The sequence below is a fragment of the Peromyscus maniculatus genome, chromosome 5, assembly GCF_049852395.1.
Source record: "Peromyscus maniculatus bairdii isolate BWxNUB_F1_BW_parent chromosome 5, HU_Pman_BW_mat_3.1, whole genome shotgun sequence".
Classification (NCBI taxonomy): domain Eukaryota; kingdom Metazoa; phylum Chordata; class Mammalia; order Rodentia; family Cricetidae; genus Peromyscus; species Peromyscus maniculatus.
This window is the reverse complement of record NC_134856.1, coordinates 127,889,709-128,149,863: the sequence shown is the minus strand read 5'-3', so window position 1 is coordinate 128,149,863 and position 260,155 is coordinate 127,889,709. Positions and strand designations below refer to the sequence as shown.

Genomic DNA, 260,155 nt, shown 5'->3' with positions numbered 1-260,155 from the left:
ATCAGGGAGTGGCACTACTTGACAGTAATTAGGATGTGCGGGCTTGTTGGAGGAAGTGTATCACTGGGGTTGTCTTTGGGGCTTCAAAATCCCAAGCCTGTGATGATATTTTGTTGTACTCTAATAAAATTTGCCTGAATATCAGTGGACAGAGCCAGCCACTAGATTAAACATAGAGGCCAGGCAGTGGTGGCACACACCTTTAATCCTAGCACTCCAGAGGCAGAGATCCATCTGGATCTCTGTTAATTCAAAGCTACCCTGGGCTACATGGGATTGATGCAGTCTAGGAGAGAAAACAGAGCCAGGCAGTGGTGGCACACACCTTTAACCCCAGTACTTGGGAAGCACACACGGCGTTAATCCCAGTACTAGGAAGGTTGAGATAAGAAGTGAAATGGCTGGGCAGGAAAAGGCATAGAAGGCTGGAGGAGACAGGGACTAGAGGCCCTTTCTGCTGAGAACTCAGAGGCATTCATTCTCAGGATTCGTGGAGACAGCGTCGGCTGAGGAGCTGGTGAGGTGAGAAGTGGCTTGTTCCTTTATCTCTCTATTCTTTCAGGATTTACCTCAATATCTGGCTCTGGGTTTTTATAATAAGACCGTTTAGGATTCGTGAAACACAAGCCAGTCCCAGTGTCTTTCTTTTCCTTCTGCCTGTGGGTCTAAATGTGGAATTCTTAGCTACTGCTCCAGCACCATGTCTGCCTGTGTGCTGCCATGATGATAGTGGACTAAACCTCTGAAACTGTAAGCCAGCCCCAGTTAAATGCTTTCTTTTATAAAAGTTGCCATGGTCATGGCATCACTGGCTAAGACGATGTTAAATAAATAAACTAGGACCAGGGGTACAGTTCAATAGTAGAGTGTTTGCTTAGCATGTACAAGGCCATGGTTTCAATCCATGGTACAATCAAATGATGATGATGATGATGCTGGAGGAGGAGGAGGAAGAGGAGGAGGAGAAGAAGGAGGAGGAGGAGGAGAAGAAGAAGGGATGAAGGAATGGAGGAAGAGAGGAGGAAGGTTACGTAACTGGCTTGTACTTAGAATTTTTTAGCAAGATTGGAGAAGGTAAGAGAGAACTTCTGGGCAGAGAAACCAGATGTAAAGGCTCTATCAGGAGAATATAACTATGAAAAAAGGAGGGAGGGTTGTTGGGATGGCTGAAGACATGGGACATGAGAATGGATAAGTAGGGATGGCTGGGCAGAGTCCTCTGAAGCCCTTGTATTTCATGGAGAATACTTCAGGATCCTCAACAGATGGACTACTACCTTTTGCCTCACATGGAACAGTTATTGACTGCTGATGTTCTTAAGATGTCCACTGGATCACCTGCTCACTGTTCTTAAGGGAGCCAACTTCCCATAAGACAATGTGTCCCACTTAGGACATGATGAATTAGTAACCTCCAACCCAGCAAAAGGGAGAGGCACCACCCAGAGGTGGCCAAGCAAGGCTTCCTGGGACATTGGAATGAATCTAGAGGATAGCACAAGATGAAGGAAGCCCTTATACGGGTAAGCAGGCATGTAAGATGGGCCCAGACAAAGGCCAGCATCAACCCCAGAGTTGGTGATGGGTGGCAGAGGTGAGCCTGAGTTGGGAGGTCATTTGTGCTCCCTCCAGGAAGCTACACAATGTTCTCCTAAGGAGTTTGAGCCATATAGAAGGCACGGAACTCCTCAGGCTTTTTGAGCCCAGAATTTAGTCATTCTTTATTAAGTTAACCTGGACAATGAACTTCCACTTAGAATTTTTTCTTTTTTCATTTTTTAAAATAATTACTTTAACCTACAATGAAAACCCAAACAAAACCAGAAGCAAAATGCATTGACCATTTGTTAGTAAGTTTCAATCATTTCAGGGATGTTATCTATTTAAACTGCTGTGCCACAGATCTCCTGAACCTTATCCAGAAAACCCAGACTCCATCCCATTACACAGTCACAACTGGTAACCTGCCAATCACCATGCTGATTCCAGTCTCTACGGATTTGCATTTTCTAGATTCTTCATCTAGGTGGAGTCAAGAAGCATTTGTGTTTTGACTGGTATAGACAGACTTTTCTCTTGGGGCCATCAGCTCACAAAAAAATGACACAGAGACTTATTATTAATTATGAAAGCTCAGCCTTAGCTTAGGCTTGTTTCTAACTAATTCTTATAACTTAAATTAACCCATATTTTAAAATCTATGTTCTTCCACGTGATCATTAACTCATCTCCATTATGCCCATCCTAGTTATTCCATGTCTGCCTGGTGACTCTGCCTTTCTTCTTCCCAGAGCTCCCTCTGTCCAAAAGTCCCACCTATACCTCCTGCCTAGTTATTGATCTTTTAGCTTTTCACTAAACCAGACACAGTGACATATCTTCACACAGTGTAAAGCAATATTCCACAACAGACTGGCTTATTTTACTCAGCATAAGGCCATCAAGGGTTATCTGTTACAGCCCGTGAAGATGGCTTTCTGGTTAAGGCTGTATCATATGATAACTAGCACTGCCCTCTGCTTATTCAGTCATATAGTTATAGACACCTGAGCTGCTATGGTACTGTAATGAGCATGAATATCCAAATATCTCTGAGCACCGCCTCACCCCCGTAATCCTTCCCCATCTTCTTCCCTCCCTCCCTCCCTCCCTCCCTCCCTCCCTCCCTCCCTCCTTCCCTCCCACGCTGTCTCTCTCCCTCCCCCGTCTCTCTCCTTGCTACTCTGCCTGCCTGCTTTCCCCCTTTGTCTCTTTAGTCGGTTCAGGATGCCAGAGAGCAAACCCAAGGACTTACACATGCTTTTACACTCTCCATTCCTAAGGCATACCCAGCCCCCATGCTTTCATCCACATGCGGTCCTTCAGTCTGTGAAGGCTTGGCTTTTAGACTTGGCAATGGTGTGAATGGAACACATTCAGTAGACACTGTACTTTGAATTTTGACCTTTCACCAAGCCATTGATGTATATAATACAACACTGTTTCACAACACTGGGCAGCGACAGGAACCAGCAACTCTCAGAGAGCCCTGTGATCAAGATGAGGGACAGCCAATCCTCTGCAGTGTGCTGTGCAGCTAAGCCTGGGTGCTGGGCAGGTTAGGTGCATTGGATCGAATATAGTTTTGACTTACCCTGGGTTTAGCCGGGCACAATGGTGCATGCTTATAATTCCAGCACGGGGTAGAGGCAGGAAGATCAGGCATTCAAGGTCATCCTCTGCTACTCAATGAATTGGAAGTCAGCCTGGGCTACAGGAACTCTTATCTCAAAACAAACAAACCCAAGAGTAGTTAGAATTTGACTTTATCATTAGTCAGAGGATCTACATACTCCGAAATGGACTTTCTGGATCAGATGATAGGTACATTTTAAATTTTCTAGGGAACGGGATATTGTTTTCATAGTGGCTGTACATTTTACATTTCTACCAACAGTGTACAAGTGTCACAGTGTCTCCACCTCCTCTCAGGACTTGTTCTTGGGGGGAGCAGGGTTATTTGTTCTGTTTTTATAGTAACAATGTTAACAGATGTGAAATGTTCTTTGTTGTGTTTCCTATTTGTTTTTAAGTCAATAAACTTTTATTGAAGGGATTTTGTGTGTGATGCCTTCAGTATCCGTCAGGGTCACTGAAGTTCAAGACTTTTAAAGACAGCCCCTTCTCAAAGAGTTGATGCTTGTGTGGTTGTGCTAACAGCACAAAGATCTTCAGCATCAATTTCTTCAAACAATTCACTTTCAGAGACATTTTAGGGTAGATCTATCTCTCATGCCAATACCCCAAATGATTTCAGATCATATGTATTCCTACCATACTCAGAATGCTATGGATATGTATGTAGGGTATGCCAGGGTCAGAAGAAGGAAGGGGAAGAAGAGGAGAAAAATTCGTGAGTCTTTCATAGTTAATTGTCTCATAGTTCCCCACAGGCACAAGAAACAGTCCTAGGAGCAAACAAAACCACAAGTTACTGTATGAGGAGTATAGTTTTCTAGCAATGTGTGACCACTGCAGAAATCCTATCAGGATAGTCCTCCATCTTTGTTGTTTTTAAGTTGAGCAGTTAGTCCCTCCCAATTCCCTTCACTGCTTCTCCTTCCAACCATCCCAATCTGCACACCCGCCCACTTTCCCTGAATTCTCCAAATCAACTTTTTAGAACAAGCCGTGACCCATGGGAGTCCAAGCTGGTAAAAGCAAAGAATGACTAAAACCCTTCCTTTCCCAATGCATTCTTTTTTAAAAAAATATTTTACATTTTTATGTACTTATTTGCATGAGTGTGTGGGCATATGTGCACACGAGTGTATGGAGGTCAGAGAACAACTTGAAGGAGTTATCGGTCTCCTACTGTGTGGATCTGGGGGATGAACTCGGGTCCTCAGGCTTGGCTGCTGAGTACCCCTTCCCAACCCACGCCTACCCCTTCCCGGCCTAAACTCTTTCATTTGCCCTTCCTGTCAGGGAGGCTGAACATGAACTTAGCATCTTTGCTAATCTTTGTGACCAGCCTTAAGCACAGGACATGAACTCAGGAGAAGGCCCTCCCTTGTCCCCTTGAAACTGAAAGTGACATCCAGTTCCTCACAGGAGTGACTGCAGCCTGGCCAGCATATTGGTTTTGGCCTCTGTAAGGATCCGTTCTTACTGAGCACCCCATTTTTATAGTTTGGCCGTTAGGATTCAAGTCTCCAGTTGATTAGATAAGGAATTCCAAGCAGGGCCGTTGAAGGGTGGAGGAGGAAGGTGTTACATCAGAGCCCTCCCAGGCCTGCTCTGTGGCGCCCTCACCCTCATGGAGTGCCCCTCACCAAGCATGTCCTTCCTTGGCAAGCGCTGACTCTTGTTGGAAAGTTTTCTGTGTTGAATAAGAGGCCTTTGATTTTTTTTTTTTTCCTTCTGACCTTTTTTTCTTTTTTTAAATTGCTGTAGTTAAGAGCCGCGGGCCAGACCCTGCCCTTAGCTACTATTTCTATGGCATTTGGATTACACACATACGCAAACCCCGAGTGGAGTTCATCACAGACTTTTAATAACAACTTCCATCTGCATCTCTCTTTAGAGCGTAGAAGACGTTTGCAAATATAACTAACTGTTCAGGGGACCCACATATGTACAAACACCGTGATAGATAAAGCAGAAATTAGTCCTGTCTTACAGAAGAGTCGAGGCCCAGAGGAATCACATAGTTGGCCCTAGGCCACACAGGCATACACGGCACTCAAGCCCAGACCTTTTGATTTTTAAATCTGTACCGAGGAGGATTCTGTTTTGTAATGGCAATTATAAAAACACATGGAAAAGTGGGTTGGTAAATTATTTGAAAAGTATGGAAGAAAACATAATCAAATGAAAGTAACTAGATTTGTAAAGTTCAAGATGCAGGAAATAGTCTTATAGAAACTATGGGGAAAGAATATGAAAGATTGATGTATTCATTTATCTAGTCTTTGACAATACTCTCCAGGAAGGGCTAAATGAGGAATGAGAGGATAGGTGGATGGAGCTACCTGGAGTCCTAGATAAGGTCTCCCAAGAGGGTGAGCCCAGACTGCTTAACTGTAGCGTCTACAGGGAGAGAGGGTGGAGGCAGTAAGGAGATTGACTTCTGTAAGGAGCAGAGATCAGGCCTGTAGTCCCAGCACTCTGGAGGCTGAAGCAGGGGGATCACAAGTTCAGAGCCAGCTTGGGCTACAGAATAGTAAGACCTTGTGTCAAAAACAAAACAAAACAAAAAAGAAGGAAAAATCAAATAAACAAAAAAGAAAGGAAGAAAAGAGGGAAAACACGTGTGTATGGAAACCTGGACCCCTGCCTCAGAATCATGTGTTTGGTTAACAGCCAACACTGTGTGGGCGGCCTCTGCTTGGAGTTTACCATTTGTCCGTATTTTGATGTATTATTGATATTAGTCACCTCCACCAATTGGTGTGGAAATCTCAAGGTGCTCTAGGGGCTCCCTGGTTGACCCCCAGAGACTCTGGAAATGTCTTTGGGTTTTAAAACCCCAAGGAAGAGACAAGAGCCACCTGGCTGAGTAGAAAGCTGCTGAGAAGGGGCTGGGTTACGTTCTCCCTTCCCTAGGTTTGGAAGAGCAGCCCTCTGTGGTCTAGCACACATATGGAGGTAGAGGACAACTTGCAGGAGTCAGGTCTCTCCTTCTATCTACCCTGTGAGTTCTGGGAATTTAACTCAAGCCTGCAGGCCTGTGGCAGGCACCTATACCTGCTGATCCACCTCACAAGTATAGCTCGGTTTATATTTATCGATTTACTCTTAATCCTTTCAGTCTTAAGGTGAATTTCTCATAGACAACAGATAGTTGGGTCTTAGTTCTTTGTTGGCTCAGACAGTCTCTGTCGTGGTGATATTTTATTTGTGCTAAAATGTGATTTTATTTGTATGTTAATAAATAAAGTTTGCCTGGAGATCAGAGGTCACATAGCGAGTCACATAGCCATAAACAGGAGTCAGATGTTGGTAGCCCACGCTCTTAATCCGATCACATGGCAGGCAGAGTCTCTGTGTGGTCAAGGACACAGCCAAGTGTGGTGACATGAGCCTTTAATCCTAGTACCAACCACAGAGACCTGGAGGTCTGTATAGACAGGCAGTGACGAGAAAGTCATGTACAGCACCCACATCATACCTGCAAGTCAGCATTCCACAGGTATATAGGCGGGTTTTTCTGTCTCCTCCCCTGCCAGCTCTAAAATAACCACACAGAGACTTTTTATTAATTATGAAAGCTTAGTAAAGTGAAAAAAACAAAGGAAGAAAGAGAGAAAGAAAGAGAGAAAGAAAGAAAGAAAGAAAGAAAGAAAGAAAGAAAGAAAGAAAGAAAGAAAGAAAGAAAGAAAGATAGGTTGATAGCTTAGGCTTGTTCTTGACTAGCTCTTATAACTTAAATTAACAAATATTTTTATTAATCTATGTTTTACCATGTGATTTTTACCTCTATCTCATTCTGTGTGTCTGACTCATTCGGTATCTGTCTGGCTTCTCCACCCTTCTTCTTCCCAGCATTCTCTCTGCCCTGAAAAATTCTGCATAGCTATTGGCTGTTCAGCTTTTTATTAAACCAATCCAACTGACAAACCTTCACAGTGAACAAAAAGATTATTCCACAACACAGGTCCTCCCCAGTTTCTTCTACTCATACTTTTTTTTTTAACCACCCCTGCTTTTGGAATGTTTCCTGAGCCTCGGAGAGGATGAATAGCTGTCCTATTTATGGCTGGGCATTTATTTATTTTCAGTACTTTGACTAGTTATGAGCCTTTGCAGTGACCATTGCAAAAAGAAGTTTCTCTCTGGTCAAAGATGAGAGCAGCACTGATCTATGGGCATAAACATAGTCATTTAGAAGACCATTTTATGGGCACATCATGTCTATTTAGCAAAACATCAGTTTTCCCCACTCGGACCTATGACCTTCCTAACCACAGGCTCTATCTGTTTACAGCATCAGAGGTGAATTCCTCCCAATCAGAAGGCAGTTGGTTACCCTGTAGCTGGTTTTCAGCATCAGAGGTGAATTCCTCCCAATCAGAAGGCAATTGGTTACCCTGTAGCTGGTTTTCAGCATCAGAGGTGAATCCCTCCCAATCAGAAGGCAGTTGGTTACCCTGTAGCTGGTTTACAGCATCAGAGGTGAATTCCTCCCAGTCAGAAGGCAGTTGGTTACCCTGTAGCTGGTTTTCAGCATCAGAGGTGAATTCCTCCCAACCAGAAGGCAATTGGTTACCCTGTAGCATACTTATCCCTATTGCACTGGTGGACTCATGTTGCTTGACTGGTCAGTGTTGTTACAGGAAGAGTCCACAGCTGTGTAAGACTGCTGATGACAGTTATCCCCCAGCAGCCTGAGAATAGCATCTGCTGGCACTCCGAGGGCTCCAGAATGGAGGAAATTTCCAGTTCAGTTCCAGATTGATTTCTTTATGTCTGTGAACAAGGCATATGGCTTGCATGACTTTCTATGAGAAGTCTTGTGTAATTCTTATTTTTGTTCCTCTTACATGCCAACTGTTTCTCCTCCGCATGTCAAGATTTTGTTTGTATTCTATTTTCTGCACTTTGAATTTGTGTGTGTGTGAGTGTGTGTGTGTGTGTGTGTGTGTGTGTGTGTGTGTGTGTGTGTATGTGTGTATCTAAGCCTCTTGGATCTGTGGTGGTTTGGTGTGTCTCATTAATTCTGGAAACACTTCACCCATATTACTTCAATTGTTTCTTTGCCCTTTTTAAATTCTCCATCTGATATCCCAGGTATGTTACATTGTCTGCAACTTCTGCACAGTTAACGACATATGACATACCGTGTCCCTTGTTTGTTCTCACTTCTTTTCTCTTTACAGTTCAGTTTCAGAAACTTTCACTGATGTATCTTCCAGTCCACTGATCCTTTCTCTAGTCTCTCCTAAGTCCATCAAATGCTTTCTTTGCATCTGTTAGTGGTTTTGGTTGCTATTATTTCCTTTTGATTTTTACATAGAGTTTCTGTTTTTCAACTTATTCTTCATCTATTCTTGCATGTTGTCAAACTTTTTATAACATCATTAGCATATTAAGCATAGTTATTTTACATGCCTTATCTCTTAATTCCACAATCTGTGTCATATCTGATGTTTCTCTTTTCAGATTGCTCCTTTTAAGCATTTCTTGTCATATTTTTTGCATTATTTTAAAACCATGGTAATTGCTTTCTCACTCCTGCTACCAGAATGTTAGAGACTTTTCTTAGGTCTTCATCTTGAAGGAGAGTGGAGTTCCTGGAAAACAAAATCATCTAAAGGGATGCCAAAGGCAATTATTCAGAACACAAACCTTCACTGTCAAAGAGATTGAAAATTTTTTCACAGAAAAGAAAATTTTCTGAGGGAGTCACAAAAAGCCAACTTACCGAACTCAAAGTTTTTACCTGTTTTATTAGCAGATATTAATTATGCATGACAATGGACTTATAGCGCCTTCACACTTGTAAATAAAGCATTTTGACTGCAATCAATACCGTTACCCTCTCCTGACCTTCCTGCACTTCTGACTGTCCTGTCTTCACGGCCAGTCCTGTTTCCTCCCTCCCTCCCTTTCTCACTCCCTTCTTCCCTTCCTCCCTTTCTCCCTTCCTCCTTCCCTTCCTCCTTCCCTTCCTCCCTCCCTCCCTCCCTCCCTCCCTCCCTCCCTCCCTCTCTCCCTCCCTCCCTCCCTCTTTTCTTGGTATGTGGAGCCCAGTGAATTTAATTAGGGTTCATTTCCAGTAGCATAGACACCTCACCAGTGGCTGCACCACTAAAGAGAAGGTTTCTCCCAGGATGACAAGATGGCTGGAGGTAAAGGTGCTTGCCGCCAAGCCCCACAACCCGAGTTCAATCCCCAGACTCACAGGGTGGAAGGAGGGAACTAACTCCCACGAATTGTTCTCTGATTACTATGTGTGCCTACACACACACACATACACACACACACACACACACACACACTTAAAAAATAAGTGTTTTAAAAAAGAGAAGTCTTGCCGGGCGGTGGTGGCGCACGCCTTTAATCCCAGCACTCGGGAGGCAGAGGCAGGCGGATCTCTGTGAGTTCGAGGCCAGCCTGGTCTACCAAGTGAGTTCCAGGAAAGGCGCAAAGCTACACAAAGAAACCCTGTCTCGAAAAAACAAAAAAAACAAAAAACAAAAAAAGAGAAGTCTTAAAGATATTTTATTTTTAAAACTAAAATCTTCTAGATTTAAAGGGAAAAGCATTTAAACCTGGTTCACTCCTCTCTTCCACAGCCTTATTGCTGTGCCCCTCTGAAAGCCTTTCAAGTGGGACTTCTGAATGTCAATCCCAGACAACAGCTAACGCTGTAAGGACAAAGACATCTTTCTTCTTAACTAAAGACAGAATTCCAGGAGCTGTTCACCACTGAGAAGAGGAGAGCACCAAGACACTTGCTGTCTACACACCCAGAGGCCCATGCCTGACCAGAGTTTAAAGCCATGCAGATCTTTTCTAGAAAGACAGCAGAGGGTAATTCAAAGAGGAGTGAGTTCAGAGGCTGGTGTAAACAAAAAACATTAAGAGGCATTTTACACCAAAAACTAATTTTAATTAATTAGTTCATTATGGAAATAGCGTTGTGACTAATTAATATGTAAGGGACAAAATGACACGCTATTAGGAAGCTCCTTTAAACACTTTTGAAGGAAGCTGGATGTAGTAGCATGGGCCTGTGATTCCAGCACTTGGGAGGGGGTGTCAGGAATTCCTGCATGAGGGTCAGGAGTTCAAGGTTATCCTCAGCTACATAGTGAGTATTAGGGCAGCCTGGGCTACATGAGACCATATTTCAAAAATAAATACATGCATACATAAATACAAAAATTTATAAATATTTCAAAACAAGGAATGAAGGGAAGCAAAGAAGGGAGAAACAGGAAGAAAAGAGGAAAAAATAGGTGAAGATATGAAAACATTGTGATTTTTAATTTGGTGATGGACAAACACATATATAAATTATTTATTTCCCAAGACTGTGACAACAAATTACTCCAATTCTAATTGGTCATAATATTATAGATAGAGGGATGAATGCTGAAAGATCAGAGAGACAGAGAACTCAACCACTAGAGAGACTTGTTTTTTCTAAAGAGACTTCTTACCTCTACCAAATCCTCAGACCAAAGGGGGGCTGAGTGCCTGTCTCCTCAAGCCTTATATTACTGTCTCCTCCTCCTCCCTAGTGCTGAGATTAAAGGCATGAGCTTCCACTGCCTAGCTCTGTTTCTCTTTTAGACTGGATCAATCTCATGTAGCTCAGGGTGGCCTTGAACTCCTGATCTTCCTGCTTCCTCCTCCCCAGTGCTGGGATTAAAGGTGTGAACTATCACTGACTGGTCTCTATGGTTAATTAGTGGCTAGCTCTGCCCTCTGATCTCCAGGCAAGCTTTATTTGTCAGAACACAAGCAAAATATCACACAACGGAGTGAAACCCTGCCTCCAAAAAATGAAAAACACGCAAGTAAGCCAGCAAACAAGCAAACAAACACAAAATGGTTATCAATAGATTGCTCTCCAGATGATTCAGTATATTGCCTTAAGATGCTTAAGTTAGTTATATCTGTACAGATTGTTTTCCAAATTAGGGTCATATTCATGGATTCTTGGAGGTAGGAAATAGAAGGGCCTATTTGAAAACCCCATTCAATACACTTCTTGGCATATTACATATGTTATTCATATCCTTCCCCACACCCATGTTATTTCTTCTTTCTCTCGGACAGGGTTTTTCTATGTAGCCCTGGATGGCCTGGGACTTCAGAACTCACTATGTACACCAGGATAGCCTTGCCCATCCAGTGATCCTCCTGCCTCTGCCTCTTGAGTTCTGGGGTCAATGGAAGGAATGAAGAGGATTTAATTAATTATCTTTGACTTCCCACATTCTCCTATGGTTAGAAAAGTATGAATGGGCATGGTGGAGGGAGGGGACCTGAACACAGGGCTTTGTACATGCTAGGTGTATTAGTTACTTTTCTGCTACTGTGATAAAACACTCTGACCAAAGCAAGTTAAGGAAGAAAGGGTTTGTGTTGGCTTATGGTTCTAGAGGGACAGAGTTCATTGTGGCAGAGAAGGCATGGCATGGCGGCAGAAGCTGGATACACAAAACCCATATCCAGAGAAATACTTACTTCACAAGGCTGCACCTCCAAAAGATTCCAAAACTGCCTCCAAACAGCACCACCAACCAGGTGTTCAAATACACGAGCCCATAGGAGATATTTCTCATTTGGGCCACCACATTGGCCCCTGACCCTCAATGGCTCATGGCCATGTCATAATGAAAACTACATTTAATCCAACTTCAAAAATCCCCATAGTCTTTAACAGTCTCAACACTGTTCAATAATCCAGTCTCTTCTGAGACTTAAGGCAATCTCTTAACTGTGACCCCTCTAAAAGAAAATATAAAACAACAACAATAAATTAAATGTACCCAACATACAATGGCACACAATACACATTCCCATTTCCAAAAAGAGGAATGGGGCCACAATGGGGAAACACTGGACCAAAGCAAGACAAAACCAAAACAAAACAGGACAAACACCGAATCCTGTATACAGCTCCATGTCTAGTGTCTGAGGCTTCAATTTCAAAGGCTCCACCCTGCCCTCTTTGCTGCGTACAACATACACCTCTCTCCCTTGGACTGGTTCCATTTCCTGTATGTAGCTCTGCTGTGGGATGTTCTGTATGTTAAATGTGTTGCTCAGATTGGTTAATAAAACACTGATTGGCCAGTAGCTAGGCAGGAAGTATAGGCGGGACAAGCAGAGAGGAGAACGCTGGGAGGTGGAAGGCTGAAGCAGAGAGACACTGCCAGCCGCCGCCATGACAAGCGAGATGTAAGGTACTGGTAAGCCACAAGCCACGTGGCAACTTATAGACTAGTAGAAATGGGTTAATTTAAGATATAAGAACTAGATAGCAGGAAGCCTGCTGCGGCCATACAGTTTGTAAACAATGTAAGTCTCTGTGTGTTTACTTGGTTAGGGACTGGCGGGTGAGAGAGATTTGTCCTGACTGTGGGCCTGGCAGGAGCTGGAGAGGAAAACTTTAGCAACATAGCTCTCCTTGGCAGATGTCTCTTGGCTCTGGCATCACCAACATCTTGGGGTCTCTACTGCAGTCCAGGCCTTACCGTCTACTACTTCACCCAGTGACCTCTCGGGGCTTTCTCACAGGGACCCTGATCCTGTCATCTGTTGTCTGGCCTTGGTGGCTCTCTGAAACTGTGGAGAAAGAATCTATGCTCACCTCAATCTTTCATCTTTCTTGTCTCCAAAACCAGGATCATGGGGGTGACACTACCAAGTTCAGCTGCCAGCTTGGGATGGACCTTCATCCCCTTGACTCTGGCAGCAGCCGCTTCCGTCTGCTGACACAATTGCTTTCTAGGCACAAGCAACCCCTTAGGCTCTCTTGCACAAACTGAAGGCTTAGCTGGGTGGAGTCGTGTCCTGAGGGCATCTTCTCTATCTTTCCTGTTCAGCGCAGGAAGCCTCTCTTCACTGGTTTTGATCTTAACAACGACAGCCTCTTTTTCAGCACATGACCTGACTTAACCTTCTAGTGCTCTTCTCCAAACTGCACATTACATTTTTTTAAAATTTCTTCCTTACTTGCTGCTCTTTCTCATTGTAGACCTGGATACAAGTGATCAGTAATAACAGTGCCAGAGACTCAACATTATGCTGTCTTGGAAGTCCCCCCACCAGAGACATGAATCCATTACTTTCCGATTCCACCTCAGGCAAGTTCTGGAACATGGAAAGAAGGCAACTTAGTATGTTCTCTAAAATGTCACATGAATGGCCTCCAGCCCAGTTGCTACAGAGTCCTTCTTCCCCTTTGACACCTCACAGGCTGGGCCTCCACAGTACACATGACTCTGAGCCCGTATCTTCCAGGATTCCCCTAGAATCACCCATTAAGCTCTGCTTGCAGCATTTCATGGCTTTTCCATGCCACAGTTCTAAAGTCTTCCACAGTCCCTGAAAACACAGTATGGTGAACTTCTTCACAGCCCCAGCCCTGCCTCTGCTGGTCCCAAGTTCTTTATTTGTTTCCTCCTTCCTGCAGCCAAGGGCCCTCTCACCCCTCTGCCTCAAGCTGTGAGCCAAAGCAAAGCCTCTTCCTTCTTTAAATGGCTTCTTGTTAAGTGTTTGATTGTAACAATGAGAAAAGTAATGAATACAGAGCAGGGCAGGCACAGTCGACCAGAGCAGATGTGGCCTCCACATGGGCTGGGATATGACTTACTGAACTTGAACAAGGCCAGACATTTCCTTGGTCAGTAATTCAGGCTACAAAGTAAGAAGAAGAGAAGTTAAAGGAGGAAGGCAGTGAAAGGAGGAGGAGGAGGAGGAGAAAGAGGAAGAAGAGGAGGAGAAGAAGAGGAGGAGAAGGGAGAGGCACAGAGGGGGTTGATGCCAAGGTGGGATTGTGCCTGCGATTAAAGCTCCAGATGAAGAAGAGGGGAAACTAGGAACAATGAGAAGAAAACACCTAGTAGAGAGGAGAGCTACAGGGAGAGGGCGATCACGTGTCCCTAAGAGCTGCAAAGAGCAGCAGGCCCCTGGAGCCCATTCCAGGCTAGCACTTAGTATTATAATAATAACTCTGTGTGTGTGTGTGTGTGTGTGTGTGTGTGTGTGTGTGTGTGTGTGTGTGTGTTGTGTGTATGTTGTGTGTGTGTATGTCGTGTGTGTGTGTGTGTGTGTGTGTGTGTGTTGTGTGTGTTGTGTGTGTGTGTTGTATGTGTGTGTGTGTGTGTGTGTTGTGTGTGTGTGTTGTATGTGTGTGTGTGTGTGTGTGTGTTGTATGTGTGTGTGTGTGTGTGTGTGTATGTGTTGGGTTGTTGTTTTGCTGAGGCAGGGTCTCACACAGCCCAGGGGGTCCTTGAACTCACTATATAGCTGTCTCTTCCTGAACTCCTTTTCCTCTGCCTCCTCCTCCTAAGCACTGAGGTCACAGGCATGTACCCACCTTGGCTTCACCTCCACCTTTCTCAAGTCAGCTTTCCTGGGTCTTTCGGCACTGAAAGTATCCAAGCTCAAACAATCTCTCCTCCACTCCATGCCATGCTGAATTATGCTTTATTTGTTCAGCTTACGTTTCTGGCCAGAAAACACTTGAGATGTTAAATTATAACCAGAACAGGAAGTGTTCTAAATCCCACCCTTCTGGAGAAACTCCTGTGCTTATCACACTGGCAGGACACCTCTGCTGAAAACCTAGCCCGGAAGTCCAGAGTGGCGGTACAAGGCTGGGGAGGCAAAGATGAGGTGGAGTCACGAAGAAGGAACGTCTTGCCCACCTCCAGCGCTACCTCCTGATGTTTTTCTTTGCCTTGTTCCTCTGGTTTCGGAGCAGAACCTGGGGCCCCTGTGCTGTCTCCATTTCAGATCCTCTCGGACGACATTGCTTCCCAGTGGCTGTACAAGTCACGAAGAGAATTGAATTCTCTTGCAAACACTTTGTCTATACTGATGTTAGGGTGGATGTCTTTAGCACCAGTTTTCAAATAGGAGTGGAAGGAAGAAAGAGAAGAAAGAAGGCATCTGCTCTTTATTACAAGGCTAAAGAGATGGGCCAGCGAAATGGCTCAGTGGGTGAAGCATCCACCGCCAAGCCTGATGACCTGAGTTCAAACGCCAGGACTCAATGATAGGAGACAGCAGATTCCACAGGCACACACACACACACACATAAATAAATAAATTGAATATAAAAAAGAGAAACTGTTTGAAAACTTATCAAACATCATAGCACAAACTTTATAACTATTATCATTATTGTTACTATTATTGAGACAGGGTTTCCCTATGTAGACCTACCTGGCCTGGAACTCATATATAGACTAGGCTGACCTCATAGTTGTAGCAATCCTCCTGTCTCTGTGTGTCCCCACTCTGAGAACTGGGATTACTGACATGCACTATCATGCCTAGAACTTATTATACATATTACATATAATACATTATATACAAAACAATGGGTTTGATATGATGTCTTCATACGTACATATCATTCTACGTTACTGCTCGTTACCCACTCCCTTGTTTCCCCTCTTACTTGCTCCATTTTGCCATGGTTTGAATGTGACATGTCTCTCACTGGTCACCTGTTTGAACAATTGGTCCCCAGCTGGTGGCATTGTTTTGGAAGGCTGTGGAAGCTTTAGGAGGTGGAGCCTTGTTGAAGAAAGTGAATGGGGATGGGGAGGGCACAACATGACCCGCTGTCTCATACTCCTGCCACCATTCTTTCCTGACCAGGATGGGTTGTATCTCCTCCTCCTTTCCTCCCCCCCCCTTTTTTGTTTTGTTTTGTTTTTGTTTTTTTGAGACCAAGGCTCACTGTGTAGCCCTGGCTGTCCTGGGACTCACTGTGTAGACCAGGCTGGCCTTGAACTAAAAGAAATCCCCTGGCCTCTGCCTCCCAAGTGCTGGGATTAAAGGCGTGCACCACCACTGCCCCAGCTTAATTGTATCCCTTCTTAACTCTTAAGATGAAACAGAACCTCCCCCTTTAAAGCTGCTCCTTGTGAGATATTTGAGGACCGACTTTTGAGACGGTTTGCATACAGACCTCAGGCTGGCCCTCAGCTCACCAAATGTAGCCGAGGCTGGTCTTAAACTCACAATCTTGCATCTGTCCCCTCATGATGGGATTTCAGGTGTGAGCCACCATACACAGCAGAACTGTCTTAGTTACAGGAGTCCACTGTCATTTCATCGCTTAGTGTTAGTGGCTCTTTATATTCTGACTATGAAATCTCTTGCTATATAATCAAATCCCCAAATAGGGGAAATTAACCTTCATCATTTCAGGGGTAGTGCCACACATAGATCCTTCTTTAATCACGAGTTTCTAATGCCACTTCCCGTCTGAAAAGGGTGATGATGTAATCTGTAATTGTGTCTGCAAAGCTGGGAGTAATCTGGGAGATTGGGAGTTGCAGAGCAAGAACACGGATTCCTGCTTGGCCAAGTCTGTCATTGGTGGTGCTGGGCGGAGCCTTGTCCTGACTCAGCAGGGAAGAGATTTCATAGGTCAGCACCATCTGTCTTCCACATGGGCCTGATTTAGCCCAGCCTTGCTTTACACGTTAGAAATTAGAGCCCCTGCAGCTTACAAGGCCCTCCAAATGCCACACCAGTTGTCACTGGCAGAGCAAGGACTGTGCATTCAGCGGAAAGTTGGGCCTTTTTTTTTTTTTTTTTTTTTGATATAACATTCTCAAGGAGGAAAGGTTAATGTTTGGCTCACAGAGGATGACAGGACAACTGCTCGGGGGCCCGTTGGTGCAGCTAAGGCTGGTGCATGAAACGTGAAACTTGGCGCCGGAGAGGAGTTCAGCCATTAGGGGCCCTTGCAGGGGACCAGGGTTCAGTCCCCAGCACCTACATGGTGACTCACAACCATCTGAAGCTCCAGCCCCAGGGGATCCAGCTCTCACTTCTGGCCTCTGCAGGCACACAGGTGATATAAGTACATATATGCAGACAAACACACATACACATCAAATAAAAATAAAAAATCTTAAACAAACAAAAATGCTAACTTTTCTTTTTGTAGGCAGAGGGAGTATACTCAAATGTGATAAGAAGCATAGGAAACAGCCTGTTTACCTTTATCAGATGTTACATGCTGAGTATATTGCATGTGATATGATTTACACCATCATCACTATCAGTTCATGAGTGAGGCATTGTGCTTTGATAACAGCCACGAAGCTCCTAGGTGATAGGAATTCCCCAGCTCCATTGTAATCCCATGGGACCACTATTGTGCATATAGTCCACTGTTGACCAAAATATCGTTATATAGCACATGATGCGTAAGTGTTTTAATTCTACATCTTTTGTTTTCTTCATTGTATCTATCCCCTTTGGGGCAGAGGCTATTTATTTTGATCAAGTCCAGTTTCCAATACTGTCTTCTATGCTTTTTATAAGTCATCTGCAAACTGCTTTGTAGTTGGAGAGCTTCTCTCCAGGTCCCACCGAGCCCCGGCAGTCCGACAGTCCACTTATAAAATAAACACACAGACGCTTATATTATTTACAAACTGTATGGTTGTGGCAGGCTTCTTGCTAACTGTTCTTACATCTTAAATTAACCCATTTCTATAAATCTATACCTTGCCATGTGGCTTGTGGCTTACCAGCATCTTCACATGCTGCTTGTCATGGTGGTGGCTGGCAGTGTCTCCCTCCTCAGCCTTCCACTTCCCAGAATTCTCTCAATTCTCCTCTCTGTTAGTCCCACCTATATTTCCTGCCTGGCCACTGGCCAATCAGTGTTTTATTTATTGACCAATCAGAGCACATATAGAGCAACCCCCAGCATTGCTTCCTATCCTAAATTTTGCTTTGTCTTTTCTCCTACAATCTTTGGAGTGTTAGCTTTCATGTTTAGGATTGTGATCATTATTTAGTTTGTTGTACTGTGTGTTTTGAGGCAGGGTCTCATTCTATAGCTCAGGCTGGCCTTGAACTCTTGGCAATCCTTCTGCCTCAGCCTCCTAATGGTTGAGAATTGCAGGCATGACCCACCAAACCTGGATTGTTTATTTTCAAATCATAAGTAAAAAAACAATTTATTCTTATTAACCTAAGTATGAATGAAAGCAGGCAGGTAGCATGGGTGTATCCATTTCTCTTTGCTCTTGATTATGGACATGGTATGACCACCTGTCTCAAGCTCCTGCCTTGATTTCCCCCAAAATGATGTACTGTGACCTGGAACTGATCGTGCCTACAGGCTACGCAGAATGAAGGTCACAAACTCTCTGGCTAAGAGCATTCAACCAATGATCAACTAGAGAGAAAACAAAACAGAAACTCTTACTGGTCAGAAGGGGTCCAAGTGTGGAAAAAAAAACCACCCTGTGTCCAGGCCTAGGAGTTTTTAAGTTATTAAAGAAGAAGATGAAGGCATTAGTGTAAATGGCAGCTTTCTTTCCCAAGGGGACAGCTCTTCACAGTCAGTGCTGTGGACGGGCACCTTTGCCTCTTTTGGGAGATCCAAGCTCCAGTGCTGTGGGATGTTGTTATGTACAGGGTGAATATATGTTGCTCTGATTGGTTGATAAATAAAGCTGTTTGGCCAATGGCGAGGTGGAATAAGGTTAGGCAGGACATTCGAACTGAAGAGGAAGAAAGGAGAGTGGGAGGAGAGGCCAGCCCCAGGCCCAAGGAATAACAAGATTTGAGCAGACCGGTAATACCATGGCCAGGTGGCAACATAGAGATTATTAGAAGTGGCTTGAGTTAAGTTGTAAGAGCTAGCTAGCAAGAAGCCTTGTAAATAATAGAAGCCTCTGTGTGTTTATTTGGGACCAAGAGGCTGCAGGACATGGATGGGAGAGATTCATCCTGACTTCAGGGCTGGGCAGAACTGGAGAAACTTGCGGCTACTCTTCAGAGAGCCTCAGGAGACTTTGGTGGCTCCTGCAGGGTCTTATCCTTCTGTCTTCATTCCCTGACACATTTCCTTCTCAAGGTAATGTCTGATAAAGGACACCTCTGCAAACAATGCTGAGTCATAGGTCCTGAGGAGCGACCGACCAAAGCAAAATATGTTACCACCTGGATGGATCACCTACTTTTGGAGACTGAGCCTGGAAAATTCTTCAGAGTTTTTCTCAAAACAACTCTTGAGGACTAGGGAGATGGCACAGTGGGTGATGGGACCCTCTGCCACGCCTAACAACCTGAGTTCAGTTCCTCAGGGCTCCACAGGGTGGAAGGAGAGAATCAGCTCCGACAAGTCATCCTCTGAACACCACACACAAGCTGTGGCATGCTCACACCCACATCCACACCCAAGCAAATGTAACTGGGGAGAAAAAAAAGAAACAGCTCTTGAAGTAACTACATAAAAACAATGAGAGTGATAGGCACGTTAAACTCTTTTGTCACCCCTGCTCTGAGCTGTTATTTTCATACCAACCCACTAAGTCCTAGTGTTCAGCTGCAGGAACAGACAAGGAGAGACATGCCCAAAGACAAGCACACAAAGAACATTTTAAAAAATCGATTTAACCCAAAGACTTGAGCAAAGCTGATTTAAACTGTTTATCGATCCCAAGAGGCCACTAGGTAGGAAGAAACCCTGAGATATTGTTTATGAGGAGGAAACCAATGTAAAGTGAGGTCGCCAATGTAAAGGGGAGTCTATCCACGAAGATTTCTTCCCACCAGTAAATAAACAATCAACTCCGCAGCTACATGGAGAGGCCAGGAGGAAGCTGGACAGGTGGGCCCTGCCAGCTTTCTATTAGCAAAAAGGAAGTTCCCATAGAAACCCAAGAGAAGACGACGGGTCTGAGAGCTTGCAGATCGACCAAACTGTGGAGGTCCCTGGAGGCGAGCCAGAGAAGAAAGATAGGAACGATGCCGAGTTTGGCAAGGGAAAGAGGGTGAGTGAGTTCGAAGATGCAGACGAGGTGGGTGCAGAGAAAGTAGTCGTAATTGTAAAGGGAATAATAATGAAGGCATTAGTGTAAATGACAGCTTTCTTTCCCAAGGGGACAGCTCTTCACAGTCAATGCTGTGGACGGGCACCTTTGCCTCTTTTGGGAGATCCAAGCTCCAGTGCTGTGGGATGTCGTTATGTACAGGGTGAATATATGTACAGGGTGAATGTAATTGTAAAGGAAGGTGCACTGAGCGAGACCACACCCACTGAAGATTCCAACTCGGGGAAAATTCTTGTGAAAGGAGGCAGCCTGTATAGGGAACACCACTGGAGAATCCACCTGATCAAAAACGGCCGCCTAGAAAAGTGTTTTCGCAGGTTCAACCACCAAGGAACACAACAGCCCCCACAGATTTGACACACGGGGGCCATATTGCTTAATGGGCTGGCAGCAGATCCTGGCAATGTCATTCACGTGGTACTGGCTTTGCAAGCATGCAAACTGCAACAGTTATCAGGTCATAGAGCTTGCACCAAGATTATAGGAACTCACTGAGGGCAGGCAATATACAGCAGGTTCAGATTTCCCAAGAGTCCATTTGCATAAAGCTGTGAAAATCGAGCCTACATTGCAATGGGAAGTGAGGGTATGGGCTATGACAGGCCCTTGGGACATCTGCTGATGAAAACCGTAGGCACAGAATAGAGGTGGCCCAAGAGATAGGCCATGTGTGTTACAGGCAGCAGAGCTGGAAGGGTGGAGCCCAGCTGACGCTACCACCAGCCTAAAATGCCAGACTCGGAAGCTGCATGGCTTGCTATTTGCCCTGCTAGGTTTTGGTGTGGCTCCAGTATGAGCTTCCCTTGTTATTCTATTCTCCCCTTTTTGAATGACTCCGATTCCATTATATATATTTGGTTTTTTGAGGCAGGGTTTCTCCATGTAGCTTTGGTGTCTGTCCTGGATCTCGCTCTGTAGACCAGGCTGGCCTCGAACTCACAGAGATCCACCTGGCTCAGTCTCCTGAGTGCTGAAATCAAAGGTGTGTGCCACCACTGCCCAGCAATTCTATTATATGTTAAAAGTATGAAACTTATTTTTTCCTCCTCCTGGGACTCTTAATTAAGAGAGTGTCTTGAATCTCAGAAGAGATTTTGGACTTTGGGCTTTTGAGAACGTTAGAACTGTTAAGATCTGAGGGCCTCTTGAAGATGAACCAAATGAATTTTGCATTACAATATGTCCCAAGCCTTTGGCAACCAGGGGTGGAATGTTGTGATTCAAAAATGATGTCCTGGGGTGTCAAGTTGGCAAGGGGTAGATTTGTAATGATCAATCTTCCTTGTCAACATGACTAGATTTAGAATCATCTAGGAAGCACATGCGTAGGCATGCCCATGAGGATGCTTCCAGAGCAGTTTAACCGAGGACGGAAAACCTACCCTAAATATAAATGGCACCACCCCATGGGTTAGAGTCCAGATTGAACGAAGAGGAGAAAAGCATTCATCTCTCCCTGCTTCCTAATTCCAGCGCGATGTGATCAGCAGCCTCACATGGCTGACACTATGGCCAGTCACCAAGCCCATCCGACAGTGATGAGCTGTACCCTCAGTCCTTGAGCTACAATAAACCCTTTGTTCCCTAGATTGCTTTTGTCAAGAATTTCAACACAGAAATGAGAAAAGCAACTAACTCACCCTCTCTGGGCAGAGAAAATTGAGAGTTTCTATCACTCACCTTGGGGAAGGAGTTATAAGCCAGGAACAAATTACAACAAGCTAATATTATATATCATAATTTATATCTTAATATAATATCTTTCTTGGTCAAGCCCTTCATTATATCTTACTATTGTTTCTGAGGTAATAAAATGTATTTGTACATGTTTTAGTCATGCCAGAAACACAACAGAGAATAAATTACTTCATCCCAGGAATAAATTTATCCATTCATTCCTTTCCTCCTTTCCTCTTCTTTTCCTTTTTGGCAGTCTCATGTAGCCTAGAACGTCTAAATTCGCTGAGGATGACCTTGAACTCCTGATGCTCTTGCCGCTTCCTGCTCTGTGCTCAGATTTCAGGTGTGTGTTTCCTGGCAAGGAAATTTCATTCAGAAGAAAACTGACTAACTTTGTAGAAAATGGGGTGGGAGGGGAGTGGGTTGCACAACATGACCTGGTGCATAACACTTTCCTAGGAGACTGGAATATTCCATCCTGCAGCAGAAGCTCCTCAAGCGGGAAGATAAACAAAACAAAAAAGCTTCAGGAAGTCCCTGAAACTGACCAGATCACTAGGCCCCTCCCTGCCAGAATAAACAATGAAAGCTGAGAGTCTCAGTCAAGGAAGCTGAGCTCAAAGAAGACTCTGAGACCAGACCAGCTGCTTGGAAAAAGCAAAAACCAGCCAAGCTGCCCGGAAGACTGACTGAGTCACTTGGAAAGCACAATCTCCAGCCTGTTGAGATGCCTGCAGGCTGTGCAGTGTGCTCCAGGTTCCCACCTTTGTGAGCTGTCACCCATGTGGGCCTTGGTGATTCAGCTGTCTTTGAGTCATTTTTTTGAGTCTGCTTTTGTAAGTAACCCCAATAAAACTCCTTGCTTCACCACGTTGGACTTCGGCAGTGTCCACACTTGGATTTGTCATAGGTTCCCTATGGGGGTGAGAAGGCATGTAGAGAATTTTTGTCACACAACACTGCCATGGTCGGATGGGACTAGTAGAGGTAAGATCAACCTTGAGCATATTATTAAGGTGCAATAGCTGCCATAACTCTTAACCCCCCCAATTCTGCTGCATTACCCCATTTTGTTGACCTCTACCTAAGGCCTTACTGGCAATCTTAATTAGCAGAGGACTGACAAGGAGGAAGAGGAGGAAGAGGAAGAAGGCTGCAAGGATGCTACTTCAGTGGTTTGGTGCCATATGCCAGCACCAGGGCCTTCCGAGCTGCAGTCCTGCTCAGGGCTGGGCCTGGAGGAGATTGAAGAAGGTGCTTGTGGGTGGGCAGGTCCTCAAACAAGGTATCCAGTGTTCCTTTGATGTCAAAGTGAGGTTTCCAGAGAAAAGAATCTGCATCCAGGATTGGTAGTGGCTAATGATTTGGCCATAAAAGAGTCTCAAAACCCAAAATGACCTAGAACAAACTAAAACATTGAAAAGAACAGAAGGAACATTGTAAAAACAAAACTATACTTAATGACTTCAGACCCATAAGAGCAAGATAATAATAATAATAATAATAATAATAGAATAAAATTCAGGAAAAGGTTTCTGAAAATAACAAGAAAATTATTATTATTTTATTACTATTTAATAATAATTGTTATTTAATAATATTAAAATAACCATAACAATAAGAGTCTAGTGATTTGGCCCAGTGGGTAAAGATTCTTTCTTCCAAGCCTGGCCACCTGAGTTCAGTCATCAATACTTACTTGGTTGTTTGCTGATTCTACAAGTTGTTTGCTGATCTCTACACTGGTGCTGTGGCTATGCACACACACACACACACACACACACACACACACACACACACACACGCGCGCGCGCGCACACACACGTAAATACATAAATACACAAATAGAGCTCACAAAATGGAACAGGTCAACAAAACTTAGTTCTTAAATAGAAGTGTCAGATACTAATATTGATCGAAATCTCCCAGGCTGGAGAGCAGTGGTAGAAAATAAGACAATTAGAGAATCATTCTGGGAAGCTCAAAATCCAGCCAACAGATACCACATACGGGGGGCCAGAAGAAAGATGTGTCTACGAAATGATGAAGAAGTGCTCCCCAGAACGTGCACTTGATACGGGAGCACAAAAGCACAGTGTGAGGACGGAGGGCTGGGGACTTGGCTCACTGCACAATCGTGAGGCCCCGAGTTCCAGCCCCAGAACCTGCACCAAAAGCTGAGTGTGGTGGTCCACGTTTGTCAGCCGAGTGCTGGGAAGGTGAAGAGAGGCAGATCTCCAGGGCTGGCCAGCTAGCCTTAAGTCATGGGTGAGTTTCAGGTGTAATGAGAGACATTGTTTCAAATAAACAAGGTTGGTATCCTCTAAGGAAGGACACCATAAGTTTACCTCTGGCCTCCACATACATGTGCATAAGCACTTACACACACACACCTCAATATAGTAACAAAGAATCTGTTGGTGCTGTTGGTGATATTGATGGTGGTGGTGATAATCTCGCACACCAAAGAACATCACCCTGGATTTTTATAAAACTTAAAGGGTGGCTTCAAAATTAATTTTAGAAAGGCATCCTCAAAGACCATTCTTTCCACAGACAGACGAACACAGACAAATTTTCTGCAAATGTTGTCTTCTTTTATCTAAAGCCACGATATTTTTATGTCCCTTCCCCTTTAAATTCTACTCCCCATAAAATAAGTCAAACCTCCCCCCTCCCTTTCTTCCCCCATTTTTGGCATAAAAAATTACTAGATTCAGGAAATTCATTAAGAGAACAGAATTCTCAAAGGATAGGTCTGGAAGCTTGAGTAATGTGAAGAATAAATCACAGCTTCGTCACGCTCTGAGGTTCATAACTCAGTTGGAATATAAAGGTGTCTTTCATTTGAAAGGCTATTATTCTTCATACTCCAATGAAAACACTATGGTATATTACTCTCTAGTCTTCCTTCCCTCTTCAAACAAATCACATTCCCCTGACCTGAACAGATGGGGCTCCCCGTGATAAACAGCAGAGTGTTCCAAGGAGCTGGGGATGACACTGGCGGCCTGTCCCCAGGGTTCGTAGGCTGCTCTGTCCTCCCGCCTTGGACTAGACTGGAGCGGTGTTTAAGATCCAGATGATGACGTGGCAGGGGTCTCTTCCAGTTGTCCTGTCCTCTAGCCAGTCCTTATAACAATAAGGAGGTAGGCGAGCACTCAAGGAAAGATTCTGGAGAAAGTAAGGGAGAAAGGGATATAGCCCCTCCTTCCTGGTGGCTTCTGCATTAGGAGCTCAGACCATGATGGTGGCTGTTCATCATGATTTCCACAGGATCAGGCTGGTTTTCCCTGTGCTAATGCAACTGTAGTAAAGAGTGCATTGTGTACACACACACACACACACACACACACACACACACACACACACGCCATTCCTACCTCATGTGCCTCCTGATTGGCTTCTTTGGAAGTTCTCACCTTCCCCAGCACCACCAGAAAGACTGGTAGCCATCACTGACTGAGAAATTCTTCCTCTGAAGGATTGCCAGGCAGTGTTTGCTGTCTTGATGATTTTACCTGCAGTGGTGAGAACCCCGGCTGGGATGAACTTGCATCCGAGCTCCCTTTCTCATGCTCTTGCAGAAACAGCTCATGAAAAACCAGCGAATAAACCACAATAAACAGCTCACTTTGTTGCAGAGATGCTGAATATAATACCATTTTCCATAGGTACCGAGAATGGGTTCAAACCCAAGCCCCGCTGTGCATGCCTACATATAAACATCTGTGGACGGTGCTCTTCCCTTTCTGCCCATCTGCCTCCTCATTCATACAAATTTTGCTTAATAAGGACAGCTTGCCAAGTGCTTGCTGCACATACCTTTAAGCGCTCAACCCTCCACAAATGTTTACTGAGTTCCAGTGGCTAGGCAGCAAGGCTCTGGAAGCTAGGTGGATGTGGCAGGTTGGGTTCTTCATCTCATTAATCTTTTAGGTTGGTGACTTCCCATGCCAAAGAGTATGGGATCCAGTGGTCGCTCAAGCAAAAGAATTAGGGCCAGGAATGTAGCTCCCAGCTCACTGGTAAAGAACATTCTTAGCCTGTGAAGCCCTGAGTTTGAGATTTACCATGCTATTATATCAAATATTGATTTAGAAAGAGTATTGAAATTGTAAAACATTTTGCAGAAGGGGTTCACTTAAGTGAAGGACCCAAGGCAGAGAGAAGTAAGGCCCTGTCTCAGGTAAGAAAACAGACTTCTTCCAGCTGACTGGGGACCGGTATGACTTCAAGGCAAGCCTTCTTCAGCTTGTCAAGTCAGTGAGGCATGAAGAGTGAGCCAGGGCGCCTGATGGGAAGGTGCTTCCCCTCCTGCAGGGTGCAGCTCAGGTGTCAGAGGAAGGAGAAACACCAAGAGGCTCGCAAGCCCCCAAGACATCCAATAGAATCTTAGGCCTTGCTGGCCTGGGATTTAGGTCTTTGTCATTTGGACGCTTTCAAATGTTACTGTAGTCGGAGCTGCTTTAAAATTCCTTGTCTGGAGTAAGGAGAGTAGGTGGAGCAGGCTTAGCATTCTCCCAAACTTCTCTGCAGTGAAGGATGTGCCCAGGTGTCATGCATGCATGGAAGCTCTGTGGCCCTGAGGGATGGAGGATGCTCGCGAAAGAGGCTCGTGAAATTAACGAGAGACAAGCAAGACCCAGAAAGCTCACCAAACTTGACTCCTGAGTGCCCATCCTGGGGACGACCTAAGCAGTAGATGATTGGGAAGGAGAAGAGACGCTTCGGAGGCCCCGCTAGCAGCAAGTGGCACAGGGAGCTCCAGGGATGGAACTTCTGTGACTCGTCACTTGTGCTGAGGTGGGCCTTTCAGCGACACAGTTGTCTTTGAGTCCTCCATGCTCCTGTAAGCAACCCCAATAAACTCATTGCTTTGCCAAGCTGGAATCATTTGTATCTGGGGGTAATTAAAAAGAGACCCCGAGGAAAAGTAATGCAACGTGGAATGTGGTATCTAGGAAATGCTGACGAGTGGTGGGTGGTTCTAACTCAGTATGGTTTGAGTGTACCTGCCCCTCAAGACTCATGTGTTAAAGGTTTGGTCCCTTGCTTAAAAACTGGGAGATAGTGGAATATGTAGGAGTGGGGCCGAGTGGGAAGAAGTTAGACCACTTATCCCTTAAATAGGGTAACTGGTATCCCACCCTGCCATCTTCCTGTTTCTCGGCCACTTTGATGTGAACAGGATACTCTGTTATGTGTTACCACCATGGGGGGGTCTGTGCTGCCACAGGCCCCACATCAACAGGACAACTATCCATGGCCTGAAATCTCCAAAAGCTGTCAGCCACAATGGACCTTTCCTCTTAGAAGTTGGTCATTTCTAGTATTCTTTTTTTTTTTTTTTTTTTTTTTTTTTTTTTTTTTGATTTTTTCGAGACAGGGTTTCTCTGTGTAGCTTTGCGCCTTTCCTGGAGCTCACTTGGTAGCCCAGGCTGGCCTCGAACTCACAGAGATCCGCCTGCCTCTGCCTCCCGAGTGCTGGGATTAAAGGCGTGCGCCACCAACGCCCGGCCATTTCTAGTATTCTGTCACAGCGATGGAACGCTAAGTTAACACAGAGCTGGTTTCTTTCCTGTTAACAATTACAAGTCTTCCCCGGTACTGCTACTGGATCTGCAGTTCGACTAAGGACACACTGCCTTGAAAAAGATCTGGGTTTCACTCTTATCTTTCCGGATCCAAACCTCCAGCTTAGGCTTGGGTGTAGCTCAGGGGTAGAAGGTTCATCTCACATTCTTGAGGCCCTGGGTACTCACTCCAGGACTGTAAATGAAACAAACAAACTCAAAACCCACTCCATCTTACTACCTCATATTGATTCTCCTGATAGGAGTTCCTTTGTTACTAACCCTATAAATTTCTCTGAAATTCAGCTGGACTCCAGTTTTTCTCAAAAAGAACCTGCTGAAGGGCTGGAGAGGCGGCTCAGTGGTTAAGAGCCCTGGCTGCTCTTGCAGAGGACCAAGTCCCGAATGCCCATGCCAGGCAACCAACAACCATCTGGGACTCCAGCTCCAGGGTATCTGACGCCTTCTTCTGGCCTTCAGGGGCACCTGCACTCATGTGCACACACCACATCCCCCATAAACATAATTAAAAATAAATAAATCTAAAAGAGAGCCTGCTGAGCAGACCTTAAGAATGGCGTCCCCATCACGGCCCCCTGGGTCAGCGCAGACAATGCCTCTCTAAGCCTCTTGCTTCTTCCGGGCATGGTCCCTCCTGCTTCTTTCTCTTCCTCCTCCCATGCTTCTTTTCATGTAGCCCAGGCTAGCCTTACACCACCACACTTAGCTTGTTTCTCCTTCTTAAGTCGTGTTAATTTGAACTCTGTTATACCCTTGATATTGATACCTTTTGTATTTGAGAGTGACTCCCAATTGTGTGTGTGTGTGTGTGTGTGTGTGTGTGTGTATTCTTGTTTTGTTTTGTTTTGTTTTTTCGAGACAGGGTTTCTCTGCTTAGCTTTGCGCCTTTCCTGGAGCTTACTTGGTAGCCCAGGCTGGCCTCGAACTCACAGAGATCCGCCTGGCTCTGCCTCCCGAGTGCTGGGATTAAAGGCGTGTGCCACCACCGCCCGGATGTGTGTGTATTCTTACAAGTTATTTATTTCTAATGACCTTGTACATCTGCACTGTTTTGTTTGTTGGTTTGTTGGTTTTTGAGGACTACTTGACCACCTACTAAGATATCCATCTTCTTGCCAGGTGATAATGGCACATGTTTTTTTTTTTTTTTTTTTTTTTTTGGTTTTTCGAGACAGGGTTTCTCTGCATAGCTTTGTGCCTTTCCTGGAACTCACTTGGTAGCCCAGGCTGGCCTCGAACTCACAGAGATCCACCTGGCTCTGCCTCCCGAGTGCTGGGATTAAAGGCGTGCGCCACCACCGCCCGGCACGGCACATGTTTTTAATCCCAGCACTCAGGAGGCAGAGGCAGGAGGGCAGATCTATGAACTCAAGGCCAGTTTGGTCTACAGAGTGGGTTCCAGGACAGCCAGGGCTACACAGAGAACTCTATCTCAAAAACCAATATATATCTCCATCTTCTGAGACTGTTCCTATTCATTGATGTGAAATGCATTTCTAGTAAGCTGTGTACATGATAGTAGAACAGGGTTGGGAATGTGACTTAGAGGCAGGTAGAGTGGTTGTCCAGGAAGCACAAGGGCTTGGGTTTAATCCTCAGAACTACAAGTGGGAGGGAGGAAGCGATGGTGGTCACCAGATCCAAGGGAGGTAAGGGGTGAGCTGGATGGTTGGTACCAAAATATATTTAAACAGAAGGAATGGGTTCTAAAATGCTATACCATAGTAGGATGGTGTTAGTCCACAACAATTCATTATGTATTATGTATGTACCAAAATATATTTAAACAGAAGGAATGGGTTCTAAAATGCTATACGTAGGATGGTGTTAGTCCACAACAATTCATTATGTATTATGTATTTATATATTATGGAGAAACAAGAAGAGAGAGGAATTTGGAGTCTAAAAGGGGGCGGGGGAGGCAAATGACCTCTTTCTGGTCATTAATTAGTCAGCTTTCTATTGTTCTAACAAAGCACCTGGGGGAAACAGCTTAAAGGAAGGAAAGACCTGCTTTCACTTGCAGTCCATCAGCATTCGGCACCATTGCCGTGGGCCTTGGCAGCACTGATCACTGCAGGAGACATGGTCGCTACATCCTCGAGGGCCCACTGCAGTGTGCAGACCCAGCATGGCAAAGGACAGCGCTGGCTTGCTCAAGAATCCATCTACAAGTGGCATGCTGTGGACATTTGCCTGAAATAGGTCCATCTCACTGGCACTGGAGGAGAAGGCCAGAAGAAAATAGGACCACACTGCACATGATTTGAGCTCTCATATAACACTGGAATAGTCAATAAGCAGGCAGCGACTGCTGAGCAGACCAGTGCAAGACTCACAGGGGTTGATTCAGGCCTCCCCCTAAAAATGATTACAAATTATGTAATTTTCCCCTCCCTAAATTCTTTGTGGGATCAACTCCACCCATATGGCTCATAAATATCTTTCTCTATTCAGTGAATAAAGCAAGCACTTTTGAATGATCAGATTAAATGTCTGTAACACGTTGGGACCAGAATACTCAGTGTTAATCAGAGCTGTTAAATAAACGGTTCAAGAGTTCTTCTGCACACAGACGGCACATGAAATGGACATGACAGGTCTAGCCTGAAGACACTCAGGGAAAGCCTAAGTCATCTGTCATCCAAGAAACATTCCAAGAGGGTTGTGCATCCTACATGCCACAACGTGAAAAAATTGGTCCGACCAGACATCAACAGCTCTCTGAAGCACTGCAGGGTTGAATGAACGACATCACCCTGAACTATGAGAATGAACTCATAAACTGAATTTCAACTCTCAGATAACACCTGATTTCTCCAGACTATGAATTCCTGGGGGTGGGGAGAGGAACACTGACAGCTGAATTCCAGCATTGAAAACAATGAGACTCCAAGACAAGAGAGTGAATGTGTACCTAAACTCAAGGGTGTGTCTATTCATCAGTCATCAAATAATCCTGCTTCACCTACAGGTGAAGTAGACTGTCTGCCTAGGGGACCAGCCCTAATGTCTGGGTACACCCCTGTGGTGCTCAGGTTGAAACGACCTCTTTGAATTATTGGTCAGACACCATTGTTCTTAAGATGAATACTCCATTCATTTGTGCCATGTGACCAGTAAAGACAAGAAGTTCTAACTTACTGTCATACACTTAATCACCTTTGATTGCATCTCAGCAGTGAGGAGACAGAAGGCCTATTCAACCCAGGAAAAGCTCTTCCTTATAGAGTAAAGAGCCCAAGATCCAGCACACCACCAGTGCTGTTACAGATGGCTGTGGGGGTGGGGGCGGGAGTGTATTACCAAATGAATGCATTGCATGCCTGTAGGGACAGGTAGCTTGTGCTAGCTCAGATCCAAGAAACAGATGCCAAGTTGAGATTAACTGTGCATGGGTTGTGTTGGGGGAATGCACGTGTGAGAGATAAGGAGGGAAACCAGACAGAGGCTGGAAGACCCATCACGCCGCCATCATGAGACTATGACCCTGAGGAAAGAGGGGATGTTGGGCAGAAGTGTTCTGGTGTCATCAAAGGAAGGCCTGTGCCTCCTGTGGTCACAATCTGTAATCTAGCACTTGGGAGGCTGAGGCAGGAGCATTGATATAAGTTCGAGGCTAGGCTGGCCTACATAGTGAATTCTAAGCCGGCCTGGGCTTCATAGTGAGAGAGAAAGAAAGAGAAGGAAGGGAAGGGAAAGGGAAAGGGGAAGGGAAGGGAAAGGGAAAGGGAAGGGGAAGGGGAAGGGGAGGGGAGGGGAGGGGAGGGGAGGGGAGGGGAGGGGAGGGGAGGGGAGGGGAGGGGAGGGGAGGGGAGGGGAGGGGAGGGAAGGGAAGGGAAGGGAAGGGAAGGGAAGGGAAGGGAAGGGAAGGGAAGGGAAGGGAAGGGAAGGGGAGGTTCAGAACTGGCTTGCTGCCTGTCTGGCATTGACCAGGAGTTGCAGCCCAGGAGATGGCATCCTCTCAGCACAGATAACTAATGGATTTCAGAGCCTAGCTGCTGGAGCTGTTGGTCAGCCGCCATTCCCTAAGTTGGAGGTATGTGAGGCATAGTCTTATGGCCACCTCAAAGCAGCCTACAAGTCAAAACACCACCAATACTGAGGGCAGTGTGTGCTTACAACATAAACTAGGCATGCGTTGGTGATTGGTGAGAAGCAAGAGCCACAACCAGAGCTGTGTCGTGGCAATCCTTCCAGAAGGTGAGCAGATCTGGGGGTGGTGGCAAATCCCTGTAATTCTAGCACTCGGGGGACTGAGGCAGGAGGATCGTGAATTACAGGCTAGCTACAGGTAGACAGTTATAGGCCAGCCTGGGCTAAATAGCGAACACCATCTCAGGAAACCAAAGCTCCCTAAACAGCAGCAACAACAAAAGGAATGGGAATACAGCTCAGGGACAGGGCTCCTGCTTAGCACATGTGAAGCCCTGGATTTGATCCTAGCACTGGAAGGGGATGTTCATACCTTGTGTGTGTGTGTGGCGGGGGGGGGGGGGGGGGGTGGGGGGTGGGGGGGGGGTGGGGGGGGTGGGGGGGGGAGTGATTGATGGTTCATACCTTGTGTGTGTGTGTTGGGGGCGGGGGGTTGATTGATGGTTCATACCCTGTGTGGGGGGGGGGGCGGGGTGATGGTTCATACCCTGTGTTGGGGGAGGGGGCAATGATTGATGGTTTATACTCTAACTGTGAGCATAGCCCACCCTGTGCTAATTCAGCACACAAAACAAAGGAAGCAGAACCTTCTTTGGCCATCTTCCTTGGCCATCTCTCCCCAGTAGTCAAATCTGACTCAAAAGGCTGGTGGTCGTTATGGTCTTCAGCCTCAGCATAGGAGGAGGGAGGATCAGGTTTTAGCAGATGGGGGATTTTAGAATATTTTCCCCCAAAGAACAATTCACCTGTTGACTGTATTGCTCTGGGTAGAGCATGGGTAAATTTGTGTGAGCGTCTTGAATATCTGCCTATTAATTTTTACAACAAAATGCAGGCCAAACTCTGACTAAGATGGATCTGTAGAAGATCAAACACTAATGGAAATTCACTACTTGATAAAGGCAGCATTTTCCAATTAGTAGAGAAAAGGTCACTTCATAAATTGTGTTGAATCAACTGGTAGCCATCTGGGAAAGAAATCTTTTTTTGGATTTTTACCTCCGAAGTTACATCAGAATCCATTTACGATGGATTAAAGATTTGAATGTTAAAAAAATAAAAGAACTCGGGGTTAGGAGATGGATCAGTGGTTGAAAGCACTTGCACAAGACAAGGGTTCAGTTCTCAGGACCCACACTGTAGTTCACAACCATCTGAAACTCCAGTTCCGGGGATCCAGTGACCTCTTTTGACCTCTGTGGGCACCAGGCATGGACATGGTGTACATATATACATACATTCCAGCAAACACTCATAAATATACAAATAAAATAAATAGATTATAAAATATTTCAAGAGAGAAGGGGGTAAGGAGGAGAAGAACATGGTAGCTGGAGAGATGGCTCAGTGGTTAAGAGAACATTGATTTCCAGCACTCACATGGTGGCTCACAACCACTTATAACTCCAGTTCCAAGAGATCTGAAGCCCTCTTGTACCCTCTGAGGGTACGAAGCACAAACATGGTGTATACACATGCAGGCAAAACAATCATATACATAAAATAAATAAATACGTCTTTAAAACATAAATAAAAGAACTGATAGGAAATTGTAAGCACAAGATAAAGGACTTCTAAAATGTTAAGCAAAATCCAGATACCAGGAAAAGATAGAAAAAATAATTTGATTTTAAAAGGCCACTTATGCATGGGAAAATACCTTAATCAAAAGCATAAACATAAACTGTGAAAGACAGTTTGCAATTCCTGTTGCTAAAATCTGACTTCCCTGAAATAGAATGAAAACCTACAAATCAGTAAGAAAGGGCATTACTTAAATGGAGAAAAGGGTAAAGGAGACAGACAGATACGGGGGGAATACAAAAGCTTCCTACAGATAGAAATGCCTGACTCGGTGCCTAATTTTAAACGTGTGTTATGGAGCTGGGGATCCGAACTCGGGTCCTCATGCTTGTGTGGCAAGTGTTCTGCTGACTGAGCTACCCCAAACACCCCCAAACACCCCGTTCGGTTTTTATTTGTTTTGACACAGCGTCTCAGGTGGCCCATGCTGGCCTGAAAGTTCCTCTGTAGTCAAGGAATTCAATGACCTTGAATTTCAGGTCTAGCTCCTGAGTGCTGGAATATACAGTGTGCTAAGGTCTCCCTGGTCCAACTGCCCCCCAGGCTCCCCATGCACAGCTTTGGTAGAAGGCTCTCAAACTCTTCTCAAGTTACCTTAATTTCCTGGAGCCCCTTGCTTTGCCTTTGGGGTCACCAGACTGATGAAGAATGATATCAAAACCAACTTTAGTATGCTAAGAATGATCACCACCATTCCACAACTAATTCCTTTTTGTTGCTTGAGTCAGTGTTTTAGGAGATGCAGATGAGGTGAGCCTTCACTTGCCAGGGTGAGTGAATCTAGAATGGCAGCGGAAACATACCTGTGGGCGTGTTTGGAAGGGTGTTTCCAGAAAGGTCTAACGGAGGAGGGGGACTCAGCCTGAATGTAGGCAGAACCAGCCCATGGCTGGGGTCCCAAACTGAATAAAAAGAAGAAAGCAAGTTGAGCGCCAGCATTCACCTCTGTTTCCTGACTTCAGATGCACTGGGACCAGCTGCCCCCTGCTCCCACCGCCATGTCTTACCCACCATGATGGACTGCATACTCCAACTGTGAGTCAGAACGAGCCCCTCCTCCCTTACGTTGCTTCTGTCAGGTGTTACATCTCAGCAACGGGCAAAGTAACTAATAGAGCGGTAGCCCTGGCTGGTGTCAAACCCACATCCTCCTTCTAGGGGGATTCTGTCTCCTGAGTGCAGGGATAAAAAGTGTGTGTCCCAGCCGGGCGGTGGTGGCACACGCCTTTAATCCCAGCACTTGGGAGGCAGAGCCAGGTGGATCTCTGTGAGTTCCAGGCCAGCCTGGTCTACAGAGCGAGATCCAGGAAAGGCACAAAGCTACACAGAGAAACCCTGTCTCAAAAAACCAAAAAAAAAAAGTGTCTGTCCCAGCATCTGGATTAACAGTGGACTCTGGAGAAAAGGTTCTGGTGCAGGACGCTCTTCATCTTCCCTTCATGGGCACACCCTGCCCACCAGTCCATCTTGCAGCAAATGTGCTACCTGTGCCCATTCTAGCAGCCGTCACGGTAAGGCTGTGACCAGGCTGAAGCTGCACAACAGCTCTGTCTCTGCAGAGTTCATTGGGGCTGTGACCTCGTTCCATTAACAGCATCCTGAGAGGCAAGGTGGCCCTGTCACACACAGCTCTGTGGGGGTCTTCTGTCACTGTGTCAGACACTGATGAAACTACCTCACTCCTGATTGGTAGGGACTCTGAGATTCCTATAGCTTGGGGGGCCTGTTACTAATGTAAAGAAACTGCGCCTTTAATCACCTCTTTCTAAATTGCAGGAGAGGAGGATTATCCTATGTACTTACAGAAGAAGAACAATTTTTATTACAAATCACCAAAGACATACTAAGGCACAATTCTGACTCTCTTTCCTTGTACTTTCCAAAAGTACATTTGGGGGTTCATATAAGTGAAACATTTTTAGTTGAACCTTCTGAATTCTTTGCCATGGTCATGTATTAACTACCCACTTGTGTCTGGTCGTGAATTATTGACAACATTCTCTTTAAAACTTAATTTGCTCTGCACTGGGCTTACACATGACCTACTTCAGGCTCATTGGCTAGACTCAATTCACAAAAAGCATCTATTTCTTGTGCCCTTATTGGCTATTCAGTATTGGGGTTTCTCTTTTAAGATGTAGATTTGCATTTAGTTTTACAATATTTGTATTTGGTTTTTACAATATTTAAAAACATTTACAAATTTCTCTTTATCAAAAACTCCAAAAGAGCAATTTGCTACAAATTTTAATTGACACGTCACCCTTCCTGTCTCATTTTTATGCCTATTTGCTAAGGAGAAGGAGGCAAACCTTAGGTATTATGGCACTTTTAATTGCTTGAGTGGACGTCTTTCAAAAGTGGGACATTTAATTTCATAACCAAATGCTATTATTACATGTCATAAAATCAACAGCAATTCCTTAACCATGATCACATATTCAGTCTGTATTGAAATTTTTCTTACTGGTCCCCAAATACCTCCCCTCAGTAGGTGTGTTCGACCCAGGGTCCAGTGTTGTGCATGATGTGTTCTGTGAGCTTTGAACTACAAGGTCTTGCAAGGAACCTGTCACTCATCTCTCTTTTCTTAAAAAACTATGAAAGTGTTTGGACCTCTTATGTCAACAGTCTTGTAAAGCATGGAAGCAATTAATCTAAGTAGCTACAGCCTTTTGAAGATCAATAGTCGTTTGTACTTCATTTCGCTCACCGTGAGAAGCCCTTCACATAACCAAGGAGAGATTCCATAGCCTCACGCTTGCCTCCTTCCCATCTATTTTTAGAAACACGTCTGCAGGCTGCCTACCACACGTGTCTCCCTCCACAGCCGTGCGGGAATGCCATCTTCTGAAGAGAAAAGACATATTTTAGAGTTATATTCTTTTCACTCATCTCGGAATTTTGGCAAGGCCCCCCGCGGTGACACATTCTGAAATTACAAAGCCATACCTGTGGCACTCCTTGGAAGACAGAGAGCCAGGAAAGAAAGCCGCCCCAAGGGCCTGGTCCGGAAATCTGAACACCTCCCCTATCCTGGGAGGGAAACCTGGAGAAAGTGTTCGCAAATTACTGAGTTCCTTCCTCCTGAAAGACTAGGAACAGCAACAACTGTGCAGGTGAAGATGCGCAGGAGTATTTAACCAGGCCCTGGGGGCTCCAAGTGCCTAGTACAGAGGGGCAAGCACATCTGAGGGAAGCAAAGGGGTCTTTTCACCCTGAGAAAAGGGAATTCTGGTTAAGTTACAGCTGCTTTGAACCCAAACAAGATACATAGATCTCAGCACTTCACTGCCGAGATCCCTGTGATGGCTGAACGTCCTGGGGGACTAACTGGAGACAGGCGTGGCCTTTCTGAGTCCTGTTAGTGCTGCCTGTCTGAATGTTGGCTAACTTTGTTGACTAAAGATAGTGTGCAGGTAACCATGGCTAGTTGTGAATTGATGAGTGCTGTAGCCACATCATGTCTAGAAGACAGCCCTTCTCTGCCCGGCTCCCATCCTCCTGCTCCCCATCCTCCTGCTTCCCATCCTCCTGCTCCCCATCCTCCGGCTCTCACAGTCTCTCCACCCTCTGCTCCACGATGTTCCCTGAGCCTTGCTGTTGGTGGATTGATACAGATGTCCTATTTAGGGCTGACCACTCAGTAGTCACATTTTCAGCACTTTGACCAGTTATCATTCTGTTAGCCACTGCTGAAGAAGCGTCTCTGACCATGGCTGAGAGCAATACTGACCTATTAGACAAATAACATAAATATTTAGAAATCAGTTTAAGAGCTGGGTGGTGGTGGTGGTGGTGGTGCACACCTTTAACCTCAGCATTCAGGAGGCAGAGGCAGGTGGATCTCTGTGAGTTCAAGGCCAGCCTGGTCTACAAAGTGAGTTCCAGGACAGCCAGAGCTACACAGTGAAACCCTGTCTCAAAAAAACTAAAAACATTAAAGAGTCAGTTTAATATGTCCATTTTGTCAACCAACACTGGTAGGTTTTCCCTAGGGTCTATGATCTCCTGAGCCATGAGTTTTTGACGAGACTTACAGTACCAGGCATGAATAATTCCTTCCTGTCGAGCAGGCTTCCAACTGGTTATTTTCCAACACACACACACACACACACACACACACACACACACACACACACACACACAACATAATCTATGTGTGTGTGTGTGTGTGTGTGTGTGTGTGTGTGTGTAGAATATGACATACTTCTGTTCTTAGTTTTTGGAGGAAGAAACTCCATGCTGTTTCTCATAACGGGCTCTCACTTTACCTTCCCACCAACAGCGTGCCAGCTTCCCTTCAGGTTCTCACTAACTCATGCTAACCCTCATCCACCTGACAATAGTTGTCTTAGGGCTTCTGTGTGATGGCTCATTGTGGTTTTGACTATCTGATGTTTAGTGATGCCCAGCACTCTCCCAAATATCTGTTGGCCATTGGTCCTCAGGGAGTATCTATTCAAATATCCGGTCCTTTCTTTTCATTTTTTTTTTTTTTTTTTTTGGTTTGGAGGGGGCATACAATCAATCTTAATTTTTTTTGCAGCTTTTATCTTTACAAACTTGCCTACTCACTAAGACATGTCCCCCAAGTCAATATTTTCAGTGCTTTTGAACCCACTCACAATCAGGACTTCGACTCACCTGAAACACATTCCTAGTGAAATGCAAACAAAGGGCCATTTTCACAGTGGGTCCGGGATTGCAGTTTTGCTGCTGATTTTGCTATTTAGAACCCTTTGTGCATTCATTAGTCAGGTCATTTGGATTAAATCAGTTCATTTGGATTCTTTTTTCTGTTAAGTTGTACTGAACTCTAATTCCTTAAAGAGCTCAGAGTCCAGCCTGAGAAACAGACAATCAAGTCAGTTTATTACAGTGGGCCCTGATCAGTACAGCTGACAATCGCCAAACGCTCACCATAGGAACGCATGATGCTAGGCATGCTATATTGTGCGATAATTAATTTTTTGTGTGTCAACCTGACTGGGTCCCATAGAGCCTCATCATTTAAACAGACATTTCTGGCTGTATCTGCAGGTGTTTCTAAAGGGGATGAGTATCTGAACTGAGTAAAGCCAGCATCGTTCCCTATCACTGTGTGCAGGCACCGTCCAATCCACTGAGAGTCTAGATAGAGTGAAAGGCCAGGAGGTTGAATTTGCTATCCCTGCTGAGAGGTTGGGCCCTGGTCTTTCATCCTCTCACTGACACTAACAATGAGTTCTCAGAGCCTCACACTTGGAGAGGCTTCCTGCGTTTCCAGCTTGCATAGATCACATCATCAACATCTAAATTTCCATAACCATAGCAACCGATTTCTTAAAACAGACTTCTTTAATGCCATTGGTCTTGTTCTCTGGAGAGACTTTATCTCACCTCGTCTTTACAATAATTCTGTAAAGTAGTCCTATTACTAGTGACATTTTGTAGGTGAGGAATTGAGGCAGCAAAGTCATGCAACTCACTCAAGGTCACACAGCAGGTTCATATATAATGCTGACTCAGCAGGTTCATATATAATGCTGACTCAGCAGGTTCATATATGATGCTGACTCAGCAGGTTCATAGCTAATGCTAAAACCTGCTGTTCCTCGGGCCTGCAGTTGTAGTTCAATTCGTAGAATGCTTGCTTAGCATGCATAAGGCCCTGGGTTCCATCCCCAGCACCACATGAATGAAGCAGGGTGGGGCATACAAGTAATTCCAGCAATTGGGAGGTGGGGGTAAGAGGGTCACAACTTCAACGTCATCTTTGGCTGCACAGGAAGCTTGAGGCCAGGCTGGCATACATGAGCTCATGTCTCAAACACATGGAAGAAGGCTGATGAGATGGGTCAGCAGGAAAAGATGTTTACAACGAAGTCTAACGACCTGAGTTTGATCCCAGAATCCACGTGGTGGCAGAAGAGAACTGAAGCTCGTGGGCTGTTCCCTGACCTTCACACAAGCGCTACGGCACGCGTGTGCCCACCCACACCACCACACTAAATAGTTCAATATAAAACAAAAAGTACCTCGCAAACAATCTGGGATTTTCGTCATTTAAAGAGGGGTTCGGGGACTGGGGAACTAACTCAGTTGGGCAAATTTCTTGTCATACAGCCTTGAGGACCTGATTTTGATTCGTAACACCAATATAAAAGCCTGGCACATTATTGTGTGACTGTGACTGCAGCACCAAGGAGGTGCGGACTGGAGACTCCCTAGCACTCCTGGCCAGCCAGTCTAGCCAAGTCAGTGTGCTCCAGGTCCAGTGAGAGCATTGTCTCAAATATTAAGATGGAGAAAAAGATGGAGAAAGATTCCTGACATTGACCTCTGGACTTCATACACATACACACACACACACACACACACACACACACACACACACACACACACACACACACACGAGAAATTCAGTCATCCTTAACAGCATAGCAACTTTGACTATCTAGCCTGGGATACATGAAACCTTGCCACAAACATACAACCAATGAACAAGTGGTGGGTGTTTCTGAGCAACGACAGACAATTGCTAGATCTTTCTACACCCTCAGAGATTTGGACCATATGGGAGAGTTCATAGAACATGCTGCTGACTACAGGAGAAGTGAATAAGAATCCCTGAAGAAGGAAGCAAGGGCAGCTGGGTATCCAGAGTGGCCCAGGATCCCAGGAGCAGGAGTCCCTGGATGACTTCATTGCCTGAATATTGTGTGTGGATGTTGTATTTGTTTTTCTATCAAATGAATAAATTAACCTTTTGGAATGAATTTGGCAGTAGACTAATACGGCATGTCTACGGAAGTTAACTGCCCACTGCTACCACACACAGAGACTCAAATCCTCAGCTTTCATTCTCTGTCCTTCAGCACCCCAACTCCCTGCCCCTAGCCCTCTGGCTGCCTACCCAAGACACCTACCCACCTCCTTCATGCTCATCTATTTATTTATTTTTCTTTTGTGTTTGTTTGTTTTTCTGAGACAGAGTTTCTCTGTGTAGCTCTGGCTGTCCTGGAACTCACTCTGTAGACAAGGTTGTCCTGGAACTCACTCTGTAGACAAGGCTGTCCTTGAACTCAGAGATCCGCCTGTGGAAATAGATTCCCATGTGCTGGGAATAAAGGTATGTGCCACTACACCCAGTTGTATGCCCATTTCTTATGCCCAATAGACTCGGTGTTACCAACACTTTTGGTTCCTCTGTTTCTGCTGTCTTTATCACTAACCCCTTTCCCACATCCTCACCTGAACAACTGTGACTGTAACTGACCCAAATTCATTGAGAAGACAAGATACAACAGTTGACCTTTGTACTCATACGGTCTCCATCTGTGCATTCAATCAACAGTGTGTTAACATATTTTAAAACTGCATCTGTACTGAATACATACAGATGTTTTTCCTCTCATCATTATCTAAACAATGCTTAGCAATGCCTAGCAATGACTTAGATAGAATGTACATTATATTAGGCATTAGTAATCTATACTTTACAGTATAGAGGAAGGTATGGGAAGATGGGCTCAGTTCTTAAAGTGCTTGCCACACAAGCATCAGGACTGGAGTCTGGGTCCCTAGAACCCAGATATAAAAGCCAGGCAGATCTGTCAGGCACTGTGACCCCGGCCCTGGGGAAGCAGTGACGGATGCTCCGAGCAGGGGAGGTGGGGAATGGGGCGGGGTGACTAGCTGAACTAGCAGGGATTGGGCAGCTCTGGGTTCAACCAGAGATCTGCCTCAGGAAATAGAGAAGTGGAGAGCCATTGAGGCAGACATCCAATTGTCAACTTAGGGCCTCCACGCTCCCATGTGCACATACACCTCCCCACACACGTGTACCTACACACATACAAATTCACGTACGTACATGAGTACCACACACAGATACATAAAAATTGAAAGTGTGTGGGAGGATGTGTGAAGGTTATATGCAAATAATGTTATTTTAGATAAGCAATGCCAACATCTAGAGAATTTAGTGTCTTCAGGGCTTTGTGGAACCAGTTCCCCATGGAAACTAAGGGGTGACTGAGAAGGCCGGCATCAGCACAAGACACCCCAAGACCAAGGTCTCAGCACAAGGGGGATTTATTTGCCCCAGAGAGACAAAGGGCAGGGAATAAGAGACAAAGGGAAGAGGAATAGGGAGAGGAGAGAAAAGGGGCGGGGCGGGGGTGGGGGGTGCTATTTTTCCTGGAGGGACAAAGGACTGCCTCTGGATAGAGGGGAGACTGGCGTGACCCATAGGCAAATGGCTGTTTATAAAGGGAAAAAGGAAACCTTGTGTTGGGGTGAGGGGTTTAATTTTAATTGGGTGCGTTAGGGTAGCCACAAGGGGGCTTCTGATTGCTGGACTTCAGTACTTTGATAGCTGGATCCTGATAGTCAGCCTCAGGATGGGGGAGTGGCCAAATAAGGGACTAGACCTTGGTGGCCAGCTTTAGGAATGTAATCTAACAGTTTAGCAAGGCAGAGGAATGGGAGAGAAGTGTAAGACAGAAACTATAGGCGCCATGTTTGCCGCGCTCGGGCCTGCTAGAGCCCCTTCAGTGATATACAACTGTTATATCTTATATAACCCGGAAGTGGAGCAAGACAGTCCAATACAAAGCCCAAGGGTTTCGTTGAGATGTCCAAACCCATCTAGAGAGAGAAGGAATTAAACATACAGAGAATGGGATAAAAGCCCGGGTGGCTTAAAGAATCGAGGGCAGTAATTAAAATGTCCAGCTGCCCAGTTCCGGGCTGCAGTCCTCCACCAAAGAGATGCGTTTCCCAGCACCTGCCAGCTCGAGTGAACCTCTGTGACTCGTAATCCAGTGATTTCCCGAGGAGGATCAAGTCCTGCCTTTCCTTGCTTTGCCAACGCCCCTCAGCATCCCAGTATGGCCATTAGTAGATCCCATCTGCTGTGGGGCCGGGCGGCAGTACTAACGCAAGTGGGTAAGGGTGGGGTAATGGCATTAATTCCTTCATTTATTCAAATCTTTTCTGGGTTCCTGGCTGGTACCTTCCTATTTCGTGGGATGCCAGTGAACTTTTGGGTTGATGGGAGTGTTTCTAGAACATCAGAATGAAGAAAGACTAGAAACTCATTTCTAACCTTTCCTCTATGAGGGCTTAGAGAAGTTAATTCCTGAAACCATGAAGAAGAAAAAACACGTGTGACATTGCACACAAATGTGGGAGATATCAAAACAGAAGTTTGGGAGAGGATGCCCAGAATGCGTGAGAATTTGAGGGGCTTTTTAATGCCAGTAATTACTATAATAGCTTTATATTTCATAGAAGTATCAAGGGTTTCATGGATCAAACAAGCAACCCCTCAGGTAATGGAAGAGGAAGTGACGTCATCTGGGGTGAGAGGGCAAATGTTGTATCTCATATCTGAAGCGCCATGTTGTAAGTGTTGTATCTATGACTGATAACGGCCCCAATACCAATGTGTCTCAGCTATCTACTGCATGGCAAACATTGATATGTGGACATGAAATACACGGTCTTTGGAAAGGTAATAGACAGTCTGGAGGTTTCAGATGAACTGGAGGAGTCACCAGTGAGAAGACAGAACCTCGCAGGGGTGTGTGCATTAAGAACATAACTATCCGTGCCAAGCTCAGTAGCTTCAGTAGACCTGGACAAATACTTGGCAAATACCTGCTCGTTGTAACACAACCATTGTGGTTTACGCAGTTTTGATTCTGTCAGAGGTTGTAATCCTTTTGATGTTTACAGTAGTGTCATTTCCCTTTAAGCTCTTGATCCTCGGGGGAGCCCCATAGCCTCTACCCTCATTCTTAATCAGTTCTGTACCACTGTGATAGTCTTCTCTTTCCTCTGTCCTCTTCTCTCCCCAGAGTCTCACTATGGAGTCCAAGCAGGCTTCTAACTCTTGATCTTCCTGCCTCCATCTCCCCCAGTAGAATAAGAATCATGTACCACTATGCCTGGTTAGTAACTGAGTTCTCACTGGGGCAATTTCTAACCTGTAGTCTTCAGGTCAGAACAAACCCTGCAAGATAGGCTTGTCTTGTTTTGGCCTTTTTTCTTCTCACATTGGTTTTGTCGTGGCCAGTTCCAAAGCATTCCAAGAGTCCACATTCAAGAACTAAGACTGTTCTCTTTCACAGAGGTCTACAGTTAATGTGACAGGGTAGCCCAGTCAAGTTATCCCATCTACAGGCATGGGCTACCTCCACAGAGTGTCCCAAGCCTGGGAAACGTGTTTGAGCAAAGAATTCCTGTTTCCACAGCTCCAAAGGCTGCTCAGTGAGATCTGAGCTTCCTGGTGAGGTCTCTGGGTTTATGTGGCTGCTTAGGACCTCTGCACTGGGAGAAAGCATGGCCCTTACCTGGATAAGCTGCTGGTCCCTCTCAGAAGAGGGCAGGGCAAGAGACCTGTGGAATAGATGATCCCTAAGGGACCTGGGAGGTCCCCTAAACCTTCTCCTCACCTCCAGCTTAAACATCTGGTTCTCAGGTGATTTCCAAATCCTAACAGGGATGGAGGGCGGTGTCCTAGTGCCTGGGAAGGGAGCTCCTAGTGAACTGTATTAGTAATCTTTTTGTCACTGTGCTGAAACACCCAATAGAAGCAATTTAAGGAAGGACAAGCTCAGTTCTGCCCACAATCTGCAGGCTGTGCAGTGTGCTCTGGGTTCCCCATCATTTGTGAGCCGTCACCCATGATGGGGTGGGCCCTGGTGATGCAGCTGTTCCTGAGTCACTCCTGCTCCTGTATGTGACTCCAGTGAAACTCATCAACTCACGAGGTTGGACTTTGGTATCATCCATACTTTGGTCGGTTGTGGGTTCCCTAACTGGAGAAAGTAGATGAATGTGTTTCATCTCTCCAGAAAAGATTTTCACACTGCAGATCTACCTGAAGATCCAGTTATATCATCCTTGAGCATATACCCAAAGGACTCTACATCCTACTACAGAGACACTCGCTCAACTGTGTTCACAGCGAGAAATTGGAAACAGCCTAGATGTCCATCAATAGATGAATGGATCATGAAAATATGTACATTAATACAACGGAATATTAGTTAGCTATTAGAAAATGGAGTCATGAAATTCACAGGTAAATAGGTAGAACTAGGAAAAATCATCCCGAGTGAGGTAGCCTAGACCCCAAAAGACAAACTCTGTATGTTTTCTCTTATATGTGGATGTTAGCTTCTAAACCATCAATAGGCATGCTCTAATCCATATCACCACAGAGGTTAGGTATAGAGTCAGGGACTAGTGGGGAGAGAGAGAACTAGGAAGGAGAAATAGAACATACAGTTATGGGGAGACAGAATGGGAGAATTACATATAGATGGTGAGGGAAGAGGGCACTAAGGGGGGACATGGGAGGGACAACTAACACTAAGAACCATTTGAGGGGCCACACGGAGACCTAGGAGTAGTATGGGTACAGAAGCTTCTTAAAATATATGCATATAAGAAAGAAATCCAAATGGAGTCAATAAATAACAGGGGAGAGAATGCCCCAACTAGCCATGTTTACCACAAAGGGAAACCTCCAGGGCTAGGAATGGGTTACATCTAATTGAGTTGTTGGCCAATGGGGCCCCATGGAGAACCCTCCAACAGCCAAGGCTATTGGCTGCTCTCCACAGATTGATGGTAAGGCTCCATGCAATGCATTTAACATGGATAAGTTGAGCTGGTGCCTAACTAGAGTTTTCGTTCCTATTGACTGGTGTTCGTGGTGCTGGAAAGGATTCTGCACACCAGAGAGAAAGGTGACCACCAATGCAACCACAAAACCTGCAATCTGTAATGGTGACCTGTCTGCATGACTTGCTGGTATAATAGTGGCAAAAACATTGTAGGAGTAACCAACCACTAGCTGAGTGGATTTAAGCTCCATTTCATAAGATGAAACCTCTGCTTGACACTGCTCAGGTGGCCAAGAACATGGGCCTAGGGGAAAATAAAATGCTATTGTTCTGCTAAAGGACCATAGCAATGAAAGGACTTCTAATGACATTTTGCTATATCCATAGGTCAGTATCTCGATCAGCCTTGTCAAAGAAATTTCCTCCTGCAGAGTATGGGAATTAATACAGAGACCCACGACTGTACAATGTTCAGAGAGTGAGAAACTTTGGAACACTCAGTCCTAATGGGATGTCCCCATCAAACTCCTCCTCCTAGGGCTCAGGGAACTATGCCCAAGAGGAAGTAGAAAGTTCGTAAGAGCCAGAGGGGATGGATAACACCAAGGAAACAGTGTCTTCCAGACACAACAGGACTGACACTCATGAACTCACAGAGACTGTCAGCATGCACAGGGTCTGTGCAGGTCCACATCATACACAAGCTCCCATCTCTAACCAAGAAAGCAATCTGCAAATGACAACTTCTGGCAAAAAAAAAAAAATAGTTCTCTCTAATGGAGTTTCACTGCATATACAAACCATATGAAGGGCAGGCCCCAGGCCCAGCAGTAGATGGCCAACACAAAATGAACTAAATGGTATTTATGTAGATTTTTTGTTTCATATTGGTTTGTTTGGGCACTTTTTATCTTACTTGTCTTTTTTTTTAATATTATGGTTCCTGATTTTGAGTTTTTATAAGTTTTTTTCCTCTGTGTGTGTTTCTTGTGCTTTTTCTTTTTAAGTCTAATTTTTTTCCTACCTGTTTGTTTTCTAAAAAGAGAAGGAAACAAGGTGTGAGATTTGAGTGGATGAGGAAATGGGGAGAAACTTGGAGGACATGGAGGAGAGGAAACCATGATCAGAATATATTGTATGAAAAAATGTATTTTCAATTTAAAAAATTGTATGCCTAGTAAACAGATTTTCAAATCCTGCATAGAAACCATTGAGTAAAGTTTTGCGTGTTCAGGAACAGGTGAAGAGACCTCGCTGAGGACTTGCAGATGACAGGGCACTACCACATTTACCTCTGACGCCCTGAGGTGGACCTCAGCATGAGTGGGGAGACAATGGTCTCAGGAAGGTGAGTTTCAGTAATTCTCCTGATACAAATTCAATGTATACTGTTGGAAATGGCAACATTGGTTGAATAAAATCTGGAGGAAAATTGTCAAAAAAAAAGGAAAAAATGCTAAAGTCTTCAGCGTCTGTTGTCGGCACAAGGTGAAGAGCTGTTGGGTGATTTTTTTTTTTTTTTTTTTGGTTTTTCGAGACAGGGTTTCTCTGTAGCTTTGGAGCCTGTCCTGGACTAGCTCTGTCGAGACCAGGCTGGCCTGAACTCACAGAGATCCACCTGCCTCTGCCTCCCAAGTGCTGGGATTACAGGTGTGCCCCACCACCGCCCGGCAGGTGATCTTTTCCTTTCCTTCTGCACCAAAGGCAATACTGTCTCAGCTATGAGAGCAGAGCCACATCCTGCCGTGATGGACAGTCAATCAGCCCTGGATTCGGGTTGCAGATGGCCAGAGCCGAGCCACACCCTGAGGTGATGAATGATGAACAGTCAATCAACCTGGGACCGTAAGAGCAGAGTCACACCCTGCGGTGACAGACAGTCATGGAAAGGAGGTACTGAGCTTTGCTTTGGAAGCCACCAAGAGTGGGAAGTTGCTGGTCACCACAGAGAACTCAGCCTAGATGGATGGATACAGTTGCTTAAGCTAGATTTGTAGAAAGCCTCTTAGGAAGTATTTGCTTGCCCTGGGATTACCTTTTGATTCTCTGCTGATTTAAGCCATTAGCATTTTTTTTAGGTCATCCAGACAACCTACTACTGACTGAAATAACTTAGTCTCACAGAAATCAGGTGACCCGAGAGTCTCTGGATGCTTGCTGTCAAGTTGTCCTCAGAAACCACAGCTTCCCTGTTTCTGAAGTAAGCCTGTACCAGCTAGAACTTTCCAGCTAGTAAGTATGTAGAGCTGTAGGCAAAGGCCATCCCACGGGCCGGCTCACATCTGCTGCCGTGGTTGGTCATCGTGGCCTTTAGGAAATGCAGAGGTAGTTCTGAAGAATGTCGGGGCCAGGCTGTGTTGTGGGGAGCAGTCACTGTCTGTCTCATAGTGTACCCCCAATCTAGGGCTTCTTTTTGGGGAAGACTACCTCTCCTCTACCCAAGAGCCCCTGATTTTGGGCTTCCTTTCCTCAGACTGAGTCCAGCATAAGTTATTATCTCTCCAGCACCTCGGTCAGTGGTTCTCAACCTTCCTAATGCTTTGACCCTTCAATGCAGTTCCTCATGCTGTGGTGACCCCCAACCATAAAATTATTTCATGGCTACTTCACAACTGTAATTTTGTTGCTGTCATGAATTATAATGTAAATATCTGTGATTTCCGATGGTCTTAGGCGATCCCTGTGAAAGGGTCTCGACCCACACGTTGAGAACTGCTGCCCCGGAACCTCCCTTGCTTCTGTGATGATTATTTCAGCTAGCTAAGCAAGGTGAAGAAAAGAAAAACAAGAACACACCGAATTAGAGAGTTACAGGTTCTTTGTTGGAAGTCCGCCCAGTTAGACTCCGTGGCCTTCTTAGACAGATAACTTATTGAATTTATGCTTCTGGCTGTCTTTGAGGACTTTTGGGGGTGGGGAGGGGACACATACTTAGATCTTACAATCAAAGCATCTTAAAGAGCCCATTGGACAAGAGGCTTGTCTGTGGCCTCCAGTGGATACTTGGCTGTTCTGGGGGGGATCTAGGTATTATCCCCTCAGGGGTGGTTTTAAGGTCATAATGTGGCATACCATGGGAACTTCAGAAATGTGATAGGTGCCGTCTCCTGTGTGTAATCTAGGCTCACGGGAGGAAGAAATCTTAGATGAATAAATAATCGTTGATGTTAGAGCTGGTATGATGTCTCACACATTAGGAACACTCAAGCTCTTGCAGAGGACTGGGGTTTCATTCCCACACTCACATTTGTAACTTTTCTGGCCTCTGCAGGCATGGCACACATATGGAATAAAAAGAAATCTTTTAAAAAATAGTGGATGTGATGGTGTTGATGGTGGTGGTGATGATGATGATAATGTTGATGCTGATGATTGTGGTGATGCTGATGAAGATAATTATACTATTTTATATTTAACCCTTACCACATGCCAGATACTGCTCTAAGTGAATGTGGTTCAGCAACATAAGCACCATAATTATCACCGTTTTCAAGATCAGGAAATGGAGGGAGCGATATGGGGTAAGGATTCAAACAAGGTCACACAGTTTGCAAGTGGCCGAGCTGAAGTCTTCATCTGGACTGCAGAACCCCTCAGTGGGTTCTTTCTCTTCCTGATCTTGGTACCTGCCATGCCCCATCACGCTTATCATGTATTAATCCAATTCCACTAGCTCCTCTGTGAGAGGGGCTCAGTGAAATTGCTGAACTCCAGGTAGAAGGGCAGGGTCTGCACTGACTGTGAAATTTATCGACACCCTCCATGTAACACTCGCTGCCCCTGAGCATCTCACGTCTTCTCAGTTTCAGCCTACTTTCTCAGGTTAACGACATCCTCACCGTAAAGAATCTAGAGTCAGGGACACGGCTCATTCTTGGGGGCTTCTGTTAGTTCTGTTACTTTTCTTATTGCTGTGGAGAAGTACCCAGAAGATGTAGCTTGGGAGGGGATTTATTCTGGCTCATGGTTTGAAGTGATACAGTCCACCATGGCAGGGAAGGCGTGGCAGCTGGAAAGTGAGATCACATCGTGTCGGTACCCAGAAAACAGAAAATGGTGAATGCTGGTGCTATCTGGCCTATTCCAGTTCCCTTTAGTATTTGGTCTGGGTCCCCACACTTTGGGATGGTGTTGCTCAAATTACTTCATCCTCTCTGGAAATGTCCTCACAGACACACCAAAAAGTGTGCCTCTAATGCACCAGATATGTCTCAATCTCATCAAGCTGACAATTCAAATGAACCATCCCAGGGCTTGGATTTGAAGGCCGCATGGTTTGCAAAGGTCCAGAGAGTCCTCTTTCTACTAAATGTCCCTGGACAACCACTCCACTGTTCTCTTTCAGAGCAGTTTTCCTGGCCTACCTAGGACAATGACGATACAGCCATGCCACAGCCCTCAGGATGACTTTCCGGAGGGACCAGCTGTTCACAGTCTGTGATGGGAGCTTCGCAGGTGTCAGCTGGTCTTATATCCCCATGGGCCTGTGGAGGAGCTATTTCCACTACCATCCTCTCTCCATCCTCTTGTTTCAAATTAGGAAATCGGGGCTCAGAGGAGTTCATCTGGATTCGATTGTCCAAAAAGGGAGGTTTCCGGTTTCATACCTGACATTCTGTGCACAAGAGTGCCACCCTTACTGACCACTACCCTCTGACCCCCAGACTTGGATCCCCAAAGGGAAGAGTCCGACAGACTGTGTGAGGCAAGAATTATAGTCCTGAGCAGGTAGGTGGATGGGTGGAGGGCCACACATCACAAACACAGCCTGCAAGGAACCGATGGGTGGGGTGTGGAGGAGGAAGGAATGGCAGTTCTCAAGTGGAATCTTCTACTTCCATGTGTGGTCGGAGTCCAGATTCCCCACTTGTTACTCATGAGCCAGCTGAAGATTAATCTGTTTCAGGCTCCATGTTAGTGAGTGAGGCGAGATAATGCTTCTGAAGCCTTTCTTTTGCATTCCAAGCTGTCCAGGGAGAATGGCTGGAACAGTGGAAGAACATATGTGACGTGACATTTTCCAAAAAAAGGGGCTGTAACAAATAGTTCCTGTTGCACATGTTCCTCTTCAAGTATAACTTTTGACATTTCCACACAGAGATAAGGGGCTTCGGCCCTCTGCTTGAATCTAAGAGGTCCGGTGATGATGGCAGATGTGCTACCATAGGATTTCTGTGGTTAGGTCAGAAAAGATGAGAGAAATTCCACAGGCACCTGAAATGCTTGGAACGCGGCCTGCTGCATGGGTAGCGTTCTGTCACCGTTGAACAATATCTCAGACAAACAACATATAAGGAAGACTTACAGTGTGAGAGGTCTGCCGGCTTCATTGCTTGTAATCTGTGGTAAGGCAACCACCATGGTGGGACTTGTGTGGCAGAGCAAAGCTTTGCTCATCGGGTGGTGGCTGTGAAACCTTACGGAAGGGAAAGGGGCTGGCATCCTAATGTGATAACAACTCCACTGCTCTGACGTCTTCCCACTAGGCTCTAACACCTAAACATTCCCTCAGATCCCCATCTCACCACCATCAGTGACCAGGCCTTCAACACACGGGGTTTGGAAGTCATCCGAGATTGAAACTTTATACCCACCCGTGCAGAGAACCCACAGAGAAGAAGCTTGAGATGAGACATGTTTCCTCCGCTCTACGGCTCCTGTCACCGCTGTTTCAGCACCAGCTGTACCCACCGATGATCACACAGAACCAGACCTCCTCAAGTTCGTGACTCACTGGAACTGCCGGGGCTGTTATGGCCATCACTAAGAGTTACTAAAGTTTGGGCGGGGGCAGATCTCTCATACAACATACACGCTGAGTTCCAGAGGTCTCCAGAGGGACGTGAATGCCACTCGCAAATATCTGAAGATGTGATGTGTACAGGAGGTGTATGTAGCTGTGACAGGCAGCACTTAGAGCCCAAGGTGGGGGAGTTGTAGAGGGACAAATTTGGTGCTTCACAGAGGCCTTTTCTGAGGACAGAACTTTCAAATGAGTCCCCTGACAGTGTGCTTGAAACTGGAGTTTCAAGAGGAAGATGAATGGCAACCTCGGAGGACCTGAAGAAAAGCCTAGCAGATTTCCAGAGATACATGCAGTTCTTAAAAGTTGCATATTTTTTTTTTTTTTTTTTTAGTTTTTCGAGACAGGGTTTCTCTGCGTAGCTTTGCGCCTTTCCTGGAGCTCACTTGGTAGCCCAGGCTGGCCTCGAACTCACAGAGATCCGCCTGGCTCTGCCTCCCGAGTGCTGGGATTAAAGGCGTGCGCCACCACCGCCCGGCAAAAGTTGCATTTTTTAATTATGTTTATTTAGTGTGTGTGTGTGTGTGTGTGTGTGTGTGTGTGTGTGTGCGCGTGCGTGCGTGCGTGCGTGCGTGCGCGAGCACACATGAGCAGAGGTACATGTAACAGTCAGGGAACTGATTCTCTCCTTCCACTATGTAGTTCCTGGGGATTGTACCCAGGTTTTCAGGCTTGGCAGCAGGTATTTTTTCCTGCTGAGCCATTTCACTGACCAAGATATCATTTTTTTCTATATTTTTAAATTTTATTTTATACGCATGAATATTTCGCCTGCATGGATATAGGTGTACCACATGCATGCCTGGTGCCTGCAGAGTTCAGAAGAAAGCAACAAATCTCCTGGAACTGGAGTTAGAGATGGTTGTGAGTCATCGTGTGGGTGTTGGAAATCAAACCTAGGTCCTCTGCAAGAGCAGCAAGTGCTCTTAACCACTGAGCCAGCTCTCCAATCCCCAAGACATAATTCTTAATACGTAAAGATAAAGAGGCTCTGAAGAGCACATATTTAGCAAACTCTTTTTAGAAGAGATAAAGAGTAGATGAGGCCTTTCATGTCCAAGAAGGCTGGAGAAGCAGGGCGGGCCACTTACCTCGGAGCTGTTTAACCAGCGACACTTATGTCACACCCCTCTCACCTGAAGACCTCTTCTTTCCCACTTAAGGGCCTTTCCTGATTGTGAATTCCTTTGCTTCCTTCACAGCTCACATCCCATGGCTTGCTAGATCCCTCCACTTTCCTCTTCACAACAAGTGTCCTGCCTCTGCTGCTTCTGCTCCATTTGCAACACCATTGACTTGCTTCATACCGTTGCGGCCTCTCCTCTGGAGTCTGCAGCAGCCCTCTCAGTGGAGGGAAGGCTGTCCTCAAGAGACTGCCCCCGGTGTGGCAGTGCCTCTTTCCAAACTTATTGCACTTAGAACAGAGGCCATTTCTCAAGCACAAGAGCCGTTGACGGTGGGGTTAGTGTGCTTAAGGCCCTGGGTTCAGTTCCCAGCATCATTAAAAACTTTCAGGATCAAGTAGACAGTGAAAGAGAAGAAGAGAAAATGGAAAGGAGGATCCTCTCTCTCTCTCTCTCTCTCTCTCTCTCTCTCTCTCTCTCTCTCTCTCTTTCTCTCTCTCTCTGAGACATGGTCTCACTGTAACCCAGGCTGGCCTGGAACTCTTGTTGTTCCTCCTCCTGCCTTAATGTCTGGAATTCTGGGATTCATAGGTGTGCACTACCATGCCTGGCTTCTTGCACTTGTTTCTTAAGATTGTCATAATATGGCTGGCGGCGCTGGCCCACTGCTTTAATCGAGCAGTTGGGAGGCGGAGGCAGGTAGATCTCTGAGTTCAAGGCCAGCCTGGTCTACAGAGTGAGTTCCAGAGCAGAGAAACCCTGCCTCAAACACACACACACACACACACACACACACACACACACACACACACACTCTCACACACACAAAGATTGCCATAATATACCATGAACATTGTGATATAAAACAAATATCAATATACTGGTTCCCAGACCTCGGGAATAGACTTCCAATTTCAAGGTGCTGGCAAAGATCTATTTCTTCTGAAGGCTGCAGGAAGAATTCCTCCTTGTCTTTCCTAGCTTCTGGGAGCTCCTAGCAGTCCTCAGCATTTCTTGGCTTCTGGTTGCATCTGTCCAGTCTGTCTTCATCTGTCCCTGGCTTCCTTCCTGCATATGTGTATGCCTGGACTTCTTCTCCTTTCTTTCACAATGACACCAGTCATTGGATTTAGAATTAATTCTAAGTCAGTGTGACTGCATTTTAACTTATTTTTGCAAAGACCTTATTTCAAATGAGGTCCCATTCACAGGCTCTGGCAGATAGGACTTCAATGTATTTTTTAAACTAAGGACTTCTTTATTCTTATTTGTGTATGAGGATTTTCTTGCATGTATGTATATACATACATATGTATGCCTGAGGAGGCCAGAAAGGGGCATAGGATCCCCTGGAACTGGAGTTACAGAGGCTGAGTGCTGGTGTTCTGAGAGAACAGCAAGTGTTCTCAACCCCTGAACCACCTCTCAACCCACTGGATGTATGTTTTTTTTTTTTTTTTGTTGTTGTTGTTCTTTAAAGGTTTGATTTTTATTTTCTGTGTAGGAGTGTTATGCCTGAGTGTATGTCTGTGCACCGTGTGTGCAACTGCCTATAGAGGCCAGAAGAGGGAGCAGGATCCTTGGGAGCAGGTGTTACAGATGATTATATTATAAAGTGAGATGTTGTGAGATGCCAAGTCACCGAGGTGCTGGAAATTGAATGCAGGTCCTCTGGAAGAGTGGCCAGTGCCATCTTTCCGGCCCTGGATGTATCTTTTTTTTCCTTGATACTCAATACTTTACAACTACCACTGTTGGAAAGTGCCAGAACAACAATTTAGTATAGGGAAGGCATCTCGTTTATTAAATAGCTCTGGATGAAGTGACCAATTATGAGAATTACGGGAGATAATGTTCAATAGGGCCAGCCACAGGGATTTAAAAAATACAAAAGCATACATAATCAAAGAATAGAATTTTAATTTCCTGGCAGCTGGATGCAGGAGAGTATAGGAAGTAAAGCTAGGAGGTTTAGGGAAGAGGATATCTCAGTAATCCAAAGGTGAGATTCAAGACGCCGAGTTAGACTGTGAGCCCCAGAGGCTTGTGAATCCTGTTGCAGAAACAGCCCAGGGCCTTTAACCAACAGCCTACAAAACTGTTGTGTGTGTGCACGTGCGTGCGTGCGTGCGTGTGTGTGTGTTTGTGTGTGTTTGTGTTCAACACATATTTGTTAGTAGGCTTGTAGCACTAGGAATGGAGGGGGCAAACTGCAGTAAGATCTCCCCTCCCCCCATGGCCTGAGTTAGTTGGTTCTGAAATAAGGCGGAGGTGACTAGTAACAGCAGCGAAGCAGTGTTTCAAGTCAGGCTTCCTAGGAGCTGGAGGTGTGTGATTCAGTGGTACAGCGGTAGACCGCATCCGCAAGTCTGTCGCATCACAGGGCACCAGTTGGTGACAGACTGAATCCCTCATATTTAGACCACCTGCCACACGTGGTTTACCATAATAAGTATTTCTCTGCCCTCAGGAAACAGGGCGAACAAAGCTGTTCAGCTTTGTGTGGTCTCTAGAGCACCGCACAACAGGACGCGCTCAATAAAACTCCCCATAAAGCAGTCCGTGAATGAGTGAATTTGGATATTCACGCAAAATCGAGATTCTCCGGAGCTAAGCTCTGGCTTTTAGCGCGTTTCAAAAGGCCTGGCCCAAAGTAAGCCCCGCCCTCGAGCACTTGTTGAACCAAACAGTGAATCTGCTTCCCTCGGTTCCTCCCATGCAGGGAGGTCTGGCTTTGGCCAAAGCACCGACCGCGTTGCGGTTCCATTCTTACGTAAGAGTTAATGAAGCCTCCCCGCCCTCCGGACCCCTCCCATTGCAAGGACGCAAGGGAAAGAAAATAAGCGCAGTATTTACAAACACACGGTTTCGGTGGTCCATTTCAAATTCATCCCCAATCTCGGTTCACCACAAAGATCTTAAAATACCACTCGGTGTGGGGCGCCGAGGGGGCGGCGCGCTGTGGATTTCGGGGGAGGCGAATGGATGGCGTAGAATTAGGCCTGCGCGCCCGGCATCCGTTCCAAGCCCCTCATACCGCCCCAGTGCCCTGGCTGTGAGGGTGACAGCGGCCCCTGAAGGTGACTCGAGCTCCATGCGGTGCCCGTGAGGTCCCCGTAGGCTCTTGAGCAAGGAAAGCAACGGTACTCTTCTCCAGGCCCAGCTGCTCAGAGCCCAAGGCCGATCGCCTTTGCAGGGCGCCCCTTCCCGGGTCCCAGTTGCCCAGAGCCCGGGGCCGATCGCCTTTGTAAAACGCCCCTTCCCGGGTCCCAGGAGCCCGGGGCCGATCGCCTTTGTAAAACGCCCCTTTCCGGGTCCCAGGGGCCCGGAGCCCGGGGCCGATCGCCTGTGTAAATCGCCCCTGCCCGGCTCCCAGCTCGCGTTTGCAGCGGCCTTACATCCCGGGCGCGGCCCCCAGGGCTGAAGATGGCGACGCTGCCCGGCTCCCGGTGGCCGCGAGGGGCCGCGGTGCTGCGCGCACGGCCCGGCCCGAGCGGCTAGAGCGGCGCCTGGGCCCGCGGCCTCCTCCCGCTGCCGCGCCCCGCCCCGCGCCCGCCCCTCCCCGGGTCCGGCCGTGCCCCGCGTCGCGCTCCCCCGGGATGGCCCGCGCGCCTCGGCGCTGCGTCTCGGAGCTCTCGGCGGAGCGGCGGCGGCCGCGCTCGGGGGGCGCGCGGCTGCGGCTGCGGCGGCGGCGGCGCGGCGCTTGAAGGGGCCGCGTCGGGCGGAGCAGGGCGCCGCCAACATGTCGGATACGAAGGTAAAAGTTGCCGTCCGGGTCCGGCCCATGAACCGAAGAGGTGAGCGGCTTTCCCCAGCTCCTTTTGCATTTCTGCTCCGGCCGAGGGCGGGGGTGGGGGAATGCAACTTTGCAAACTGCTGGGCGGCGGGGGTCGGGGACACCGGGGTGGCCCGGCGTGGCCCCGGGTGGAGGCGGCGCCCAGGCTCCGGCCGCGGCCACTATGTGCCCGGGGCGCCGTCTCCTTGCCTGCCGGGACGGAGCCACGCGAGCCGGCTGCGGTCGCCGATGATCCACTTTGCAACGTCTCCCTGCCCCTGTGCTTTCAGAGCTGGAACTGAACACCAAGTGCGTGGTGGAGATGGAAGGGAACCAGACGGTCCTGCACCCTCCTCCTTCCAACACCAAGCAGGGAGAAAGGTAAATCCCACCCCGCCGGCTCCTGCCAAGTTTGAGCCAGGAAAACCCGAGTGCGCTCTCCCATTGTTAGCAAGGGTGGCTTCAAGTTTGTCCCACGCTCATATGAGAAGCGGTTGCAAGTGCAGGGTCCCCTCCTCTCTCTGTGTCCCTCTCTTCGTGTCCCTCTCTTCTTGTCCCCTCTCATCCCGAGCGGTGTCCCCTAGGCAGGGAACCCTGGCCAGAGTCAGCACTCCTGACTTCCAGGATCCCAGAACGTGAAGGGACCGAATGGAGCCCTGGAGATGTGTAGAACAGGCCACATTTTACAGATAGTAAAACCGATGTCTGAAGCATGCAAATGACCAACCCAAGGTCTTATTGATGGAGTCTAGCGCCTGCGATTCTTACGCTGGCTTATTTGCCCCCTTTAGCAGAACTGCTTAGGGATGTTGTATGTGAAATGGGGGGGGGGGACGGGATCCGATAAATTAAACACCCGGGTACAAGGAAGACTAGGTCTTTTAAAAATCTTTAGGTTGTTGGAGGCGGTGAGTTGAGATGGTGTCTGAAATTAATGCAAGGATTTTGATTTTCAAGGAAAACAAATAGAGCCCTGATCTGGAGCTATTTAGACGCAGGGATGGGGGATGTATAGAAGGGGACTGCATTTTCTAGATGGCAAGGCATTTGCATTTGAAAAGTCGTAACTGTGGGATCCTTATTAATTCTTCTGTGTTCCATGCAATGGTATGGGAAAATGCCCTAAAATAATGTGAATATTTGGCATTTTTCTGGTAAGCCCCTGAGAAGAAATAGGTTGGAATTTATTTAGTATGGCATTGTAGGAGCTTGTAAAAATAGAAAAGAAAACCGAGATTCAAATTCAGCTTAGAAATGAATATGAGTTTGTCTCTGAAAGTCACCTGTTGATTGATGCGCTACATAATGAGTGAATTTTGCTCTTCAGAGTTTCCTTCAGACAGACTGTGAAGTAGGGGTTGTTACTTTATTGCTAACCGAGGCAGCTGCTTCCTTCTATAATGGAGCTGCGTTACAGCCCAGCCTTGCTAAATTTGGGGTAAGACTGTTATGAGGGAGAAGATTGGGGATTCATTCTTTGCTTTTAGTGTTGAGCCTAGCGTGTTTCATTCACTTTGCAAACATTCTGCTTTTCCCTGGAGATTCTTATAGTGACATTTAATGGCTAAGTTATTTTTAAGATGTGTCAAATACTTTTATAGAAATGGATGTATCCTTGGACAGTATTTTTAGACACGTTAAAATATTTACAGTACATTTAGACATATGGATAGTAGTGTAGGTGGAATATTTTATGGTGGGCATAAATAAATTTGTTGAGTAAAGTATTTATAGGTTTAATAGATGCCTCTATCATATATCTTTTTTTTTTTTCAAAACTGGATCTTGTTATATTATTTCAGAAGACTATTCCTTTGGCTCTGATTCTTCAAGGCAGCCTGGGGAACAGGTGGACTATTTTATTTTCTTTTAGGAAGCTAAGGCTTCAATTTCACTTTATGGCTTGGTACCCAGTTATCACTCATCCCTATTCTTTAAATATTTTCAACCATGAATGTGTTTGTTTGTGTGTATATGTGTGTGAGTGAGTGAATGTGTTCGTTCATTCATTCGTCCGCTCATCCATTCATTCTGAGGTGCTGGGGATGGAGCCCAGATCCATGCTGGGCATGTACTGCCAACCGCTGTCATCGGCTCTTCTGGCCGCTCTTAAACCCTAAGGAATGCTACTGTCATCTACTGTTGAGTGAAACCAAGCCTCATCATTTGTGAATAGAAAAAGGCTTAGTTTTGTGGAATTTGAAGAGAATTGATAGCTCTGGGTACCTGGTGGTAAATGCTAAAATATCACTTGGTCATTCTTAGGGCCACTGTATTAGATCTTTGAAGTGAAGATTTGTAGAGTATGATCTGGGCATTTATCCATGGGCATGCTTACTTGGGTAGACCCTTATCTGGAGCTCTAAGAATTGCATGGAACTGTGAGGTGCTCTATTGTTCTGGACTGGCAGGTTCGATTTTTTTGTGTGGCAGATGGGCCATCTCTGAGTCTGCCCAGGTGCTTACTGAGATAACACAGCACAGCGGGGCTCTGTTCAGGTCAGGATGACTGTCTTTGCCGAATGAAGACACCAAGTGCATTTGGATGTCCACTCTGCAGCTGGTTTCGTATTTCTTCCAGGAACTTCCCCTTAAAGCAACAGTGCATTTAAAAATAGAAACCATTCCTCCCTTGGGCTGTGGCTTGGGAATCACATCTGTGCTTTATGGTATATTTGCAATTCACGTCTGTCGATCCTCCCCCCCCCCCCTTGGATAGAGCTCAGGCCAGGACAAGGGTGAGTGGGTAGAATACTGAGAATGTAATTAAATCTTCCGGGAATTCCCAGGTTTGAAGTGTAAGAAGTCCTTCCATAAATATTGGCAACTTGTTGTCAGGTTGAGAAGTAGCGTTTTTCTGAAGTTGCAAAAGATTACCCATGCATTCATAGAAGCTCCGAATGACCGGGTCAAAGTTTTCACTCTTACCAGTAAGGACAAGGGAGAATAAATACATTGACTTCTAGGAAAATGAACAGGCTTCACTTTCATACCTTTCTTTTAGGAGGGGATAGCATTAGGGGAGACCAAAAGATCAGAGGACTTCTCAGGCCAAAGATGTTTGGTTTGATGCTGAAATTCCAGCATTATAACTCTGCATGGGGGCAGGTCCTTAGCTGGCCTTTCAGACCATTCATCCTTCTGTAGTGCTAAGACTTATACAAAGTTCCTGCCCGTACCAGGCTTGGCGCAGGAGGCCTCACCATTGCGAGTTGTGGGAAAAAAAGAGGAAAATGTTTTCCATGCACTGTGGTGACTGCAGAGGTGTGTGTTTGTGTGTGTGTGTACACTGTATTATCTGTCAGTTCTCTGCTCCTGTCTTGCTGTGCACTCCCTGAGGACAGGGACTGTGCAACGGCTTCTCCTTGTGCCCAGGTCCCCACACAGCCCCGACACATAACAGCTGCCATGTGACAAGGGCTGTAGTTGCCACCCAAGGTAGGCAGCCTGCTGAGGTAGCTGCCATCAGGCTGCTCTGCTCTTATGCAGGTTCACTTTGCAAGATGAGGCCAAAGTCCTTCATGAAGGAAAAAGTATTCCTGCAGATTTCTTCTGGGCAGTTCTCTGTGTAGGATATAGGGTGAGGAGTGGGATGCCCTGGCAAGGGGATTTGCCTTGGGTGGGGATTGAATGAGAATCCCCAGTTTATCCATTGGGTGAAATATGCTAGGCAGAATCTTCTCAGCTCTGCTGGTACCATCCTTACCTTCCCACCCTCTTACGCTATTTATTTTATTTTATTCATTTTGGTTTTTATGAGACAGGGTCTCATGTAGCTCACGCTAGTCTTGACCATGCTAATTTGTGGAGGCTGTCCTTGAACGCTCAATCTTCTGCCTTTGTTTCCCACGTGCTGGATTACAGGCCTATGCTACCATGTCTGGCTCTTTTCTCACTTACTTATGATTCATTTTTCTGAAAGTATAGGACTATATCTGTACATACACACAGAAGCATGTAGCTTGCTTCTCTATATTTAAAGAAATGTTTTTAGGTCTTTTAATATCAGTATAGGAAGATTCATTTGTTTTTACATCTACCCTGGATGATAGTAGTAGTTTTAAAGATATAGGTCGTTGGGATAGGGATCTGATTCTTACAGCTATCAGCATTTAATATAATAAAACACATTTCTGAGATGTTGTTATAATTTTATGTCAGTAAATTGGAAGTGAAGCATCATAGTGATGTTCATGTCTATTCCTAGCTGAAAAGGAAAAAGGGCAGTCTGACTGGGACTTTGATCCCAGCTCTTGGAAAGCAGAGGCAGGGAGATCTTTGTGAGTTTGAGGCTAGCCTGGTTTATATAGTGAGTTCTAGGCTAGTAAGGGTTAATGATAAGATTCTGTCAAAAAAAAAAAAGGCAAACTGGGGAGAACATCGGCAGGCTCTTAGTAAGGGAGCGTCGACATTGTTCATTTCTTACCCAGTCTTCCATATTGCAAAGTGCACAGTGGACCGTGGAAAATGCATGAACGCTTCTTAGCCAACTACAGTGTGTTCCAGTTCACCCATCATATGATGCATGTTTCCAGAATGGTTCCTCTGTGAAGAAATTTTAAGTATTATTGACAGCCATACAAAATTAGCAAGACAGGTCCCTAAGAGTCAGTAGGGTTCCACATTATGAAGTCATTTTGAGGACCCGAGTTCTGGTCTATTTTGTGTTGTTTCTCTCTCTCTCTCTCTGGCTTTATTACGAGTTGGTTATATGAGTGCAAGGTGAATTTAGGTTTCGCTAGTCCAGGAGGGCACATTCTTCTTGCCTGATAGTGGAGTCTGGAGGAGAATGACAATGTAATATTTCCACCAGCTGTCAACATGTCTAATTTGTTTTAAAATAAGGTTCATTGAAATCAAAGAAGACTAAAAGCAATTATCATCTGGCTTAAAGTGATTTAAAAATTATTTGGGGGAACTCGGTCTGGTGGTTGTTAACTGTGATTCCAGCACCCAGGAGGCCAAGGTAGAGGGTCACCTTGAGTGGGAGGCGGTTGTGGATTACAGCGTGAGTTCCCTGCCAGCCAGGTCTAAGACTGCCTGCCTCAAAAATCATCAAAATAATGGCTGGGGATGTGGCCTCGGTGGTGGGGCCCTTGCTTAGCATTTGTGCAGCCCCACACTGGGTTCGATCCCCAATGCTGCCTCCCTCACACTTCACACTAGAATTTATATTATGAACCTGTGAGTATGTGTAATTGTCAGGGCTCATGGAAGGACACTCTTAATCATGTGCAGTGCCCATCTGATTTTCTGTTCTAATTCATTTAAAAATGGTGCTCAGGACTATTGAGCCTTTTTCACAACTCACTAGTAAGTCACAAACGTCCAGTCTGAGAAAGAAAACATAGTTTAGTAAGATTGTGGACTCTGATTTTTATTTGTTTAATTTTATACTGTTTCTCGACACCCCCTCTCTCCCCCCCCCTTTTTTTTTTGGTCTTGCTGTGTGGCTCAGGCTGGCTTAGAACTCATTGTAAAGACCAGTTGGCTTTGAACTCATGCTTCTCCTGCCTTCAGAGTGCTAAGACTTTTGCACTGCCTTCTGGGAAATTTCTTCTGCTTGTCTTCCAAAACTTAACGCTCATTTTTTTTTTTTCTTTTCTGCCATTACATATTTGATTTCCAAGATCAGCTTTTTGGGTCTATTTTTTAAAACATCGTCTTGTTTGCTTGTGGTCTTTTCCTGTCTGAGGATGCTAATGATCATTTGCTCCGTGCAGTCTGCCCCCTCCTCCACAGTGCGACATTTTGTTTGTTCTGGTCCCTTATGTCAAAGACATCTTAGCTACACAGCAGCTTTGCCTCATCTGGACTCTGGTGTCTGTGGGACAAGGACGTGGCCTTTGTCTTTGTTGTCAGTGCTCAGCTTCTTCATTCCTAGCACTCAGAAAGCATTTTGTAAATTCTCTCTGCTGGTGTGGTTATTCACTCTTCAGAGCTTTGCTTACCGCCCCCTCCCCCCTTCACTGAGAGCATAGGTAAAGGCTCCCGGGGAGCACGGCAGCTGCTTTGCAGAGCTTCCAGTCACTCCCATTCGTGAGGATCATTAGTTGTGCTTAGGACAAAATGCTAGGGAAGAAAACCCCCCTTTTAATCTTGTTTTTGTATTACTATTGCAAAAAATTTCACGAAGAAATTGTTTTATCCTTGTTAATTTAAGTGAGAGGTGTATGCCTATTGGGCTGTAAGGGGGGAAAAAAGACCCTAAGATAATCAGAGTGGCACCAAGCTGGCTAGTGTACTGTTCTACCTACCAGTCAGCCGCTTCTGGCAAAATGGAGAGATAAGCCGGGCGGTGGTGGCACACGCCTTTAATCCCAGTCTTCGGGAGGCAGAGGCAGGCGGATCTCTGAGTTCAAGGCCAGCCTGGGCTACAGAGTGAGTTCCAGGACAGGCTCCAAAGCTACACAGAAAAAACCCTGTCTCAAAAAAAATAAATAAATAAAAATGGAGAGATAAATCAGAAACTTGGATTGTTTTCAACTGTCAGTAAAAATTTCACATGCCATGCACTCACATAAATTAAAGAAAATTTACAGCAATAAATTAACCCTAATTGTAGGCATCTCAGAGACAACAACGTTTCTCAGAATTATAGAACCAAAGCTGCCTTTCCCCAGATCTTCCTGGGAGCCAGAGCAGAGGTGGTGTTTACGTGTTTAGAATTTAAAGCTGTTTCCAGAACATTTTCTGCAAAGGAAACAGACTAGTTGTTTCTCAATGGCCAAGACACACAGAAACACTCAGATCTCTTTGTATCTCAACAGTGTGAGAAATTAACTAGAACCGACCAGAGTGGTCAATAAGGAAACGGTGCTGAAGTTTGTATGCAAACATTTTCAAACAATCAAGAGTTGATTTAGCTAGGGGTGGTGATACATGCCTATAATTACCGGGCTCTGGAGGTGGAGGCCGGAGGATTAAGCGTTTAAAGCCATCCTTCCCTACACAGCCTGGGTTACACAAGAACCTCCCTAAAAATAAAATTAAAACTAATTTTAAATAAAGAAACAAACAGGGCTGACCTGTGAGATTCATCAATTGTCTTTTAAAGGAAGATCATACTATAAAATCTTTCAGGAAATCTACACTTGAGAAATATAAAAAGAAATTCCTCTTCGAAAATTAGTTTGAATGGCATTACCACTCAAGACAGCAGCAGACAGAGAGTCAGGTTTTCATATCTTTCTCCAAAATTTCCTTTGGAAAAAGAAGTAATTCTTGGACTTGTTGATTTAAGGTTCAGAAGGGAAAGTGGGATGGTCATGCAGACTCTCAGGACTGGTCTTTCTCCTTGGAGTCCTGAGAGTATTCTTCCGTTTGCCCTTCTTGGAAGCTGTCACCCTCCCTGATCCTTCTGCCCTCTTTGGCCTGGCACTCTCAATTCTAAATTCTAAATGGAAGCCCCACCTAAACGGTGAAAATGTTAACAGCTAACTTTGTCTTCAGATTCAGAGAACTCAGGGCAAGTTGGCCAGCCCCGGAAGAAGCCGGATTCCTTCGAACCCACCTAGCTTGTGCTAATCACTTTTGTGTGTTGCTATGAACAAAATACCTGGGGGGAACAACCCAAGTGAGAAAATGTTTATATTGTGTAACAGTTTCTGAAGGTTTCAGCTCATGTGGCGAGCAAGGCATGGCAGAGATCCCGACAGCAGGAATGTATGCCAGAGGGCAGCAGGCCGAGGGGGCGGGCTCTGACTTTCAAAGCCCCACCCCCAGCCACCTACTTCTACTGGCCAGGCACCACTTCCTAAATCTCCACTAGTAAATTGCAACATGTAGCCTTCCTTCCTGCCCTGCTTCTCATTTCTCTGGCCACACGAGCCCTCTTTGCCCCATCAGTCCCCCAAGATGGAGCTCTCACACTGAGCTCCTTTCTTCTCAAGATTGCCGGCTCTTCGGTAAACTGGATTCCTTCTTACCAACTCCCATGTCTCAGGTATTGGCCTTTTAGTGGCTGACTTACTCTAATAACATCAGAGTACAAGAATGAGAGTTGTAGTCCCATCCCCTTCGTGATTATATCCAGGGATGATACCATGTTACCATGAGACTGGTTGTTCAAAGTCGTGGATAAAGTAGAGTTATTTTCCAGACTATCCTTACCGTGGCTTTTCATATTAAAGCACATTCATGTGTTTCTACAGAATCGCTTCAGTACTCAAATATCTTTGGCTTTACATAGAGCATAATAGAAGAAAGAAAAAGTCACAACCTAACAAGTCAGCCATTCTGCCTTTATCCTTGCTTCTTCGACATGAATATTTTCAGTTACAATTTTGTGATGATTTCATTTCATTTTCCTGCTACATGGCTTTCACAGTTTTCAATTTGATAATTAAATAGCTTGTTGCATTTCACTCTTTTTAGCCATTTCCATATTTTTAGAACTTATGGTTGTTTCTCTTAGTGATTGTATAAATAGCAGTAACCTCTTAACTGAAAGGCATAGGATAGGGGCTGGTGAGGTGGCTCAGGTCTTAAGAGCGCTTACTGTCCCCCCCCCACTCTTGTGACACACACACACACACACACACACACACACACACGCACACGCACACGCACATGCACACGCACACACACACACAAATAATAAAGAAATTGGAGGGGATTTTTTTTTCAAGCTTGCTAACACAAATACCCATCTTAGAGACACGATATACCACATATTATCTTTTTCATTATAATGAAGCTAAAAGTCGATGATCTTTAGAGCCACAGATGAGTGAGTTTCCGACCAGTTCCCAGGTGACCCCATGCTTGCTGCCTGCTCTGAACCTTGCTTTAGGAGCTTCAGTTAAAGAAAAAAAAAAACCAAAAACCCCACAAAATCTATTAAAGCACTGCTTAGTGAAATTTCCTGGAGAACAGAAATGTTCTGTGTCCCACTATCCACTAGACTTACATGATTAGGAAGCCCTTGAGATGGGGTTAGTGTAACTGAGGAACTGAACTTTAAACTTGGTTTAATTTTTGTGAGCTTAAGCAGCTCTGTGTGGCACGTAGGGACTGTACTGGGTAATGTGGATTAATAGATTTTTAAAAAATATTTTATTGCTTTATGTATTTGGGAGTTTTGCCTGCACACATGTGTGCTGTGCACCATGTACATGCAGGATGCAAGAATGCCAGAAGAGGCTTTCAGATGCCCTGGAACTGGAGTTAGAGACGCTTGTGATCCACTGTGTGGATGCTGGGAATCAAACGCAGGTTGTCTAGAAGAGCAGCTGAGCCCTTTTAACAGCTGAGCCCTTTCTTTAGCTCCAAGACAATGGTTCTTAACCGTGACTGCACACTATACCCTGGGGTGCTTGCAAATACATGCCTGGTCCTACCTGCTGAGATTTTGGCTACATTGAGTGTCTTAGTTAGGGTTACTTTGGCTGTGATTAACCTCCATGACCAAAAGCAACTTGGGGAGGAAAGGGTTTATTTCATTTACTCTCCATCTTTGAAGGCAGTCAGGGCAGGAACCTGGAGGCAGGAGCTGATGCAGAGGCCATGGAGGAGTGCTGCTTACTGGCTTGCTCCTCATGGCTTGCTTACTCAGCTGGATTGCTTACAGAACCCAGGACCCACCAGCCCAGGGGTGGCCACCCACAAGGAGCTGAGCCCTCCCACATCAATCAGTAATTAAGAAAGTGCCCTACAGGCTTGCCTCCAGCCTGATTATAACGGGGGCTTTTTCTCAGTTGACCTCCCGCCTCTCAGATGACTCTAGCTTGTGTCAAGTTGGCAGAAAACAAGCCAGCACAGTGAGCAATAATTTACCTCGGACACTTCTTTTAACAAGGCTTCCCAGGTATTCCAGTGACCACCGTTTAACAAACCTTTTTCTAGCAGACTGAAACAGCCATGCTGTTGCATCCATGGATTCTGTAGTTACTGTGACTGGGGAGTAGCCATCCCAAGCTCAACTAGTTGAATGTCCAAGGGAGTTAGTAGCTGCAGCAACTACCTCTAATCACAAATGCCTAGTTAAATTGCACTTCTCTGAACTCACAAGCTTAAGGCTTGCTTCTCATGAGTAGCCACTGTTGTAAACGATTAGCCTAGTTTAACAAGCCACGCTTTAAGCCCGGTTTTACAACCCAAGGACTCTCCAGCCAGGTGTGTCTGACTGCACCCCTCAGTCGCTGTTTACCTTGAGTTGGGGAGAAAAGGGATGGATGGACTCAGTAAAGTCTCCTGGGTGCCGTGAACCTGCTGGATGATGACTTGTGGGAAGACACAGGTTCTTTTTCCAGGTTCAGACTCGTGGGCCCCAGTTCCCTGCTTCTCTGGCCTTCTCTGGTATTCCCAGTTGGGGACCACGGGTCAGATCTGCCCTGTGGTGAAGTGAGAATTCTGGGTGCTGCCTAGTACCGCTGCTGCTATGATCTGTATCTCTGAGCTAGCCACCGATGGGCCACTTTTGCCTCGAAGTTCCTTCATTGGTACCATTTAAGTCTGGACTAGATCATCTGTAAGGTCACGTTGGTTGTGGTTTTCCAACTTCTAACATCTGGATTTGTCCCTGTAAGGTATTTAAATAGAGAACCAAGTCAGATGGAGTAGGCAGCAGACATGGCGGCTGAAATGGGGCTGCCTTTGAATTTACGTCTTGTTAGCGTGTCCGGAGTCCTGAGGCGGACAGGGAGGCCACGGGCGGGAGGCTCAGCCGGTGAGCAGTAGCTGAGGCTTGAAGGTGTCAAGTGAAAGAAAACAGCACTGGCTGCAGACACCCAGGTTCTTATCGTCTGGCTGGCCGGGGGCCTGGGGCGCTTGCAGATGCTGCATCTGTCTCCTTTCTTGCTAGAGAGATGATGGCTTTCCCGTGTGCCTGTAGGACATTAGAAAAACCATTGGATCTGAACCTTCTAATGAGATGTGTAGGTGCGTGTGTATGTGTGTGGCTGTTTCGTAAGGTATAGAACATTATATAGGGTATACTAAATGATGTTCTCAGACTGTTAGCATAAAGCTTCCTTGGGCCGCTCACTTGCTCTGGCTGGATGGTGAGTCATCCTCCCCCTCCCCCCAGAACAAGGTCTTGTAGCTCTGGCTGGCCTGAAATTTACTGTATAGACCAGGCTGGTCTTGAACTCACAGAGATCTGTCTGCCTCTGCCTCCTAAGTGCTAAGATTAAAAGTTCAGGCCACCATGCCCAACTCCTGTTTTGTAAAAAGAAAAAAAAAAGTCACTTTCTGTTTGTTTTTAGTTTTTAATAGTATGTGTATGTGTGTGGTGGGTGGTCTGTGCACTTGGAGTGCAGGCACCTGAGGAGGCCAGAAGAGGACCTCAGATCCCCTGGATCTGGAGTTATAGGAGGTTGTGAGCCGATGGATGTGGGTGCTGGTAGTGAAACGGGGATCCTCTGCAAGAGCAGTCCATGCTTTCAACAACCCCGGCTTATTTTGTTTCTGAGGATTTTGTTATAACCCTATTAACCTCTAGTTTATCCCTAATATTTCTACACTGGATCTCAGCCAAAGAGCAGAGGAGTAACGCCCACAAGTACTTACTGTCTTCTCTTATGGGATAAACTCTGTGTGTGTGTGTGTGTGTGTGTGTGTGTGTGTGTGTGTGTGTGTGTGTGTCCGCGCTTCTACTCTGGTTTAAATACTTACTCCTTTTTTTGTTGTTTGTTTTGGACAGGGTCTCATGTAGCCAGAGCTAGCCTTGAGCTCTCTGTAGTCAAGGCTAGCTTGAACTCCAGAGCTTATTGCCTCTACTTCCTGTGAGCTGGAATTAGAAGCCTTTGTCCTCTTCTATGAGCAGGATGGAGGTTGTTTCCTGTGGCCCTTATGAGTCTGGTCTGTAGGTGTGAGGAGCATTCCTGCTGTCAGGCTCAAGGAAGGCATCTGTTTACCATTCTGTGAGGGAGGAAGCAAGTTCTGGGCCTTCCTTTCTTTCTTTTTTTTTTTTTGGAAGTGGAAGGAAGCTTTTGGGAAAAGGGAAGCTTTGCCCTTTGCAGCCGGCTTTTCGTGCTGGCTCTGAGAGACACTCCCTAGACTGCACACCCATAACCCGCAACCACAGACATGCACATCCCTCAAGCTGAGAGACTCAGAGGATAAGCAGGGTGGCTGACGGATGGTGAGCTATGCAGGCCTTCTGTTTTGAATACTTTTACAGATAGATTTATCCTGCGCTCTGGGTGCAGCCACGGAGCTCTCTGTAGTTTGTTGAAAAAGGTAAACAAGCCTTTAAAAACATTTTACATTCTAATCTGGAGTTTAATGAAATAGTTCACAATTGACGCTCTCTGTACCCACCCATCTTACTCGCTCAGCTCGATGGGGAATGTTTAAAGATCTGTAGCTGAGGGCTGCAGAGACAGCTCAGCGGTTATGAGCGCTTGCTAATCGTCCAGAGTACCTATGACTCCAGTTCCAAGGGATCAACGGATCCAAGTTTCCTCTTGGGGAAAATATATACAGGTGGCATATTCTCATATAGACATATGCACGTGTACATAAATAAAAACTAGGAGGAGCTGAAGTGGCGTCAGTGGTGAAGAACATGGACCCCTCTTCCAGATGATCCAAGTTTGGTTTTCCAAGACCCACTTTAGGCAGCTCACAACCACCTGGAACTCTGGCTTCAATGGAGTCTGATACTTCTGACTTCCTTGGGTACCTACACACATGTACATACTCCCGTACAGACGTGCACACGTACATAATGGAAGCAGATGCAGAGATCCACAGCTAAGCACTGGTTGGAGCTCCCGGAGTCCAGTTGAAGCAAAGGAGGAGAGATTATATGAGCAAAGGGGACAAGATCATGATGGGGAAACCCACAGAGACCTGAGCTAATGGGAGCTCACTGACTGTAGATGTAACCAACCATCTTATTAAATAAGAAACACAGAACCAATGTAAAAGAGAAAGCCAAGAGGTCAGAGCTCAGAGCTAAAATCTCACCCTTCCTCCTGCAGTGGTCCTAGCTCTCCGAAAGAGAGCTACTTCCTGTGTGTACGTCTTTTCATAGTCTTTTTGTTCTGCCTTCTCATTGGTTGCAAACCCAAACAGGTGACTGCCTCGTCACTGTCTGTATGTACAGCCCCCCCAGGTCTTAAAGGTGTATGTCTCCAATGCTGGCTGTATCCCTGAACACATAGAGATCTACCTAGCTCTTCTACCAATTGCTGGGATTAAAGGCGTGTGCCACCACCGCCACACTCTTGCTATGGCTCTAATAGCTCTGACCCCCGGGCAACTTTATTTATTAACATACAATCAAAATCACATTTCAGTACAATTAGAATACCACCACACACTGACTCTGGACTGATAGCTGGGGAACCTGCATGGGACCGAACTAGGCCCTCTGAATGTGGGTGACAGTTGTGTGACTTGGGCAATTTATGGGGCCACTGGCAGTGGGACCAGGATTTATCCTTTGTGTATGAACTGGCTTTTAGGATTCCCCCAGGGAGGGGGATGCCTTGCTCAGCCTTGATGCAGCAGAGAAAGGCTTGGTCCTGCCTCACCTTGATATGGTGGACTTCCTTGACTCCCCATGGGAGGCCTTACCCTCTCTGAAGACTGGATAGGAGGTTGGGTGGAGGAAAGATGGAGGGTGGGTGGGAGCAGCAGGGGGAGAGGGAACTGTGGTTGGTATCTAATGTGAAAAAAGAACTCTTAAATAAAAAAGATAAAAAAAAGTAAATCTTTGAAAAAATTAATAAAAATTAAAAAAAAATATTTGCTGTTCTTGCAAAAGACCAGAGTTCCATTCCCTGTATCTGCAGTGAATGGCTCACAACTACTTGTGACTCTGGCTCTAAGTAATTTGACTCCCTCTTCTGGCCTCTGCAGACACCTGCACACACATGCACATATACACACAGATACACAACAGCATATATACATACATTTAAAAATGCTGTCTTAAAAGATTTCTAGCTGAGGTGGTGGTGAGAGGCTTTAAATGGGCTCGGGCTTTGGTGTCGTCTTCCTTTTTCATTTTCTACCTTTAACCACCTCTATTTATGCCGTTACCTAGAGCGCGGGACTCACGGTGCCAGCCGGAATGGGATGGTAGAATGACTTCATGGTAATGTGTCGACACAGAGGAAGGTCCTCAGAAATTCCTCCACTTGAGGCCATCACTTTCAAAAGGGGGTGGGAGAGAAGAGTGGTGGTAGGGTGGGCTTATCAAGAAGGTGGTGTTCAATTAAGCAGCATGGATGGATCCAGTGTAAAGGTCTGAAGTCTTCCTATAGAGTTACAAAGAGAGAGCAAATAGGAAACTTTAGCATGGTAGTGCTTGTTTTCAAAGTTGTCTTGGCACCTTGAAGTATTGCTGGCTTTGATGGTCAGGTTAGTATTTACCAGTCTACATTTTTGTCATGAGTTACACAGTGGAGATGCATTTTCCAGAATTGTCGGTCTACTGTTATCCTAAACAATCCAAAAGGAGCCACTATGCCTGGCTCCTTTTTATTGAAAAATTTAACACGTTCATTTTCTCCCTTCCTGGATACTGAAGGGAACATTAGTATAGGTGGCCCTGGGCAGTGGTCTGCAGTTGGAGTTCCCTGATGTCTACTTTATTGACCAGCAAAAATTTGAGTTTCTTGGGTTCTGTGGGTCCTTCAGGCCATTGCAGGACACATTGTTATAGAATTTCACTCCCTTAAAACGTTGACCAGTAGGGTGTGGTAGCAAGTGTCTGTAGTCCTAGCTACTCAGGAGGCTGAGACAGGAGGATTGCTGGAATCCAGAAATTGGAGGCCAGCTTAGGTTAAAAAAAAAAAAAAAAAAGTAGACCATGGAGTGCCTTTATTCTGGTCTATGTTGAATTTTTTTCTAATATTTTACATTTGCTTGTTTATTTTTGTGTGTATGTGGCCATATCACTGCATGCATACAGAGGGCAGTCTGGGGGAGTCTGTTCTCTCTCCATTTGAGGGATTGAACCATGGGCATCAGGCCTGGCCGTGAGTACCTCTACCCACCTAGCCATCTCTCCAATCTGACTGTGGATTTTCTAAGTGGCAGGCTATGTCTTTCTATTTGTAATTCATTGTATTGAACTAATCCATCATTTGCAAAATTAGCCTAAGCAGATTTTTTAAATTTATTTTGATTTTATGTATATTGGTGTTTTGCCTGCATGTATGTCTATATGACAGGGTTGGATTCCCTCGACTGGAGTTATAAACAGTTGTGAGCTGCCCAGCAGGTGCTGGGAATTGAACTCGGGTCCTCTGGAAGAGCAGCCAGTGCTCTTAACTGCTGAGCCCTCTCTCCAGCCCCTAAGCAGAATTTTTTAAAAATTAAATTATTGTAAGCTACCCATGGACAGGTTGGACATCCCTTGATGAAAATGCTTGGGACTAGAATTATTTCAGCCTTCTGACTTTGCTGAACTGCAGAGTGTTTATGCCACATACTGAGGCATCACGGGGATGAGGCCCAGGTCTAAGCTCTATATTCATTTGTTTATGCTACACTTTATACACACAGCCTGCAGCTAACTTCATGCACTATTTTCAGTGCACATGTGATTTGCCTGTGACCTGTCACATGAGGTCAGGTGTGGAATTTTCTAGTTGGGACATCGCCGCTCAAGTTTTGTGTTTTGGAATATTTGGATTTCAGATGTTCAAATTAGAGCCACTTAATCCGCATCTGAGCCGCAGCTTTTACCCTGGATGAAGAGAAACTCCTTGTTCGTCTTTTAAGGTGTTTTTGTGTGGAGATCAGTGAGATGTAAGACCAGCATTATGCAGTGCCCTCAGGTGTGTGTTAGCCTAGACCCTAGAGGCAGGTCCGAGCTTTTGTCCTTGTGTGGCAAGGCTGTCACCTGCAGATTTAACCCTTGAGAACTGCACAATAGTTAGAGAAAATAGTCATACAGAAAAAGCAGCTTTACAGTTCTGAGTTGGACCACATTCAGTCATTCTTGCCACATGCCGCTGGAGGCATGTTGAACACATCTGGGTCCAGAAGTGTGGACTTGGGAGACAGGCTGCTTCTTTGAGTCTGATTGTGCCATGATCTAGCAGGAAAATCCAGGACGGAACCCTAACGTGACTCCCAGTGCCTCAGTTTCTACAGCTAAGCGGAGTAATGGAAGTATAGACAGTTGAGGGCTGTGAGGTGGGCTCGTGAGGCACAGAGTGTGGACGGTTTTATTTTTACTACCCGGGGACACGTGAGGGTCGCTAACCTGGCTTTGCTTCTCCGGTGGCTTCTTATTCATTTTAGGTTTAAGAAAAGAAGTTCTCTAGTACCTAAAAATAGCAATTAAAAAAAAGTGAGAGAAAGCCTCAGTGAAGTGTAGTGTGGCCTGCTCCTATAATCCTAGCACTTGGGAAACTAAGGCAGGGAAGTTGCTGCCAGTTCAGGGCAGTTTAGGCCACGCATCGACCTTGCCTCAAAATAAGGGTTAGGGTGAATAAAGAGAATCTCACAAGTTTATCCATAAGTCTTGTGGTTTTCTGATGACCTTTTATGTAAATAAAGCATGCATTAAAAAAAAAAATTTTTTTTTTCAGAGCTGAGGCCCGAACCCAGGGCCTTCTAGGCAAGCCCTCTACCACTGAGCTAAATCCCCAACCCCAAAAATGTTTTATTATTTTTAATTATATATATATATATATATATATGAATATATTGACTGAGTGCCGGTACGTTGGGTCCCCTTGGCTTAACCACTGAGCCTCTCTTTAGCCTACAGCATGCATTTTAAGGACTTCTATCTGGTCTGTGATCAGGCACATTGCCCTTCTCGTCTGATAAACACACTGCTTCCTCCAGACAGGGCACAGTGTGTTTGTGGAGAGGGACCCGCCTTATTTATGGGCACTCCTGTATCTTAGGCAGTTGGCAGTCGTTCACTTAGGTGAATTTGTAGCTAGAATCTGGGCATGAATACCTGCCAGAAGGAAGTGTTCTTGAGGAAATGTGGGTGCATCAAGAATGAAGCTGGGACATGGGGGTGCTGCACCCAAGCTGTGGAGGGAGGTGGAGGGGAAATTCGGGTGTCCCACAGCCTGGCTGGTGTGCGGAGTACTCAATCCATGCATGTTACGGCCTCCCTTCCCTCTGGGCCACGTGCGTTGTCTTGGCTGTTTTCAGACTGACTGGTTTTGTGAATGAAGAGCACAGGTGCACTGGCCTGTTTTGTTCGTTTTCGTCAACTTGACACAAGCTGGGGTCATCTGGGAGGAGGGAACCTCAGCTGAGAAGATGCCTCCATCAGATTGGCCTGAAGGCAAGACTATGGTGCATTTTCTTGATTAGTGATTGATGTGGGAGAGTCCAGCCCACTGGGGGAGGCGCCTCCTTTAGGCTTTATACACCATTTTATACACCCGGGTTGTATAAGAAAGCAGGCTGAGCAAGCCACGAGGAACAAGCCAATAAGCAGTCTTTCTCCATGGCCTCTGCCTCAGCTCCTGCCTCCAGGTTCCTGCCCTGACTTCCTTCATGATGAACTTAAAGCTGTAAACAGAAATAACCCCTTTCGTCCCCATGCTGCTTTTGGTCTTAGGTTTATCACAGCAGTAGAAGCCTAACTGATAGGACAGATGTCTGGCTCTTTAATTCACTTTGCCTCTCCTTTCTCTCACTGAGCCGCCCCTCCTCAGTCTCACCTTGAGAACAAAGAAATAGCATGATGGGGAACTGGGACAGAGGGTAGAAGGCAGACCACGGAATGAAGAATAATTAAGAGAGAGAAGAGGCCTGGGCCGTGATGCTGTAGACTTCCCAGCCTATCCTCAGAGTTGCCATCCAGAGGCAGCAGCAGGCTGGCCTCTGGGAGGTGAGGTTGAGTTGTGTCTGGTCCTGCAGCCGAACAGGGAAAGGCATCTGTGCTATACCTCAGGTCACCTTGGGTTTCCAATCAAAAAGAGAAAGCCTGGAACTTGTCCAATTATCCTTACTACTTAGCGGCTAAGCAGAGCCTGTCAGGAACCGTATCGAGCATGACACGGAGTGCATGCGTTTGTTTGCGTGGCCGGATTCTGAGAGGCGAGCCAGTGGTGGTCTGGAAATAAATGAGTTTGATAGCTTATGTCTGTCTGCTTCGATGATAGCAGTCTGTCTGCTTCGATGACTGGTTAAAAAAAAAAATCAATCGAACTGTAACCTCTGACTTACACATTTGGATCTTTGAAGGTTAGTGACAGGGAACCTGTCCCCCAAGCCTCTTTGCTGAATTCCTTCTAGTCAGATCAACAGTAGGTTGCGTCGGAGCCATGAACCGATAGGTAGAGCCACTAAAACTCCATGCACCCCTTCATTTGGGCATCACTGCGCCCCTCCTCCAGCCACATGGCCAAGCCCTGTTGCCTTTGAATAAAAGACAATAGCCCGCTCTGTGAGAGAAGAACCCCGGCCGGCCAGGGGCCTTCTGCTGTCCCTTCTCCTAGCCATAGGTACATGCCTGTGCATGGCAGGAGCCTTTCCTAGATGCTGTGAGATGGAGTGCCCAGGACCACAGGTCTGTGGTGGAGTGAGCCTCAGACTGCCTGTCATGTGACTTGTGGCAATGCACTCTAGGGTGGCCTTGGGAAGCCTCTGATTTCTGCGTTCCATTATTACATAATAACAGACTCTGCTCTTGTGTGGCTTTGGGGATCATAGCAGGATGGAAGGCTGGTAGCTTCCTTAAGCTGTCTGTGGTGCTGGGGATTGGCTGTGGTGCTGTGTGCCTGCTTGGCCAGCCCTCCACCACTGAGCTAGCTGGAACATGGCGGTACAAATGGAGCTCTAGAGTCTGATGCCGCTGACAGGCCCTGCTTTGGGCTGACAGGCAGAAGTTGACACTGCTTAGCACTCCGTGACATAAATGATGGTGATTCCAGCTAAAAGGTCACCCAGTGTTCGGCAAGAGTTCGCATTGTAAAGGTTTACCGATTTCAGAGCCTACATGGCAGCCCCAGCCTGAGGCTTATACAGGAACTAATGGGAGAGAATTGAGCTCTAGGCAAAGTCACGAAACTAGGAATTCATTTCCAGGAATGCCCACGTCGATGATGTCTTCTGACCTAGGGGTGGTATGTGGTCTCAGATTTGATGGGGCTGAGACTACATCTTTTTGGCTTGGGCATTCCTGTGAGCCTCCCTTGTGGGAAGAGAGAGAAAGAGAGGAAGGAGTTGAGAGGAAAGAAAGACTGTCAGCATGTTTAGTATGCTCCACCTGGAGTCATGGCCTGCGAATGTCATGCCTGCTACCATCCTCCTCCTGGGGGACGAGGGCATCCCTGGGCACCTCTCACCTTACAGTTCCTAAGTGGCATTTGGGTCTATGCTGCATATTGTGCTTGCAAAACAAGCTTGCCAAAGCTTTATGCTCCTGTCTGGAGCGTGCGTGCTAGTGATGTTCCTGGATTCATCGTCCCCCAGGGTATTCTCAGCATTGTGGGAAATTCTCAACATGTGGTCCAAAAGGGTACGCTGGCATGGAAGTCACATGAGAGTGGCATGCTGCAAGGAGAACTTAGAATCTGTTTGTATTTTTAAGGAAGCCATTGGTAGACGTTATCTAGCCTTCATTAGTACGTGACAGAGCTGATCCAGAGAAGTTTTACATTTATTTCACAAGCCCCTTGCCAGTAAGTTGCTGGTGATACATCCTGCAGTGGTTATGAAACATGAGCAGCATCCCATGGCTGGAGGTCACAGCAGGAGGGCAGAAGCCTGGCGCTGCCTGAGAGCAGGAAACCACACTGAGATCGAGCTCTGGGAGGTGGTGGCCAGGGCAGCCTGGATGCTGGGTGCCTCGCGCCCTGGGAGATGAGTAAGCAGGTGTCTTGGCTCCTGGCACCTGTAGCCTTTGTTAGGAAGTCTTTGATTGTTTCTCTCCACCTGAACAAATTTGGTTTCCCGTCTTTTCTGGGCAGTTCAGTGTGGGTTGAGGTCTCTCTGTCTCCCCTCATTCCCAGCACTTTTCAAATGACAGAGCAGTAGATGAAATGATTCTGGTTCTGTTGTTGTTGGGAAAGTTTTGAATTAAAGCGTGGCTTCACACATGCTAAGTATATTTTCCCTTTCTAAACTATATATAGAAGACTCCAGTCTATTATTATTTATTATTATTATTATTAATTATGCTTAAACCCGATGATGCCTGAATGGCTTTTCAGGAGCTCACAGCTAACATCTGCCTGTGCAAAGGAAATGAATGGCACCTATCCTTTTTTTTTTTAAATTTTTTTTTATAGCGTAAGTAACTTTGTTTTTAATGTCATTTGTTCTCATTATAATCATGACACCTTTGAAAACTTAGGAAATAAAGGTTGGAGACAAAATACAGTTTCATCAGCAGACTGTCAACACTTTAATGCCTTCCATGGTTGATGTGTAGTAATGTTTACCAGTGGGATGCATAACTCCTTTCCTAAGCTCTGGAAATGGCTGCTCTGTACAGCCTGGAGGTATTAACAGTGTGTAGGCCTTGAGCCTGAACCACAATTCCGGACCAAGTTTTCTCTCATGCTTCTGTTAGCATCTCCTTTTGACAAACCTTTCTCCTCAGACTAGTGTGCTTCTGAGAAAGTACTCATACCACAGGGAGCCCCGCCCCCGCCAAGCCGGACTGGGTCCTGCCGGACTGGGTCCTGCCGGACTGTTTGGGGTTTTCTGTTGCTTCTAGTGAAACAGTGTCGGAACGCTAGCCAGGACCGTGTTGCCCACCGAGGTGTGACTCTTGGAACTTGACCTTGCTAAAGCTGGGTGACCTTGGGTGCGCGGCTTCTGTTCACTGTGCCGGCACCTGCAACGTCCAGTCAGCTGAGGTGCTGGTGGCTTGTGTTAGCTGTTTTAGTGACATGAGAACCAGAGCCCTGAGGCAGAGGGATGACACAGAAGCAGCAATGATAGGAACAAAAATTCTTTGAAGTAACTTCTCACAGTTATCAGGTGAGAGGATCCCCCGGGTGACTCTGTGCCTGGCCCCTGTGGAAACCGCCGGGCATGGCATGTGTCTAGAGTGATGTCACGGATGCTTCTTTTATTAGTCATCCTCTCCTTTTTTGTTCATGCACAGATTGTCATGCTTGACCCCTTACAAGACTCTGTGTGTGTGTGTGTGTGTGTGTGTGTATGTGTGTGTGTGTGTTTGTGTGTGTATATGTGTGTGTGTATGTGTGTGTGTTTGTGTGTGTATGTATGCATGTGTGTATGTGTGTATATGTGTGTGTGTATGTGTGTGTGTATATGTGTGTGTTTGTGTGTGTATGTGTGTATATGTATGTGCGTGTGTGTGTATGTGTGTGTGTATATGTATGTGTGTGTATGTGTGTGTGTGTATGTGTGTGTGTATATGTATGTGTGTGTGTATATGTATGTGCGTGTGTGTGTGTCCCCATCTGTCCTGTGTTTTCTTCCCCATCTTCCCCACTCCTTACCTTTCCACCCGCTTTTCTTTCCTCTCTCTTCCCCTCTTCTCCTTCCTCTTCCTCTTCCCTTTCATTCCATCCTCTCCCTCCTCCTTCCTTACCCCTCCCTCCTCCTCCCACTCCTTTTTGAGACAGGGTCTCACATAGCCCAGGCTGGCCTTGAACTTACTATATAGCCAAGACCAACCTTGTACTCCTGGTCCTCCCCAATGCTGACGTACAGGTGTGCCCTACCGTGGCCAGCTTGAGTGCCTTCTTCATCCTGTTCCTGTAGCTAGTCCTCAGAACTTTGGGATTTGCTCACTGTCAAAACCATGCTCCACAATCTCGAATACTTACTTTGTCAAAATATATATCCGTTTAGTGAAAAAGAAAATCAGAAACCAACTCTGAACGGGCACACTAGTCTGTTTCCCAGGTATACTCAAGTTGCTATGTGGGGCCACCTTAGAGGAAATGAGAAAATACACATAATTTTCATGAGTTAACATTGATGGTTTACATTTTAGCTCCAATTCTGTTTTTCTACCTTTGTAGGTACAAAATTTTAACCTTGTGCCAAACTAGTACTTAAAAAAATTACCTTAATTGGCTGAGAGGTTGGTGGCACACACCTTTAATCCCAGTACTCGGGAGGCAGAGACAGGTGGATCTCTGTGAGTTCGAGGCCAGCCTGGCCTATAAAATGAGATCCAGGACAGGCACCAAAGCTACACAGAGAAAACTGGTCTCGAAAAACCAAACAAACAAACAAACAAACAAACAAACAAAAAAAACCAAAAAATTACATTAATTGATATGTGTGTGTGTGTGTGTGTGTGTGTGCGCGCCTGGAAGAAGGTGCACATGGCACACCTGTGGAGGTCAGAGGACAGCTTACACCATGTGGATTCTAGGGATTAAACATAGACGTCAGGCTTGGAAACAGGAGCCTTAACCTGCTGAGCCATTTCTCTGGGCCCAAATCAGTACCTTTTAATTTGTTGACTTTGTGGTTATTACATTAATTTAAAGTTAATACTAAAATGAATGTATCTGTTATTATACAGATGATTCTAAAATAAACGAACAAGGCCCAGCCCGATGCTGGGTCAGTCAGGAGGGTTAGCATCACAGGCATCTTGAGTTACCCTGGAAACGGCCGCTAACGAAGCACGGTTAGATTGCTTTGTTTTGAGTCACTTGTAATATTTTCCCCCTTTCCTGCTGCTAAAAAGAGAATGGAACTTTTGACTCAGTGAAAGCTATGTGAAATTTTGTAAAGACCAGAAACCAGTTTCTGCGTTTGAAGTCTGGGTTCTCTCAATAATTGCTGAAGCGCTGGCTATTGAAATGGCCTGTTGGAGACAGGACAAGAGACAAGAGCTCTATTCTTCCCACATTTAAGTTTCATATTTGAAATCTCTCTTCTTGGAGAGTCAACTTTCAGATGGTTTATATGCTTGTCTTTGGTGAAAACATTTCTTCTCCTTCTTCTTCTTCTTCTTCTTCTTCTTCTTCTTCTTCTTCTTCTTCTTCTTCTTCTTCTTCCTCCTCCTCCTCCTCCTCCTCCTCCTCCTCCTCCTCCTCCTCCTCTTCCTTTTCCTCCCTTCCTTTCCCCTCCCCTCCTCCTCTCCCCTCCCCTCCTCCCTTTCTTTTTCAGTACTAGAGACTGAATCTAGAGCTGGTGGGTACTATGCAAGCATTCTGCTTGTGAGTTCTTTTTAATTATTTATTTATTTATTTATTTTTAACTTCTGACAGAGTCTCACTAAATTGCCTACACTATCCTTAAATGTATAATCCTCCGTTGGCCTCCCAGGAACTGGGATCATCCTCAGAGCATACCACCATACATTCGGCACGTGACATTTCTTTATCACCAAGTTACATTTGTCTAAATAGCTAAAGCTTCAGCATGACTTAGATATATCCAAAACAACATTAAGAAGTATTAGGGGAAATACTTAATAACAAATTAAGTATTTAATTGCAAATTAAGAATTTAATTCATAATCCAGACTCCTTGGAAGCCTGTGGCCTTCCATTTAGGACACAAGCACTTTGGTGGCTGTCCCTCTGCTTTTTAGGATTCTAAAACACAATTGGATGGGATAAACTCAAGGCAGACCTGAAGCTGTGCCGACGTAGTGTCCCTGTCTGCATGCAGTGTTTACCTAAGTACCATCTCCGCTTGCTTCTGTTCACTTCTTCCCTTGAGAAAGCAGCATCGCCGTATCGCTATGGAGCAGCACCTCCCATATTTTATTTCTTAGAATAACTGACATTTTCCGTGGTTTTCATACATCTGTTTTCCTTGTACTTTACCCCAGTGGCTCACTCAGTAATGTACTATTTATTGTTTCCATTATTTTACCATTTTTCTGTAGTATAGAATAATGTACAGTGAACCACACCCTCAGCCGATGATGTCAACTTTCCAGAACCACAGAGAAGATTCATTAGGCCACCTTTTCGGGCCAGCAGATGATCACAGCTTGTGAAAACTAGAGAACTCGCCTTACCTCAACAACATTGGCATTTTTGTTCTTTTTTTTTTTTTTTCAAGTTTTATGTTCTGTATGAGGATTAATGGGCAGCTACAATGTAGGCAGTTTAAACAGAATTGAAAGGCGTTAATGGAACTGACTTGCCCTAACCTGAGTAATTAGGTCCTGATAACAGAGTTTAAACCCAACTTTTTAAAGGTATAATTTACCTAAGATAAAATGCACCCATTCAAGGGTGGCCTTCTTGAGTTTTTAGAGATGCACGTACCCTGTAGCCACCACCAGCATCAGGGTGCTGGACACGCCATACCCAGTTTCTGGGACCCATGTGAGTCGTTGGCGAATCAGCTGTCGTGTAAAAGCTTCTCCACTCATGGCCCTCAGTACGACACCCTCCTCTCTCGTCCTCTCTCGAGCATGCTCACTGTCTCTCGTGCTCGCTTACTCTGTCTTGCCGTCTTCTCTCTTGTGCCAGGGACTGAATCCGGTGGCTTGCACATCCGGGACACACTTTACCACTGCGCTTCAATCCCAGCACAGAGCAACTTTTTCTCCATTTCCCCTTCCCTTCCTCCCTCCCCTCTCCTCCCCTCCTCTTTTTTTTTTTGTGGTGTGTGTGCGTGTGTGTGTGTGTGTGTGTGTGTGTGTGTGCGCGCGCGTGCGTGCGTGCGTGCGTGCGTGTGTGTTTGGTTTTTGTTGTTGTTGTTGTTTGGACATGGTTTCATGTATCCCAAGCTGATCTAGAATTCATTTTGCATGTCAAGCCGGCCTGGAACTCACCTGACCCTCCTGCCTCTACCTCCCAAATGCTGAGATTCCGCTATCATACCCAGTGCTTGTCATGAGACGCAAGCTCGCTGTTATCTAGACTTCCTGGTTGTGGAGTTAAACTCTGTGGGATAAAGATCGTCTTTCTGCCTGTTGAGCAGAAAACAGGTAAAGGGACAGAGAGATCTGCAGTTTAAATAATCAAGTCAACTGCACCCGCATAAGAAGCTTTGGGCTGGCAGACAACCAGCCATTGATCACATTGTCATGAAGAAGCCAAAACTAATGGAGGAAATCAAATGTGAGTCAAGCCGGGGTGTGAGTCCAGTTGAGTGGACAGCTGTAAGGTTGGCTGTGTATTTCTTCTAATATATGGAAGCCCAGAGAAAAGTGAAAAGGGAGAGGAGAGGACCACAGGGGAATTTACTGGGCAGAATGGAGCAGTCGCCTTATGGTTCCCTGAAGAGCACATGCAGACCGAGGCAGGCATGCAGCCCACCCCTTCCCAAGCGTGATGTTCCAGGGCTGGGTGTCCACCCATCCGCAGACGCAGCCCTTTACTCCTCGTCCTGGCTTGCTCATCACATCAGGTAGAGTCACTGGTTCCCCCGCCCGCCACCCACCCCCCCAACCACCTGCTGCCTTTTCTGTCCCTAGACTTGCTGCTTCTTCTAAAGTCTCTATTTCTAGGGAAAACGTGACCTTTGGTGGCTATTTGAAACCTGTTCTCCAACTTACTACCTTATGTTCACCATCAGTGATAAGACACATCAGTGTCTAGGTCGCACAAGAGAAGGAAGAACCTGCCAGTGGACCCATTGAACTTTCTTAATTGTTAGGCGCATAGTTCCCACACTGTGACAGGGCAGAGAAAAAGATAATACCATCTGAGTCTCACCAATCTGGAATGCTTAGGACTGGAAGTGTTGCAGATTTTGGAATTTTTTTTTTTTTTTCAGATCTTTGGATGTTTGCTTGAATACAAAACAAATAGGAATGGGAGTCATGTCTAAATATGAAGCTCATGTATGTCTGTGTATATCTTATACAGATACCCACAAGGCAATTTTATACATTAAAAAAAAAAAAAGCAAAAAGACAGAGTCTCACTGTGTAGCAAGTATACAGAGTTGGAACTCTGTGTAGACCAGACCGGTCTCAAAGATCATACTGCTTCTACCTGTGCCCACCCCTTTCCCACCCCCAAGTGCTGGGATCAGAGGTGTGTGTACCACCACACCTGGGTGCCACCACACCTGGGCACCACCACACCTGGGCGCCACCACACCTGGGCGCCACCACACCTGGGCACCACCACACCTGGGCACCACCACACCTGGGCGCCACCACACCTGGGCTTACAGTGTATTTAGTGTGCCTGCATTTGGCAGCACTAGGGATTGAGCCCAGGGCTTCATCTGTGTGAGGCAGGCATTACACAGTCCTGAGCTCCCGCCCCAGCCACACGTGTGCATCACAACTGTGATTTATATCCCATAAGGCCAGGGGCCTGCAGTGGGAGATAGCGCTCAGTTGTGGAATGGGGGCTTTGTGCTCACAAGCCCTGGGGTGTTGATCTCTACTGTGAAAAAAAATAAAGTGAAAAAGTTTTGGGTTCTTGGAGTATTTCAGATTTTGGATTGTGAATGCGCCACCAGTACTCTGAGTTTATCACTTGATGATGACGTCAGCGAGGACCCCTCAGCTGCCATCACCTTCCCTTTGCTGTGTCTACTGCACTGTCCTAGGAAGGATGCACAACTCTGTGTTTCATTTACTTTCCTAGGCCTGTCTCTGAGAATGATAGTTGGAAATGCCTCTCAGGGCAGGGGGTAGCTCAGTGGTAGAGCCCAGAATCATGAGGCCGTGGCTTAATCCACACTGCTCTAACACAGTATTTTAAAGTCTTGTTTTACGGGTGGAAGTGTTTTGGCTCCATGTCTGTGAGTGCTCTGCACCAGTGTGCTTGGTGCTGATGGAGGCCAGAACAGGACCTGGATCCCCCAGAACTGGAGTTATAGAGGATTAGGAGCCAACATGTGGGTGTAGGAACCAAACCCAGATCCTCTGCAAGAGCGGTAAGTGCTCTTACCTGCTGAGCCCTCTCCAGCCCCTCTAAAGCAATCTATGCCCTGCTGAGAGATGCTAATCTAATATATCCATGGAGGAAAGGGAGGTGGCTTCCCTATACCCAGCCCAGCTGTAACTGATGCTCCTTCAGCTAATACCATTGAAGGTTATTTCTCTACAAAGGCTATTTATTTGTTGGCTAGCCTGATCACATTTATAAAGTTCATTTAGACTATAGGAGGAAGAAAAGTTGCCTATTAGGGGGAGGGTTTTGCTTAGCAAGACATAGTGATACTGATTTCAACACTTATTTTTAGTTAAGTTCTGTCTGCAGACATGTGGAACCAGAGGCAGATTCATCAGCGTTTCCCATCAAAGCAAAACCTGAAATTCTTTTTCACAGCTTCCTGTTCAAGAATGCTTTATTGGTTTTGTTGGTTTTTTTTTTTAACTTCTAAAGGCATATTTTGCCCTTGAGTATTCCCTTTTCCTCAAGACTCTACCTAGTCGGAGACTCTCACCCCCTGAAGGTTGAAAAGCCACAAATGCCACTGAAAACGAATGCACAACTCAGCTGCCTAATTGCCCTCTGACCCTCTTGGAGAGCGTGTTGGTTGGTGGCAGCCGAGAGCTTTTATCCAGTGGAGACACGGATGGCAGATGTCTCTGACTTTCACACCGAGCTTAGGCTAAGGCGGGGTTTTAATAAATTCAGTTAAAAGTGACTTTCCCCACTCGATGATGAGTCCTCTTTACTTAAACAGACCTTGTCGAGACCGGCTTGTTTGGGGTTGTTTACACTGCCTGCCTGTTTCTAGCCAGTTTATTTTTCTAAGACTACATTCTTTCCTCTCCTGCCTTCCAACCCCTGACTCTCATGTGCTCAGACAGAGAAACATCTGGTATTGGGAGAATTTTATTTTTGGTGGCAGTTGGATATTTCACGAAACCTTTTGTGTGGTATCTCCAGATATAATGCGGGACCATTGATGGAGTTCTCCAGATGTGCAGAAGGTGCCCGACTTCGTTAAGGGCGTGGCTGAGCTTTCTTGCAGCTGTGTGACTGCAAATGATAGTGTCAGAACCTCTGAGGAGGCCTCTGGCAATCTGAGTACCAAGGTGTCCAGTCAGCACTGGATGAATGATGAAGCACTTGTTCCTCCTTATACGGTGACAGGGTAAGGTGACACAAAGACCTAGTAAAATGTGCTGTTGTAGTAATTTTGTGTTTCATTTTCTCATTTATGTGCATGAGTATATATGTATGTGTGTGTGCGCGTGAGTGCAGTACCCATGGAGACCAGGAGAGGGCAGAGCTGGAGCCACCCGAGTGAGAGTGCTGGAAACTGAGCTCAGGTCCTCTGAGAGAGAGCGGCAAGGCCGAGAGCCATCTCTCTAGCTCCTTGTTTTGTTTATATAGTGACCTGCAAAAAGGTCTGGGGAAGCCTGCGCACAGACAGAAATTTTTATTTTTTATATTTTTTTTTAAATGGAGTAACATGAAGGTTAAGCTGACTTTCAAATTTTTATGTAGCTGATGATGACCTTCCATTCCTGAATCTCAAATTCTGGGACTACAGGCATATGCTACTGTGCCTGGGCATCATTTCTGAAATTTACATATAAGTGATACAAAAATGTTAGCATCGTTTACGTAATGTTATAACTGGATTTTTTTTATTATGTATTAAGTATATTGAAGAGTGTCAGTGATAGGTTAAAACCAGTTTAGTATTTGGGGGGGATTAGAGAAAAAACTTGACAATGATGAGAGGGAATAATTGAAATTAAAGTGTGAGAATAAGTTGCACAAGAGGAATTAATTGGGATCATCACATTATATATTCAAAGTAAAGCTGAAGGAATGGAATTAAATTCTCTGATTTGAAATACAGGAATAGTTGATTTCTTAAAAACAAGTATTATTAGAGTACCCAAATGTGGTCCTTGCCTTTCAAAATTCAAATAACAGCTGTTCTATATTTATAGAAAATACTTTACTATTTATAGCTTGTGAACTAATGTTATAAGCAACAACTATCTATGATGTGGATATTTATAGGTGTTTTATTTAACAATTTCAGATACCCAAAGCTCTCATAATATCTAGGTTTTTAGAAAGTAGATATATATATATATATATATATATATATATATATATATATATATATAGTTGGATGCATGCTTCCTTGGACACTGTACAAATATAGACATTCTGTTTTGTTTTGTTTTGTTTTGTTTTTGAGACAGGGTTTCTCTGTGTAGCTTTGGAGCCTGTCCTGGAACTCACTTTGTAGGCCAGGCTGGCCTTGAACTCACAGAGATCCACTTGCCTTTGCCTTCCAAGTGCTGGGAATAAAGGCGTGAGCCGCCAGTGCCCGGCTGACATTCTTCTTTTTAACATTAAATCTCTTTCTCTTTTCTTGGGGAGGTCAGAGGACAACTTGCAGGAATTAGCTCTCCACTTGCACCGTGTGAGAGACCTGGAGGAATCAACACAGGCTATTGGGCCGAGTAGCAAGCCTTTTAATGCACTGAGCCATCTTGCTAGCCCCCAATGTAGACATTCTTTAAACTAAATTAAGAGTATAGGGGGAGGCCTGGTGGTGGTGGTGGTGGCGGCGGCGGCGGCGGCGGCGGCGGCGGCGGCGCACGCCTTTAATCCCAGCACTCGGGAGGCAGAGGCAGCCAGATCTTTTTGAGTTTGAGGCCAGCCTGGTCTACAGAGCAAGATCCAGGAAAGGCACAAAGCTACACAGAGAAACCCTGTCTCGGAAAACCAAAAAAAAAAAAAGAGTGTAGGGGAGAGGTTATGTGCACATACCGGCAGTGGCCAGAAGAGGGTGTCAGATCCTCCTGGAACCGGAGTTACAGGCAGTTGTGAGCCACCCTTTGTGGGTGCTAGGAACTGAACCCCCAGTCCTCTGCAAGAGCAGTGAGTATGCTTGACTGGTGAGCCATCTCTCCCCAAATATGGACCTTCTTAAAAGGCTTTGGAACAAGTACTTCTGCTGAAAGGAACGCAAGAGCAGAGGGGAAAAAAAATTCAGAGAAGTTTTTGGAAACAAGCCCCAGGAGGACTTGGGTTGGCTTGATGATCCTGACGTGATAGCAGATGAAGTGACTGTCACCAGAGACAAATATCAGTGGATGAGCGTGCTTGGTGACTATGCCTTGGTTGGCTTTTGCCACGGGAGAGGTTGAAATGTAACTACAGAAGCCGCGGGCTCTGCAGAGGGCGGTGTCTGTTACAGGAAGAGCATCCTATGTCTTCTGGGTCTGCATTGGGTTACTGGACAGAGGGCTTCAGTAGCAGGGTTTGGTGACAGCTTTTAGACAATTAGCCATTGGAAATGTCTCCTGTAATGTTTTCTAGAGGGAGGCGGGCTCCTGACCTCAGGCTGTGCCCTTGAGGCTTTCTGAATGTGCGTGTGAAGCTACTGTGACATTGAACTTCATGACATTGAAGAGGGCAGGGATGTGTGGGGGCTGGGACCCTAAGTCACTGTCCCTTCTGTCCTAGTGACTGCTCTGCACACACGCTGGCTGCATCTGTTGTGATAAATACTACTTCCCCTATAATATAGAGGGTTAACTTGCCTTCCCCATTAAGATGCTATGGTTTTTGTATATTGGGACACTATAGATTTCTTATTTCCATCTCAGCTGCTCTTTCAAGGCTAGGGACAAGGTAGAAAATGGGTAACACTTTTTCCTACTTAATTTGTAAAGAGGTGGCCTCTTTGAGGCCCTCAACACAGGGGTGAGGCTCAGAAGCAGTGTGTATGTGCTTTTTTTTTTTAGTCTTCAGTAGCAAGGAGCAGCAATGTAAACAGAGACTCTGGGTCCGAATTGTGTGCACTCAGGATCGACTTTTCAGCTGTGTGACTCTGGGCAGGTTGCCTGTCCTCACCAAGCCTCAGTTTCCTCATTAGTAAGTGAAGATGTGCACATGGGTGCAAAGCTTAGATGAGCTTCAGGGCTTAAGTGCTTGGAGCAGAGCCTGGCACTGGCAACAACCTAAATTAGCTTGCCCTGTGTGTCCCCCCCCAGCCCTTAAGGGTTGCTAGGGTTTTTGAAGTATCTTTATATGTTTTGATGTTACATTTGGGTTTTTGTTGTTGTTGTTGTTGTCGTCTTTGTTTGTGTTTCTTTTTTTTTCTCATGATTAAAAGTGTATTTGAGCAGAAGATAGAAGTAGGAGGATTGCCATGAGTTCAAGGCCAGCCTGGGCTATCAAGTGAGACCTTGTCTCTAAAACAAAAAGGAAAATGCATATTTGAGAACTAGTAGGTAAATAATGATAGAGTCCCAAGACTGAGATGCAGTTTTTGCATTGTCGATTTTCAGGTTCCCAGTGATGGGATAAGTAAAGCATTTGTTAAAATCCTGTAGGGATGGGACTAGAGAGAGGTTCAGCAGTTAAGAGCACTTGCTGCTCTTCTGGAGGACCTAAGTTCAGTTCCCGGCACCTCCATCAGGTAGCTTATGGTTAACCACCTGTAACTCCAGCTCCAGGAAATCTAACACCCTCTGTGGCCTCTGCAGGCACCTCCATACACATGTGTCTTCACACACACACACACACACACACACACACACGCACACGCACACGCACACGCACACACGCACACATCTTTAATTAATCAATAAAGGTATAAAATTCCATGACACTCCTCTAGCAGGTAGCACATAGGAAAGGAATGTGTCTGCTGTCTGCCCCTATTAGTATCAGAAAGTAAATTTGACCAGTGAGAACCATAATCGTGGTGCTTTGTTTGGCAAGTCATTAATAGATCACTTTATCACAGTGCACGAATTTCGGCAGTTGTATTTTTAATCTTCCGTCTCTCTAACCAAACACAAACGTTTGCCTTCAGATTCATTCAAATCCCCTCTCACTTGTAGGAACTGAATCCGCTTGCTCTTGGCTTTTCTGGTATTTAAAGTGGGGAAGCAAAGATTGTCAATTTTATGTTTACTGAGTTCGAGAGAAAAGAGCCTGTAGGCCACTCTGGGGGCCTCTGCCTCATGTGATTTACATTTGAAAACGGTTACAAAGGGAGGAAGATGAGGGAAACAATTAGTATTGTAGCCGCAGACTGTGCCCCCCCACCCACCCCAGACTCTATCCCCGGGAACTATTGGGGTCATTCCTTTCTCATTCTCAATAGACGCTTGAGTTATGAATGGCCAGTAAACTGATTGTAATTAATAATTGTTCTAGTGCAAGGCTTGGTTGAAGAAGAGCGTTAGCCACGGTAAATTTGTGAAGGCATTTTGCAGGAAATGGATCCTGACAGTAGACTTTGAAAGCCGTTGTAATTATCAGTATCAAAGTCCAACGGTAGTGAACTTGCTGCCTCTCAACGCCGACTCATTCGGCCCTCTCTCTTGTCATTCTTTCAGTGTGAAAGGCTCGCTTTTTACAGTTGCAGAGCGAAGTGTGTGTGTGTGTGTGTGTGTGTGTGTGTGTGTGCGCGCGCGCGCGCACTTTCCAAGCAGGAAAGCTCATATGCTTTTGTCAAGATCCCAAAGGTTCCCATAAATCTGGAAAATAAGAACAAAACTGTCAAGGTAGTCTGTGGTTGTGCTTCGAAGGACGTTTTTCCTTTCTTACCCTACCTTCCTTAGGAGGCATGCACTAAAACCCAGAGTATATTCAGAGTCCCCAGTCTCCAGCCCAGGTCTTTAGACTGTCAGAGAAAGTTGTTTCTATTAAGGTGCTGGAATGTGTGAGTAGTGACCTATTATGTCTGTGGTCTCTCCACAGCTAGAATTAAAATGTTATCAGTGGCTTTAATTCATAGCAGGAAGGCCCCTTTGTTTACCACTATAAATACAAAGCAGAGGCTTCCCAAGGCTATTAGTATATGATCTATCTCACTAGTAATTAACTTACCAGTGAGTGATGGTACACTCTGCTGACGTTTTCCATAAAGATTTATACTTACAGCCATTCTGGGCATGATCAGTTTTGCTCTGCAAAGTTCTTTTTTTGACGCAGAGGAGATGAATGCAAATTTTTAATGAACTGTGGTATATGGAGGCGATGAGGATCTCCTTGGTGTATGTCTTTTCCAGTATTCCCTTAGGTTGTGTTGTATACGTGACTTGTGTATTCACATTGATTATAATGTTGTAAAGAGTGCAAGAAGCTAGGCCGGGTTCACCATGTCTGTAAACCCCACACTTGGGAGATTGAGGCAGGAGGGTTGCTCAGAGTTTGAGGCCAGCATGGGCTAAATATTGAGTTGCCAGCCTAGGGTACAGTGTGAAACCCTGATGTGTGCATGTGTGGTTGAGCCGTTTGTCTCCTTGCATCATTTTCCATTCTGTGAAAAGCATTATTCCTTTTTTTTTTTTTTTAAATCAGGAATTTGTGAACCTCAAGGTGCCTCTACCCTGTGACAGGCTTGTGGTGCCTTCTGAGGCCACACATGAGAGCTTCCATGCCATGGTGCCTGTGTGGAGGTCAAAAGGACAACTTTGTGGAACCGACTCTTTTACCAGCTCTCTGTGGCTTCTGGAATCTAACTCAGGCCATTAGTGCTTTGCCTGCTCCGCCAGACCACCCGCTTCCTTGGTTTTGATTTCTGTGTGTTGTGCATGCATGTGTGCAAATAAATGTGCAGAGGTGAGTGGTTGTGGGCTGTTCTCTAGTGGACTCTGCCTTAACCCCGTGAGTCAGTCTCTCACCAAAGGGCTGGTAGCCAGTCAACTAAGCTGAAATCACCGTCTTGTCTCTGACTCCAACCACAACATTAGGAGTGCAAGAGACTGTGTGGTCACACCTGACTCTTTTTGTGGGTGCTGGGGATCAGAACTCAGATTTTTATGCTTAGGTACTGAGTCATTTCCCCAGCCTCTGATTTTTATCTTTTTTTTTAATGAATGAAATTGTAATTTTAGCACCTGCTACCACTTGTTTGCTCAACCTTCTTGTTGAACAAATATTTCAACTAGCTCACAGTCTGCTTCATCCTGGTGAACAGCTCACTCATATGTGCAGTTTGAATATTGTTTTCACTTTCCTTACTGTCATTAGACAAGAGTTGGTAGATCAGGCTCCTTGAAATGCAGCAAGAGCGAACCAGCTTTTTAATTGGTTTATGGGGATCATATACTTGAGTTGCCTAATGGATTCCATCCTTGAGACGCGAGTTTTAAAGCTTGCCATACAATTACATATGCTCAGCCGTAGCCAATTAAAAAGTTTGTCATTGAAAACTGCAGAAATTCGGGGCTGGAGAGATGGCTCAGAGGTTAACAGCACCGACTGCTCTTCCAGAGGTACTGAGTTCAATTCCCAGCACCCACATGGTGGCTCACAACCACCTGTAATGAGATCTGGTGCCCTCTTCCGTATACATAATAAATAAATAAATAAATAAAAAAAAAAAAAAAAGACTAACACCTTATGATATTTAAAAAAAAAAAAAAAGAAAACTGCAGAAATTCTTGTTGGAGAGAGAGAGAGACTTAAATATAAATAATTGTTGTTTGCCATCAAGTTAATTATGTGCCTATAAGCAAAGCCCTGTTCACACAGCCCGCTGTGAGTCTGTTCTGGAAAAACCACCCCGAGTCTGGGAATGGCAACAAGTTCATCGTCTTAATTCTACAGGTACATCTTGAAAGTGGGAAACAGGAAGTGGAGGAGAAAGGCTGTGTGAGTGGTCTTTGACCCCTCTGAGGTCGATCTGCAGGCTCACTCCCAGCATTTCCTCCCCAGCGTAAAGGCAGCTGGACAGTCACACTTTGTCCATAACAAACAGTTTCCAGGCTCTTCCCTCTTCACTCAAGGGGCTTTACAAACCCGCAGAACTGGCCCACTTTGGGAGCTCATTAGAACATGCAGGTGCTCAGGCCCCTCACCAGGTGTGCGGAACTAAAATGCAGTATTTAAACAATTCCCGAGTAGTCTGCACACTCCATCCTGGGTAACACAGCTCTGGGTTCAGAGACAGCAGAACTTTAAGGGATTCTTTTCTTGTTTTGTTCTTTCTGCTTTTTGGAGACAGGGTCTCATGTAGCCTTGAACTTGGCTATTAGCAGAGCCTGGCCTTGAACTTCTGATCCTCTGGCTTCCTCCTCTGGAGTGCTGGCAGGTGTGAGCTACTATTCCAAGCTTTTAATTGCTCTTTTCAGAAGACTTACACACGCTGGATTTTGTCTTCCTTTCTGTTGTAATGCATTTGTTTTTATTTATTTATTTATTTTGGTATTTTGAGACAGGGTTTCTCTGTGTAGTTTTGGAGCCTGTCCTGGATCTCCCTCTGTAGACCAGGCTGGCCTTGAACTCAGAGAGATCCACATGCCTCTGCCTCCCCAGTGCTGGGATTAAAGGCATGCGCCACCACTGCCCGGCCTCTTTCTCTCTTTAAAAAAAAAAATGCAAATAAAAAAGAAACATGGATAAAACAAAAAGAACAAGCTAATGCAAAACTAATCAGACAGACAGACAGACACACACACACACTTGCATGCACACACACACACACAAAAAAAAAACACATAAAAACTCAAAATTGGAAACCATAATATTGGAACAAAAGACCGGTGGGGTGGGAGTGGGGACCAACCAAAGCAATCTGAGACAGAAATGTCCAAAAATAACCTTTGAGTGCATTTCGTGTTGGCCATCTACTGCTGGGCATGGGGCTGCCCTTAAATGTGGTTTGAATCCCCAGTGAGACTCGGATTTCTTAGTGAGAAACTAAGATTTCCTTTGTGAGTGGTTGTTAATTGGAAATAGCTTCTGGGTTGGGGATGGGAGCTGTGTCCACTTCCCCACCTCAGTTCTGAGATCCCATCTTGTCTGGACCCGTGCAGACCCTGTACATGCTGCCACTGTCTCTGTGAGTTCATATGTGTGCCGTCCTGTTGTGTCTGGAGGACGATTTCCTTGGTCTTCTCCATCTCCTCTGGCTCTCAGTTTTTCCACTCTTCCTCCACGTAGTTCCCTGAGCCCTGAAGGGAAGGATTTGATGGAGATGTCCCATCTAGGACTGTGTTCCGAGTGTTCTCACTTCCGCACGTCTGTATTAGTTCCCATCTACTCACGACTACGGCTCCATCTCTCCATCTTCAGCTCACCCAGATTTTTAAAATCTCCGAAACCAAAACCCCATGTAAACCTTTCAGGTGACAGCTTACTGGAGAAAAATTATCTGTGAATCCTTTTCACTTGTTTACCCTGAAGACACTGGTAGAATGCCACCCTCTGAGAGTGGTGCCTGTCACCTCATCAGAGCAGCAGTGACTACCTACAAATGGCCCCTAAAATTGGGCTTGTTGGCTGTTAGTATTCCCTCATATCAGAAGGTCTGGGGAGAGTCACAGGGCCTCCGCCTGAGATTCTGGCCCCTCCCACTTACACCGCTTGCATGTAATTATGCCCTAATAGCTCGTAGCTCATGAGATTTGGGAGTATATAGACTGAAAAGTTAATGAAGGAGGGACTCCATTTATGAGGACGTCATCATCCGTGCTGGGGTGAGACTCTCAGGTGATGCTCCCAGAAGTAAGCCCTCAGCAATGCGCTGTAAAAGAGCCAGGATTAGAAGGCCAGGCCTTGTTGCTGACAGCATCACATGCTTTGGTGGCAGGACCTGGAGAAATCAGTCTGGGCCTGAAGTCCTCCTCAGCGATGGACCCTATGCGCTACTTTGTAGAAGTGCCAGGCAAGATGTGCCAGCCAGTACAGTAGTGGCACAGAGCGTTAGGGGTGTAACTGATTTTCTGGTTAAATTTAAGGCCCACTCTGAAGGGGAGGAGTCACATCTGCTACTGTGAGCTCAGCATGAAACTAATGGCTGGAGGGGTCATAGGTCCCAATAGGGAAGCAATTGCTATTGTTTTATTAAATGAGTGTGATGTGTCTGTCAAATTATCTTCTAAATATTTGTTTATTGCCGTCAGCCTTGGCTAGGGAAGCTGCTTTTCACAGTGAGTCTCTCCAGAGACTTGTAACAAGTCAAGCTCCTGAGATCAAATGACCGTTGATGTGACGTGGCAGCCCAGTGCCTGGCTAAGGAAGAAAGAGAATAGTCAGGCATCTTTGTCCTCCTCCAAGGCTTGGGAAACTCATGCATAATGGGGAGGAAGGGGTAGGTGGAGAGATGTAGAACCCTCTCTTCCAAGTAAAACAACGTCATCTTCATCAAGAGACCCCTGCAATAGACTCGTTAACACCCTGACATTCTCCCACAGAAGGAGGCGGAGAGCATCACTGAACCACCTCACCTGAGATTTTGGCCCCTCCATCCTGCACCTCTTGGCCATTTGTATGTAATTCCGTCCTAATTACCTGTGGTCATGTGGTCTCTGAAGATGTTAGGTGCATGGACTGTGGAGGGGGAAGGGAAGAGGGACCACCCTCCCTGCAGCTATGAGGAAGTCAACACCCACGCTGGGTGGTGTGGCTGCCTTGGGGCCCCCTGGACGCTGTAAGTAAGCCCAGTAAACTCATTGGTTCTCCGAGTTGGGTCGATGCAATCAGACATTGGTTTGTTTGTTGTTGGGCCTTGTAAAGAGCACATAGAAATGTATGTCTCCCAGGGGAGGAGTTCTCTGAGCGTGCTCAGGATCCAGGTCCTAGTCAGGACTTTCTTGTTTGATGGAAGTCATTGTCTCCTTATCAGGAGAGCCCTGGTTCGTGCTGAGACAACAGTGAGTGCTTACAGTCCCCAAGCCTGGGCTCAGACCCCGCCCAGCTGGCCACTGACTAGTGGGGAATGTTTAGGGTGTCGTGCACACGTGAAGAAAATTCAGCCGAGAAATTGTTAGTGATCTACCTGTGAGTGTGTGGAGCATTCCCGCACAGCCTTTGTGGGATTCATTTCCACTTGAAACGGTTGCACTCTCAGACTCTTAAAGATCTGTTTAGTAACGGTGCATGTTGAAGGAATAATCAACTCCAATAGAATGGCCTTGAGGGGCTGTTACAAATACAAACACATCAAATGCAACATATTTCTCTGTTGTGTGGCGTGAAGTACATCCTCACGGCTTTGCTGAATACTGCATTTCAGAGATTGAAACATCTGTTCAGAAGATAGACCCAGAATGCTTTATGTCTTCCTTGCAGGAAATGCTGTCTGCAGACATCTTCTGTTGTTACAATGTTGTTAATATTTGTAGCAGATGCATGGCAACCAGGCAGCAGAGAGGGCGGCCTGGCATCCTAGTGCATCTTAGAGTTTTTCCAAGATTTAAATTGTGTCTCTTTTCTTAATTGGAACAAATTAATGGGAGTCTTGAAGAAGTTTGTGCCAATATGATTGCTTAACGATTGCATTTATATTAGAGTTAAATGACCCATGTCCTTGTCTTCATGGGAATTATGTCATGCTGGGCTATAACATTTCATGAGATGAGTTGGCTGCATTGAACTGGTTTTATGGAATGAGTAAATAAAAACTAATTGCGTACATTCCACTTGTAGAGAATAGCCGCCACCCCCCCCCTTTTTTGGCTGGGTGCGGTGCAGGTTCCGAAGGGACCTCAATTCCTAAGGCTTTCCGTCCTAAGTTGACTAAAGGAAAGCTGCATATGCTGAGAGATGTGGAGGAAAGAGATATTTTTTTTCTTTAAAGCATCATGTTGAATCCATAATTACTCAGAAGATCAAGATATTAATTTCTGACATTTTACTGGATGTGGCTGCCAAATTCGTGAAAGGAAAGGTTATTCAAACAGCAATGCTCCTTCATTCTTTGTATGAAGTTAGTTTTAGATCCAAGTCATAAGCACATACCTCAAGCCTGCCATATTCTATACTATTAGCTCAATTGACCACTATAAACAAGAGCAGATGGGAGGTGGGTTCCTTTATTTGTGAAGTTTTTCATGATTTTTCTTTAGTGTGTGTGTGTGTGTGTGTGTGTGTGTGTGAGAGAGAGAGAGAGAGAGAGAGAGAGAGAGAGAGAGAGAGAGAGAGAGATTGAGAGATTGAGACTGGTTGGCCCTGGAGGTCAGAAGAGGGTGTTGTGTGTTGGATTTCTTGGAGCTGGAGTTCCAGGCTTTTGTGGCTGCTGGGGTCTGAACTCCTGTCCTCTGTCTCCACCCTCCAAGCTCCAGGAAGATGGCATTCCTTTCTCAGTCTAGTCAGACCATTTTGGATGCATATTTCTCTACCATCCCTTCCTGCCTTTATTCATTCATTGTGGTCTTGGGTGTCTTTGTTGAGCATTTAATTGAGTATTGGTCAGTCCCAGTGCTCTGCCATGGTGTCTCATCTCCTGAATTCTAGTGAACATGATAATGAGTAGCAATGTCTGAAGTGCAGATACCCATCCTGGCAGTGCTAGAGTTCTGCTTCTCAAACTGAGGTACCCAGTGCTGTTTCTAAGACATCTTTGCTTTCTCTATCTCCATGGAGAGGTCACTTGTCCCAGCATCCAGGCAGCACGTTCCAATACACTGTGTCCTCAGGACTACAGGGTGAGCAAGCTTGGCTCAGAAGTTACAAGAAGCATAGGGCCAAATTTGAAGTCACTTCCAAGATTGTCCCTACTCACCAGTCTGTTCTGTGGTCACAATGTGCTGTCCCCTGAATGTCTGAACTGACAGGTGGTGACTATTCTTGCAATTACCGGCCCTTTCTTTTCCACACTGGATGGTCGGTGGCCAGTTCCCCCTTTTACCTAACAACTTTCTGGGTACTGCTACTCATTTCATTCTGAGGGGATGCACTCACCCTTACATATAACACATACATCTCCATGGACAACCCCCTGTGAATGTCAAATGAATGCCATGCTTCTTAAGAATGGGATTTCCATTAATGTTACAGAAATCTGCCAACATTTGGGTTTGTCACTTTGGTGATTTGCACAGTGCTTATTTCTCTGAGCCCCACAAGACTCCACCTTTTATTTGTTGTATTTGTGTGATACTGGGGATTGAATGTAGGGCCTCATGCATGCTAGGCAAGCGCTCTAACCCTGAGCTGCACCCTAGTCCACTGAATCTCATTGATAAATTGGGGCAATAGCAGCCACATTACAGGATGACTGTGATTTAGTGAGATGGTATGTGTGGGTACTTGGTACCAGCCTGGCCCAAAACATGCAACCCCCTCTACCCTCTTTCCCTTTCCTCTTACAGAATTGCTTGGTGTAGCTGGAGAGTTTTCTCTCCGGGTCCCACCAAGCCTCGGCAGTCCAATAGCCCACTTATAAAATAAACACACAGACGCTTATATTATTTAAACTGTTTGGCCTAATGGCTCAGGCTTCTAGCTATCTAGTTCTTACATCTTAAATTAATCCATTTCTATAAATCTATACCTTGCCACGTGGCTCGTGGCTTACCGGCATCTTCACATGTTGCTTGTCATGGCGGGTGGCTGGCAATGTCTCCCTCTACCTTCCTGTTCTCTCAGTTCTCCTCTCTGTTAGTCCCGCCTATACTTCCTCCCTGGCCACTGGCCAGTCAGTGTTTTATTTATTGACCAATCAGAGCAACACATTTGACATACAGACCATCCCACAGCAGCTTGGAACTATGATGCATCCATGTGTGTGAGACCTGAGGTGTGCATGAATGTATTCTTGAATGCCTACCTGCGTGCATGTGTACATGTGTGCACACATGTGTATTTTCTCACCAAGACCCCTTCCCAATAGCAGACTTCCCCTGTGCACTCAGTATGAGATAAAAGCAGATAGGTTAAAGAGTAGGAGATAAATGTAATTTTGAGGTCCCTCTCTCCCCACCCCACCCCCTAGTTTTTTTTGAGATGGGGTCCGACAGTGTAGCCCAGGTTGGCCTTGAACTGGTAGTTTTTCTGCCTCAGCCTCTCAAGTGCTATGTTTACAGACATGAGCTACCATGCTTACTTCTTAAGGGTCTCTTTTATGCTAATTAAACATTCAGATTTTATCTTATGCTCTCATTTGACTGGAACTGAGTAATTTGTCTTCCTAAAAGCTTCATTTGTAGTAATCAGTGTAGGATAAATTGGCTTTTGGTTATAGACCTGAATAATGTAAGAATATTTTTGTTTATTAGACAACAGTCTTATATGACTGTTAAGGAGAGCACCCCCCACCCCACACCCATTTCTTCTCTTACATGAAAAGAGAAAAGAGCTGGATTTTAAGAGAGTTGAAATGTCTTTGTTTGTTTTTGTTATTTGTTTGTTTTTTGTTTTGGGGCCGGGGTCTCTCTATGTAGCCAGGCTGACCTTGAACTTGTGATTTTCCTTCTGCTTAAACCTCTTTACTTGAATTTTTTAACATTTATTTATTTATTTATTTATTTATTTATTTATTTAGTTGTGTTGTGGGGGGAGACACATCATGTGCCATGACGCATATGTGGAGGTTGAAAGACAGCATGCAGGAATTGGTTCTTTCTTGCTACCGTGTGGGTCCCCGGGATTGGACCCAGGTCATCAGGCTTGGTAGCGCGTGCCTGCAGAGTCTTCTTGCCAGCTCCAGCTCTTTGGTTTCTATGGAGTATAATGATTTACAGACCAGCTAGGGCTGTGTATTGGAAGCTTCGGGGAAGTTCACACTTTTACCTCTGAAGGTTTGATAATTGATTTGATTTTTCAAATCTTGAACTGTTTCCTTCACCTGTTTAATTACTTTTTCTTGGCTTTCTTTGATTTCTTCCAATTTTTTGTTTGTTTTTCTTCCATTTCTTTAAGGGAATTTTTTATTTCCTCTTTAAGGGAGTTTTTTATTTCCTTTTTAAGGAAGTTTTTTATTTCCTCTTTAAGGGCCTCTATCTTCTTAAAGTCATTTTTAGGGTTGATTTCTTCTGCTTCTTCTGCGTTGGTATGTTCAGGTCTTGCAGGTGTAGAATCGCTAGGTTCTGATGTTGTCATATAGGTCTTTATGTTGTTGCCTGTATTTTTGCACTGGCGTCTACTCATCTCTTCCTCTTCTCGGTGTAGGTGGTGTCTGTGTCTGAAGGTGCCTCTCTTGTTCTAATTGATAGTCTTGGTCCTCTAGGAGTTCTTGGTCGAGTTGGTGCTGTTGGGCTCTGTTTCTCCGGGAGCAGCTTAGTCCAATTGGGATTTATCCAAATTTATCCAAAAAACTGGGATAAATCTAAGAATCAGTGTTAGTGGGTTCTGTCTCAGGGAGCAGTTGTTCCCAGTTGGTGTAGGGTGAGCTTATGACTCCAGTGGTTGTTGAGTTTGCAGGGGCTGTTTTTGTTTGTTTGTTTGTTTGTTTGGTGAGGGAGCAGGGAAAGGTAGCTGCCTGGTCCCTGGGGCTCCGATGGCTGGGGTCTTGGGGCTAGAGACCTGGTCTGCCAGTCCAGAGATGGGGCCTTCCCTGTTCCCAGTCGGCTTAGGACTCTGGTTCGGTGGCTGGATGTGTCCTTCTCTTACGTTCTCGGGTCCCGTTTTGCTCACTTACCAATTCCTCAGCTGATCTTGTTTGTTCAGACTGCAGGCTGTAGACTTCTGAAACCTCTCCCGAATGGATCTCAGCTGAGCAGGTTGATCAGTAGGGCAATCTCACTAACACTCCAAGTTGTTGGGCTTCGCAGGATCGGCAGCTGGGCCCCGGGTTGGCCTCAGGCAGAATGTTCAGTCCGTTCTGGTCGTGTCCCACAGAGATGGCTCCTTCCGCGAGTGCTGGGATTAAAGGCCTTGATTTGATTTTTCGAGACAGGGTTTCTCTCTGTAACCCTGGCTGTCCTGGAATTTGCTCTGCAGGTGAGGCTGGCCTTGAACTCAGAGATCTGCCTGCCTCTGACTCCCAAGTGCTGAGGTCAAAGGTATTCGCCACCACTGCCCGGCCAATTGATTGTTGTTTTTAACTAATTGACAGGAGAAAGGGCACATTCTCTTATTAATGTACATAGGAGCCATATGAAGTGTGAAACGCCAAAGCCAGATGGTTGAGGCCTAATACATTTCCTATTAGGGGAAAGAGAGATAGGGCATCTTTGGGTGTGTGTGTATGTGTATGTGAATTTTTAGGGGAAATTATGTGAGCTAGGGAACAGACAGTGAGTTGGAAAGAATCCCTCTGAGTTCCAAGAGTGATGTTGGAGTCTTCCTGTGGTAGCAGTATAACCCTCCTGAATCAGTAAGGGGATTTGGGGACAATTGTGTCTGTCTTGGTGGATCTGGGATAAATCTAAGGTGAACAAGAGAAATTCCCAGAAAGCCCTCTCTGTGCTTCAGGGGAAAAGGAACCAGAGACCATGAAAATACAGGTTGGCTGATGTTGGAGAGATACGACTGGCCAACTGGGCGTGTCTAAATGCCACACTGAGAGCCCCTGGATTTCTAACCCCAGATAAGGCCGCTCAGTACAGAAGTGCTGCTTTCCCTGAACTGAGGTGGCCAGCAGGAGGGGCCAGAAGAGGCTGCTTCCAGAATCTGTTTGCAGGACAGTGATGCCCATCCACAGCGGAGCCGGAGCTGCTCCAGGGGACCCCGACATCGAACTTCCCGCAGTGACCTGACTATATGGGGGTTGGGGAGAGGGGTTGGGGAGAGGGCTCCGCTGAACCGACCTGGGGCTTCAGTGTCAAACTGGCTGTGACGTTGCCTCAGGACAGCAGCTGATGTAGAAGAGAAAAGGAAAGAAAAGAAAAGGGGAGGGGAGGGGAGGAGAGGGGAGGGGAGAGAGAAAAGAAAAGGAGGGAGGGAGGAAGGAAGGAAGGAAGGAAGGAAAGAAGGAAGGAAAGAAGGAAGGAAAGAAAAAGCTTACAAAATCACCGTAAGATTTATGTTGGAGAATTTGATGCCCATGGAATAACATAGAGTAAAAGAAAAACGAGCTTCAGTCTCACACCATTCAAAAAGAGTCACCACTAACAATTTGACCTCTTATTCAGGTCAATGATTAAGATAACCAAAACAGCCCCAAATCAACTTGATTTATTGATTGTTTATCTTGGATCGACAAGTCTAGTTGGTGCAGGCCTTAGCGAGGTGGCCTGCTGTGGCCCATATGTCAAGGAGTTCGCTTCCAGATTTAAGTCCGTACGCTAAGGGGTCCTGATTGCAAGGCAAAGGAGCCTTGTGAGTCTCGTATGATTGGTGGAGTTTTCAAGGTCCGAGCCTGGGCCCTGGTAATCCTAACAAGGCAGACAGAGCCACTTGTCCCCAGTAATGCCAACTGAAAAAAAAAAAAAAAAAAAAAGGTCAGCAGATAAAGGAGGTTTATTCAGTGTGGCAGCGTTGGGAAGCTAATGGCTCCCAAGCAGTTTGGGGATGTCAGCACATCAGGGTCAGGTTTAAATGGAGGGCAAGAGGTATGCAATAGCTAAGCAGTGCTGGTCCAGATGTGGTCCAGATGTGGTCCTGCCCACCGTAGATCCATCATTGTCTCAGCTTGTTCGTCTTGCCTGTGGCCTGGTAAGCTGTTAAACTGTGAACTCTCTTTCTGGGACACATATTCCTACTCCTGTTGACACCAGGTTCCAGCCTTTCCCAGTTGTTTCAGTTGTGGGGTGACTGAGGAGAGGAACACAAATGGCTTGCTTTAGAACAGCTTCCCTCCTTCCAGGACCTGTACCGTGCAGTCTTTACATATGGAAGTTGCAGAAGAAAATGGAGTTGCACATTATGTTGGATGGTGGTCATACTGACATGCAGTCAGCATGAGAGTGTTATTGTCGTTGTCTTTTGGTGTGATGAGGAGTTAGTGAGATAAGAGTGCTACCTGCTGGAGCATTCTTTTCCTTTGACTTTCTAGTATAAGGACCACGGAGAGCAGGAAGAGTTCAAAGTTCCTAATGAAGGAGCAGGAGCCCTACCTAGCTTGGCCATAGAGCACTTGCCTAGCACGAATTAAACATGAGTTCAAGTGCAAACACCACCAAAGCAAAGTTCTGTTTAGAAGTGGGTTGGCACCTGGCAATGGTGGCGCACGCCTTTAATCCCAGCACTCGGGAGGAAGAAACTGGGTGGATCTCTGTGAGTTCGAGGCCGGCTGGTCTATAAAGTGAATTCCTGGAGAGCTAGGGCTGTTATACAGAGAAACCCTGTCTCAAAAAAAAAAAAAAAAAAAAAGAAAAGAAAAGAAAGAAATGGGATGGCATTCAGCCTCCTTTCCCCATGCAAGCTCTGGCATAGACATTGCTCTTGCCCAAGGGCAAGTGAGGATTGCATGCCACACCCTCTGCCTCCACCTCACAAGATCACATCAGGCCAATTCCCTGTGACCAGTACACAGTAGTGTAAGAGATCAAATGTAGCTTTCTTGGTCATGATGTAGAAACATCTTCCCTAGATTTAAAAAAAAAAAAAAAATGCTTCCTTTATTCTTTTCACTTAAATGCTTATTTCCCCCTACTCTAAGTAAGTAAATAAATAAATAAATCTCAACCCTGAATGACACTGTGTAGATGAAATTGAATTTCAAAAGTCAGCTCTTGGTTTCTAAGTGAAAATAAAACTCCGATGATGTGTTGCCATAGTTACGTTGCATTGTCCTTCCATAAAACAGGGCTGAGGGGATATGTCAGAAAGGCACTCGATGAACCCTGGGAGGTGCCCGTGGCTCTGAAGCCACCTGCAAGGTTACTGCTGAGCCAGCTCATGGGCGAGCTAGTCTGATTTTCCATCAGAAGATAGGCTTTTCTGATGCTTTATGTTGCAGGTGAAGATGGGTAAAGGGAGCATGGGTTTGCTTCTGCACTGGGGCCTTACAGTTCAGTCCTAAGACCACACCTGCAGGGATCTTTCCCGTCTGGACTGTACGCTGGAGTTTTCCAGTACACTGTAAACTTGTAAACATTCCAATTGTTGCATTATTTTGATTTCTGTTCTTCCGTAGCTGCCATCCATCCACTTACTTTCCTTATTCAAACATCGTACTGGAGACTTTAGGTTGAGTGGCCTTAGCTTTTTAATTGCTTCTGTTTGTGTTGGTTGGGTGTTTTTTTTGTTTGTTTGTTACTGTGCATTTTGTCCAAAAAATTTCTTTTTCATTTCGGAGACAGGGTCTGTGTACCCCAGGTTGGCCTCTCTCTCACTGTGGGGTGGATGATGACCTAAGACTTCTGATCCTTCTGCTTCTACCTCCTGAATGCTGGCATGGCAGGCATCTTAAAGAACTTCCTAGAAGCAGCATAGCTCGGGTGGAGGTGCTGGATTGGACCCGAGCTCTGTTATGACCCACAATGCTGTGGCTTTGTTTGAGCTGCTTTGAGTCCTTGGTCCCTGGCTCTGCCTCTAGAAAGAGATGGTTGAAGTACTCACTGTGGTAGTCACTCACTGCTAGGATTTAGGATTGATTTGCATACTTAATTATCACTTGGTTTAATTTTCTTAAAATTCAAGGTGTGTTCGTTCTCTCTCTCTCTCTCTCTCTCTCTCTCTCTCTCTCTCTCTCTCTCTCTCTCTCTCTCTCTCTCCTCATTAAACAGTCTTTTGTTTCTATTTTGTGTGTACTCCAGGCTAGCTGGCCCAACAGCTTCCTGGCCATTCTCCTGCCTCTGCCTCCATCTTGCCATAGGAGCACAGATGTGAGCCCCAGCATCTGCTCCCCACAGCTTTTTATTATGTGTGTGTTTTTGCATGTACATGCATATATGGTGTGTGTGTGTGTGTGTGTGTGTGTGTGTGTGTGTGGACACACATGTTACATGTATGTGTGGAGGTCAGGAGACAATTGAGAAGATTCAGTTCTTTCCTTCCACTCTGTGTATTGAACTCAGGTCGTCAGGTTGCATAGTCAGCATTTTTAAAACCCTCCAAACCATCTTGCTGGCCCAGTTCTCATTCAGCCTAACCCACCTTTCTGGTGCTTCCATGTCCTGGTCCTATAGGTGTATTTTGTGGTTTCTGGAATACTAATGATGTTTGCAGGCACTTGTGTGGTGCTGGGGATGAAAGCCAGGACCTAATACATGCTAGGCAAGAGCTCTTCCCCAGACCTTGGCCACCCGTTGTCCTCTGTGTTTTAGGTGGGGATCTCTGGTAACCCCAATAATATTATTGATGCTCATAGCAGACACTTAGCTGGACTCATGCATGCGTAGATGCGCTGTTGCTCCAAGCACTTCATGCAGTCATTTAATCCCCATAAAGCCCTGGGAAACCCACTAAATGGGGAAACTAGGCTCTGGGGTTTGGGATTTGCCCATGGCTTTTGCTGGAAACTGGTGTAATCAGCTCTGAGCCCTGGTACTCGGCTCTGTCAGAGTTTTAACCTGAAACGCCTTCCCTTCTGTGTCCGCCCTGCCCTCTTGTGCTTCTCTGGAGTTGCTAATGCAGATGGGTGCAGTTGGAATGCCTTCTTTCTGTTAAGAGGGAAAATTGCTCAGTGGTACATGTTTTGCAGGTCCCATCCAGGTGACTCTTAAAGTCACAGCAGCCAATCATGCCATGCTTTAAAAAACAAGCAAAAAACACAAGAAGACAAGGTCTTGATATGCAACCCAGGCTGGACTTGCCAGTGATGAGGTTTATAGTGTGCCACCATGCCTGGCATTTCCCACCTCTGCCTCTCACTCTCTGTTGCACTGTTCTGTATGATATACTGTGCTGTCACTGGGAGCCTTGAACTTGAAATGCACCTGACTCTGCCTCCGGAATAACTGGAATACAGGTGTGTACCACCACACTCACTCCACTTCGTAATGGGGCCCAGAAAGGTTTAATGACAAGGCCAAGGTCACAAAGTGTGGTTTGTTTTTGTTTGTTTGTTTTTTGTAGTTAATGGGTTTTGGTTTTGGTTTCTTGTAAACTAGCAATGGCATACTTGAGTTTTCTTATGACTTGATTCTTTCTTCCAGTTAAGATAACGCTGTTTCTTACCGTGAGGGACAGAAAGTCAAAGCTTGACCCTTTCTTCAGCTTTACCAAATTATGGTTTTGCTAGAGTTTGTAAAAAGTTTAGAGGACATGGTATTCTAGAACTAGAGAAAATAATTTGCCAAGCACTAAATTGCCCTCAGCTTTTGCTCCTTGCTCCCTCCCATCCCATTTTCTTCCTTTCTGGTCTCAGGCACCCTCCTTCCTAAGTCTGAGTCTCCTGCTGTGACTGAGTCCTACCCAGCAGTATGAGCCCCATCCGAGGACGATTTGGTGATGCTCTGTTGTGCTTGGGGAGTGGGACACAGCCAGAGTGTTTAGGTGACAGTCCCCATGTGTCACGTTGACAAGCCAAGAAGTGTTTGTTCAGTGCTGGAATGTTGGACAGCAAATCAGGTTTCTAAGGAACCAAAAATAGATGCATGGACAGGGATGCAGAGAAGCTCCTTATTTTAAAAATAATCCGAACACCTTATGTAACTATTCAGATGTGGCTAAAATGGCTTTCATCGGACCCTAGCGCTGCTAAGTGACTTGTGTATTCAGCCAACAGTGTTTTGGTCTGGCTGGCTCTTGGTGTTTAATTGCATTTGCTATATGAACCATTTTGCAGTACTGCTGACCCGTGCGCAGGGCATTCAGGCATACGGTAAAGTGTTTATGCAATATTTAGGTGGCTTTCAAAATAGGAACTTGGTGCCAGGTGGTTAAATTTTAAACACTATGTGCTCCACATTCCCATTTTGGAGAGAGAGGAGTTCTGTGCATGTGTATCTGCATGTGTACATGTGTGCACAGAATATAACATGCCATGGTATCGTATCCTTGAGGACTTGTTAAAATACATGGCTGTGGGACTGGAGAGATGGCTCATTGGTTAAGAGCCCTGGCTGCTCTTCCAGAGAACCCGGGTTCAATCCCCAGCACCCACATGGCAGCTCACAACTGTCTGTAACTCCAAGATCTAACACCCTCACACAGACATACCTGCAGGCAAAACACCAATGCACATGAGAAACAAACAAATAAACAAAGTCATGCCCCTGTAGTGTCCTGTCCAGTAGCTCTGCAGTGGGCAGATGTGTTAGTGAAGAAAGTTTGCAGTTGATGGTGATACAGTTCTAGGGACCAGTCGGAGGAGCCCCAGGGGAGAAAGAAGTCTATAGAGAAGGAGCACTCACCACTGCATCAACAGTAGTTGTTCATCTCCAGGCAGTGGATTCCTAAGGCTTCTTATTTTGCCTTTGCACTTCCCTGCATTTGTTGTTTCTGGTGACAGGGTGTGGCTCTTACCATCAGAAGGAGTATTGTAGTTATTTTGAGGCTAGGTCTTGACATTTCATGAGCATGTACAGTGTTTCTTGTCCTCAACTGTCCAGTCTTATCATATCGGCATTATAAGAACCAAGACTCCATGGAGCAGCGTATTGTCCCTGGTCTGGCCACAATATAGCCATAGAGGAGGACCTATTTGAGGCTGGAGCGATGGCCTGAGGATTCGGAGAACTTACTATTGGTGGTTCCAGGGAATCGAGTGCACTTACATATGTACACTACATGTATGTACATAAATATGTACATACATGTAGTGTACATATTTACACTTAGGTGCACACATCGAAAAATAAAAATAAATCTGTTTTTTAAAAGGACCTCATTTCTCCCAGCAATCTCCTACATCAGTTCTTGTTAGTGAGCATGTGTGTTCAGTCGATTCTTAGTAACTCCACTTAGAACAGACTCTTGGCCATGCCCTGCGTGTCTCCATTAAGGCTGTTTCATGTGTATAAATTGTCTTTAATAGCCCTTTGGAAGAGGGAAGCTTTCCCCAGAACATGAAGGAAGAGTGGAGAATCTGTCTGAGGTAGTAGAAGAAATCATGACCAAGATGATAATTCTGCTTTTGTTATTGAGCCAATAACAAAAGCCCAGCACCAGAAATAACTCTGTCATGGGACTGTCTGGCCCTGTGGTCTCTGGATTTGCATGTGTATATGCTGCACTTGAGGACACCTCAGGAGTGCCATGTCTGCCACAAGCTGTGTGTATGCCTACGTCTCATGGGTAGTTTTAGGGAAGCCCATCTCAGTTGAAAATAAGCTTGTATATCAACTAGTTGGGAAAACACAGGACTTAGAATCCAGAGAAGTGATGTTTAGATTTGAGTCTAGCAGATTTCAGGCCGGTCAGTTAACCTCTTGATTTGGGCCCTCATCTGTAAACGGAGATGTCAGCTTTGTGAATGCCGTGGATGGTCATAAAGACCAGGTGATCCCTGGCCAGAGAGGGCTGGTTAGGAGCACGTTCACCCCTCTGAGCCCTGAGTCAGGGAGTGACCCCAGGCGCAGGAACAGCACCCACCGCCACCCACTTCGTAGAAACGTATTTATCTCCCCAGTCTCCTGTCTTGAGGAAGGTTCTGGCAAAACTTGGCAGGTCTTGGGTTCTGGTGTGCTTTGCACTCCACCCAGCCAGCTTGGCGGTGACACAGGCTGCTGACTGACCGGTGAGGTCAGCCAGCTTGAGGAAAAGCAAGACAGCGTCTGAGGCCTGTCTTCCCTGATAGCACTAAGTTCTTTTCCTAAGCGGGCCTCCAGGAAGTCAAAGTGTTTACTGTCTCCATGGAAATCTTGGAGTCTGTTACATAAAACGGATTCCCTCACCTGGGGAATGTGTTTGTCACTTCCGTGTTCCCGGCTGCGTCAGGAAACTGAGGGCTTAGACACTTTGTGAGCGGTCCGTAAGGTAGCTCACAGTCCCAGGCAGGCTGCTGGCAATTTATCGACTTCCTAAGTAAATGCTCCAAAATGGCTTGGTGACCATGGATGAAAGTTTAAAATGAATTGCGACTTTTGCTCTGGTTTCTGGCTTCCATGGCACGTGACCATAATCAGGGCAGCAGGTCATTCATGCCAACCTTCCCAGGGCAAAAGTCAATACATGTCACACATGGTATCTCCACTCACTGCAGGTGAGTGCGGTCCTCCTTTTCATCTTTTTCTTTAACTTAGGTTTCTTTAGAGTCTCAGGTCGCAGTTACCTGATAGTCTCCTCTCTTTTACCTGTGTGTCCTTGATGGCTGTCGGTCATCATGGCGGTAGGATTCATGAGCAGGTGAGCCTCACTGCGAGGCCTCATGGCTGACAAACAGGACAAGGTAGGACTAGGTCCTGGATTCGGTTTTATCCTAAAATGGATGTTGTGCTGTAAATGTGAACTGTCCCCTATGGGCTCTGTGATGGTTTGAATAAGAATGGCCCCCACAGGCTCTAGTCACCAGGGAGTGGAACTATTTGAGAAGGATTAAGAGGTGTGGCCTTGTTGGAGGAAGTGTGTCACTGAGGGCTGGGATTGGAGGTGTCTGTCTGCTACCTAGAGATCAGGATGTAGCTCTAAGCTTCTGCTCTAGTGCCAAGCATGCCACCGTGCATACTGCCATGCTCCCCACCAGGATGGTAATAGACTAAGCCTCTGAAACTGTAAGAAAGCCCCGCCCTGCCCCCTCCCCATTAAATGCTTTCTTTCATAGAAGTTTCCTTGCTCATGGTGTCTCTTCACTGCACTAGAACTCTGACTAAGACAGGCTCATATGTTGCAACACTTGGTCCCTAGGCAGGAGTACTCTTTTCGAAGGATGTGGAACCTTTAGGAGGTAAAGCCTCTTTGGAAGAAGTGGGAGTGGGTCACTGGAGGTAGGATTTGGGGTAAATAGGCCTGACCTCACTTCTGGTTCACTCTCTACTTTCTGAGTTCTAATGTCATGTGACCAGCATGCTCTGCCCCTGCTGCCATGCCTCCCCCATTATGATGCCCTGCACCCCTTCTTAAACTTGGAGCCAAAATGAAGACATCTTCTCTTAAGTTGCTCCTTATTGGATATTCCAACACAGCAACAAAAAAACAAACACAGTGTTCTTGATTCCAGTCATTACAAAACAGTTAACAGCAGAAAATTAATTATGGGCCAGATGTGGTGGGGCATACCTATAATCCCAGCCATTGAAAGGTCAGGGTGAGAAGATCATGAATTTGAAGCCAGTCTGGTAGGACATCAAAAGACTTTGTCTCTAAAAACTGATGATGATGATGGTGATGATGATGTTGATAGTGATGATGGTGAGGGAGAAGATGGTGATAGGGTTGATGATGGTGATGATGATGATGGTGATGATGGTAGTGATGATGATGTATTACTATTTTTTCTTAAAGAGCTGTTTTGTTTGTTTGAAGGAATTTTTTGAGTCACTGCTTATAACAGGAGTTTATTCTAGAATGCTCACAGCATCCCACTTGTCCATAATCTTTTTTATGATATTTTATTTAACGTGTCTGTGTTGCATGTGAACATGATTGGTGCACATGTAGCGGTCAGAGGACAGCTTTCTCCTTCTACCGTGCACTTCCTAAGGGTTAAACTCAGGTGGTTGGTGTGGGCACAAGCACAAAGTAAAGCACCTTTACTGCTGAGCCCTTCCTCCGGCCCTGGCTTGTAATCTTGTGGTTAGCTTTGATGTTATCTTGAGTATCCCCGATCTTACTTTAGCATTCCCTCATGTTTCTGTTATCTGCCAGGCTTTCTAAAGTCCCACTGAGTGGAGAGTGTTACCAGGTCATTCTGAAGTTGAAGGTCAAGATTTGCTATGACCCTGCCTGTGCCTTTGTGCTGCAAATATCCTTTTAAGCACGATAAAATTTTTGAAACATGATGAAATTTTTGAAAGGTTATCTTGTAATGCTGTTTGACGTGGTCCTTCCTCAAAACTGAAAGATGCCTTTCTTACCTGGTGCTCTGCTGTTACAGTATCGTGGGCACTGTGATGTAGACCACAGAAAGCAGGTGTGGATAGGGAGGCTCAGTGTTGCTGTGCAGTCCGCTGCTCGTGTACAAGATGTAACAGAAGAAAATAAATCCTGAATTTCCTCTTTCCTTCTTGGTCCTGAAAACTACTTTGGTCAGTGAAGTGTAATGCATCATGGCTCCTGTGGTCTTTGGTAGTGACAAACGATGTCCCCAGGTCCTGAGCTGCTTGGTCTCTGGAAATGCTCATTTTCTCCTGCCCTGCCGCCCACCCCCCGAGAAAGGGTTTCTCTGTGTAGCTCTGACTGTCCTAGAACTTGCTCTGTAGACCAGGCTGGCCTCGAACTCAGAGATCAGCCTGCTTCTGCCTCCCAAGTGCTGGAATTAAAGGAGTGTGCCAACACCGCCCGGCTTCCTGTGGCCTCTTCTGACTAGTGTGGAAAGATTTCTTTAAGTTTCAACAGAGACAGGTTTGAAGTTTTTGGACATTTTGGAAAACAAACTCCAAGAATATGTTCCCATAACTACCTGAGCTACGGAGACACACAACATGTGAGGTCATCATGGGACTTTACGGGAGCCAAGTCCTTCAGCCGCCGTCTCTGTTAACAAAAGAGAAATGTTTTCTTCTCAGAATTAATAGCAACTTGGCATGAAGACCGATTCTTCTGCGCTCAGGTCTGCCACTTCATCCCGCGATAATTGGTTTGTACAGGCTGTGAGGACGGCAGCCTCTCGTGGTGCGGTGTCGTCAGTCGGGATCCGGATAGGAATGATTGATGTGTTTAATAAGCTCAGCCATTGGTGCAGCGCCTGCTTCTCTTCTTCCAGAGTGTCTTCCTCATTAAATACTAATTTCCAGGTCTGACATTCTGGTGTCTCCTACTTCATGAGCAGACCCTGAGGACAAACAGCACTACAACCTTTACCATTATGTTAGTTAGCTGCCGTATTCAGAATGAATGAGCACTGTGAGTCAAACAGGTTCCTTAATTATTGTGGTGGGAAACTTCTTTTAATTGCAGTGTACACTGTATGTATACACACACACACACATGCACGCATGCACGCACGCACACACGCACGCATGCAGGCATGCACGCAGGCAGACAGGCAGTGGATAACCTGCTCCTTCCCATGGATGTTGTTTATGTTCCCATCTCATCAAGCATCCAGGGATGCGTTGCTTTCTCCCGGCAGCATCCCAGAGATGGTCTCTTCAAAGTGAGAAGCCCCTGTATGTGTTCACCTGTGCTCTCTGATAGACCAGACCGCTCTCACCCCGGTTCAGGACCCTGCACATCTTCTTTTTGATCTCTCATATACCTACACTGGCTGCTGCCTCCGTCATGGAGCTATTTAAGTGCATCTCAGAGTTGGCACTTTTATAACCAAAGGCCTTCTTTGCTCCACTAAGTCTCCCCACGATCTTTACATAGTAAAAGACAGCTCAGTTTTCATTTTATTGAGGGCGGGGGAGAAGTGATTCCTTACTTTTATTTGTTTTTTTTTTTTTTTTTTTTGGTTTTTTTTTTTTTTTTTTTTGGTTTTTTCGAGACAGGGTTTCTCTGCATAGCTTTGCGCCTTTCCTGGAACTCACTTGGTAGCCCAGGCTGGCCTCGAACTCGCAGAGATCCGCCTGCCTCTGCCTCCCGAGTGCTGGGATTAAAGGCGTGCGCCACCACCGCCCGGCTCCTTACTTTTATTTGTATTTTTTGAGGCAAGATATGACTGTGTAGCTCAGACTGGCTTGGAACTCACCATGTAGCTAAGCTAGCCTGAAATTTCTGACAATCCTTCTGCCTCAGTCTCATACGTACTGGGAATATAGACATGAGCCACCATGGCCCACTTCCCTGGTTCTTCTTGACTCTGCCCACTTCATACCACTTCACCAGCAAACCTGTTTGCTCCAGTCTTGCCCATCCGTGGTGTCGTGTGTCTTCTCATTTGCTCCAGCTGTGTCATAGCCTCTGTTTGCACCCATTGGCACCTCTAGCTTGGGTCTTGTTTTCCCAGAACAACGCCGTATGGATGGATGTGACGCTTTATGTTTCCTTTCTTCTGGAGAGTACGTTTAGAGGAAGGGAGGAGGATAATTTGGATCAGATATGGATCGTGTGTAGGTGTTCTCAGGAGTATGTCCATGTATCCTCTGAGTATCTTCTGCTGTCTTCGATGCTATGTGACGTGAGGTACAGGCAGAGCAGATAACCTAGGTAGGTTTCAGCAAAGATTTGTTGCTGTCACTTCTGAAACAGCTAAGCATTGTTGTGCCCAGCTACAACCAGCAATCAGAAAAATTTGGACATCAGTGTACAGCCTAGGCTAGCTTTGAAGTCTCAGCAATCCCCTGCCTCAGCCTCCCGAGTGCTTGGGTTACACTGTCTGTCATCACACTCTGCTGCAGCTTGCCCCTTCTGATCCACTTCTTCCAAGCTATTAGTGCTGCTCTTCCCAGAGGTCTTGGTACTTGCTCGGTAGTGTTGATAACCATTGGGCAAAAGCATCTATTAAGTCCACCATCAGCGCAAACTTTATGTAAGAGGGACTGCCCTTGGCAGAAATTTTATTTATTGTTATAGATATTTCATTTGACCCATCAAGTCCTAGTACTACACAGTTTACTTTGAAAGAACTTCTATCGATTAATCCAAGGAGAAATGTCAGCTTTTTTTTTTTATATATATATCAGACAAAGAAGGTCATAGCTATTCATTGAGCTTTGAGTTGACAGCGTTCAGAATATCCTGTGGGCACATATCACAGTTCCATATTGTACAGAAAAATCCTCAAGTTACAAGCAGCTGTAACTAGTCTTGTAATTGGTTGTCAGGAAAACATTTCAAATCACGACCATGTCCTTGTCTACTTGACTATGTGATGTTTCTCGGTATTCTAATAAATCATATCTCAAATGTGTAGTTGGCATCTCTGCCCATAGTTCCTTAAGTTTCAACATATAAAAATGATTTTTAAATTCTCGGATCAGACATTAAAATAAAGCGTTTCATGCACCTTGGTGTGTGGGTGTTAAAGGCTTGTGGTCTGACCTGGCCTGAGGGAGCTGTGGCTATTGGAGGGGGCGTACAAGCTGTGCATCCTAGTGACTTTGGCATTTTCATCTCTACTGACCCCCAAGATAAGAAATCCAGACTTCTATCATGTTTGCAGCTCAAATGTGGGAAAGAGCTGACGGAGATTTCGGGGGCTTTGGGAGAGCATGAAGGGGCTTGTGTGGAATCCTTAGGCTCGGGAAGTCTGTACCTGCTGCCTTGTGCTGGCCCAGGTAGTTGAAGCAGTTGGTTGGAGAACCCGTGTTCTTGACTGGAGTCACTGTGAAGAGGGTCCCCTTTAATTATCGTGTGTTGTCTGTCCACGTATCTGAAAAAAACAAATACAGACTACCTGCCACCACCACAATCCTGGGAGCGGTGCATGGCACCCTCCTGGTATTTGGACCAGGGGAGACTTAAGAGAATTTCCTGTCTTAATTGTGAAGACTTAACCAAATTCCTGGGCCGTTCTTGACCTCACTGGGGTTGACAAATCTCTAATAATTGAATTCTCCTGACCCATCCACTGTATGTTTTACATTTGTTTTCTTCTGAAGACTTAAGGAGTCACTGAAAAAAAAATTTTTTGAGAACATTGTCTTTGAAAGTGTGTGAGCCATGCACAGCCAAAGAGTAACAGCACAGACATGCACCCCGTAACCCTGTGTCCAGCTGGAGAAAAAGCCAGTCTTCAGGAAGAGGTGGGCACTAAGCACAGCCCCCACCCCACCCCTGCTAACCTGCTAACCTGACTTTGGTATCCGTCGTTCCTTTGTGTTCTCAGCAGCATGGTTTATATTGAACCACGGTCGCCCAAGCGGTTTATTCCTAGTTTGGACCTTTGGCTTTATTTTTTTTTTTGAAGTCTTATGTAAATGGAATCATACTGAATATGTTATTCAAAGACTTCTTTCACTCAGCATTAGGTTTGGGGGCTTTTGTCACATTAGATGGGGAGCCATGCTGTAAAGGACTGTGTGCTACACAGTGTACATGGGATCAGATTATTTCTCTGTTCTCTTGGTTTTTCACTAGTTGTGTGGAAAGCAGTGTGAACTCTGAATTTTTCACATCACATGGCCTTTTCAACCTTCAATAGAGGTCGATTCCTCTATGGCCAGATCTCTAGCCCAGGGTGGGAATTTCATAACTATAACTATGGGCATTTCTTTTTCTTTTTTTCTTTCATCTTTTTTAATTTTCAGAGAAAGGGCTGTTTGGGATTTTCTCCAGCTCGTGACTTGAGTGTCTTCAGTCTGAAAATAAAGCTCCATTTCTGCAAAATCTTTCTTCTCCTCTCTTTTAGTATGTATGTACATGTGTATGTGTACAGATGTATGTGCACATGTGTGTGTACAGGTGCATGTGTACAGGTATGTGTACAGATGTATGTATACATGTGTATGTACAGGTGCATATGTACAGGTGTGTCTGCACATGTGTGTGTACAGGTGCATGTGCACATGTGTATGTACAGATGTATGTGCACATGTGTGACAGATGTGTGTGTACAGGTGCATGTGTACAGATGTGTATGCGTGTCAAAGCCAGAGGTTAGCTTTACCATATTCTTTGTACTTTGAGACAGGTCCTCTCACTGGCCTGCAGCTTACCAAATAGGCTTGGCAGGATGGCTAGTGAGCCCCAGGGAGCTGCCTGTCTCTTCCGCCTCCCTAGCATGAGAATTACTACTGGGTGCTGCGACACCCAGATAAAAAATATTTATTTAGTGCATGTGTGTGGGTATGCATGACACAGAGCATATGTGGAGGTCAGAGAGCAAGTTGTGGGAGTCAGTTCTCTCCCTCATGGGATCTGGGAATCAAGCCTGGATCACCAGGCTCCGTGGCAAGTGCCTTTATCTGCTCAGCCGTTTTTAAATGGGGTTCTGGGGGTGGAACTCAGGTCCTCACACCGGCTTGGGAGGCCCTTCAGTGAGTGCATCATCTCCCCAGCCCAAGCCCTTCTTTTTTGCATTGTCCCTCTAGGGTTATTACTTAGTTATAGGTTTAAGGTAGGCAGGGGCCCGCTAGGCACCCCAGAGGTGCAGGCCGGGTGCACAGGAAGACAGCGAGATTTTTTCTTCCTGTTCTTGGCCTCGCTGGCCTCTCCTCCCTTCCTCTCTCCACCTTGTTTCTCCTGGCTTTTGGCAGATGCTCCCTTCCATTGTGTCCTCTCAGAGGGAGCCAGCAGGGGCACACCCATTGTTGCCTTCTGAAACAGCCCTGTGGAAGGGACCACAGCTCGAATAAAACATTCAGCTGTTTGCGTTTCTCTTCAAATTCAGAAAATTCCAGAACGATTACATGAAGGGGTTACTTGGGTCACTGTTAAAATGTAGTTCTGTGCATAAAGTTTTTTCTTTATAAAGCAAAGACAGGGAATCTATTTTCCCATATTATCTGGCTGGTCTTACCTGGGATTTGTTCAGCTTTCCTTGTGCTGGGTGTGACGACTCCTTACTTTAGAGGCAAAAATGGCTTTAAGTAAAATAAAATTAAGTCAGTTTATTTACTGCAGAGCCTTCTGGAGCCTTTGGTATGCCATCCATTTGTGTGTGCTTCTGTGGGGGACAGCTAGAGGAGGGACGTAAAAACCTGTCTGTGTGCTGAGGCGCCCCACACCCACCCGCAGCCTTCCTCCATCGGGCATCCTCTGCTGGCCTCTTCTCAAGGTGCCCTGAGGCAGACGGTGTTTGTATGTCTTCTCTTATTCACACTGGTTTCCCCTGGCCAGGCTTTGGGATTGCCTGCAATGTTTTCTAAGGAAAATGTGACCCTTGGAGCAGACCCATTTCAGTTCACTTTTGATTCAGACCGTTTATTCCAGAGAGTCTTTTACCTTTAAACGAGAGTAGAGTGAAGACAGTTTTGCATATTGAGGAAAAGAATGAAGTTTCAGCTTTTAAAGAAGATTCAGGGGCTCGAGAGATGGCGCTAGGGCTAAGAATGCTGACTGCTGTTCTGTAGGACCCAGATTTTGTTACCAGCACCCACACGACAAACACCTGGAACTCTATTTCTAGGGAATTGGACACCCTCTTCTGGCCCCTCTGGGCACCAGGAACACGTATGGTACGCACGTACATGCACATAAGCAAAACATCCATGCACATCAAATAAGTCTTTAAAGAATATTCATTTTCTTTGGACTGCTATTCCACAAATGCAAAAGAATCACACACACACACACACACACACACACACACACACACACACACACACTCTCTGTTTCAGCTTGGGTGACCGACACCAGCCACTATTCCTGGCCGCAGGGAACATGACAGATGAAGCTCCTGCTTCCATGCCTCTCACAGCTATTGGGTGTGGTTGGAGAGCTCTGTGGTCGGGTAAGCAAAGAATGCATGAAGCGGTTTCAGGTGATGTAAAGGAAACTAAGAACAGTAGCATGCGAATGAGGGGCAGGACTGGCGGGGTAGAGGTGGACATGGAGGAAGGCCCCCCTGGAGGTAAGGCTTGGGGAAGAAGGCATTGGAGGTAGCAAGTCAGCTCCAGAGGACAAGAACATTTAGTCTATGGCACACACAAGCCCACTGAGGGCAAGGACTGGTCATCATCTGCCACGTGCTGCCCTAATGACAGTGGGAAATCTAGGATAAGCCAACAAGAGGGTACTTTTGGAAAAGACTTTTACTAAAATGGGAACTTGTAGGGAAGAAATGGGGGGAATAAGAGATGGTAATGGGTACGTGTGTATATGATTAAAGTGCTGTGTGTATGTGTGTGTGAGTGTGTGTGTGTGTGTGTGTGTGTGAGAGAGAGAGAGAGAGAGAGAGAGAGAGAGAGAGAGAGAGAGAGAGAGAGAGAGACTGTGAAAGAACAATTCTTTAAAAATTTAAAAGACTGTGAACTTGGTGGTTAACTAAAATAGAACATTTTTTTTTCTGCATTGGTAAAAGACACACTCCTATTTTATATCAACATGGGCTGCTCCGAGCTGGGTGGTGGCATCCTTCTGATACACAGTTTTGAGATTCCTTTTACCTGTGCGTTTATTTTCTGTAAACATTCTCTCCTATACCCAGGCACTGAGCCAGACCCAACAAGCGAGTGTCAGCCAGCCTTGTCTAGGCAAAGAAGAGGCTGTGCCTACCACGTGCCTGGTGTGGGACAGGCTAGGGCTTCTTACACTTTATGTAAGAAATGCTTGTGTGACCTGGGGTATGTAGGTATGTACCACAGCTATGTAAGTCAGGCACTGAGTGAATAACAAGTTTGGGTTATACATATATTTTTCCACATATTGAAGCTGAAAGCAAATTTGTGCTCTAATGAGACTGATGCACTTGTCTGGTTTTTTTTCATAAAGGATTAAACCTTCCTGAATATTTGACTCAGGGAGCCAAGCATCTTCATTGATTTTCAAAGTTGATCAATATTTTGATTTTATAATTGTCACGAATGGGAACACTGCTTCATATAAACACACAATACAGAATAGCAGATGGATGTTTGGAGGCATTTCAGAAACTATTGGAAATTCTCTTATAACCCCATGCCAAAATTTATTTAATGATTTTAAAAAAAGAAAGAAAAACTGAAATTCATGCCAGCAGCTCAAACAGCAATTTTTAAACCAAGCATTCTAACCTGGAACAACTCAGAGATACACTCATATGATGCTTACATGCTGAGGAATGAGAGCAGGAACATAGCACACTTTAATGCCAGCACTCAGGAGACAGAGGCAGTCGGATCTCCGAGTTCAAGGCTAACCTGGTCTACAGAGCAAGTTCCAGGACAGCCAGGGCAACACTGAGAAACTTTGCCTCAAAAAAAAAAAAAAAATAAATAAATAAATAAATAAATAAATAAATAAATAAATAAATAAATAAATAAATAAATAAATAAAATTAAAAAAAATAAAAAGAACATAACACAAATCTTTGTTTTGGAAAATTACCCCCCTTTTGTTTCTATCAGAACAGGAAACATTATGTGTGCAAAAAAGACACTTCAATGCCTGACACATAGTATTTTCAAATCCGGGCCACAGTGTTTCAGGCAGAGTCCGTTGGCATGTGCTGGTGTGCTCCATGCAGAGTTTTATGTTGTGTGTTCAGAACGGAGGCTGTGGTAAAGTCACGGGATGCCACCTGAGCAAGCTCCAGGAAAACTCAGATTGGTTGCACACTTGATTTTGAGTTGATATTTAGTAGTTGCATGTTCAGAAACCTTCTGCCTTGTCCAGCTTTTTGTGCCCCCCCCCCATAATGTATGTAACTGCACACAGGATTGTGACCCACAATTCCAGAAGCTGGAGATAGATGACAGTGGGCCAAGCAGGCCTGATCGTCACCCTGGAGCAGCTAGCTATAAAGTGGGTTGGGGGGCATTGCAGGGACAATACTCATGTCAGAGCCCAGGATGAGGAGCTTGGGGAAGGTCTCAAGGGGGAAGGTTCCTTGTGCCGAGGCAGAGAAAGGTAGTGTGGGGTAGGGGGTGTGGGGGGGTTGCTGGCAGAGAGAGCAGAGGTTTGAGAACTGAGTGGTAGCAGGGCCTAATGAGTTCTCACTTGGTAAGTCGGACTTGAGGACCATACTCTGTGGACACAGTCAGGAATGTGGCTGTCCAGTCCCCTATAAGAACAAGAAGTTGTTGCAGGTTTTTAAGCCAGGGGAATGGTAGAAGGACATTCCAAGTGGAAGAGTAACCCAAAAAGATCTGAACTAGGCTTTAAATCCAACTTTGCCATATGATTACTCTTATTTTTAAAAGAGGTTCTTTTTTAACATTCATTCATTCACTCACTCATTCATTCATTCATTGAGAGAGTGTGAGTGTGTGTGTGTGTGTATACATGCCATCATTTGTGGGAGTTGGCTTTCTACTTCCCCCAAGTGTGTCCTGGGGCTTTGAACTCAGATCTTTGGGCTTGGCAGCCAGTGCTTTTCCATGCTGAGTCACCCTGCTGGCACCCGTGTGCTTACTCTTATGGGCAGTTCACTCATCTGAGAAATGAGGCGGTCATTTCTGCCTCCTGCTCAAGTGAGGACTCATAGATAAGGTGTCGAGACCCATCTGCAGCATACAGAATGTGCTCCATAATGTCAGCGTCAGGCTCTCAGAGATGGTGAGGTAGATGGGGAAATTTTTCTCTTGTCACAGATACACAGCAGAGTCTCTGGTGGCCTCACAGGCCCCCCTGACAGCTCTGTGAAGTTATAGGTGCAATGTCCAGCTAGAGAACTTAAGAAAACAAACAACCTTTTTTCTCCCTTTAATTCAGAGCATTTACCAGTCTTCCCTTTCTCTTGATGCTTTTTAAGGTGGGATGGAAATTGCTGTTTGTTGCCTGTTTGCAGATAACTCAGGTCACAGCAGAGGAGAAGCTGCTGAGCTTTGGGCCTCTTGTTCCTACTCAGGCTCAGTTAGATGACAGAATTTTCCTCAGCTGGGAGTTTACACGAATTTTTCTGTTCTGAATCCCCCCCTAAAAAAACAAAGCAAAACAAACAAACAAAAACCTTATACTGTTGTTCCAATCTTAGATGATCTTTTAATAAAAAAAAAAAAAACCCAGAGCCAGATATCAGTGTGAAATCTGAAAGATCAGAGAAGCAGAGCCACCAGCCACTGGTTCTTACCTCTACGAAACCCTCAGTCTTAAAGAGACCGAGTTCCTGTTTCCTCACGCCTTGTATACCTTTCTGTGTCCTGCCATTTTACTTCCTGGGATTAAAGGCGTGTGTCACCACTGCCTGACTATTTCTCTCATTTAGCCCAGTGAGGCCTTGAACTCAGAAATCCAGACAGATCTCTGCCTCCTGAATGCTAGGATTAAAGGTGTGTGCCACCACGGCCTGACCTTTATGTCTAATTTAGTGGCTGGCTCTGTCCTCTGATCCCCAGGCAAGTTTATTGGAGTGTGCAATATATCACCACATTGCACAAATCATGGAATTCTGGCAGGACTTTCAGGGGCCTGTAATACTGAAGAATTCCACCATGAAGGCTTTCTTTGGGTTCATGTTGGTGGTTTGCCTAACAGGCAGATGATTTGGTTGTTTGTGTTTGACCACATAACCCGCATGTGCAAATGAGATGTTTGTAATTCATTGGAAGTAATAAAAATAATGTGGGTGTCACAGCTGGTGTGCCAGGGTGCGTGGCATAGCGGGAGGAGAAATCTGCAGCTGCCTTTTAGTATCCTAACCCTTTGCAAATTGGCCTCAGACTTTCCTGCCTGTGACTTCTGAGCCTTGTGTTACTCCCCCATTCATTTTTTTTTCTCCTGTGGATGGAATTTAAAATAGATCTGTGGGTCTCTCCTTTACTGTCTTTCAACATATTTAGGTTTAAAAATCAAGAGTTCTCTCCCTGTGTGTTGTCTTGATTTTTTTTTTAATCATGTACATTTTAACCTAGAGGATGACGTTGCTGTAAATGCTAACTGCCAGTGTGACTTTTGTCACAGGCATATCACTGGCACCTTCATTTGCAGCTCCCAGGTCTGTATTGGAAATGGGATGAAAAATGACATCCTGCCCGGTCAGCATGCCTCCTAAGATCTCATTTTTGTAATGGACATAATTTCCGGCCACGGTGATTCAACTCAGTGTGACCTTGAAAGTAGATGGTTCTGCACAGATGCTGTGTGGAGAGTAAGTGTGCTGCTGAGTCAGGGGCCTCCTGGTGTGGAGCCCTCAAGTGGCCTGTCCTGCAGGCTGTCAAAGTTAAGTAGCATCTGGCATCAGCAGTGGCAGGTGGCTGCGGTGGGTGGAGAGAAGGCATTTGTGAGTAAAAGAAGTTGCTGGGAATGGAGGTGCTTGTGGCCTGTGTGTTGTGTGTGTTAAGCTGATTCCTCCAAATTCTTCCTGAATATTAATTCAGTTAACCCTCAATGCGCCTTTTATGTGACAGCTCCCCCAGCTGTCACGTAAATACCACGTCCAGTGTCACCTTGCTGCAAAGTAGTGGGCTGAGACCGGGTAGAGCATCTGTGCCCGTAACCACCATGCTGGGGCAGGCGCTCATAAAAGGCCACCGTGGGTCTTAACTTGGACCTACAGGAGCTGTTTCATGGAGCCTGATGTTGGTTTCTGACTCTTTAATGGAGGAGAGACAATGTCATTCAGCGGCAATGTGAGGCCCTGGTTTTGATGCCCAGTACTGAAAAAGTGAAGAATATTATTGTGGTAATATCATGGGCAAGTGATATGATTTCATGTGAATGGAAAGTTAATTTGGAAATAAAAGTAATAACAGAAAACTAAGAGGCACCATCCATCCCAAAAGGCTCGATTAATTGGAATGAAGTCTTTAGCAACAACACAGGCTGAGATGCACTGTATTCTGAGAATGACCTCAGAGAGTGCTTCCCTCTTGATTTGTGGGAATGACAGTCATGGTTTTGAGATGGTATTCTTGAACTTGAGTAATCCTTCTGCCCTAACCTCCTGGATAACTGGAACTGCAGTCACATGTCAACACACCCAGCTCACTTCTGCTTGAGTCTAGTGTATGTGCTCTGTGTTGTCTGTCTGTCATGTTTTGCATACACCACTGTGTGATGCTTTTGAAGAGAGGCCAAGAAAACTGCCCAAGACCCATGTTTTCTCTGCTCAATTTTGTTTTGTGGAAGCCCAGTGTGAGTTCTTGCTAGGTTTCTCCATCCTTGGGGAGCCGTAGCCATGGTGATCAGGAGCAGGAACTTGGAAGTTGCCAGTGAACACACCAAAGGGATGTTCCACAGGGACAGTCCTGGCCTTGCATGTGGGCTCACCTGGCGCCTATGACTCCCGGCTGTGCTGTCGGAGGACAGATTTGGGTGTTGTTCCCCTTGATAATGTTTGGGAAGAAGACAGAGAAGCCAATCTTGATGTATAGCCATTATACAATACAGTGTCATATAATTGTAAAAGGTGCCATGTGCTTTGTGGACCCATTTCAATTTTGGGAATGTACATAGAAGACACCATGGTCATATTTATTTTAAACTAATATTTTGTGGATGTATTCATACACATTCACCCATGTTTTGAATTGTATTGTAAACTTTATTAATCACCTGAACACAGACAATGAACTAATGAGTTCATTAGCAATTAAAAACAAACAGTAGCAACAAAAAGTTTTGGAAGAGAAAATGCTGCTTTTGTAGTACAAAGCAAGCATCACTGTATAAAGTCTGCTTTGCCATTCAGTCCCAGATGTTTGAGACTTGCTTAGTTCTTTCTTTTCTTTTTCGGTGCTAGAGGTTGAACCTAGGGCCTCCACACATGCCCCATACGCGCTAGACAAATGCTCCACCACTGACCTCTGGCCTCTGCCCTCCCCACCCCGTTTAGCTTTAAGTTGCCCATTTCTGTCTTGAACTCACTCTGCGGCACAGGTAAGCTTTGAACTTCCAAGCCTAGGAAGCGGCCTTACCCCCAGTGCTGCAGGAGAAGTCTGTACCAGGCTGTTTCTTTCTGCCTTTTCATCCCAGTCAGTCATGACCTGGCAATTCAGAAGGGTTGAGAGGAGGGTCAGTGTGGCAATTCATCCACGATAGAAAGCGGAGATTCATCCACGATAGAAAGCGGAGATTCATCCATTCACTAGAACTGTCACTCACATGCGCTGGGTGGGACTTCCGGACTTCATCTAGGTTGGTCTCCCCAGCCCTCCTTCCTGTCTACTCTGTGTCTGTATCCACCACAGCCCCCATGGCTAGCCCTTCAGCTCCTGCAGACTGCTAACAGCTGGCTCCATCCATCCTGGATGAGGGCTGAGCCTTTTCTTTGTCCAACACATCCCTGTTCCCATGCACACCCGACAGACCCTTCCATGCTCTTCGCCTTCTCCGGCTCAGCCGAGCCCAGCCTCTGGTTCTCTGAGAAGAAACATGATTACAGAGACACAGGCAACTGTTTGTTCTCGCCTGCCTCAGAACAGTCACCCTGCCCCTACCTCTGTCCCCTCTACTGGATGGAACTTCCGGCAAAGTGAGTGCTGTCTTCCTGCCAGGCACTTCCCGGAGCGGCCTCACTGCTCTAAGAGCAAGGGCTGTGTAAAGTGCCCGTCGCTGCAGGATTGTATTAAAAATGTGAAAGGCAGTCCACTGTGAGGGGATTGCCTTAGGTACAAAGAGCCCATGGTGTATAAAGTTTAAGTTTACTGGAACTCTAGATTTATGATTTGGAAAATGTACGAAAATTTTCCAGAAATCTGCCCTAGTATCAACTTCCTCTAGCTCCCTGCCCTTGCTATTCTGAGGTCAGAGTTTCAGCCTCAGTTTACTCTGAAGCTTCAAGGTGGAGGAAAAGGAGAAAAAGGTAAGGAGGTCTGAAGTTATGTAGTAGTTCCCAAAAGGAAGAATCATAGGAACTTCCCTTTGGATCACCTTTCCCATCAGTATGTCTTCAGGGCTCTGGCTGGGTGGACAGGATGGCCTGGGAAATAATGACATGTCTCTGGGTAATTCTACATCACATTATTCCTTATGATCTCTTTTCCCAGCTCTCTGTGGCTATAAGATACTTTAACAGACAGATTCAGAGGTGGAAAAACAACACTCAGATGTAGCTCGAGTTTTCCTGCCTTGCCCACAGTCAGGACAAATCTTTGTCACCCGCCAGTCCCACAGCCGCTCAGACCCAACCAAGTAAACAGAGACTTATATTGCTTACAAACTGTATGGCCGTGGCAGGCTTCTTGCTAACTGTTCTTATAGCTTAAATTAACCCATTTCTATAAATCTATACCTTGCCACGTGGCTTGTGGCCTACCGGCATCTTCACATGTGGCTTGTCATGGTGGCAGCTGGCAGTTTCTCTGACTCAGCCTTCCACTTCCCAGAATTCTTCTCCTCCTTGTCCCGCCTATACTTCCTCCTGCCTGGCCATTGGCCAACAGTGTTTTATTTATTGACCAATCAGAGCAACAGATTTGACATACAGACCATCCCACAGCACTCAGATGTAAGAGATAAAATTCAAAAAGGTAACAGCCTGGTCATCAAGATGGCTCAACAGGTAAAGGAGCTTGCTGCCAAGCCTGAAGACCTGAGTTCAATCCCTGGGACCCACATGGTGGAAGGAGAGAACCAACTCCCACACTCTGACCTCCTGCTCCACTCCCAAATAAATAAATCACACTCCCGCGCGCACACACACACACACACACACACACACACACACACACACACACACAAAGAATTCACCCAGAGCCAGTAGGGTGTAAGTGCTTGGGCTGAGGACAATAGGGAGGAAGGGAGGGAGGGAGGGAGGGAGGGAGGGAGGGAGGGAGGGAGGGAGGGAGGAAGGGAGGAAGGAAGGAAGGAAGGAATATTCCCAGAGATGTGAAGTACAGCTGTCTGGTTGTCCTATTTTGTTTCTTTTTCTTTTTGGTTTTTTGAGACAGGGTTTCTCTGTGAAGCTTTGCACCTTTCCTGGGTCTCGCTCCATAGACCAGGCTGGCCTTGAACTCACAAAGATCTACCTGCCTCTGCCTTCCGAGTGCTGGAGGTGTGCGCCACCACCGCCCGGCTTATTTTGTTTCTTAAGGACGAATCAGGCACTGGAGAGTGGCTAGTAGTACACACACCTTTAACCCAGAATTCGTTGAATGCTTCGTTTGCTAAGAAGTTGCCAGCTAGCCTGTATCTTGGGCTCATAACTTTAAGCCTGAGGGTGGGCTTCATTGCTTATCAGCATGAGTGGGTTCTGTGAGAATAATCCCATGTCATTTGAACACCATAGAGTGTACTCACAAACTAAGGTAATACGGTGTCCCTGATGATACAGCCTAATGGGACCAGCATCCTCTGTTGGTTTGTCGTGGACCTGAGTGTTAGTATGTGGTGCATGACTGTACTTAGCATTGAAGGAGCTGGGTATTTGTCATATTCACCCACGTTTTCTCCTTTGCCATATTGGTGAGAGAGAAAACTGGATACATTAACACTTTAAAGGATTTTCTAGTGCATACAGGGATTTATCAGTTGAGCGATTCCAGATGGAAAGTGGTTTGGGTGCTCCATCAAAACAACATGAAGAGAAATGTTTAGCGTGAACACGCAAGCAGAGCGAAGAAGCAAAGCTTGAACAGTTGCCTCTTTCATCTGCCCTGACAGAAAGTCCCTGATAATACAGCCAGTTCTCAGTCATCCTTGTGGAAGGGGCTCGGCTTGCTTCATTTTTCTTATAGAAACTTGGGGCATCGGCACCGTCTCAGCCTCAAGGCCTCCTTTGAAATCGTTTTTTATCTCTAGGTTGTAATATCACAAAATTTCCAGCCCCCAAAGATGGCATGTGTACTGTATTTTATTATGGTGTCAGTGTGACTCATCAAGGGTTAAAAGCGCACACTGCCCCTATAGAAGACCCAAGTTCCACACTGGATAGCTCACAACTGCCTGTCAACTCAACCCCAGATGGTCTGATACTCTTTTCTGGCCTATGCATTCACATGCACCCCTACACACATATACCATAATTAAAAAAATAAAGCCAGTGGGGTAGCACATGCTTTTAAGCTCAGCACTTGGGAGGCAGAGGCAGGCTGAACTCTTGATTTCAAGGCCAACAAGGTCTACATAGTGAGATCTTGTCTAAGGGAAACACACACGCACGCACGCGTGCGCGCGCACACACACACACACAAGAAGGAATTTGATTTTTCTTCATAACCACAGATGAATGACATACAGCTGTCCCTAGTCAACTGGTTGAGTCTTTAAGCTCTATCTATCTGGACAGAAATCATGGGTAGAGGAGGCAAAGCTCTTCCACTCTTGGCAACCCAAGTCTTGAATGGCCAAGGCCTAGCATCTAGACTAACAGACCCAGAAGCTAATAGCTTCAAGTAAAGAGTGCTTTCGGGTTTTAAATGTTCAGGTGGGAGCCTTCTCCCTCTGGGCTTTGTTTGTCACTAGTGGCCTCAGCACTTGGCAGACACTGCAGTCCTTGGCTTCCCGCAGCAGTGACTGGCGGCAGCAGCCAGCAGCCCTGGGTGGTACATGCCTTTTAGTGCTAAAGCTCTCCAACGGGCCTCGGGTTCTGGGATCCTCAGTCTTACTGTGGTGTTAGCACTCGAGGCAACCTGTGTCATCACTGCTTGTTCCTACAATGTTGGTGACATCAGCCGTTGACAGAGGCTCTAGTGTCACAACTCTCAGGCGTAGGGTGCCTGGGACCCCTGGTGTTTAAGGTGCATCTCCTTGGAACTGGGGCCCAGAGTTCCCTTCCTCCTTTCTCACTTTACCTCTACTCTGACATCCTTTACTGACTCCATTGTACTGCCGCCCCATCCCCCCATTTACCTGATCACTCTCTGGACTCTTCAGTTCAGGGGGGTCTGCACAGGAGGGTCTGGAAAAGTGAGTTAGTCTGCTTATATAGCCGGAAAGGGGGTGTCCGTCATCTTTGCAGAAATCAAGGTGAGCTTCCATGCAAATAAAGGAGTTTGTTTGCACCAATCACAAGCATAATCTCACATGCAAATAAAGGGTCATGTTTGTTCCATCATAGGCCTTATTATGGGCACCAGGAAAAGTGCCCCACTTTTGGCTAGGTTGAAATAGCTGCTGGACCTACTGGGGAAGGATGTCCAGCCCACTGTGCAGAGGCAGAGGGGCCCAGGATAGCTACAAAAGCAGCCCGACACAACGTTGTAAACTTACTCAAAACACTAAGATTTGTTTTGCACTGGATTGCATGGTTCTCCAGCATGAACATTGTAGTTATGTAGATATGACCCAGAGAAGCCAAGGGTTCGATACCTAGGCTTGTGATTGAGAATGGGAGAAAGAAGAAAAGGTTATGTGAGCACTTGAGACAGCTGTGACTGTGGTGTAGCTTCTGCTGGGTATGCATGGAGTTTCAGAGTCGCCAGGTTGACATGAGGGTGGACAGTGATGCCTTGGCAGGTAGTCAGAGTGACTTCAGCACCAGGCAAAGGTCTGACAGATATCAGCCAGGGAGGTAAGCCATACCGAGTCCAACATCTTATTTGCAAGAAGAACAAACAATAAAAGGGACACTTAGGAAGCCAAGTACAGTGGTGCATGCCAGTAATCCCAGAACTGGACAGGCAGAGGTGGGAGAACTGCGAGTTCAAGGCCAGCCTGTAGTACACAGCAAGACTGTTTTGCAACAAACAAACAAACAAAAAGCCCGCAGGGCCTGGAGTGCTGGCTTAGCAGTTGGAGTACTTGCTGCCCTTACACACATTGGGTTCAGTTTCCAGCATCCACACATGTGCTCATAGCCACCAGTAGCTCTGGCTCCAGAGCCCTGGGCTCCATCTCTGACCTCCACTGGCACTGCACTCATACTTCAATGCAAATACATATACTCAGGTCTACACAGAGACACACGAAATAACAGTAATACATAAAGTAAAACATAAAAATAAGCCGGGCGGTGATGGCGCACGCCTTTAATCCCAGCACTCGGGAGGCAGAACCAGGCGGATCTTTGTGAGTTCGAGGCCAGCCTGGGCTACCAAGTGAGTTCCAGGAAAGGCGCAAAGCTACACAGAGAAACCCTGTCTCAAAAAACAAAAACAAAAAAAGAAAAATAATAAAAATAAAAATTAATCATCTATTCATGTATTTTTAAAAGGCAATGGGCAATGTTGTGTGTACAACAAAGCAAAATGGCTGATTAACAGCGAGTGACCTAACGGGACCTAACAGTGTGCTAGCAGGTGCCTGGGTCTTCCAGTTTGTCTCCCAACCTCTGGGGAGTCGGGCATCTTGGCCACCCATTGCCTAATTCACACTTTTCGAAAAGCTTATCAGTTAATAATGTGCGGTATATAATGCATCAGAAGACTGCTTTCTTCTCTAATGAGTGTCCGTTTTCTAGACCAAATAATGAGTCAGTATGGGTAGCCCCACATGAGTCTGTGGCCCCCCTTTTCCTGTGGCCCAGTGTGCATTCATTCTTAAGCCATTCTTTATCATAGCACAGAAAGTGGCTGAGTTATGTTAGTTTTCCATGATAAATTCCTGTCTTCCCAAGTGACAGTAATGCACTTTTCAAAGCCCCTAAAAGGCTGGTCGGTATGAGATTGGTTTTTCCAAGAGGCATTTAATATAAACTGATATTCCTATTGGAATATCAGTGAAAAAAGGAGAGGGGTATTTTTGGCCAGCTAAGTACCACTGGCTAGAAACCAACACAAGGTCCCTCGGTGCTAGCCACGAGCATTGTGGGACTGTAGTGGGAGCCGCGCTGTGACGACTCTGGAGGGCTCCTTGAGGTTCCCTTCAGCTTGTCTCATCTTGTTAGGTTAATTGGTTCACCATAGCTAAGATGGGAAATTGTGGGATTGGTCTTCAATAGATTCTGTATCCTCAGATTCAGCCGACTACAGATCATAAAAATTCAGGGAAAAATGGGCCTGTACCGACTGTGTAGACACTTAGATTATTCCCTTAACAGTCCTGTGCAATACCTATTTGCCTAGCACTCAATTCTATTAGGTAGTCTAGAGATGGTTTAAGTGGATAGGAAGATGTATGTGTGTGGGTTATATGCAAGCACTGTACCATTTTATGTACAGTAATTGAGCATCCATGGATTTGGGGATCTATCTCCATGGATACTCAGGGACAACTGTATTCTATTAACTTGACATATGTTGCTTCATGTGACTGCCTAACATAACCCAAGTGACTTTCCTTTGTCAAATAAAAGGGGTGATTTAAAGAACTTTAAGAAAAACGTTAAAACAAGTACAACAAGCGGCTTCATTCACGGTGTAGGGCATAAGCTCTCATTCTTGTTCTCGATGCACAGAAGGGACGAATCCAGACAGTCTCCACTTAAGGAAGAGCTCTCAGCAGAAAACTCAAGCTTTGTGTCTAGAACGAAGCTTCTGGCTTTCTTAGAGTTAAAAGTACTTGTGTGTCTTTGTGGTGACAGCCACACTGCTTGTCTTGGATGGGTGGACTCACTCGTATGTTGGGACTGGCCTGGCAACAGCTGGAGATACCTGTTAGATCTGACAAAAAACTAGAAGACAGAATCGAATTCGCACTGTGCCTCACTGCCTGTGGTTCCAGCATAGGCATACAGGCTATTGCCTTCTGGCTAGTTCATGAAATTCCAAGAGAAGGTTGCTTCAGCTCTGACACAAGTAGAATGCCGTGATTTTCTTGACTTGCGTTCAGAAGTGTAGAACTGCCCACCTGTCTGTGAATCCATGACCTCCGTCTTTCTCCACTTATGAGCTCTGGATTTTTCAAGGGGCCCCTAGAGTTCTATGGAAAGTGTTGAACCTAGTGCTGGAGAAAACGCAATGTTATTTTTGCCTGTACCTTTTGATCCTCCTGCCTCCTGCCTTGAATTTAAATGAAATTAATTAACTCACCCCCTTTTGAGACATAATTTTGCTTTGTAGTCCTGGCCACTCTGGAATTTGTGTAGACCAGATTGGTTTCAAACCTGTGGCAATACCCCTGCCTCTGTGCCTTTCAAATACTTGGATACAGGTGTGTACCACCACACCTCAGCCTAGTTTTCTGATCCCCATGATTCTGATTGCGTGAAGGCATAGGAAAAGCTCCCCATTTCTTGAGAATTATTTTACGTTCATGAATTGGTATTATAAGAATTGATCAAGAATAATTACATCAGGAAAGCCAAGAACTATTGTAGGATCACCCACCCTAGAAATCAAACTTCAGGTCCTGAATTTTACATGTAAGGAAAATACGTGCAAAACACATCAGCCTCATATTTTCTTACTTTGAATCCTTCCATTTTCAGTGTTTTCTTTGAGTATAATTTCAGTCATTTCTGAGTTTTTGACATGCAAAAATAAACATTGCAGAGCTGATGATATGCATCAGTAGTAGAGCATTTTCCTAGCATAGGCCAATCCTTTGGTTTGATTTTTCAGCACTGAAAAAAAAATTAACATTATGAAAAGTCCTATGTGGTTGATATTGGGGGAAGGCCAGAACTTGTTTTAAAAGTTCTCTTCAGTGTTGAAATAGGTAAAACGTGTCATCTAGAATCATGTTTTTGAAATCTGAATCTTCATATATATTAGGGTATATTGCATAACAATGGAAAATATGTATGTATTTCAACACTAACCTACAAAAATTGAACTCTGAGGTTGGGGATATAGCTGAGCTGGACGAGACTGGGTGTGGTATGTTTAGGGTGGTTTGGCCCTTGTCGTAGCTCAGGTGGTGGGGTGCTTGCCTTTCATGCACAAAGCCCCAAGTTTGATCCCCAGCTCCACATGAATCAGTTACAGTGGTACCTGCCTATAATTCCAGCACTGAGGTGGTAGAGACAAGAGAATCAGAAGTTCAAGGTCAGCCCTTGTCATTCCCAGTTCAAGGCCAGCCTGGGTTACATGAAACCCTATCTCAAAGAACTAAGGTAGGAGCCAGGAAGGAGATTTACATTTAAAACACATTTAAGAGAATTTAGCTCTGTGCGGGGATGGTTATAGTATCTCCATATGCTTTCGCTACCCTTTCTTAGAGTCGTTAGAAACATCTCTAGGTGAAGGTCCAGATCCATTCTAGTAGAGCAGGGTAGGTGCTTATTTTATGCCCTGCACGGCAGAAACAGGTTATTGCTGCAGGCAGTTAGTTACGTGTGATTTTTCAGATCCCACTACAAAGTTGCTGAATTTGTTTTTGTTTTTTTCTTTTCTTTTTCTCTTTCATTGTTTCCCTCTGATGTGGCCATTGTGTTGACAACCTTCTGTATCTCGGCTATTGAATTTTTTTCTTTTCATCATGAAGAAAACCTCCCAAGGTAAGTACTGGCATGGAAATGGGCATCAGTACTGACTTAGTATGCATTTGGGAGCCTAACTCATCACAGGAGCCCATGGAGAATCCCTGGCCACCTAGGAATTAAGACTGACATTCTAATTTAAAATGTATGCCTGAGTCAACAGTTCATGTTGGTGCTGGTGTAAGATCAGTATGTTACCAATTCTACAGAGTGCTCTCACCCACTGTTACATTCTTAGAAGATAATTGAATCTGTAGACCTGTCTGCTCGGATTGGGTCTGTGCTGTTGGTATGGAAAGGGAGCTTAGCGAGGAGGAGGAGGAGGAGGAGGAGGAGGAGGAGGAGGAGGAGGAGGAGGAGGAGGAGGAGGAAGAGGAAGAGGAGGAAGAGGAGGAGGAGGAGGAGGAAGAGGAGGAGGAGGTTCATAGATTGAGAGTGGTGGAGCTGAGGTTGTTGGCATGACTGTGCTGGCTAGTTTTATGTCAACTTGATACAAGCTAGAGTCGTTTGGGAAGAAGGATTCTCAATTGTGAAAATATCTCCCTTAATACTGGCCTGTGGGCAAGTCTGTAGGACGTTTTCTTAATTAGTGATTCATGGGGGAGGGCCCAGCCTACTGTGGGTGGTGACATCCCTAGGCGGGTGGTCATGGATTCTATAAGAAAGCAGGCTGAGCAAGCCATGAGGAGCAAGCCAGTAAGCAGCGCCCCTCCATGGCCTCTGTATCAGCTCCTGCCTCCAGGTTCTTGTGCCCTGCCTTCCCAGATGAGAGACTTCAAAGTGTGAGCTGAAATAACCCTTTCCTCCCCATGCTGCTTTTGGTCAGGGTGTTTTTACCACAGTAATGACTAAGACAATGGCCATTCCAGAAAGCAGAAGAATAAAAACAGGTCCCCCAGGGTGAAACTTGGTAACTTGCTTAGACCGACAGACTGTCTTCTGCTGTCAGAGTTCTTAGCTGATCTACTAGTGACTACTAGTTAGAGCTGTCCTGCTGCCCTGGCCAACTTTTGATGGCATTTTTACTGGTGGAATCCTGAAAAGTTCAAGAGTAAATGGAGTGGGCGTGAGAAGGTGTTTGAGTGACAGCCCTGTGTAAGTGAAGGCTGGTGTCATCACCAAGGAACATGTTGCTGAGTATTAGAGAGTTGTTTATTTCCACGAGTCACGAGAAATTTCACCAGCCCTAGCTAAAGTCACTGATTACAGCCATGCCACCTAAGACAGGTTTAGGGCCAACTCTTTCTCCATATGGTCAGAATCTACACGTGAGAGCATGGAAGAGAGGAGAGAAAGGCTTACTTCATAGCCCTGGGGCTATGAAGAAAACACTCAATATAGCTCTTGGATTATGGAAACCCAATAAAATGTTATTTCCTGCTTTATAGTTATTGAGGCCATCATTCATATTGTCTTTGGCACTAAGAGTTTGAACTCCAGCCAGGGAGGCATGCACTGAATAAATAATAGGAGAGGTCTTAAGAAAGAGGAAGTGTCAGATGTTCCTCAAGTGAGCTGGGCCAGTCATCTGGTGGGTCATGACAATTCTCCCTGAGTAATTGCTGGGGTGTTTATAATCCCTAAAACTCACAACCTGGAAAGTTTTCTGCTCCTGGGGGATACATGTCCCTTTATCTTGTCTGTTTCTTTGCTCCCAGAAGTTTCAAAGCATATAGTCATCCTGGTAATAAATTAACTTTGTTTCCCACAAAAAAGCCAGTGTGAGCCAGGCAGTGGTGGCGCACGCCTTTAATCCCAGCACTTGGGAGGCAGAGGCAGGTGGATCTCTGTGAGTTTGAGCCTAGCCTGGTCTACAGAGTGAGTTCCAGGACAGCCAGGGCTGTTACACAGAGAAACCCTGTCTAAAAAAAAACAAAAACAAAAACCAATTTGTTACTGGAACCATTCCGCCCATGGCCGCCCAGTAAAGGAAAAGCATTGAAGTTGACAAGGCACAAAAACAGTCTTAACAATCACAACTACTCTCCACCCAGAGCACTCTGGTTATGTTCTAGCCTACAAAAATAGTGGGATGCTAAAAATCATTCCAAAGACTAGCCATGAAATTCTCAAAACCAAAATTAATGGTAAATCATCATGTTAAAAAATATATCTTTGCCAGGCAGTGGTGGTGCATGCCTTTAATCCCAGCACTTGGGAGGCAGAGGCAGATGGATCTCTGTATCTTAAAGTGTATTTAAAAGTATTCTAAAGTATATTTAATACATATATATCTTTAAAATACTTAATAGCTGTTATCTATTCTATGAGGTACATTTGGGAAGCCTAAAAATGTCTTGAAAGCAAATAAGTAATAAAATAGAGTAAAAATATGAAAGACACAGAAGTAGATTTAGGGCATGTGTGTATTGAAAACAAGTGGGAAAAGCAGAGATGCTTTTAATGCTTTGTAAGACAATGAGATTCACAAACCCCAGGACAGACAGGGCGACTCACCATAGCTAATATTTCATGTAGGAGCAACTCATACATGAAGCAGACTCAGTCTTGGCATTGTGTTTGTGGTGGGCTGAGTATGTTTGCAATATGAAATCAGTTGTGCCGAGGTCACAGGAGCCAAGTTCATAGGATACAATTTCCCATTCTGACCTTGCAGTCAGAAATGGCATACCAGAGAATCAGTATCACCTCCTCCGTCAAGTTCAGCTGAAAACACTTAAAGCCTATGCTTAGGATACTGACCCAAGTTCAAGCCCCAGAACCCACTCATATGATGGAATGAGAAATTGGACTCCCAGATGTTGTCCTCTGACCTCCACATATTTGCCCTGGCATTCATGTACTCATCCACATTCATACATACACATAAAGAAATGTGATTATAGTTCTTTAAGCTTGTGCGTAAAGAAACTGGAGCTCTATCAGGGTTAGAGAGGGATTACTAGATGAAGGTCCAAATCTAGTGTTTCATGTGCAGTATTCAAGCAGAAACAGCTTCGAGGTCAAGCAAGGTTCCTGGCAGCTTTGTGCGGCAGGAAAAGAGGGGGTCATTCTCACAGTGTCGGAGCTGAAGTCCTTGCTAAACTTCCTGTACCACAGCCAGCACAGTGGGTTGAGAACAGGCTTTGGGTAGCATGCGAAGGTAAAACAAAAATGAATCAGCCCTCAGGTGGATGGATGACTGTCAGGTCTAAGTCATTGTGTTACAGTGGGGGTGGGTGTGGGGTGCTATCCTGTTATCCCAATGCCCAGGAGGCTGAGGCGGGCCAAACTGTTCAACACAGTGAGACTCTGAGTTAGTTAGTAAGATAAAACTATAATACCAGCCCTCAGGAGACAGTGGCAAGAGGATTGCCACAAATTCAGGGCTACCCTGGTCTGCATAGCCAGTCTAGACCCACCACAGCTGCATAGTGAGATCCTGACCCTGGCTCAGAAACAAACGAACTAACAAAAACCAATAACCAAAACAAATACATCGCACACCAGGTCACTTCATGATCCAGGAAGCCTCAAGGACTGAAGTCACATGAAAGCAATCCCAGAATTCAGGTGCCTAGAGACCACAGGAGGAAAGAGATGTAATCCCATGTCTTTAAGGATTCCGCAGCCACCTTTAAGAACATAGTGTCCAACCCTGTGGGTGTATCTCAATGGCAGAGCACCATCCTAGGGTGCACAAGGTCCTGAGTTCCATCCATAGCAACACAAGGCAAAGCACAGAGTGAAACACATCAGAGCTAAAGAAGGTAATAAGATAATAAGAAGCAGAAGAAATAAAGGTAAAAAATAGACCTACACACACTTCTGATGTCAAATTGTCAGGCCCAAACTTTAAAAACACACTTGTTATGTTTCAGGAGATTGAAAAAAAAAAAAAAAAGATTGAAAAATGTTAGCAAGAAATGGATGTTATTTAACTCAAGAAGCCAATAACCCACTATAAATTCTCAGTCTGAAGCCGAAATTGGAAATTTAGTGTTGGGATTCCATAGCGGTGTAGATCAAGCTGAAAATAGAGGCGTAAAGGGACAGGAAGATAAATTAGTAGATCATAGTGAAATGATACTACAGAGACAATGAATGTGGAAACAGCTGAAGAGCCACATTTTTAAAAAGTAAACTTGGACCTTCCGTTCTTCAGAAAAATTCATTCAAGATGGATCGTAGTGCTCGATGTAAAATGCCCAACTGGGCTGCTTTCAGAAGGTAACGGAGGAGGTGACATGGCTTGGTGACGACCTTTCAGAGACGAAGCTGAAAGCAGGACACGAGAAAAAGATGTGGTATTTTATTAAAAGTAGTAGTGGCATTGCCGGTGACAGTGTTAAGTAAAAAGAAACACTGTATCCTGGGACAGATATTAGGAAATACCCAATAAAGGACTTGTTTCCAAATTATACAAAGATCTCTTAAAACTCAGCAAAAAAAAGAAGGAAACAGAAAAAATGTCAATTAAAAAATGGACAAATAGATCTGAGTAGACATTTCCCCAAAGAAGATACATGGTGTCAAATAAATAAATAAGTAAATAAAGTCACCGTCATGTCATTAGAGAACATTAAAATGACAACATGCCACTACACACCTATAGGATGCCTAAAATCTCCACGTCTCATAAAACCCAAGTGAAGGCTGTGGAGCCTCAGGACCTCCTTGATTGCTGGCCCAGCGAGGCATTCTGGAAAACCCCTGCAGCTTCTGAAAAGCCTAATTATATCCTTACCACGTGACCCCAGTGATCAAGCTTCGGGTAGTTACCCAAACCAACTGAAAGTTTGTATCTACTGTGCACAAGTGTTTATGATGGCTAGATTCACGGTGGCCAAATACTAAAGCAATGATGACCTCCAGCAGGAAGATGAATGCTGAGTCCTGGTACAGTCTTTTGAGTTCAAGGAGAAATGTGCTATCAACCCACAAAAAGGCACGGTGGAACCTCCTTTGCATATTAATAAGTGTAAGAAGCCAGCCTGAGAAGGCCCAATGCTCTAAGATTCCATTATTAATCCATGATGTTCTGGAGTAGGAGAAACTATGTGCTGATTAAAAAAGACAGTGGTTCCTCAAGACAGTGACCACAGCCTGACACACTACTCGGTGAAGCAAGCAAGGACAGACAAGCCAGTCAGCTGGAGCAGGTTATACCTCCCTTGCTAACGGACAGGGCCACAGACGGAGTATGACACCCCCCCCACACACACACACCCTCCCACCCCAAACGTAGATTGCTATGAACCTGATCTTTTGGCTTTTTCTGCCTGGTGTCGGCTTTTTTAAGGTGCTCTGAGTGGAGAAGCCTGTGTCTCAGATACTGCCCACCTCCCTGCCATTTCAGACTTTGACCTGATGAGCACTGCAGTGTTTATGGGGCGAGGTTCGCTTCCCTTGAGAACAATAGCCCTTCAGACACACATGGAGCCACCGGTTTGTTTATGTGTCTGTAGATTCAGAAGCAGAAAGAGCCTTTGTTGTATAAGCGTCAGGGCGTGAGAGGTGTGGCTGTCGGTCATAGTGCAAAGGCAGCCTTGCCACTGCCTGTTGGGTGAGCCATCTTTTGGTAAGCCCGATTTTGGCGGGCACTGGTACACGTGGAAAAGAAAGGTTGTCCTATCGGTTGTGTTTTATTGGGCAAGGTAATAAGAAGGAGGCATTTGGGAAGAATTTAAAACTATCTGCCAATCATCTTGTTGAGGTCATACCTCTTTTTAGTCAATTTGCTCATTGTAAATTTATGAGCAAACAATATCTTATAGTTTACTGTATGATTTAATATTTCAACCGTGTCAATTAATTTTCAGTTTTTTAAAAAATTGTGTCCAGACTCAACCTCAGGGCTTTTACCTATGATAGGCAAACGCTTTAGCAGTGAACAGTGCCCCTGCCCATATTGTTTAAAGGAGCTCATTGAAGACCCGGGGTATGTGTGTGCCATACCAGTACTGGGGGTTACAGCAGAGGATCTAGAGTTTGAAGCTAGCCTGGGCTATGTAATAAGGCCCTGTCTCCAAAAACAAAGGTACGCTGATGAACACCAAAAGCTGGCTTTATTAACATTTCTCAAGAAGGAAGAACTGTGCACAGCTCTGCTGTCCGAGATTCGCTTTTGTTCTGTCTGGTCTTTGGTTCTGTGATGATCTCCTGTTTTGCTGAGAACAAAGTACTGGGCCAGGCTGTTGAGTATGCACTATGTGACTACTGTGGCTTGGGCTGTCTAGTAAGTATAAAATACAGCAGTTTTCTAAGGTTTAATACAAGGGTGAAAGAAAAAAAAATGTAGCACAAATATTTAGGATATACTAGGTTAGCTAAAATATGTTACTACAACACGTTTGTCTTCCTTTTGCTTCTAAGTATGTCATGAAAACAGTTTGAATTACCTTTGCGGTTCTCGTGGCCTTGTTAGACTGCTGTGCTTCGAACAAACACATGTCTTCATAGTGATGGAGCAGTCACAAGCACCTGGTCTGAGCTTGAGCTGGTTTCCTTCCTGGTTAAACTTCTGCCCTGGTGTCTGAGTCTTGGGGTTCTGCTGTCCTGTGAGCTCAGACAGCCTAACCTTCCCCGTCTACTGAAATCCCCTGAGAGTGGTCAAGGCACTGGACTCTGCTCTCTGGAATTCGGTGTGGTGTGGATGATCAGGCTTGCATGGTGTTTTCAGTCACAGAGGATGGGCTTTGCTACAGCCATCTGTCACCACTTCATGACTTCACAGGAAGAAAAGCTCAGAGCTGAGCATGGGGCTTCAGTATGGCCCGCCTGTCCCTATAAAGTTTCCAGAGGCAGAACTTCAGGGTAGGAATCATGATGTCCACAGGGGCAGAGATAAGGAAACAATTGATGTATGTTGTAGTTTTTTGGCTCTTTTGGGGGACGCCCTACCCAGCTCACAGATAAGTCACACATGGAGGCTTATTATTACTTATGAATGCCCGGCCTTAGCTTGGCTTAGTTTCTTGCCAGCTTTCCTTAACTCAAGTTATCCCATCTACCGTTTGCCACTGGGCTTTTCCTGTTCTCTTACTTCAGTAAATCTTACTCTTACTCCGTGGTTTGCTGTGTAGCTGGGTGGCTGGCCAGCCCCTGGAGTCCTCCTCCTCTGGCTGCTAGATCTCTCCTCCCAGTTTTCTCCTTCTATATATATTCTTTCTGCCTTCCAGCCCCGCCTGTCCTTTCTCCTTCCTTGCTGTTGGCTGTTCTTTATTAGACCATCAGGTATTTTAGACAGGCACAGTTACACAGCTTCACAGAGTTAAACAGATGCAACAGGAGCAAAAGTAACACACCTTAAATAATATTCTACTGTAGGTGCGTTAAGAAGTAATGCAGGGGCTGGAGAGATGGCTCAGCCGTTAAAGGCTAGGCTCACAACCAAAAATATAAGAAGTAATGCAGGCGGTGGGGGAGCCCCTGCCGGGTGTGCACGAGTCCCTGGGTTCGGTCCCCGGTGCTGGGGGTGGGGGAAAGGAAAGGAAGGGGTTGTGAGATGTGCACACTTTGGTTAGTGTAGGGTACGTGCAAGGAAAAGTTGTGCATGCAAAGCTAAGAGAAAGGGTTGGCTTATCATCTTAGAGTCAGAGCTTAATCTGGCAGGCCAGGAAGATTATTTAGGGTTTACATGTATTCAGGTTATATAGGCAGTAGCATGCATTCAAGAAATTCACCTGGCTGCAGATGCAAGCTACACCGTGAGGAGAGAACCCAGGGTAGACAGCAGTCTGCTCTCGTGCACCGTGAGTAGAGAACCCGGGGTAGACAGTAGTGCTGGTCTCCTGCACCGTGAGTAGAGAACCCGGGGTAGACAGCAGTCTGCTCTCGTGCACCGTGAGTAGAGAACCCAGGGTAGACAGTAGTGCTGGTCTCCTGCACTGTGAATAGAGAACCCGGGGTAGATAGTAGTGCTGGTCTCCTGCACCGTGAGTAGAGAACCCGGGGTAGACAGCAGTCTGCTCTCGTGCAGTGCCTGCCTTGGCTTGGCCTGCTCATGCCAGGTGATGCAGCAGCATCACCCTCAGTGCCCAGTGCTTGAGACAACAATGGTCTGTTTCTCTAAGGTTCGTGTCAGTCCGGGTCACTGTGGCTTTAGTCTGGGCTCCAGTCTGAGGAATCTGCTACTGTCTGGGACTTGCTAATGCTGTGGCAGACAGAGGCTTACAGACCAGCCGCTCCTCGGAAACTGCAGTCAGTGCTTCGCTCAAATACATGTGGCCAAAGGTATGGCCAACCTGGTATCAGTGGGATCAGGAATTACATTCCCTTTCTGCGGGTCCGACAAGTAACATGGCCGTAGTGGGGATGTGTAACCCTTTCAAGGAGGGCAGGGAGTTATTTGGAACAGTAGTACAATTTTTTCACACTTTGTCATTTCTAACACGTTTTTAAAAAATTTCCAAAGCCTTCAGAAACACATCACTGTGTATTTTTGTCCTGACTTCTCTTCAGACTTAATGTACATCACACCCGTTCTGTGCCTGGTTTTGTTGGGAGCCAATTGTTCTCTGTGCTCTGTGTCTGAGGATACCCATAGATGCCGATGGTATGGTACCGGATTGCTCACTTCTCAGCCCCAAAAGAGAAAATCATTATCTCCCTTGTCTGTCAGCCATGGTCCAGCTTCCTATCCAGAACAGTAAAGTTCTCCTGGACTGGAAAGAGCCTCTGGAATCCTGCCTAGGTCATCCCCAGCAGAGTGAACGCTCCCTCAGCCCTTTCCTGTGCCTGCAACCACTGGGCTGCCTCGGGACCTTGGAGTCTGGGGACGTGGTACCCTGAAGCCAGCTTGGCTTCCTCTTCTCTCTGGCGGTAGACCCTGGGCTTTATCCCTCAGAGTGTGGAAAGCACATTAGGTGAGCTCTTTGGAACCAGGTCCAAATACCACCCGTGGTAATTGATGTCAGGGTGAGTTTTATTCTTTCTTTTGTGATAGGCAGCAGCGGCCATTTGTCAAGATGGGGGACAGGCTGTGAACTGCAAGCTTAGATGCTTGTGACTTTCATCAGTGTTTGTTAAAGAAATGCCCCATTTTAAAAAGTGCCACTTTGCCTTTTGAGTGCCCTGTTGAAGAAGTTAATCAGGGCGTAAGAGAACCAATAAAAAACACCCACAGACCGAGGATGTGACCCATCTCCCCACCCCTTTGCAGCCGGTGAACTGATGTTGGGAGTGGTGATAAAGCCGTAGACGTGGGCTCAACAGAGTATTCGAAAGAGTTGGAATTGACTCCATGCTCATCGAGTGTGCACCGCTAATTTACAGCCAGCAGTGTTAAGTGGCTGCCCTCTGCTGCTGTTAAAGCGTTAGCATGGGATTTGGGAGAACTACGTAGTTGCTATTTTCAAATTTCCTTCGTGGTTGGATGACAATATGGATGAGTTCCTGAAGAAGACACTTTCCAGCTCCCCTCTTATTACATAGAGTCCCCATCCATGGGAGTGCTTTGCAGGGTGTAGTTTCCTCCTGTGGTAGATGATGAGGTCCCTGAGCTTGCGGGCAAAGCTGTTAGCTGCTTTGAATCTTGAGTCAGACACCGTTGACTGTGTAACCTAAGACACGGTATGTAGTTACAAGCGTGGATGAAGGAAATGATTAATTACATTGTGAAAAGGCAACCGTGACTTGACAGACTTTTAAACAGGAAAGGAGGTCTGTCAGCAGACCTGACTAGTGAGGCTGGTGCCTCTGGTACTCGTCTCCCTCGCTGGTGGCAGCTGTGTTCTGACCCAGGCTGAAGTTGGTGGTTGGTCCAGTGACTTCTACAAACAGTAGCAGTGAGGACAGTCCTGGGGTCAAACAGACTTCCTGTGCAGGCTCAGTATGAGATCCCTAAGGGAGGTTTAACTTAAAATCATAATAATATAGTAATAATAGTAAATAACTAGCATATATTTGTTACACAAAATGACGGGTGACTCTTTGTTTTATAATAATTCTGACGGTAGGAGGAGGAAAGCATTGAAATGTCACCATGAAATGGAATATAGAGCGTTCCTTGTCTTTTGTTGTGACTCAGTTCTCATAACACCACGTGGTGAATGAGGACAGACCAAAACATCTTTCTTATTGTCATCTTGAAAAGCTACAAAGTGGTTTTTTTGTTGTTGTTGTTGTTTTAAAGGAAACAAAATAGGACCCTGGCAAGCCCACCTACAACAGGGGAGGTGGAGCTGTGCAGAGCAGTCTTGGGCACAGATCTGAGATAGTACAGGGTGGGCTGTGAATGGCAGCTGGGTCTACAGATGTGAACACGGGATTCACTGTTCATAGAGGCGATGAAGCCAGGGAAGAGGAAAGAGACCCATTCCCTCATACAGAGCAGAGTGACTCCACCTGGAGCAGACTTCTTAAGCACCGAGCACTTTAGATTTGGGAGCTAGGAAGTCACGTGTTTTGCATATATATAGTGTTTTCTATGTAGAGCTACATAGTTACTTCTTGCATGAACTTTTTAAAAATGTGAGCATTGTCTTTCCCATTATTCAAGTGAAAATGGGTCTTCACTCTCTGTATTGCTGAAGAGTTTGCCCTCGATGATCGATGTTATTATATGTGAAAATACAGATTCATAAGCTTGTCCAGATAAGAAAAAATTCACTGCCTTAGTCAGGGTTTCTATTTGATGTGATGAGATACCACGACCAAAAGCAAGTTGGGGAGGAAAAGGATTATTGGCTTACACTTCCACATCGTAGTCCATCATTGAAGGAAGTCAGCACAGGAATTTAAACAGGGCAGGAACCTGGAGGCAGGAGCTGATACAGAGGCCATGGAGGAGTGCTGCTTACTGGCTTGCTCCTCGTGGCTTGCTCAGCCTGCTTTCTTATAGAACCCAGGACCACTAGCCCAGGACCACACCCACAATGGGCTGGGCCTTCCTCCACCACTCATTACTTAAGAAAATGCCCTACAGGCTTGCCTGCAGCCTGATCTTATGAAGGCATTTTTCTCAATTGTGGTTCCTTCCTCTCAGATAACTCTAGCTTGTGTCAAGTTGACGTAAAACTAGCCAGGCACACTCATCAAGAAGCTATTCTAGACTAAATGTAAATTTACAGAGTCTTTTTGTTTGACGGATCATAAAGCATGAGAACAAAGCCTTTGACCTCTTAGCAGCTGATAATACAGCAAAACAAAGGGAACCATACATGAAGGGAGATATGTGTCTCCACATGCACGGAGCGTGATTAGGCAGGCATGGAGTTCAGAGTAATTAGAAGTGTTTCTAGGCTCCTGAGGGCTCCAGGGGCAAATGTGCTTGCTGCCAAGCCGGATTATGTGAGTGTAATTCTGGACCAGGCACAGGCAGAAGATCACTGATCCACACTAGGTGTTTTCCGACCTCCACAAGTGTGCTGTGTAGTACATGGGCCTGCACACACACATCATCCACACACATCATCATCATCATCATCATATGCTTCCATAAAGGAATGACATTTAAGATGACATTGGAATAGTTAAAGGAAAATTGAAACAGACTTAGACTCAGGCTACAAAAATGGATGTTTGCTTTCCAAATTTTTCTCCATGTAAAATTTAATATTATGTCATAATAAGCCTTAGATTAATCATTTTCCACCTGGGAAAGGGATGAAAGGCAAATTAAAATTATTTTGAAAACAGCACATGAATTTTTCCAGAATAATTATTTTCTATTTTGTTGTTTGAGGAATGGGTGGCCAGTGTCCCAAAGGTGAGGTTGGTCATGAACTACTGATCCTCTTGCCTCAACCTCAAGTGCTGGGGTTTCAGGAGTGCACCACTATGCCCAGTTGTTTGATATTTTTAGCTAGATTTAAGCAACTACAGAACAGACTGTGTAACTGACACGTATTTGAGACAAACTGAGAGTGACGGCTGGGTCTGGTTGTTTCCTGAAGAAAATATATTGCAGTTGGAGACTTTAGTGAAGGCACAAAACTAGATGGGATCAAGGAAGGCCACCGAGCGGCTAGAGAGATGGCTCAGCAGTTGAAAGCGCTTGCTACGCATGCAGAAGATCCAGGTTCTGAGGTCAGTTCCCAGCACCGACATCAGGCAACTTACAACTGCCTGTAATTCCAGTTCCTCAGGAATCTGATGCCCTCTTCTGGTCTCTTGGGGTACTACATGCACATGGTGCACTTACACATTGTAAGCACAATAGTCATACACATAAAATAAAATACAGATTTTTTTAAAAAGGAAGGAAGGAAAGGAAGAATGCCACAGATTCCATACAGCTGAAGTGCCTTCCCATTTGGCTTTTATTTCTTTGTTGAGCTGGGGTCTTGGTTTCTCTGTGTAGCCCAGGCCGGCCTCAAACTCTCGACCCTCCTATCTCAGCCTCCCAAGTGCTAGAATTACAGGCCTGGACCGCCATAGCTCACATTATTTTCTGGGTTAGAAAAATGGTTGCAGACCACATTTCCCAGAACGCTGATGCCTTCTGCTTCTCCCCAGAATATGCAGGCTGTTTCTTTCAGGTTTTTTTTTTTTCTTTCTAACCACAATTGAATTTTGCTGAAATGCCATTAGAGATCACAGTTCTCAATAGGCAGGGAGTTTGTACGGCATGCTGCTCACAAATTCTGGAACCTCCTTACTTCGGGATATATGTCACTCAATGAGTGTGCCTTATTAAAAACAGCCTTAGCAGCTTTGCTAGATGCTCAGTGGTTCGCAAAAATGCAGAGCTTATGTTTTTTTAAGGGCCCGATGGAGCTGGAGCAGATGTGCAGCAGGCTGCTAGGAATTCCGTGCTGGCATGAGTTTCACACATGGGGAGCTGAGAGGGAAGAGTGGGATTTTGCTGAAGACAATGACTTTCTAATTTTAAAAATAACTGGAGAATGCCTGTACCTTTGGCTCGTTTGCTAGTTGGAAGCTGTGACTAGCTGGTGTCGCTCGCAGTGATGAAACAAAACGGTCATTGTTTGTTGTTGAGGCTATCACTTATTATCCCAGGCTGACCCAGAATTTACTATGTAGCCTAGGCTGGCCTGAGACTTGCGGCAATCCTCCTGCCTCGGCCTCCCAAGTGCTGGGGTCGCAGGTGTGAGCTGCCACACCCAGCTTCTCTCTATATATATTTGCTCAGTTGTATCCAGGCTCTGAATGTTTTCCATCACCCACTTTGCAGTTAGGATGCACTCAACTTCTCAATGAGTGATTAGAAGACTTTAGGGAGCTCCAGTGAAGGGAGTTAGTCCTAAAATGATACATTCTCTAGTATGTTATATGATGTCGTTGAGTTTCAGTGAAATGAGTCAGACTTCAGACTTCTTCCTGATAAATGTTGATAAAAATAAAAGCCTACGTTCCATAATTGGCTTGAGGGATCGCTATTCTAAAGCGCCTAGGACCAACAGTTGTGAGATTCAGGGCATTGCACAGCTGAAGGAGAGGTCTGTGTCTGACAGGCAAAGAACCCCTGTATCTTGCAATGCCTTCAGAGACCCTTCATCCCATGGTAGCACTTTAATATTTGTCTAGACTTTAAAGGGGAAATTTGGAAAATGAATTTTCGTGTTATTTTTATTTGAAGAAACAACTTCAAGTAATTAACTGTTAGAAAGTGTTGTGGAATGGGCAATGATGTCACTGGCAGGGGCACCCTCCAGCTTGGACTGGATCTCATTTTATTTCAAGTAGTGGCCATGCATACGGAGACCAGTAGATTGGTGACCTCGGTATGTAAGACAGCAAAGTGTTAAAAGTCAGTCAGAGGTGGCTATGCCTGCCACTCTGTCTAGGAACTACTAAAGAGACTCATTGATCCAGAGGGTAGCAGTCAAGATATTAAAAACTGGAAAATGGCCTCTATTGACCATTTGCAGTAAGGCTGGAGAGTTGACTTAGGTGGAAAACAAGGCAGATGCCCTGAGGTGAAAGATAAATATTATCTGAGTTCATGGAAGGGGGAATCGTAGAATCTCCATTTCTGGAAATGTTTTCAAACAACACAGACCTCTTGGGAGCAGTGTTGAAGTTCAGTCTTGCCCAGAGGCAGAAAGATTAGCTGGAGTATGCCTGTGTGATCTTTTGAGTCCTCGAAGGGACTCTCGAAGGTAGTAAACATTCTTTACTTTGTTAACTGAAACTATTGTTTCATAGCTGTTCATTTGAAAGTTTTGTTCTGTTTTGTTTTGTTTTGTGGGTATATCAGTATCAAACTTGAATCTGGAGTCAGTGGTTTAAATTATGTGTATTGTATATGCCCAAATCTGTGTGTGGTGATGAAACTATTGTAAGCATAAATTAGATTTTTACTTTTTGTTTTATTTGTGTGTGTATGAGAGAGGGAGGTGGGAAAGAGGGAGGGGGATGAATATAGGTATGTGTGCTGTGGCATATCACTTTCCCTTATTCCTTTGTGACAGTCTTTCACCGAACCTGGAGCTAGGCTGGCAGGTAGCCCCAGACATTGTCCTGACTCTGTACCCACCCTCCGTTGCTAGGGTTACAGGTGCAGGGGACCACATCCAGCTTTTTACATGGGTCTTCATGCTGATGCATTGGGCACTCTATCTGCTAAGCCATAAAGGCTTTTATAATATAAAAAGTACCTGCTCCCTTGCAAAGTTTCAATGCCATTAATCATCCGATAAATAATTCCAAAGCAATGAATATAAATATCGCAGGCTTCAAAGATGAATTAGATTGGTTCCTGCCTTCAGGGAACTTACCGTGCAAGTGAAGCTGGAACATTCACAGATCATCCTCCTGTGTGTCCAACCTGGGGATTTGACCCAACACATTTGTTGGTGACAGTGGCATGTTGCTATATCAAAAGGTTGGGCAGACCTGTGTCATGATTAGTAGATAACAGAAGAAATTGGGGTAGGAGCAGAGAATAGGATTCAGCAGTGTTGTGAGATTTCAGAGAAGAAAAAAAAAGTGTGTGTGTGTGTGTGTCCTTTGGTTGTAACCAAACAACGTTTTCTGGAGGAAAATGCATTGAGCTGCACCTTCAGTATGAAGCTTGTTTGTTTGTTTGTGGTTTTTTTCCCCCAAAGACAGGATTTCTCTGTGTAGCTCTGGCTGTCCTGGATCTCACTCTGTAAACCAGGCTGCCTCGAACTCACAGAGATCCACCTGCCTCTGCCTCCCTGAGTTCTGGGATTAAAGACGTGTGCTACCACCGCCCGGCCAATATGAAACATTTTGAAGGGTAGAAATAAAGAAAATGAGAAGAGAGTGGGCCTGTGACTAGTCATTCCAAGAGGACACGCTCCCCGGGGGCGGGAGGGAACAGGGAAGTGGTTGGCAAGGAGCTGGTCCTGTCCAGTCTGGGCCGCCTGGCTGCGTTTACTCAGCGCTTGTCCCTTCTGGTGTTGAAGCTGTGGAGGATCCGTGTGCAGGTGAAAAGCCACCCTGTGCAGCTTCAGAAAGAGGCTGTGGAGCCATCCCCAAGAGCTGTGACTTTGAGGCTAAAGCTGTTTGTTATGAGTGTTCCCCAAAAATGAATCCCGAGAATCGAGAAGGCCACACATGTAAATGGGGCTTTACTGAAGGACCTCCGAAAGCTTTTGCCCTGGGAATTGGAAACAGGGCAGTTCGTGTGTGCAGTCTTCAGTGTGATTTCATCTTCTCACATGGACCACCCCTCGGAACTCGTGTTCCTTGAACACAGTCTGGGAAGTATTTTCTGTGCATTGGATGATGATGCTAGAGCGCAGGTGTTTGTGTGGAAGGACCGCGGCCAGGGAGGAGTCAGCACTCCGGAGCTGCGTCGGGGGTTAGTGCCTGCGTCGGGGGTTAGTGCCTGCAAGAGCAGGTGCTTGAGTTATTGGCAATACTCAGCCAGCGATGGCATGTTGTAACAGTGAGGAAAACGGGAGGGAACCCCAGATTGTGAAGTGTGGGGGGGGGTGACCTTCTCTGTGCTAGAGATGGTAGCATGGAGAGCTAGGAGAAGGAACGGGTGTAAGTAAAAATCTACCTGTATAATGTTACCCGAGAGGGTATGGGAGAGCCAGTTTAAAGGCTTCCATGCACACTACTAGACTTGGAGGGGGAAGGGGACTCTTATTAAATATATTTTTTAATAAACCACAAGTTAATATGTTTGCCTGTTAGAATTCTGGATAAACAGTAGTTTCCATATGAATTCATAACTGTAGGGAGTTGCACCCAAACCACCGCTGTTTCATTTATTGGGTATTAACGGGTCTCCTCTCACCTTCATCGAGTATTTCCCCAGCCTGATTTCCCTCTCCAGACGGAGCTCATTTCTAAGCTTACTATTTTGTTCTTTCATCTAGGTGTTTGCCTTTGATTATTGCTTTTGGTCCATGGATGAGTCAAACACAACAAAATACGCTGGTAAGTTGGCTGCTCCACTGTGTCTGTTTTCTCTGATTGTTCTGGAGTTTTCTTTCCCCCCGTGTGTCTCACACCACTCTCGTTCTTGTGGGTGTGTTTGGAAAGCTGGCGATGTGGCTCCGCCACGTTCTTGCTGAGCAGCCTTAGACTAGGTTTGAAAACCTCAATAGAGGGGTGCGTGCGATGGTGCGCACCCGTGACCCCAGCGCCGCGGAGCCCGAGGCAAGAGGACCGTCCCAAGTTCAAGGCCAGTTCAAGGCTGAGCTACGTAGCTAGTATTAGGCTAGGCGATGCTATGTAACAAGACTCTGGCTGTACCTCCCCCCCCCCCCCAACCACCACCACAATTACAAAACCTCATTAGGTTTCTAGTTGTTCACCTCCTAAGGATGTCATTGTCCTCAGGGACACTCCCAGGTCCAGCCTAAACCTGACAAGTTTCAACTGCTGTAGAAAACCTGAGGGGAGACAGCGTGGACTGGCTACAGTTGCTGGGGGTATCATAGAGATGGCACTGAAAATGAGCATGGAATTATATATAAATAAAAATAATTAAAATACAATTGAGCCTAGAAGGGAAAAATGATAAGTACTGAGGTTAGGCGTATGTTAGCTCACCTGATTTAGCCATTCCCAAATGTATACATATATTGAAATGTGAATGTAACACCATAAATACCAGTTTTACTTGTTTTTTTTGTTTTTTTGTTTTGTTTTGTTTTGTTTGTTTTTCGAGACAGGGTTTCTCTGTGTAGCTTTGCGCCTTTCCTGGGACTCACTTGGTAGTCCAGGCTGGCCTCGAACTCACAGAGATCCACCTGGCTCTGCCTCCCAAGTGCTGGGATTAAAGGCGTGCGCCACCACAGCCCGGCGACTTGTTAATTTTTTAAAAACTAAGTTAAGCATACCATTTGAAGAGGAATGTAGGAGGTATCCATATATAAAGTGTCATGGTAGCAAGGCAAGTCCACGGACCTTGGGGGTCAGCTCTGTGACCTGCTTTGAGTCCTCGGGATGAGTGCTTGAGTTCTCTGCGCTTCACCTGCTTCCTCTTAAGTGGAAATGGCAGCTCCTGTGCGCCCATGTCACATGGTGCCGTACGGGTTAACTGGGGACCGTAACGCTGACTGACGGAAGGTGCCTGTAAATCATGCTCCATTTGGGTTTTTTGTAGGGAGGGGACTGGGCATTGTGCTAGCAGGGGCCTGAGGAGCCACGTAATAAGACAGTGATGACAGGAAACTCGCAAAGCTGGACCAGGAAGTAGAGACCAGTGGGGTGAAAATGGAAGCTGTAGGCATGGGCTGCCCCAGAAGATACGAAGAGGAATCCATTTTCCTCCCTCCTGCGTCCTCAGCACCTCAGCGCCTCAGCGCGTGTCTCCCGTTAGTGCCTGCAGATACCACTGTAGCCTACGATGTAGCGCTCCAGGGGGTGGGGGGTGGGGCCAGTGGGGGTGGGGGCACAAACTTTCTTTTCAGTACAACTTCACTGGATCCAGATGAGAAAATATCTGTGGAATTTAGTATCTGATGAACACTATGATTGGAATCATAAGAAGATAAAAATGATTTTTAATGTGCTAATAGCCTAAAATGTGCTTTTTGGTTGCGTGGTCACTTCAAATACTGTGTTCCAGTTAACCTTCAAACGAGGTCTCTTGATTCACAGAACAAGGCATCTTTACAATGCCGGGGTGAGGGGTAGGTTTTTCTTATTCTGCAGATATCATCATTATCCTGCAACTATTATGACATTTTTATCGAAAGGTAAAATTCGTGGTTGCTGTTCTTAGGGTGTTTGACTGTTATACTAAATCTGCGTGGAAAATGCATTGCTCGTGGATGAGGTTTTTGGTTCCTGTACTAATTTGATTTCTGTTTTCTTCACTTAAAAGAAACAGCGGTTCTTAACTGTGAATAGAAACATTAAGATGGAAGCATTCATTCTCTGGTGAGAAGTAAGGGACATGGAGAGAGGGCCGCACATTTCCTGAAACCACCCTACTTGTCAGGCTCCATGAATAATGGCCTCATTGAGACCGAGGCTCTCAAAGCCGCTCTCAAAACGGGGGTCTAGCAGGCCGAGTGGGGGTTGGTAAATGCATGGGCTGAGCGAGCCAAAGATGCCAGGGCCCTCAATGCTCTGTCCGAACATTAAATCCTCGGTGAACTTCGGCTGTTTATTAAAAGCTATTGCAAGATGCTCTACCCTCTGGCTTTTCAACCTGAAACTCTAAGTTCTCTGGAATTGATAACGGCACTTCAGGGCTTGGGTGAAGCACTTAAAGAGCGTGAGCGTGTGAACCCCACATCAGACTGTGGGGTTCTAATTCTTGGCCCCCCACCTTTGTGCTGTGTGTGTTACCGAATCCTTTTACCTAGTACTTGTCCCGTGAAACGGATCCTCATAGGTCTCATTGTCTCTCTGACAGTGGCTAGCATCAGTATGTTGGCAAAAAAAAAAAAAAAAAAAAACATGCCTTTGGCTGGGATTCTGGCACCTGGTTTTGCTACAAGCTGCTAGGCTTTGGTGTGAGAAAGATAACCCTTTCTCCTCATCTGTGGTCAGGATGAGGTAAAGGAGGAGCTGCGGCCATGCCTCCCATAAAGCTGAATCATCCATTTTGTGTGAGCCACACAGCTGTGGTGACTTCTCAGAGGCAAATCAAAGGCCGGTTTGTTCGGCCATTTGCATGGCCTGGAAGTGTGCTTTGGAGCATTGTGCTCTTGGAGTGTCTCTTCCTCCTTTTGCCCTCTTGATTGGGTTGGTATAATAATGTTTGGCAGGTATTTTTGAGTCAGAAGCAAAAGTCTTTGTGATAGGACTAAATGGGGGAGAAAAGACAGTAACTAGACTGCAGAGTTGGATACCTCAAACATGGCCTGTCTGCACAAAGCCAACACTTCCCCCAACCTCAGTGCGCAACCACACATAAATCTCATTAAAAGATGATAAAGTGACTGTATTGGAGTCAATAGTGATAAATTCGAGCGTCTTAGTAAATAATTACATCATGCTAATGGTAATTAAAACCTTTTAGATGAGGAATCAGTGCATTAAGAATGTCATTTCCTAAAGTGAGCCCTGTCAGTAGATAAGTGGTTTCCAACAGCTTTGATGTTTACGGCCTCCTGCTCATCTTTAAATCTTACTGCAGATATGAAAAGCAGTCTGGAGGCTGGAGAGATGGCTCATTGGTTAAGAACATTTGCTGCTCTTCCAGAGGACACAAATTTGGTTCCCAGCACCCACCAGGGTGGCCCACTATCTCCTGTGACTCCAGCTCCAGAGGATCTGATGGCCTCTTCTGGCCTCTGCAGGCACCAGCACACATGTGGCATGCCCAGACACATAGCACATAAATAAAAATAAACCAAATATTTTTTTAAAGGAAAGAAAAGAGAATGGTGGTATATGTGGGGGTCCGTGTGGATACTATTCCTTAGCCTGGGAGATTCTGATAACTGGCCTAGAAATTATGTAGTCTTTCTTGCCATATGGTGTGTTGCTCAGATTTGCTGAAGCCATGTGTTCTTGGGCATTTGTTGATTCCCCACAACCTGGAAGAAAAGATGTCCAGCTGACTCCCACCCTCCTCCCTTTGTTCATGCTGAGCGAGGGCAGAAGAGCACCTTCAGGCTGAGGGCTGAGTTGCAGGCCAGTGGCCATATTTGATTCTGTTCCCGTCGTGGGGTTGATGTGCTCAGAGGTCAGGATGACTAATTTCACATTGCTCAAGGAAAGCAAGAATAGTGAGACGACAGAGCCTGCATGCACCAGAATTAATACGCTAGGAGCCAGTGCTTGCCAAATTAAACCAAACTGTCAGCAGAATGGCACGATATGAATTTATCTTAACATAGTTAGTCCTAAGTATTTGGCCATTGAAGTGTTCTCTTAGTAACTACCTGGAGAAAGCACGGGCTCTTGGGGTCAGGCTTCTTGGGCTCAACTGGTAGGCAATCATAACAGTCTTTCATATCGTGAATCGGAGGATGAATCGAGACTCCCAGCAAGTTCTGTGCATCCAGAAAACAGCTGATAATTGTGAGCCATTATGTAAAGCTGTAAACGTTCTTTGTGTGGTCATCAGGAGCACTAATGGTTGGCTGTTTAAACATCATTAAAGTAGACTTGTATTGTAGATGATGTCTGCTGACCCAAAACCCACTAACCAAATGAAAAACTGGAGTACAAACTCTTTCCAGGATTTATTTTTTTTTTCTTATTTTATAAATTGTCTTATGAACATGGCCATTTTTTTAGTGACTCGCCTTCACCAAGTGGGTCCTGAGCTCTTGAAGCTTTCTTAAAAATCAGCAACTTTCTAATTTTCATTACCTTTGTAATTGAGAGAGACAGAGAGCGATAGACACAGACACACACACAGATACAGACACACACACACACACACACACACACACGCACAAATACATGCACACATACATGCACACACACACACACGTGCATACACACACAGATACACACATACAGACACACACAGACACACAGACACACACACACACACACACACACACACGAAGAGAGAGAATAGTTCAGAGAGCAGCTTGCTGGAGTCACTTGCTCCTTCCACCGCGTGAGTCCTAGGCTGTGGGCCTTGGCAGCCAGCACCTCTATCTGCCGAGCTATCTTAGTGGCCCAGAAACGCGTTTGCATTTGTTTTAATTAAAGTATATGATCACAAAGACATCCAATTGACATAAACCAGCTTGGAAGCCAATCCAACTCGCCCTCTATAAAACATGCCTCAACCGGTGGAGGCTGGGGGATTTTGCCTGCCTGGTCCTGTGTCAGTTCAGGTCATTGATGTTAGTGAACCCCCAAAACAGACACATACGGTTTAATTCACGAATATTTAGTTGGTGAAGATGCCCAATACATAAACAAGCTAATCTTAGGAACTTTTAAAAAGTAGATACATATATACTTACACATATAGCATATACTTATTATACGCGTGGTTTTGGTTTTTTTCTTACATCTAATGCCTACCCCACCCTCAGCTCCCTTTTTCATTTTGGGACAGGGTCTTGCGTATCCTGGGCTGACTGTGCTTGAAGCTGAGTTTTTAATCATCTCTCCACCTCCAAGTGCTGAAATGATAACCACGCACCACCACGACAGGCTTGGCCTGCTCTGGTGCCAGGCCCTGGGGCTTTGTGCACACTTTGTGCATACAGCGTACTGACTGAGCTCCAGCCCTGCCTGCAGACGTCCCTTCCATCCTACCCCACCCCGCCTCTGTCACGCTCTCCTCTCTCTGATCACATCAATTCCTGAGAGTACTTGCTGGCACCCAGAACACTACTTAACTTCATTGTGTTTGGAGGGCAGATATCAGTAACTGTTATTAGAAAATGCAGTCCATATGCTGCTAAGCCCTTTACGTGTAGGAGGCGATGTAATAACAAGAACATACAATTAGATAGGAAATACTATTGTCCCAATTTTCGCAGATGAGAAAATCAAGGGTTCAGGAGGGTCCTGCTACGTTTTAGAAGTGAAAATAGTGACCATTGTAGACTGAGTCACAACCAGTGATGACTGGATTTGACTCCTATCCTGGACACTTCTCATCTCCCTCAACCCTTAGAGGAGTTTTGTTAAGTCCGGGTGTGGAGCCTCGCCGGGAGTGCTGGTAATCGCATCCTCCCTCCAAGCAAGTGTTGTCCAAAGTCCTGGCTGAGCTTTGTTTGAACATTTCCCCCCAAGAGCTGTGAGCACCACAGCCGTGAGTTCTAGAAGTGACTGTAGGCCTAAGTCTGCTCCCTTATTGGAGAGAGCGGTTGTAAACCACTTTCAGAGCCAGGGGACGCTTCTTTGTCAGCAGCGGTCTGTGTGGAGCCGGGCTTCCCAGTCCAGCAAGCTCGGTTTTCTTTTTTGACCCTTGGCACCAGGGCCCGGGGAGGAGTTCTCTTGCCCCCTGCCTGTGAGTCAGCCACTTTATCCAGCAACAAAAAAGGAGCCCAGCTCCTGCTCAGCTCCAGCAGTGTCCCCGGGTTGGAAACATTGTCTGGGTAAGTCACTCCCTGCTTGGTACAAGTGACACTTCCCCAGGCTGCCATGCTGATAGCACTTGGAAGCCTCCGTGGAAAATGGCCTGTGGGTCACTTTCAGCTCATGGCCCAGTTTCTCAAGTTCCCTTCACCAGGTCCCTTCATGGTAAACTTCTGAAGCTGATTAAGAGTTAAATTTTGCACCTCCAAGTCGAGTCTTAAAGTCTTTGTTCCTTTATCTGAACTGTAGTTTGGGCTCATTAACTTAAATATGGCCTGCAGCCTCTGAATGTGAGAAATTTTTTGAGCTGCACTCCACACACCAAAGGCCTTTGAGGGAGGAATTTGCTTAAACCTCATCCAAATAAGGCCTTTTTTTTCTCCCTCTGAGGTATGCAAGCAAGACCTGTCTGTTCTTGCACCATCCAGGTGCTCTGATTTGGAGCTGGGCCCCTGCCAAGTCCAGACTCATCAAAAGGACTGTGGCTGTCAGCCCTGCGTAGACGGGGAAAGCACCTTCGTAAAGAACGAAAGCCTGGGAATTGCCGCTTACAAATACACAGCCAAGCTCCCCCGACTCCAACTCCAAAGAGAGAAGAAGGGCTTGAGGGATGTTTGTATTGGTTAGCCACCACGGGTCTAGGGAACCTGAGGCCCAGGCTTTGGAGGCCCCAGTTCATGACTGATGGCCCCATTGCTTTGGAGAAAGACCACATTTAATGGCAGAACTGTAAGGTGGAAGAAAACCTCTTACCTCAAGGCCAAGAAGTAAAGAGGGACAACCTGGGGTTCCAAGTCCTCTTCAAGGACCCCCCTTAGGTTCCTACCCCCTAAAGATTCTACCATCTCCCAGTAGAATGTCCTACCCTGGACAACAGTCTTTAACTTGAAGATCTCAGCTTAGGTGGTCTTCCTTATAGAAGGAGATTCTAGTTGTGTGTCGAGTGTGCTGTGCCCTGCTTACAAGTTTGTTGACTGTGATGTGTCTGTGTGTGCTTCTTAAAATGTGGATTAGAAACATGGGTCATGGGCAGTGGTGGCGCACACCTTTAATCCCAGCACTCAGGAGGCAGAGGCAGGCGGATCTCTGTGAGTTCAAGGCCAGCCTGGTCTATGGAACGAGATCCAGGAAAGGTGCAAAGCTACACAGAGAAACCCTGTCTCGAAAAAAAACCAAACCAAAACAAAAACAGAAACATGGGTTGTACCCTCTCCTTTCAGTCTCCTGCTTTCTAGGCCCCAGCCTATCGTGTTGTGTCCTGTGCCTCTTCAGCAGGTGGGTGTTGGGCACAGGACTACTGTAGCTCTTTCCCTTGTTCCCCGTTCTCTCCTGGTGCCTTGCTATCAGGCCCCTGCTGTGTGAAGACTAGGATCTTTGCATGGTGACTGGGAGGCCATTGCTGCTGTTCCCGTGGGGTCAGGTGATGCCCGCATATGGAGACCTACTGGTGTTGGCTGTTCAAAGATCTGTATCATACGTGACTCAGGGTTGGGTGACTCAGACTGACTCTGCTTGCAGAAATCCCACACTGGGGCTCCTGTTACTGCTCTGACATTGTGTTACAGGTTTCCCTGGGCATGGCCGTGTTTTATAACTTGTCCACATGGTTAGAGGAGGTCCGATTATAAGCCCTGAAGGAAATTGGCATCGCTGCCATGCTTATTAACAGTGAGGTCAGACGCGGCATGCCCTGCAGACTCACCACACCAAGCATGTGGAGCTGATGTCTCCAGAGACACCTCCTCCCTGGCACTGGTTGTGCTAAGAAGTCACAGGCCTCTTGGGTTTGACAGTGTTGTGTCTTTGCTCTGTTGGTCTGGGTTGGGAACAAATACCCATAGATCCTCCTGTTTCCCACAGGACTTCTGAACCTCCCTGTAGGCCTTCCCCTAGAAAAACAGCACTCCATTCTGCTTGAGTGTAAACTGTAAACTGTAATTGGGAAACATTCAGGGTGGGGATACTGCATCTTTTACGAGATCTGCCCAGGCAGGGTTTGCATTCCCTGGTTCCCACCATGCAGCATAAACAGCTGCTTTTTTTAAATTTTTTTTTATTTTTATGAGCCAAGGTTCAAAAAGCAGTGGGTAAGTCATTTTTTCCTGTGCTGAAAAAGACTGTTAGGTTCAAAAAATATGGAAGTAAACAAAACAAAAAAAATTTTTTAAGTTAAAAAGCCTCACAGCTGGGGAGGTAACTGAGTGGCAGAGCTCTTACCAAGCATGCGCAAGATGCCGCGTTCAGTCCCCGGTACTGCAAAGGGGAAAAAGGCCTTCATTCATCTGGGTCCCCATGGGTCTTGTGTGTCCTTGGGATGTCCTGTGTTCTAAGGCAGAGTGAAGCGAAGCCACATCCCTGTGCTGCCCACAGAGTCTGCTGTTGATGAGGACAGGGGCTGGACCACGGATACAGGAAGGATTTTGATGATTTGGTTAACGGTTTGGATCTTGGCCACTTCCACAGCTATTTGTCCTGTAATAGTGGTTCCCTGGAGGTTACTGAACAAAAGAATTGGTTGAGCATAGCTGTAGCCCAGGGTTCATGTGTTCACATAGCCCCAGGGTGGAGAAATAATGAGAAGTCCGTAGAATTGGTCCCATTCACCGTTTTACTGATGCTATTCGTTATATTGTGTTCTTTCTCCTTGCAACCTTCTGTCCTGGACCCTATGCCTTAGCATGCTCTGACCTAAATTAGGATGTCTGTTTTCTTCTTGTCATCCCCAGGTATGTGTATGTGAGTGTATACACACACACACACACACACACACACACACACACACACACACACACACACCACACCCTCTACCTGTCGCCCACCACTCACTCTTAAATGTGAGAAACACTCCCCCATACATTATCAGTGACACTTCACCAGAGGACCCTGAAGAAAGCTAGAAGAAAATGGCAATGGATGATTCCTTTCTAAGGATTGCTGTCTTACCTTCTGTTCTCTCTCCCTTAACACTAGGATGCCCCCCAAAACTTGCAAAGACGGAAGGAAAGGTGATCAACTGATTCTTCCTTCTTTGCACCAAGCTATTGATGTGGCGATACTCATTATAGAAAAATGACTACAATACATCCCAGGCTTTGCACTGACTAGGTACTGTGGTAGGTGCCTCTGTAACCCATCCTGACCTCAGTGCATCCCAAAGTCACTCAGCTGATGGGAGGCAGCACTCACTCACAACTAAAAAAAAATGTGAGTGGATGCCTGTATAATCTGGGTGTGGAAACTGTGAGCAAAAACCATAAAGGAAAGAGAAAGGATCTGGGCATTACAAATTTTGTTTTTAGAGCTGGCCCGGTGCACGCCTTTAGTCCCAGCACGAGGAAGGTAGTGGCAGGCAGATCTCTAAGTTCAAGATCTTTGAGTTCAAGGCCAGCCTGGTCCACAGAGTGAGTTCCGGGACAGCCAGCATCTGTCATCAAGCATAATAGCCTAGAAAATGTAACTGTCTTCTAAAACCATATGAATATACTTAGTGGAACTCAGGCTAGGTAATATTTCCCATGCATGTTTATTGTTATGATGCCTAAGAAATGACTGCATCAGTAAAGAAGTAATTTTTATTTTTGAAGTTTCATTTATGAACATGTGTGTGATGTGTGCCTTTAATGTGCCAGGGAGCACATTTGGAGGCCAGAGAACAATTTTCCCAAGTTGGTTTTCACTTTCCTCTCTTACATGGGTTACGGGGATTGAACTCAGGTCACCAGGCTTGTGTGTCAATCAGTCACCTTTACCCACCGAGCCTGATTTGTAAGTTCTTAAATAAAAATGCCTCAGATAGTCCAGACATATTCTACTGACCCATCTATTCACACCCATCTGGCTTGTTTGCCAGAGGCAGACTCTCATGCTTTGGGACTTACTGAAACAGTCATACTTTGGCCAAAGTATAAATGGAAACAATTATTTCTTTTTAAGCTTAAAGAACAACCTCTCAGGGACTTAATTATTACTGATTAGGAAAGGAGCCTCGGTTAGAAATACGTAAGTCCGAGAGCAGCTGTATCAACGGACAATTCAGCAGACATGAATGCCTGCTACATGCCTTATGCTCAGCGGAGTTGCAGCAGCCTCGTCATCATAGTTTGGTAGTTGAAGCTAGAATGACAGACAGAGATAACTGTGGGATAACCTATAATCCTATATGTGGGAAGGTTTATAATACCATGGAGACCAAGGGTGAGAACCACTGACCAGTCACAATGACCCACAGCACAAATTCCTGACTATGACTGAATATCCAGCTGCACTTCCCAGCAGTGAGGTCTTGCTAAGTGACAAGCTTTCAGACCCCGGTCACCTGTCATCATATTTATACCTGTTCTGTGTACTGTGAGGATCCACCAACGGAAACCTGTCAAGTGTGACTACAGATAAGACCCTGGATGGGGAGTCCTTCTCTTCCTTCTTCTCAGAAACATAAATACAAGGTAGATTAGTTGTGTATTATTTAGTATTTCCTGGAGTTTGGACATAGTATAAACTAAAATTCACCAGGTTTTTTGTTTGTTTGTTTGTTTGCTGTTGTTATTATTGATGTTATTACTGCTATTGTTGCTTTTGAGGCAGGGTCTCAGGTATCCCACATCAGCCTTAAACTTGTTTTATATCTGAGGTGACCCTGAATTCCTAGTCTGCCTCCCTCTACCACTCAAGAGCTCAACTTCCAGACAGGTGCCAACATACCTGAATTTACTCTCAAAGTAACAGAGGGGTAAGATCAGAAGTTCAAGGCCACCTTGCATCAAAAAATAAAACAATAAATAAATAGCGAAATAAAACAAAATAGTTCTTGCATCTTTATATACCAGGGAATCCTTTGATTATTTTTCATATGATTTTAGCACACATAACCTGATTTGTTGGATGTTTCTTCCAACTGATTATCTTTAGCTTTAATTTCTATTCCAGCCAAGAAAAGATGTTATTTGCCCTTGAAATAAAGATACTCCTCCCACATCCAGCCTATTCAGTGTCAGGAGCAAAATTTGGAAATCCTACATTGCACTACCTGATCCTGGAAGAGATTTAAAATGCTGGTTTATTAATGACTTCGTGATTCTGTACTCTGAGTCCTTTTCTCAGCTCAAACTCTGTCTCAGTCTGTTTTGTGCTGCTCTAAGGGATTCCCTGAATCTGGGTAATTTATAAACAACAGATCTAAGAAGTTCTGAATTGAGGGGTGGCGCCTGCAGAGGGTCTTCTTGCTGCAGAAGGTACCAGGCGGTCGGAGAGTGAGAGGAGCGGTACTGGTACTTCTTTGTCAGGACTGCCAGCCCACAATGACATAGAGACTTGTTATTAATTAGGAAAGTTCGGCCTTCGCTTAGGCTTGTTCCTAACTAGTTCTTATAACCTAAATTAACCCATATTTTTTAATCCTCATTTTTCCACATGGCTCGTTACCTCATCTCCATACTGCCCACCCTGTTTCCTCTGCACTCTGCCTTTCTTCCTCCCAGAGTTCTCTCTCTGCCCAGAAGGCCCGCCTATACTCTCCTGCCTAGCTATTGGCCATCAAGCTTTTTATTACACCCATCACAGCAATACATCTGCACACAGTGTATACATATCCCACAACAAAGGGCCATCCTTGGCTCGCTCACAAACTCACTTCTGTGATCACATTACCCCATTCATGAAGACAGAGCCCTAGTGACCTGCCTAGTCTTCTCTTAAAGGGCTCCCGTCTTGACAAGCTTGCTCTGGGGATTGGATTTCCAACCAGGGAACATTGGTGGTCACATCCAAGCCCTCCACTTGCTTGTTGTTTGAGCAAACCTAACAGAAAGCCACTTGAGGGGAAAAGTGTTTATTTTGGCTTGCAGTTTGCAGGACTCCCTCCCATCATGGTGACAGGAAGTATGGGGGCACTGGTCACATCGTGTCTGAGGTCAGGGAGCTGATAGAAATGAGCACTGTGCACAGCTTGCTTTCTTTTTACTCAGCCCAGGAGATGGTGCTGCCCACACTCAAGGTGGGTCTTTCCTCCTCAGCTAAACTTCTGGAAATACCCTTATAGGCACGCCCAGAGGTGTTTCCATGGTAACTCTAAGTCCAGTCAAGTTAACAATGAAGATAAACCAATACAGTATTCTTGTTTTGTGTTGTTTCCCCCGTGTCAGAAGAATTGAAGTTGTGAGGTATGGCCAGGTAGCTAGAGCTCCTGTCCTGCCTGTGGGTTGGTTAATCGTCATGGAAGAGCAGACAGGATTGGTGTGGTCAGCTGCTTGGGCTGAGAAAGCTTTGGAGTAGGCTTGAGTCTGGCCGAGGACCACAGGCAGTTCCAGCAAGCCTGAGCATAGCTGACTTACTCTGCATCCTCCCTAGGCCAGGCTCAGCTCCAGACTAAGGCCTGCCCTGCCCTTTGGAGTGGAGCCCGGAGTGCATAGAGAAATAAGGGGAGTCCTTTGAAAAAAGTAGGAGCAGATCCTGGTGTATATGAAGGGAGCCCAAGAGCCCTGGGGCAGGCTGTGACGTAAGAGCGGGGTCTAGAGTGTGTCATACTGGCAGCACCTTCCTGTTGGAGGGCTTGTGCGCACACACTTCACAACACACTGTGTGTTTAGAAAAGCCTGTTACAATTCTATTTGCTTTAAAAATCTCTGTGTTCTCCCAACATGTTTTGTTTTGAGTAAGCTGTATACTAAACGGTAGGTGTTAGAAATGGAAAAGAAGTAAGACAATGCAAACTTGGAATCTTTTTTTCTGACTCATTTTGCCAATTTTGACATTCCACCTTCTCTTTCTCCCTGTGGGTGTCTCATGCATTATGATGTATATGACACTTTACGTCGTATATAACTACTGTGACATGGCTTTCCCTATTCAGTATTGCTTCTTAATATTACAATTGCTGACAGGAAGTATTTTTCAATTTTTCAGTGTATCCTTTTTCATTCTGAAATGTGTACATTTAAGACATCCGCTCCCGTACTAATAATGGGTGTTTAACTTGACTGCAGTTGATAGCATGGTAAACAATGTGCCAAACCATCCAGGGACATGTGGGGGAGTGTGTCACTCAGAGAGAGGCTCACAGTGGGGCAGAGTGGAGGCTCACTCCTTTCCAATGTCAGGCTTTCCTTCAGAATGGCCACTTGAAGTGATTCTCTCAGCAGCGGTTTATGATGTCTTTCTCTACAACTCAGCAGTATTTGATGTTGCTAGAATTTCACTCTTTGGCAGCTTAGTGGTCGAAGCGTCAGCTTTTATCCCTTGTTGACAGTCTTTGAAGAGTCTTGTCCTGCAGTCTTGACGTTCAGCAAGGCAGTGCTAAAATCCTATCCAACTTCCCATGAAAAAGAAATACACAGCCAGTAATAGCTTGCAGTTTGTTATTTTTGAATATGAGGAGATTTTCAAATATACTGAAAGACAAAATGATTAAACTGACTCATTCTTTCAACAAATATTTATTAGGCATTTCATACAAGACACTAGGATTACAAAGATAAAAAGATTGTCATCTCTGATATCAGGGTGCTCTCCTTCCAGGCCTGGAAATAGTCCCTAAGTCAGTAGTGCCTGTAGATGCTCTAAGAGTGAATGTTCTGGAAACCATAGGAATGTGGAGTAAGGAAGTGTAATGTAATTCTCTTCATTGTTGGGAAGTCAACGTGAGGAAGTGCATGCCATCTTGACTGTGTAATAAACACGCCGTAATACACTCTGTCCCTCTCCACCTTAGTGTGGTTCATGGGAGAAGCCCCAGGAGCTGGGCTCTGGCAAGGATTCATGAGACAGAACTGGTCTTTGTCCTCATGTGAGAACACAGATGAAGTGGACCTGTGAATCTACTAATGACAGTGTCTTAGTTCCTCTTCCTGTTGCTCTGACACAGCCCCCTGGTCAAAGCAGTTTGGGGAAGCAAGGTTTCTCCCGGCTCCCAATCCCAGAGGAACTCCATCACAGCAGAGAGAACATGGCAGCAGCGGCGTGAGGCCCCAGACCACATCTTGCTGGCAGTCGGGGAGGAGAGAGCAATGAGTGGTTATGCTTACCTCGCTTTCTCCTTTTTATTCAGTCCAGGATGAATACCAGCTCATGGGATGCTACTGCCCACAATTAAGGTCCGCCCCATGTTAACTTAATCTAGACAGTCCCTCAGAGGCATGCCCAGTGGCTTGCTGTCTAGGGGATTGTAGATCCTGTCATGTTGACTGACAATCAGTATTAACCATCACTCACGCCCACTGGTGAGCAGTTTCTGAGCAGTTGGTTGTGCAAACACTTTGCACGGTGAAGAAGTGGACATAGGAAAAGTATGCCATGGTTCTCACGAGTTGGAAACTGAGTCCAGATGGGGAAACAAGACAGTTCCTGTTGAATAACATTTAGATGGAATAGCTAAGCAGAGGAAACCAAGTTTGACAGCGCTTTTATCCAGCCTGCTAACAAGGAGTGGAAACTTTAACCCTAGAGAAAAGTCAAAGAGGATGCAGTATGGAATTATGACTTAAGCCAGATGTTCAGCTATAATTTAGGAGCAAAACTGATATTGCGAGCCAGGTGTGGTTATCCACGCCTGACGTCTCAGCTACTGAGCAGGCTGGGGTAGGAGGGTCACCAGGACTTGTGAGTTTGAGATCAACCTGGGCAACATAGCAAGACCCTATGTGCATGGAGCTGCCTTTGTTCAGCTCTTACATGTAGCTGTATAGTAAGCATTGTGTATACCTTTAAATTTTGAGAGGAGGGGATGAGAGAAGGTTGTACTAATACATCCTTAGAGGGCTGGAGAGATGACTCACCTGTTAGGACCACCTGCTGCTCTTGTAGAAGACCCAGGTTCGGTTTCCAGAACTCACATGGTGACTCACAACTGTCTGTAACTTCAGTTCCAGGGGATCCAACGCCCTCTTCTGGCCTCTGAGGGCACTGCACATGTGGTATACACACACACACACACACACACACACACACACACACACACACACACGCAAGCTAAATGCTCATGCACATAAAATAAATCTCTTTTTAAAAACCCACACATCTCAACACAAATCACCCTTTTTTAATTTTCCTTTTAAATATCTGTCTGGGGGCTGGGTAAATTGTTCAGCAGTGAAGAGTGCTTGCTGCTCTTAAGACGATACGTCACTTGGCTCACAAGTACGTGAAACTCCAGCTTCAGGGAGCCGGATCCCCTCTTCTGGCTTGTGTAGGTACCCACACATGCACATCAAATGAATAAATCTTAATTGTTTGTCTTCTTTTCTAGGTCAAGAAGTCGTTTTCAAGTGCCTCGGGGAAGGAATTCTTGAGAAAGCCTTTCAGGGATACAATGCTTGTATTTTTGCATATGGCCAGACAGGTAAGATGTTACCTTTATTGCAGTCGATGATAGAAACAAGTGTTTGAAAGGATGTAGGTCAGTGGAAGAGTGCTTGCCTAACACATGTAAAATCCTAGATTTAATCCCTAGCACTTAATTAAAATAGTTAATTAATTAGTTAATTAATGTTTCCTTCTCTTTGTTTTTTGGTTTGTTTGTGGTAGTAGGGATTCAATCCAGGACCTCCTATGTGCCAAGCATGAATTGTGTTCCACTGAGCTACATCCATACCTTAAATATAATTTCCTAACATTTAAAAGGCAGGGGGATCTTAAGAACCCAGAAAAATTCTCGTGATGTTTTGGACTGAACTGACTCATGCAATCAAAAGTATCCCGCTTTTTGAAAATGCACCATTTCTGGTAATTGCCTGATTTCAGTGTTAATGAGTGTAGCTAGTTCCAAACCATTAAGTGTCATTTTCCTAAATTATAGTTTTAACCCACATTTGAACTGGAAAGCTAATCACCAGTTTCTCAGTGTAAATGTTTTAGTAGAATCAATACAAAAATTTTTAGAAGCCTCCTCCACTACCGAGACTTCCACATGGCTACAGAAATGATGGTGGGTTCTAATGAGGCAGGTGGAGCAATTGGTCACAATGGACAGATCCAAAATGAGGTTGTGATCCAGCTATTATTGTTCTGAGCTATTGCTCTTTCAAAGTGGAAATAAATAATAATTCTTAATAACGCTTCCTCCTACTGCATTACACTATACAAAAATCCAGAAAGAGAATGCAGATAATGTAGTATGTGATAAGTCCAACCGTGACATCCTGTTCATGTTGCTTACTGTACTGCTGGGATTTTGCTGTGTGTGCAATGTTGGATCCCCATAAACCTTTATCCAGAACTAAGAAAATCGCTCATCTTGTAGAAGGCTTGCCTTACAGGCTTGTGGACTTCACATTAATCACCAGAACCCATGTAGAAAAGCTGGGCATGATGGCATGCACTTATAATCCAGAGGCAGCGGCAGATAGATTTCTAGAGTTTGATGGCCAGTCAGTCTTGTTGTGTGCCTGGCAAGCTCTGGAGCCAGAGAGAGACCTTGCCTCAAATAACAAGGATGACAGAAAAGGAATGACACCCAAAGTTGACCTCTGCTCTGTACACACACAGGCACTTGTGTACACATTCGTACACACACAACACTTTCCATACTACCTCGTGGAAGGTGTGACTTTATCAGGCTTGCTCTCCAAGGGTCCATTGGTAGTGGTTGCATTCCTAGGCACTCATTCATACCTAATGGATCATACCAACCTTTTGAAAATAGACCAGAGGTTCTAAAGCAAAGGAGAAAAGAGTAACTGAGTAAGCGTTGTTCAGGGATCTGGGTTTGAGGTCAAACTAACTCCATTTTTTTCTGGATGGCTTTTGGGTGTTGAACAAAAGCACCTTGTGTTACTGAAGCATTCAGCTTGCTTTTTCTCCTACCCTTCCATCTCTCTGCTCACTCTTTTCCAGGCTCTGGAAAGTCCTTCTCTATGATGGGCCATGCTGAGCAGCTGGGCCTTATCCCAAGGCTCTGCTGTGCTCTGTTTAAAAGGATCTCCCTGGAGCAAAATGAGTCACAGACCTTTAAAGTCGAAGTATCATATATGGAAATTTATAATGAGAAAGTCCGGGACCTCTTGGACCCCAAAGGGTAAGTGGGTGCTTGAAATAAAGCTTGAAAATCGATAGAATAGAGTTAAATGATCTTAAAATTAAAGTTGCAAGGGTGTGTACATATTTGAGCCATTGGTCACTGCTCTGATGTTAGTTCATGTACTGAAGTGAGGAGCTTCCCAAAACTTTTCACTGTGTCAATTGTATGCAGTTTATCCTAAACTGCGTGTAAAGTTACTCACATCACCGTGTCAAAAGATTTTTTTTTTTTACTACTGGTATTATTTTTTGTCACCAGGGACAATTCACTAAAATTAAGTTACAGGAGCTGGAGAGATGGTTCAGTGGTTAAGAGCACTGGCTGCTCTTCCAGAGGACCCGGGTTCCAGTCCCAGCACCCACAAGGTGGCTAATAATTGTCTATAATTCCAATCCCAAGGGATCTGTTGCCCTTTTCTGACATCTGTGAGTACTGCACACATATGGTGCATAGACATGCATTAGGGAGAAACACTCATATACATAAGATAAATAAAATGAAATGAAATAAATATGAATTATAGATCTGAGTGATGTGGTGCATGCCTATAATCCCAGCACTCCAAGGCTGAAGCAGGAGGATTACTGCCTGTTTGAGGCTGTCCTGGGCTGAGTTCCAGGCCAGAGTTATGTAGTGAAACCCTGTCTCAAAGAAACAACAGAAAATTGTGCTACTAATTACACATTGGTCCTTGCATTCATAATGGAAAATGGCAACTCTGAGTTGGAAATAAAGTGGTAGGAGGATTGCAGCCACCGCTCCTTCCCTGGTTATGTGTTGGGAGCATGTAGGGAGCTCTTTGAGAGTCTTGACTGGCTTGAGCTCCCACACCCATTCTAAACAATTTAGGAGATGCCAGTGGAACCCAGGCATCTACATCTTTCAAAAACTAGGTGATTCAGGCTATGGTGGCGCACGCCTTTAATGCCAGCACTGGGGAGGCAGAGGCAGGCAGGTCTCTGAGTTTGGAGCCAGCCTGGTCTATAGAGCAAGTTTTAGGACAGCCAGGGCTACACAGAGAGACCATGTTTTGAAAAATCTAAGCAAACAAAACAAAACAAAAAACTAGGTGATTAAAAACCAGATGAGTTTGATTCCAGGCAAAAGTTTGCTTTGATTTAAAAGTAATAGATTGTTGGGAAAAAATATAGAAAGGGCATATGCATCTTACGAACTATAAGAAATGAAGCTGACATTTAATCACACCACTCAGAAATAACCTTAGTTAACACCTGAGTGTGTCTCCCTGCTGTTTCAGATCTGTGCCATGTGTGGACATGCCCCCATCCTCAAGTATTTCACAAATGGCAGTCCAGTGTCCTGACTTTCCTATGTAACCTGGTGACCACATCCCCACATTAAATACCATTAAATACGTTTCGGTTGTTTTAGCAGCTCTGTGATCTCTAACATTCCTGCCCACTTCCCACTCCTGTGGTCCCTAATGAAAGGAAGAGTTTTAACAATAATATTATAGACATCAAGAATGTCCCCTGGTCATCAAAAAGGTTGTGTTTACTTGAGAGAGTCACTAACTGCTTATACACGAGAACGTTTGTGAGGTCAAAAGAATAACAAAACCGACCTCTGCCTACTGGTCACTTGTCTTAGAAAATGGAACCTGACCAGGAATTCTTAATCTTCCTATATGTCCCCCTAGACCCCTACTCTTTTCCCCACTGGTCCCCAAGGTAACTGCTATTAGGAATTTTATATGTACCATTCTCTTTCTCTTCCGTAGCGTTTATCCATGATTTTGTACAATTTTAGCTTTGCATAAACCGCACCAGCATATATCCATTTCATTCATTTTTCTATATGGGACAATAATGTGATAGTTTTTACTCCTGTTTAATGTCCATTGCATGATCAAACACAGTTTGTCCCTTTTCTCGTCACTTGTGTGGCATCACATTTCCTAGGGACAGTGCTGCTCTGAGCTTCCATACGCAGGCCTCCTGGCACATAGATACAGGAGTTTCTAGAGGATTCATCTGCAGATAGGACTGTGAGTCACAAGATAAGGAGGCGCCTGTTTCATTAAATAGAGCAGCAGCAGCGTGCAGGAATTCCAGATATCAGCATAGGGCCCCTTGATAGTATGCTAGGTGGCTTCTTGCTGTTGGGCTGCAGACCAGCATCTGGTTGGTAAGGAGAAGGAGCCACTGCTGGGCTGTATACATGACAGTAGCTATCTTGAAGATCAGATTGGTTGGTCTCTGAGACCAGCAGAGTTGCTATAGTTACCTCGAATTCTCATCCTTAAAAGTGAGATTAAAAGGGATAGCTGAAAAATGCTTCAGAAACTTTGCCAAGACTTTCAGAAGCACCAGGGATTTCCCACATCTGAGAGACGCCAAGCATTAACTCTTTGAAAGACGATTAAATACCCCATGCCATAAAAAAGATGGCACCTACAATACAGGAAAAATCTAATAGCTTCAAGTTTTAAATCTCATTTGTCTGATAAACGTCTCAAATGGATCCCAAATCAGAGGTAGCCATTTAAAATTCTCAAGAGCCCTAGAGGGGTAGTGAGATGGCTCATGGGATTTGCTGCTGGGCCCAACGATGTGAATTTGTTCCCAGGTAAAAGGTGAGAACCTACTTTTCTCTGACATCCATATGTATACCATCTCAGACACATGAGTGCCCACACAGACAGAACACACACACACACACACACACACACACACACACACACACACACACACACACACATTAATTAGAGCCCCAAAATTGCCATCAGCAGAGCCAGTACAGATATCACACATCTGTAGCTAGATTTTTCCTGCCTGGCCCACAGTCAGGACAAATCTCTCTCACCCACCAGTCCCACAGCCGCTCAGACCCAACCAAGTAAACACAGAGACTTATTTTGCTTGCAAACTGTATGGCCGTGGCAGGCTTCTTACTAACTGTTCTTATATCTTAAATTAGTCCATTTCTATAAATCTATACCTTGCCATGTGGCTCGTGGCTTACTGGTACTTTACATCTTCCTTGTCATGGCGGCTGCTTCAGGCAGTGACTCCTTCTGCCTTCCTGTTCTTTTATTTCTCCTCTCTGTTAGCCCTGCCTATACTTCCTGCCTAGCCACAGCCAATCAGGTTTTATTTATTGACCAATCAGAGCAACTTGACATACAGACCATCCCACAGCACAGCCAAGTGCAGACCATCTCAGACACCTGCACTCAGGCCCGTGGTCCTAATCATCCTCTATGCAGACCTGCTGGGTAAAGCCATGAGGAACCCAAGAACAGGCTCCCACAGGACATACAGAACATCCCACAGCATACATCAGTGGCTATAATTGTGTTATTACTTGACTTTCTGTATAAAATTGCCAACATATGGCCTACTAAGTCAGCGAAACTTGAAAAAGTAAATGAAAGTTTAAAATATTTTATTATTGTTCAGTATTTACTCAAAAATTTTAGGGGCTGGAGAGATGGCTCAGAGGTAAGAGCACTGGCTGTTCTTTCAGAGGTCCTGAGTTCAATTCCCAGCACCCATATGGTGGCTCACAACCATCTATAATGAGATCTGATGCCTTCTGGCCTGCAGACATACATGCAGGCAGATCACTGTGTACCTAATAAATAAATAAATCTCTTTAAAATAATTTTAACCTTAAGAGAGAAAAAACATGAAGCTGGGTGGGTGAGGAGGAGTTGAGGAGGGGAAAGAATATAATCCAAGTGTTTTATTTAGAATTCTCAAGAGGATAAATAAGGACATTATCAAGAAGAATTTATGATGTTCTTTGTAGATGTAACCAACTGTCTTATTAATTAAGAAACACAGAACCAATGTAAAAGAGAAAGCCGAGAGGTCAGAGCTCAGAGCTAAAATCTTACCCTTCCTTCTGCGGTGGTCCTTGCTCCCCGAAAGAGAGCTACTTCCTGTGTGTATGTCTTTAAATAGTCTTTCTGTTCTGCCTTCTCATTGGTTGTAAACCCAAACACATGACTGCCTCATCACTGTCTGAATGTACAGCCCTCCAGGTCTTAAAGGCATATCTCTCCAATGCTGGCTGTATCCCTGAACACACAGAGATCTAGGATTAAAGGTGTGCGCCACCACCGCCACACTCTTTCTATGGCTCTAATGGCTCTGACCCCCCGGGCAACTTTATTTATTAACATACAATCAAAATCACATTTCAGTTCAAATAAAATACCACCATAGTTCTTGATAAAGAATGTACAGGCTTATTTATCTCCTCACACAGGGGAACCCAGCCTAGGTTTAGCTGCTTTGACTTTTCTTGGGATGAGACAGAGAGACATTTTAAAATAGTATCAATGTTTGAAATCAGAGTCGAATGCGTTTCTCACATTGCTGTTTTGTTAGTCCATGTAAAGTGGCTATCATAATACCTTCTAATCACTAAAATCCCTTTTGAAACTGTAATCTGAATTTCCAAATGCTTAGGAGAAGGCAAAGCTTCCAGGTGTATAAGATCATTCAGTCTGGTTCTTCTCCCCCTCCAGGAGCAGGCAGTCTCTTAAAGTCCGAGAACACAAGGTCTTGGGGCCATATGTAGATGGTCTGTCACAGCTGGCTGTCACCAGCTTTGAGGTAAGAGTCAGAGTTGGGTTTTTTGTTTGTTTGTTTGTTTTTTAGCGTCATTAAAGAAGAAAAGGCAGTAAGTCAGAATAGGCGATGCTGAGCCTGTTTTTGTATGGATATGCGATGGCATACTGATGCCATTCACAATCTCAGGGTACAGACCAGCACACCCAGGGAGACAAGTCCTTCAGTCACACTTCTAGATGCCTGTTGTGAAGAGTTCACAGTGAGGCCACAACATCTGGTGACCTCAGGTTGCTGAGTGTTTCTCTCTTGCCTCTGTTGAAACATTTCCCCAAAGTGGTCGTTGACATCCTTCTGAAGAAATCTGGTAGTCTGTGCAGTATTTGGTAGTTAACTAATCCACTTCTTGTAGGCAGACCCTGCTTTGATTTCTAATACTCTTCATTCTGCTGGCTCCTGCTTTTCTGAACATTCCTTTACCCAAGAATTGATCTGTGTTCCTCCCTGTCCTTGACTTTCATACCCAGACGTAATGCTCTGCTGTTATTTCTATAGTCATTACCCTGGAAGTCTTACCACACAGATTTCTAGTTCTTTTACTGAAGAACGCCAATGAATAAGAGAATGAATAAATAAACAAGCCCCTATATTTGCTTACAATATATGAGACGTAGGAGACCCATTATCATCTGAGACTTAGTAAAGTAAGATGAAGACAGGATCAGCACCCAGCTGTTTAAACAAAAACATATTGTATTTCTCACGTTAGATTTGGACTTATTCACTTAAATGCACTGAGGTTCTGATGAGGATAAACAGCCCTTCTGACTCAAAGGTGCCCAGTCAGCACTTTGACTAAGCCCGTTTTTCCAGCTAATGGTGATGGAGCTCAGTACCTGTCATCTTGTCACTTATTACTCACAGCCAGGGAACTCACCTGCACCTGAGTGCTACCTCTCCCTAGATACGGGGAATCTTAGATGACCTCCGTGAACGTCAGCATCTTGGTGTGCGACGAGTTTCTTCCATAGCATTCATTCAGCAAATGTTTCCTAAGAGCCCACAGGCTCCGGCTGTGTACTAGGAACGAGGCTACAAAGATAACAGAGAAGGTTCCCTGCTCTTGCAGAGCCATTGTCCACAGAGGGAGGCAGGTAGCAGGGGACAGGCAGCCATACCTGGTGACAGGTATAGGAGAGTTGGAATTAAGTGAGGTAACTACTGTTCTTGAGTGTGTGCAGTACTCAGTAAGTGTCTGCTCTTCTGGAACGTTCGAAGGAGCGAGTGGGATGTTAGCAGGACAAGAAGTGAGCTCGAGCGGAGAAGGAGGAAGGCTCTGTGTGGGGAGGAGGCGCGAGCCTCGCTGTGTGGAAAAGAGCCTGGCTGTTTCTGTGGAAGGGGATGGCTGAGGCGTGGGATCATACTGAGCACACTCCTGGGGTGCAGGGTGTACCTCTGTGTTTTCTCATAGTGCTCTCTTGGTCTTTGCCTTTAGGACATCGAGTCATTGATGTCTGAGGGAAATAAGTCACGGACGGTCGCTGCAACCAACATGAATGAAGAGAGCAGCCGCTCCCATGCTGTGTTCAACATCATCATCACGCAGACGCTGTACGACCTGCAGTCTGGGGTGAGGGACAAGGCAGAACCTTTTGAGGTTGGGGAGCTCAGAGTATAAACAGGGGACATGTTTCACAGTTGGATTCAGAGCCTGAGAACTGTGTGTTATCATCTTACCATTTGTGTTACTTAATTCACCTAAGTCGTTAGGCCTTCCTGGTGTTTTTTTAATTGACGTTTTTTAGGGCTGGGGGTATAGTTCAGTTGGTAGAGTGCTTGCCTAGCATGCATGAAGCCCTGGGTTCGATTCTCCAGTGCTGCATAAAACCTAGAAGTTCAAGGCCATCCTCCACTTCTTGAGACTGTCTGAAAAAAAGAAATGGATTTTGTGTGTAAATATCCTAACTAGCATGGTGACATCTCCATACAACTTTTAAATATGTGTTCTTTCTTACTAAAATTTCCCCAAAACTGATCAAGTCTACTTCATGGCTACCGAGGGATGCTAAAAAAAAACCCAAAAAACAAAAAACTACAACATTCAATCTAAAACCCACATCTCAAAAAGGTAGAATTTGACCCAAATGCAAAGGAGCTTCATGTGCTCGTGTTTCCTCCAAGGTGGATAAAACCTCTAACTTCTGACTGCCCTGGAAGTCTGGAAACTTTCTCCCCAGCTGCAGAGCAGAATGTTAGATTTCTGCACTGTTTTAAATTTTGACTTAGGGGCTCAGAAGATGGCTTGGTGGGTAAAGCCCGTAATCCACGTCAAGTCAAATGTGGTGGCGCACATCTGTAATCCCAGCACTCCTATAATGAAGTGAGCGGGGAGAGCAGAAGTGGGAGAATCCCAGGAGCCTGTGGACCAGCAAGCCTGGACCACTGAGGCTAACAGGGCGAGCCTGCTTCAACAAGGTGGGATACACACGTGCCATTACAAACATGCAAAGTCAAAAGATTTAAAGTGCGCTTTCCTAGGAAGTGATTGGCTGGCTGACATAACTGTGATTAGTGTCCGGAGCGCTTTGTGGTGTTGTGGATCACGGTGTTGATCCATATGTCAGTATCCAGGTGGCTTTCCTCCATGGCGGTTTCTCTCTTATTTCCTGCCATTAGAACTCGGGCGAGAAAGTCAGCAAGGTGAGCCTGGTAGACCTGGCGGGGAGCGAGAGAGTCTCGAAGACAGGAGCAGCGGGCGAGCGGCTGAAAGAAGGCAGCAACATTAACAAGTAAGGTGACTGGAGCGACTGGGGTGGCTTTGGGTCTGTTTGCTTGGAGTCTGGGGGACTCGTTGCCTGATGAGGATCCAGTGGTTCTAATGCAAGGTGGCTCAAAGTTTGTAGCTTTGGTAAGCCAGATGGACAAACGGCAGTCTGCCATCGTTCCAGTGTATGATATGTATTGAAGTAAAGTCATGTGGCATAGCCCAGCCACCCCCCTGCCAAGTGGTACAATGCCTGTGTGTATCATCATGTGGAGAGCTGGGCCCAGCTCAGGGGGGCTGTAGTAGTCCTCACTCTTATTGTCTCTGGGAACAGTAGATGTGGGCTCACAGTTAACAGGCCATCATGGCGGAAAGCCTGGGGACAGGAGTAGTCAGCCCCCTGGCTGTGGCAATGGGAGCTGGTTCTCTTCAGAATGGGTAGATCAGAAAGCAAAGAGTGGACCAGAGGCAGAACACTGCCATAAACTCCCCAGGAGTCCACCTCCTAAAGCTTCCACAACCTCCCAACACAGCACCACCGGTTGGGGACCAAATGTGCAATACATTCAAGCCCTCATAGGGGTTCAGCTCAGGATCTTTCAGGTTTTCTGGCACAATGTGTAGTCTGAATCTGTACCTCCAGGCTGAGTAGATGATGCCAACCCGCAGCTCACTAGAAAAACGCGTCCAATGCTTAACAGTGTGCTGGGATGTTAAGCTGGGATGCTGGTTGGGGCAGGTGTGTTCACTGTGTTCTTGACTCAGCATTTCCGACGGGGGATAGCTTTTTTTCTGGTTTGTTTTTGTTGTTGTTTGTTTTATTTTTGGTTTTTGGTTTGTTTTGTTTTGTTCTCCAAGATAAGATTTCTTTATATAACAGTTCTGGCTGTCCTGGAACTCTCTATATAGACCAGGCTGGCCTCAGACTCACAGAGATCCACCTGCCTCAGCTTCTGCTGGGATTAAAGGCATGGGCCACCACCACTACCTGGCCCAACTGAGGATAGCTTTATCTGGAGCTAGCCCCATTGTGAGTCAGGGAGGACCTGCAATACAATCTTGGGTAAACCTCAAACCACAGTGTTGTAGGGCAGATCGTGTCACAGAAAAGCCTGCCTTAGCGTCCTTTGTAAAGCTGATGCTATTTACGTATGAGTGGTATAGACGAGTCTAACGGTTACTGAGTAAATACCACCCTGGAGTCTCCGTGTGTGTGTGTGTGTGTGTGTGTGTGTGTGTGTGTGTGTGTGTGTGTGTGTGTGTGTGTTGCTTTGCAAAGTCTGAGAGAGAGCATAGTGGTGGGAGATGGGTTGGAGTTTTCTAGAGAAACAAGGAACCTAGGAAGGAAGGACTCTGTCTGCAGGTTCCTGATAGCTCCTGAATGCAAGAGGAAGTCTCTTTGCTTTCCAAATTGAGAGGGTACGGGTTTTTGTATCTAAAAGTATGTTCAAGGACCAGGCTGCCCAAGGTTCATCCTGCATCCACTACTTAATAGATGTGTGTCTCGTGGGCAAACAACTTAGCCAGTCTGCCCCATTTTCCTCATCTAAGAAGGGGAGGTTGAAGAGGAGCTGCTTCCTCAGATTGCCGAAAATGAAACGCTGTCATGTGTTCAGAACAATGCCTGGTGTGTGGTTTGTGCTGAATAAACACTAATTACGTCAGTATTGCTTTTCTAATTAGCATAATTGCTATCATTATTCCAAGTCCTACAGAAAATAGTTTATAGTTGTTACCTCTCTGTGTTGATTAGTTGTAATTTGAGGTCTTGTCTTGAACAGAAGGTGACAAGCGGAAATATATTCAGGAGCATGTTTGCGCAGCTTGACATTTTAACATCATATTGGCACAGAAAGTTAAAAGATATGTGAGGCATCACCCCCATTATCAGATGAAACAGCTGCACACGCTGGGGAAGTCTCTCCTTTTTAGGGGGTTCACCTCCCAGTCATCCTATCTGGGGCTCTGACAAGGAGGGGCTTTGTTATGTTCCATGACGAGGCATTGCAGGAGGCTGGGATGGACCTGCAGCTCTTCTTCCTAAGAGCCCAGAAAGGGGTGAGAAAACAGACAGGAGCAGGATGGTGTGTGTGTGTGTGTGTGTGTGTGTGTGTGTGTGTGTGTGTGTGTGTAGGTGACCCGGAAGGGTCCCCTGGAAGTTGAAATTATAGGCAGTTGTGAGCCACTGTGTGGGTGCTGGGAATCCAACCCCGCTCCTCTAATGGAGCAGCCGATGTCTTGACCCCTGAGCCCTCTCTTCAGTCCTCACCCACCCTCAGCACTGTAAGATGGAGTCTGTGTCTTCCTCTGGCTGATGAGCACCCCCAGAGACAGCAGTCAAGTAGCAAACCTGAGCTCACTGACCCCTAAGTGTGCTTCCTGGGGTTGACTGTGGGAAAGCTGTGTGTTGTTTGCCTAGAAGAGTCTGATTCTTAGGTTCTAGCGAGAATATGGGTGATGCTCCCTCAGATTTGGATACTAAGTTATTTAGAAATCCTGACTGGATCGCCCCAGGGCCGTGTGGTGACATAGTCTATATCCCCTAGCAAGTTTTGTAGAATGACCTATGGGTTCTGCTAGCATCCTGCTCTTCCTAACTGGCACACCAAGATCCCTGACGGATGGCGTGTGTAGGCCTTCCTGCTGCTGCGTGAGGTGGGACCTCTGTTTTCAGTGTTGTCTGTAGCTTTCCTTTTGTACAGGGCACAGAACTGGTCATTTTGTGTCTCTTGATGCAACAGGTAGTTTAAAGACTCATAAACTGATGTTCGGAAATCTTGTCAAATGAAAGTCCATCCAACATGAGTTATGCGTGGACTCTGCGCCATCCCTGCAGTGGGTGCTGGGAATGCAAAAGGACTTGACACACTGTGACAGTCAGAATAATACCAAATAGCTCCGCACTGTCAGTTCCCAAAGCTGTGGGTATGGTACAAGGCAAAGGGATTTGGCAGGTGTAATTAGGGTCGGGTCTTTGGGATGTAGAGATTATCCAGGCAGACCCTGTGTGTCAAAGGCTGCTTACAATGAAAGAGGGATGCAGGTGAGCCTGAGACCCAGCAAGGGGAACGAGAGACGTGACTTTGTCTCTGCTTGAAGATGGAGGAAGGAACCATGAGTGAGGAATGAGGGTGGCCTGTAGAAGGTAGGAGAAAATAGAGCATGGGGGCTCCCTGGAGCCTCCCCCAAGGAATGCAGACCCAGCAACACCTTGGCTTTAGTCCAGTGGTAGGCAGTCTGGGTTTCTGACCTCCAGAGCTGTAAGATTATAAAGCTGTGTGGATTTAAGGCATGACATCTACGGTAATATGTGACAACAGGATGGTGACCTTTGAGGGAGCCTCTGGGTCAGGAGAGAAAGAGCATCACCACCCTAGAAGCAGAAGGCACAGGACTTTTCTTGACTAGATCAAATCAAGATCACTCCGCCCTCATGATGTAGCCTCTAGACTATTGCTCTAGACTGTTTCTGCATCAACCGTCTTTATTTACTCACATCATGGATGTTTTCATATTTATTATAGAGACTGTCCAAGATCCCTCCAGGAGTCCTGTAGTGTATAATGTAACAAATACAAAATTCTGAAAGACTCTGAATTTCAAGACACACATGCACTCCAGGATCTCAGATGAGAGATACAAACTTGAACTTTGCAGACCCCATTTTAGCAAGTGTGTGATGATTAGGCACTGATTAGAACACAGGCTAAGTACGTTGCATCCCTGGCCTTGGGAGAAAGAGCGGGAATAGCTTTGGAGCTGATGTGTTGGTACATAGATTGCCATAGAAACATGTGAAGAACAGTGAGAAGCCAGCAGAGGTGAATGACAGTGGGGTGGGGGTGGGGGTCAAAATGGACTTCCCAGAGGAGACCCTGCAATTTCCTGGTTATCCAGACCAGCTCTGTGGCCTTCTCTCAGTTTCCTGTCCTGTAAAACGTGACTGAGGAAGCTGTCAGACATGCATACTTACTGTGAACACTCAGCCAGCGGTTTTTCGTAAGGTGCTTAGTACAATGGCTGGCACACAGGAAGCTGAGCGTGTGCTAACAATGTTTAATAAGATGAAACTGTTCATAGTCCCACAAATGGCTTTCTAAGCCTGATGATCAGTGACCAGCCGGATGCTAAAGCTAAAGAAATCGCTGATGTGCTTCCTAAATGCACTCTCAGCCTCCCGGCCGAGCTTCTTCATACACAGCATTAATAATCCTCTTAAGCGGGCCTGTCAGCAGCTTCACGGGGACTTCAGTGTCTAACGGGCTGCAGATTCAGGGGCTTCACATCTCCCAAAGCTCTTAAGTGCTTTAAAGTTTGAAGAATCAAGGCACCAAAGGCAGCATGTGCCTGCCCTGCCCAGGAATGAGCGGGATGTAGTTCATCTGTAAACATTATTCCCAGGGATCCAGGGTGAGAAGTTGTTCATCAGAATGCCAGCCTGCAACTCCACCTGTCTGAGAGAGTGGGATGGAGAAGCCATTTCCCCACAACTGGACTCGGGCTGCCTCAGTTTCTCTACAAACTGATTTAGTGCATGGAGCACCCTTCCTAAGGCCCCTAGACTCCATCCATGGTTGCCTCACCTTCTTTCAGCCTTGGCCACTCCCTAGAAGACAGTAGTAGCCACTTTAGGCATACTGTTCCTAGTCTGGTCTCCATCTCTTCTGTTGTGGTAAAGTCACCCTAGTCACTCAGGAGGCTAGGGTAGGAAGACACAAGTTCAAGGCTTGTGTGGACTACAGAGTAAGTTCAGAGCTAGCCTGGACAACTCGGGGAGACCCGGTCTTAGAAGAAAATGAGAAAGAAGGCTCACCATATGCAAGGCCCCCAGTTCTGACAAAATAATTAATAATGATAATAATAATAATAATAAGTGTCTATTAGGATTTCCAAAATTGGGTTCCACTCAAGAGATACTCAAATATATTACTTGCATAATTAGGTCATACAACTTTTTATGACTTACAAGCTTAATAACAGTCTTTTCATTTTCCCCTCTTGGATACTTTTCCTGGTTTGTGTTTGTTTTGTTATGGAAGAACTTGAGCCACAAGCTGGCTGCCCAGGAGTTTGAGCCTTTTCCTGACTGCCTGTCCTCTTAATGACTTAATGACTCCTCAGAATGACTGTTGTATAGTTGTTGTTATTTGTTTTTTTTTTTCTCTTTTGGGAGCCCCCCACCCAGTTCCCAAATAAATCACTCATGGAAGCTTATTCTTACTTTTTTTTTTTTTTGGTTTTCTGAGACAGGGTTTCTCCATGTAGTTTTGGTACCTGTCCTGGATCTCACTCTGTAGACCAGGCTGGCCTTGAACTCACAGAGATCCACCTGGCTCTGCCTCCCAAGTGCTTATTCTTACTTATAAATGCCCAGCCTTAGCTTGGCTTGTTTCTAGCCAGCTTTTTTTTTCCTTTTTTATTAAAAAAATTTCTATTCATTTTACATACCAACCACAGATCCCTTCCCCTCCCTCCTCCCAACCCCCAGCTTTTCCTCCCATCCCACCCCCATTCTCACCTCCTCCAAGGCAAGGCCTCCCATGGAAAGTCAGCAGAACCTGATACACTCAGCTGAGGCAGGTCCAAGACCCTCCCCTTGGACCAAGGCTGTGTAAGGTGTCCCACCATAGACAGTGGGCTCCAAAAAGCCCACTCATGCCCTAGGGATTAATCCTGATCCCACTGCCAGGGGGGGCCCTTAAGCAGTTCAAGCTACATAACTGTCTTTCCTATGCAGTGGGCCTAGTCCAGTCCCATGGATGCTCCACAGCTGTTGGTCCACAATTCATGAGTTCCCACTAGTTTGGTTTGGTTGTCTCTGTACGTTTCCCCATCATGGTCTTGATGCCCCTTACTCATAGAATCCCTCTTCTCTCTCTTCACCTGGACTCCTGGAGCTCAGCCTGGTGCTTTAGCCAGCTTTTCTTAACTTTAATTATCCCTTATACTTTTTTCCTCTGGCCTTTTTCCTTTTCTTACTTCTGTAATCTTACTTTTACTCTGTGGCTGGCTGTGTAGCTGGGTGGCTGGCCCCTGGAGTCCTCCTCCTTCTCTGGCTACTTCGGCTTCCCTCCCAGATTTCTCCTTTTTATACCCTCTGCCTGCCAGCCCTGCCTGTCCTTTCTCCTGCCTCACTATTGGGCGTTCAGCTCTTCATTAGACCATCAGGTGTTTTAGACAGGCACAGTAACACAGCTTCACAGAGTTAACAAATGCAACAGAAACAAAAGTAACATACCTGAAAATAATATTCTACTACACATAGTCCATGTTGAGTTCCTTGACTGATTCCCATGTCGTCTTAAAGGATTGGCTTCGTGATGGCTCTCATTTGGTCACTATCAACTTCAAAGTGGACAGTGTGAGTGGAACCTGGCATCAGAGAAGGTGTGAGTGGCCACCTCTTCTCTCATTCCTCTGGGCTTCCCACTCACAGGCAGATTCTTGGGATAACTGTTCAACTTCTAGAGGGTTCTTCATCTTCAAGGCCCTTGTTTCCTTTGCAAAGCTTTTGAAAACTTTCTTTTTATTTATTCTTCGTGTCTTTGGCATCATGCATCTCAATCCCATTCATCTCCCTGTCCTTCGTATCCACCCTCTGCCCTTGCAACTCCCCCCCCCCAGTAAAATAAAATGTAAGAGAAAAAAAGGAAAAATCTCCTTATGGAAGCTGTGGTGTGACTCACAGTGAGTCATCTTTGTAAAAGTTTCGACCTACCATTGCACTTAGCTCCTTAGCAGTTCCTGGGCCAGATGCTCTGTTGATGCTGCGTGCTGTCTCTACCGCCGTTCCACTCACTTTGAGCTTGTATAAGAAAATCCTCCAATTTGCTTTTTGTCTAACACCATTTCCAAAGTATAAAATAGGTATAAAATTAATAGCAAGAAATAAGTAATCAGAGAAGAAGAAATACCCATTAAAATGATGAATAACATAAATCCATTCCCTAAGAATGTATTCCATATCAAACACCAGATTTCAACAATGCAGAAATCTACTTGCTAGGGACAAATTCCAGTGATTAAAGTTTTAAGGTATAGCAAGAAGAAAAAAATGAAATCACAACTCAGAGTCTTCCCTTCATCCATTATATTTACTGCAGCAACCTTTATTCTGCTTTTGGTCCAAAACCCATAGACAGGGCTTCTCTATGTAGCTTTGCGCCTTTCCTGGAACCCACTTGGTAGCCCAGGCTGGCCTCGAACTCACAGAGATCTGCCTGCCTCTGCCTCCCAAGTGCTGGGATTAAAGGCGTGCGCCACCACCAACCGGCTCCCAAAAACCTTTTTTTTTTTTTTTAATTTATGCGTCTCTGTCTGTGTCTGTGCATGGTCCTGTGCGTGCAGTTGCCCACAGAGGCCAGGAGAGGGCTTGGTTGTGAGTCTAGGCTGGTGGTGCTGGGGATCTGGTGGTGCTGGGGATTCTTTGCAGGAGCAGCAAGTGCTTAACCATCACGTGGTCTCTGGAGCCCCTATTTGTTTCCTTTTGGACCCCAGCCTCTCCATTATTATACATTAGGTGGGTTTTTAATTTTTCCTCCTGTAAGTAGCAAGGTTTGAGGGGAGACTGTGGGTGGAACTCAAGAAGAACAAACAGCTCATGAGGCCCTCATTCATCCCCTAGTGCCACCAAAAACTCAATGGAAACAAAGCCAGGGCTGTTTATACATGCTGTCCCAACCTAAGGTTCCTCCTTCCTCTGCAGCCAGCCCCTCCCACTTCCCCATCCTGCTCAAGAGCTGGTAAAGAGATCTAAAGATTAGGTGTTTCCTGAGCAAAGACTAGGAGACAGGTAGAATTCAAAAGAGCTCTAGAATAAGTGTTCAACCTCTGACATTGAGGAGCAACTGTTGCCCCTTACCCCGTCCCCAGCGCTGCCTTTGGCTGCCAGCTTGAGACAGTGCTCGTTCAAACCAGCACATGAGTTAAACACCAAAGCATTGCCCGCGTTTCTCAGAAAGCAGCTTGTATCAGATCACCAGGAAAGCTCATCAAATGCAGTGGTTAAGTCCTGCTGGAGTCCACCCTCCGGCAGCTTGTGGTGGGCCCTGAGAGTCTGCATTTCTGACAAGTTCCCAAAGATGGTGATGGTTGAGGTCTCAGGAGTGCTAATGATGAGCCTAGACAGCTGACTGTGGATATCCTTGGGTATTGTCAACTGCAAGGAGTCGTGTGTGTGTGTGTGTGTGTGTGTGTGTGTGTGTGTGTGTGTGTGTGAGAGAGAGAGAGAGAGAGAGAGAGAGAGAGAGAGAGAGACAGACAGACAGACAGACAGACAGACAGACAGACAGACAGACAGACAGAGACAGACAAAGAGAGAGAGAGACCCTGAGAGATGGTTGTCTGGTTTAGTAGTAGTTCTGAGAGGCTTCTGCCATTGTCTTAAGAGTCCTTGAGTATTATGCATGTGCCTCTGAGTGGCCAAGTCTGAAAGCGAAGCCTGGCGCTGTGCTCTGCTTACACAAGTCTCCGCCTTTGTGAAACTATGTAAAGCCTACACTGAATCCTGTCACCAGCTTTAAACACTTAAGTTACGGGGAGGGGTGGGGGAGGGTCCTGCAAGGTGCAAAAGCAGAGGCCAGAATGGTCTAAATTTGACCTGAAGATTAAGTAACCCAGACTTCAATATTTGGAGTGAATTAGTACTTTCTAGTATGATTTTATAATTGCATGTTTTATAAATGCATGTACATTTTATAAATTCTGCAATTAAGCATAATATTGTCTTATAAAAATTCTAATTCATTATTTTAGGTTAATGGGTTACTTTTTTTCATTGTTCTTGGCTTCAGGGAAAATTATTGGAGACATAATGGACTGTCGACTGTTTGCATATTTTATTCTCATTTTCTAGAAAGATGGTTATTTTATGAAAACAAACATCCCGCAAAGCTTAATTTCATTCCTCTTGTGGCAGATCGCTTACAACGCTGGGGTTGGTTATATCGTCACTCGCTGACCAGGCTGCTGGAAAAGGCAAAAACAAATTTGTGCCTTACCGAGATTCGGTCCTCACCTGGCTTCTTAAGGTAATTTGTGGACCTGGGATTCGTTTTTATCGAAACCTTGCTGTTCCTGATGTGAAAGAAGTGTGCAAGCTACCGAAGCACACACATTGCTGCCGTCCTAATTCTTCCTGGTGCACAAAGAACACAGTTTTGTAGGGAGTATGGGGATGGCTAAGCAGGTAAGATCGTTTGCTTGAGTACACATGAGTACCTGAGTTCAGATCCCCAGCACCCATGTGAAAAGTTGAGTGTGGAGATGGGTGGAGCTTGTTGACCAACCAGCCTAGCTTAAACAGCTGGCTTCCAGTTCAGTGAGAGACAAGTAAGAGTGACAGAGAAAGACAGCTGACATCTTCCTCTTTCCTCTTCGTGTACCTGCCCACGCACACGCACTTGTACACTCATGTGCCACACAACATCATACATATACAAATTAACTCTACTTAATATTTTTATTCTGTCACAATGTCCTTTGTCAGATACTATTTATTGATACAAATATAGACAGACCACGTTTCTCTTTTTATAGAATTACGTGCAATGTATTAACACATCTTCACCTTGCATTCTTTTTTCCACGAACAACCAAGTCACATGTGGATATTTCCTCTTTTGTCACGTCTGTCATGAAGTGGTCTTCAACAAGGTGCCATCTGAAATTCTTTACAGGACAATTTAGGAGGGAACAGCCAGACCTCTATGATCGCCACCATCAGCCCAGCCGCAGACAACTACGAGGAGACACTGTCCACACTGAGATATGCAGATCGAGCCAAGAGGATCGTGAACCACGCTGTAGTGAATGAGGACCCCAATGCCAAAGTCATCCGAGAGCTGCGAGAGGAGGTGGAGAAGCTGAAAGAGCAGCTCTCGCAGGCTGAGGTAACATCAGTCTGCCGTGCCCTGTTCCTGAAGTCCCTTGACTTGGGTGTCTGACGGGTGAGGACACACCGGCTTACAGCCCTAGGTTATATGTGTGACTCAGCCTTTCAGTGTGTGCTGGCGTCTGCTCCGGGGTAAGGAGCATTGTGAAGAACGTGACTAATACGGACTCATGCCCTAGCAGTTGGCTGACAAGGAGGGAAGTGAGGTCATTCCTGTCACTACCTAATTGTTTGCTTCGGTCTGTCACTTGGCCCTTGAACTTCCAATGGGACATCCTAAGAACAGTGTGTGTGTTTTTAATGAACACTGTAGACAGTTTCCATGGGGCTTTTGTAGATGCTGGGTATCCTTTCCTCGTTCTTGGAGATCGGGTCTTGTTGATGGACGGGTTCCTAATTGATTACTGTAGCTACAGGATATTTAGGGATGACATTATTGATTTCTGTCTTGCTGACAAACAAATCTGCTTAATCTTTTTCCTACTTTGATATTTCAGAGATAAACTTTAGCATTTTTTTTCAGTCTTTAAATCAAACACCCATTAGCTATTATTGCTTTTTCTTTAAAGAGGAACAACCATGTCCTCTTCCATTTACTTTGATTAGTGGAATTCCAAGGCCCACGCTGACAGTGCATGACTTAATTGCTTCGGAAAGACTATTAATACTTGCCGAGGAAGAACATAAGGATGCTGAGATGTCGCCCATAACTATATAGCACATGCCTACAAATGCATACCAAATGTGCAGGGTCTTGTGTTCAAACTCCAATGCCCTAAACAAGAATACCATTATATATGTATGTATGTACTGTACATAATGCTAGAAAGATTGTGAAAGCTGATGTCTCTGATTTCATTTTTAAAGGCCATGAAGGCCCCTGAGCTGAAGGAGAAGCTTGAAGAGTCTGAAAAGCTGATAAAGGAGCTAACAGTGACATGGGAAGAGAAGCTGAGGAAGACGGAAGAGATCGCACAGGTGGGCTGATGAGTTATCCTAAGACATCAAGGTCTCCTTCCACCAGGTGTCCTAGACGGACACCTGCCTCGTCCAGAACCCTCCCAGGCCTCGTTCTCTCTGCTGAGCTCATTGGAAAGCAAGCTTTGAGTCTCTCTCCAGTCTGCATATGGTCCCATGCTGCTGGAATACTCCATTGAATAACCAAGGCTTGGTGGGGGGGGGTGTCTTTCCCACTTTCTGTTTCTCATAGGAACAAAGGTCCACACTGGGATTCGGTGGGGTTTTTTTCAGATCACTTGGCAAAGTATGGTATTGAAAACTCTGATTGTCAGGAAGTTTTTTTTTCTTTTATTATTTTTATTATGTACACAGTGTTCTGCCTGCATGTTTGGTGAATGCCAGAAGAGGGCACCATATTTCATTATAGATGATTGTAAGCCACCATGTGGTTGCTGAGAGTTGAACTCAGGACCTCTGGAAGAGCAGCCAGTGCTCTTAACCTCTGAGCCATCTCTCTAGCACCAGGAAGTTTTAAGACATACAAGACAATAGTTTTCTACCATTTGATTCCTTATTAGAAGATTCTGTATGAGCGATTAGTGAAATGGACTATGCGACGGGGGTAATACAGCAGGGGTGTGTGTTCGGGATCCCTCCACAGTGCATTTCATGAGCATTTGACTTCTGTTGACACTGTCACAAGCTACCACTTGTCTACTCTCACAAGAAGATAAGCTTTCATGAGAGGAGGACTTTTGTTTTATTAGCTGTTATGTTCCCAGCCACAGATCAGTACCCACCACATTCCAGACTATTGCATAAGTCTTACGTGGACAGGTGGACTCAAGGCCCGTCATTACACGGTCTCTACCTGTTCTTCCAACTCCATCTCCTATGGCTTTCCCCATTTGCTTGGAGTTCTTGTCTCCTGAAACCATCCTCTGTGCCCAGAATCTGACTGTGCTTTCCTGTGACCACTGCTCAAACAACTGATCTTGCTTCTTGCTATGGAACTTCATCTAATGCTCCAAGAATTATCTCACACATATTCTGAGCCCATCCTGTTCTCTAAACTTTTCCATCATGATGCCTCTCCTCGGAAACCACGCAGCACTTCATAGCCCTCCACGGCGCACTGCTATTCTTTTGCATTCTAGTTATGTGGGCTTGTCCTCTTCTCCAGATTTTTAGTTTGAGAATTGATACTGTGTGTGATTCACCCTTGGTGCCCTGTGACATTGTCGTGTCCTACACTATGGGCACTTAGCGAACTTAGTTAAGCTGAGTAGAATGTGTCATCCCTTGGCATTGTCCCCAGGAACAGTGACTTATTCTTTCCATGGATACATCTTGTGAATAGAACAACAAATGGTCTCTGCTTTTGTCTGTTTCTGTGACCAGGAGAGACAGCGGCAGCTGGAGAGCATGGGGATCTCCCTGGAGACCTCCGGGATCAAGGTGGGGGATGACAAGTGCTACCTCGTCAACCTGAACGCAGACCCCGCCCTCAACGAGCTTCTGGTTTACTATTTAAAGGTGAGAAGGTGTGTGTCTGAGCAGCAGACCACTGTGATCCTGCAGCCTCCCCACAGAACCTGGATGCCTGGTTTCATGAGTTTTCTTTCTGTATCCAGCTTTTCCCTGGGTAGAAGTAAGACCATGGATGGTGCAGTCCCTCACCCTGATGACAAGAAACAACTTTTGTTTTGCCTGATGCCCTTGAGTACAGGCTGCAGAGAGACATAAATGGACAGCTTGGGGTACACCTGTTGTACCCCAAGTGTAAGGTGGCAGAGTTCCGAGGTGTCAGGGATCCAAAAGGCCATGGAGATTCTTCATTGTAACTCTAAGGAGGTCTCAAATCCCACACAAGCCTAGAGAGACTCTAGGCTGGATTCAAGAGCAAAGCTCTTCCAAGTCTGTCTCAGTTCTGACTCCATTATCAGGAAAGGACCTTTGTGCTATGCTTCTTCACATATGGGCTTGTAGCATTGGCACTGTGACCTCAGTGTGCACTGACCATGCTGGGCACATCTCTGCAGTGGGTTTCCAAACTTCCTGGCGTTAGATCCCGTGTACATTCTTTAAGAGTATCAAGAACTCCAGTGCACTTTTGTGTGCCTAGGTTGCAGCCATCTGTATGTAGGGCATTAAGACTGGGGTGCTGGAACACGAACACACAGCTGTCAGCTCTCAGAGCTCCTCGCCACTGACCAGGCACCTGCAAAGGCCCTGCCATTCATGCATGATAAAATGAGAAAGCAGGGAGAAGTAACGTTTGGTGTTTTTCCTAAGTACTTCTGACCTCGTGGGTCTCCTGAAATGCCAGATGTCAAGGGTTCTTTGGCTACATAGGTAGAACTAACTACTGGGCAATTTTATTAAGCAAGAAATGGGACATCAGAGCCAGGTGTGGTAGCCCATACCTATAATCTCAATATTTGGGAAGTGTAGGCAGAAGGATTGGGGGTTCAGGATGATACTCTACTACTTAGCAAGTTCAAGGCCACCCTAGGCTATGTGGGACCCTATCTCAAAGGGGGAGAGAGGGGGGCGGATATTTGAAATAGGACACTTGATTTCATTGGTAGAGGATGCCCCAACTGACAATTGACCATCAAACTATGTTTAATTAGATCATACACAGAGAGAGTTTGTATGTTATGGTAGTTTATTTATGTGCCAAAAGAGGGCATTGGATCCCATTATAGATGGTTGTGAGCTACCATGTGGTTGTTGGGAATTGAATTTAGAACCTCTGGAAGAGCAGCCAGTGCTCTTAGCAGCTGAGCCATCTCTCCAGCCCTCTGGTATAGTAGTTGAATATTGAAATAATGGTCAAGGATTGGGTACCTGGAGTCTTTTTACATTTGTTTGATTTGTTTTTATTTATGTGTGTGCCTGCTTATCTGCATGTGTATAACATGCATGCAGTGCCCATAGAGGCCAGAAGAGGATATCAGATTCCCTGGAACTGGAGTTACAGGCAGTTGTAAGCCACCATATGGGTTCTGGGAACCCAACCCACATCTTCAAGAATGGCAAGTGCTTTTACTGCTGAGCCATCTCTCCAGCCCTGGACCTGGGTACTTTAAGGCAGCTTACATATACTGTACATTGTAGCAGGCAAACCTGCCAGTGTGCAGGAGTTACCCTCTTTGGAAGGCTAAATAAGCACCTCGTTAAGGATTTGGATCCCTGGGGGTATATAATATGCAATGGAGAATAAACTAGAATTGAAGCAGGGAGCCTTAGTCTCCTAAGATCTTTTTCCTTCCTTTTGCAGAGGTAAAAACATGGTACAGCTAGCCCTTGATCTACTGAGACTCCATGAGCCAACTTAGGATCTGTTATTTAGGGAGAGGGAATTGTTTCTGAGCTGGGGGCCTGTAAACTCGGGGTCCTGTGTGTGGTAGGCAAGCACTATGCTACAGAGCTGAGTCCCTAACCACAGCCATCTTAATTTGAAAGACCAAGTGTTACATTTCCCCCATTGCAGACAGAAGTAATGCCGTAGTGATTAAATACTTTGTAGAGCAATGTAGAAAGCTGCTCTGTGAATGAGCAGGGATGTGCAGTAATTGAGTCTCCAAAGAGTTTCTAAGATTCAAGATACTTAAAACTACATGAGTCTGTACATCATATAACCACAGCCTTCACCACTCTATGGAACCACTCTATGGAATGTTGATGTTAGAAATGTGTGTGTGTGTGTGTGTGTGTGTGTGTGTGTGTGTGTGTGCGCGCGTGCACGCACCTGTTGTGTTTGTATACACACGTACATGCACATATACATAGAGGTCCAAGATTGATGTCACATCTTCACCAATCACTTTCCACCTTAGTTTTTGGAATGGGGTCTTTCACTGAACCTGAAGCCTGCTGATCAGCTCTATGGACTGGCTACAAAGCCCCAGGGAATCCCATCTCTGCCTTCTCAACATTGGGACTGCAGACAAAACCACCATGTCTGGCTTTTCGTATAGGTAGTTACGGGCTGGGCTATGTTGAACTGAGCCGTGTCCCCAACCCTGAGGTGGGAGGGAGAGATGCTAAGATAAAGCTTTCCATGAGACTGCTTGTTAGTAGTTCTGAAATGTAACCCTCTTAAAAAGAATCCAGTCAAGTAGGTTGAATAAATAATATTGTCTTAGTTTTATAAAGAGAAAGAGAGAAAGGGAGAGAGAGGAGTGAGAAAGGAGGAGAGGAAGAGAAACTAAGGCTCAGGGTGAAATGGCATGCCGGTACCCATGTAAACAGTAAATATTCAATCCAGAATTAGAACTCAATGTCTGCTACTGCTAAGTCCAATTTTCTTACGTTTTAAAATAATACCTAATCATTGTTGATACGGAGTAGGTTTTGGTAGAGTTTAAACATTTCTTTTTCTTTTTCTTTCTTTGGTTTTTTTGAGACAGGGTTTCTCTGTGTAGCTATGGCTGTTCTGGAACTCACTCTGTAGACCAGGCCAGCCTTTAACTAAAAGATCAACCTGCCTCTGCCTCCCAAGTGCTGGGATTAAAGGTGTGTGCCAACCACCACCTGAATTGAAACATTTTTTAAATTTTTCAAGGTAAACTTTGGCTTAAGAAAATTATCACTGTATCCATCCATCCATCCATCCATCCATCCATCCATCCATCCATCCATCCATCCATTCATCCATCTACCTACTTTCCTGCCTACCTACTTACCTACCTTCCTTCCTTCCTTCCTTCCTACCTACCTACCTACCTACCTATCTACCTACCTACCTACCTACCTACCTACCTACCTATCTATGTAGAGGGCATGAACACAGCATGTGAATGGAGGTCAGAAGACTATTCTCCTTCCACCGTGTATGTCTTGGAGATTGAACTCAGGTCATCAGGCTTGGTGATGAATGCCTTTGTCCACTGAGCCATCATGCTGGCCAACGTTTGCCTTCTGATGCTTCAGATCTCCTGTGGGATTCATTTCATAGGGTCCTGTGTGCACTGCTGATTTATTCTGGTTGCTTGTGACCATTTCTGGTTGAGTTACTTATGAACTTGGTTTCCTTTCTTCAATTCTGTGTTTTAGGATCACACCCGGGTGGGTGCAGATACCTCTCAGGACATCCAGCTCTTTGGAATAGGGATTCAGCCCGAGCACTGTGAGATCGACATTGCCACAGATGGAGACATCACTCTCACGCCAAAAGACAACGCGAGGTAGGAGACATCCATGGAGGCCTCTCCCGTGTTTTCAGAAGGATGTTGGCCCTTTCCCTTGGCTCGCTTTAGTTACATTAAAGTTAAGGATACGCTGGGTATCCTAGAGGGTTTGCTTTCTGATTACAGAGGGTGTGTTAATTACCGTTCTCAATACCTTAACCAAAAATACTTGGGCGGAGGGGTTTACTTTGGCTCACAGTGTGAAAGGGTACAGTCCATGTGGCTAGGACGTCATGGTGGCAGGCATGGCTCTTGAGAGTCACAGTGAGAGTGTGAAGCAGCTGGCACCATCACATCTGACATCAGGAAGCAGAGACAAACACACCTATCCAGACACAGGGTAGCTCTATCTCCTAAGATCCACCCCCAGTGACCTACTTCCTCCAGTGAGGCTCCGCCTCCCAAATTCCACAACTTTTGGATACAGCACCACCACTGGGGACCACCTGTTTTAGAACAGGAGCCTGTGGGGTCATTGCATGTTCAAATCATAGCCGTATAATAACTTTGAGGAGTAATAGCTTTGTCTCGGTTAGAGTTTCCTGTTGCTGTGAAGAGACCCCAGGACCACAGCAACATTATTATTTTCTTATAAAGAAAATGTTTAATTGGGGTGGCTTGCTTACAGTTTCAGAGGTTCGGTCCATTATGGTCATGACGGGGAGCATGGCAGCATGCAGGCAGATATTTTGGTCGAGCTGAGAGTGCTACATCTTGCAGGCAACAGGAAGTCAACTGAATGTCACACCGAGGGAAGCTTGAGTAAAAGAGACCTCACAGCCCGCCCCCACAGTGACACACTTCCTCCAACAGACCACACCTCCTAATAGTGCACTCTCTTTGGGGGCCATTTTCTTTCAGACCACCACATTCCACTTCCTGGCCCCCAAAGGCTTATAGTCATATCATAAGGCAAAAAATGCATTCAGTCCAACCTCAAAAGTCCCCATAGTCTATCACAATCTCAAACTTATTTCAAAGTCCAAAGTCTCTTCTGAGATTCATGCAATCTTTTAACTGTAATCCCCTATAAAATCAAAATCAAAAAACAGATCACATACTTCCAACATATAATGGCACAGGATATACATTACCATTCCAAAACATAGGGAAGGGAGTGTAATGAGGAAATACTGGACCAAAGCAAGACAGAAAACCAGCTGGGTCAACTCCAAACTCTGCATCTCTATGTCTGATGTCAAAATGCTCTTCAGATCTCCAGCTCCTTTCAGCTGTGTTGACTGCAACATACTTCTCTTTCTTGGGCTGGTTCCACTCCCTGTTAGCATCTCTCCTGAGCAGGTATCCCACAGCTCTGGCATCACCAACATCTTGGGGTCTCCAAGGCAATCCAGGCTTTGCCTTCACAGCTTTAGGCAATGGCCTCCCTGGACCTCCATTCAGGGATAACCCTGACACATGCCTGGCCTCAGTGGCTTTCCTTTGTCACAGAGGTAAATTTCATATCCCCTTTCTTCTCTCCTTAACTCTAAAGCCCAAACTACATGGCCAAAACTGCCAAGTTCTGCTGCTTCCTGGGGCTGGAACATGTCCCCCTCCTTCAATTACATCTTCACCAATTTTCTGTTCTTGATGGTTTCCTTCACTGCCTAAGCTTGACTGTCTTTGAACTTGCTCTGTAGACCAAGCTGGCCTCAGACTCAGAGATCCTACAGCCTGTCTCAGTCTCCATAGTGCTGGGATTAAAGGTGTGCACACCCCGCTCTAAGCTTTTCCTTAATTCCTTTTTCACAAGTTGGAAACTTAGCTGGGTGGGATCTTGCCCTGAGGTCTCCACTCCCTTTATTCCATTTCTTAATCTGTTTGTCTCCTTGAACACAGGACTTAGCTCTATTCCACTTCCTGGTGCTCCTTTACTCCTCAAATTTTACATTTTTTAGTTTACCCTGCTTAGCTTGCTTCTTTTCATTATAAATGTGTATAAGAGTGACAAGAAATAACCACATAACAGAGTCAATACTAGGCTGTTTTGAGATTTCCTCTGCCAATAGAATCAACCCCAAACTCTTCACTTTAGCCTCAGGCAGACTCTTTGGGCAAAAGGGCAAAAACAGCCACGTTCTTCACCAAAATATCACAAGAAGGGTTGCTAGGCAACATACTCAAATTCTCCTCTGAAACGCTTGAGCCAGTCCCCCACAGTTCAAATCACTCTCAGCACCACTGTCTTCCATGCTCCTACTGGTATGGCCCATTAAGCGGTGCTTAAAGCATTCCACTGCTTTCCTAACCCAAACTCCCCAAGTCCGTATTCCTCCAAACAAAAGCATGGTCAGGCCTATCATAGCAATACCCCAGTCCCTGGTACCAATTTCTGTCTTAGGGTTTCTATTGCTGTGAAGAGACACCATGACCACGGCAACTGTTATAAAGGAAAACATTTAATTGGGGTGGCTCACTTGCAGTTCAGAGGTGCCGTCCATTATCATCATGTTTGTTTGTTTTTGCTATTTGCTGTAATAGCAAAACCTTAGTAGCCAGGGTTAGACCATGACACTGAAGGATATATGTTTTCATGTATGAATTTCAAAACTTCAGGCTTCAGAGTTCTATCAAGCCCAGGACTTCACTAATGAGAGATTGTATAAGAAAGTAACTAAAGGTAAAAATAATATCCATCCTCTTTTCTCATCAGATTTCCCTGACAATCCTTTAGGGAATTTATTTTTAACTACCTACCTTCCTACACCCATATTTGTTTCTAACTTACCAGCAAACATTTTTTTTTTTTTCAGTTTTTTGAGACAGGGTTTCTCTGTGTAGTTTTGGTGCCTGTCCTGGATCTCGCTCTGTAAACCAGGCTGGCCTTGAACACACAAAGATCCACCGGCTCTACCTCCCAAGTGCTGGGATTAAAGGCGTGCACCACCACTGCCGAGCTTACCAGCAAACATTTTTAACGAGCTGTTGAATATGTGTATTTTTGGTTTTGCAATGCTTTAATCTCTGTGCCTGTGTGTGTGTGCGCGCGCTGCGCGCGCGCGTGCGTGCGTGCGTGCGTGCGTGCGTGCGTGCGTGCGTGCATGTGTGTATGTGTGTGTGTGTGTGTGTGTTATGGAGTAGAGATCAGAGCACAACCACAGGCCTTATCTTCACCTCCACCTTGTTTGAGGTAGAGTCTCTTGTTCAGTGCTATGTACACCAGGTTAGCCGGCCGGGGAGCATCCAGGGGTCCTGTCTCTCCTTCCTTGTCTCCATAGGAACGATAAGATTACAGACGGATGGCTCCCCCCAGCTTTACATGGTTCTGGGAATCTGAATTCAGGTTCTCACACTAGCTTTGCTCAGTGAGCCGTCTCCCAGCTGCAGTCTGTAAATGTCGACAAACCACCTGGAGTGATGTTTTGTAGCTCTGTCAGAAGCTCACAGAGCTGGGCATCACTCTTAGTTTGCAACCCATCCTGGCTCATGGCCGAGAGTGTGTTTCTGTTACTCCTTCAAATGTTCCCCAAAACGCATTCCACTAGGAGAAAGTTCCCTGTCCCTTTGAGTCTTGGGACTGCTGTCTTCCCTCCACCTGGCATCTCCCTTTGTGTCCCTCAGGTCCTGTGTAAATGGTACCCTGGTCTGCAGCACTACCCAGCTATGGCATGGCGACAGAATCTTATGGGGAAATAACCACTTCTTTAGGTAACAGCTTCATGTTCTCTAGTATTGCCATTGACCTTTTTTTCTGTTGTCTAAGTATAAATCAAGCTGATTTTTATCTAATGATGACAACCCCCACAGAATTAATTTACCTAAGAGGAAACGGCGGGATTGGTTGAAAGACTTTGAAAAAGAAGCGGGTCCCGCAGAGCATGACCTGGATGCTGCGAGCGAGGCTTCCTCGGAACCAGACTATAACTATGAGTTTGCGCAGATGGAGGTCATCATGAAAACCCTGAACAGCAATGGTAAGATGGGAGCTCCAGCGAGCTCCAGCGGCGGCAGCTCTTACCCACGTCCTTCCACGAGGGACGCGGACCTAGACGCAGAGTCTTCCTAAAGTTTAGACACATACAGCCAACATTTTCTCACAGAGGCCATCAGCAAGGAGCAGCATCAAGACAGCATAGAGAACTCGGGCAGAACCAGAGAGCACGCAGATGGCCCCCTTTGGGCACCTCTTGTTCCCAAGCCAAAAGCGATAGCATTTCCACGGTCTCAGAGTATTTACAGAACGGGTTTGACAACCCTTTTTTTTTTTTAATCAAATTTCCCATCATTGACATTGTCATTTTTGGAAGAGTGAAGAAGTCCCCAAGAAAATATGGATCCAGAAATTTTGAATAAAACCTAATAGATATAGAAGGTAATATTTACTATAAATTTAGTTGGAAATTACACTTCCAAAAAGACTTACTTAACAGAGAGGTAAAAGTAATGATTTGATAAAAATAATCCTTAAAGTGAAATGTTCTCCAGACTCTTTGACACACAAACACACACACACACACACACGCACGCACGCACGCACACACACTCACACACACACACACACACACACACTCACACACACACTCACACACACGCACACACACTCACACACACACACTCACACACACACACTCACACACACACACACACACGCACTCACACACACACACACACGCACTCACACACACACACACACACGCACTCACACACACACACACACTCACACACACACACACACACACTCACACACACACACTCACACACACACACACTCACACACACACACACACACACACACACACTCACACACTCTCACACACACACACACACACACACTTCTGTGTCAGGCTCACTCTCACCAGCGTTACTTTTACTTGTGGAGAACAGTGCCCCCTCCCTCCACAAGTTCCCCTGAGTGGCGCTTCCCTCCGAGGCACACACACACATGCCCTGCTGTGGTGCAGATGAGCTGGTGGCCTTGGTGTCCTCAGAGTTCCATCTCCTGCTAGGTGGCTTCCCGACTGTAAGCCTGTCTGCCTGGTGGTCCTCCCCGTGGTGGTCCTACTTGAAGATCCTCTTCCCCCTCCTGTGGTTTCAGACGAAGCTGGTCCACCAACACTGGGACAGAGGTTCTTACCCGTTGCCTTGGCATGTGGGGGCCTGGCTGGCTTTCAGCGGGGCCGCTGAGGGACGTGGCGTGCTTCGAGCTTTGGCAGAGTCTAACAGGCGGTATTGGGATGAAGCAAAGGTTTTCTGCCTGACCCGGGGGCCTCTTGATCATGACTGAGGACACCCCAACCGTATTCCAGCTCTGTTACCCTGCAGGTGTCCTTTCCCCTACACACCCAGCCACATAGGAACGTGTCCTCGGTGTCACTGCTACTGTTACTAATGCCTTCATTACTGCAGGGAATGCCCCAGTTCAGGGCAGTGGCACTTCCAGATGTAGCCTCCTCTACCTCAGTGGTCACCTAGAATCTCTGGAGTACGTACTGATCTGAGCCCAGCTCCTTTGGATGTAAATGTAAAAGAGACGCTGCTGTGCACGCTTGAGGACCCGCGTCCAGGTCCATAGAACCCGTATAAAAACTGGCTGAGCATGGCATCCCACCTGTCACCCAGTATGTGGGAGATGGAAACAGGACCCCTGAAACAAACTGTCCAACTAGACTAGCTGACTTGGTGGGCTCTGGGTCCAAGTGAGAAACCCTGCTCTAAATATGAAGAAGTAGAAAGCCATACAGGAAGATACTTGAGGTCAGCCTCAGGCCTCCACATGCATATACACATTTGTACCCCCACACAGGTCTGAACATTCAAACACATGTACACATTCATACATATACAGAAAAAAATTTTTTTTTTTGGTTTTTCAAGACAGGGTTTCTCTGTGTAGCTTTGCGCCTTTCCTGGAACTCACTTGGTAGCCCCGGCTGGCCTCAAACTCACAGAGATCCGCCTGGCTCTGCCTCCCGAGTGCTGGGATTAAAGGCGTGCGCCACCACCGCCCGGCTCAGAAAAAAATTTTTTTAGGTAAAAGAAAATCTAGCTATGAACAATGATGTCTTTTTTCCCCCTAAAGATGAACTTCCCTTCCAATCCTAGTGCGAGTCATGTCTAATGCTCTTTCTAATGCCTTCTCCCAGCATCCCTGCCCTATCTGCTCCCCCAGCCTCCCTGTCCTGTTCTTTCCCCCAGCCTCCCTGCCCTGTCTGCTCTCCCAGCATCCCTGTCCCGTCCCCTCTCCCAGCACCCCTGCCCTGTCTGCTCCCCCAGCATCCCTGTCCTGTTCTCTCCCAGGACCTCTGTACAGTCTGCTCCCTCAGCACCCTTGTCCTGTCCTCTCCTCCAGCACCCTGGACCTGTCCTCTCCCCCAGCACCCTGGACCTGTCCTCTCCCCTAGCACCCCTGTCCTGTCCCCTCCTCCAGCCCCCCTGCCCTGTCTGCACCATGCTTGGGGTAGCAGGTTAGTTTGGTCTCATTTCATGTCGCCTATCAAGAAAAGAGTAAACTAAGAGGCGGTGCTAAGGCCAGGCGGTGGTGGCGCACGCCTTTAATCCCAGCACTCGGGAGGCAGAGCCAGGCGGATCTCTGTGAGTTCGAGGCCAGCCTGGGCTACCAAGTGAGTTCCAGGAAAGGCACAAAGCTACACAGAGAAACCCTATCTCGAAAAACCAAAGGAAAAAAAAAAGGCGTTGCTAAGCCCCCAACAATGTGCTCCTTTCTCTTTCTCCTGAAGAAAAAAAAAAACTTTACTCTTTTGTATCCTGGCCTTAGACACCAGACACACTGACTTCTGAAACGGTTCACTTGAGAAGAGGAAAGTGAAGTGGTAGACTAGCTCAGTGGTAGGTGTTGCATGCATTAGGCCCTGGCTTCCATTCTCAGGACTGGAGTGCGGCGGGAAGAAGCAGGGGTAGGAAGGATTGAGGTGGCAGGCTCCTGTCGTTTGGCCTGGTGACCCTTGGCTTGTGTCCTGGGCCATATCAGGGACAGGTTACCTTGCCAACTAGGATCCATTTTATTTTATTCATTTTTAATAAAAATGAGAAATACTTTATTCTGGAGCCATTTTGAGCAACTATGATCCAGGGACACGTATTTAGGTTACCCTAAGTTCCATGTTCCAACATGGAAACAGTTTTGTGACGCTTTAGCATTTTACAGAACAGAGAAAGTCATAAATCAAGGCCAGTTTAAAACACGTTAGTGGGTACACCAGAGAGGCAGGTACAGCAAGATGTTCACAGGGTGTTCATTCAGATACCGAGGCTGGCAAGAAATGGCTGTTCCAGAAGGCTAGAACTCACCCAAGACCAGCAGCATTCCAATCTCCACAGTACTGAAATTCTAATCAGCCAATCTCTGCAGACGCAGCTTCTTTCCAGGCATTCTTTCACAGCACCCCCTGCTGGTCAAGTACCACATTGTGTGCATGTGGGAGCACATATGTATTAAATACTATAATGTCCTTTGTAGCTAGAAATCTCTTTCCTAGGATCTGATATAAATGAGACTGAGTAGTGGGGCAGGATAGTAGTCTTCAGGAGAGAGGAAAAGTCATTAAGAAAGAAATTTCTGGATCATTTAAAAAACTATTAGCCATATTGGAATCTCTTTTAAAAGAGGTTGTATAGTGTAGCAAAGGCATCACACTGATTAACAGGTGAGAGAAATATTATCAAAGATTTCTCAGCCTGGGGAGATAGGTCACTCAGTAGTTTCATTATAAAGACCTGAATTCAATCTCTAGCACCCACATTAAACAAACAAGCAAAAACAACACACTAAAAGCTAAGGCTTGATGGATGGACTTCCATTCTGGACTAACTGGTGAGCCCCAGGCTAGTGAGAAACCCTGGGGGCGGGGGATATAACAGGGGCTGGTAAGCTGTCTCAGCAGATAAGCATGCTTGGTAACAAGCCTGAGAGCCTAAATTTGATTCCCCATAACATATATGGTGGCAGGAAAAAAACCAACTCTTCCACACAGGTGCCATAGTATGTATGCACCTGCACACACTACATAAATCAATGTTTTTAAAGGCAGGTGGTCCCTAAGGAATTTCACCCAAGATGTACCTCTGGCCTTCACATGCGTACATTGCACATGCACCCCCAAGTACAAATATGCATACACACACACACACACACACACACACACACACACACTTATAAAAAATCAAAATAACATTTAAAGAAAAATAGGGGAGAAATATGTTCCCACGGTGATTAAGATCAGAGGTAAAGCAGGACCTAGCCCCTGAGCAGGGCTGTGTGTGATGAGGAGGGAACCCGGGCGTCCTACTTGAGAGGCTCGGGTGCAGGACTCAGGTGCCCTCCTTTCTGTATTTGCATCTCGGTCTGTGGCCCCAGCACGGCCTCTGTCACTTTGGCTGCTGGTGCCGTTTTAAGCAGCCTCAGTCACTCGGCCTCTGCTTTGACAAGGAACCTGGATTGAGATTCTCATGCATCAATCATCGGGGTCCCATGTGTTTCTGCAGCATATGAAGCAGAAATGTGGATTGAATATGTGCTTCAGGACCTGGGCAGTAACCGTACTCAATGGTACGGTTCTCGCTTAGCATGAACAAGACCCTAGGTCCAATCCCCAGTATATCATTCAGTATCTCTTCACAAAACCCTGTAAAACAATGGCAAAAACTGATGTTACTTTGAAGAAACAATGGATTTTAGAGCAACCTGGTTGTTTGTTTTGAAGACTCTGTTCTTTGTTGAGTGCTAATATGGAGCGACTTCTGGGATGAGAGCCTTGCATGGAGACCAGCTTGTCAAGGCGACATCTCACCCTCACTCGCCAGCCTCCGATCTAAGCTCAAAATGTGGGGCTGTCCTTGGTTGCCATTTGACCTCGGTCATCTGTATGATTTATCTGAGCCCCAGTTTCCTCAGCATTACAGTGGAGATGTCATTTCCCCGCAGGGGAGGAGGTGGGCCTGCAGGGTCCTTTGGAGGTCATGCATGCATGCAGAGTCAGCTTGCTCCCTGCCCTTGAGATGCAGCCAGTAAAGTCATGTTGGCATGGTAGCTGTCGTTTTTTATTAAAACAACTTATAAGTGTCTTGCAATTATATGAAACTGCTTGTTTTTGCTTTGTTAACTTGATTTTTAAGGTTAGCATGTTCTCTCCTCACACATGCTAATAAAGAAAGAGTACTGTTCGTGTTTATTGCACAAACTGATGGGGCATTTTGGAAGAGTCTGTCAATAATTCCTGAATCACTGTCCAAATTCTTTCTGGAAACAACTGAGAACAGTTGAATAGGAATATAGAACAGGTTATCAAGAAATCACAGGGAAATGTATAAACGTACAAGGAAGAAATTACACCCCACACCAGTCTAAAGATGCATCTCCCTCAGCCCCAAAGACTTCTGGGAGACACTGTGATTGACAGCCCTCACCTGCACCATGTGGTTGTCAGCGTACTGATTCTTTGCAGGCTTATGTTGTGACTTTGCTCGTGTGCCATTGTCTGGATCTGGCATGCAGCTCGCTGGTCATTACCACATGAGAGCCCTGCCCAGCCAATTGGCTCTCAGAGTCAGGTCCCACCAGCACCACAGCTATCCATGGTGGTGCCAAGGCTCCATCTGTTGGTATGTCTGTACCTGCTTGCCCAGTTGCAAGTTCTAGATCCCTAGACCACTAAATTGCCAAAGGCATGCTTTTCTTTTCTTTTCTTTTTATGAAAATTAATTGCACTTTTAGGAATTAATGCCTGAGAAATTGCCATGTCATATACTTGACCAATATTTTCAAACATATGCTGTGATTATTTCCTCTCCATCAAGAGAAATTCAAGAGTAGGAAAGTTTGTGGCGAGCAATCAGAAGCCTTTTTGTCACACACATGACATGTTAAATGAGTGTAGAAGTCATGTGCTTTAAAGATCAGTTTGTTCAAGTTCCTAGCTGTGTGTTGTCCTGGATTTCACAATGGTTTCACATCCAGTTCCACCCACATCAAGTACCAGGAGGTTTGTGATACACACAGGAAAACATGAGGATGCGTTCATCCCATGGAAGAAGGTAACAGTGAAGGTTTATAGTTAGCAGTTAGCTGAAGTGTTACCCAAAAGCAAACCAGGAGGATTTCCTCTGTGAACCCTCAGGCCTGTCACAGAGAGCACAGAACCAGCTGGATTCTGAGGCAGGAGATGTTTCTTGCCTAGAGAAGCCCTGACTGGTACTGGTGTGGACTCCTCTCTTTTATCAGCTACTTCTAATGCCTTGCCTCTTTTCTTGGCTCACCAGATCCAGTTCAAAATGTGGTTCAGGTCCTGGAGAAGCAATACCTGGAAGAGAAGAGGACCGCCCTGGAGGAGCAGCGGCTCATGTATGAGCGTGAACTGGAGCAGCTTCGCCAACAGCTCTCCCCAGAGAGGCAGCCTCCGAGCAGCGCCACCGACCGCCTGGTTTACAGCAGCCAGACAGCCCAGCAGAAGGTGACCCAGTGGGCTGAGGAGAGGTAAGAATGGGGACAGACCCTGAGTCAAGGATGAGGGCTGGGGCTGGAGAGGCCTGTGAAGGGAGGACACACCTGGAAGAAGGAGACTCCAGGCCCACTTCTTATTTGGCCATTGGTGTTTCATTTCAGAGATGTGTCCTGAGAATGTCACGACAGTGTCAGCTACTGTAGACCACCCACGTCCCCAGATCCCTAATCCTTTACCCTTCAGTACAAACAGTGCCAGAGTAGAAAAGTTAGATCTGTGGGCCTTGAGGTAGCAGAAGTTTGAGTGATCCTTGAACAACAACAATCTGAATATGCAGACAGAAGGTAGGGAGATTTTTTTTTTTTTCTTATAGAAGGTTTTGGTGCTTGGGGCCAGACCTTTCTCCATGTTAACCATGTCTACTGCCTCTGAGAACACCCCTCCTAGCCCCAGGTTGTAGATGGTGGCTTGGCAGAAACAAAGCAGTAGAGAAAAGCGAGGAGTGTTTGGAAGCATGTGAGCAAACTGTTTGGTTGAGACTGGAAGTGATTTGTAGAGGAGTCGAAAAGCATTTGATTGGGCACGAGAGAGACGACAAACAGATGTGAGAGATGACAACCAGGGATGCTTGGGTTTTGTCCTCTGAGAGAAGCAGTCCCCTGCTAGACTTGAGCAGGGGGACTGCACCAGGAGCAGCCTGAGAAAGGTAGGTGTTTATAAAGGCTATCAACTAGCAGCTGGGCCTTAATGATGGATGGATGGATGGATGGATGGATGGATGGATGGATGGATGGATGGATGGATGGATGGATGGATGGATGGATGGACGGACGGACGGACAAAGGAATAGATGGAGGAGGGGAGCAAAAGACTGGCAGCCCTGGCTGTCCTGGAACATTCTGTTGTAGCCCAGGCTGGCCTTGAACTCACAGAGATCTGCTGCTCAAGTCCTAGGATTAAAGGCATTCACCACCATGTGCGGTGCCTGGGTGTTTTTGTTTGTTTGTTTAACATCAACCCTCAACCCCTCAATTCTGTCCCCAGTGGTGGTTCTCAGTGTCCTCCAATCTGTGGACAAGAGAGGAAACTTCCTGCAAGGAGTTTTGTTGTTGCTGCTGATGTCTGCCGCCCTTTTCTGACAGGAACAGAACTCGAGTTTACTTTCACCTGCCTGTGCTTGCTTTTCTTCAACACCACAGGGATGAACTCTTCAGGCAAAGCCTGGCCAAGCTTCGAGAGCAGCTAGTGAAAGCAAACACTCTGGTGAGGGAAGCCAACTTCCTAGCTGAGGAGATGAGCAAGCTCACCGACTACCAAGTGACTCTTCAGATCCCTGCGGCCAACCTCAGTGCCAACAGGAAGGTAGGCATGGCCCTAGGGAGTGGGAGAGCAGGAGGTAGGCCAGTAAATACTGCAGACCGGAGTCCCGAGCTCATCTCTGTCCTAAGGGGAACCAGGGGTTGGCTCTGGAAGCCTTCGAGTTGGACTCTACTCCCTGGGTAAGCGTGCTGTGTAAGCGGTGTCCTTAGAGAGAATGGAAGCAGAAGGCCGGTGGTGATTATGCCCGCTTTTCTTTATGCAAATGCCCCTTCTGCAGTGGGTCTGTATGTGTGCCTAGTTGGACTGCCTTTCTAAGAGTGAATTCTCTGAGGAGGAGAAACATCTTTGAAATCTGCTATTACACATATGGAACTCCTTGCAGCCATCTGGAAGACTCCTATCATTTCAACTTAAAGAAATTTTGCTCTGAGAGAGAAACCTGGAAGAAAATAAATTTCCGTCTATTTTTTTTTCCTACCCAGCTAACAAGCTGGAAAGGAAAGCGGAGTGTGGTGAGTGGAGAGAAGGCTCACTCAGTTAACCACTTGCGCTCTGCCAGAGGACCCAAGTTTGGTTCCTAGCACACACAGTGACTCACAGTTACCTGTAACTCCAGTTCCAGAGATCCAGTATCCTATTCTGGCTCTGGGGCACCAGGCACACACGTGGCGGCGCACATACATGCATGGAGGCAAAACACACATATACATAAAATAAAAAAGGTTGTATTTTAGAAATTTAAGAAAGCTAGGTAGGAAGTATCTTATTGGGTTTTGGAGTTCTAAGGCCACAGACATAGGCATGTGCATACCTTCAGGTTGTGTACAAGGATTCTGTGATAGATAGTAGTCCCTTTATTCTTTAATATTGACTGATTGATTATTTGAGGCAGGGTCTCATAATCCCAAGCCACCCTTCACTTTGTAGCTAGGATGACCTTGCACCTCCGACCCTCGTGACTTTACCTCCCAAATGCTGTCATTACAGGCATGCACCACGTCTGTTGTAGGTGGTGTCGGGAGGTAGAAGCGAGGCCTTTGTGTGTGTTAGACAAACCCTCTGTCAGCTGAGCTGCCTCCCCAGCCCTCACGGCGGCCTTTATGTAACAAAAACTTCAAGTACCCTTGCAATTGAATAATATGGTGAATTCCTATGCTACTATTAAAAAAAAAATAGTGTGTGCATGGGTATACCTAGAAGAGAAAAAGTGGCCAGAACATTCCTTAGGTGGTAATGCTTTATCATCTTTTGTAAACTTACAGCCTCACTGTCATGTAGACAAGCTTTAGCTGTCACAAGGGAAGTCAAAATCATGTCCACTTGGTTTTTCTTCATTGTACAGAGAGGGGCAATAGTGAGCGAGCCAGCCATTCAAGCCAGGAGAAAAGGAAAGAGCACCCAGGTTTGGACCATCGAGAAGCTGGAGAATAAATTAATTGATATGCGAGACCTTTACCAAGAATGGAAAGAAAATGTCCCTGAGGTAAGAGAAACAAGGCGGCAAGGAGATGCGACTGTATTCAAACCACAGATGAAATGCTCTGGTCATTTAGGGAGATAAAACGTCATCCTTAAGGAGTGCCAGGCATGGTATGATGGCGCATAATTCAGACAGGTGGAGGGGGCTCCAGGGACACCCAGCAGGTCTTATTTGGCCTTGTCTTCACTGCTTCTCAAGTGAACAGAGGAGGAAAGAAGTCTACATGATGCTAGTCTGTGTCCTAGACCGGCTGGAGCCAGTGTGGATTTCATCTTCATCCGAGTCTGCGCATGTGCCCTGAGCTGTGTGTGCCCCGAGCTGTGTGTGCCCCGAGCTGTGTGTGCCCCGAGCTGTGTGTGCTCTGAAGCTGTACTCACAGCTGGGTAGATTTCTAAATGTAATTGTAGTGCATGTAACATTTTGTTTTGTTTTTAACACTTGACATTAGTAATAGGAAAATGTGGTGCAGGTTACAGGGCATGACAAGAAGCAGGCTGTAGGTGTGATGTGAGCGGAGCTGCGTCTCCTCTGCATGAGCCGCCCCTGGCAGACATGCCCCACTCATGGGTTTATGTGGGCATGATTCTGGTTTTACTTCTTGTTTATTTCTATAAATGTTTCCTCTAAAGGCATTTTTAGTGCTGGTTTGAAATAACATGTTTTAAGTTGATGCTTTGTTTCCTGACCTCTCACTCAGTGGCCTGCTCTACTTCTCAGGCCAAGAGGCTCTATGGGAAGCGAGGTGACCCTTTCTACGAAGCTCAGGAGAATCACAACCTCATTGGTGTGGCTAATGTGTTTTTGGAATGTCTCTTCTGTGACGTGAAACTTCAATATGCAGTACCCATCATCAGCCAGCAGGGGGAGGTAAGGACACACCAGCCCCTAGAAAATGACAGGTGTGAAATTTTGCTAATCTCTGCCTTGGGGAGATCAAGATGCTCTGCGTGAATGCATGCATGTGTGTTTGTGTATGTGTGTAGGAGCTGGCACCTTCCTGGGATAACTCTGCTCTGCTGACCACCGATGTTTTTCCCCATGTTAAAAATACAATGTGAGAGGCCAGTGGACCCTGTGGCGGGGCTCTGGAGTCCCTGGCAGACTCTGGGTATCTGAAATTACATTAAAAATGCACTCAAGGCTCAGAACTCAAACACTTGCCATGTGAACCTAATGACCTGAGTTCAATCTCCAGTTCTCAGAGTAGGAGAAGAGAAAGGGCTTCCAAATATTTTCCTCTGGCCAGCACAGAAGTGTGCTGTGGTATACACACACACACACACACACACACACACACACACACACACACACACACAAATAACGATGTATTTGCTCTCAAACAAGCATTGTAGGAAGCACTGCACTGCTGTGTATCGATCCCTCTTTCCCTCCTTCCTTCCGCCCCGTGATTCTCACTTCTCAGATACCATCAGCTAATTCCTCTCCGATCCTTGGCCCCAGTGCCAGCTGCTATGTGGAAGCTGGGTCTGAGCATTAAGCATAACCAACCCTGAGCCTGGTGTGGTGGCTCATCCCTGTAATCCCAGCACTCAGAAGCTGAGGCAGGAAGATCATGTATTTGAGCAGCCTCAGCCGTCTCAAAAAGGAGAAAGGAATACCGCCAAACTGGACCCATGCCAGCAAAACACTTCCACGGTCGGAAATATAAATGTTCTAATAAAAATGGCCTGAAAAGAGCAGTTATTTAGGGGCTGGGGAGATGGCTCAGCAGTTCAGAGTGGCTGCCACTGTAGAGGGCCCAAGTTCGAGTCCCAGCTCCCCCATGAGATGGTTCACAACTGCCTATGACTTCAGCTCTAGGGCGATCTGATATCCTTGACCTCTTTGGACACCAGCACTCAAGTGCACAGACCTACACACATACACGTAATTAAAAAACTAAATAAATTGGACAAAAGAATTGTTACCCAGAGATGAGAGTGGGGATGCGCGTGCCTGTGATAGAAGCACTCAGGAGGCTGAAGCAGGAGGATTGCTCAGTGAGGTCAGCCTGGGTTATATAGGGAGCCCTATCTCAGCAAATCAAGACCTCACAAAAACCAGCGAACAAAAGAACTGCTTTCCCGTCCCTGTCCGTCTTGGTTCATGTGGTTCCTTCTGGAACAGGAGCTCATTGCCACCCGACAGAGCCCTTTTTCATGCAGCTCCATGTTACATACCATCCACGCTCCCTGAGCTAGGGGACCGTGTCTGCCTGGTGTTGGAAATACAGTGCTTGGCAGAGTTCCTGCGCCCCTCAGTTCTCAGTAAATACTTGCTGCATGCATGTGCATACATTTATCCCATGCACATCCAATGCCTATATGTCAACTGCTTTATCCTGTTGTTACTGGGTTCTGATTTCTCTGCTGTCTGTCTGTTCACTGGCAGCAGAGCCCACTCCTTCCCTTGGTGTCCCAGGACGCTAGGTCTTTCATGGAGTGAATAGGTTACCCAAGCACATGATCGAATAAATGCATATGTAACTACATAAACATTACAAGACCGAAGGTTCCAGTAGAATATGATCGATCCCTTGAAGCTGTACCTTGCCTAAGCCGAGGGAAATGGATACACCTAAGGATAGTTCCAAAAAGCAAGTTGGAAGGGGACAGATTTGGCTCCGAGTAAGAAAGGAAGGTTGCAGAGAAGCATGGCCCTGGGAGGGCGGGTTTTGGGTCTCCCTCCTGGAAAAGGCTTGGGAGGGAGGGTCTCACACTGCTGGAGATGGCCAGGGTACGCCTTTGAACTCTGAGATGTCTTGTGCCTTGATCCAGGTTGCCGGGCGTCTCCACGTGGAGGTCATGCGTGTTACCGGGACCATCCCAGAGCGAGTGTCGGAGGATGACTCTTCGGAGAACTCTAGTGAAAGCGGAAGTCTTGAGGTCGTGGACAGCAGCGGAGAAGTCATTCACCGAGTCAAGAAGCTGACGTGCCGGGTGAGGGGACAAGGATCAGGGGGCTCATGTAGACCCCCACAATGCCAGACTATTCGCACCAAGGTTCCCGGGTCCTTCATCCAGCACAACAAAAGCCAAACTGTCTGACAGGAGCCACAGTTCTGAGCAGCACTTCTTCTAGAATAATCCTCTCATGACCATGGTGTGAAATTCCCCAAACGTGGACCCTCTGCCTTCAGTATCTAGGCAAAAGTGGTTTCAGGATGCCCTCCACATAGCCAAATCCACATGTATGCCAGTCCCCCTTATACACAATGGGCTGTGTTTGCGTATCATCTATGCACATCCTTCTACACACTTTTTTGTTGTTGTTATTGTTTTTTGTTTTTTGTTTTTTTGTTTTTCAAGACGGGGTTTCTCTGTGTAGCTTTGCGCCTTTCCTGGAACTTACTTGGTAGCCCAGGCTGGCCTTGAACTCACAGAGATCCGCCTGCCTCTGCCTCCCCAGTGCTGGGATTAAAGGCGTGCGCCACCACCGCCCGGCTCCTTCTATGCACTTTTAATAATCACCGGTAGAATAACATGTAGTGCAGTGCAAATGCTGTGTAATAGTTATAGCACAGTTTTAGTCGGCTTTCATTTTCAAGATTTATTTTATTTTTTATTTTTAATAGATTTTTGCGGCAAGGTCTCTCAATTATGTAGCCCTGGATGTCCTAGAATTCACTATGTAGACCAGGCTGGCCTCCCAACTCACAAAGATCTGCCTACTTATGTCTCCTGAGTGTTGGAATTAAAACCATTCACCACCACACCTGGCACTAGTTGGCTTTAATTTTCTATATGACACAGTCTAGAGTCACCTGAGAGAGGAATTGCATTGGTGAAATTGGCTGGTGGACCTGTATATGGGAGCTTGTCTTGATTGTTAATTGATATTAAGAGAGTCCAGCCTACTGTGGGAGGCACCATTCCCTTGGCAGATTGTCCTGAGCTGTATAGCTAGCCAAGCATGAGCCAGCCAGTAAACAACATCCCTCCATGGTTGCTGCTTCAAGTTCTTGCCTAGACTTCCCTCAAGGATAGTCTGTGTCCTATAAACTGAAATTAACCCATTCCTTCCCTAAGTTGCTTTTGGTCATGGTTTTTATATCAACAGAAAGTAAACTCTAATAGTTGCTTTGAGAATAATGACAAGCTAAAGTCATGTGTCAGCATGATGCAGTTGTTTGGGGTATGGCTGATCTATTGGCTAAACCACAGAGGTCAAATCTACAAAGAGAGAGCATGGAGAATATATTATTGAATTGTGTTCTTCTGATAAAAGTTACATCGGGATCAGAAACTCGGTCATCAGTAAAATTATACAGGAATGTGCTTTTTTTCTTCACAAATAAATAAATAAATATAATTTTTCTTAAAATTTGAAGATGAGCCCATACACTAGACATGATGGCGCACATCTTTAATTCCAGCACTCAGGAGGCAGAAGCAGGCAGATGTCTGAGTTTGAGGCTTCCATGGCTTATAGTTTTAAAAAAGGATGGACTGGGAATACAGCTCAGTCTATGTAAGGCCTTAAGTTCACTGCAAAAGATAGGGGATGGATGGATGGATGGATGGATGGATGGATGGATGGATGGATGGATGGATGGGTGGATGGATGGGTGGGTGGATGATTGATAGATAGATAGATAGATAGATAGACCGACAGATAGATTGATAGATTGCAATGAATGGTCTCAAATATTTTTTTTTTTTTTTTTTTTTTTTTTGGTTTTTCGAGACAGGGTTTCTCTGTGTAGCTTTGCGCCTTTCCTGGAGCTCACTTGGTAGCCCAGGCTGGCCTCGAACTCACAGAGATCCGCCTGGTTCTGCCTCCCGAGTGCTGGGATTAAAGGCGTGCGCCACCACCGCCCGGCTTGGTCTCAAATATTTTTAAATGGGTGACTGATTTTATCCCCTCTTAGAGATGATGAACTATGGAAAGACATATACTTTAGTGTTTCTTTTATGAGAGCTCTAATTTTTTTTTTTTTTAAATCTCTTCAGGTGATAATTAAAGAGGCAACTGGGCTACCTTTGAGCCTCTCCAATTTCGTCTTCTGTCAGTACACGTTCTGGGACCAGTGTGAGTCTACAGTGGCTGCCCCAGTGGTGGATCCAGACGTGCCTTCCCCGCAGTCCAAGGACGCCCAGTACACAGTGACCTTCTCTCACTGTAAGGTACAGATGCAGTCACAAAATGAGGTTCTGGGCCAAGGGTGGCACTCTACGGTGAAGTGTGTGCTTGAGGCTCCTGGGTCAGTCCCTAGCACCCAAACAGCCACCACAGGGCCAGCATCAGCTGCATGGTGGGCAATGGACTTGGGCACGGACTTTTAAAACTCAACGTTTTTTTTGCCATGTACTCTACAGCATTACATGTAATTCTGGTGTTTGAACAGGACAATCACCTAGAATTCTGGTTTGAACACCTTCCAATCATGTGGAACTTTTTCTTTCTTTCTTTCTCAATTCTCAAAGATCCCTTATAAATTTTTTAAAATGTTTTTATTATTGTCCAGCAGTTTCAGAAGTTTAGTCATTTTCCTGCTCAGCTCCATTTTCCCCCTCCCGCCTTTTGCCCCAAAGCCCTTCTTCCCTGTGAGTCACCCCCTACTTTCCTCTTCCTGTGTCACCCACTGGGTTAAGAGTTTCTTGCCTGAGCATGGGGGAGGTTATAGGCCGCCCCACCACTGAAGAACATGACATACCTTCTCCCCACATCCCTGAAATTCTAAGAGTCCTGCCATGGAGCTCAAGCAGGCCTGGGACTCAGGATGTGACCTGCTCTGCCCTCTGACTCATGGCCATCCTCCTTGTCAGCCTCCCAAGGGGTGGGATTGCAGGCAGGAGCCCCAGGCCTGGCTAAAATCTACTTAGAAGTTCTCTCCATATGTGCTGGCTCGTGCCTGTAATCCTGGCACTCAGGAGGCTGGAGCAGCAAGATCACACATTCCAGGGCAGGAGATCCTCTCTCAGCAAAGTTTTCCTTGGAAGTTCTTTGGTTTTAATTGAACATAATATCTGCCTGGACTTTGTAAAGCTCAAATGTTCTTCATTACAAATTCAAATAATTAGGAAATATATAAAATGAAATCAGAACAGTCTTAATTTGCAATCTTATTCTTTTTTTTTAAAGATTTATTTATTATGTATATAGTGTTCTGCCTGCATTTATGACTGCAGACCAGAAGAGGGCACCAGATCTCATTACAGATGGTTGTGAGCCACCATGTGGTTGCTGGACCTTTGGAAGAGCAGCCAGTACTCTTAACAGCTGAGCCATCTCTCCAGCCCTACTTGCAGTCTTATTCTACATATATTACCTTTATTTTTATTTTATCTTCTGAGATGGAGTCTTGCTATATTGCCCATGCTGGCCTTGAACTCCTGGACTTGCTCTATCCCCCTGAGTAGCTGGGACATCAGTTGCAAGTCCCTATGCCCGCCACATATTTTAGTAAGCTATTGTCTATGTTCTTACCTTTCTTGCTTTTGTGGCTTTCACTTGGCAATATTACCTAATGATTTCTCTAAGATGGACTCTGCCCCATGTGAGACTTCTTCCAGATGACCTGTCCAGACCACTTCTCTGCAAATGGTGTCTGTTCCTTCTGACTGTAGCTTAGAAAACTCATTCCTGTGACCACCTATAAAACCTCATATGTGCAAGACTGCTGTTTCCTTTGCTGAAAGTAAATAGCCCACTTTTCTTTCTTTCTTTTTTTTAAATAAAAATTTGCTTATTTAGGGCCAAACGGTGGTGGCACACACCTTTAATCCCAGCACTTGGGAGGCAGAGGCAGGCGGATCTCTGTGAATTTGAGGCCAGCCTGGTCTACGGAGTGAGTTCCAGGACAGCCAGGGCTACACAAAGAAACCCTGTCTCCAAAAACAAAACAAACAACAGCAACAACAACAACAAAGATTTGCTTATTGATTCATTCAGTGTATATGAGTGTTTTGCGTATGTTCTCTGTGTGCTGTGTAGATGCCTACTGCTCCCAGAGGCTGGAAGAGGGCATCAGAGGATCTGGAGCTAGGGGTACAGGTAGTTGTAAGCTGCCAGGTGGGTGCTGGGAACCCAAATGGGGTCCTCAGGAAGAAAAACAGATGTCTTAAACCATTGAACTAGCTCTACAGCCCCAAGCCTACATTTCTTGACCCATATTTGCCAAACCACATTCTTAAAATCTTTAGTTATTATTTTTTACGTGCATTATTTATTTTTGACTACTTAAGTTAGCATGCCAAGTCGTGGGCATTTTCCTACAGATGAGTCCTTCTATCTTGTTCTAATCCGTCCCCTCTCCCCCTGCTGTCCTGTCCCAGACTCTTCCCCTCACACTCTGGTTCCTTTCTCCTCCTAAGTAATGCCCCACCCCCACCCCGCCATTTTGGTCGTTCTTATTACTGTTTTCCTAACAGTCTTTTAAATATTCCCCATCCCTCTTTGGATCCACAGGCCTGTTTGTACCAGAAAGACACAGGCCGGATCTTAAGTGTGTGCTGTTTGATAACTGTGTAAATACACGTGGATCCCAAAGCCCCTGGGTTCACAGGGTGATTTTAGAGGTTGTTGGTTTTTTTTGTTTTGTTTTGTTTTTCACTTCTGAAGTACGTAGATTGAACTCGTTGACCATTGTTTCTTTTCCTTCTAAAATTCTGGGTCTGTCTCCAGGTGAAATAAGAAAGTAGACAGAATAGGCTCCGCCAGCTTAGTAGCTCTTTCTGGAAATGAGTCATGAAATAACTGTACCGAGTCTCTGCTTGGGCTCCTGAGGAGGCTGATGGGAAGGAAAGTGGTTCAACTTCGGGCTTACTGGGTGTTCCGAGTGAGCAGCCCCGGTTCTCAGGGAGATCTCAATTTCCGCAGCCGTGGGTTTGTTTTTTAGAGTGAGGAACTGAAGCTAGACACACTCAAGAGCAAGAGCCTAGGCCGTGAAGAAATCAGATAGTTGGAGTCCCTTACTCAGTAAGTCTCCAAGTGCAGGAGGGTCATCTGGAGGTCAGAGTGGTTCACTGGAGCTGGCCGTGAGCCCAAGTAAGAGACTGCAGATCCCCGCTGTGCACCTAAAGCCAGAAGTTTGAGTTCAGCTTTCTTCATTAGAACTGAGTCACCTCCTGGATCCCTTCCAGATACAACGTCCTGTGCTCCTTCATGCCTTCCTGCAGATCAGAAGAGATGGGTTTAAGGTTGAGAGCGGATAAGTGGGTGCCATTATGCCTGACTCTCAGTGTGCTGTCCTGCCTTCTGCTTGTCCCAGGACTACGTGGTGACTGTCACAGAGGAGTTCCTAGAGTTCATTTCTGATGGCGCACTCGCAATTGAAGTGTGGGGCCACAGGTGTGCTGGGAATGGAAGCTCCATCTGGGAGGTCGATTCACTCCATGCGAAGACAAGAACATTGCATGACAGGTTGGTTCTTGCTGCGAGCATTTAAGAACATTGCATGACAGGTTTGTTCTTGCTGTGGGCATCAGACCCAGGGGTCAGGAGCAGCTCGTGACCGTAAGTGAGAGTGGACGCCTCAAACCCTGGGGCTTCGAGCGAGTTGCTCAGCCTTCGAGCCCATTTCCTCCTCCGTAAAATTAGAATGCTAGAAACGTCAAAACACACTACGGCAGTGAGTCATTGCAACCGGCAAGACTGAAATAATTGCTGTATTTATGTGAAAACAAAATCCTTGATGTTACTTAACATCATGCACAGAAATTACTACAAGATAGTCATATGTTTATTTTTAAAGTTTTTATTACAGTATTTGTGTAATGAAGGTCAGAGGACAGCTTGCAGGAGCCAGTTGTCAGCTTCCGCCAGGTGGTTCCCAGGGATTGAACTCAGGTCATCTGGTTTGAAGGCAAACCAACCCTTTGCCTACTGGGCTATCTTAGTGACCCAAATCGTAAATTTAAATGCAAAACAAAATCTATAAATCTGGTAGAAGAAAATAGTAGGATATCCTTTCATAAGTTTGTATTGCTTTTCAGGGTTTTTTTGAGACGTGGTTTGGGTATAGGCTGGGCTGGCCTCACATTTATGGCAGTCTCTTGCCTCAAGCTCCCAAGTGTTGAAGTTGCACATAGGCGCCACCATGCCCTGAGATTTTGTCAATGTCATTGTTGATGATGTTGTTTTAACCAAATGCTCTCTATAGAACCCATCTGGCCTCAGACTTGCAATCCTCCTGCCTCAGCAAGTGCTGGTATTACTGGTGTGCCCCGTGCTGCCTGGATGGGGGTGGTATTGTTACAGCTTTGACATGGTCGCAGGTTCTCAGGCCGCAATAGCCATAGGAGGGAAACTTCCGGGTTGGACTTAATTCTACATCAAAGGCATAACTATGAAAATCAATAAGCCACCACAGTCTAAGAGAAAGCTCCCAATGTCTTCTTTTTTTCTTTATAGCATTTCTAGAGACTGGACGTAGGTCTTTCCACATGCAAAACAAGCACTCTACCATTCAGCCCTAGCCCTAAAATTGGCAATTTCTTCTAAAGTTGATCATTTGCCTCTTCTGTGACCCAGCAACCCCACACCCGGGTGTTTACTTGCTTAATCTGTGTACATCACTAAATGTAAGGTACGGGTCAGTTGAACAGCCCGCGAGTCCATACCGCAGGTTTGGGTTGAGAGTTCATCCAGGCGGGAATCTGTGAGACATCTCTGGCACAGTGCCAGTACGTGCTCAGTGATGGACGTTTATTAACACAGTTTGCTAACCGCGGCCCTGGGTGATTCGGTGCTTGTTGGGATGTGGTTTTTGCAGGTGGAACGAAGTAACTCGAAGAATAGAAATGTGGATCTCCATATTGGAACTGAACGAGCTAGGGGAATATGCTGCCGTGGAGCTTCACCAGGCGAAAGACGTCAATACCGGAGGCGTCTTTCAACTCAGGCAGGTACGGAGCTTTTGTGTGTGTGTGTTTTTCACTCTTAGAGTTTCTAGGCGTACCCCAATTCTCTTGTATTTCTATTCTCAAATGATTTCCCTTGTTTCCTTCCTCTCTCCCCATCCCCGTCTCTGGCGTCTTCTCTGCCTTCACGCCTGCAGGGTCACTCCCGCAGAGTGCAGGTCACAGTGAAACCTGTACAGCACTCGGGGACACTGCCACTCATGGTTGAAGCCATCCTGTCGGTATCCATCGGCTGCGTGACTGCACGGTCCACCAAGCTGCAGAGGGGGCTGGACAGTTACCAGGTAGGACGCAGGTCTGGGGGAGCAGGTGCCAAAGACTGGGGGTGTAGCTTGGTAGCTGGGTTCTATACCCAGTACTTCAGAAATTTAAAAATTAATAATAATTTAAAAAAAAAATAAAGGGTTTACAGAGATGGCTCATCAGTTAAGAATGTATCCTGCTCTTACAGAGAACCCAAATGCAATTCTCAGCACCCATGTTAGAAAGCTCATAAGTAAGCACCTGTAACTCCATCTCCGGGGGATCCAGTGCCTTCTTCTGGCCTCTGAGGGCACCTGAGCTTGCTCATGCCCACACTCAAACAGACATGCATACACATGATTAAAAAGAAAATACTTTACTTAAAAAGTAAGTAAGGAATTTAAAAATCCGTGCAGAAGTGAGGACATTGGTGTACAGTGGAAATCTTATTTGGGAGTTCACAAACAACAGTTACCTTACCTGCGCATCTTCCCCCAGGTCACTTCCCGTCTGCTGCCTTTTTTCTAAATATGAAATGCTGTGTTTGCCTGGTTACTTAGTAATGTTTACTTCTTCAGGCTCTAGTGGTCACCTGCTTTGGGCTGCTTTTATTTTATATCCTGCCCAATGTATGTGAACAATACGAACAATACTGCTGTCCCAATCCACCTGCATTGCTCTCAGAAAATTGCTCCTGTGTATTATCGCTTTAAACCAGTCTTGACTGCTCTTTTTTGTTGTTATAAAAACTGTGCATGGGGGCTGGAGAGATGGCCCAGTGGTTAAGAGCACTGGCTGCTCTTTCAGAGGCCCTGACTTCAATTCCCAGCAACCACATGGTGGCTCACAACCGACTATGATAGGATCAGATGCCCTCTTCTTTCATATGTAGGAATACATGCAAGCAGACCACTCATAAATACATAAAATACATAAATCAATATATCTTTAAAAAATAAAATAATAAAAACTGTGCACATGATCATTTTGTCCATTAACTCTCCATCCTTGAAGTCCATTGTTCTAATTAAGAAATAAAAAGATGCTGGTTATGATAGCACATGCCCATCATCCCAACACTTGGAATGTGGACTCAGGAGAACTGGAGTTCAGGATCATCCTCAGCTTCAGCTGCATAGTGAGCTTGAGGGTAGCCTGGGCTACATGAGACACTGTGGAGGGTGGGCAGTGCAGAAAACTAGTCTGTGCCCTGGGAGAATAAACTTCAGTAATTATCTTCCTACCGTGGCTTGGAAGAATGTATGTGCTTCAAGGGTCTGGGCACAGTTGAACCAGGGTCCCCTACAGTCAAATGTGGTAGAAAGCATCTCTCTACTTTGCCAAAGAGAAAATGTCTCCCCTCCATTTCTCTGGGGCGTCTGGGTATCAGCCCAGCCAATCCTGAGAAATGGTTCATCTTCATCTTCTACCAGAGTTTCTCTGATTTCATGGTGTTGGGGCAGATTTTTCTGAAAGCTAGAGATGAATGCAGAGTCCTGGGCTTTTCCAGACACTGCCTTCCTCCTTTCTGACTACACTTCCCTGCAGCTCAAAGTCTGCATGCTTCCTTAGAGCAAGAGCAAAGGATAAGGAGATAGGGCCCATGGTCTGGGGCGCTTCTTTAGCACACTTGTGTGTTTATAGCCTATGAGTAAGGAATTAAATTATGTATGTCCTCGCTCCAGGGAAGTCCCTCTCAGAGCCAGTAACTTCCAGGGTGGCCACAAGAATTATTTGGTAGCACAAGACTTACAGTCAGGAGACCCAGATTTTCCTTCCACTTCCGAGTTCACTTAAATACTGAATTCTTTTTCTTTTCTAAAACGATGAAATAGATGCAGTAATTCTCAGAATTTCTTTCTGCAATAAAACTGTGTGGTTCAATCAATCTCCAGCACAAGATAAAACATAGAGTTCGTGTAACTTAGGCTGCGACTTCCAAAATGAAAATCACCAGCTTTGCTAAATGTTCCCATTTCAAGGGCTTTATAAGAATCCTTTGTAGTTTTTTTTAAATTTTTTATTATTTTATCTTGTGTGTGTGAGTGTTTTGATTATATGCATGTCTGTGCACCACGTACATGCCTGGTGCCCATGAAGGCCAGAAAAGTTCCTGAATCATTGGAAAATGGAGTCATAGATGGTTGTGAACCACCGTGCGGGTGTTGGGAATCAAACCTGGTCCCCCTATAAGAGCAGCCAATGTTCTTAACCACTGAGCCATCTCAAGCCCCTCCCTATTTGTAATTTTTTAAATAGCTGTACCTCTTGAGTTAAAAATTATTTTTATTTTATTTTATCTTATTTTTTGTCTGGGCATGGTGGCGCATGCCTCGGGAGCAGAGGTGGTCTGTTCTTTTCTGTAAGTCCAAGGCCAGCCTGGTCTACACAGTGAATTCCAGGCATATTGAGGCACTGTCAGAAAAAATAAACAACACCAAAAGAACTGATTATTTGTTCAAAATGTGGATTTTAAAAAAATTGACTGTAGCTCGGTACTGCATGGTTTCCTAAGAGTGAGCTACCCGGGCTAGGGTAGTGGTGGCTGGTTGTAAAACACATGCTTATTATAAAATTATAAACATATGTGAAGGCCTGGGCTCAGTCCTCAGCACCTCAAGAGAGAAGCTTAGTGTGAGCCATGCAGCATCCAGCTGTGGTTATTTGATCCTCCTTCCCATGGTCAAGGTCATTTCTACAGACCACTGTTGGCTCAGTACTTTATGTCCTGATTGCTGAAGCCAATGCAGTGTACAAGGTGTTAAAGCCTGAAAGCTCAGGCTGGGTCTTGGTTGGTGAAAGTACCTTAAAGTCTAAAATGTAATGTTATATGTTATCATTGTCTGTTCTTTGACATCTGTAAAGAAAATCACTTCAAGATAAAGTCTTTCAGCATTCAGCTTCCACTTAATGCATTAATCTTAGAACTGCTAGTAGTAACAGCCAGACTTTGAAAGTCATGTATTGTGAAGTGTACATGTGAAAATAATTTTAACTACATTTTAATGACTGTAATATTTTCTCATGTCATTAAAAAATATTGTTATAGCCGGGTGGTGGTGGCACAGGCCTTTAATCCCAGCACTCGGGAGGCAGAGGCAGGCTGATCTCTGTGAGTTCAAGGCCAGCCTCTTCTACAAAGCGAGATCCAGGATAGGCACCAAAACTACACAGAGAAACCCTTTCTCGAAAAAACAAAACAACAACAACAACAACAAAAAAAAGGTTGTTATAAATTTAAATAAAAGTTTTCACTGGGCATAGTGGAGCATTCCTGTAATCCCAAAATTTGGGAGACAGAGGCAAGAGGACCACTGTAGGTTCAAGGTCAGCCTGGTCTCCGTAGTGAGATCCAAACCAACCAGGACTGCATAGTGAGACCCTGCCTGTGAAGAGACAATGATGAATCAAGGGATCTGTATCTCGTTTCTAAGGAAAACTGTCTCTTCCCCCAAACTCTTGTTTTCATTGGGGTTCTTTTTCTTGCCTAAGCTTTTTAACCAAAATTGTTACCCTGTGTAATCATTGCAAAATGTACCCATGCCTTTGGGGCAGTTGTGGTCCATCTACAGAGGACACTGGTGACCTGTGCATTCCAGTGGCTCAGCTTCCCCTGAAGTAGCCAGCACAGAACCTTCCGTGCCTTAAGCCTGGGTCCCCAGGTGTTCCTGTGGCAAGCAACTTCATCCCTGTGAGCGATGATCTCCAAGAATGGCTGCTGGGGATGGTGCCCTGAGCGGCCACCATCTGTGTGAACCTTGGATTAATCATTTCATCCTCTAGGGTCTCTGTGAGAAGAGGATCTCTAACTCCTTCATAGGTTAGCCTTCTGTCCAACTAAGATCATGCCAAACCAGGCAGCCTACCCGGAATACATGTGGAATACAGTGGTGCAAGGCCTGGCCCAGGATGTTGTTTTCAATCCTTATCTAAGAGAATTCTCTTTAAAAAAAAATGGGAGTGTTAAGATGACTCATGGGAAAGGCGCTTGCCTCCAAGCCTGACAACTTGAGTTTGAGCCCCTAGAACCAACATGGTGGAAGGAGAGAAATGATTCTCACAAGTTGTCCTCTATCTCTCTCACACATACACACACAGAAAGAGAGACAGACAGACAGATGAATTTAATTCTTCCTAACCTATTGGGATTCAGTGAAATGGCGCTAATGTTGTGTGAGGCATCCATTGTAACGTGTTAAATTATTTTCCCTGTGTGCTGTTTGAGAAAACAAAATGCATGTCCTTTATGTTTATTTTTCCCCCCAGAGAGATGAGGAGGATGGCGATGATATGGATAGTTATCAGGTATTGCTGCCACTGTCAATCCTGTGCATGGGGCACAGCTCTTGCTAATCGCCAGCCTTCGCAAAGCAGAGCCCAGGGAGGTGGAAACAGGGCCCCAGAGTGAGAACATGCACTTTCTCACTTGCTTTGGTCTGCTTTGTATGTGATCAGAAACACAATATTGTTTCTCTCAATGTTCCTGTTGATTCCAAATCTGTAACCAGATACTGCATTGTTTGCTCTGCCGGTTCCAGTGGCCATGCTGGGCAAGACCATGATGGCTATATTAAGATGAATGATCTCAAAAAACACACTGCTCTCCATTCACAGTTTTCTGGCCCACTCTTGTCTTTCCTCTGCTAAACTGCACTTTGCCTATCACTTCTAGAAGATTAGTGTTACCCTAAATGCCATTTGATTAAAAACAAGACAACGCTTTTATTGGGCCATAAGCTTGGAGTCTGTGTGCAGACCTTTGTTTTATTTAACCAGCTTAGTTCATTATGTTGAGAATTTAAATAGCAGTGTTCTCTTGTTGGAAATGGAGAAAAGGGGATGAGCACATGTGGCATAGATACTCAGTCAGCCTCAACTAGCCGGACAACCATGGATGATGGTGGGGTCATGGTCAAAGTAGTCAGCCGAGATGAAAGTTTCAGGCATGAGTTCCCAGTCTTTGTACTGCTTTCCCATCCAAGTTGAAAGGATGGGTTCTCAGTGAGTCTTCTGTATGTCAGTTGTGGGGTCATTGTAGGAAAAGCTTTACAGTTCCCACTCTAAGTATTAGGTCATCATTGTTGTTAGGAGTAAGGCCAGAGAGCATCTGGGGTAGAATTGATGGTTTTTCCTTCCCTACTCACAGTTTTACTAAGAAAGGATGGAAGTGAACATAGACCTTGGGGTGGGGGGTAGGGGTGGGGTCAGCATCCCCTCAGGTCTCAGCTGTGCCATCAACTAACGTCTTGTGGCTTTGGGCGTGCTTCCTGCCATGTTCACAGTGGAGTCCAGCAGCTGCTTCTGGGAGTTCTTCTAGCATGGCTGACTGCATGTGGAGATTTTGCATGGGAGATTTTTGGTTATCCTTGTGGTGGTGGGCTGTACAATCTTTGCAGCAAATTTAGAAGGTTTTCTGTTGACCTATTCTTTGCATTTCAGAAAAATCGTGTATTACTAGTAAGGCCATTGAACTCTGAACTACATAAATACCTGTCACTCTTCTTACTGTTTGATGTTCTGGGCTTTGAGCTATGCTTATGGTATCCTCCTGCTCGAGACCACACATCTTTCAGTGAATTGCTGCCATGCAGATGCACACAGACATGGGTGTGCACACATGCAGCGGAAAGTCATCTTGCAGCATAAATATCATCCTGCTGTAGCATCGTTTGAGCTTGTCTTGCCTTTCAGTGTAACTATCCTGCTGATCCAGGGGTTCTGATTTCTGGGTACCAACATCCATGGTCAGCATGGCATAGTCTATGACCTCTGCTTTCTCACATATTAATTAATCACTATGACATTCAATGGCCTTTCCTAATGAAAAGTTCCCCAATCTACTTAAATATCTTTTTTTATACAAAAGGAATCATTGTCTACACATTCTCTAAAGAAAAAAATCTTCCTTCTCTTGTTGTCAGGAAGAAGACTTGAACTGTGTAAGAGAGAGATGGTCAGATGCACTCATTAAACGACGGGAATACTTAGACGAACAGATTAAAAAAGTCAGCAATAAAAAAGGTACGTGATGGGGTCCAGGAGTTGGCTCAGCAGATAAAGGCACTTGCCACGAAGCCTGCAACACAAGTTCAATCCCCAGAGCCCACATGATAGGAGAGAACTGATGCTCACAAACTATCCTCTCGTGCCCACATGTACACTTGTCCCATCCCACACACAAAATAAATAAATGTTAAAAAAAAATGTACGTGGAATTAAACTCTCCCAGGAGTAGCTTTTTCAGTATTTTACAGTGGCAATAATAATAATAATAATCCTTGTGAGGATTATTAATCCCAGCTCTTGAGATACAGAGGCAAATGGATCTCTGTGAGCTCAAGGCAAGCAAGTTCCAGACCAGCCAGGGGTACATAGTGAACCCCATGTCTCAAATAAATGGATGGATGGATGGATGGATGGATGGATGGATGGAGAGATGGATGGAGGGATGGATGGAGGGATGGAGAGATGGATGGATGGATGGATGGATGGATGGATGGATGGATGGATGGATGGAGAGATGGATGGAGAAATGGATGGATAGATAGATGGAGAAATGGATGGATGGATGGATGGATGGAGAAATGGATGGATGGATGGATGGATGGATGGATGGATGGATGGATGGATGGATGGATGGATAACCTTGTACTCTCAACTTGACTTCACAGTCACTCAGGGTACTTAATGCTTTGCCAGTACATGTGGATGTTCCTCCATTTCATGTCAACAAAATTCACCTTGATAAACCATCTTAGTCCAGTATGTGGTGTGTGTGCCTAGGCCACTGATGAAAATTCAGTGAGTATACCCAGGGAAGCCCAAAATTGAGTTAGGTGCATGAAGATGTAAAGAAAAATTTTATCCAGTAAAATTCTTTTCACAATGAACATGAAAGAAAATAAAGGTTTTTCAGAGTGAGGTATACAATGCTTTTAAATCCCCTGTAACATGGCTTATCATTTTATAAAATCACACCCATTAATAAACTGGATCATTCCAGCAAGTGTGTAAAGTAGATACAGTGTGTATTCCTAACCCTTTCCCAGATCCAGCACTAGTAATACAAACCCCTTTCTGGCCCCTGTCCCTACTCTGTGTATTTCCTTTGGCCTCTGCTACCTGAAGCTGGTGTCACGTCCTCTCCTTGTCTGGATGTCCATGCTTGATCTTCAGAGCCTTGGTTCCTTCTTTGGAATATGGTGGACATATACACCATTTTGGATGTTCCAGCATGAACAACCCAGTTGTGTTCCATTTAACAGCTGCCCCTTCTCTTCTGCTGTCTCCCATGTCTTCCTGACATTCCACAGAGAAAACAGAAGACGACATGGAGCGGGAAGCCAGGCTGGTGGAGCAGTGGGTGGGGCTGACGGAGGAGAGGAATGCAGTGCTGGTGCCTGCCCCCGGCAGCGGGATCCCCGGGGCACCTGCTGATTGGTAAGCCACCCTTTATGCAGGCCAGGCAGGGTGCTGAACATGGCCTGTGACAGGAGCAGATAGCTTTCCGGGATCAACTAGCCACAGCTGAGGGAAGGGCCACCCGTCTCCAGCATTCCATCCTCTATCACTTCCCCACCACATCCAGCTTCTTCCAAAGGTGACCTGACTGGGGGTAAATGCTACCTCCCTTCTTCCTCTGAATGAGCAACTTGGATCCTGTTTCCTCCCTCTAGACTGAGAAGGAGGTTTCACAGTATACTAGGCTGGAAGGGGCCTTCAAAATACATTAAAAAAACACACAAAATAGATCTTTTTTTTGTTTTTGTTTTTTGGGGTTTTTTTTGTTTGTTTGTTTTTCAAGACAAAACTTTCAAGACAGTTTTGATGCCTGTCCTGGATTTCGCTCTGTAGCCCAGGCTGGCCTCGAACTCACAGAGATCCGCCAGGCTCTGCCTCCCAAGTGCTGAGATTAAAGGTGTGCGCCACCACCGCCCGACTGCTCTGTTGATTTCTAACTCTCATTCTCACTACAAAACCATGTCTTGGACATTGACTTATGTATTGTTCTTGTTGTTGTTTAGGGTTTTTTTGCTCTTGTTTGGGGGTTTGCCTTTTGACTTGTGTCTTGGTTTTGCAGTGCTGGAGATCAAACTCAGGGCCTCCATGTGAGGCGAGCTCTCTACCACCAGGCTACATCCCCAGCCTTTGCTCTGAGTGGGTAGGAGAAAATCCAACATCCCCTTTGAACACAATACACGTGTCCAGGTCTGCTCTGAACAAATGGACGCACTAGTGTTATTTCCATCTCTCTTGATAATGGAAGTGGTTTCCTGGTCTTCTCCAGGAAGTGGGAGAACCTAGTCTGCAGGCACAGAACTTTCAGCCTGCTATCTCTCCATGCAGCTTCTGCCTTTGTGTTACAACCCTGTAGGTAGTGTGCAGTCTCTCTGCAGGCTGCTCCCGGTGAGGAGTCAGCGCCTTCCAACCTTACTGCTCCTCAGAGCCCGCCCTCGTAAGTCGTCCTCACCTCAGCCTCTCTCATGTGATGTTGTCCAGCCTCACATCATCTTGAGTATTCATAAAATGTCACCTTGAGTCCTCCCCTAGATTGGCTTCAGAAGAGGAAGCATTTGACCAGGGCTCCTGAAGAGCCCTCTGCGGTGATTCTAATCAAGCTGGGCCAGTGTGAGCAGTATGCTTGCCTGGTCTCTGCTGTGCACATCACCTCCCTTCACAGGTTGTGCTCACTCCCTTGGAGTTTTCTGTGTTTCTGTTCCTTTTGTTTACCTTCTCTAGGCTCTGGTCCATCCCCTTCCATCTAACAGCACCCTTGTCTCTTGCCCTATGGCTGGAATTGTTTCTTTTCTTTAAAAATATCTCATTTATTTAGCCAGGCAGTGGTGGCACATTCCTTTAATCCAGCACTTGGGAGGCAGAGCCAGGTGGATCTCTGTGAGTTCGAGGCCAGCCTGGGCTGCAGAGCGAGATCCAGGACAGGCACCAAAACTACACAGAGAAATCCTGTCTCGAAAAAACAAAAACAAAAAAAAAAAAAACCTATAAAAATATTTATTTCTTATTCTTAGGTGTATGAATGTTTTGCCTATGTGTATTTTATATGCACCATGTGTGTGCCTGATGCCTGAAAAGGCCAGGAGAGGGCATCACATCCCCTGGGACTGGAGTTATAGAGAGTTGTGAGTCACAGTTGGGTGCTGGGAACTAACCTGAGTCCTCTGAAAAAAGAGAAAATGTTCTTAACTGTTGATCCATCTCTTCAAGTCCTGGAACTATTTCTTGAAAGGCTTTAAAAAAACTTTGTATTAGATACTCACAGCTAATGCATGACTGATACTTCTTTTATACATCACAATAATTCCCATGACTTGTGTCAACATGGGAGTCAAAAAATGATGTGTTTTTATAGCAAAGTTTACTTTCGAAAATAAAAAGCTAGAAATGATAGGTGCTGGGGATATGGCTTAGTGGTGCCTGCGGTCAATCCTGACAGTCTGGGTTTAATCCAGGACTCCTGTAAACTGTCCTCCGCCTTGGCCATGTGCCCTTCACACACAGAGACACAGACACAGTCAGATAAACAGAATAGAGAGATGTGATGGTGCGACATGTGTAGATCCCACAACCCCACAGTGGGTCCTTCTGTTTCCATAGCTTTCTAGAGTTTTCTTAATTAAAAAAAATATAAAACACACATGTTCTTATGATTAAATTTTGTTGTTGAATTTAGGGTCCCACCTCCTGGAATGGAAACACACATACCAGTCCTCTTTCTGGATCTGAATGGTAAGTAGGCACTTAGCCCATCCCGGGGTTATCAAAGTCAGCTAAGATCTTCATCTCCTCAGACTTGTATTCTTTGGTACATGAATCACTTCGGTAATTACTGGTATGGCACACTAGGCCACAGTTTGGCTCTGGACACATCATAAGCATGGCATATGGTCACTGGAAGAGAGACGTGGTGTCTAATCTCACACAAAGCACCCCGGACATTGAAAATGACAACAGGAACACAAAGCATGTGCTCTGGGATAGTAATGATTGACATCACCAGCAAAAGGAGTGGCCCCTGGAGACTGTGTGTTAGGCTTGGCGAGGGCTGAGAAGTTGCACATCTGACTAGTACCCTCTGCCCTCAACCCTCAAGGTCGGGAGAGGAAGAGAGGGTAACAGATGTCCATGACATGACAGCAAGAGAGAGGGAAACCAATAAGGGGGCGTCCCAGGAGAAAAGGCTGTCACGAAACCCGTTACTTTTGAGGCTGATTTTTTTTAATTAATAAAAAAGTATAAAGTAAGCCAGGCGGTAGTGGCACACACCTTTAATCCCAGCATTCAGGAGGCAGAGGCAGGCGGATCTCTGTGAGTTCAAGACCAGCCTGGTCTACAGAGTGAGATTCAGGACAGCCAGGGCTACACAGAGAAACCCTGTCTCCCAACAAACAAACAAACAAACAAACAAAAAGTATAAAATGGGAAAATTAATTTTCAAGGCATATTTTAAAATGTTGGTGTTTGCTTAAAAGCTGACTTTCTTTGTCCTGTTTTCATCTTGTGCCTTGAACTTGGCCAGCGGATGACCTTAGTGCCAATGAGCAGCTGGTGGGTCCCCATGCATCAGGTGTGAACTCCATCTTGCCCAAGGAGCATGGCAGTCAGTTCTTCTACCTGCCCATCATAAAGCACAGTGATGACGAGGTAATTTACCCCCAGGGCTCTCTTGGGGTCTTCACAGGAGCACACAAGCCCTCTCAGCCTGATAAACTTCTGATAGGGACACTGAGGGCTTTGAACAAAATGCCACCTGTCACCATTCAAGATAGATGAAGGAAGAAATCTATTTGGCAACAGCAAGAATTGATTTTTTTTTTCTCAGAGATGTCTCATAGCTTACTCCTGTCCCCTAACATTCTGCTACTTACAGGTTTCAGCCACAGCCTCCTGGGACTCCTCGGTACACGATTCTGTTCACCTGAATCGGGTCACACCACAGAATGAAAGGATCTACCTGATTGTGAAGACCACAGTTCAGCTCAGCCACCCGGCAGCAATGGAGTTAGTGTTACGGAAGCGGATCGCGGCCAATATTTATAACAAACAGGTAGTGAACAGGGCTGACTTGCCATCATGTGTGCAAGGGAAAAATTATTTTCCTTTGTGTCACATCATGCTTTGTAAACACCGGTATACAGGCTTGATGGAACCTGTAACCATAGTGTCCAGGTGAAGACCACAGAAGGAAATGTCAGCCCCAGCCAGACTCATTAACTTTACCATGTTCACTGGCTAGGATATCCACAATCTTTGGGGCTGGAGACATGGCTCAGCAGTTAGGAGCACTTCTGGAGGGGAAGTTTCCTTGTGTACTGCCCGGTCTCGCAGCTGCGGTCCCAAGTAAACACACAGAGGTTTATATTACTTACAAACTGTATGGTCTATAGGTCAGGCTTCTTGCTAGCTAGCTCTTGTGACGCATGATGTGACAGAGGTACTGTCAACAAAACTCAGCCCCTAGGCTCTTCAGAATGTTCTAGGAAGCTGGCTAAACCCCAGAGAGATGAAGGGCAGTTAGCACAAGGAAAGCAGACACAATCACAGAACCCCAGGGATGCCACCCCTCTGCCAATCTGACCCTTAAATCACAATGGCACTTCTGCTCTTCATGGTCTCACCGTGTAGCTTTGGTTGGAACTCCCTACGTAGACCAGGCTCACAGAGATGAAGAGCTCACAGAGATGCCCTGGGATGTCTCTGCCTCCTAAGCGCTGGGGTTGAAGATGTGCATCACCACACCAGCCTGAGACAGGAAGTTTTAGAGAGCTTTATTACATTTGTATATTTACTGTGTGTGTGTGTGCGTGTGCAAAAAAAAACAAAGCATGTGCAGAGGTTAGGACAGCTTGCAGGAATCAATACACTTCTTCCACAAACCCGGGGCATCAGGCATGGGGACAAATGTCTTCACTCACAGAGCCATCTTGTCAACCACAGACAAGACTTTTAGGTTTAGTATCTTGTTTGGTTATATTGTTTTCTGCCCTTTTCTTATTTTATTCATTTATTTTAGTTAGTTATTTGAGACAAGGTCTCATTCAGTAGCCCCAACTGGCCTCAAACCCATTATATTCACTGTATTACCCAGGCTAGCTATGAAACTGATAAGGAATCCTCCTGCCTCAGCCTCCCAAGTATGAGGATTTTAGACGTGAGATACCATGCCCACCTCTTTTAAGTTCAGGGGTTTTTGTTTTCTTTCTTTCTGTTTTGTTGAATGTATCTATACTACTTGAATCATTATCATCATAATACCTTTCCAATTTGCAGAATATGAAGTAGATTTGTCTTAGATTTGACACAGTTTAATCCGGCTTTCCTTTCCTTTCCTCCCAGAGTTTCACCCAGAGCCTGAAGAGAAGAATATCACTGATAAATATATTTTACTCTTGTGGAGTGACCTATGAGATAGTCTCCAATATACCAAAGGTAAGGCTCACTGCTTCTTCAGATGTCAGTGTGTCAGAGTGTAAGGGGAGAGCTGGTTCAGTGTGCTTTGAAAGCACGTCACAACACTTAGGAAAACGTCACTCATAGAAAAACAGTCGCCTCCTTTCTGTGCCGTTAGGCAACTGAGGAGATTGAGGACCGGGAAACACTGGCTCTCCTGGCAGCCCGGAGTGAGAACGAGGGCACTCTGGATGGGGAGACGTATATCGAGAAGTACACGCGTGGCGTGCTGCAAGTGGAGAATATTCTGAGTCTGGAGCGGCTCCGGCAGGTGAGGCGCTGACTATCTAGTCCTGAGGATGCAGTCATTATCGTCGTGGGAGGAATGCTTGAGTAGCCATTTCCCTAGTGGAAGGACTCTGACAAGAGTTCGTGTGTATGTGTGTGTGTTGTATGTATGGTGTGTGCATGTGTGTGAGTGGTGTGTGTGTGTGTGTGTGTGTGTGTGTGTGTGTGTGTGTGTGTGTGTGATGTGCTTGTGTATTTGTGTGGTGGTGTTTGTGTGTTGTGTGTGCTGTGTGTGTATTGCATGTGTGGTGTGTTTGTACATATGTGTGTGGTGTGTGTTTGCGTGTGTGTATGGTGTGTGTATGTGTGTAATATGTGTGGTATGTGATATTTGTGGTGTGTACTTGTGTCATGTGTATGTGTGGTATGTGATGTATATGCATGTTTGTGTGTAATGTGTGAGTGTGGGTGATGTATGTGGTATGCATGTGTGTGTGAGGTGCATGTGTAGGGGTGTCTGTGTATGTATAAATATACACTTGTTCGTTTTGATATAGAATCTTGCCCTGGAAGCCTGCCTGGCTTAGAACTCAATATGTACACTCACCTGTAGTTGGACGATCCTTTGGGCCCCCGGCTCACAAATAACGACACAGGGACATATTATTAACTATGAAAGCTTGGCCTTTCAACTAGCTCTTAAAACTTAAATACAGTCTGCCACGTGGCTTGGCTACCTCTCCTCTGTACTGTTTGCCCGACTTCTTAGGTCTCTCTCTGGTATATCCCACGCCTACATTCATTCCAAGCGTCCTTCCCCCCCCCCCCCCCATCCCCGGAAGTCCCGCTTATTTTCTCCTGCCTAGCTATTGGCCATTCAGCTCTTTTTTAAACCAATCACAGTGACACATCTTCACACAGTATAAACAAATACTATGCAACACTAACCTGGTCTCCACCTTGTGGCTGTCCTCCTGCCTCAGCCTTTCAAGTGCTGGGATTACAGATGTGTGCTACCACACTCAGCCCCCAAGCCCTGTGTTCAAATGATGTAGGTATGTTATGCGGCTTAATTGTCAGGATAACCCTTGGATGAAAGTACTGGTGTAATTCATTTTTCCAAAGAGAAAATGGAGGCCAGGAGAAGCTGCCCAGCACGGCAGTGGTACAAAGCCATGTAGAGCCTCAGTAGATTGACTCAAAGTCCTTATTGGTCATTTTGTCCTTTTATTCCCAGTATTCAGGCTTCTGAGTTGCCAGTGAGACATTTGATTTAAAATAATGAACTCAGAGTTGGCCAAGTGCTTACTTCGAATGCTTGAAGACCTTGGTTTGGACTCTAGTACTCATAAACTGGGCATGGTAGTGGTGTGTCCACTTGTAATCTCAGCATTGCCAGAGGGAGGCAGGAGGCTCAGAAGTTCAGTTATCTTTGGCTACATAGTGAGCTCAAGACCATCCTACGCTACACGAGAGCCTCCATATGAAAAAACACAATAAATAAAAAGAAGAACATAGTATACTCAGCAGTAGTGCAATGAACAGATATGTAATGTGTGCACAGAATATACTACACTCAACAGTGGTGCAATGAACAGATGTATATGTGTGCACATTTCTTCGGAGCAGAAGTTGACCTTACAGACAGGATGTTGGGTGACTAGAGAGATGGAATTGGTATTTTTCAAAACAATCTCCTTTTTCTGTAAAGCACACTGAAATTGCCGCACAAGTAAAACGCAACAGCATCACCCCTTATGGATGTCTTTGTTTTGTTTTTCTGCACACTTGCATCAATTCATAGCATGTCTGCTGCTCAGCAGCTTTCCTGGTTTGTGGTTTGAAATTTTAATGTTGTCGATAGGTTTGGGGTTTTGTTGTTGTTGTTGTTGTTTTAAACACATGTAGTTGGGGTACCAGTCGGGGTAAATATTGATAGTGGTTGTGTATAATGAAGTGGTTTTTACATTTGTTCCGAATCTTCTACAATAAGCGCACGGCGCATTGTTCCATTTCTAATCTGATGAGACAACCCTAGCTGTTGTCTTTGCGGTGCTGTGTGTTTGCAGGCTGTCACGGTCAAGGAGGCGCTCTCCACCAAAGCCCGGCACATCCGGAGAAGCCTCAGTACGCCGAATGTTCACAATGTGAGTACACGCTGGCAGCGGCCTGCTGCTCACGGGACTTGCTCCAAGGTTTAGGGATGGAGGGTCTGGGGCAACATGAGGTTGGAGCTAAAATGGTGGGAACAGGGCACACAGTCCCAGGGTAGGCACCCCAAAGTGCTGACCTGACTTTCTGTACAGGGTGCACACCAGACAGCCAGGATCCCCTAGAGATTTGCCTGTACTGATCATCTTTCTCAGTCAGTTCATGTGGAAAGTTCCCTTGACAAAGGGCTTCTAGCAGCAGGGAAGCAAGGGCAGATGAGTGTAAGGACCACTTCAAAGTGTCCCTTCCCAGGATCAGCAGATGAAGGCGCTGCCGTGTTTCCAAGGAGAACCTGGGATTCCTCCTTCCTGATCTCAAGAATTGCCAAAAGTGACTTAAAACTCAACAACTGTCTTAGAACAGGCCATATAGCAAATAGCCACACTCATCACTGTATCGGTTACTTCTGAACACAATGCAATGTTAGAAATAGGTAATAAGCCAGGCGGTGGTGGCACACACCTTTAATCCCAGCACTCGGGAGGCAGAGGCAGGCGGATCTCTGTGAGTTCGAGGCCAGCCTGGTCTCCAAAGCAAGTTCCAGGAAAGGCACAAAGCTACACAGAGAAACCCTGTCTGGAAAAACCAAAAAGAAAAAAAGAAAAAAAGAAAAAAAAAGAAATAGGTAATAAGGGTCTGGGAGACACCTCAGTATGAAAAGTGCTTGTCACACAAACACAGGGACCTGAGTCTGGATCTCTAGCATCCATATAAAAGCCAGGCATGGGCGTGTGCTCTTGTAACTCCTGTAACAGGGGTGCAAAGACAGGTGGATCCCTGGAGTGTGCAGGCCAGCCAGACTAGCCAAAAATGGCAAGTTGTAAGTTTAATTAAAGACCCTGTCTCAAAAATGCAAGGTGGAAAGCAATAGAAAAAGACACCTGGGATTGGGGATTTAGCTCTGTGGTAGAGCGCTTACCTAGCAAGTGCAAGGCCCTGGGTTCAGTCCTTAGCTTGGGGGGGGGCGGGGGGCAACACCTGAGCTGGGCAGTGGTGGCGCACGCCTTTAATCCCAGCACTTGGGAGGCAGAGCCAGGAGGATCGTTTGAGGCCAACCTGGTCTACAGAGCGAGATCCAGGACAGGCACCAAAACTACACAGAGAAATCCTGTCTTGAAAAACGGGGGGAAAAAAAGAGAGAAAGAGAGGGAGCACTGGCTGTTCTTCCAGAGGACCTAAGTTCAATTCCAAGCACCCATATGGCAGCTCACAACTGTCTGTAACTCCAGTTCCAGGGAATCTGGGATCCTCACACAGACGTACATGCACCAGTGCATATAAAATAAAAGTAAATCGCCGAGCGGTGGTGGCGCACGCCTTTAATCCCAGCACTCGGGAGGCAGAGGCAGGTGGATCTCTGTGAGTTCGAGGCCAGCCTGGTCTACCAAGTGAGTTCCAGGAAAGGCGCAAAGCTACACAGAGAAACCCTGTCTCGAAAAAACCAAAAAAAATAAATAAATAAATAAATAAAAAAAATAAATAAAATAAAAGTAAATCATTAAGAAAGAAAGGGAAGAAAAAAATTTATATTAAGAAGAGTTTAAAAATAGAGCTGACTATAGTGGTACACACCTGTAATCACAGCATTCAGTGGGCTAAGTCAGGAGGATTATGAGTTCGAGGCCAGCCAGGGCTGCGTAGAAATGTTAAAAAAAAAAGGAGGGGGGCATCCTAATCAATGGTATGACATCTTTTTAATATACATGTGTCCCTGAACCAAAGCATAAAGTAAAGAAAAAATACTTGTAAAGCAATTTTGTTAAGTGTTGATTCAGTATCTGATCCAGGCTCTAGCTTTGGATAATAATACTTAAAGAGAATACTAATACTAATACTAATACTAATAATAATAATAATAATAATAATAATAATAATAATAAATGAGAATGTAGAGATTCAGGTAGCAAAGTCCCAAATGAGGAAAACTTTACAGGAAAAAATGTCACCAGAAAGAAGCAACTAACAGAGTCTAGCGAATAACTTCAAAAAACAAACCAACCAAGCCATTTTATAAGATTGTCCTTTGGAAAAGTGGAGTTGGCAGCTTGAGTGCCTCCTGATGCAGCTCAGAATCTGTGCTCTAGAAGTATGTTGGGGAGATGCTCAAAGATACATGGACTGTATGCAGAACTATCTTGATACTGAGCCAGCCATGGTGGTGGTACATGGTTGTTAAGGCAGGAGACTGGCGTGTTGAGGCCAGCCTGGACTACCTTAGTGAGATGCTGTCGCCTAAAACAAAAACAGACAGCAAAGAGAAAGTGAGGGGTGCTGAGGCCAGGCCATAAGGATACAGCTGCAGTGGCCAGAGATGGCAGGAGATCTGTTCTGGCATGTTTTATTTGCCAAGGTTCTAATCAGTCACATACACACACACACACACACACACACACACACACACACACACACACACACACACACAAATACAAATGTTAAATTAGGTTTAAATAGTAGAAGCAGCCTAAATAGCCATCTGTAGAAGAATGGAACCCAAAATCATTACACTATAAAACACCATGCATAGTAATATAGCACTTAACAAAGTATAAAATATGCACAGTAATACTATTTATTATTTATGAGCATATGCCCACGTGTAATTATAGAAATATGTGTGAAAGTAATAAACCCTGATTCGAGAATAGTCATGATGCCTGGTGGGAGAAAACAGGAACAAGGGAAGATGGTCACAAGACTTCAGCCATATCTGTGCTGATACAGTTATAGAATAACAAGAAAATTAATAGGTGTACGTTGTACATGCCTGTCATCCCAGCACTCAGGAGGCAGAGGCAGGAAGCTGCTGCTAGTACAGACTGGCAAGGGCCATAATGAAACTGTGTCTCAAAAAAAGATGGCTATTAAATATGTGAATCGTATTGGTAAAAATGCTTGTCTCTTACAGGTCTCCTCTAGCCGGCCAGATCTCTCTGGCTTTGATGAAGATGATAAGGTATGTATGTTAGGGTGAGTTAGCATATCAACACTTCCTAAGTTCTTTAGAACATACTGTGTGAAGCCAGGCAGTGGTGGTGCACACCTTTAGTTCTAGCACTCGGGAGGCAGAACCAGGCAGATCTCTGTGAGTTCAAGACCAGCCTGGTCTATAGAGTGAGTTCCAGGACAGGCACTAAAACTACACAGAGAAACCCTTTCTCCAAAGGGAAAAAAAAAAAAAAAAAAAAAAAAAAAAAAGAACGTACTGTGTGTGCACAGGTGTGTGTATGTGTGTTAGTGTGTTAAAGATTTATCTATGTGTATGTCTGTGCACTATTTTCATGCAGTGCCCCCAGAAGCCAGAAGAGGGCACTGGAGCCCCCTAGAATTGGGGTGACAAATGATTTTGAGTCTACTTGTGGGTACAGAGAGCAGAACCCAGGTCCTCTGATGGTCAGTAAGAAGTGCTTTTAACCACTGAGCTATCTCTCCAAAACTTTGTGCTCAAAAGTTTACACATTTGAGAAATGTAAACTTTAGTCCTTAAAGGCAGCAACTCCTAACGTGAAATGAGCACCTATGATATGTGAGAGTTTCCCTTTAGCCCGCTAGTGCTGTGGCTATTTGTGGTTTATCATCTCAGGCTTAGGTCAGATAACCATGCCATCTACTTGCCTTGGGTGCCTCTCCAGGAAGAATTATGGAAAGAAGGGCTGTCTTTTTAAAAAGGGTTATTACGATCAATCCACGTGAGTCTATTAAATGGGTAATAGAATTTATTAAGATATAAATTGAGGAATACAGAATGGAGTAGACAGCTGAAGTTGTCCTCTGATCTGACTGGGGCGAATCCACCTCCAGGCAGGAGCAGGGAAAAGGGCCACGTACAAGGGTAGGAAGCACCGCCTCCTTTGGGCCGTGTAGTCCAATGTCATGGGCAGAGCAAATACCACTACAGGTTTTTGTCTGGCTCTTAAATTATCTAGTCACCACAGACATGTATCAGATAAATACACGTGATTGCCTTGATGGAGGGAGGAAGGTGAATGAGCTACATAGGATTTCAAAGGTGGTTTCACAGAGGGCATGGTGGTCACCCCTTTAATCCCAGCACTTGGGTGGAGGCAGATGCAGTCAGATCTCTGTGAGTTTGAGGTCAGCCAGGGCTACACAGTGAAAGCCTATCTCCTAAATAAATTTTTTTCATTATATTTGTAATGATTTTATTAAATCTTAAAAAAGAAGAAAATGCTAACATTTGCTTACTCGATGGTTTTTGTTTTAATTATGTTATAATCATCATTATCACATATGTTTTAAATGTTTTGCAATAAAAGTTTTTTTAAAAAGGCACATACTGAAATTAAAAATTAATTTAAAAAAATTACAGGCCAGGCTATTGTGACGCAGGCCTTTAGTCCCAGTACTTGGGAGGCAGAGGCAAGTGGATCTCTGTGAGTCTGAGGCCAGCCTGGTCTGCAAAGCAAGTTCCAGGACAGCCAGGGCTGTTACACAGAGAAATGCAGTCTCAAAAAACCAAACAAGCAAACAAACAAAAAATGGCAAGAGTTAGGTATAGTGGTACATGCCTTTCATCCCAGCACTTGGGAGGCAGAGGCAAATGCATCTCTGTGAGTTTGAGGCCAACAAGGGCTACATAGCCAGACCCTGTCTCAAAGGGGGAAAAAAAAAATGAGGAGGATAAGAGAGGGGGAGGGGAGGGAAAAGAAACAGAAACTGAAATACTGGCTGCTTTTTTCCCATTCTTTTTCAAGTGACTTCATCACAGTTGACCTATATTTTTACTTTGCAGGGCTGGCCCGAGAACCAGTTAGACGTGTCTGACTACAGCTCCAGTTTCCAAGATGTCGCTTGCTATGGGACTTTACCCAGGGACTCGCCTCGCAGGAGCAAAGAAGGTGTGGTGGGCCAGCTTCTGGTGAAATTCCACTCAAGCAGATATCTTTAACCAGAATACCCCCACAGCCACGTACTGGATTTCTCTTTGCTTTGTGTTATACATAGCAAAATAACAGTTGTGCATGCGTGTGTGTAGTGCTGGGGAGCAAACCGAGAAGTCCGTGCATGCTCAGCAGGCACTCTCTAGCCTAAAAGAATACTCTTGTTATTTAAAATTCTCCAAATCATTTTTCTTTTTCTTTTTTAAAGATTTATTTATTTATTTATTATGTATAGTGTTCTGCCTACATGCATGCTTGCAGGCCAGAAGAGGGTGCCAGATCTCATTACAGATAGTTGTGAGCCACCATGTGGTTGCTGGGAATTCAACTCCGGACCTCTGGAAGAACAACCAGTGATCTTAACCGATGAGCCATCTCTCCAGCCCCCAAATCATTTTTCAGTTCATCATGTTCTGGCCTTGTTTTGAGACACACAAAATTCTCATTCAGTTTTCTTAACCAAAAGAGTATTTCTCTCTCATCTTTTTATATCCGAATGTTTAAGGAAACCTGGTTCAGATACCTAACACAGGTTCATAAATGATAGCAGAAATGAATTTGGTCAGTGGCAACATTATTATGTAAAGACACAGTCTCCTAGTGCCTTGAGGAGACCAGCAGTCTATAAAAATGTAAATCAATTACTAGTTTCTATCTTATACTTTACCAACCAAAAGTCAACGATCAGTGCAGCAGGAATTAGAAAGAGAAGGGAAGGAGACAGAGGCCACACAAGGTAAGAAAACAATATAGTCCCACAGTGCCAGGTAGCCCGAGGAAAAAGAGTGGTGGCCCACATCTTTAATCCCAGCACCCAGGAGGCAGAGGCAGGTAGCTCTCTGAGTTCAAGGCCAGCCTGGTCTACAGGACTACACAGAGAAAACCCTGTCTTGAAGGAAAAACGATGTATATGCATATATATATATGTATATATATGTGTATGTATGTATATATATATGTGTATATATATGTATGTATATGTACATATATGTATATTTACATATATATAAAACCATGGAAATAATATATAGCAAATACAACATTGAGTTATGAATGTCAGAATACACATGCAGAGTGTAAAGACCTTGGGAATTCAGAGGTGGAGACTTGGCCTAGTAAGTGGAGCTTCAGCTGGATCTTGAAAAGAGTTAGGGGCTGGAGAGATGGCTTGATGGTTAAGAGCATGGCTTCTATTGCAGAAGACCCAGGTTTCATTCCCAGCACCTACGTGGCTGCTTAAAACCATTTGAAACTCCAATCCCAGGGGATCTGAAACCCTTTTCTGGCCTCCCTGGGCACCAGGCATGCATGCGGTACACAAACATACATGCAGACAAAACACCCATAATAATAAAATAATTAATTAATTAATAATAGATTTTATCTCACTGACCAGCCCTTTATTAATTCTTTGTAACTTTATAGACTTACCTTTATCTTATTTTATTATTATTTCCTTTATTTTCCTTATATTCACGAGTCGGGAGTGTGAGTGTGACACAGCACACAACGCCACAGGACGACTCGGGGAGTCAGTTTTCTCTTCCCACCACATGGGGCCCAGGGATCGAACTTGGGCAGGCAGCTTGGCAAGCGCTTTGCCTCCTGAGCTGTCTCCGCAGCCTAATGTAGCCCTGTTCTTGCCCCCACCCATTGGAATGCTGAACGAAGCGTTGGCGTATTATTTTCGCTGTTATATCAGATATTACCATGGATGGGGGTATTAACTTTCCATCACTGTGACAAGCTACCTGAGAACAGTTAACTTAAGGAAGGAAGATGTATTTGGGCTCCCAATTTCAAAGGTTTTGCTCCAGGATCAGCTTGCGTCACGCTTTAAAGCAAGGGAAGAGCAGACATCAGAGAGGGAAGGGGCTGCAATGGTGGCCGCTTCTCACCTCAAGAAACAAGGGAGAGAAGAGAAACCAGGAACCAGAAACTATACCCTTCGGAGGCATACCCCGAGTGACCCCACTTCCTCCAGCTTAGCTCATTCAGTCCTGAACTCATCAGTGTATGTCTCCATTGATGAGGTTGGCGCCCTCTGGGGACCAACACTAGGTTACGGCCTGGCTTCCTGTGTGCCTGTGAACATGCTCTGCTATCTGTAAACTCCTGTCCTTTTTGTGTTCCTCAGGTTGTCCATCCGAGAATCCTCATGCCTTAACAGTCAGCCCTTTTAAAGCATTCTCTCCTCAGCCACCAAAGTTTTTCAAACCCCTAATGCCTGTAAAAGAGGAGCATAAGAAAAGGATAGCCCTTGAAGCGAGACCTCTCCTAAGCCAAGAGGTAAATGCCTGACTTCTCTGCACTGTGCCAAACAGAATGGGATGGTGCTGTCTTCGGAGAGCAGTGGTTTGCAGTCACGTGTCGGACGCTGCATGTGAACATGCATGAGTTACATCACTCTGTGGAGTCCATTCCCAGAAGCCTTTTTCTCAAGCATGCAGGGCTGTGTGATAGGAGGTTTTGATCATTATTGCCATGGTTTTACTTCTCTGCATCAATGGTGTTTGGGGTCTTTTATATCTTTCAAGAGAGAAAGAGATGCCCAAGAGGTATTTTGAAAACACGACCAGCCTTTGTGTATTTACTTGTTGATAAAACTAACGATGTGTCTTGCCGCAGAATATGTACATTCCGGTTAGATTTCCCCAGTAGCTTAACTCTGGTCTGTAACATTGGCTGCTTTGTTACTCACACGTAATGAAAGTGGTGGTGTTGCTATTTCTAACATGCACGTACTTAGAGATTTTGGCTGTGATGTCTCTTGTGTGTGATGCATCTGTGTGTCTTAACCTTTGCAGAGCATGTCTCCATCTCAGGCACATAACCCTGGCTGCATTGTACCCCCAGGAAGCAATGGCAGCAGCATGACAGTAGAACACAATAGCAAACCCGAGGAGAAGATTGTAAGTTCTGGAATGTTCCCGTCGTATTGCCTGGTGGTGGGTTGGAAGCCCTTTTGCAATCTGCCTTCCAAATGCTTTCAAAGTGATTAAGACACGTGTGGAGTCTTTACAAAGGAAATGTGACTCTTGATAATGACGATTTGCATGAACATAACCTTGACCTGTGATTTTTCTAAATGCTCTTTCTATTTTATTTAACTCATTTTTTTACATCGGCTTAAGTGTCCTTAGCTAAGGGGGAAAGGCACCTTTGAGGGCTCTGGTCATTATAAAGGAAAGCATAACAAGATCAGTTTAACTAATACCAAAAATCTCTCCAATGTGTCTGTGCGTATTGCCAGATTCTGAAGTTAATCTACCTAGAGGAATTGCATTTACTTGGCGTAAGTAATCCTGCACTTAGCTGTGGGTGTGTTTGAAAGCTTTCTTGTGTTGCTGCTACCAAGATAATCGTGTAGCTTATAGCCTCTCTGCAGCCATCATCATCAGCCCCCATCCCCATCCCATCCCTCTAGCGCCAGTAGCTTTTGTTACCTCCCTGGCAAAATACAGTCCCACGTGGTTGTTCTCAGCCTGACTTTTAGAGTGGCTTGTCTGTACACTCACCACAAGTAAGGTGGAACACTGCCTGCAGAGTTCCAAAGCTGCACCTTCAAAGTGCTGGAAGAGACCGCTCACACCTGAGATGGAAAAAAAGTCCAAGGGCAGCCTGGACTGTGGAGCTAGCTCCTGTGTCTGGGTAAATGAATAAAATAAAACATTTGAAATATCATTTTTTCAAGCACCATTTTCCCTGGTACTTTTGATTATAAGCTATACCTCAATTTAAAACCTTTTTTTTTTTTTTTTTTTGGTTTATTGAGACAGGGTTTCTCTGTGTAGTTTTGGTGCCTATCCCAAATCTCGCTCTGTAGACCAGGCTGGCCTCGAACTCACAGAGATCCGCCTGGCTCTGCCTCCCGAGTGCGCCACCACCACCAGGCCCTTTTTTTTTTTTTTTTAAACAAAAACTATAGGTTTGTAAGCCTGAAAAGAATCATATGATTTTTTTTCTCTCTGCTTTTTCTCTCCTGTGGCTTCCTAGCCTGGGGGGCAGGGTGGGGAGTGGGGACGGACACCAGCCTGGGGCAAGAGGTGGCTGTTTGATGTTGTCTGCTGCCTGTGAGCTGCTGTTTTGAGCAGTGTGAGGAGTCTCATTCCCGGCCAAACAGGGTCAGATCCATTCCTGGGTGGACCCGTGTGGGGTCCATTAGCTGTGCCACACACTGTGCGGACACTAACTGCATTTTCAGCTGGTTCTGCAGTGGGCCACTCATCTGCATGCTGAGCTGCTTACTGGGTCCTAAAGCGACGACTCAGGAAAAGGCATACCCTTCCTTATGCACTCCTGTTTCCGTTTGTGTGTCCCAGCTACTGATGGGAAAGAGGGTACATGCCGGAGACTGGCTCCTTCACCTCCATGGGTCTTAAAGAGCCACCCCACCCCCCGACCTCACTGTCACCTGTCTAACTGAGAACTGCTGGGTGCACTGAAAGGGCTTTGCCTTTACCCTCTGATTGTCTGGCTGTGTGTCTGACATGCGTTGTCTATTGGCTGACATGACTCTCATCCCTTGGGGTGTAGAGACAAAATTAAAACCATTTATTTTGGTCCAGCACCACCAGAGACTGCCAGGTGTTCCTTCTGGTACAGTTCACACAGATGTGCAGTTCACACAGATGTGCAGTTCTCACAGATATGCAGGTCATGCAGATGTGCAGCTCACACAGATGTGCAGTTCTCACAGATGTGCAGTTCTCACAGATATGTAGGTCATGCAGATGTGCAGCTCACACAGATGTGCAGTCCACACAGATGTGCAGTCCACATAGATGTGCAGTTCACAAAGCTTTCCCACTAACCCAAACACAGAAGGACAAACATGGTATGTACTCATTCATAAGTGGATACTAGATATAAAGCAAAGAACAATCAGACTGCAACCCACAGAACCAGGGAGGCTATATAGCAGGGGGGACCCTAGGATGACTGTGGCTTATAATAAGTTTTGGTTTTACTCAATCACTGGGCAAGCCTCAATGAAAATTTCACTATTAGGATAAGAATTTATACTGTATCAAGCTGATAATAGAAAAATAAATAAATAAAAATGAAAAAAAAAATAAGACATAACTTTCCCATGATTATTTTCCTGGCTTTCCTTTAAAGAGCTTTAAACAGGCTGGGCAGTGGTAGCGCACGCCTTTAATTCCAGCACTCGGGAGGCAGAGGCAGGTGGATCTCTGTAAGTTCGAGGCCAGCCTGGTCTACAGAGCAAGTTCCAGGAAAGGCACAAAGCTACACAGAGAAACCCTGTCTCAAAAAACCAAAAAAAAAAAAAAAAAAAAAAAATAGAACTTTAAACAAAGCCCATCCCAGCAGGCAGAGTGGAGGACAGCATCAGATTCTCTTGACCCAAGACACCTCAAGCAGTCCTTAGGCTCTGTGTGACCAAATGCATCATGTGTGGATGCTGAGCAGGGTTGAGAAAGCTGCCTCTGCTGTCCTTAGAGAAACAGTGCTGACATGCACTGCCTCAGGAGGGCTGTTGAACTACTTCGTTCTGTCTGGCAGTTCTCGGGATGTTTTGGTAAAGTCTATGTCCCTTGCTTGCTTGAGCTGGGATTTTTATTTTCTTTGGGGCATTTTCATTTTATCTCCCCTCTTAGAAATAGACTCAAGCTATTTCCTTCCGATGTTGTTTGTTTGTTGTTTGTGTGTTTTTTGAGACGGGGTCTCACTCTGGAGCCCATCATGGCCTTGAACTCACAACCCTCCTACTTTGGCCTCTTGAGCATAGGATTGCAGGCTTATGCCACCATGGCTGGCTGTGTCTGACTCTTGCAGCTTGGATGTCTGATTACTTAGAACGATATGCAGGTGTGTTCCTCAGTCTGTATAAATAAGATAAAAAAAACAATATCATGTTTTTTAGTCTTTTTGTTTTTATCCCTTATTGTGGTACAGGGTATTGGACCCAGGGCTGGTGTCAGGCAAGCTCTCCCTCACTGACCTAGTGACTGACCTAGTGAGGGAGAGCTTGCCTGACACCAGCCTTTTATTATGACTTTAAAACAAGGTTTTGGTAAGTTTCCCAGGCTGGCTTTGGTTTCTCTGTGTAGCCCAGGCAGGCCTCTGACTTACAATCCTCTTGCCTCAACCTCCCAAGTAGCTATGATAACATGTGTGCACCATGACCAGCTTTGAGCTCGTCTTTATGTTTTAAGTCACGAGGCATAGAGAATAGAAGTAAGAAAGTCAGCCCCTTTCTCCTGTATCCACAACACCGCTCTCTGGTCTTGCACAGGCAACATACAGTCTTCTCATCCCACTGAAGAAACAGGTCTGGAATGATAGAGCAGTTTACCCCAAGTCACATAGTTCCTGGGAGTAGAGGACAGATGCCCATTTCCTTTAGCGTGACTGAGTGCTGTTCAGTGCTTAGCCTCTCAGCTCCTGAGACCCTCAGAGAAGTGTGGGAGCCCCTGGCAGGCAGCCCTGAACTCGGGCCATTTCTGGCAAACCTCCACAACCTGATTGGAGTGGCGGCAGAAATTGCCCCTATGTGACACCCCCCGCCGAGAATCACTGCTTCAGTAATGGGCTTCGTCCCTGTTTTAAAATCAGAGTGTTTGGTCTATAGAGAAATATCACCTTCATGAATTAAATGGGAAAACATCGAATCAGAAAAGCAATAGCTACAGAGAAGCCTGAGAGTTTTGACTCCGTGCTCCCCATTTAGGTGGGGTTCTAACCTCTTTTGCTTTTAAGTCATTTGTAGGCAGGTATTCAGTCTGGTGTCCTTAAGATTCAGTAGTAAATGACACTTTGGTGTATTCCATCTAACTGAAGTCCCCCACCGTGCATTGTAAGCCAGAAAACTTTTTTTTCCCTCCTTCTTGAAGGCATTTCATCAGCAAACTTTCAATCTCTTTTTAAATGTTGGAAAACACCGCACAGTGGTGGCACATGTCTTTAATCTCAGCACTCAGGAGTCAGAGCCAGGCAGATCTCTGTGAGTTCGAGGCCAGCCTGGTCTACAGAGTGAGTTCCAGGACAGCCAGGGCTACACAGAGAAACCCTGTCTCAAAAAACCAAAATAGATAGATGGATGGATGGATGGATGGATGGATGGATGGATGGATGGATGGATGGATGGATGGATGGATGGATGTTAGAAAACACTTAATCCCTACTGAGGTTTTTGGTTTTGTTTTCTGGCATAAGTTATCATCCTTATGTCTTTAGCCTGTTTCCTAGTTGAACCTTCATCCCATTCAGTTCACGGAGCCTTCAGGTTTCCTGGGGTTACTCTAATCCTTTAGGAATAATTCTTATCTTAGGGAGTGTGTTGCATTTCTACCCATTTCTACTCATTAAACTAATGCCATCCAGCAAACAGTATTTTAGAAAGATGAAAGTCCCCAGACCACTAATCCTCATCTGCAAAGTTGCTTTTCCTTGCATGACAAATCATTTTTTTAGTGGCTAATTGTATTGGGTACTCTTGGGCTTAGAGAATTACATTATTTTTGCTAGCTTAAATTAAACAAAGAATAGTAAAACTTGAAATTCAATTTTCAGTCTGAATATGATGAATACAGAATCTAAAACTACAGGAAAGGGCTGATGACCGAGACGGTCTGTCCAGGCTCTGTTCTTTTATCAACATCAGTGCACAGGAAAGGAACTTCCCGTCCCGTCCCGTCCCATCCCATCCCATCCCATCCCATCCCATCCCATCCCATCCCATCCCATCCCATCCCATCCCATCCCATCCCATCCCATCCCATCTACCCAGGGGGCGGGGTTCTTTTCTTCTCTTTGTATAATGCTAGTGACCCAACTCAGTGCCTTGCATATACTAGCGAGTACCTTACCAAGAGAGCTACACTCTGCCCAGCCTGTGTTAGTTACTTTTCTCTTGCTGTGATAAAGAGCCATGACCAAGGCAACTTATTAAAAAAAGCATTTAATTGGGCTTACAGTTTTAGAGAGTTAGGGTCCATAATGGCAACATGAAGACATAGGGCAGGAAGAGCTCAGAGCTTTGCCCACTGAGCCATCTCACTGGCCCTACTTAAAAAAGAAAGAAAAGTTACTAATCTAAAAAGCAACCAATACAGTCCTTATATCCTAACTGACCCTGATGGCCTTTACTTTCTTCCCTGGGGAAGTGGAGGCAGGCTGATCTCTGTGAGTCAAAACCAGCCTGGTCTGTGTAGCAACTTGCAGGCCATCCAGGGCTGCACAGTGAAACCTGTCTTAACACAAAGACACAAGGGCAAGGTGAGGATTTCCTCCTCAAAGATTTTGTTTTGCAATTTCAAAAACTTTATCATTGGTATTTAATACTTACCCTTTAGTAGCCAAGGAATTAAGATTGCTAATTTCTTCAACTAATGTATACTCACTTTTCTCCACTTTGGAAGAGTTCTAAGGATTGAACCCAGGGCCTTGCATGCCCTAAGCATGTGTTGCCAAATATACCTCAGCTCTCAGTTAAATACTTTATTTTTTTTATTTTTTATTTATTTATTTTATTTATTTATTTAATTTTTTTTTTGCTTTTTTGAGACAGGGTTTCTCTGTGTAGCTTTGCGCCTTTCCTGGAACTCGCTTTGGAGACCAGGCTGGCCTCGAACTCACGGAGATCTGCCTGACTCTGCCTCCCGAGTGCTGGGATTAAAGGCGTGCGCCACCACCGCCCGGCTAAATACTTTAAAATTTTGAAAATTAATTTTTGTTTTTTGTTTTTTTGAGATAGGGTTTCTCTGTGTGGCTTTGCGCCTTTCCTGGAACTCACTCTGTAGCCCAGTCAGGCCTTGAACTCACAGAGATCCACCAGGCTCTGCCTCCTGAGTGCTGGGATTAAAGGAGTGTGCCACCACCACCAGGCTGAAAATTAATTTTTAAGTTGAAGTGACAATGAAGAATATTAACTTTTTTTGTTTGTTTGTTTAAGCCAGAGTCTCATGTAGCCCAGGCTGTTCTCAAAGTCACTGTGTAGCTCAGGGTGATCTCAAAGTCTCTTAAGTAGCCCAGGCTGGTCTCAAAGTAACTATGTAGCTGAAGATGATCTTTCACTTCTGATCTTCCAACCTCTGGACTTCTGAGTGCTCGAGTCTAAGTCTGTGCCACCACACCTGGTTTACGTGGTGCCGGAGATCAAGCAAAGCTAGGCAGGGACTGAGCTCTGCCCCCAGCCCTCTTAAACTGTTTTGGGGATGTTTAAATCTCATAAGATGAGATACAAAAGAAAATATTGCTCTAAAATTCAACAGATGAAATTGATATTTACTTATGAATAGCCATCTGTCACATTTTGGTGACCTCTCCTTTTTCTCGTCTAAATAATATACTCACCCCCTATGCATCTTTAGTGAGGAAGGCAGATGTTTAGGTCCTGAGTTTCTACAGCCATCTAGTTATTAAAATTGTACAGACGTTTTGAGTAAGGGGGAAATAAAGCTGTTTCTGAGGTTCTAAGTTAGTAGAGCTCGGGACTCTTCTTGGAAGAAGGACTCAAAGGTGTACCTTACTGAAGGAGGGATCGTGTCCCTTCTCACTCAGCATCGGTATTCCCAGCCCTCAGGACAACAGAAGGCATCAGGGGAGCTTTCCAGATAGTTCTTAAATGAAAGTCACATATTAAAATCATTGTTTGCTGGGCCTGGTGGTTCACACCTCTAACCTCAGCATTCAGGAGGCTAAGGCAAGAGGAGGGTTGCCATGGTTTTGAAGCCAGGGTGAGCTACATAGTGAGTTCTAGGCCAGTCTGGCTACAGAGTAAGACCTGGTCTCAAAAAACTAATTAGCTTAGAATGATTAGATGGTGTCAATTATTTTTCCACTCCATATAAAAAACACATCAGGCTAGCAAGACAGATAGTTCAACAGGTTAGGTGCTTGCTGCCAAGCCTGACAACCTAAGTTTGATCCCTAAGACTTGCCGTAGAAAGAGAAAACCAACTTCCACAAGTTGTCCTCTGACCTCCATGTATAGGCTGTGGCGTGCAAGTGCAAACACACACACACACACACACACACACACACACACACACACACACACTTCCTCTAAATACATACATACATTAATAATGCTTTTTAACTGTCCTTAACAGTATCTATAAGATACAGGGCTAGAGAGATGGTTCAGCAGTTAAGAGTACTTGTTCTTTCAGAGGACCCAAGTTCAGTTCCCATATGGCAGCTCACAGCCATCTGTAATTCCAGTTCCAGGAGATCCAATGCCCTCTTCTGGCCTGCTCAGGCAGCAGGCACTCACGTGGTACACAGACACTCTCAAGCATACATGACACTCATATACATAAATAGATAAAAAAAACAAATCTCAAATACTTGTAAAAAGAAAATTTAAAACAAAACAAATGCATCATGTGTTTGGCAGAGCCTGACCTGATACCCGCTTTTGTATATTTACCAATCTTTGCCTGTTCCCAAGCAACTTAATGCTGGAGAATTCTCTTCCTATTCACGCTCTGCCTTCCTTGTTTCCTAGCCAAACCTCTCTCTGCTCCTCACAGACCCAGGAAAGCAGCCATTGATGAATTGTTAGCATGTTTCTGTGTTACAACATTTAGTGAAATACAGAGTACAGAGTTCTGGACTTTTCTCTGGCCTCATAAATGAGTTCAGAAACTTGGCCAGAGGGCCTGGATCTCCTACACTCTGCTTCCCTGGCTTGAAGATTGTCAGACCAAACTAAGGCCACCGCTCTGCCTCAGGCAGGCCATGCCTCTTCTCACTGACTGAGAAGAGGGGAAATGTCACAGCTAACATTTGTCCTTCAATCAGTTCCTTTTCTTAAACCAGAGGTGGATGGCCTTCCAGTGAGCATTGAGTAAACACAGAAGAAATCAGTGCATTCCTGCTAGGCAACAATGTGCTTCTATTCACAAGTCTCTGAGAAGAAGATACTTTACTGCCATAGATGACAAGATTTGCCTAGCCTTAAGAAAGAGAGGCTTGGTCTAGTGAGTGATACCCATAGTTCCCTGCTCTGGGAGGTAAGGGAGGAAGATTGAGCACTCAAGGCCAGTCTACATAAGGAATTCAAAGCTAGCCTGAACTACATGAAACAGATGAACCAGAGGGGGGAACATGGGATGGGAATGCCTTAACCAGCAAAGTGTGAAGTATATCTCAATCAGACAGTTGCTATAAAGAGCTAATAACTGGCTTTGGCTTCCTTTCTGCAGGACTCCGAAGAGGAGGAAAATGAGCTGGAAGCTATTAACAGGAAGCTGATGCACTCACAGCCTTATGTGCCTGTGGAGTTTGCTGACTTCAGTGTTTACAACGCCAGCTTGGAGAACAGGGAGTGGTCTTCTAAAGCGGGCCTGACAGACTCGAGTGTCTCGGAGAAAGCAGTGTCTCGGAGCCCCACCACCAGCAGCCTCACCAGTGGCTACTTCTCCCACAGTGCCTCCAATGCCACTCTGTCTGACATGGCAGTCCCTTCCAGCGACAGCTCAGACCAGCTAGCCACCTCGACAAAGGAGGCTGAGTGTAGTGAACAGGCTGGACCATCACTTGCGCCTGACTTCAGACCAGCTTCAAATAAAGAGCCTGCGGAAGTAGAAAGAGGCTTGGGGAAGGATCAGACAATCACCGTGCCACCTGAGGAAAATAGTGCCTTACCCGAGGGGAATGCATCACCCCAGAGCATCCCTGTAAAAAATTCCAGAATGCCGTGCAGGACTGCTTCATGTTCAGAACTGGATGCTGGCCCCAGCAAAAATGGCCAACTAGCCAGAGAATTCTGCCCAGGAGAGGTGACTGTAGAACACACTACAAACATATTGGAGGACCATTCCTTCACAGAGTTCATGGGTGTGTCTGATGGCAAAGATTTTGATGGTTTGACAGGTGGTTCTGTTGGAGAACCCTCTGGAAGGAGGGATCTACCTAATGAAACAGACCATAAAAGCATCCCAGATGGACCCCCAGATGCTGACCAGCTGCATTCCAAGATAGAGAAGGAGCAGGTAATCATTCCCAGAAGTGGCCCTTTGGGTTCCGTGTCCTCAGTGAGCACAGCTTACTGGCCACCAGTCCACTCGAGTTTCTCAGCACAGTGAGATTTGCAGGAGAGCTTCATCTGACCTCTGTGATTAGGAAGATGAGTCCACTGTAGAGTCAGGTCAGACTTAACAGTCAATCTTCATGTGTGTTCCCTCGGGTGTTTGTTTATTGGCTAACTCAAGGCAATCTAGTAGTGTCTACCATATTTCATCAGTTCTGTGATTCATTGGTTATCATAGTCTCCATTAGTATTGTATCATGAGGACCTGAGTTCAGGTCTGCAGCACCCATGTAAAAGCTAAGCATAGTGGTTTGCCTCTGTAGCTCTGTAGTTCTTGGCAGGGAGGTGGAGCAGAGAGGCAGGTCACGGGGGTTGGCTGGCTGGCTGGCTGGCTGGCTGGCTAGTTTAGAAACATCAAGCTCATAGTTCACTGAAATCCTGTCTCAAAAATTAAGGTGGCTAGTTGTGTGTGGTAGGGCGCACCATTAATCTCAGTACTCTGGAGGCAGAGATATGTGGAACTCTGTAAGTTCAAGGCCAGCCTGATCTACATATGGAGTTCCAGGACAGCCTGGGCTACATAATAAGACCCTGTCTCAAAACAAGCAAACAAAATAAGGAAGAAGGTAGGGATAGAGGAAGACCTTCCCTGTGTCGTTCATTCATTTGTACACACACACACACACACACACACACACACAAAGTGGGCTAGATTAGTATAGCTCAGGGGTAGAGTATTTACCTAGCATGTTCAAGGCTTTGAGTTGTGTCCCCAGCACCATAAAACATTATCTGATGGGAGGTGGTGGCGCACACCTTTAATCCCAGCACTTGGGAGGTAGAGGCAAGTTGATCTTTGTGAGTTTGGGCCAGCCTGGTCTACAGAGTGAGTTCCAGGAAAGGCACCAAAACTGCACAGAGAAACCCTGTCTCGAAAAACTTAAAAAAAAAATTTATCAGTAACTGTGAGAAACACAGAACATTTTCAGAGATGTTACAATATGAGGAAAAAACACAAATTTTCAGAGTGAAATTGACCTTTTAAACATTGGTGCCCTTAGGTGGAAATGCACATATTTCCAGAGCAGTTGAACTTTGGGCTTTGGATGTTTTACAGAATTGTTTAATTTTCCACACTGGAGCAAAATGGGTTTCCTTAAGGAAAAGTAGAATACATAGGTAGATTTTCAACTTCTAAGTATTGTCATTTCTTCCAATTCACATTTCCTTTTTAATCCTACGCTTGTGTAAGCTACAGACACATCAAGACTCAGCAAAACAGAGTTTACCAGACAGGCCAGAAGCATCAAAGCCTGGTGAAGGAAGATAGGACAGCCACACCCATGGTGCCACTCCCGGTTTTTCTGGCACACTGTCACTGTCCCCAAGCCTTCTGGACCACAGCTCCAGACAGTGCACTCAGAAATTCTGTGCTTACTACTGGCCTGGAACTCTGGAATTTACACTTCCTGCCTCTGCCTCCAAAGTGCTAGATTACTATCTGGAAGCCCTTTGCCTGGGTAGGGGAAGTCTGTTAAAGTCAGAAAAGAGCTCCCCTGTGTAAGAGGGCTAGTGGCTAGGAACACAGACTCAGAAACTCATTGTTCATCTTGCGCATTTCAAGCCGATGTGAATCTGTGCCAAGTCCTCCATGTCCTTCACACTGATCTTGAAGCCAGTCTGATTTTTTTTTTCTTCTGTTTCATTTGTTGTTGTTGTGTTTTGGTTGTGAGACAGGGTCTCTAGCCTAGGCTGGTCTTAGACTCCCTAGATGTGAGGATGACCTCACACTTCTGATCCCCCTGACTCCTCCACCTGTCCCATGCTGGGATTACAGGCATGCGCTACCATCTACCGTGGCAGACATGGACCCCAGGACTTCCTGCATGCTAGGTGATCACCAGTCCTGTTTGTTTTGATGAATTGGTTAGATCTGAGTTAGATTTTCTTCTCAATCCTAAATAATCTGTAGAGGACTATGGAGAGGCCAAATTGCTTCACCCTCAGGAATTGCTCCACCCCACCCCCCAAGACTCGGCTTCGTAAGGAGTGGAGCAGAGGACATGAAGTTTGCCCAAACCCCAGGGATATCATAAGAGGAGATAGGATGTCCGAGGTCCCATTGTAAGAAGCCTGGCTTGTTGAAGAGGAAAGAGAGGATATAGTCTTTCTTGCCCTGGTGGATCGGCACACAACAAGAAGGAAGAGTTTCATTGTGAAACATCCTAGAATACCTGAGTCCTTGCTGAAGAGCCTGGTTTAAATGTAATATAAACCAGGAGTGGTGGCGGGTGCACACCTGGAACCCCACTACTCAGGAAGCCGAGACAGAAGGAGTGTATAGGGTTCAAGACCAGCCAGCACCACAGAATGAGGCCCTGTCCTCAAAATTCTAAAATAAATAATGTGCAGAAATATTGGTTGCAGCCGGGCGGTGGTAGCACACACCTTTAATCCAGCATTTGGGAGGCAGAGCCAAGCGGATCTCTATGAGCTGGAGGCCAGCCTGGTCTACAGAGTGAGTTCCAGGACAGGCTCCAAAACCACACAGAGAAACAAACTGTCTTGAAAAAAACAACCAAACCAAACCAACAAACAAGAAAAACAAACAAACAAACAAACAAACAAAAAAAAAAACACAGGGGTTGGGGATTTAGCTCAGTGGTAGAGTGCTTGCCTAGCAAGCACAAGGCCCTGGGTTCGGTCCTCAGCTCCAGGAAAAAACAACAACAACAACAACAAAAAACAAACAGAAATGTTGGTTGCATTAGAATAATGGCACATTATGGCATGGCAATTTTCTCTTTCTTTCCTTTCTCTCTTTCTCTCTCTCTCTCTCTCTCTCTCTCTCTCTCTCTCTCTCTCTCTCCCTCCCCCTCCCCCTCCTTTCTCCTTCTTTCTTCCTTTCTTTTTTTTTTAAAAGATTTATTTATTTATGTGAGTAGATGTTTCCCTGAATGTATGTCTGTGCCCTCTGAGGGCACCAGAACCTCCTGAAACTGGAGTTACAGATGGTTGTGAACTGCCAGATGGGTGCTGGGTATCGAACCCAGGTCCTTTGGAGGAGCATTCAGTGCTTTTAAGCACTGTGCCATCTTCAGCCCCTCCCCCTCTTTCTTTTGGGATAGGGTCTATCTACATAGCCCCGGCTATCTTGGAACTTACTACAGGCTGGCCTCAAACTCACAGAGATCCACCATCTTCTGTTCCTAAGCTCTGGGACTAAAAGTACGCTCTACCCCACTTGACTGACAATTCTTTTTCTTCAAAAAGAATTTTGTGTGTGTGAGGAACTAGCTCAGATGCTGAGGTGCATGCTACATGAGCACAAGGAACTGACTTTGGACACCCAGCCTCCACCTAAAAAGTCGGACATGGAGGAGCACACCTTTGATTCCAGCACTCTGGAGACAGAGGCAGGCATATCTCTTGTGAAGTGGAGGCCAGCCTGGTCTACAGATTGAGTTCCAGGCCAACTAGGGCTACAGAGTGAGACTCTGTCTCAGAAGATGGGGTGAAATTCTACTGAGGAACACTGGACGCCGAACTCTGCCTCCATACACATCTGTGTACAAGTACCCTCACTCACAAGTGCAATGTGCAAATACCATACAAGGGCAAAAAACATTTTACGTTAGGGTGTCTGCTATATTGGAGTTGGTTATGTTTGCAGTATGAATTGGGTCTAGGGCCTCTTGAATGCGAGGCAACTGCTCTACCCATAAGCTACAACCCCAGTTTGTATATTGATTTTCACAAGTTGTTTTGACAATGTAAGTCTATTTGAGAGCCGAAGGCATGGCTCAGAGGGTAAAAAAAACACTTGATATGCAAGCATAAGTGTCGGAGCTTGAGTCCTCAGCACCCATATAAAAGCTAGGCATGACTGGGAAAGTCCAGAATCCCAATATTGAGGGGCAGAGCCAGGCGGGCCCTGGAGGTGCTGCCCAGCTGGCCTGTCTGAATCGGTTTCATATTCACCTGTTAAGACCCGAGGGGGGTGGGGAGGTGGGAGAGAGAAATCAAAGGGCGATAGAGCAGGACACCCGGGATTCTCCTCTAGCTTCCTCATGCACAGGCACATGAAGTACATGGGTGTACACACCCATATACCATAAATACACATATACAACAACAGCTGTTTAAAGGACCGAGAGTGTAGCTCAGTGGTATAGTGTTTGTCTAGCATGCATGAGGTTCTAGGGGCAACTCCAAGTACTTAGGGCGGCGGCGCACGCCTTTAATCCCAGCACTCGGGAGGCAGAGGCAGGCGGATCTCTGTGAATTCGAGGCCAGCCGGGTCTACAGAGTGAGTTCCAGGGCTGTGAAGGCTACATAGAGAAACCCTGTCTCAAAAAAAAAAGAAAGAAAGAAAGAAAGAAAGAAAGAAGGAAGGAAGGAAGGAAGGAAGGAAGGAAGGAAGGAAGGAAGGAAGGAAGGAAGGAAGGAAGGAAGAAGGAAGGAAGAAAGAAAGAAAGAAAGAAAGAAAGAAAGAAAGAAAGAAAGAAAGAAAGAAAGAAAGAAAGAAAGAAAGAAAGAAAGAAAGAAAGAGAAAAGAAAAGAAACCAAACCAAAAATCTATTTGGGAACCTTTTTTCCCTAAAAGTTTTTTTTTTTGTTTTAATCCTGAAATCACTTAGAACATGGACCACTTCCCACAGATGCTTCACCCAGTTCTCTGAGATTCCATAATGAAGTCAGTCTGGTCTGACCCCTCAGAAAGCCCCTTGGAGGATGGGCCCTGTGGGGTCGTGGGGAGGTGGGGACAAGGAGCGTGGACTCACCAGCCTCTCTATTCCAGGAAGCCTCGGCCCCTTGGTAAGAGACAGCCATGCACCTGCAGGCCACAGCTCGGCAGCTTCACCGGTCCCACCCCGGGACAGTACACGCCCCATCATCTGACTGCTGTGACCCCGCTCGACCTCAGACCAGCATGGGGGAGTCCTGCACTTCCCCTCCCCATGGGAGAAGCAGCACTTTGTCCCACAGCGAATCACAGCCTCTGCTCTTTCCAGAAAGGAAGAGAACGGAAATCTTACCTGAGTGCAGTATTTTCCTTCACACTTCCTCCAAGCCCCCACTGTGTAAAGACCTCCACAGACTACAACTTTATTCTTGTACATTTTTAATCAGTTCTTACTGCAGGCTCTGGAGTCAATGCTCCGATTGTTTTTGTTTGTTTTTTTTATATAAATAATATATATTATGTATGTGAATTGTGTATCTATGGTATGTCTGTTCAGAGACATATCTGCACATTAAAATGCAGATAAAAGTGATTTGTCGAAAATCACAAGGTACTGGACTTTGTTACAAAGCGACCTGATGACTGCTTTGACAAGAGCAGATGAAAAAAATATTTCATTATCTAAGAATGAGGTTCTGAATCCCTCTTCACAGAAAAGGTTGCAGGCGCTGTTCTTTATAACCAAAGAACTCCTATGAGACCGAACGTCTTTGCTGTCCACTCTTGTTTTGTGTGAGTGTATAATCTCACTTCCAGTCTGGTGCCATACTACCCTTGGCTACCCAGCCGTGCGCTACCCTCCTCCCTGTCCCACTTCCTAAGCACACGGAGAAACGGCTGTATATAACCTTTGGTCTTCCACCTAGCCTGATACCTGCTGACTTGATCTTGACCATTGACAGTGGCTGGGGCTCCTACTCTCGCCTAGCATTTCCCATACCCCGTTCAACCCATCTAAGCAGGTGGAATGCACAGGGCAGTATTACAACAAGCAAACAGAAGCTGTCCCAAGAGTGGGGGAGGGGCGCTGGGGGAGGAGTCTAGATCGGGGGCTTCTTTATCGATTTGTTTCAGATTGGTAGATTCCGTTGTGGTGTGGTTTTTGCCATTTTTGCTTGATTCTGGAAAACAATGAAGAGATGGACTGAGCTGTCGAGTTCATCGGTTTGCACGCCACCTGGTTTGAGGGGGATTGAATACGGACCACTCTGTTGTCATGGTTTTCGTTCTGAAACTCTCCTGCAAGCGGAGACATTGTAGGAGTGTGTGTGCAGATTTTTACAGACAATTTTATGTACTTATTCTGTAGATGCCTGTGCAGTGGACCTCGTGTACAGCCACACGTGTGTTGTGAGAGAAAGTGAGAGCATGTGTGCGGCCTGCTGTACCGTTTCTAAGTTCTTAGCGTTGGTGAGGGAGATACGGGAGATTTTATTGAAAAGCTGCTGTTTTGTGTGTATAGTGAGCTGACTGTAGTATTTTACTACCATCTGTCTAAAACAAAAAGAAAAGCTGTAATTTATATTCCCTTTCAACTTTATTGTATTTAATTGGTACAGATTTGTGTGTGTTTTAGAATACAAACTGTCTAATTCAGATTTTAAAAGATTGTCTGTTCTTAATAACATTACCATGGGATGGGGGTCAGAGTTTAGAGGATAAAGTGTTGACTGTGCAGGCTTGGGGACCTGAGTTCAATACCCAGAACCCACATTTTAAAAAAAAAAAAAAAAAAAAAAAAAAAAAGCTGGGCCGGGCAGTGGTAGTGCACACCTTTAATCCCAGCGCTCGGGAGGCAGAGCCAGGTGGATCTCTGTGAGTTCGAGGCCAGCCTGTTCTACAGAGGGAGATCCAGGACAGGCACCAAAACTACACGGAGAAACCCTGTCTCAAAAAACCAAAATAAAAATTAATTAATTAACTAACTAATTAATTAATTAAAAAGCTGGGCATGGTGGTGCACGCTGTGTAATCTCAGCCTCAAGGAGGGGCTCACTGGCCAGCCAGCTTAGTCTCATCAGTGAATCCCAGACCAGTGAGAGATTCTGTCTCAAAAAGCAAGGTGGACAATGTCTGAGGAGTGACACCAAGATTGTCCTCTAGGCTACATACCCACACATGCTATTAAGTTCAAGTCCAGTGTATTGTATTCGCCTGCATACACACCACTGTGGTGATGGCGTCAGTAAGGCCTACTGACAGTCATTGGTTCATTGAGGACTTAGTGTCACCTAGGTACTGTCCTAGGCACATACTTTGATCTCATCTGACAGGTGCTATGGACGCCAGAGTTAGTAAGTGTTGGGTAAATGGAGAGCCAAGGCAGAGGTCGGCAATGGAGTTGTGGCAAAGCCGAAGTTCAACCCACATCTCTGCTGGCCTCTTCCCTTGGTGCTCTGCCCGATAGCATGACCTAGAGGGGCTCCGCTTGAAGAGGGCGGCAGTGTGTGGTGTGATATGACAAACTGCCCACTGTCCAGCAATTCAGGGGGCTTCTGGAGCAGGTAGGACATGAATTGTCTCCAAACAAGTCTTTACCACAGATTGCAGGACCTGCCGCCACCTGTGGACCAGTGCTTAAAGATGTCCTTGCCGAGTCTTTGTGGGAAAGCAGCTTTTTTGAAGTTTCCAGGAAATGGAGCCAAAACTCTCTACATCAGTGAGTGCCTGATGTGGACCTCCAGGAGAAAATAGACCAAGGGACCGGAAACACTCATTTAAATCTTATACAGTAGGCTGAGGGAAGAAAGCAGTTATGTGAGCTATTAGTAAACACTCAAACAGTTTAGGGCGCTGGGGAGATTGCTCACTCAGCAAAGTGCTTGGTGTTGAAGCATGAAGACCCAGGATCAGATTCCCAGTGCTCCTGTAAAAACGTCGGGGACAGCAGCATTGACTTATGGAAAAAAATAACTGTTTATAAAAATACCTCTAAGAGAGAGCTGGAGAGATGGCTCAGAGGTTAAGAGCACTGACTGATATTCCAGAGGTCCTGAGTTCAATTCCCAGCAACCACAGGGTGGCTCACAACCATCTCTAGTGGGATCTGATGCCCTCTTCTGACCTAAAGTGTACATGCAGTAGAGCATTCATACATAAAATAAATCTTAAAAACAAAATTGAAATGCAGACAGACAGACATTATCTTCTAAATTATACTGCCCCAAGCAATAATTATTTTAAAAGACACTATTGGAGCTTTAGAACACTAGTTATCTATTTATATGATTAAACTTTACTTAAAAAGTCAAGCTTTCTGGTCATGTAATGACCAGATCTTGACTTAAAAATATATGTGTATGGGTGTTTTACCTGCATATATGTAAGTGCACACATGCATGCCGTGCCCCAGAAGGTCAGAAGAGGAAGCCCTGACATTGGAGTTACAAAGGCTGAGAGAGGCCATGTGGGTGATGGAACTCCAACTGTGGTCCTCTGGAAGAATGCCAGTGCTTCTAACCACCAAGCCATCTTTCCAGCACCCACGAAAAGATCTTGAAAGAAGATGTAATTGAACAAGAGTCCTTACTGCCTTTTGGAGTAAATGCCAAGAAGAGTATGATTCTGGGATACAACTGGATAGAAAGCTTTTTTATTCATTCAGCCCAAACTTCCTATAGTATCAATGACACTCATCTTTCTGTAATGTACAGCTCATCTCACAGATTAAGAACAAAAAAGAAAAGGTGAAGACAGGCATGTGACACATGCATATAATCCCAGCACTTGAGAAGCAGAGGCAGGAGGATCACAGCAAGTTCAGAGTCAGCCAGGGCTACAATGGCGAGACCACGTCTCAAAAACAAAACAAAACAAAACAAACAAAAAAACCAAAAAAACCCAACACTAAATCTGTAATATACAATCCATGTCAGGTTTTCTCCTAGTCTAAAGAAAGACCACCAGTTCCAAGGGCAACAGCCTCTTCAGCAGAGGTCCTGAAGCTCACTGTCCCTGTTGCCCGTGGGAAGACAAATCCAGAAGATGCCAGGGAAGAGCAAGAGGTGAGACCTGACATTTTGCACAGACTGCATATGAATGAAAACGAAACCCCAAGGTCTAAATTTAACCTGTTTGTCATATGTCTCTAGACCTCTGAGGGGAGGGAAAAAGGAATACAGGTTTGAGAACCAATTGTTATTGTTTCCAGAATAAGCTGTGTACAGGTGTAATCTAACTTCTTTGTGCATACATACATGTACACATGCACTTGCACGCATGCACAAACACACACATGCACACCTTGTGTTCTGAGACACTCACCCACCACTGTGTAGTCTCAGTAAAACAATTCTTTCCTGCCTGGAGACTCATCGGGTGCCTGTGTCCTTGCAAACTGCCCTCATGTAGAAGACTGCAGCTTTCCAGAAGACATGGGCTGTGCCTCAGTCACTATAACCTGAGCCCAAAGTCTTGGAGGTTTCTTCATGCTGAGAAAGGAATTCTGGAATCCTTCATGGGCCTTGTTCATGAAGATGTTGGGAGACAGATAGGTCATGAAGATGTTGGGAGACTAATTGATAGGAAAATGGATCTTGTGCTGGTGCAAAAAAAAACCCAACCCAAACAAAACAAAAAACAAACAAACAAACAAACAAACAAACAAAAAAACCAACAGCTCTCATCTTACAGGGAATAAGAGATAGTTTATTCTGGAGACATTTTGAGGTTACTCCAAATTCCATGTTCCAGCGTGAAAGTCATTTTGTGAAGTTTTACAGACAGAGAAAGTCATAAATTGAAGCAAGTTTAAAACACATTGGTGGGTACACCAGAGAGGCAGGTACAGCAAGAGAGAAGCTTTTCTATAGGCCCAAGATGCCATCTGATGACATTTTTAGATTTGGGCTTGGTGGAAGCTAGTGGTCTGTTAATAGATGTCTAAAAGGTTTTTCTATTAGTCACAGGATGTTTGTTCAGACTCAGAGGTGGGCAAGGAATGGCTGTCCCAGAGGGTTAGAACTAGCCCAAGATAAGGTAACTAGCCTTTGGACCTTCAACATTCCAGTGTCTCCACAATACTGAAATTCCAATCAGTCAGTCTGTAGACACAGCTTCATTTTAGGAATTCTCATTCATAGGTGGAAAAAGTAATGTTTAAAAAGGTAAGTTTTGAAAGTTTCTCAGAGACTATATAAGATTAACTTGGCAATTAAAAAGTTGGTTTGGGTTTATCATAATATTAACCAACTGACCTCACAGTACCCTAATGTCTTGAGCTATTTAGATTTTTGTTCACTTATTTTGTTTTCTTGAGACAGGGTCTCTCTATGTAGTCCTGGCTGTCCCGGAACTCACAGACCCTTCTACAACTTTCTCCCCTGGGATTAAAGGTGTGTACCACCATGTCTAGCAAGCTATTTCAGTTCTAACACCTGGAAATGGTGTTTATGACGACTGAAGAGTTACTTGGGGCTTTGTCTCCTAAACTTCTGCCCAAGTCAAATCATGGAGATGCTGTTTTTATTTTTATATTTATTTAGTGTGTGTGTGTGTGTGTGTGTGTGTGTGTGTGTGTGTGTCTAAAAGTTTTCCTCAGGTCCCGCCTGGCCCTGAAGTCCACAGCTGCTTATAAAATAATCACTCAGAAGCTTATATTAATTAAAACTGCTTGGCCATTAGCTCAGGTCTACCACTGACCAGCTCTTACACTTAAACTCAGCCCATTTCTGTTAATCTACATGTTGCCACATGTTCCATGACTTTACCTGTGTGCTATTAAACACTGCTCCCTGGACATCAGGCTGGCATCTCCTGACTCAGCCTTCCCCTTCCCAGAATTCTCCTTGTCTATTTATCCTGCCTATACTTGCTGCCTGGCTACTGGCCAATCAGCGTTTTATTTATCAACAAATCAGAGTAACACATATTCACAGCATACAAAGCATCCCACAGTGTGTGTGTGTGTGTGTGTGTGTGTGTGTGTGTGTGTGTGTGTGTGTACATGTATGCTAGAGCATATGTGTGGAAGTCTGAGGACACCTTGCTGGAGCATTTTTCTCCTTCTACCATGTAGATTCTGGGCTCAAACTCAGGTCCTCAGTTTGGTGACAAATACCTTTACCTACTGAGCCAGCTTACTCGCTTGAGATTTTCTGAAATTTCAGGCATAATGGCTTGAGCTCATAATGCTTTCATTTGAGAGACTGAGGTAGAAGACTGTTCTGAGGTGTAAGTCAGCTTGGGGTACACAGGAGTTTCAGTCCAGCTAGGGCTACAGAGTAAGACCTTGTCTCAAGAAAACAGAGAGAATTAGCCGGGCGGTGGTGGCGCACGCCTTTAATCCCAGCACTCGGGAGGCAGAGGCAGGCGGATCTCTGTGAGTTCGAGGCCAGCCTGGGCTACCAAGTGAGTTCCAGGAAAGGCGCAAAGCTATACAGAGAAACCCTGTCTCGAAAAACCAAAAAAAAAAAAAAAAAAAAAAAAAAGAAAACAGAGAGAAGCTGGATGTAGCAGAGGCAGGAGAATGTCCGAGTTTGAGGCCAGCCTTATCTACTGTACTATACTGTACTAATTCCAGAACTGCCAGGGAGGGCTACATAGAGAAACTTTCTCAAGACACACACACACACACACACACACACGAAGGAAGGGAGGAAGGAAGGGAGGGAAGGAAGGTGGAAGGGGTGAAGGAGGGGGAGAAGGAGAGGTTGTATGTCACTGTCTTCCTAGTCCATCAGGAAGTTTGAGGATCAACAGATGCAATTTCCTGGATTTTTTTTCCCTCCGAGACAGAGATTCTGTGTAGCCCTGCCTGTCCTGGAACTTACTCCTTAGACCGTGCTGGCCTCAAACTCAAGAGATCTGCATGCCTCTGCTTCCCGGGTACTGGGATTAAAGGTGTGGCCACTGCCAAGCCAATTTTCTGGATTTTTAATAATTTTTTTAAGTGAGCAAATAAGCTCCAGGTCTGTGTGATTGGTTAAACTAACCCTCCTTGTGAATCAGCACAATCTCTGCAGCGTGTGGTTAACCACAACTATGACAGGCCTACTTAGTTAACACCAGAGTTAGACTATTAGGCCACAACAACTGCCAGGCTAAGAGAAACTGCCCTCCGATGAGGATGTGAAAGCTAACAGCCCTACCACTTGCCCTTGGGGCTACCTTGATACAAAGATGCGGTTTACCTGCATTTAATGCTAGTCCTTGTGTGTGCTATGTTATACATTTGTAACCAGTGCAGTACATTAGTGACTAGTGGATTATCCTTGGGTTATTGGTTCAATGTAACAACTAACATCATTTTACACAATTTATTTTGTGTCTGAAACAATGACTCGTGTATCCTAGGCTGACTCCAAACTCAACTGTGTAGCCAACGACCATCTTGAACTTCTCTGACCCTCCTGCCTCTACCTCCCAAGTACTAGAATTATGGACATGCGCCACCATCTCCTGTGTTTGTGGTGCTGAGGACCAGACCCAGGGAATCACGCATGCTACGGGAGCTCACCTCTCTGCCCAGCCCCATCTCACACAGTTTCTATGGATCTAGATTCCGGAAGTATGTAAGTCTGAGAAGTTCTGGCTCCAGCCTCGTGAGGTTACAGTTAGCCTCAATTTTCTGAAGGATTGTGGAGGAGGAGGAGGAGGAGGAGGAGGAGGAGGAGGAGGAGGGGGAGGGGGAGGGGGAGGGGGAGGGGGAGGAAGAGGAGACATTTTTAGGATGGTCCACCCACACAGCTGGCAAGCAATACTTCCTCATCAGGCAGGCCTCTGTATAGTGCTTAGATGTCCTCACACCACAGAGATGGCTTCTCTGAAGTAAGTGAGTAGCTCAAGAGAGCAGACAGAAGCTAGGATACCTTCCATGACCTCATGCTAGAAGGAACACTCCAGATTAGGAGTGAGCTTCTTTTTTTTTTTTTTTTTTTTTTGATTTTCAAGACAGGGTTTCTCTGCGTAGCTTTGCGCCTTTCCTGGAGCTCACTTGGTAGCCCAGGCTGGCCTCGAACTCACAGAGATCCGCCTGGCTCTGCCTCCCAAGTGCTGGGATTAAAGGCGTGCGCCACCACCGCCCGGCATTAGGAGTGAGATTCTTATGTCTGGCTCTGTTGAAGGGAAAGGTAAATGGAATGACTATTCCTTCTAAAGATCGTGGAGAACCTGTAGACATTTGGAAGGCACCATCAATGAAGTTACAGAGCTGAAAACCTGGGGCAAAGCAAAGTTTACCAAATTCCACAAAGTGAATGAGTCCAGGATGGGAAAGAAAGCCTCGTTCCCATGAAAGACAAAAGAGAGATATATTAGTAAGATAAAGCCAGGTGTAGTGGTGCATGCCTTTAATCCCAGTACTGGGGGTGGGGGCAGAGACAGGCAGATCTCTATGGGTTCAAGGCTGGCCTGGTCTACATAGTGAATTCCAGACTTTGCACGAGTCGATGCTCTCCTACCATGTGAGTTCCAGAAATTGAACTCAGGTCGTAAGTCCTGACACCCTTACCTGCACAGCCATCTTGTGGCCGGGGGTCGGCTAACAGATTCTAATGAAGACAGACTTCTTCGAAACCACCACTCCCCTCACTATGGTCTTCTCCGATGTTGGCAAATATTTAGCCCTGCCTGCAAAGTGGGGCTAATGGCAGTATCCACCTCAGAAGACCATGCAATTGAAAGCCTCTGGGCTGAGTGAATAGATACTGTGCAAAGTCTGGGGCTTGCTGGTACCAAACAAATGCACCTGCCCTGCTTACAAAGCATGTCATCCTGTGGTTTACCACTTTTGGTGTAAATGACGTACCCTTCTTCATGGGTGGCTTAGATTTTAGCTGTCACCAAGCTATATTCCAAAACAGAACCAAAAATGAAAATTCATCCCAAAACTGAATGTCTGTATTAATAACCAGATAGATACTGAAGGAGTATCCACCTGTACTTCAGGTCCAGTTAGTTGAAAATTAGAATGAGTGAAGGGGTTGGGGATTTAGCTCAGTGGTAGAGCATTTGCCTAGCAAGCGCAAGGCCCTGGGTTCGGTCCTCAGCTCTGAAAAAATAAAAGACAAAAAAAAAAAAAAAAAAGAATGAGTGAAAATAACACTTTCAGCAAAGACAAATAATTCACTCATAGACGTCCCAATCAAACAACTATTTGAGTTAAAGGAAAAATTACAAAAACATCACATGGGGCCAGGTGGCAGTGGCGCATGCCTTTAATTCCAGTACTCGGGAGGCAGAGTCAGGCGGATCTCTGTGAGTTCCAGGCCAGCCTGGTCTACAGAGCGAGATCCAGGATAGGCACCAAACTACACAGAGAAACCCTATCTCGAAAAACAAACAAACAAAAAAAATCACATGGGAATATAGTGATGGAAAATACAGAAAAGAAGCAGGCTTACACCTGTAATCTCAGCACTCTGAAAGGCCAAGACAGGAGGATTGCCATGAGTTCAGGGCCAGCTTGAGCTACACTAACAACAACAGAGGAAAAGATATGGAAGAGAGATGAAGGACAAGGTTGGCAAGACTACATACACACAAATATCAGAAGACATGATTGAGGAAAAGCAAAGAGAGAAGCCATCATGACTGAAAACTTCCGGACCAAGAGAAGGAATGTGTTCTTAGATAAGGAAGTATTATAAATCCCCAAAGAGATAGAATTGTATGAAATCCCCAATCATCAAAGGGAAGTAAAATCCATTCAAGGCATTCATTCAGATTCCTGAAGTGATGGCACATGCCTATAATCCCAGTGCTCAGTAGGATGGGACAGCATGATTACCAAATTCAAAACCAACCAGGTGGACATAGCAAGACACTGTCTCAAAAGCAAAAGAAAAACAATGTTATCCAGAGAGGATTAGCTGTAAGTTAGTAACTCCTGGACTGGCAACAGACCTCTCAAACCTCCAGTAAGAGGGATGCTGTGGTGGTACAGGATCCCTCATGAATGTATCCATTTGCAATTTAGGTGCTAGTTAGTTAAAAATTCAAGAATGGATGAAAAGAACGTTTTTATCAAAAGGCATCTTCTGAGGCCAGGACAATATGGCCCCATCCCTGAAGTGGCCTTCGCATCCGGAAAAGGTACAGTGCCCTTTTCTTCAAAGGCAGCTTAACAGGCAGAGGGCCGATGGATTCTGTTGTACAATGGAACAGCAGCTGAAAGCTCATGCCTCTCAAAAGTAGACTGGCATTTAATAGAGGGATGTGGAGAAGAAGGGGATGCTGAGATGAAGCCATATATACACAGCCAAGAAGAATGGACAGCTGAATTTAAAAACTGTCAACAATTTCCAGAATTTAAAATCCTGAATCATGACAGGACACTAGTGGAATTCAGGTGTTTCTGGTACGTGGACTGCTCTCACCCAATGTGAGGTTGAACTGTTGACCTTGTATACATCCTACATCACAAATGAGTCTGTCAGATACCCTAAGCCTATAGGCTGAAGATGATGCCCCAACACTACGGAGAAACCTCAGGTGACTGCCCAGGCAGCTGGCTGTTTCTGTCAACTCACAAATTTTTTGGAAGTTGCTTGCATGCACTTCCTGTTTTTTATTTTTGTTAGCTAATTATTCCCTTCTTGGGTCTCTGAGGGAGTTGAAGATTAGTTAGTTATGGTTGAAGATTAGTTAGTTATAGTTGAAAATTAATTAGGATAGAAAGTACATTAGATACATCTTGGATTTACCAAAATAGGATAGATAATGGAATTGTTTTCTCTGATTTGTCAAATACCTGTTTAGGTATTTATTACTTGTATATATTGTATATAGTTATTGTACTTTTGTATATAGTTTTTCTTTTGTTAGTTATAACCTTTTGCTTTTTTTCTTTTTATTAAAATAGAAAAGGGGAAATGTGGTGGTAATCTAATTGTACTGAAATATTATTTTGATTGTATGTTAATAAATAAAGTTGTCTGGGGGTCAGAGCTATTAGAGCCATAGCAAGAGTGTGGCGGTGGTGGCACACGCCTTTAATCCCATAAGATCTCTGTGTGTTCCGGGATACAGTCAGCATTGGAGACATATGCCTTTAAGACCTAGGGGGCTGTACATTCAGACAGTGACGAGGCAGTCATGTGTTTGGGTTTACAACCAATGAGAAGGCAGAACAACATACTATAAAAAAAATGAACCGACAGGAAGTAGGTCTCTTTTCGCGAAGCTGGGACAGCAGGAGGAAGGGTGAGATTTTAGCTCTGAGTTCTGACCTCTCGGCTTTCTCATTATAAATGTCCAACTAAAACAACTGTTTGAGCTAGTGTTTAAAAAAGGAAAAAGTACAAGAAAGTACTCAAAACATTGCGTGAGAAGATAAAGTGATGGAAAATATAGAAAAGAAGCAGGCATGGTTAGTGTGGAGGAGAATTCACCTGCATTCAGGTCCCAGTTAGTTAAAAACTTAGGAATGGCCAGGCGGTGGTGGCGCATGCCTTTAATCCCAGCAGTCGGGAGGCAGAGGCAGGCAGATCTCAGATCTCTGTGAGTTCTAGTCCGCAGGGCTGGCCTGGTCTGCAGAGTCGAGTTCCAGGACAGTTAGGGCTGTTACACAGAGAAACCCTGTATCAAAAAACAAAAACAAGAATAATAAACAAAACAAAAACCTTAGGAATGAGTGAAAAGAACATTTTCAGCAAAGACAAAGTGTTAACTCTTTGCAGATATCCCACCCAAACAACTATTTGAACTAGTACTTTAAAAAGGAAATTCTTTTTTTTTTTTTTTTTTTTTTTTTTTTTGGTTTTTCAAGACAGGGTTTCTCTGCGTAGCTTTGCGCCTTTCCTGGAGCTCACTTGGTAGCCCAGGCTGGCCTCGAACTCACAGAGATCCGCCTGGCTCTGCCTCCCGAGTGCTGGGATTAAAGGCGTGCGCCACCACTGCCCGGCTTAAAAAGGAAATTCTTTTAATTAAAAAGTAAACAAAAGATTTTTTTTTTTTTGTTGGAGCTGAGGACAGAACCCAGGGCCTTGCACTTGCTAGGCAAACACTTTACCACTGAGCTAAATCCCCAACCCTGATTTTTTTTTTTTTTTTTTTTTTAAGACTAGGTTTCACTATGTAGCTCTGGCTGTCCTGGAACTCTCTATGTAGACCAGGATGGCCTAAAACTCATAGAGATCTGCCTGCCTTTGCCCCCTTCTCATGCTGCTAGACTCCATGCTCAGTCTTCTTTTTTTGAATTTTCTGTGTCTGTGTGTACATTTTTGAAGTTGACCACAGTGTCCTCATAAACCATAAGAAGTGTTGGATCCCTTGAAGCTGGACTTAGAGGTGGCTGTGAGCTGCCCAATGTGTGTGCTGAGATCTGAACTCAGGTCTTCTGTCAGAGCAGTACTCTTTTTTTTTTCATTTTTATTTATTTATTTTTTTATTTTTCTATTATCAACTTGATACAGTACAAATTCTTATCCTAATAGTGAAATGTTTCACTGAGGCTTGCCCAGTGATTGAGTAAAACCAAAACTTATTCTAAGCCACAGTCATCCTAGGGTCCCCCCTGCTATGTAGCCTCCCTGGTTCTGTGGGTTGCAGTCTGATTGTTCTTTGCTTTATATCTAGTATCCACTTATGAGTGAGTACATACCATGTTTGTCTTTCTGGGTTTGGGTTACCTCACTCAGGATGATATTTTCTAGTTCCATCCATTTGTCTGCAAACTTCATGGTATCATTTGTTTTTCTCTGAGTAGTACTCCATTGTGTATATGTACCACATTTTCTTAATCCATTCTTCAGTTGATGGGCATCTGGGTTGTTTACAGGTTCTGGCAGAGCAACACTCTTATGTTGAGCCATTTTTCTAGTCCCAAATAATAAGAGTTCTAGAAACTACTCAAAGCAAACAAAATAAAAACACATTCTAGGGGTTGGAGAGATGGCTCAAAGGTGAAGAGTACTTGGTGCTCTTCCAGAGGACCCAGGTTTGGTTCCCAGCACTCACATGACAACTTAAAACCATCTGTAACAGCAGTTCCAGGGCATCCAAAGTCCTTTTCTGACCTTTGCATGCAAAAAGGCACAAACACACAACATTATTTTTTTATTTTTAAAAAATTAAAAATACTAGAATTTTAGTCAAATAATGTCCATTGATCAAGTCATCAAATTTTGACTTTGAGGACATAACCTGAGTCCTCTGGATCTTAATTTCCTATGATAAGACACAATAGTGACTAAATATAAATTCAATAAATGAATTAGTAAATGAGAAACAGCAAACAATGATTCCCAATAGGATAACACACTCACAAAGGACAGGGATTTTTTTTTTAATGAGAATGGATGTTTTGCCTGCATGCGTATCTCTGTACCACCTTCATGCCTGGTACCTGCAGAAGCCAACATAGGGCATCAGATCCCCTGGAACTGGAAGTACAGACAATTGTGAGCTGCCATGTGGGTGCTGGGAACCAAACCTGGGTCCTCTGGAAATAACAGCCTGTGCTCTTAACCTCTGAGCCTCCAGCCCCAGAACAAGGACTAAAGAGCTTTCTGCATTGGGATGAAAGCCAGAGTTTGATTCCCAAAATCCACACTATAAATAAATAAATAAATAAATAAATAAATAAATAAATAAATAAATAAATAAATAAATAAATAAATAAAAATAGTGAGTTTCAGGCCAGTTAAAGATCTTATCTCAAAGAACAAGATAGATCAATGTGGAGGAACAACACCCAAGGTTGTACTCTGGCATTTAGAGAGAGAGTGAGAGAGAGAAAGAGAGAGAGAGAATGAGAGGGAGGGAGGAAGGGAGGAAGGGGAGGGGAGGGGAGGGAGGGAGGGGAGGGGAGGGACCAAACATCTCCATTTCCAGATGGAACAAAGTCCAAAGAGCACGCATGCTTAGAGGGAAGGTGAAGAGGTTCATAAGTAGGCATGGTGCTGGCCTCAGAGAACTTCATCAGTCCTTTTCACTTGTCAGGTCTGTGATTTCTTTGGTACCTTCATCTCTGGACTAACCTTTCAGAGAAAAAAATCCATTCCGCTTAGGACAATGCTTTTCTTTATTCATGCCAGTAGAGTGCTCTGAAGACAGCCGGCTCAGTTATGACATTCCTGATCAATCCACTTGCAAGAGACACTGGTGCTTTCTCTGTGTGAAATGAAAAGCTACATTCACAATAGCTTAAGCCAAATAGTTCTTCAAATATAGGAAGACATTAGCCTACATGTCCATCTCCACCTCCCACTCAGCATCTCTCCCCCCACTCCTCTCTCTGCCCTTGGCTTTGGTTAATGTGAAGTATTCTGATGTCACAATAACACCACCTGAGCTGCTAAGTCAATAAACACACCTGATCTCTGTCAATATCAACAACCATCCCCAGGGGTGAGTCTTCCCAGCCATGGCTTGTGAATGGTTTTCAGTTAGTGTATCCAGTATCAGTCTGGATGGACTCCTGTGGGTTTCGAAGCAGCATAGAATTCCCAACCTCCTTTGGAGTCAAACAGAGTTTGGGGGAAGAGACACCGCTGGTCTGGTGTACCCTACCTAGCTAGAGAGTTCCCGGAGACCGGTGGACTCAGCTGAGAGGAGGACCAACACAAACTCGAGCAAATTAACACAAGTAATCGAAAAACAGCCTTACCTTGTAATTTAGCTACTCTGGGTACATACATGATTTTGGGGGGGGCGTGGGGGGGAGGTTCAAGACAGGGTGTCTCCGTGTAACTGCTCTTGCTGTCCTGGAACTCGCTCTGTAGACCAGGCTGGCCTCGAACTCTCAGAGATCTACCTGGCTCTGCCTCCTGAGTGCTGGGATTAAAGGCATGCGCCACCACTGCCTGGCTGTGCATACATGATTTGCTAGATTCATTTCTCTTTAAGTGTTTCCAAAACTGGAGTAACTGGGACATTCATATATATGCAGGTGATTGTCTCTAAGAATGAAACAATGTTTCTGTCTTTAGGGGATATTTTTACATTTGGCATAGGTTGTCTTTGTGTGCTGGGTCACAGGTAATATAATAACATATCTGGCTCAGGGAGCCAGACATAGTGGCACCTATCTATACTCCTATAGGTGTAGGATGCTGATTGGTAAGTTCAGGTTATGCACGGGCTACCAGCAAGTTCAAGGCCAGACTGAGCAAGTCACTGAGAGCTAGTCTCAAAAAAAAAAAAAAATAAAATAAAAAAGTAAACGAGGAGTTGAGGGTTGAGGAGACGGCAACTGTGTAAAAAGCCAGGAGTGGTGGTGTATGCCCATCGTCCTAGTTCTGGGAAGAAAGAGACAGGATGGAGCCTGGGGCTCACTGGCCAGCTAGTCTCGATGAATCAATGAGTCCATATTCTGTGAAAAGCTTTGTCTC

The 260,155-nt window shown here is 45.4% G+C and overlaps 1 protein-coding gene across 8 annotated transcripts; it reads left to right on the top strand.

Moving 5' to 3' along the window:
- Nucleotides 1–55,204: 55,204 nt before the first annotated feature.
- Kif13a (kinesin family member 13A) lies at nucleotides 55,205–246,489 on the top strand. 8 transcript variants are annotated; one of them, XM_042278418.2, is made up of 41 exons: nucleotides 55,205–55,409; nucleotides 55,678–55,768; nucleotides 128,383–128,395; nucleotides 144,580–144,640; nucleotides 159,900–159,992; nucleotides 161,486–161,666; nucleotides 166,168–166,255; nucleotides 167,706–167,840; nucleotides 168,887–168,999; nucleotides 177,892–178,003; nucleotides 178,652–178,864; nucleotides 179,734–179,844; nucleotides 181,228–181,362; nucleotides 184,891–185,021; nucleotides 188,589–188,675; nucleotides 188,775–188,941; nucleotides 195,243–195,456; nucleotides 196,624–196,786; nucleotides 198,087–198,227; nucleotides 198,942–199,091; nucleotides 201,002–201,163; nucleotides 203,177–203,350; nucleotides 206,437–206,588; nucleotides 207,940–208,072; nucleotides 208,225–208,371; nucleotides 212,597–212,635; nucleotides 214,252–214,351; nucleotides 215,644–215,770; nucleotides 218,022–218,077; nucleotides 218,868–218,992; nucleotides 219,219–219,395; nucleotides 220,685–220,777; nucleotides 220,917–221,069; nucleotides 223,096–223,173; nucleotides 226,143–226,190; nucleotides 227,988–228,093; nucleotides 230,273–230,424; nucleotides 230,943–231,047; nucleotides 231,389–231,430; nucleotides 239,310–240,098; nucleotides 244,938–246,489. In XM_042278418.2, the coding sequence occupies exons 1-41, from the start codon at nucleotides 55,355–55,357 to the stop codon at nucleotides 244,956–244,958; spliced, it is 5,433 nt and encodes a 1,810-aa protein (XP_042134352.1). In that variant the 5' UTR covers nucleotides 55,205–55,354; the 3' UTR covers nucleotides 244,959–246,489. The 8 variants fall into 8 exon arrangements, with proteins under 8 accessions (XP_042134352.1, XP_042134353.1, XP_042134354.1 ...); XM_042278419.2 differs by lacking the exon at nucleotides 212,597–212,635 and having other exon boundaries at nucleotides 55,228–55,409; XM_042278420.2 differs by lacking the exon at nucleotides 230,943–231,047 and having other exon boundaries at nucleotides 55,228–55,409.
- Nucleotides 246,490–260,155: the final 13,666 nt, after the last annotated feature.

Excerpts from the sequence above, each read along its gene's own strand:
- Kif13a (XM_042278418.2), top strand. The coding sequence starts at position 55,355 with ATGTCGGATACGAAGGTAAAAGTTGCCGTCCGGGTCCGGCCCATGAAC. Across the intron at positions 196,787-198,086 it reads ACCTCAGTGCCAACAGGAAG|AGAGGGGCAATAGTGAGCGA; the intron begins GTAGGCATGGCC and ends TTCATTGTACAG. Across the intron at positions 199,092-201,001 it reads TCATCAGCCAGCAGGGGGAG|GTTGCCGGGCGTCTCCACGT; the intron begins GTAAGGACACAC and ends GCCTTGATCCAG.